Source organism: Artemia franciscana, chromosome 1 (assembly GCF_032884065.1).
Source record: "Artemia franciscana chromosome 1, ASM3288406v1, whole genome shotgun sequence".
Classification (NCBI taxonomy): domain Eukaryota; kingdom Metazoa; phylum Arthropoda; class Branchiopoda; order Anostraca; family Artemiidae; genus Artemia; species Artemia franciscana.
Genome location: NC_088863.1, coordinates 57,514,042 through 57,757,834, shown reverse-complemented (window position 1 = coordinate 57,757,834; position 243,793 = coordinate 57,514,042). Strand labels below are relative to the sequence as shown.

General features: G+C 35.2%; 5 protein-coding genes across 16 annotated transcripts; 4 read left to right on the top strand and 1 right to left on the bottom strand.

Moving 5' to 3' along the window:
- Positions 1-1,310: 1,310 nt before the first annotated feature.
- On the top strand, positions 1,311-36,920 carry LOC136031859 (RNA 3'-terminal phosphate cyclase-like protein). 2 transcript variants are annotated; one of them, XM_065711758.1, is made up of 6 exons: positions 1,311-1,479; positions 20,883-21,118; positions 24,140-24,310; positions 26,254-26,428; positions 31,155-31,410; positions 36,742-36,920. In XM_065711758.1, the coding sequence occupies exons 1-6, from the start codon at positions 1,353-1,355 to the stop codon at positions 36,902-36,904; spliced, it is 1,128 nt and encodes a 375-aa protein (XP_065567830.1). In that variant the 5' UTR covers positions 1,311-1,352; the 3' UTR covers positions 36,905-36,920. The 2 variants fall into 2 exon arrangements, with proteins under 2 accessions (XP_065567830.1, XP_065567819.1); XM_065711747.1 differs by lacking the exon at positions 1,311-1,479 and adding an exon at positions 10,431-10,608.
- Positions 36,921-39,172: 2,252 nt separating this feature from the next.
- Positions 39,173-61,754, bottom strand: LOC136031817 (NADH dehydrogenase [ubiquinone] 1 alpha subcomplex subunit 5-like). 6 transcript variants are annotated; one of them, XM_065711670.1, is made up of 3 exons: positions 61,646-61,754; positions 41,280-41,441; positions 39,173-39,419 (listed from the first exon to the last, which is right to left on the bottom strand). In XM_065711670.1, exons 1-3 carry the CDS (start codon positions 61,670-61,672, stop codon positions 39,252-39,254), a joined length of 357 nt encoding a protein of 118 aa, XP_065567742.1. In that variant the 5' UTR covers positions 61,673-61,754; the 3' UTR covers positions 39,173-39,251. The 6 variants fall into 6 exon arrangements, with proteins under 6 accessions (XP_065567742.1, XP_065567750.1, XP_065567717.1 ...); XM_065711678.1 differs by having other exon boundaries at positions 61,641-61,730; XM_065711645.1 differs by lacking the exon at positions 61,646-61,754 and adding an exon at positions 61,474-61,542.
- An 8,041-nt stretch (positions 61,755-69,795) lies between these two features.
- LOC136031791 (uncharacterized) lies at positions 69,796-137,843 on the top strand. 6 transcript variants are annotated; one of them, XM_065711590.1, is made up of 6 exons: positions 69,801-69,935; positions 80,240-80,297; positions 111,343-112,073; positions 118,512-118,727; positions 121,400-121,507; positions 137,125-137,843. In XM_065711590.1, the coding sequence occupies exons 3-6, from the start codon at positions 111,354-111,356 to the stop codon at positions 137,656-137,658; spliced, it is 1,578 nt and encodes a 525-aa protein (XP_065567662.1). In that variant the 5' UTR covers positions 69,801-69,935; positions 80,240-80,297; positions 111,343-111,353; the 3' UTR covers positions 137,659-137,843. The 6 variants fall into 6 exon arrangements, with proteins under 6 accessions (XP_065567699.1, XP_065567689.1, XP_065567662.1 ...); XM_065711627.1 differs by lacking the exon at positions 80,240-80,297 and having other exon boundaries at positions 69,796-69,935; positions 121,400-121,497; positions 137,125-137,328; XM_065711580.1 differs by lacking the exon at positions 80,240-80,297 and having other exon boundaries at positions 69,803-69,935.
- A 10,327-nt stretch (positions 137,844-148,170) lies between these two features.
- LOC136034992 (chitinase-like protein 3) lies at positions 148,171-186,860 on the top strand. Its single transcript, XM_065716599.1, has 5 exons — positions 148,171-148,318; positions 157,537-157,600; positions 163,447-163,623; positions 181,157-181,413; positions 186,729-186,860. Exons 1-5 carry the CDS (start codon positions 148,316-148,318, stop codon positions 186,858-186,860), a joined length of 633 nt encoding a protein of 210 aa, XP_065572671.1. The 5' UTR covers positions 148,171-148,315.
- A 2,200-nt stretch (positions 186,861-189,060) lies between these two features.
- LOC136031786 (uncharacterized) lies at positions 189,061-231,990 on the top strand. The gene is made up of 5 exons (XM_065711567.1): positions 189,061-189,234; positions 190,862-190,976; positions 209,242-209,400; positions 216,863-216,985; positions 228,450-231,990. Exons 1-5 carry the CDS (start codon positions 189,104-189,106, stop codon positions 231,750-231,752), a joined length of 3,831 nt encoding a protein of 1,276 aa, XP_065567639.1. The 5' UTR covers positions 189,061-189,103; the 3' UTR covers positions 231,753-231,990.
- Positions 231,991-243,793: the final 11,803 nt, after the last annotated feature.

The following is a 243,793-nucleotide window of genomic DNA, read 5'->3' as shown; positions in this document are numbered from 1 at the left end:
CAATATTAAAGTTGCTTTGAGTTTCCAAAAGCCGTGGATAAAAATTCATAAAATGTCTTAGTGAAATATTAACTAATAGTTTCTCTAATTCAACAGTTTTGGTCAGATTCCTGTAGGCAGCCACACAAATGATGTCAAAATTCTCCCTAAAACACCCCTAAGACTAGATACTGGTACTTCTTTGAATGTAGTAATCGTAATTTCATGATTCTTATCAAAAGTATTCTCAAAGGACAGGGATTACAAAAATTTTATTTGCTTTTTTTTTTTTAATTTGGCTTGTTTCTTTTTGAAGCAGTTCAAATATAAAGTCTACCAGCTTCTGTATTTTTAGTTAAATTGTTTGAAACATAATGCAAGTCAAATGACTTATGTGATGGGTATAATAATCTCAGCCTGAATTCAATCTATAAAAATCAGGGGCTATTCTTTTTAATTGAAGTGATAATTACTTGTCACTAGTTACGTCCCATGGTACCTCTGTAATTAAGACTGTAGACGATATCTAATACTTAAGGGGGCTCCTATCTGCTCTATGTTCAATCATTTCGATAAACTTTGGTTTAATCATTATTAACTCGCCAATTTTACAATGCTGTCCTTTTGCTTTATATGTTATAGCTTTCTGAAAGATTTTTAAGTAAAATTGATAAAGCATAAACCAATTCCACCTTCATCCGTGTTGCCGAATATTTATTTCCATTCCACTTTGGTAGCTCCCCTTAAGGTTGAATAGCAATTATAGCGTAGCCAACCCAGAAATAGAAGTTTCAAAACTGCGTGAAAACATCAAAAGACAATAATTGGTCAGCCTTGGCGTAGAGTGCAAATTTGATTTATATTCGGCTTGCTGTTTTCTTCTTTTTTTCTCATTTTAGGCTCCAACTTATACTGTTTTTTTTAGCACAAACGTTTCTTTTTTCTTTTTTCAATTTATGCCCCAACCCTTCCGTGCTTTTGTAGATGGGATCTTGATCAAATTAAATAAAAATAATAGGAAATCTTTTCATGGATCTCTTTATTGCAGAATACGGTATTAACTTTTCTTTTATAATGTTAGCTTTCAAACGTTATTCGGTGCATAATAGTTTTCTTCTAAACTCATTCTATTTCAAGACTGAGGTGGTTATAAAGTGTTTTATTTTACATAGACGTGTTATTTGAAGTTCCCCCTTTGAATAAATACGTCTATGGGATACCCTGGACTCCTAACCCAGGGATAATGGTAGTTTGAAACGTCCATGTGATACTACGCTTATGTATATTTAAGAGACATCTATGAATTCCTTCCGAAATAAAGCAAACAAATCTGAATTTATGTTTCGTGTACCGGTATCAGTAAAAAACTCAACATGAGCAGTTCAAATATATACCAAGGCAGTGAAAGCTTCAGAGTGAGACTTGTGCTCTCTATTCTCTCTGGTCGCCCTATTCGAATTGTAAAAATTAGAACCCAGGGTGATAATCCTGGTTTACATGGTAAGGAAAAAATTGTTATTGAGAAGGACATTGCCAAGCTATAGCCTATTAGGCTTATGCTTTGTTGAATTTTAAGTTTTCTTTGGCTTATATAAGCTAAATTTACCACGGATAAATAATGCCTACTTTACAATACGTTTTTAAATATTTAATCAAGCTAATTCAACCAGTTAAGGCTGGGCTTGCTGAAGAATGTTTTACCATTCTAGTTAATTGACTTCTTGCTATCTCAGAAAGGGTTTAGGTTAGGAAAATGACACTTTCAGGGATAAATCTACAGAATAAATTATTTCCTGGGAAGGTATTTTGAAGCAACTACCTCCACTCCTTCTCCCTCTAGAGGGCCCTGATCTTTGATGACCTTTAAGAATATGTGTGTTATAAAAGTGAAACCTTGCAAAATATATATTCTGCTTAATTGAAGTACAATAAAATTGTTTTCAGCTTCATAACTTTGCTCAATTCCATTTTATAAGGTTTTAAATATATGCAAATAGGCTACATTTCCTAAATTTTGAAAAAAAAACATTGATGTGGGTGCTTCGAGAGGTGCTCTAAGCAAAACATTTTATCTGTTGTAAAATAAACTTAGTAGGCCCAAATTTTCTTTTGTTTTCGACTTAAAACGGGTGACATAACTTGTGTATTTTAGACTATTAAATGTGAACACCCTAAAACAATGACAAAATATGCAATTTTCTCATCACAAAAACATAAGTTTTTGGGTCACTAAAGTGCCTCTGTGTATCTTAAGCTGGAAACATTTCCTGGTTGCCTTTTCACATACAATTCGATGCAAGGCACAATATAAAGAGCATCTATTTCCTTAGTATTAGGAATAAAATATTCATTTGTTTTGATTTTGAAAAATGGCAGCTTATATTTTCTAATTTCAGATTATTCTAGAAGAATTATCTTAATATGCCTAAACAAAATTAGATATTGCGCATACAATAGGAACTAGCGTAATTTCTAACCATAAAAAGGACCATATGCCACTCACAGTAATATATGAAGCTAGAATAAGCAACATCACGATTCAAAGACACACTTTTTTTCTTTTTGGCGGCAGGGCAAATACCTTTTACACTTCTTTTAAACAATTTGTGGTGACGAACTGTAAGTAAGGAGCTACCCGGCTCAATAGCAACCGAAACTCTATAAAATAGAATTTAAATACATCAAATAGATACACCAATAGATATATCAATAGAATCGATTTTTTATGCTGATTTCAAATATATAAGTTTACAATTGAGTTTAGTCGTATCCATCAAAGGTTACAAGCCTTATAATATTCGCCTTATTTTCAAAAAAAGGGGAAACCCCCCCTAAAATTAAAGAATCTTAATGAAAATCACACCATCAGATTCAGCATATCAGAGGATTCTACTGCAGAGGTTGCAAGCTCCTATCTGCAAAAATTTGGAATTTTGTATCTTTTGCCCGAAGAAAGATCACAGATGTGTATTTATTTGTCTTTTTTTTTCTTCCCAGGGGTGATTGTATTGACCCAGTGGTCCTAAAATATTATGACAGGGCTCATTTGAATGGAAATTAAAAGTTCTAGTGCTCTTTTTTAAGTGACTAAAAAATTGGAGGGCAACTAAACCCCCTCCTACACTGATACTTTCCATAAGTCGCCCGATCAAAATTTTGAGATAGCCATTTTGTTGAGCGTAGTCGAAAAATCTATTATGTCTTTGAGGATGACTTTTTTCCCTACAGTCCCAGGGGAAAGGGCTGTAAGTTGTGACCTTTTTCCATTGTTTACATTATAGTATTGGTTATTGGGAAGGACAGATAAGTTTTCAGGGGAGATTTTTTCTGGTGGGGGTTAGGGGAAGGCTACGTGGGAGGATCTCTCCATGAAGGAATTTTTCATGGGGAATTTTCCATGAAGGAGGCGCCGGATTTCCCACCATTATTTAAAAACGATCAGAAATTAAATAGCAAAACAAGTTTTTTCAACCGAAAGTAAGGAGCAACGTTAAAACTGAAAAGGAACAGAAATTATTACATATACGGGGTGAGGGGTTTGCCCACTCGTGAATGCCTCACTCTTTGCGCTAAAGTTGTTTTTTTTTAGTACCTTCATAAGAGCTATTTATTCTAATTAAACCTATTGTGATTCAGGTGTTATTCTTAAAGAACTGGAACAAAAGCTGAACTTTAGCGTTAAGAACGAGGTATTGACTAGGGGGGTAAACCCCTCATATACCTAATGAGAATATACGAATATATAAGTTCGTTACGTAAGTTAATTTGTAAGTTACGTACATCAATTACTAATAAAAACGTTCATAAATAAAATTCAAAGTTCCAGAGCCCTTTTTAGGTGATTAAAAATAAGAGGGCAACTTGGCACCCTCCTCACCCCTTTTTCTCAAAAACTGTCTGATCAAAATTTTGAGATAGAGATTTAGCCAAAAAAAAGTAAAATCAAATGTGAATTTCGTTTTAAACATTCGTGAACGATGAGCCAAATTCAAAACCTGCATTAATTCAAAAACGTTCAGAAATTAAATATAAAAAACAGTTTTTTTTAGACTGAAAGTAAGGAGTGACAATTAAAACTTAAAACGAACAGAAATTATTCTTTATATGAAAGGGGCTTTCCCCTCCCCAGCGCCTCGCTCTTTACGCTAAATTTTGACTATTTCTCACAAGTCTACTTTTTAAAACAGTAAAAAACCGAGTAAGAGCGAGTAAAGTAAAGAGTGAAGCGCTAAGGAGGGGACTGCCCCTTTTATATACGGAATAATTTCTGTTCGTTTTAAGTTTTAATTGTCACTCCTTACTTTCAGTTTTAAAAAAACTGTTTTTCTTACTTAGATATTTAATAAGGCAGCTTATATTGGAATTGTGCTGCTCGCTTAAGAGAAAAGAGAAAGCGGGAGATTAGATTTTAAATCTTCACTTGCTAATATTCGAACTATTTTCGTTTGAAAAGCAGTGACAAGAGTTGATACAATGAAAATTGCTTTGCTTGGTGCTTAGGAGCTTTAAAATACTTAAATACGTCTGCTGATGTCTCTCTTATTTCTTTTCATTACAGGCACAGAGTATTACGGAAAACACAGTTCAATATTAAAGTTGCTTTGAGTTTCCAAAAGCCGTGGATAAAAATTCATAAAATGTCTTAGTGAAATATTAACTAATAGTTTCTCTAATTCAACAGTTTTGGTCAGATTCCTGTAGGCAGCCACACAAATGATGTCAAAATTCTCCCTAAAACACCCCTAAGACTAGATACTGGTACTTCTTTGAATGTAGTAATCGTAATTTCATGATTCTTATCAAAAGTATTCTCAAAGGACAGGGATTACAAAAATTTTATTTGCTTTTTTTTTTTTAATTTGGATTGTTTCTTTTTGAAGCAGTTCAAATATAAAGTCTACCAGCTTCTGTATTTTTAGTTAAATTGTTTGAAACATAATGCAAGTCAAATGACTTATGTGATGGGTATAATAATCTCAGCCTGAATTCAATCTATAAAAATCAGGGGCTATTCTTTTTAATTGAAGTGATAATTACTTGTCACTAGTTATGTCCCATGGTACCTCTGTAATTAAGACTGTAGACGATATCTAATACTTAAGGGGGCTCCTATCTGCTCTATGTTCAATCATTTCGATAAACTTTGGTTTAATCATTATTAACTCGCCAATTTTACAATGCTGTCCTTTTGCTTTATATGTTATAGCTTTCTGAAAGATTTTTAAGTAAAATTGATAAAGCATAAACCAATTCCACCTTCATCCGTGTTGCCGAATATTTATTTCCATTCCACTTTGGTAGCTCCCCTTAAGGTTGAATAGCAATTATAGCGTAGCCAACCCAGAAATAGAAGTTTCAAAACTGCGTGAAAACATCAAAAGACAATAATTGGTCAGCCTTGGCGTAGAGTGCAAATTTGATTTATATTCGGCTTGCTGTTTTCTTCTTTTTTTTCATTTTAGGCTCCAACTTATACTGTTTTTTTTTAGCACAAACGTTTCTTTTTTCTTTTTTCAATTTATGCCCCAACCCTTCCGTGCTTTTGTAGATGGGATCTTGATCAAATTAAATGAAAATAATAGGAAATCTTTTCATGGATCTCTTTATTGCAGAATACGGTATTAACTTTTCTTTTATAATGTTAGCTTTCAAACGTTATTCAGTGCATAATAGTTTTCTTCTAAACTCATTCTATTTCAAGACTGAGGTGGTTATAAAGTGTTTTATTTTACATAGACGTGTTATTTGAAGTTCCCCCTTTGAATAAATACGTCTATGGGATACCCTGGACTCCTAACCCAGGGATAATGGTAGTTTGAAACGTCCATGTGATACTACGCTTATGTATATTTAAGAGCCATCTATGAATTCCTTCCGAAATAAAGCAAACAAATCTGAATTTATGTTTCGTGTACCGGTATCAGTAAAAAAACTCAACATGAGCAGTTCAAATATATACCAAGGCAGTGAAAGCTTCAGAGTGAGACTTGTGCTCTCTATTCTCTCTGGTCGCCCTATTCGAATTGTAAAAATTAGAACCCAGGATGATAATCCTGGTTTACATGGTAAGGAAAAAATTGTTATTGAGAAGGACATTGCCAAGCTATAGCCTATTAGGCTTATGCTTTGTTGAATTTTAAGTTTTCTTGGGCTTATATAAGCTAAATTTACCACGGATAAATAATGCCTACTTTACAATACGTTTTTAAATATTTAATCAAGCTAATTCAACCAGTTAAGGCTGGGCTTGCTGAAGAATTTTTTACCATTCTAGTTAATTGACTTCTTGCTATCTCAGAAAGGGTTTAGGTTAGGAAAATGAAACTTTCAGGGATAAATCTACAGAATAAATTATTTCCTGGGAAGGTATTTTGAAGCAACTACCTCCACTCCTTCTCCCTCTAGAGGGCCCTGATCTTTGATGACCTTTAAAAATATGTGTGTTATAAAAGTGAAACCTTGCAAAATATATATTCTGCTTAATTGAAGTACAATAAAATTGTTTTCAGCTTCATAACTTTGCTCAATTCCATTTTATAAGGTTTTAAATATATGCAAATAGGCTACATTTCCTAAATTTTGAAAAAAAAAACATTGATATGGGTGCTTCGAGAGGTGCTCCAAGCAAAACATTTTATCTGTTGTAAAATAAACTTAGTAGGCCCAAATTTTCTTTTGTTTTCGACTTAAAACGGGTGACATAACTTGTGTATTTTAGACTATTAAATGTGAACACCCTAAAACAATGACAAAATATGCAATTTTCTCATCACAAAAACATAAGTTTTTGGGTCACTAAAGTGCCTCTGTGTATCTTAAGCTGGAAACATTTCCTGGTTGCCTTTTCACATACAATTCGATGCAAGGCACAATATAAAGAGCATCTATTTCCTTAGTATTAGGAATAAAATATTCATTTGTTTTGATTTTGAAAAATGGCAGCTTATATTTTCTAATTTCAGATTATTCTAGAAGAATTATCTTAATATGCCTAAACAAAATTAGATATTGCGCATACAATAGGAACTAGCGTAATATCTAACCATAAAAAGGACCATATGCCACTCACAGTAATATATGAAGCTAGAATAAGCAACATCACGATTCAAAGACACACTTTTTTTCTTTTTGGCGGCAGGGCAAATACCTTTTACACTTCTTTTAAACAATTTGTGGTGACGAACTGTAAGTAAGGAGCTACCCGGCTCAATAGCAACCGAAACTCTATAAAATAGAATTTAAATACATCAAATAGATACACCAATAGATATATCAATAGAATCGATTTTTTATGCTGATTTCAAATATATAAGTTTACAATCGAGTTTAGTCGTATCCATCAAAGGTTACAAGCCTTATAATATTCGCCTTATTTTCAAAAAAAGGGGAAACCCCCCCTAAAATTAAAGAATCTTAATGAAAATTACACCATCAGATTCAGCGTATCAGAGGATTCTACTGCAGAGGTTGCAAGCTCCTATCTGCAAAAATTTGGAATTTTGTATCTTTTGCCCAAAGAAAGATCACAGATGTGTATTTATTTGTCTTTTTTTTTCTTCCCAGGGGTGATTGTATCGACCCAGTGGTCCTAAAATATTATGACAGGGCTCATTTGAATGGAAATTAAAAGTTCTAGTGCTCTTTTTTAAGTGACTAAAAAATTGGAGGGCAACTAAACCCCCTCCTACACTGATACTTTCCATAAGTCGCCCGATCAAAATTTTGAGATAGCCATTTTGTTGAGCGTAGTCGAAAAATCTATTATGTCTTTGAGGATGACTTTTTTCCCTACAGTCCCAGGGGAAATGGCTGTAAGTTGTGACCTTTTTCCATTGTTTACATTATAGTATTGGTTATTGGGAAGGACAGATAAGTTTTCAGGGGAGATTTTTTCTGGTGGGGGTTAGGGGAAGGCTACGTGGGAGGATCTCTCCATGAAGGAATTTTTCATGGGGAATTTTCCATGAAGGAGGCGCCGGATTTCCCACCATTATTTAAAAACGATCAGAAATTAAATAGCAAAACAAGTTTTTTCAACCGAAAGTAAGGAGCAACGTTAAAACTGAAAAGGAACAGAAATTATTACATATACGGGGTGAGGGGTTTGCCCACTCGTGAATGCCTCACTCTTTGCGCTAAAGTTGTTTTTTTAGTACCTTCATAAGAGCTATTTATTCTAATTAAACCTATTGTGATTCAGGTGTTATTCTTAAAGAACTGGAACAAAAGCTGAACTTTAGCGTTAAGAACGAGGTATTGACTAGGGGGGTAAACCCCTCATATACCTAATGAGAATATACGAATATATAAGTTCGTTACGTAAGTTAATTTGTAAGTTACGTACATCAATTACTAATAAAAAAGTTCATAAATAAAATTCAAAGTTCCAGAGCCCTTTTTAGGTGATTAAAAATAAGAGGGCAACTTGGCACCCTCCTCACCCCTTTTTCTCAAAAACTGTCTGATCAAAATTTTGAGATAGAGATTTAGCCAAAAAAAAGTAAAATCAAATGTGAATTTCGTTTTAAACATTCGTGAACGATGAGCCAAATTCAAAACCTGCATTAATTCAAAAACGTTCAGAAATTAAATATAAAAAATAGTTTTTTTTAGACTGAAAGTAAGGAGTGACAATTAAAACTTAAAACGAACAGAAATTATTCTTTATATGAAAGGGGCTTTCCCCTCCCCAGCGCCTCGCTCTTTACGCTAAATTTTGACTATTTCTCACAAGTCTACTTTTTAAAACAGTAAAAAACCGAGTAAGAGCGAGTAAAGTAAAGAGCGAAGCGCTAAGGAGGGGACTGCCCCTTTTATATACGGAATAATTTCTGTTCGTTTTAAGTTTTAATTGTCACTCCTTACTTTCAGTTTTAAAAAAACTGTTTTTCTTACTTAGATATTTAATAAGGCAGCTTATATTGGAATTGTGCTGCTCGCTTAAGAGAAAAGAGAAAGCGGGAGATTAGATTTTAAATCTTCACTTGCTAATATTCGAACTATTTTCGTTTGAAAAGCAGTGACAAGAGTTGATACAATGAAAATTGCTTTGCTTGGTGCTTAGGAGCTTTAAAATACTTAAATACGTCTGCTGATGTCTCTCTTATTTCTTTTCATTACAGGCATAGAGTATTACGGAAAACACAGTTCAATATTAAAGTTGCTTTGAGTTTCCAAAAGCCGTGGATAAAAATTCATAAAATGTCTTAGTGAAATATTAACTAATAGTTTCTCTAATTCAACAGTTTTGGTCAGATTCCTGTAGGCAGCCACACAAATGATGTCAAAATTCTCCCTAAAACACCCCTAAGACTAGATACTGGTACTTCTTTGAATGTAGTAATCGTAATTTCATGATTCTTATCAAAAGTATTCTCAAAGGACAGGGATTACAAAAATTTTATTTGCTTTTTTTTTTTTAATTTGGCTTGTTTCTTTTTGAAGCAGTTCAAATATAAAGTCTACCAGCTTCTGTATTTTTAGTTAAATTGTTTGAAACATAATGCAAGTCAAATGACTTATGTGATGGGTATAATAATCTCAGCCTGAATTCAATCTATAAAAATCAGGGGCTATTCTTTTTAATTGAAGTGATAATTACTTGTCACTAGTTACGTCCCATGGTACCTCTGTAATTAAGACTGTAGACGATATCTAATACTTAAGGGGGCTCCTATCTGCTCTATGTTCAATCATTTCGATAAACTTTGGTTTAATCATTATTAACTCGCCAATTTTACAATGCTGTCCTTTTGCTTTATATGTTATAGCTTTCTGAAAGATTTTTAAGTAAAATTGATAAAGCATAAACCAATTCCACCTTCATCCGTGTTGCCGAATATTTATTTCCATTCCACTTTGGTAGCTCCCCTTAAGGTTGAATAGCAATTATAGCGTAGCCAACCCAGAAATAGAAGTTTCAAAACTGCGTGAAAACATCAAAAGACAATAATTGGTCAGCCTTGGCGTAGAGTGCAAATTTGATTTATATTCGGCTTGCTGTTTTCTTCTTTTTTTCTCATTTTAGGCTCCAACTTATACTGTTTTTTTTTAGCACAAACGTTTCTTTTTTCTTTTTTCAATTTATGCCCCAACCCTTCCGTGCTTTTGTAGATGGGATCTTGATCAAATTAAATAAAAATAATAGGAAATCTTTTCATGGATCTCTTTATTGCAGAATACGGTATTAACTTTTCTTTTATAATGTTAGCTTTCAAACGTTATTCGGTGCATAATAGTTTTCTTCTAAACTCATTCTATTTCAAGACTGAGGTGGTTATAAAGTGTTTTATTTTACATAGACGTGTTATTTGAAGTTCCCCCTTTGAATAAATACGTCTATGGGATACCCTGGACTCCTAACCCAGGGATAACGGTAGTTTGAAACGTCCATGTGATACTACGCTTATGTATATTTAAGAGCCATCTATGAATTCCTTCCGAAATAAAGCAAACAAATCTGAATTTATGTTTCGTGTACCGGTATCAGTAAAAAACTCAACATGAGCAGTTCAAATATATACCAAGGCAGTGAAAGCTTCAGAGTGAGACTTGTGCTCTCTATTCTCTCTGGTCGCCCTATTCGAATTGTAAAAATTAGAACCCAGGATGATAATCCTGGTTTACATGGTAAGGAAAAAATTGTTATTGAGAAGGACATTGCCAAGCTATAGCCTATTAGGCTTATGCTTTGTTGAATTTTAAGTTTTCTTGGGCCTATATAAGCTAAATTTACCACGGATAAATAATGCCTACTTTACAATACATTTTTAAATATTTAATCAAGCTAATTCAACCAGTTAAGGCTGGGCTTGCTGAAGAATTTTTTACCATTCTAGTTAATTGACTTCTTGCTATCTCAGAAAGGGTTTAGGTTAGGAAAATGAAACTTTCAGGGATAAATCTACAGAATAAATTATTTCCTGGGAAGGTATTTTGAAGCAACTACCTCCACTCCTTCTCCCTCTAGAGGGCCCTGATCTTTGATGACCTTTAAAAATATGTGTGTTATAAAAGTGAAACCTTGCAAAATATATATTCTGCTTAATTGAAGTACAATAAAATTGTTTTCAGCTTCATAACTTTGCTCAATTCCATTTTATAAGGTTTTAAATATATGCAAATAGGCTACATTTCCTAAATTTTGAAAAAAAAACATTGATATGGGTCAGAATTCTACTCAAATAACAGGAATTGCATTTTAGAACTAAAGGCAGAGAAAAAGCAACTAGTAACTGAAAATTAAGGTAAAATGTTGTTTTGTCAAAATTTCAAGAGGTATAGACCTGTCATGTAGGCAAATTTCAGGGCCCTCTAGAGGGAGAAGGAGTGGATGTGGGTACTTTAAAATACCTTCCCAGGATATACTTTAGCCTGTATACCCATCCCTGAAAGTTTCATTTTCCTAACCTAAACCCTTTCCAAGATAGCAAGAAGTCAATTAACTAGGCTAGAATTTTGGAAAATCACCATGGCTCAGCTCTGGCTATCTTAAAACAACAAGAGAAAATTTCCAACAAGGAAAATCACAATGGTTCAGGCCTGGCTATAGATCAAAACAACAACCCTCTTTAATGCATGGAAAACTATTCTACATTGCACCCCATCCGCTGAATATATTTCTGCTTTGCTCTGTAAGTGCACTCTGTGTTTAGGTTGAATACAAACAGAACAGTACTAATTTAAGGAATTTTAATTTTCTTATTCTAATTGCTGATCAGATTAAGGCAACACTTGAATTGTATAGAGATTTATGCTTTTTGGATATGTTTGACAGATCTTTATGAATAGGTTTTGGTTAATATTAAACTGGTGAGGTTTTATGGAGGGTAAATCTCCAGCATTTTATTGGGAGGCAAGAGGGATTCATATCTGGATAGTCAAAGGGCATAGGATATATAATAATTTTCCTCTCCACATTACTGATGGGGCAACTGCCCCCATTGCCCCTGCCCCACCTATACAATATCCCTGGTCTAATGTCCAAACCTTAGAATATTTTTCCTGTGGTTGTCTGTTTAATCAAGTTCCTTTCTCAGTGCTAAATGCCTGGGTTCAGAATTTCCCAGAGAAAAAAAATGTATAGATTAGATTCAACTTAGGCCTACCTTTCTCTATCAGAACCTAGTTTAACCATACAGATTCAGAGTTATGGTTACAAAAGAAAAGATTGTTGCTCAAAAACTTTTTTTATCAGTTATATATTTGTACTAAAGATCAATTAGGGTCTCTTTTTTTACAGGCTGAAAAGTTTGAAATCTAGATAAATGTTAATTTTATGTGCATTTCTCTGGCTGAAAAAAACTGTTTAAAAAAAGTCCATTTATTCAGTTGCAGAAATTGTTACTCTTTAAAGCAATACTTTTTAGACAAGTATTTAAAACGCTTATCTAAAATAAATAACAATCACTTTTAGACAGAAAAATCTCTAGGAAGACTTTTGCTTTTGGTCAAAATTACCAATAGGGTTTCACTTGATGATGTTGCTTGTACATTTTTGTTTGTCTAGACTCACCTTTCTTTTTCAGGCCTTACTTTAATTATAAAGTTAACTTGTAAATAATGTGTTGCAACTGTACCAAATAACCTATACCAATTTTTTTTTATAATAATAAGCCAAAAATATTTTATGTATTCAGCTTGTGATTGTTACCAGTATAGACCAGCTTATCCATAGGAATAAGCTATATTAAGTTCTAGAAGTTATTAAAAAGAGTTCACAGCTGTTTAAGCATTCTGCTTCATAAACCTACAGCTAAAAACAGATGAAATTTAGCAGATTATGCAAAATTGTTGTTTTTCCATAAAAGCAGAACAGGGTGGACCAGGGGTAAGCAAGCAAAGTAAAAGTAGAGTTAGATTAGGGGCAAAACTTTGTTTGATTTTAGCAGGAAAAAACTATTTTAGCACTTTCATCATGTGTAGCACTGTACCCTGTGCTTCAATTTGTTGTACTTTTCTTATATAATTTTTTCTTTTTGCCATGGATAAATGATGTGGACTTTTAAAAAAGGCAAAGGAATTAACACAAAGTATAGACCATGTTTTAAACAACACTTAGCAGGCCATGCACTTGTTGCAACATGCAAAATTGTTTTTTGACTTTAGATCCAAAAATTGAAAATTGTTGTGAAACCCACGAATTTGTGTAATTTTAGCAGTTTAGAACTGACCATGATGGTAGTCTTGGTTTTCATAGGCTTGGGTATATTTTGGCATGTTTTTCAAAGGGTTTGGTGCATTTTTTGTTGCACCTTCTGGCAAAACTGATTCAATGCTCTTTTCAAATATGTCAATCTCTACTGTTACAATTGTGCTGCAGCCTCCCCCTCTAAATGGGTCTAGAGATAGGCCTAGTTCTAGGAAAAATAAAATTAATTGTAGATTTTTGTTGTGTAGAATGTCCCAGTTATTTTGATAGCTACTTACCAGTAAAATAGTTAAACCTATATCAAATATCTATCATACCACCTAGAAAGTGGATTTTTTCACTATTGGATCTTTTGAACCCTTCTTAATAAGTGTGTGATAAACTTGAATATTTGAATCCTAGGCTATACAACACTTATAATTTTTGATCTGGGCTACAGACTAACACCAGTGGAACTTATTCTAGGATCCATGTTTAAAGCTTAGACTTAATCTTCAAAATTCTGTCTGATCATGGATATAGGATTTGAAAGTTAGAATAGCATATCCAAATAATTAAATAGGGATTACTTTTGACTAAATCCAAATGCTGAAAAACCAGAAGTTTTTGAAGATTACAGTCTACCAGTTCCAACTAGCCTTGGTTTGTATTAGTTCATAGGCAAAGTTGTAATGTAAAATCACTTCTTAAAACAAACATATTGATAAAACAGAACTAGTAGGTTAGTCTACCACTAGATCCCTTATTTTATGCTATTTCCAAATGTTGTAGTTGCCTTTCTGACAGTATCTCCTCCCCCTGATGGTTCCAGATTTAGGAAACACAAACACTATAAGTCTATAGGGTAAAACCCCTATTACTTAGATAGTGCCTAATCTTAGGTAAATACTTTGATTAAAAATTATCTACCATGGCTGCAGCAATGGCTGAAACCTAGTAAAGGGTAAATCCCAGCCCATAGCAAACAAAAGCTTAAAAACATGTAACTTTTAATCAAAAAAAAAAATCCAATTCTAGCTGATTCAGGAGTGGTAACCATTATCTAAATTAGTTTTAATAGTAAAATGCTACTTTAAAAAAAATTAAAATTAAAGGAATTAAAAAAAAAAAACAGCCCAAAACTGCTACAAAATGTCATTGGATTGAAACAAATATCACACAATTGAACTTGCCATAACCTAAAACTGTATACAGGAAACTTACAGTCCATTGGCTTGAACAAGAATGAAAATCACTTTTTTAAATGGGTAACACTGACATGTCCTCCTTTTCTTTTTTTTTTCTCCACTGCTAGCAAGGCACTAGAACATTGTAGAGAGGTGTTTAATGGCCCATTTGAAAGGAAACTGCTACATTAATGCACTTTTGTAATCAAAATTCTATATTTAAAGGAAATCAATTTTTTGACAAAAACTACATCTTTGTATACAAGATGATGATTGATGTCATAATTATATTTTACAACTATAAATGACGTTAAAAAATGATATGGTGAACTCAGTTGCAACTGGGGTATATTCTTTACTATATCCAGCTAAGAAAATACCAAAGGCTTTTTCCTCTGCATAATATATAATTTGGCAAGGAACTTTTTGCCAAAGGTTATGCTTATGTTGAGTTGATTGCAATCTCTAGTTTCTTTAACATTTTACAGTAAGGCCACTGGTTTAATCCAAGCAACTTCTACCTTTAATTGCGTTGTCCAGCAAAATAAGGAATAATCCTGTGGAGTTGCTGGTCATTGATGATTGGGAGCCATTGACTCAATTGCATCCCACTGTGTCTTCAATGGTCTAACCATTAGACAGGGGTATCAGTTACAGTGATATCAGGAAGATTATTCTGATTGGCAATCACTCTATTAGAGAAGTAGTGGTTGTGGATTGCCCTTTTTTGAGATAACCTCTTACTATGCTTCCTTTGACAGGATGAGTCAGCATTCAAAAGCTTATAAGTCATTATAACATCACCTCTTCAATGTCTATATACAAGCATTGAGAACTGTGGTTTCTTCAATTAAGATGAGTAGTTGAAATTCTTGCATCCATCAAGATCTTATGTTGCCTGTCTTTGAACAGATTCAATTTTCTACTGATCACTCTCTTTCAGGGGCATTACAACTATTCCTGTGTTCTTATTTCAACTTAAGAAGAGCAGAAATAATGTCCTGTAATGATTTAAACTTTAAATGGTGCCAAATTAACAATTAATAAGTCAATTTCTTTTTACTGACAAACCAGGCAAAGAAGAGAATAAGCAATTATTACTGAAATTATGATTTCTTTTATCAGGAGCTACATCTGCTGCAGCTGGGACATACCCAGTTAATTGAATAATTGTATCATTATAATAAATTCTGGCTCTTCTAATTGATTCTTGCAATTAATAGTTCAATATGCCAGATGGAAGCAACTAACCGAAAAATGCAATGGAAAGATTATTTATCCATTATAAACAGGTATGTCTGATCCTAATGTTGGGTATTAATGTACATTGCTGTCAGGGCTGGAAAAAGGGTAATTGGAACAATTGGGCCCCACGTTTGAAAGGGAACCATACCACCATCAAAATGAACAATTGATTTTTGCAGTTGTGAAATATTCTTAACAGTCGCAGTAAGCATTGCTTCTGGAGAGAGATCCTTTTCCATGCTAAAAGCAATAAAAAAAACACTATTTGATATCAACAATAAATTAGGACAGACTAAATAGTTTAGAATTATGTTGATTGAAAGGGAATACACAAGGAAAATAGATTAAAAACCATTTTAGAAGCATTTGCACAACAGAAATTGAGAAATATATAAATTTATGTGCCTATATTCATTTCTTGCCCCTAGTCCATGTTTAGAGGTGTCGACATCCAACTGGATTATATCACTTGTTTTATTAAAGTATGCAAGGTTTGATACAATAGTCTGTTTAATTTCTTTCAGGCTTGTTTCATGGTGCTGTTCCCAAACAAACATTTCAGCTTTTAGTAGGTCTCTCAAAGGGTGATCTTTTGTGGCAAGATTGAGTATATATCTTGAAAGGAAGTCTAGCGTTTGGAGCAGGGTTTGTAATTCTTTTTTAGTTGAGAATGATGGTATTTCAGTAATAACTCGTATTTTTGGGGGGTCAGGTTGTATTTCCGTGTTGCTGATTTCTGTTTTGGAATATATATCTTGAAAACACTTTGTTTTTTTTTGGTGCACAATGATCTCTTATTTTTTCAGACATGGCCCTACTTTGTCCTTCTTGTTTTCTCAAAATTCTAGGGTTTTATAAATGTCTCTACCCTTTTCACTAATCCATATTTGGATGTAAGGACACTGTGTTTTCTCTCTTTTTTTCAGCTATTGGAACAACAAGCACCATTCTTGAATGCTCTTCAAACTTTGTTCATTCAACTTCCAGATTTCCCGTCTCCCAGTTTATTGATGGTGGCGTGACTCCGTCATTCTGACAAAAGAAAATCGTCAACCATACAGATTGTGAGCAAAAACGAGCAATTGAACATGACTGACAAAAATCGTATTATGATCCTACTGCAAAACCCCTACCTCAATTACAAATAGGTGCATAAGTAAGCATTCAAAAGACTCCTGATGCTAGGTGGAATAAGAGGAGAGTTGTTGATGTTAGCCATTCACCTAGATCATATCTTGTAAAGAATGAAGGCAGTTCAATTATCTGACATAACAGAATCAGCGGAAAATTCCTATCAATCAAAAACAGACGAGCTAAGTAACGACGCAGCTAATACAGCTACAGATGATGGCGCTGCGTATGATAAACACGAAGAAAATGGCGTCCAAACAGCTTCCACCCCCACCACCTGTTCATTTTGTAGTTGCTTGAGTCTAAATAAATTGATTATCTGAACATCATGCTTTCGATTTTGGCAGTACATTGTTCTAACTTTAAGATCCCATTACTTTATACTAGAGCAATCTAAGAATTTTTTCTTGTGGAGCTCCAGAGTTAATGATTTATAAGTTGTTTTTAGTGTTGTTTAAGGACTAGGATAGTCAGTAGTTGGATGGTCAGTAGCTTTCTAGTTAAGTGTCCACTCTCTCAAGGACCACTCAGGATCTAGCCTTCATCTGAAAATATCAACAGTAACTGTATCTTCAGGGAGTCTTTTCTTAATCATTGAGGAAAATTATTGAGTGCAATCTCTGGTTTGGGTAGACTACTTTACAATTTCCTGAAAACGACCTATACAAACTACGACTACTAACAACTCACCACAGCACCAAGCCGCATGAGGCCAAAACAGCTACGCACGCTCCTCCTCCATTTCAATCTATTCAAAGCCTCCCTTTTTACACCCTCCCAGGAAGTTCCCATTTCCTTTAAATCTTTTTTTATGACGTCCTCCCACCCAAGACGCGGACGAACTGCTTTCTGTTTAGCCCTAGACAGGTGACCAAAAAGGACAATCTTCACTAATCTGTCATCATTCATCCACACATCATGGCCACCTCAACCTTAGCTAGAAAGCTAACTCTGGAAAAACACCCTGAGCCCTGGCTATTCTAGTTTCAACATCTTCACTGCTTCCACTGTCTTTACTAATAATGCTACCAATATAAGTGAAGCTGCCCACCTGATCAATCTTTTTGTTACCCAACATCACCTTTTCATCTTCACTTATTCCTAGCCTTAGTGACTTAGTCTTCTTAACATTAATTTTGAAACATATTCATGCACCCTGAACTCGCAAAACCTCTAAAAGTTCGTTCATTTTGGTCACACTTTCATCAAGGATGCTTAAATCATTGGCATAATCTAAGTCCAGGAAAGTCACTTTAATGTTTTTGTCTGGTATACCATACAAAGGCAAGACCTTTGCTAAAGCTCTTCTATCAACAGAATCGAACGCTTGCTCATAATTTATAAAAATAAGGACCAAAGGTCTTTGACAACTCAAGCACTTCTCAATTATTAGTCTAAGAGTGAAAATTTCCTCTATCTTTTCTAAAACCGCACAGTTCTTCTCATTAAACTTTGTCTACAGCATCTCTAAGTCTAAAAAGTATCATATTACTCAGTACTTTGCTATCTATAGAGACTAGACTCTGGACCAGAGACCAAACTCAGCAAATGACCTCTGGTTCTTAAATTAGGACCAACAACAGTGCTGGGCAGCATTAACTTTCATTAGTTTGTAAATTTGAATGGTATTGCCTTTTTTTGTCCTGTATAGACAAGTATTGGGGGTTCTCCAATGTATTGGGAAATCAGAGAGGAGGAATATGGGTTACAAGTTTGAAATACTCTTTTTTTCAAACATGAATCAAATCAACTTAGTTTCTCTAATCCATAAAATACAAGCTGCCTTGCAATTCACTATCCTCACGGCTTTAATCAAAACAGTGAATTACACTGTTTCAAAGCAAATATCTTTTTTTTTGTAAATCAGGAATTTTATCAAATGAATAGTGCTTTTGGAAGCCTTATCAAATCATGACTGACACTCAATTACTAATACCAGTTCACGGAAATAATTTAATTAGAAAAGGGAAAAGTAGTCAAATTTTAAATAATTTGCCTTTTCATTGAAGAAAAAGCTAGAAATTTGCCCCCCTCCCTTGATTCTGAACAATTATGTGTTGTGCCCTCCCCTTGAATATTTGTGACTGTTCAGGGGGATAATATTTATACTACATATCATTCAAATACTAGATTTTTTTTTATAAAGAATTAAGTTTTCAGCAGTTATTTGTGGATGATGGTGGGTGGCCCATATGTGTAATGTTAATAGCAGGATTAATTGAATTTGACAGGACTGAATTCAGGCTGGCTTCAATGGAATTGATGTCAGAAATAATTGAGGCAAAGATAAAATCCGCTTCCTTTAATATATCCAAAAACAGGGACGAATAGCCTTTTGAGTTGATGTAGGCTGGTATATGGGACTTAGGAGTATAACAGGAATCTTCAATGGATTTAGATATAGCAGAGTTACCGGATTGCAGATGATGGACCTTTGCAATGTGGACTTATTCATAGCATGCCAGTGGTTGAGAAGGAGTTAGATTTGATATTATACTGGTCTTAAAATTGAATGGAATGTAAAGCAGAGTATACGGAAAATTACACAGAATATTCTCTATGCCTCTTCCTGCTTTATTGCTAATGGAAGATAGCTCCCAAAGTGGGCTATGTGCATTATTTTTGACCAAAAATTAAGAATTGAGCCCTGAATATTGCCATCGTCGGTTATTTCTTCCAAAATGGCATATAGGCCAAGTTTAATAGTAACGGTTTTTGGAGCGTCGTAATGTAGATATTGAAAAGTGGAAGTCCCAAAACAGTTCCTTGAGGCACCCCAATTAAGACCTCTGCTATTTTAGAATAGAAAGATGTACCACCTTCACCAAAAACTCTGACCTACTGCTTCCTTCCCTTCAAGAAAGACATAATCCAGTTCATTACCAATTGCTTTCAGTTTCAAATGGAGCATTTAATGGCAGACTTTATCGAGGGCTTTAGCAAAGTCTAGTAGAACCATGTCAACTGGGAGACTTTGGTCAAGGAGCTCAGCTATGTAATTATACGAGTCAATCAGATTTGTTTCAACTGATCTAGATGGTCGGAATCGTGTTGGTACTTTGATAGAATGTTATTTGTGGCCAAATGTTTTACAGGAGCAGCATTTACAGTGCCTTCTAGGATTTTTCCCAACAGGAGAGCTAATGCTGATTGGCTAATAATTGGGAGGCCTATCTATTTGTTGGGTAATGCTGGCTTGCTTTAGGTTTGCTAGATGGGGTTGCAACTACGCCATGACGGGTATTGTTTGCGTTGGAGTGCGCATTGATGGGCTCAAATTGAGCTATCTGAGGGTGGGATAGGAAATGATAATAACTGACTTTAATCATTTTGTGGGATATGGAACCAGAGGTTGGGAAAAGGATTTGGGCTCATTCCCGTAGCATCAATAATTCTTGGAGAACGTGACATCCAGGCATGGGGAAAGTTCCAAGGCTGCCAGTTGCTGAATTCGACAGAATTCCAAAAACTGCCAAATCAGTCAACAAATTTCAAATCTGCCAATAAATTTCAATAGGCCATGAAAACAGCCAAGTAGCGTTGTTACTATGTTACCTCACTTTTCCACCGCAGGTGACATCTTGGCAAGCCTTGGAAGCTCTATCGCAGGTATTGGGACTGGAATATTGTCTTGATGGGTCATTCTCATAACTTTGTGATGTTGTGCATATTTTTGGCATAGTGAATGATCTTTGGACTGATGTTTACCATCATATTTTGTAAACTAGTAATTCCAGTGAATTTTATTCCAGAGGAAAAGGAGTTTTTGTTAGGATGGCTATGGTACTTAAGTCAGAGGTGGAATAGTTCTTAGTTGTGTGTCCAAGATTAAAAAAAAAACTGAGTCTTCCGCAATTCAGGTATAACAGAGATATTGCCAATTCTATTTAAGTTAATGGGTTTGCATGCATCTTTTCTGTCTTGGAACAGAACTGTCTAAGAGTTATTTCTGTTTACGCTCACAGTTAAAACACATATCAAAAGTTTAAAGAAGTTCATCCTAATCTTAAAAACATTTTGGGGTACAATATGGTACAATAGCTCATCTCTCAAGAAATATTTTTGCCTACATTTTGTCCTTTTCCTCAATAACCTTATGTCATTTTTCCTTTGTAATAGATGAAGTTATCTGTCTGTTGTTTCTTTTTTTCCTGCATTATTTTACAATACACACTTTGAGCCATTTCAATAATTTTTCTCTAATATTTCAGAATACGAGGCTGGTTTTATTCGATTATTGGATAAAATTACAAATGGTACAAAAGTAGAAGTTAACGAAACTGGTACAGCAATTTATTTTCAACCTGGACTATTGGTTGGAGGTCCCATTGAACATGATTGTTCATGCCAGCGAGGGATTGGCTATTATCTCGAATCTGTTATGCAACTTGCCCCCTTTTGCAAGAAGCCCTTGAAGATAGTGCTCAGAGGAGTGACAAATGATCAAGTAACAATATTTTTTAACCCTATGAAAGTACAAATGAGAACATATATAGCTAAAACTGAACTTCTTTTACGTTTATCGCTGTAGCAAAGGAGGCTATGTAAACCCTAACAACAAGGTCTTTACATTTCTTTCAGAGAATTTAAGCTTTTTAATAAATTTTAAGTCATGCAGTTTCCTTCTTTTTATCAGCCATCTTAAGGATATTCAGAGTTTGTTGATTTGGATGATGCTGATCTCATAGCTGCACACAGCTCTAACCATAAATAGTGGGAAGGGTTAATTGTTTATTTATTTTTAACATACATGGGGTTAAACATGAGAAACTGCATTCGCAGGCAATAGCTTTTGCAGGAAAGGGGCTCTTTACACAAGGGTGACCAAAAAGGAGGCTAACAGAATGTTTAACTCTCTGTGCAAGACTAACAATTAGGAAAAAGGGAAAGTTATGTAGAAATTTGGAAAAAGTATGATGCTTTTTTGGCAAAGAAGCCCCCCTTTTTGTTTTCAAACCCCCTGGAATGATTTTACAATCTAGCCAGTCGGAAAAATTTCTGATTTACCTGTTGTCTTCAAAGCTATCTTAGAATATGGAGCCCTATACAGACAGGTATTTCGTTTCTTAACTTTTCAGTAGCATTCAACTTTTCTACTTGTTTTATGAAAAGTTTTAGAATGAAATCATGTACATACACTGGTAGAAATTAAATACTGTGTTATCATATCAAGAATACAATAAAGTTTTGGTTGTTAAAAATAATATTTAAAGCTCTTTTATGAATATTGCTCTGCCATATGAAAATTCCCTAGATAAAAAAATAATCCAAAGTGCATCTGGTATACTGTAGCAAAGGTTCAACCACAAGAAAACGAATAAATAAATAGTTTTGATTAAATTCTAAAGGGGAAAGAACAATTTCTATAATTTTTTCTTTTAGGTTTGAATCCTCTCTTTCATAAGCAAATAATTATATTCACAGCAAACGAAATTTATATTAAGTGCCAAACAACCCACGTTTTTTCATTATTAGTGTGAATAGGAAACTTGAATTTATTTTTTGTACCATATAATGAAAAAACTTTCTACAAACCTTTTTTATTTGCCCAATCATATGGCTGATCATAATATGTGAAACTCAGCACAGAAAAGAAAATAATAAATTCAAACTCTCCTCAATTATAGATTTATACGTTGAAATCTGGTTAACCAGTCCTCTTCCTTTCTCAAAACCCAGCACCATTAGGTTCAGTAGTATCAATATTTGTATAAGTAGTAGAAGCATTTGTAGCAATTAGCACTTAGCACCTTTTGTTTTTTTTTAAAATACACTGAAAGTTTCAACGTTGGTGGTACGTCATTTTGACAACCTTCATGCAATATTTACTTTATTTCAACTTTGCCCTCAATATTTCCTGAATTTTTTATGTTAACACCCTTAGCCACGATTGAAGTAGTAGTTGCACTATTAGCAGTTATAGCAATATTAGTAACGTGCACATACCTTAGCCTTAGTAGTGATTGTAGTAATAGGGGTAAAAATGGTAGAAGTAGTAGTAGTACTAGGCCTAGTAGTTGAAATAGTAGTAGTAGTAACAGTAATAGCAGTAGTACTAGTAGCACTAGTAGTATTCACATATTGCCCTTCATTCAGATGAACATCCCCTTGCTATGCCCTGGAATTTACCAATTGAATGCTTTAAGTTATTCTTAAGATATTGCTGATGCACCCTTTTGACAATCTGTATGTACATAATGTTTTTGGACTTAACTCAACTTTCCCCTCAACATTTCCTGATATTTTCACCTAAATAACGAATTACAATTACGAGAATGATTTTTGGCTTCGCAAAGGTCCTCACAGAAACAGCCGTTGAATGTATGGCTAGGGTTTCCAAGTGTGGGGCCCCCTTTATGTGGAGTGGGGCCAGTGGTTGTAACTGTCAAAAACTCCCTAAAACTATCAAAACCCCTCTTTGTAAGGGCCTTTTGGCCCTGGTTTCCCGATAAATGACCTCTTCTTTTGTTTTCAGTATAAAAAAGGCCCCGCACAGGCGTGGCTGCACCAGGCACCGCGCATCAATAAGGTCAGCTCTGTTTATAGGTTATTCCTTGCTGGGTCAAAGGGGCTTTAAAGTGAAAGTCAAATTTTGACACTTGTATGAAGCTTGAAGGTTTTTGTGATATGCTAAAAATTTAAATCTTGCCTTTTTAGATCAATCCAGTTAAATTAAAAGAAATAATAAACTTTGAAAGTCTTCTACTCAACGAAATATGAGGTTGTGGGATTTGTGATAAAATGGGAGAATTTCAAGGGAATTGTTGTAAAGACACTGTCAAACCTCTATGTTGCCGAGCCTTATATTTCAAATTTTTTTTCGTGAATTTTTTCAAAAATAATAACCGTGAGCTACAAATTAACTTGGCGTTTAAACTGGAAGACAAATCTGGACTTACTGAATTGGTAGTTCAATTTTTTGGGGGACCTGCTGATAGCGGCCTTAGTAGACCACAAGGAATCGTCAGCATAAAAACTACAAGTTTGAGATTGGCAGAAGGTAATTTTTATGCTAAAAAACTCCTATAGCTAAATCTCATGATATGAAGTGTTACTAATATTTTACAAGGTATCTTATTGTAGTTAGCAACCAATCAAATAAGACATGACAATTCTTTTCTTAGTATTGAATTATATTCTCGTGTTTGTTTAAATACATTTGCTTGGCAAAATTAAACTTGTACACTAAGTATTATGTTAATGTTACTCTCCTATTTTACTGTAAGTAGGCTTACTTTGGGAATGTAGGTAATGTTTTTTACTGGTGGTCATGTTGTGAGATTTCTATAAACTGAAATAATGTAAAATAGCTACTATTATTATTAACAAAGCTTCTTGAAGCTTTTGATAAGATATATGTTATCTCCTTTTAAATATTTAATGTTAAAAATGTGATATTCTTATAGTAAGATAAAGCGTAAGCTTATTCCTGATAATTGTACTAATACTAAAATTTATTTTCCACAAGGTTGACACTTCAGTCGATGCATTAAAGTGTGTTTTTTTCCCGATCCTGCGGCGGTTTGTTGTTGACGATGAAGGACTAGACATGAAAATAAATCGACGTGGTGCTCCTCCATTGGGTGGAGGAGAAGTCTTCTTTTCCTGCCCAGTAAGGAAACAACTGAGGCCATTTCAGGTAATAGATTAAAGTGATGCACAAACTCTTGAACAATTTTAAGAAGGATGCCGAAGAAGGGTGATTGGGTTCTCTCCAAAATTTCAACATTTACATGATTTTCCATTAGTCCTTATGTAATTTACCCCCTCTAAAAAGTAAGAACCCTTGAAATGGATTACTGTGCATGTACCCACCGTCAGCCCTACTTAATCCTCCAACTACTGATGGTTGTGTATATTTTGAAACTTGGATCAATGCTATGGCAATGAAAGTTTCAGGAAGAGTTCTTGAAGCTACTGACACTGAATGTAGTCAGGTAGAACCACAAATAATTCCGGGGTTAAATACTACAGTATAAAGCACTAGCACATTAGGTAATTGCGGAAATGTATAAGAAGGGTCTACCTACACCTACATAAAGATGCTTTAACCCCTTGATTCTTGTTCTGGATTATTAACTGAAAGTTTCATTGATGTGTAAGTTCTTCATTCATTATTTTATCGTTCCAAGTATAATTTCTTGAGAAGGTTTCAGTAGCTAGAGGGCAAAAAGCCTGCAAAATGCGGCTTTTTGATTTTGCACTGTACAAGCCAAAAGGCACATTTAATTTTCTTTTGCGCCCTACCAAATCTAATTCTTTTTATAATTTAATTAAGTTGCTATAGTTACTTCCTTGTTTCCACTTTTATGCTTTCAGTTGTGCATTGTCTGGTACAAAGCTTAAGAACCTAAAACATAAAGATCCGTGATAAATCTCTATTGGACCACACACTAGGCCCCTCGAAACACAGTAGACTTTGCCCTACCTACCCCTCCTCTGTATTGTAAGTAAAGCGTACAAAGCTGCGTATCCAATTTCTGTAGCTCTAATAGAGTGTGTAAAATGAGGGGGGGGGTCTATAGCGTTATGGATCGCTATTAATCACGTATAACCTGGTCTAAACTATCAATATATTTAAATCTCCGGGCTTTTTTTATATTTGGGATTTTTCTTCATTCTTAGTCTTGTTTTCTTAATGTTGGCCCAAATGGCCAGAACACCCATCCCTCGAAATATATGAGCGGTAAATATTAAAATTATCAAAGCAAGAGTAATTTGGATCAAAATTGCTATTTTTCAGTTTGTTTTTTATTTCAATCGTAAAATTAGGAAATAAGGCAGAGAACAAAATGACGGACTTTAGTAAGATTTTGTGTTCACCGACACCAAAGTATGTATGTAATCAAGATTAATCTGGTTTTCTAAATGGTGGTTTCGTCGATTATCAATATCTCTTTGATTGGCTGTGATCTCAAAGTGATAAATAATAAACAAAGTTAGCTATATCAATCCCACTTTCTAGGGCTATTATGAAAGAAAGAATGAGATAGCTAGGGCATGTTCTTTGGTGAACGATGACAGGTCGCCAAAGATTGTCCTTGTCGGCCCACCGTCTAGGGATAAACGAAAATAGCTCGTTCCCTACTGGAGTGGAAGGATGTCGTAAGGAAAGATTTAAGGGCAATAGGAACTTCTTGGGAGGAGTTAATGAGGAAGGTTTTGTATAGAATGGGATGGAGATGGACCGTGCGTTGGTATCAGGCGACTTGATGATGCAGGGAGCTGTTAGGAGTAGCAGCAGTAGTATATCAGTAGTTCGAATGTTGTCTGATCTTAGCTGCGCCTACACGCACAAATTTAATTTCTAAGGAGAGAGGGATGTAGTTTTTTTTTTTTTTTTAATAGCAGAAATAGGCGATTGAGATAAAAAAAAATATGAGATGATCATGACTTTCTAGGGCAATGGTCCATCACTTCCTGGTTTGCCTCATTTTTCAAACTTGAAATACCAAAATATTCTACATATGAAAAGAATAATTTTTTCAGTGTTTCAGGAACTCTACTTTCCTATATTGCATGGTAAAATTGAACTTCTTTTGAAATTGAAACTTCATTATTACTAATCCCAGCTATTTACAGTTTCTTGATCCTGGTCTGATAAAACGCATTCGGGGAACTGCCTATGCTGTACAAGTGTCACCAGCTATGGCGAATAGAATGGTTGAATCCGCAAAAGGTCTTCTGCTGAAGGTTATACCTGATGTTTTCATCACAACTGATCACCGGAAGGGGGTTGGAAAAAAGGGATCGCCTGGTAAGAACTTTGGTTGATTCATGAATTAATACATTACTAATATGTAGCAAAAATAATCTTAATAATGAATAAAAAATGTAATTTCCCCCCGAAAATTATACTAATTACAGTGGTGTCAGTTGGATGGGGGGGGGGGGAGGGTCATATGCCATTAATTTTATTCTCACTCCCTGTAGATTTACAAAATATCTTATTTTGGTTTTTCGATTAAAACATGCCTTATTCGCATTTTACAATACAATAAACCAAAATTGTCTCCATAGATTTCCAAAAATATATTTGCCCCCCCCCCCCCACCCCTTCATTTTTGTGAATTGACGCCAATCAAACCAGTATTTACGAAAATGTTCAGTTTCCCTATTCATGTAAAACGCTGGGTATTTTTAATCGGGTTCTTCACAAACAAATTGCGGTCTGTACACCTTGACAGCCCCATTTTCGTCTTCCCTTCTATGATTTTATGTTTCCATTTTGCCTGTACATTTAAGGGTCAAAATGCGGAAAAAATTCTCATCTTCTTAGCTGCAAAAAACCAATCAAAGCAAAGCTGGACAATCGTACGCTCATGCTCCTATTTCAAGATGATCAACTAATGCAGTCAGATATCCTCTTAAATCATAAATACAGATATGCCACTAAATTTATGGCAACTTTCAATGACAAAAATCTGCTAAGTTCCCAACCAGCATTTCAGATTTGTTACAATAAATCAAATCCACTTGGATTCGCCTGTTGCTTATATTGCATTTAATATTTAATATCTACTAAAATTCCTAAAATTACTAACCATCAGTATGGTTTTCGTCCCTCATTCCCTACCTTGCATGCACTTTCTGATGCAACAGAGTTTGTGCGTGTTAATCTGGACAAGGGCTTGTATGTTTTGGGTCTATTTCTTGACCTTTCAAAGGCCTTTGATATGGTTGACCACAATGTTCTTCTATCTAAACTATCCTTATTTGGAGTACATGGAGTCCCACTAGAATGGTTTAGGTCATACCTCTCAGAGAGATCTCAGTATGTTTCGGTTAACCATACTTCTTCCTCCACTTTGCCTGTATTGAAAGGTGTCCCACAAGGCTCTGTGCTTGGACCACTTTTGTTTCTAATTTACATTAATGATCTTGTTGATGGTCTTCATCCCCATGTTCACCCTGTTCTTTTTGCTGATGACAGTAACTTTTTCATTGCTGCAGTGGACCTGCCATCTGCCACTTCTATAGCTCAAGGTCTTCTTGATAAAGTGAAGGATTGGTGCTGGTCAAATGGTATGGCTCTTAACAGCCAAAAGAGTGCCATTGTCAACTTTAGGACCCCTTACCGTATGAGAGGCGTACAGGAGCCAATCACCCTGACTTTTGGGAACGATATTATACCACAAGCTACTATGGTGAAATTTCTTGGTGTGTATCTTGACTGTTTTCTTTCTTTTAAACCGCATATAACTCACACCCGATCCTTAATCCTCCGCTAGTCTTCAATGTTGCACCGGATTAACTCATTTCTTCCTCCTGATATTATGGTTTCTCTTTATTATGCTTTTATTTATCCTTACCTTTCTTATTGCTGCTCAGTCTTGGGTAATACTAATAAATCTCTTCTCTGCTCACTTCAAAGAGCCCAAAATAGGGCAATGAAAGCTACTTTTCTTCTCCCTCGTATTTATCCTTCCTCTGATCTTTATAATGATACTGGAATAGCTCCGCTGGATCATATTATAGGCAAAATTACTCTTTATTTAGTGCATTCTGCTTTTCTAGCTACTCTCCCACAGCCCCTGCAACAGTTTTTCTCACGGACAGGCTCAGGTAGGTACTTTTCTTCTTTACGTAATTCTTCTGGACGATTTATTTTACCAAAACGATCTTCTACAGTAGCTCAGAGGTCTTCTGTATATCAATCCATTCTATTATGGAACTCCATCCCTTCAGATGTCCCTCTTTTTCTTTCTGCAAAGGCATTATTTCGTCGGGTCTTTCCAGTTCAATAATTTTTGTCTCTCTTTTTAATTCTATCCTAATTTGTATGTCTCTTCTCTTCTTTTAAAATCATTTTCAGCTATATGTTAAATCTCCTTCTAAATCTTCTATCTGTTAAATATCCTTGTTTTGTTCCAGTTTTTTTTTTTTTTTTTTTTTTTGGATATATTTTATAAAAGTGTTTTATTCTTGTTCTCTGTGGTCCATTACAAGCAATGCTTCTTGGGCCTAGTAACCGCTTTACTTTTGTAATAGTTTTTCTTTTAGTATTAATAAATTGATTGAAATAATTGATTGATTTAGACGGTGTCTAATTAACTCTTCTGATGATTCGATACTTTTCAGATAGCAGCTCGAACTCCCTCATTTACAGTATAGTATGTTCGAGTGTACCGTCATTACTTATTTAAGATATTCCCGATCACTTATCTTTAGCGTTTCACGAGATGTAAATTTTGCCACATGTTAGGAGGATTACCGCTTGAAACAGTTTGGATCGGCTGTCACATAAGTGACACCTACTAACTACAGAAAATGCCGGAGAAGTTCTGTCATGTGTAAACGAATAATTCAAATATTTCAAGAGTGGAAATAAAAAACACATGAAAGTAGAAGCAGAGAATAAAAAGAACAGTAAAAGTGAAAAGTGGCTCACCTTCAGGAATCTGTAAATAAGAAACTAATGTTTGTATAGGAGTACAACTGATCATTGTTGTTTTTGCATTGTTGCGCATAAGTGTTTTCTTTTGTGTCAATTAAGAGAGGGGCTGGGCATGTACATCCCATTTGATTTTTGTTCACCCCCTCTCCCTTATACTTTGAAAAATAATGACAAATTACCCCCTTAGAATTAGAAAAATGTATTTTGCCCCCGCTCCCCTCCTCCTTAATTTTTGTGAGTTGATGGCACTGAGTGTTTTACCTGTCACGTGGTCACATTAGAATTTGTTGTTAAATATTTAGTGGTTGGCCTCTTCTGAAGGAAATATGCCGGTTAAATGAAAATAGTAGCTTTATATTCCTTATTATAAACTCTTTTCAAACATCATAGTTGCTTTTCTGACTATGTACCCCACCCCCTCGACGGTTCCAGATATACACCTAAGTAAACATATCATCTTTGTGTTAAATGTAATGACACCATTCTTCTTGGTTAAAACGAGATCTCTATTCGATAAAGTTGAGTTTGTGTTCTCGCCTCAATGAAAATAGAATTGAACATAATTGTATTTAATTTAGTCTTGTATTCTCCACAACTTTGCCTGAATATTTGAAATCGCAGTTTCAAGCAGTGAAAGTTGCAGCCGCAAAGTTGGAGGCATAGTCTCAAGCTTCTGCAGTTGCAAATAGTCATAAATGCAAGCAGTCACAGTCGTAAATAGTCACAGTAGCAGCAGCAGTAATAGTATAGAATAAGTGGTAGTTGTAGCATAAGTAGTATTGCTAGTAGTGGTAGTAGGATCTGTTGTAGTAACCCTGAACTGTTTCAATTTAACACCCTCAATCGTTCCTTTGATATTGCTGATACATTCTTATGATAACATGCATATATTGCGTTTTGATTTTGTTCAATATGTACCCCAACAAAGAAATAACGCAAACAAAAAAATATTAAGGTAATATTACTTATTACCTTAGTGTAACAATTATATTAAGGTGATATATTACCTTAATATTTTAAGGTAATATATTTCAATTACCTTAAGGTAATATTTTACCTTAATATTAAGGTAATATGTAACAATTACCTTAAGGTAACATATTACCTTAAGGTAATAAGGCTTATAACAGCCCAAGGTAAAATGGTTGAAAATCCTAGTTTATAGGCTTGAGTAGATCTATAATGGGGGAGGAGGATGTTGTCATTACGATGTTTTGACACTTTAATAAAGCAAGAAAAGCTCATCTGTTTGTTTTTAGTTAACCAGAGTTATCAACGTTCCTTTATACTAAAGAACCTGATAGGCTATGCTAGATTGAAATTGATTTACTACATATGTAATTAAATAGAATAAATAACACCGAACAACCAAATCAAGTATAATGCAATTTATCATTATTGTTACGTTATTCTTATCCACCGATCAGCAAATTGGCTTCCTGGCATGAAAAAGGCTTGTTATTCTTACCGTAGTTTATTACATTGGGCGTTATTTTTTGTGTTTATTTGTGTTGTTACATTCCTCTCGTATTCTACTGGGCTTTTGTGTGAATCTGTGAAGAAAAAAATTTATATTGTAACTAGTAGCAAAGTTCTTCAAATGGTGGGTATAAAATAGCAACAAATCTATGTGTATTGACAAATTTATGTCACTTAACCTTTGAGCTGGAGATACTGAAAAAAGGCTGTCCTCATCATGGTTGGTTCCCTCTGTTCTACTTATGAAGCCAATACGCCTCTCTATTTGTGCCCAGCAGGTAGAGAATCATTAGGGTATTTTTAGCAGCACTGAACTTTGGAAAATAAAAAGTGAGTGCCGCTTTGCAGATCAACTCAAGAAGAAATCTAAATCAGGAGGGGTGTGAGTGGGAGACGAAGAAATGGTGTGCTTCTACTTAAACGCAAGCAGTAGTATACCGTCAAAATACCAACTATGGAAATACAGTTGATTTGCTTTTTTAGATATAGAAATAGTGTACTTTCACAATTTTTATCCCATCTTCTCTCAGATAAATTCATGTTACTGAATATGTTTTTAATCTTTTGCCCATATTTTAAAATTTGACTATTATTGCTTCTTTTATAGGCTATGGAATAGTCTTGATTGCAGAGACAACAAAAGGCGCTTTTCTTGTAGCAGAATCATCCTCAAACCCCATTAATTCTGGAAAACCACCCTCCGTGCCTGAAGATATTGGCTTGGAAGCCGCTAACCGGCTACTGCAAGAAATATATAGAGGTGGTTGTGTTGATTCAAACTGTCAATCAAGCACACTCTTATTTATGGCCTTATATCAAAAAGACGTTTCAAAGATAATGACTGGGCCCTTATCTCCTTATACGTAAGTCACTGCAAATGTATTATATTATTTAACTAAATTCCAAATGGTGGTAAAATTATATTAAAAAAAAAAAAACAATTCCTGTTAGATTTCCGGTTGACGACAGATTTATGTGATACTATTAAAATAATTTCTTCGTTGGTGTATTGTCAATCTGAAAGTCAAATGTACCCTGTGCAACGTTAAGCTGCCAGTTGCGAATAATCAAGGATAAGATTTAAGGAATAAAATTTCAAAGATGGAAACTTGGACTTACAGTTCTACCTGTAACATGAATCTACCAAAGACTCGAAGACACAATGCAAATAGAGAATATTTAGGAACCAAATAGTACTGACATAGCTTTTCAAACTAATTTGTTTTGCAAATGTAATGACAATCATTTGTCTGTTTTGTCAATGCTAAATCACTTAGAAAGAGTCAGTGACGTGACAAATCCATCAACTTTTTACACCGATGGTTGCTTACACAGAAGATTATAAGTCATCAGAAACAGAAAAAGCAAAGGTTCGCAGGCCCTTGCCGATTGCTACTACAGTAGAGAGGAAAACCGATAAATTTTGTTTTCTAGTAATGCTTAAATCTTAGCAGATAAAAGGAGGTGTTGTTGGTATTGCAAACTTTTTTATGCTTGATTTTCGTAAATGTTGAGAAATACCCCAAAAAGTCAAGGAATCTTAATCAATTTCCCACCGTCGGACTCAGAATATCAGATAACCCTACTGTAAAGGTTTAAAGCTCCCATCTGTAAAAATATGCAATTTTGTACTCTTTTCTCCAGAACTTAGTACTATCCCTCTCAGGATAGTCCTCTGACAAAAAGGCAGTATGTTTCTTCCTAATAAACCAAGATTCTTTCATTAACCCCTATACACCAGGAGAGTCCTCTGAGAAATATAAGTGTAACTCTAAAATTAAGAAATGCCCATTTCATTTATGAAGTTTGACTTTTGTATTGACAGATGGAATGTGCTGCAGATTGGGGACACTTAATTCGATCTGGTGTCAATTCTTCTAAGTCATAATATTTTTGTTTAGTATTTCAGTGGCGTCAGGCCAAAAAGGAACAACGTGTAGGGATTGCTTACAATAGTTATGTTTGGTGCTTGATGTATTATAAGATTAAATAAAAAAAAAACTAATTTTTTTAGCTGAAAGTAAGGAGCGACATTAAAACTTAAAACGAACAGAAATTACTCCGTATATGAAATGGGTTGTCCCCTCCGCAATCCCTCGCTCTTTACGCTAAAGCTTTTAATTGTTTTAAAAAGTAGAATTGTGGCAAAGAGTCAAACTTTAGCGTAAAGAGCGAGGGATTGCGGAGGGGACAACCCATTTCATATACGGAGTAATTTCTGTTCGTTTTAAGTTTTAATGTCGCTCCTTAAAGCGTAAAGAGCGAGGGATTGCGGAGGGGACAACCCATTTCATATATGGAGTAATTTCTGTTCGTTTTAAGTTTTAATGTCGCTCCTTACTTTCAGCTAAAAAAATTAGTTTTTTTTATTTAATTTCTGAACGTTTTTGAATTAATGCATGTTTGGTTTTGGCTCTCCGCACATAAATTATTAAAATGAAATTTGTATATTAATTCTTTTTGTTTTTGGCTAAATGGCTTTCTCTTAGTTTTGATCAGACGATTTTGAGAAATAAGGGGTGGAGAAGGAGGCCTAGTTGCCCTCCAATTTTTCGGTTACTTAAAAAGGCAACTAGAACTTTTAATTTTTAACGAACCTTTTTATTAGTAAAAAATATACGTAACTAAAGAATTAACTTACGTAACAAACTTTCATAATCTTATATTTTTATTATGTATACGAGGGGGTTTGTACCCTCGTTAATACCTCGCTCTTTACACTAAATCGTAAGTTTTGTCCCAATTCTTTAAGAATGACCCCTGAATCAGAAAGGCCGTAGAATAAATAGTTGAAATTACTAAAAATACTTTAGCATAAAGAGCGAGGTATTTGTCTCCTCCTAAATACCTCGCTCTTTATGCTAAAGTATTTTTAGAACCCCTCATATGCGTAATAATCTCTGTTCGTTTTAAATTTCAATGCTACTCCTTCCTTTCACTTGAAAAAGGTTTTCCATCTTATAGTAATGCTAGAAAATCCTGCGCCCTTTTCATTGAATTTTTCTTCCCCCATGACAGATTCCTCCAAGGAAAGATCCTCCAACATAGCCCCCTTCCCTCAGCCCCACCCCAAAACAAAATAAAATCCCCCTGAAAACGTCTGTACACTTCCCAATAACCATTACTATATGTAAACACTGGTCAAAGTTTGTAACTTGCAGCCCCTCCCCCAGGGATTGTGGGGGAGTAAGTCATCCCCAAAGACATAGTTATTATGGTTTTCGACTATTCTGAACAAAATGGCTATCTCAAAATTGTGATTCGTTGACTTTGGGAAAAAAATGAGCGTGGGAGGGGGCCTAGATGCCCTCCAATTTTTTTGGTCACTTAAAAAGGGCACTAGAACTTTTCATTTCCGTTAGAATGAGCGCTCTTGCGACATTCTAGGACCACTTGGTCGATACGATGACCCCTGGAAAAAAAAAAAAAAAAAAAAAAATGCACCCGTGATTTGTCTTCTTGCAAAAAATACAAAATTCCACATTTTTGTAGATAGGACTTTGAAACTTCTATAGTAGGGTTCTCTGATACGCTGAATCTGATGGTGTCATTTTCGTTAAGATTCTACGACTTTTAGGGGGTGTTTCCCCCTATTTTCTTAAATAAGGCAAATTTTCTCAGGCTCGTAACTTTTGATGGGTAAGACTAAACTTGATGAAACATATATATTTGAAATCAGCATTAAAATGCGATTCTTTTGATGTAGCTATTGATATCAAAATTCTATTTTTTAGAATTTTGGTTACTATTGAGCCGGGTCGCTCCTTACTACAGTTCGTTACCACGAACTATTTGATGAGTATTATTTATAAAACTAGCTCTTTGTGGAAGTTTTCCACGAGTAAACTAGCTTTGAAGTTGCCATAGTGTTTTAGAAAGGAACGAAATAGCAAATCAAATATTCCAGTAAACCTGACCAAATACTAAGCGGCTTAGCCGTTGTAGAATTAACCCACGTTTATAAGTATTTAAAATTCTTTATAATTATTATCTCCTTCTATTTGAAAATCGTATTCTATTATGACTACAAATCTTAGTCTGTGGAAAGGTTAATCGCTTGTGCCCGATAAATTGACTCAAGTTCTTAAACAAACAGGGTTAAATCAATTATTTCAAGGATCGACGTCCTTGGAAGAAACATTCTCAGATTTTAGTATTTAAAATTTCCTAGCCAGATACTGCCTGAATGTTGAACTAACTTGGTGCATTTTCTTTATTAAAGATTATTGACTATTGTAGTTGAAGTTGCAGAATAGGAGTGGTGGTCCTTAAAGGCAACTTGTCATTTGGATCGTTCATATCTTTTTTCTAATTATTAACTTTCAGTTGAAGATTATTCTGTATATATCGTTTCGGGGTGGACTGGGGTGAAAGCTTCCCCTACGATTGGTCGCAACAACTCTCCACGTCCAAAGATACGTTTAGAACCACAAATATATATCCTCTATTTTATCCCTCCAACACCCTCACGAAAGATACTTTGATACCCCCTCTCCCAGGTTTGGACATGTCTCTTTTTTCTGTACACACTAGTGTCGATTCATAAGATATGCAACCATTCTAGTGGCTTGGGGTTAATGGCCAGCCTTTTCCAGTTTCAACGTTAAATTGCATGAACTTTGTCACTGTTGAACTCTTAATTGTTAATTTTGTTGATGCACTTAATGTATCGCTGATAATTTCCACAAATTATGCTTTGCAATACAGCCAGCTTTTAAATGGAGACATTTCTAAATGTAACTACCTTGCACTTTGAATAGTTGTTATAGCACATGTCATCTTCAAAGTCTATTTCATTTATTATATTCTCTATATATCTTGCAACTCTTCCTTTTTTTACTCAAATTACCAGTATCTTTTTCTATAGCTTCTAATTTTCATTTACCACCTTATTGTTTCGTGTGCTAGTAGATATTAGTATAAAGACATAAAAATCGGTAATTTTTTTTATCCAGAGAAATTTTTATGCTGTCGTGATAATCAATTTTTGGTTAATATAATTTCAGCATACCAAGTGGTCTGTCATATGTTCCGTACAAGAACAACTCGATTGTTCAAATTTAAACTATTTATTAGCAAAAACAAGTTATCTCAGTAACTAATTATGTAGATTAATGCCGTATCTGGCTAAAGTCTATAAATTGTGATCGTAAGATGCCTAAAACTGGTGATCGAGTTTTTCCAATACCCTTGTACCTAAAGTTAAGTTTGTGAAAAATGCTTCAGGCACCGAGTAAAATTCTTATTAGCACAAAAATGTGGAAATTGATCAGTCTGGGATCAATTACGACGCATGATACATCCATCTCAGGTCCTATTTTTCTTGTAGGGACTGTGTTTTAAATTGTAATGTCGAAAATGTCAAGGGTTTCATCTTAGCAGTGAAGCTGTGATTATACCCAAACAGGAACTGTAGAATCAATTGGGGAATAAGGAAGACTTTAAAATAAAGTGTTTCTTTTTTGGGTCTACGTCCAAGCTCTATTCTAATTAATTTTTGCTCATGAAGCAAAACCTCAAATGATGAAAAAAAACGGTTTCTTACAATAGGTTTATTAGGTTTACAGATGTAATAGGGTTATATAGGTTTATTAGATTAAAAAAAAAGAAGATTTTCTCAATATTTACTGCCCAAAGGTAAATTGCCCAGTAGCATACTCAACAGTAAATAGCTTCTAAACTAGCTACGATCCATGATTACTTGTAAGGTCGGAATCAATTTGTATAGATGTCTATCGTCATTGCTGGTCTGTACCATAGATGCTCTGAACCCGACCAGATCGGGTTCAGTGAGCTTCTTGCGTTCTTTCTTACATGCCAGTAGCAACAACAACGTATGTTTGGCAGCACTATCCTCTTTGCGTTGGCCTGCTGCTTTAAACTGATTGATTGAGTGTCATATATTGGTAATACCTTTCCTTCAAACTTAGTGACTGGGAAACCTTCTCGCACATCATAATTCTTTTGTATTATCTGGTATATATTCAGGTATTAAACCTATTGTCTATACTAAATGGGAAACCATGTATTATGGCACGCGAAAGACTCGGTCCACACTTTTTAATGTTTATAGTTATATATAAATACACTAGATTAGATACACTAGGCTATATACACTAGATTTTTATTAGTGAACATAACTTGTTATTCAAGTATCAAATGTTATTTTAATGTGTTTAAAAATATTATTTCAGGATCAAGTTCTTACGAACTTTACGAGACTTTTTTGGCACTCAGTTCAAAGTTGAAACGAAACAGCGATCACACGAAGAAGAAGATCTTCGAACTGGCTGCGATAAAGTTATTTTGACTTGTATTGGAGTTGGTTATACAAATCTCAGTAAAACGGTTGCATAACCATTTTTGTCATATACTTCTTGTTTTTTTTCCTCACTATTTGAGCTGTTCACAGTTCCCGATTATTGATCTATAGTTTTTATTATTTATATTTTAGTGTTGAAGTACTTAATTTACGCTTAACTTTGCATATGGATAATGAAATTGCACATTGATACAACAAAAATGGATCAAGACTATGGCCATTGCACAAGAAATGTTTTGTTTTTTTTCACTATTTCTTTAACCAGTATTACAGTTAATTTTGAGAAATATCCAATGCTTAATCCCACAAAAACCTTGAATATTCTTTCAAGTCAGGTGACTGGTACAATATAAGTCAAATCATCAATTTGTATTTTTCCTTTTTTTTTGTGAGGAAGTAATCGATATGGCAAGTGAGCGTGTGATTTACTAGCTACGTGTGAGGTTGAATCTAAAACAAAGAAACCTGGTAAAGACTTGCAATCTTAGATAGTCTGTAAAAATGATCAAAAAGAGATCCTCTTGCGTAAATTAATTCGTTTTTTGTCATGTTTACTTCTCTTCAGCAGGAAAAAGAAAATTTACAATTTCTTAATGCATTAAACGGTTTATTCACTTAAGCTAAACAAGGTAGTAAGACAATCTTTGCCCCCGTATCATTCCTGTTAAAACAAAGTTATTTGATATTTAATTTAAAAAGTGTAAAAACACCACTACTCGACCATTTTTATTATTTAATTTTTTTATTATGTCCATTCTATATTATTTATTTGCATTTGCTTATCTTTATATTTTCAAGCTCACCATTAACAGGGAAAAATGTCGGCAAAACTGGCTGTTCCCAAATCACTGAAATGTTGCAAATGCACCTTTTTTACGAACTTGATGCACATAGCATCTTTTGATTTGGTTCAGCACCCTTCTCATAATCCCCTGAAAGTTCCAACTTCGTAGCCTTTGAAGGTCATGATATATTACAGAAATGTCCTTTTGGTAACCAGACTGGATATATTGTCTTTTGATTTAGCCAAATAATCTCAACATTCTCTGAAAGTTTCAACCCAATATCCTTAGCCGTCTTGTTGACAACCTGGAAGCGCGTAGTGTTTTTTATTTAATTTCAGTATTCTCTAAAAGTTTCAACTTAGTAACCCTAGCCTTTCCGGAAATACTCCACACACGCCATTCTGGCAATATGGATGCTTATAGTACCTTTTAATTTAGCTCAAAATCTTGTCCGGTTTTGGAAATTTCAGTCAAATACCTTATGGCGTTCTCGTTGTTTGGAAGATGCGGTCTTTTGGCAACTTGGCTGCATCTAGTGTCTTTTGATTCAGTTCAATATTTCCTTAACGTTCCCCGAAAGTTTCAAATTGATATCTTTATCCGTTCTAAGATGTTGCATTTACAATCTTTTAACAACCAGGATCCAGATAAAGTGTTTTGATGGTAGTTCAATAGTTCTTCTCAACATACTATAAAAATTTCATTTTTTTAACACCCTGAGCATTACAGAGATATTGTAGATAGGTCCTTTTAGACAACTGGATGCACACAATGCCTTTTTACTTAGTTCAGCGCCCTCCCCCTTCAGTATTTCCTGAAAGTTTCAACTTATCTTTAGCTATACCTGAGACACTGCATGTACACCTTTTTGACAAACCGGGTGTACTTAATGGCTTTTGATTTAGTTCGGTGTCCTCCTCAACATTCCCTGGCAGTTTCGAATAATACCCTCAGCCGTTCCTGATATATCGTAGATATGCCCTTTTAACAAGCTGAATGCACGTATGGTCCTGATTTAGTTCAACATCTCCTGAAAGTTCAAAAGTAATAATTTCTAAAGTAGATAGTTCCTTATCTGTTCCTGATGTATTGCGCCGACACTCTTTTGACAATCTGAATACACATAGTTTCTTTTAAATAAATTTTCACCTCTCAACCGCCTCAGCATTCCCTTAAAGTTTGAACTTGGTACCCTCAGCTGTTTCTGAGATATTGCATCTATCTCATTTTGATAATCTAAATGCAATTCAACTCTTTTGATTTAATTCAAGACCCCTCAACACTCCCCTTAAATTGCAATATAATACCAGTAGCCATTCCAGAGATATTCCAGACACTCCCTTTTGACAACCTGGATACACGTAGTTTCTTTTGATCTAGTTTCAACACTCTGCCTGAACATGGTCTGGAAGTTTAAATTTGATGAACTTAGCCGTTCCTGAAATATCGCAGATACGCCCTTTTACAACCTAGATGCACGCAGTATCTAGACTCACAACAAACCAAATTAAAAATGGATGGATTTAAAAAATCTCTTATTATTTTATTGATATACATAAAGACATAAGCATAGTTTCTAATAGGCAAAAGAGGTTATTTATAGTGGCCATTTCCATTGGCTTGACGGGGCTTCACGTACTAGTGGTTCCCATGGTTTCCAAGTAAGCATTTTTCTTGCCAATATTAATTCATTTTCTGCCTGTATAATCAATTCTTCAACTTGTCCACACCCGACTTTCTTTTCCAGGACAGCTATGTCTTTTTCCTACAAAAAGGGAAAAAGCAATTAAAGAAGAAGAAATCAGCACGCCCTCTAAGAGAGCCAAAATAATGTTTCTGAAAGGGATTATCGAAAAAAATGGATTCAATATTGTTTGGCCTACGTAATTTTGGGACGAGAGATATCCCGTTCCCCAGTATTAGAAAAAATCCTGTCTTTTATACCCATGTTGTGATTTTCTTTGGGGTGATACAACAGTAGTAACCATCATTATATATTCAGTTTCTTTTTCAAATCTAATTTCAAGCTTATAGAGATGCTAAATGAACTTATTCATAATAAAAAAAAGAAAGGCTTTGGAATGACTATCAAATGTAGTCAAGGTGGTTCTGATGAATCTAATCATAAAACATTTAGGTTGATATTTAAAACAGAGGTGAGTGAGTTAGTGAGAGACTGAGAGTGACAAGAAGAAAGAGAAAGAATGAAACAGACATTGAGAGAGATTAGCTTACACAGATTGATGAAAGATTCACTTAACCAGTCAAGGATACTCAGTGGATACTCTGTACATGAGGATATGGCAGACGAGACTTAATCCTCGAATCCTTCACTTGTAAGCACACAATTCATTGTATTGTCATTCAACTTTTGTGAATTGACGTCCCTGATACCCGTAGGATAAATTAATTAGACTGAAGATGTATATGCAACTAGATGCATAAAAAAGATAGTCAAGAGGCAAAAAAAAACTAACCATGGATATCATGACTGAAAGCAAAAGACAGTACAGTAGCCTAACAAATAGAAGCAACTGTTTTTTCTGATGATCAATAATACAGTAAGTACAATAATGCACTTTACTCCTTGATGAGAGTAGTATATCCTTTTGCAGACAGTTAATTTCCTAGCTAGTAATGAAACATATCGGGGGGAGGGGTCATAGAGGAAGGGTCAGGAGTCAGGTCCCATGATCTTTTGGAATAAAACATCGTTAATGAACAACTAAATATTCTATATTCAATTACTGTTTGACCTATTTTTTTCAATTAGCCTAAAGAGTTCATACCCGAAGTGGTAACAATTTGAATTTTAATGGCAATGTTTGCATAATAGGTCCATGTTGTTGTTGGTGCATGATAATTTTATGGCCTCAGTATTTTTCTTTAGCTCTTCCATATTTTGGTTCTAATGATGATTTTATTTGAAATGGTATCCGAAATCAATAGCAATCAAACATGGCTGATTAAGGGGGTGACAAAAATTTAAATTTCTCAAAATGTTGTATTTTCAGGCTTCAGTCTGAAGAGCTTAATCAAGCTTAATAGGTTGGTCGCAGTTTATAAGCGACTATTTTTTTTAGAACAAGCCTCTGATGTCATTTACAAGATGAAGAATGGAACATTATCTTTTAATGATCAAAGGCCCATGTTCTTGATGATCAGTCTCCTTTAGATTGTGCTTTACTGTTGTTGCAAATAAAACTCTACCTAGTCTTTTGTCCTCTTCCATTGGTCTAGACTGTATATGTTTAAAAACCAATGAGCTGATGGCTTTTCTAGATCAAGCACTTATGGTTTCATAACATCTTCCAGGACTTCATTGTGTTTACGAAAATACTCCTTTAATTTTTTAAGTAATACAATATTACCTTTATTCTTTCTCTGATGGTATCTTTTTTACATAGATGTATCTTGTCCTAAATCAAACTAGTATGAAGAAATACAATATGAAAGTTTCTGAAAATCATTAACTTGTCTTAAGGAGAAACGACTTCTAATCCCCCAAAAAATTCCCCAAATACATTATTATTATGGACGAGTCTTAATGTGTTGTAGTTGATAGCAGAGTCAGTTTCAAGAGATTTCTTACACAAAAAAGACAACAAATACAATAGTAACTTACTGCATTAACAACAGACATTCTTTCCATGACAATCTGTTCAGTATATTTTCTGTAAGCTGCACTTTCAGGCATTTTCTGCAGAGCTCGTAGTATCTTCCCATAAAGAACAGAAAGTGTGTGATGAGGAGTTTTTGATACTGCTAAGTCAGTCAATCCAGTGGCCTACAAGTCAAAGTTCCTGATTTTGTAATTACTTAATGAAACTCACATACCAATGTCAAATCCTTAGGGATTTATTTTAAAATGTTCAGCCTGTTTTATAAGGAAAATAAATTAAATTTGAAAAAGGTTCTGCAAGAAGCCGTTATCAACTGGTTGGTTTCGCAGATGTGAATGTACTTCAGAGAAGATATGGAATAACACAGGCAAAAAATACACAGCAACAATCATACATTTTTAATTATTACCTTAAAAAACACAAAAAATAACAACATTGCAGGGTAATGCTTAAATAGTGCTTTGGCACTCCTATAGAATTTGACATAAGAGACAAGAATATATTTATACAGGAGAACAAGGAACAGAAAAACCTTAGAAGTTTACAGTAGTTTAAAAAATGTTGTAAAAGGAGAACAAAGAGTCGTAAAGTTCTTTAAAACACTTTACAAGCAAAGAATTGAAACAAAAAGACAAAATTTCACATAAAGAGTTAGGGTTGAAGATGGGGTAGCTCCCTCTCATATACAGAATAAAATTGCTCTTCATTTTAAGTTTTAATTTGTTACTTCATTTAAGTAACAAAAAAACTTATATAGTGATCATAATTTCTGTCTGTTGGTCCTGGTTTTGCTAGTTCGAGCACTTCCAGATAAGCTAGGACGATGAAAGTTGACAGGCATACCAGGGACCGGACCAGATTAAATTAGAAATAGTTGCTTCTCTGATTCCACCATCTGGGAGGGGGAGGAGTGGAGGGATAGTTAATTCTGAAAATTCGAAAAAAGAGGTATTTTTAACTGACAAAAGAGTGATCGGATCTTATTTAAAAAGACCTCGGATCTCAGAGCTCTTATTTTAAATCTCGACTGGATCAGGTGGCATTGGGGGGGGGGAGTCTGAGGAGGAAACCTGAACTCTTGGAAAAGGCTTAGAGTGGAGAGATCGAGATGAAACCTGGTGGGAAGAATAAGCCCAAGTCCTAGATGCGTGATCAAAACAAGCAGACTAGATCTGCTCTTTTTAGGGGAGTTGGGGGGGGGGGGTTTCCAGTGCTTTGGCGAGTTTGGTGCTTCTGGACATCCTAAGACAATGAAAATTGGCAGGCGGATGAGAGACCTACATAAATTGACTTAATAACAGTCGTTTCCCCTATTCAACCATCTGGGGGGGGGGGGGGGGCTGGAAGGAGGGAAAATCGTGAAAATTGAGGTACGTTTATCTTACAAATGGGAGATCAGATCTTAATGAAAATTGATATATAGAAAGATCTCATATCTCAGATGCTTCATCTTCAATTCGGATTGGATCCGGGGACATTGGGGGTGGAGGGAAGAAATGAAAATATTGGAAAACACTTAGAGTGGAGAAATTAGAATGAAACCTGATGGGAAGAATAAGCACAAGTTCTAGATACGTGATTGACATAACCGGATCTGATCTATTTGGGGGAGTTGGGGGGATTTCCAGTGCTTTGGCAAGTTCAAGAATAAGCATAAGTTCTAGACACATGATTTACATAACTGGACCGGATCTGATCTCTTTGGGGGAGTTGGAGGGATTTTTAGTGCTTTGGGAAGTTCAATGCTTTTTGACATGCTAGGACAATGAAAATAGAACAGCAAAATCGATAACTCTAGCACCAAGTCTAATTTTAGGTTCCAACCTTGTCACAAGTGCCATATAAGCTCCTGTCTCTTGTTCAGATAATGGAAGGAACCCTCCCCCCATTAAAAATTTATTGTAGAAAGTGTTTCTTGTAAAATATCCTCCCCACAGAAATCCCCCCGAAAAAAAGTTTCTACATTCCAGAATAACAAATACAAAAATCCAAAAATGGACAAATCACATAAATTGAAGCATTTTCCTAAGTGGCTATGCGGGGTCTAGTCATCCCCAAAGGCATTGTTATTGGATATTTCAACTGGATTAAACTTTAACTGAAAAGTTCAAGCTGAATCAAATGACTATTTCCAATTGTTATCAGATGTCTTTGAGCAAAAGGGGTTTTGGAAGGGGCCTAGTTACCCTCCAACCTTCTTGGTTACATAAAAAGAGCACTGAAACTTTATATTTTTATTAAATTGGGTCCCCTCCCGATTTCCTAGGACTACTGGTTTGAGTTGATCCCTTGTCCCCGGGGAAAAACCGCAAAACAAACAAATAAAAATGCATTCATGATCTGTCTTCAGGCAAAAATACAAAATTCTATGTTTTTGTACAATAGAAGCTTGAAACCTCTATTGTATGGTTTTCAGATATGTTGAATCTGATGGTGATGTTTTTAGAGACCATTTGACTTTTTGGGGGCATTTCTCCCCTTTTACAAAATCAGGCATATTTTCTCCAGCTTGTAGCTTTTGATGGGCAACATTAAACTTAATGAACTTTGTATATTTGGAATCAGCATAAAAAGCCAATTCTCTTGACATATGGTATCAGTTGTTGTCAAAATTAATTTTTAAAGATTTGGTTATTATTGGACTGAGTTGCTCTTTACTAACAGTTTGTTACCACCAACTTTTTGGTTTTTTGTTTGAACTGATATATACAATTATAATTGTGGAAACAAAAATGGAGCAACATTTTTTGCATTATAATCAAATAAGCTATTTCAACTTACCATACTAACCAAATACAAAATGGAGTTTTCAGCCAGTAAAATCACTACAAGTTATTTTATGCTTGATATTTTTTTATTTGCTTTTTTTTATATTTCCCATTTTATAGATTTTACTGAAGTTTATGTGGCTGAATGGAAACAGGTCAATTTCTAGCTTATCAAATGAAAATACCAAGAAGATTTATTTCAACAAGATAAAGGCTGCAATGGCTATATGTTCTGCAGGTAAAAAATTAAAAAAGGTTGTAGTAGCTAGGATATGGTCTGCAGGTAAAAATTGGAAATATTGTCCTTTTTGACAAACCGTTTAGGGCAAAACAAAAAGCAGGTTGTCCCCGAATTGGGTTGAAGGAGGCTGTAGAGAAGGTTTTAAGTGAAATTGGACATTCTAGGGAGGATGCAAAGAAGGGGTCTATAAATAGATTATAGAGACAGATAAAGGAGCAGACAAAGCTGTGTTGCCCTTGGGTATTTTGGTGCTGCAGTAAGTTGTTAGTAGTAGTGGTAGTAGTAGTTTCAATGAAAATACCAAAAGAGGACTTTTTTAATCTAAAGAGGGTGTGTTAAATGCCGCCCCCAAATCAATAAAAGCTACAGATTGGAGATTATCTTAGTTCTGGAATTTGCTTCTTATTTGGCCTAAAATAGGTCCTCATACATTGAGAGTAATACATTTACTAGCTCCAATTTTACCAAAGATCAATGAGGATCAGCAAATTAAACAAAAGACAGGCAGTGGCCCAAATTATGATCCTACAGTATAATTAAATAAAAAAACAAGTTTTTTCAGCTGAAAGTAAGGAGCAAAATTAGAACCTAAAATGAACATAAATTATTCCATAAATCCACTTTCTCAACTCTAGGTCTTTATGCTAATGTCTTGAAGTCCTTTAAAGAAACTTTTAATTCAAACTCAACAGTCCTTGTATTAGTGCAGTGTTTCTTAAAGAATTTTGAAAAAAAAAATACAATTTAGCATAAAGAGCAGGGGGTTTACAAAGTGTTAGCCCCCTCATGTTTGAAATAACTTTTGTATCCTTGTATGGTATTCCAGATAAATACACTAAAGTGACCAGTGCTAAGTATAAGAACAACATTACTGCATTTAGGATAGGAATTGAGATTAGTATCTAGTTTTTTCTTGAACCAGAAGTTCAGAAGGGTTGCACTATATCCCCCTGTATATGAATGACTTTGATGGACTTTGTCCTAAGGAACACAGCAAAACCTATGGGAGAGACTAAAATAGGAAGGAAGGTGTAACTCTACTAGACTTAGATTATGCCAATGATTTGCGTATCCTAGCTGAAAATGTTAGTAAAAAGAACGATTTTTGGGAGTTTTTGAGAGTGCATCAAAGCAAAGAGAGTTTTCTGCTAGTTTTTGCCTCAAAGCATTCATTTTGTCCAAAGAAGGTCAAATTTACAGGAACTCTTTATCTCTAATGTGGTCAAATCAATCTTGAATAGTCTACAGCCTTAAAGAGGTTCTGTCCCCCTCCTAATTTTTAAAAATTGCACTACATTGTTCAGATTAAGCATTAGAATATCTGGATGGCAAATGTTGTCTGCAATTCTCAACACCAAAGTTTTGCTGTTTTTGACCAGTGTGCTTAGACACTGTCTATGTGCATGTGAATGCATGACAGATGGAAGTTATGTGCCTAATTTGAACTAAAAGGATCTTAAAATTTTTGTCTTATTAGACAAAAAGACATTTTCATTGATTGTCAGTGATACTTTAATTGAAGGCCTCTCCCTTTTAAAAACTTCAGCAAAGGGGTGCTAACTTTTCACCACCATGGAGCAGCATATGTACTACACAGTTCAGCTGCACCTGACATGCACCACCTGATGCAGCAGCAGTTTTAGGCTTCATAATCTAGGGGACAGGGTATACCACAGGTATACCTTTTATATAACATAAACAGAATTTAATGTCAGAAATACTGGGGGGGCAGCCCCTGCCCCCCTGATATGGCCTAGAACTGCCAGTGACCTAATGTATGTGATTTTCTGAATTCAGACATCCCTTTGAGCCTTAGGTAAAATTCTAGTCTAGGAAATTTTGCTAGCTTAGAAAGTAGTGTAGTTAAAAGAATGAAACTTTTAGGAATGGATAAACAGCCTAAATTATAGGTATGGCATACCAAATTATGTTCCATGAAGGTGTTTTAACACTTTCGTGTTATTCATTACTAATTTATTTTTTGACAACAAATTTATCTAGGGTAAGATACCATCTATCCCTATTGCTACTAACATGGGCATTAAAATCTGCTGAAAAAAGCCATATTTTACCTGGAAGCTAGTCTGTTTGTTTTTGTAACTGTAAATAAAATTCGTCTGAGTCGCTACTATCTTCATCATTTGGTTGTACAGGGGCTACACGAGCCTACTATGATTGATACTTTTTATTATAAAATGAGCAATTATACTTCTATTATTAATACCTTCCCAATCTAAACGGGACTTAACAGCTACCTTATTCATCATGAGCCCTACTCCCTGTCTACATACCCTATCCTTCCTGCCAAAGTAAAGAAAGTCTATATCACCAAATTTCATGTTCTCTACTTCTGGGCTACAAGATTCCAAAATCCTTAATAATCAAATTTGAAATTAGTCAAAACATTGACATGAGATTTATTTCTTTATGTTGTAACATTCTGAGTTGCAATTTGATATTCTCTAAATCACTGAAATAATTTTGGCCTCAAGAAAAGCAATGGTCCTAGAGCCATTGCAGGATGGAGACCAACACATCTTCTCAAGTCTACAGAGAAGCACTTAACCTGGCTTAGAAATGGACAGCAAGAATTCCCTGGGACCTATAGTTGAATGAAATCTTAGATTGATCTTAAATGTTTTTGTTTGACTGATTAGTTAAAATGAGACTTGGAAACTGAAATTCAATGCCCAGAAATGCAAGGTTATTCACTTCAGCAATAAACATTCAGGACACCAGTACTCAATTGAGTCAATGGACAAAACAAGGCAACCTATTGTTCATATACAAGTTATATACTTTTTTATTGTTCATAAACAAGGCAACCTTCATGCTGAAAATGATCTGGGTTGATGAACAGCTAAATTTCAGTTTGCATGCCCAGACTGTAGCAGCAAAGACCAGTCAGTCTCTCAGTATATTTAAATAAAAATTTCAGTAGTCATTCATAATTAGCAACTTCAAAGCTCTATAAAGGTCTAATTTGACCTAAGCTAGAATTTGGCATGTGCAGTGCCAATCCAATTAATAAATCTAACCAAGAAATTCTAGAAGCAGTTCAGAGGCATACAACTAAAAGGCATCCAAGGTTTCTATAAATACCCTACTTCTCCTAGCTTGAAAAACTAAATTTAACCTCACTGACTTACTGCCAAAAGAGAGGAGATATGATTATGGCATTCAAGCTGCTCAACCATAAAGAACTTATCCCAAATGTCTTTTCAAGGACATGAGGACATGATCAAAACTTTTCAAGAAGCAAGCCAACTCAAGGTTACAAAGCAAATTCTTTTCAAATTGGATGGTGAATCTATGGAACTCATTTTACCAGGAAACATACTCTTCTGCCAGCATTGATTAATTCAAATCACCAGTTGACAAGGAATAGTGCAATAAGACCTGGCAATTATTTTGGGACTCACCTGAGCAGTCAGCATACAATCTTCACTGACATATGAACACAGGATCATCCTATTGCTGGCAAGAGTAATTTAAGGTCTTTAACTCCTTCATCAGAAAAAACTAGCCATTGGAAGCACTATTATCCTCTAGTCAGAAAACAATGAGTGTACACTATTATATACATTACTATTGATTGTGGGAAGTGCATGTACCTGAGCAACCTGTCCTCAGCAGTTTAAGGGCACTAGGCCAGTCAGTACCAATATGGCTCTTCCTAACCGCTCCTGCTCTCTTCTGCACGATCAAAATCTATAAGTAAATCATCTCCTATTAAATTGACTTCTGCATGCTTTAATAATCACTAAAAAAATTTGTCTCTTCTTTAAGATATAAAATACACGCCTTAAATATCTTACAATCAATGTGCCAAGGCAGGTTAGAGTTCAGGATAGCTGTATAAGTATTTTGAATCTTTGCCAAGGAACAGAAACGCTTTAGAGAAATAGTCTCCTCACTCAGAGCCTGGTAATCAAATAATACATGCTGAATAGTTTCATCTGAGAAGCAGACATGGCATAAAAGTGATGATGTAGCTTCCAATTCAATAATAATCTATTTAGAAGAAGGGCACCTGATTTCAGCTTGTAATATAGCACAGTATTTAGTCTAGTATAAAATGGAGCTAAAATTAGATCTTAGCCTGATACTGATACTCATAAACTGAGGACAGAGGAAGGACTAGGGATTAACATGGAATCCTTTGCTGCTAGAGAATCAGCCATATCATTATATTTGATGTCTTTATGACTTGGAACATGTTGGAAATAAATCTGATTACCTTTAGTCTTAAGATTAAGAAGCTGTCTTCTAATATTATATAAATCCTTGTCGTTGGGAATTCTATTAATACATTGGAGCAATAGTAATGCTGATTTGGAGCCAGAGAGATAGAGTATATTTCCAGATTCTATGTTATAATTTATAAGCGCATCCAGGGCCAGGTAAATGGCACATAATTCAGCAGACAAAATAGAAGATCCCAATGAGAGAGGAGAATAGAGGTTCAGTTTCAGGGATGGGATACATGCTCATGCTCCAGCTCTCTCACTCTGGACAGATCCTTCCGTATATATTTTTCTATGATTAGGGTATACCTTTAAGATCTGTTCAGCCAAAATAGTCAGGATCTCATAATTTGGAATCAGGTTTTTATTAATTAAGATAAGTTCTACTTGACAACCTGGTGGACTCATTTCCGACAGAGGGTACTAAGTGAAGGGATATGCACAAGGAGAGTATTGATTCCAATTTGGTACCTCCAGTTGAACAAATAGCAGAATTTTGTAAAGATTAAAGGACGTTAAATGAGGATGGGGGACGAGCTGAGAAAAATTAGATAACATATTCTAGATTTGAACAAATGTATAATTTGAAGAAATCCAATAGAAGTTTAGGATGACATCCCCACTTACTCTCTTAGTCTCTTTAGATCCCCACTTAGTCTCTTTAGAGTACAAAGTCTCTGAATAATCAGGATTTCAAAGAATTCATATGTTCATGCCACTACATTTTAGAATCTATCCATAAACCAAGTAACTTCACTGAATTGCAGAATGGGATCTCCCTCTAAAAAATTGTGAATGGATTAGGAGGATGTGTGGTACCATTAGTAAATATAGTGGCCTTAATTTTACTGTTTGAGATTGGGAAGCCAAAAGCTAAAGAGAATCTCTGGACTAATCTTATATCCTGTTGAATAAGACTTTGAAGAAGGCCAATATCCCATCCAGACTTCCAAATAATCACATCATCTGCATAAAGGCCAAAAGGCCATGATATACTTGAAATTCAGAGACATACAAGTTGAATAGAAGAGGACTCAATATTACACCTTGAGGAAGACCCCTTGTAATAGGACTTAATTCACCTCTAGACTGATTTACTTGACCATAATAACATCTATCAGTTAGAAAAACTTTATAAGAATTATGAAAGTGTAAGGGAAGTCAGGATTAATTAAAAGTTTCAGTAAATTATTGTGAACTACATTGCCATAGGCATCAGACCAATAAAACAGAACAGCCATGTGACATGTCTTGTTTTAAGAGAGCTACAAACACCAATTTCTAGCCTGGTAATGTTGCCTAAAGAGCTATGTCCTTTTCTAAAACCTGTTTGTTCACTGGGAAAGAGATTATTGACTTCAGCAAACCACTCAATTCTTGATAGGACAAGCCTTTCCAGAACTTTTCTGAAGGAAGGCAAAACTGATATAGAATGGTAAGACTTGAGATCACTGGATGATTTAAGAGGGTTTTAAAGCTGGAAATACCTGAGCAGTCTTCCAAGCATGTGGGAACTTTTGGCTTAACCAAATAAGATTGTAAATATCTAAGAGGGTAGTATGAACCACCTTTGGGGACTCAAGAATCCACTTCATATAAATACCATCATGACCTGGGGAACACATGATATTAAGAGAGTTGATTGCTACACTGAATTCCTCTTGGGAAAATGGTTTCATCAGGGCGCCTTTATATGAATGGGTAAGAGGCAGAGTGCAAAAAGGAGGTTGGTTGGAATGAAAATCTGAGCAGTCACTCTTATAGATATTAGTAAACATACCTGCCTTCTTTTTATCTGAGACAATTGGATAGCCATCCTGAATGATATCATGTTTATGATCATCATTTGACTGCTTCCCACTATTTAGTTGACTAATGAAATGGTGAATTCTTGAAATTGTGGTTCTAAAGCTAATACTTGAGCTGAAGTTAAACCATGTACCCTGTTTAGCTTTCCTTAAACTAGTTTCACCTTAGCACATGATTGCTTGTAAGAGATTATTGTTGACTGAGATGGGTGCTTTTGAAACATTTTACATGCCTTTGTTTTGCCTGAACTGCAACCCTACACTTGTCATTCCACCAGTACTTGGGTCTTTTGGAGCCATTGTAAAAATGTAACGTAGTCATTGGTATTGCCATTTTAGCTGACTGCAAGAGGATTGATTTCAACTTAGACTCAATGGCATTAATATCAGAATTGGAAGAAACAAAGGAAAAGTCTATTTCTCTAGTATCTCACAAAAAAGGGACCAATTGCCTTTGGTGTTATTAAATACAGGTATGAAGAGTTTCGGAAAAAAGTACAAATCTTGAATTGATGTAAGAATTGCAGAATGATTAGATTGCAGTGATGGGAGCTTTACCATCTGAAATAGATCATAATATGACGAAGGATCTAGAAGCCAATCTATAGCTGAGAAAGAGTTAGATCAAAAGTTATACCTGATCTGGAAATTATATGGAGTGAAAATCAAAGTGCCTGGAAAATTAGACAAAAGAAACTCTATACCTCTTCCTGCTTTGTTGCTACCAGGTGATTGTTATCAGAGAGGACTATGGACATTAAAATCCCCAAAAATAAAGGTATTATTACCTGATAGTTCAGATTCCAAGACATGGATGTCCTTGCTCCTGCAAGGGTTATACAGTGATTTTATGGCAAGATGATTACCATTAGCTTGGATAATTATTATACCTACAATATCAATTTCATCCCTTAAATAAATAAAGGTTGAGGGGAATGTTGGATTGAATCATGAACAAAGATGGCAACACCCCTTCCCTTCTATTAGATGATCTATCTTTCATGTAGCAATTGCACCCAGGCATTTTGATTTTCTTGAACTGATGAAGATTAGTCTCTTGTAGACAAATAATCCCTAGTCTATTGTTATTTGCACATTGGATAAGATCCGCAAGTTTATTTGAATTTAAGGAAACACAATTCCATTACAGGATCTGCAGCTTAGCTAACATAGGAGAGGTTGAATAGATGACATGCATGATACTTTGAGCAAATTGATGATAATTCTGTCCCTATTCATTGAAAATAGAATAAGAAAAGTAGTATTCTGCCATTTCTTTTGTTATACTAGATTTTTTGTCTTTAGAAAAAATTTGATTGGAAGATTTGGTCCACTGATGCAACATATTTAACTAAATTTGTAATATGAGGTCCAACTCTGTCTTGCATAATGTTGACTTGAGTAGATATATTAGGAGAAGCTGCCACTTTTTCAGACCAAGATATGGGATTAGATCTAGGATTGTGGAGGGCTGGACTTACTTTAACAACATTGGTTACTCCTTAACCAACTGAGGGAGAGATGCCTCAATAGGAGGTAGAAGTACCTGATTTTGAAGACCTGTAGCCAGGGGTTTGGAGAAAGGGTTAAATTCACTTCCTTAACCTTATTAGATCTTGGACCTGATGGCACTTTGGAGAGTTTGACCAGCTCCATTGCTGCTATAGGGAAAGGAACATTATCTTGACAGGCAATCCTTAGAACTTTAGCCCTTTGAACATATTTTCGACATAAATTGTGATCTGTTGATTGATGACTACCATCACAATGGGTAGCCTACATTTAGGAACTTCAGTACATCTACTTTCTGTAGACAAGGAGTGATTGCCAAGGCAATTGTGGGGCCCTAATTCAGAGGAAGAACAGTTCTTAGATGAGTGATCAAGCTTAAAACATTTTTTAGCATTGGAGAGGCTTTTCTTGGTGTATGTTATGAGCTTTTAGCTAGCCAAAAAGGAAGACCAAGTCAAATTGGGAACTGGCAGGTAAGATAAAGAGGACACTTAATGCTTGATAGTCCCTTAGAATCTGGCTTGCCCATACAATGAACTTCAAGAACCTCTAGCATTTCCCCCTTGTTGTTCATAAGACCATCTTTTGAGTCTTCAGTTGACAGTTCTAATGGTCTCTTTTACAATGTTATTTTCTTTGAATATTTCTGAGGTGATTTTTACAATCCTGATGTTACAAGAGATATTGCTAATTCATATAGCTTAAGAGCTTGGCATTTTTGGAATCCCTAATTTAAAATATAACTCTTCACCATAATTTTCTTTCACCTTATAGTAAAACTTAAGCTTTCCAACTGGCTAAGGTTGTTCCACCATTTCTGAATTTCTTGGTCTTCCAGCCTTGTTTGGATCTGTGACAGAAAGACTTTTTGATCTGAGATTAGACCATTTCCTCCATTCCATGCATACAATAGACCTGTGCTGTCCAGTAGTTTTTTGACATGGAAGGGCCATGAAGATTTTTGTCCCAGGGTAAGTAATTCATCATATGCTGCTCTGATGAGTCTTGACTGTAACATCCTCCTGCTTACTATGTTGTGCATGTGCTTTAGCTTATGTTTTGCTATGCTACGCTTGTGCTTATATTATGCTTTACTTTGCAGATTGTTGTAACCTGGGTTTCTAATATACTGCTTAACAATTGACAAGACGGAAATTTCTACATGGTGTCAGAAAAATGGAATCCACTGTCCCATACCCTGAACTTAATTGGGAAGCAGACAACCTCAAAGAAGCTTGGAATAGATTCAAAAGCCATGCAACACTCATGTTTGCAGGCCCCTTGAGTGGAAAGACAGAGACTGTTCAATGTGCATTTTTACTAATATGGCTTGGTGAGAAAGGACGGGACATCTTCAGCACCTGGTCTCTCACCGAGGCTGAAAAAAACCGTATTGCAGTGTATACGCAAAAGTTCGATGAATACTTTAGTCCATCTGCAAATCCAATCTTCTCACATTATGTTTTCCACAAACGGGATCAGAACGACATTGAAACTGTGGAACAGTATGTGACAGATCTAAAACTTTTGGTTCGTGATTGTGAGTACAGTGCTGCAATCCGTGATGAAATGGTACGAGATAGACTTATCTGTGGAGTTAAGTCACCAAAGATACGTGAAAAACTACTGCAGATGGGACCAACACTAACTCTTCCCCAAGCAATCACTACTGCTCGAGCCCACACAGAAACCCAGGCACAACTAAAGTTGATGTCAACAGCAGCGACATCCAACCACGAAATACAAATCAAGCAGGAAATCGACTTCGTCCAGTATAACAAGCAATCCAAAGGACCTGCCAGACCCAACATAGCGAGAAGACAAGATTGCTATTTGTGTGGTGGGGATTATTCACCCATGCACAAATGTCCCGCAAAAGGGAAAATTTGCAGCAAGTGCAACAAAATGAACCATTTCGCAAAAGTATGCAGAAGTGGAAAGAAATCTATCAACGCGATCGAGTCAAACAGAGCAGACCCAAATGATGTAAGGCGCAGTGATGATGAACTCTTTATTCACGAGGTGTCAATAGAAAATGCAGATGACCAACCCTACTCAGTCCTACGCATCGAACAACAAATCAACGTCAGATTCAAGGTAGATACTGGGGCTCAAGCCAACATCCTCACAAAATCTCTACTGAACAACATCAAGCCTAGCCCACAGATCCACCCTACCCGCCAAATCCTTACCAGTTTCTGTGGACAGAAGATCCCAGTACTTGGTACTTGCCAGCTCTTTTGCTCCCACAACAATGGTAACAGTGAGCTGCTTACCTTTTTCATAGTAGAAGAAGCACCCACACCAATCTTGGGATTTGTTGCTAGTCGTAAGTTGCAGCTGATAAAATGGATCTTTACTCTCAACGAGTCATCAGACGACCTGTTTACTGAATTTGCAGATCTCTTTGATGGAATTGGGAAATTGAGAGGTGAATGCAAGATTGTTCTGAAAGAAGGAGCACAACCAACAATCCAACCAACGAAACGCATCCCTGTTGCAGTCCTACCAAGGTTCAAGGAAGAACTAGAGCGTATGGAACGCCTAGGTGTCATCGAAAAGGTCACTCACCCTACAGACTGGGTTAATTCTGTTGTTATTGTCGAGAAACTAGACAAGTCACTTCGGATCTGTATTGACCCGCATGACCTGAATAAAGCTATAAAAAGGCCACACCATCCTATGCCAACCTTTGATGAGGCTATTCAAAAGCACGAAGGAGCAAAATTCTTCACAAAACTTGATGCAAGGCATGGGTACTGGTCTCTAGTCCTTGATGAAGAATCATCAGAGCTCACAACATTTGCGACACCATTTGGGAGATTTAAATTCAGGAGGATGCCCTTTGGCCTGATTTCCGCTCAAGATGAATTCCAGAGGCGAATGGAAGAAGCGTTTGAGGGGGTACCCGGATTCTCAGTCATAGTTGACAATATCATAATTTCAGGAAAATCCGAAACTGAACATGATGTGAACACACGAGCTGCACTCACCAGAGCCAGAGAACGGACAGTAAAATTGAATAAAGCAAAATGCATACTCAAGTCCGAATCAATACCTTACTTTGGTCATGTGATCTCTAAGGATGGCATCCATCCTGATCCAAACAAAGTTAACGCACTGAAGGAAATGCCCCGACCACGCAACCGCGAGGAACTTCAGACACTATTAGGGATGCTAAACTACCTGTCCCGTTACATCCCAAATCTATCATTCCAGAACGAACCACTACGAACTCTATCAAAGCAGCATAAGTTCGTATGGGAAGAAGTACATGACAACGCGTTCGATACCATTAAAAAATCAATATGTAGCACCATATCCCCTTTTAATCCCTCAGTTGGTAACCTAGAGCTACAAGTTGATGCTTCCAAATCAGGCCTTGGAGCAGTCCTTATTCAGAACGAGAACATCATTTCGTTTTCCTCCCGCTCATTGAATACAACAGAGCAGAAATACTCTCAGATCGAAAAGGAACTTTACGCCATCGTTTTTGGAATTCGTCACTTCCATCAGTACCTGTATGGCCATAGCTTTGTTGTAGTCACTGACCACAAAACACTTGAAACGCTTATTAATCGACCAATGCAAAAATCATCTCCTCGTCTCCAAAGAATGTTGCTCCAGATTCAGCCATATGATCTTACAGTCATTTTCCGGCCTGGTAAAGAGATCCCAGTCCCAGACACACTGTCCCACCTATACCTTCAAAGCCAAGATGAAAGTCTACAAAAAGAAATCCTCCACCCTGATATCTTGCACAGCATGCATGCTTCCCATCTCGGTATTGAAAAAACGAAGCAAAGAGCTAGAACAATCGTTTATTGGCCAGGGATGACAGAAAGTATCGAAGAATATACCAAACGTTGCCCAGCATGCCAAGCGTACCAAAGGAACAACCAGAAAGAATCTCTCAAGCCTCATGGTATACCTAACCACCCATGGGAACATGTTGGAATAGACATGTTCTATCTGGAAGGAAGTCACTTCCTCGTAATGGTTGACTATTACAGTCGATTTTTCGAAGTTGACCGAATAGGGACAGCTGCCTCATCCCATCAAGTCATATCCCGTCTAAAAGACCATTTCGCAAGGCATGGGATCCCTCGCATCATTACTTCAGACAATGGTCCACATTTCAACTCCCTTATATTTCAAGACTTTACCAACAGGTGGTCCATTGAGCATAGAACGTCGAGTCCCTATCATGCCCAGTCAAACGGATTGGCAGAGAAAGCCGTTGGAATAGCAAAAAACATGATAAAGAAGACCCGATTTTGCAGAAGCGAAATGAGCAATGCCCTTCTTGAGTACAGAAATACCCCAGTAGTCGGAATTGCGTCTCCTGCCCAGCTATTAATGAGTAGGAACTTGCGATCAACAATACCCTGTACCCTTGAGCATCTCACTCCCAAAATAGTTCCCAAATCTGAATTTGTTGAAAGTCGCCTGGAGTGCCAACTAAGGCAGCAAAAGTACTACAATCGTCACTCAAAGGACCTTCAAGAACTGAAACAAGGGCAATCTGTGGAAGCACAGATCCAAGGAAAATCTTGGGAACCAGCTGTCGTGTTGCACAAACACGAACTGCCAAGATCGTACATCGTGCAAACTCAAGATATGAAAGCATATCGTCGAAACCGAAAATACCTGAGAATGTCCCCAGATGACACAGATCTAGAACAATATCAGCATACCAACTCAAATGGGGTACCGCAGTTGAACTCCACATCATCTCCAAGCGCGTACTCAACCCCGTCAAAAAGCCCACCCCCAACTGTCCTTATTCAAGCCCCAGGGTCAAGCCCAAAAGTCAGTAGCCAAATTCAGGACGAAGTACCGCCACCCGCCATGACACGTCTTGGGAGAATAATCAAACCTCCAAAAAGGCTTAATTTATAAGTTGTCGTCGTTGTTGTTTTTTTTTTCTTTTTTGTTTTTATTTCCTTTCTTTTCCCTTTTTGGGGAAGAAAGGGTGGATACACGTAAATGGAAGATTTTGGTTAAGTTTTGTTGTCATGTTAAAGTGTCCAGAAGAAAGGAGATGTAACATCCTCCTGCTTATTATGTTGTGCATGTGCTTTAGCTTATGTTTTGCTACGCTACGCTTGTGCTTATATTATGCTTTACTTTGCAGATTGTTGTAACCTGGGTTTCTAATATACTGCTTAACAATTGACAAGACGGAAACTTTGCCGTCTCGAGAAACCATGCAATAATGGAATGCTGGACGCTGAGACAAAGGCTCTATAGATGGGGTTCCAAGGATGCAATAGAGAAAATGGAAGCTCGCCATCCGTAGCTTTGTTGTGGAAATTCTTGTTCTCAACAATGCAATTGGTTGGTAGCTTAAACATAAAAGTTCTTCCTTTAGAAGACCAGATAATAACTCGGTCTGACGCAATAAAATCACCTCCCATCCATTGTTCACCATCTTTAGCTGGATTTGATGACAGCAAAGAAAAGTCCCCAGCATCGTAAATCTGCCAACACTGCGCAGACACCAAAAGTACAGTTCTCTGGTTATAAACACAGCATGTCATAGATACTGGATTGATACAATCAACCTGTTTACTCTCGTTCTCGGTTACTGTTTCGTTATTCTTCAGCTCATGTCCACCAAGAGTCCAAACTCGAACAACACCTCTTATAGTTACAGCCAAAACAACGTCGTCTGGTCTGCGAGCTGGCTTCAAAACGTGAATTGCTGAGTACCAATCAGTATGGTACCGGGAAGTTAAAGTGGCTGATATTTCGAGGGTCATTGGATCCATTATAAGTATGTCCGAATATTTTCCAATACAGAAAAGCCGAATGTAATCTCCAGAACTAACATGATGTGCCTGTATATAAGTGTGGACGTACGGCAATTTTACACTCTCTAAGCATTGACCAGTTACTAGATCCCAGCTACACATTTCACCATTTGCTGAGGCAGATATGACATTAGTTAGATCAACATTAACTGATCCTCTTACTAAACAGGTTATTGCTGCGGTATGACCCAGCATCAAGCATTTTGGTTTTGCCTCGAGAGAAGATAAGTCAAAATCCCAGAGACAGATCTGTCCTTGACTAGTTCCTGTGACAATGGTAGAATGATTTCTTGATACAAGAATCAATGAAACACTATGAGTTGGTGAACTTTTTCCCCATAATACAAGTGGAACAACGACACTTTGTGAAACACTATGAGCCATTTTAATACCTAAAACTTCAAATTAATTTAGGCGATGTAGCTCTTTCGAATTGAACTTGGTTCATCTTGGCAAATACATTGCAGTATTTTCAGCCAAAACTTAATTAATTGGATCTGTCTATGTTTTCTCATGGAGAAAAGTCCCAAATATCCCTTGATGAAAAGTGTGTGAGTTGTGGCGTGCAGACCTAGCATTTGTTTACAATATTGTAGCTGTAGAGTTTCTACTGAATTTGCCACTTCTAGGCCCCATACTTCCCCTCCATAGTGGAGGATTGGCCTTATTTTTGAGTTGAACACGCTTTTGTGCATCTTTAAGTCACCTATTCCTGTCAATTTACAGTTCCTGAACAGCATTGCCATTGCTGCTTTTCCTTGACTTGCCATCTTTGAAATATGATTGCTCCATCTTCTGTTTGATGTTAGATGGAATCCTAAATATATTGCCTGAGACACAACCTTCACCATTCAAATTAAAACTTTCTTCATCTTTATTTCCTGTTGATTGTCTATGGCAAAAAACCATCACCTCTGTATTTTTTGTGTTAATAGAATAGAATATATTTATTCACTACAATAGCCGGAGCTAGCATTAGCATGTCATGACAAAAATAATTTATTTCCAGTTTCTTTTCCTCTAAATATTCAGCTGTTAAATCTAACAGAGTTTGTAGCTCCAAATTGAATCTGGTGAACAAGGCAATATCATTGGCAAATAATAGTAATGATAATACTTTATTTCCAAGGTGTATAACTGGTGCCCACCTTTTTTCAAGGTATTTGGCAAGATCATTTATAAAAATAGCAAAAAGTTTCAGTGATAGGGTACTACCCTGTTTTACACCTTTTACATTAAAAAAAAAACTCTAGATATACTACTTCCTGCTATCTTTACCACATTTCTGGTCAAACAATACATCAAGAGAAGAACCCTAAAAAGGGTGATGGAATTCCTGTTCCTAAAAGCATTCTAAATAGAGTTATACAGTCAACATTGTCAAATGCTCTACTTAAATCAAGAAAAGCCATGTACAACTTTCCATTTCCTTTGCAATACTTACTAATCAATGCATTTAGAACAAACATTCAATCAGATGGTGAGTATCCTTCCATAAAAAGGGACAAAAAGACTCAGAAAATTACCATGCTATAAGCATCACTTCTGTAGTTGTTAAGGTGCTTAAGAGATTTGTTAACAAAGCTCTAATTGAACATCTTAAAGTTAATAACATCCTCTCAACATCACAACATGCATTCAGATCTGGTAGATCTGTTGACACTAACCTCATCCAAACATATAAATTAGTGACTACACTGCTTGATAAGGGTCTTCCTGTTGACATGATTCTTCTTGATCTGTCCAAAGCATTTGGTAAGGTTTGTCATGGATTCCTCATAATCAAACTGAAGGCTGCAAGTGTCAATGAAGGTGTTGTACAGTGGATTATGGGCTTCCTCTCTGAAAGATCACAGAGTGTCAGAGTTTTTGATTCACTCATTTCTTCATTTCAGAGTTTCCTCATTTCTCTTCTCTCACAATTGTATCAAGTGGCTTACCCCAGGGCACTATTTTTGGACCAACACTTTTCAACTTCTATGTCAACAATCTACCCACTCTTCTTTCAAATCTTATTACCCTTTATGCTGATGATCAGAACTAGTTGGAAAAGCGGCTACTCCCTCTGACCAGCAATCAATTCAAACCAATCTTGACAGTCTAGGAAGATGGGCTAATAAGTGGCTCCTTATTTTTAAGTTGACAAATGCCATGTCATCCATTTTGGCAAACACAACAAGCATTATAAGTACTTCCTTCAAAACAACTTCCTTTCTGCTGTTTCTGATGACAGAGATATTGGAGTTATTTTTGATCACCAATTAAAGTTTAGCACTCATGCTAAGTCTGTTTCATCTTCTGCAAATAAATCCCTTGGTATCATAAAAAAACCATCTTAGTCAACACCCAAGAGTTTTTATGAAGTTATATAAGGTGCTTGCACAACCACATCTGGAGGTTGGAATGTCATTGGCAGCCCTTTTTTTCAAAAAACATAAGAAGTTGCTTGAGGATGTCTAGTGTTGTGCCACTAAGATGGTTAGCAGTGTGAATAAATTTACATCCAAAGAAACACAACATTATTTGAAGCTGTCAACACTGACATACTGAAGGAAAAGGGGTGATATGATTTTAACCAAGAAAATCCTTGCTTAAAATACCCTTCCCAGTTTCTTTGCACATTCCTTGTATCCTGGTACTAGAGGACATTCAATGAAGCTCCCCATGCAGCATTCCACAAGTAGACATAGAAGTCATTTCTTCAGCCAGAGTCATCAATCTGTGGAATCAACTGTCTGAGGAAACAGTTTCTACAACTTCAACCAACACTTTCAAGTCCCACCTTGATAAGGAATGGCTCTGCCAGGAGTTCCTTTACAAATGGGAAGCTGTAGAGTCCTCTAAAGAGTCTAGATCAAACAGCCACAATCTACACCAAACAAATTTTTTTCATCATTGGAGCACCACAAGGATAGAAAATTCTTATATTACTCCAAGCTGAAATCTTAAGGTAATTTAAGGTAAAAGTAATATTAGTGATTTATGAAATAAATTTTAAATAGGCTAATAAAAGTCACATTTTTGGAATCAACAGAAAATAAGCATTTTATTGATATATTTTCTATAGGCTACCAGTAGAGGGCCCTCTAGGATAAATAGGCCCTCTAGAGGGAGAAGGAGTGGATGTAGTTGCTTTAAATTACCTTCCCAGGACATACTTTAGTCTGTAGATTCATCCCTGAAAGTTTCATTTTCCTAACCTAAACCTTTCTGAGATAGCAAGAAGTCAATTAACTAGAATTTTACCTAAGATAGGGCAAATTGTAGTTTCTGAAAAGATCTCTTGGGCAATAAGTCAATGACTTTTTAATTTAAGAGTTTAATTTTGAGTGATTTTAGTAATAGCCTAAGCATATTGATACATAGGTTGGATTTTTGTAGCCTATATATTTTTATGTGTGCAATTCTTTTCAATATCCTAACTACTTTATACAATAGCATACTTTATTTTAATACTTCCTTCCAAATTGGTCAAATATTTAGCCCAAAATATAGGCCTACATTGTCCCTGTATTTTTATAGGCCTACCTGGCTCTATTGTTCAAATTAATTTAATGACACAATTGATCTTGATGGGTTCCTGTGGTGGTGCAGTGGATTTGACCTTAGCTTGGTAATACGGGACCCAGAGATCAAATCATGCTGCAGGAATGCACTGCAGGGCCAACACAGGGACCTTAGTAGTCAAGAAGCATCATTAATTCTTAAATAATAAATAATAATAGATCTTGATGGCATCCAACGACAGGATTCTCATGAGTTTTCCCTGATTTCTCCTATATAATAAGCTTCTATCGAAAGCACCTTCCCAAGCCATAGGACTAATCCGGGCTTTGAATTCACTCCAGAAAGATTCATTTCTCTAACTGAACCTAGGATACTTTCTGAGGCAGCAGATAAACCAAAACCAATAATTTTATTTGGAAGACTGTGGCTGATATAGATCATACGAGAAAATGATTTTAGCGTACCATACCACTTTCGCAGTTTTTATTGATGCCATTTTCTAGAAAAGTTTTGGGCACGATTTTGGACTTTAAAAAATTATGCTTTTAATAAACATTGTCAAGCACTATGTCTCTAAGTTGCAACTGGATAAAAAAAAAACGGTAATTTGAAAAACAAGACACTGAGTCAAAAAAATTCCTGATTTTGAAAAAAACAGTACTAAATCAGCAAAATTCTAAAATTTAGGTGTTTCAAAAGACAATATAGTATTTTATTTAACTACTCTCCCAAATAGATTTTGAAAAATAGCTTTATTTTCGTATTTACTTTCCTCTAACCGAATTCCCTCTGGATAATGCGAATATCCCTTTATCTAATAAAAATAATGCTCTAAATTGGCTTTGTTGGCTTATCCCAACAATCTGCTCCAATGCATATGGTCTGAAAATGGAGGTCCTATCGATTTGTTTACTTTTCCTTTAGTTTTTTTTTTTAATTTTTGTTAATTTTAAACCCTTACAAATTAGAAGCCGTTTCCTCTTTTATTTTAGTATGATTACTATGGCAGCAAGTTTTATGTCATGCTATGTTATACAAGATGATGAATGAAATGTGACGAATGAAAGATGATGAATGTTCGAGCAGCTGAGGCAAAAGGCAAAAAAAATCTGAGGCAATGATGAGTGAAACCGAAAACCGAAATCTGTTGTTAGAAGAAAAATGACAGCAAGATTCATATCGAATCAAAACATAATCTGTAATTAGAAGATAAACAACAGCAAGAATCAGAATGAATCCTTGGAAAATTCAAACCCTATTAAATACAGAATTGTAATAAACTTTAATAAGTAGTTGAGCACACTCCTGCAAAGGTTTTGAGCATAAAATCCACCCTTCAAGGCCATTTTGATATTTTATTAAATGAAATTAGGGACCCCTCAACGTAAAAAATTGACAGTACCCTACAATCAAAGTATTCACGTTTTCTGGATTGTCAATTAAGGGGACTTGGTGGTGAAAAATATCACCATATCTCGTTCACGGTAAACCTTTATAGTTTTTATGTTCGAAGTATTTACAGTTGACCATGTACTCTTTCCCTGTCTTATGAAGCTCGGACAAGAGATCTAAACAAAAGATAGAATATTCCCGATACAAGACAGATTAGTTTTGACCTCTTGATATCAGGCATTTTTTTTGTTTGATATCAGGCATTTTATTTCACCGCCTTAATCACATACCAATCCAATCTTATTTCCTGAAGCCAATTTCTTCCAAACAACGATGGTCCATTTCCAGCAGCAACAATTAACGGCAAAGTCTTACTTTGTGATTTGTACGTCAGTTTAACATCAGCTTCCCCGAAAATAGGGATGTTGTGGCCACCATATACAGTCAGCTTACGATCACATTTTTTCAGTCCCGCACTGCTTAGACAATTACGGTAAGTCTGTTCTGAGGTTAACGACACGGCCGGGCCTATCTCTAGCTCAAAATCAAGCTTAGACTGTTCTATTGTGAGTGTGACAATAATTTCCGGTGACTCACCACGTGTATAGAAAATAGGATGTATAGTATGAATAGTAGGATGCCGGAAGTTTTGGATCTACTGCTGTTTTCAGTATAGGGACTACTGAGTTTTTATAGTGCTTTGGGACTGTCAATGTGATAGTAAACTAGTTGAACGGAACTTGTTTACTACTTTGGGGTTCAGGCTTTTTAACATTGGATTGCTGTCTTTTGAGATATTGTGTGTTTTTAGTATACCCTTTTGTAGTTATGGCTTCATATGTCAGCTTTTTGGCCAACAATTTGGGTTTTTTCAAACTCTGAGTGACAAATGGCAACGCTTACCGTCATTTAATTGAGCTAAAATTTCAGTTATCTCAATTTATGGAAAGAAAAATTGTCTTGTGGGGTCCATAGAAACAAAATTATGACATGGTTATTTTTTGCGGTCATTCTAAAATATGTACAACATAAATATTACACATCCTGCCTTGGCAAGATTTTTGATCAAGGTGGTTAGAACAACACGGAACTCTCAAAGCAGTCAAATTACTCAAATGATGCTTATTTCTAGTCGATTTTTAATATTCTCTAATCAAGTTAACTGCTGCAAGTATGCTACGTCATTTTAAGGGACTGATCTTTCCTAAAAGTTTGCTATGATCGTTTAACAAGCATCTATTTACAGAACTTTATAAGGCAGATACAGGTAACCAACTGAATTAAAATGAATAGCACATAGCTGTTATTCGCAATCAGCGTATGACTCTACAATAGGGGGAAATTTCAAAATAGAAACTTGCACATAGAAACAAACGATCGAAACACTGTATTCCCCCCTCCTTATTATAATTCATGCCTATTTCTAGGCCTAGGTGTATGCATAACTGCTTCAACTTTCCGAGGATTTGGCTCAATACCCTTGGCTGACAACACGAAACCGAAATATTTTACTTGATAAGCAAAAAATTCGCATTTTTCCGGATTCAATCGAATACCAAAATCGCGCAACTGATCAAGAACAGAACGTAGATTCTCTAAATGCTCAGAATCATTTTTTCCGGTAATCAATACATCGTCTACTATGTGAGCAGCGTGCACACCAGACAAAATTTTGTCCAGGATCTCTTGAAAAATAGCACCACTTTCAGAAATGCCAAAAGGCAAACACTTGTAACGGTATGGGCCTAAGGGAGTGTTTAGAGTCACTAGCTTCTTTGACTCATCATCTAGCTCAATTTGCAGGTAAGCACCATTTAAGTCTAACTAAGAAAACTTTTTCCCCCTTACAAATTCGCGAAAATCTCTTCTGCTGTAGGCATTGGGTATTCCTTTGGGTTTAGAGACGGGTTACTGTAGACTGTTACTGTACTGTGTACTGTTACTGTAGACTGGTGACTGTACCTTTAAAGTCACCACAAATTCTAACACTACCATTATGTTTATTTACCGGTACAATCAGACTGGCCCAATCACTGTAATAAACCTTTTCCAACACTTTGATTTTCACAAGTTGGTTTAACTCCGATTTAACTTTTTCACAGATAGCCAACGGCACAACTCTAGCTTTAAAAGACTTCGGCCATGCATCCGGCTTTAGATTTAGATGCGCTTTCTCCCCCTTCCCTTTTCCCAAGTTTTCAGAAAACAGCTCACTGAATTCGTGTACGGGGGGGAACAGCATGTACGGGGTTGGGTGCCAGAACAAGAGTGCATCAAACACCACAGAGTCACTAATACGTTTCGGCTGGAGCACATCTCCAGCCTTAGAAATTATTAATACACGATAAATCGATGCTTGTGAGGTGTTTCAAACAGGCAAAGCTGGCTATTTAGGTTTACTTCGGTATTACTAGCATTGTTTGTAATAAGTGTTCTACTTAATTTAAATTCTCTTAGGGGTTTTCTATAAGGTATAGCTTGCGAGGTGTTTCAAGCAGGCCAAAATAGCTATTTAGGTTTACTTCTGTATTACTAACATTGTTTGTAATAATTATCCTTCTTTATTTAAATACTCTTAGGTGTTTTCTATAAGGTGTGGCTTAGAAGATTGTTTTGTGGAAGATGTGTTTTGTGAGGAAGAATTAGCGATACTACTAAAAGGATTAAAAATTAATAAGGCTCCAAATGCTGATGGTGTGGTAAATGAGTTTCTTAAATAAGGTGGCTCTGAGGTTAGAAGTAACCTACTGAAGATTATGAATAGGATTTTTGAAAAAGGGGAAGTAACGATTTTAGGAAAACCTTAATTAAACCTCTATATAGGAAAGGTGGTAAGAGTGAGTGACGTAGTTATTGAGGCATTAGTCTAGTTTCTGTAGATAGCATATTACTTAGTAATATAATAGCTTTTAGAATAAGAGATGCTTTAGAAAAAGTGTTAAAAGAAGAACAGTGTGGTTTCAGAAAAGCAAATTTTCATTCCTAGGTTGATCATTGAGAAATTCCTTAGTTTGCAAACAACTTTGGTCCTCGGTTTTATGAATTACGAGCAAGTGTTTGATTCTGTTGATCAAAGAGCTTTTGCAGAGGTCTTATCCTTGTATGGTATTCCTGACCAATACTTTAAAGTGATTAGTGGTATGTACGAGAATAACACTGCTGCAGTTGAGGTAGGAAATGAGGTAGACTTAACTTGACTTACATCCCATACGGCCTTTGTCGCTGTATTGGGGTTTTGTCTCTTCTCACTAGTCTTTGAATATGGTGACGTTATTTGGTTCTATCTGAGTGCTAGGCGCAGGAGTTAGGGGAGCTTTTGACCACTGAAGTTGTTGTACCATCTCTTTCAGGGTCGGCCATGCGGTCGTGTGCCATGCACCCGTCGTTCAAATGTGACTTGTGGAACTTGATTAGATGGTATTCGCTAGATATGACCAAGCCAGCAGAGTTACTGACTTGTAATATGGTCCGCAAAAGCATATGGGCAGCGGAGGAGTTTACGGAGGTCTTTATGGGATACTCGATCAATGTAGGTGATCCCTTCTATGTGACGGAGACATTTTGTTTCAAATAGAGATTTGACATTAGTTATCAAGTTGACCAAGTTTCACATGCATACATAGCATTGGGGGTTTTGAGAGAATTTAAGAGTCAGACTTTGAGTGATTTTGATAGTAGTTTACTTCCCCAAATTTTGGATAGACTCTTGAAGCTGCTGATTCCAAGGCCCAGTCTACACTTATTTGATTTTGAGCAATCGTTGTTAGAGAATAAAAGACTGCTGAGGTATTCTTCATTTTCAATTTGGTCTCCTTTTGGTTTTAGATGTATGGCTCTGGGTACAGACTGTATAAATACCCGCATGACTTTTGTTTTTCCTGTTTTGACAACCATCCCAAGGGTTTCGGCTTCTGACACTATCCCGTTTGTGTCTATTTGGAAGAAATGTTCATGGCTGTTTATTTTCACGGTGTCGTCTGGGTACGGTAAATTGTCGACAAATTTCCCTCCAATGGATATTCCTTCTGTGGTTTTAGAGAGTGATAAAGCTGCATTTAGAACAAATTAAGCAGATAAGAGTATAGGAGGCAGCCCTCTAGAACACCTGCTGACGTATGAAACTTTTCTGTCAGTCCTTCAGATGTCTGAACCTGGCTACAGAAATTCAAATACATATCTTTGATTAAGTTTACCATTTTTTTGGGGACTCCATAATACAGAAGTATGTGCCAAAGGCCGTTGCATCATATTAAATCGAAGGCCTGTTTAGATTCAATAAAAAGTAAAAGCAGCTCTTTCGTAATTTCTATTTATTTCTCCATCAGTTGCTGAATGGAAAATGTATGATCTATAGTCGATAAATCTCTTCTAAAGCAGGGCTGATATTCTTCTAAAGCAGAGGTCCCCGAAATTTTTTTTTATAGACCACTTTAAAAATTTTATTGGCTGTGATGGACCCCCTTCAGCTACATTTTTTCCGTATTTCCAAAACTCGACAAAAATATGAAGATCAGATCTACCTATGGAAATTTTCTTTGTAGAGATTTGCTTGAGTTTTAACCAGGAATCAGCAGTTTTCGAGAATAAAAATGACCATTGATTGAACGATTAATAAACTGATTGTGAAGTGAGTGGTTGCCAAAATTTATGACTGACCAATCAAAAATTGTGTCCATTCAACTTAATTTTTTAAAATTTACTCACAGCACAAGGGGCCAATGAATTCTCACTTATTTTATTTAGAAATAATCGGAATTAAAAAAAAGTATACTTTCTTTTGCTGTATTTATTCAATTATATAATTATTCCACTTTTGATTAATAACGTAAAGTAAGTTCTACATTTCTACAATAACAATAACAAAATAGTCGTATGTTAGTTGAAGGATGTACTTCATGAATTGACAGCAAATTTTCAAAATTAGGGTTCAATTTAGTGAGGAATAACCGCAGATCTCCCCGTTCTGTGATATCCAATCTGATCCTTTTTTTCCGTTAAAAGGTTTGTATCTACACTAAAACTCTTTTCAACAAGATGTGATGAAGGAAATGCTATGAAAAGTTTTCTCGCAACTACCCAAAGTTCAGGATATTTTTGGCTGTTTCTGCCTGCAACCAAAATGTTTGATACCTCTTTTAAATTTCACCTTCATCTCCTCATCAGTGTTAAGCTCGAGTAGCTCCTTTTGTAATCCAACATTGCCTAATTCCGTTTCATCAAATCGATCTAAGATCCAAGGTGGTATTTCTATCGTCAGAATATCTTCAAATCTGATTTTGAAGTCTTCAAGTAGGGCAATTAAATGTTGAATGTTTTTCTGAATGTACTCATCAAGCTTGATAATTTTAAAAACTGGGAATATTCCCACCGACTAGTATTTTGCTTCATATATCTAAATTTTCCACGAAAAACTGAAATTACACCATTTGCTTTTAATAAAATTGAGACTGTCCTCTTGTAATTGTAAGTTAATGTTATTATTAAATTTTTTGAACAAATCTGTCAAATAAGCGATGTCTGCTTTCGAATTGATTCGGTTTTCTCTAAAATCTGGATCTTTACTTTCCAGAAACTATAGTACTGATTCAAAAATTGAGTAAAATTTTGTTAAACATGCACCTTTCGATAAACAGCGTACTTCAGTATTTAAGAGCAATCGTTGAAATTCTACATCCTTTTCATCACACAGTTGTGCAAATAAATTCATATTCAATGCATTACTTCTTATTTTATTACGTGCATTAATCATGAATTGAAGTGATTGGTGCAATTTCTCACTCAAATTGTTTGCTACTAGATGTTGTTGGTGGATGACACAGTGAATTGCAGTTACCTCTGGCATATTTTCTTAAGATGGCTTTCTAACCCACGATATTTGTGAATGGAATCGATTTTTCTTGTAAAAAATCACTCAGGACAATAAATATTGATAAGCCTTTCTTGTCCGTCTTTTAAAGTTTTTACAAATAGTAGCTCTTCATGAATTTCTTATTCCATAATAAATCGAACATATACAAATAATAATAATGCTTCATTACCGGGTAAGGTTGAATCATCCACTTGAAAAGAAAAATGAGTTGTTTGCAGATAATTACGCAAGAAACTTTCAATATCAGAGGTTAGTTCATCAATTCGTCTTTGTACAGTGTTGTTGCTCAAAGGAAGTCTTTTTCGGGATGTTGAATGAATATTTGTTCAGAGGAGTTTTTAAAACCTCTTCAACAGCGGGTAAAATTAACTGTTTTCCAATGGTATGCGGTTTTCCAGATTTTGTCATAAGTAATGAGATAATTACTTATAATTACTTATATCATTGTTTCTTTCAGATGTTTAACCAAACATATGGTGCACAGTGGATCGATTTTCATTTTTCCCTTTAATTTTAGAAAATATTCAAAATCTTTATCTATTTTATCAGGATGATACCTTCTTAGATGATCTTCGAGCTTCGATGGTTTCATAGAGTCATTGCTCAAAGCTTTGTTGCATAAAAGGCATATGGCAACCGCTTTTCTGCTTTTGATGGTAGATTCTTTTGTAAATTCTGCTTTTTTTTTAGTAAATTTAGTAAGTAGCCTCCTGAGGTTTGTAAAAATTTCAGTTCTGGCCCGTTGGCATAAGACAAAATATATATTCAATCACAATTAAAAACAGATCACTGCGGATAAATTTCATTAGCCCAATCTCTGCAAAATCTAATCAATATATTTTGAATTAAGAATGGTTTCTGAGGCAGAAGAATACTGTTTTTAGTTTTCTTTGACTGTCAGCATATTTTTCACCAAAGCATTCCTTTTGCTTTTAATAGTTAATTTCTTAGATGATTTATTCACTTTAATTTACGCACTATATCATAATTTTTTTTTGATTTGGGAAAATACCTGACTTAAAAAAAAAAAATAACAGGCACCTAAGGGAAATGCTAGAAATGGAGATAAGCCAATAGGAGTGGCGACCGTTTTTGATTTGCCATAAAATTAACCTTAGTCTTGCTTTCAAACCGCCTACATTTAGCACTAAGTTTGACATAGGTAGTGCATATTATCGTTCTAATTGCCGTGTTAATCACAGGCAAATGTTGTATCAGAACCCTTGTTTAGCCGTGCTTTTCCGGCGTGTTACAATTTTGAAGAGTCCATAAGATGAAATGCTTTAAGTTTTTGCTGGGTTGACGCAAGGAATCTGAAATGATTTTTTCAAGCCCTGCTGGGTTTTGTTAAGCCCTGTACCTGAAAACACAGTTCTTGATTCAGTGATTTGAATCGGCATATTCGGCAAGATATTTTAAACACTATCAATGTGCTAAATGGAGGAGAGAAAAATGTTGTCTTTTTAAGAAGTCCAGAAAAAAATCTTTCAAGTTATTAGTAAGTGAAAATAATGGATAATTTTTATAGTTCTTGTAATTTAATTGATAAACTAGAAGATAACACACTTCAAATTAACTCAATTTTCGGAATAGGCCAATTATGAAGTAAACTGTTAACATGTTTGCTTCTCAATAGTCCCAACTGTGCTGCGCTAATACCCGGGTCTGTATATAATTTGGAGAATATATTTAACCTTGAAGGGTGGGGTAGGGGGAAATAGTTGATTGGCATGTCTTAATGATTAATATAAATTGGCTATAGGCCTGAATGTGCAGTTAAGGCTACTTTAAAAACATGATAATAGTATACCTAGAGAGTATAAGTCTAGGAAACCATCTATACATAAACAAACATGTTAAGAAAACAACTCATATCATAATTTACAGAATAACCCTAGTCAACACATTGTGCAGGGGGAGAACCTTTATAATCAATCCTTTCAATGTTGTACAATTTTATTTAGCATAGCCTATTTCTGAAAAATAATCTGAATCCAAACTCATTAGACCTGTCAATACACCCAGTAAGAGAGCCTCTATGCAGAATGACCTGTGGGTACTTTCCCATTGGGCAACTTTGTGGAGGCTTGAATTCAGTGTAAATAAATATCAAACAATCCACTTTGGAAAGAAAAAATGAGAAATGCCCTTCTCATATGTTAGGGATAGATGGATCAAGACAGACTATTATCTTGTCTGAAGTAGAGCAAGAGTTAGGGGTCATAGTTGATAAAGAATTGAAATTCACTATACACACAGACAGCTGTAGCCAAAGCACTCCAAACCCTGGGCATTATAAGAAGAACAATCACTAGTAGGTCACCTATGGTGATGACTAAATTATACAAGGCATTGGTCAGGCCTAATTTGGAGTTTGGCATGTATATTGCTAGCCCCCTCAACAAAGGTGACCAGCAGAAGTTAGAAACAGTTCAGAGATGGGCTACAAAAGCAATTGAGGGATGCAAATACTTAAACTACCCATCCTGTCTGAAGAGGCTGAAACTCCCCACTCTTGTCTACAGATGTAAAAGGAGTGATATTATTATGACACATAAGCTCCTGAATTATAACTCTCCATTAAATAAGCTATTTCAACTTGACCAGTCTGCCAGAACTAGGGGACATAGTCAGAAACTATATCAGAAGAGAGCTGCCAATAGATTACGCAATAACTTCTTCACTTATAGAATAGTGAGTTTGTGGAATTCTCTCACCAAAAAAGCAGTCACTACCCCTAGTACTGCTGCCTTTAAAAGAGTTGTTGATGGAGAATAGTCATCAAAGCCATGGTGAACTGAGTGGGATGCCATTGAGATGTCCAACTGTTAGGGGGGGGGGTTGGTGAAATAACGAGTTTGGTGTGAGGTTTAGCTTAAGGGGGATTTTTGCCGTGAGGTACTTTCAGCTTCTCGAAGTCTTGGTAGCTTAATGTGGATATGAGATATGGGAGCTAAATTACTAACAGAATAAAAAGGCTTTGTAGATAGTCCCCAGCAACCTGGGAGACAGAATCATCTCAATGATGTTTGAGGTCTCCTGAAATAATATAGATTCCCTTGGGACTGTACCTGAAGACTAGAGGAACTGTACCTGATGCCCTAGTACATAGACAAAAGATGATTAAGGACAATAAGTTTTTATTTACTTACAGCATACAACTCTGAGTAAAACAACTCCAATAATTTATAGCATGAAAGAGTACACATGAACACTGTAACTTGACTGTAATACCACTGATTCCCAACTGCCTGAGTCCAGCTAATATATGTCCAAGACTTGATTTCTAAACAAGAACTTGGGGGATGACTTGTGCAATTGACCTCTCCTAAAGATGTCGCAATACGACTGGTTTTCCCAATTGTGAAGCAACCAGTTTCTACTCTCAAGAGACAAAATAGGAAGTCTTTTTTCTTTGAGTTCAAAGGGACATATGAATCATTAAGACTTGATTTTGATTGGTTGAAAAAAAGAAACATTTCTGCTTTTTGTTTGACTTGTGTCTAAAGGCATGTAGTCCACAAAATATTGAATAACTGCTAAACTCCAGATTCTATAAGACTTTACTTTAAATCTTTTTTCTAATTTGAAATTTACTAAAGGGGTATGACTGAGAAATTTAGTCTTGAATTTAAGAGTTTCTAAAGGAGTATGGATGAGAGATTTGGTCCTTTATTTAAGAATTTTTAAGGGGGTATGAATGAGAGATTTGGTCCTGAATTTTATAGAGGGGGGGCTGGTCTATATGTTACATATCCCCTTTCCCATTGTAGATTGATGTGCCCATCAATCAGTCTAATCCCTTTCTTTAAACATTGGATTTAACCCTTATTGTCTATAGAAATTTTTTTATTCTAATTCCATAACCTTATAATGATGATTTAAAATTTAAGAAATATTTTCCTTCACCTTGTATAATGTCCTGCACCTAGCACTAAAAAAAAATACATAACAACAGCACTTGACATTAATTGTTATTACACATGAATACCTGGATCCAATTGTTTGTCTCTATTTGAATTATAAACAATTTTAACTGTTATATTTAATTCTCAATTGATCCCAGGCATTTTAACAATAAGGTGTAAAATATACAACATTATATAACAAAAATTACCACTGATACTTTTATTTAATTTAAACTATTAATTCACTGTTTGGCACTTTTAAGAAAGGAACGAATTTTCGTGCTTGTTGGAGGTCTATATTTACATAAGATTTTCTGCCAAGAGTATTTTTGATGTATATGCCAAAAAGAAATACAGTATATTGTATCATAGCCTTTTAGCTGTTATAAACCAACAATATTTCCTACAGTAGGGAAAGGATGTTAACGTACGGGAAAAGACCTCTCCATTTTCCTGTATTCTTACATCCTCCCTGTTAAAATGGCTTAAATATCATCAGGAGCAGTAGGGTTTAATTGATGCATCTCTTGTGCCTCAATTATATCATTATTTATCTTTCTTTGCTTCAATAGCTTTCCATAGTTAATTGTTAGTAGCGCTCTTATTGTTAATGAAATAAGAAATACCATGAATATAGTGATTATAATATTTTACCATGAGTTTGGTGAGAACAATCCGTATTGACTCTCCACGTATTTCAACCTTTGGTCTTTGTCAGTGAACAAGGGTATTTGCATATCTAACGCTTCCTTTATTTTTGTTAATTGCATTGTACCTTTAATCTTTTCTATTTTTTGCCATATGGATGTTTTAGATTCCTCATCATTTATATTCGGAATTGTGAAGGACAAGTTTATTCCTTGAAAGTTTATTATTTTTGGGCTCATGACGCTAGTGCTGGTTGTGATTAGAGGTGTTTGCACGGTTGTTTCTTTAGTTACAAGTCTGCAACCTTGTTTGATTGTAATAGTTCCAACGTCCTGTAACAATATTTCGGTTCGATAACTGGGGTCAATTTTTTCTGTATTGTTGTAGCAGGATAGGGTTCCTACCGTCTTTTTAGGTTCTGTAAATAACCATAAGTCGTTCCGTAAATTAATGAAAGTTTCTCTTTTGGTATTTCCTATTAAGGCTTCACAAGAATCGGGAATATTTTGTTGCTGTGATTCATTTAGGAATAGATCTAGCATGCATGATCCTATCTTTACGTTATATATAGGTAATGTTAGTTGGCAGACCAAGTTTTTAAATGACACACATTCTTTTAATTCTTCGGCATTTGCTAGTGCGTATTTTCTTCTGTCTTGATCTATTAACATATATTCCGCTTCTGGGATGATGCTCATGAAGGAGTTTGTCTGTTTAATGTTGATGGGGAAGGTAGATATTTTGTACAGGTCATATATGGATTGTTGATTAATTAATGGAATTGTGACTACTGCAAACAGTTGTTCATTAATCTCGGTGATATGCACCTTTAGTTTGGTATAATATAAAAACAAGTTAGCTACTTCTGGTTCTACCGGTAAGTGGGGACCAAATGTTAAGTGAGTTTTTATTTCGTTTAGGATGTTCTTAAGGTCTGAGGGATCTACTAAGTCGTAAGAAAGGGATCCTCCTGTTACTTCAAATAAAGCGAATTCAAATTTACTTACATCAGTAGCTAAGTTCAACAAAGACATAATAAAAATGTCGAGTGACACCATTGTTAGGCTGGAATCAGATATTACTCTGTCTACTTCATTTTTTAAATAGTTCATTGTTTTTACTGTTCTTGAGATTTTCTTGGATATGGCCTCAATTTTGTCTTTTTGATAGTTGGCGATCCTTGCTTGTATTTTTTGTGCATGTAGTGTTGTATTCATGGCTGTGTTGAGCCTTTTAACATTTTCTCTTAATATATTTAAATCTTCTTCGGTTGACAAAACCGAATAGTTGAGAAGCAAGCTCCCCTACTATTGGGATTAAACTTGTTGATCTTTTATATTTACTTCTCCGGAAAAATACTTCGAATATACGTGTTGTGCTTTGTTTAAGTTTTTGTATTTCTATATTGAATAGTTCAAATAACGCATCCAACCTTTGTCTATATAATATGAGGAATGCCTGATGAGTTGATATTTTATGAGCATTTTCCATGGTTAATTCCGGGAGGGGTTCTAATTCATTCTTTGCTGGTTCGTCAGCCATGGCCAGTCGTGCGCAATTTTTTTTTACCGTCTATAGTCCAACATTCCCTCCAGTGATTTTCATCTTGGCATTTTTTGTCTCCTTCCATGCATTGTGTTCTACCATAGTCGGTGTCGACAAAAGGGATCTGCCATCTAACTTGTATTCTTCCTTTCTTTGTTGACGTCCATATCCAGCTAATTGGTCGATATGGTTGCCTTACTGTTATTAAAATTTCATCGTTGTTATTAGGCATTAGTACACCAGGGATAGTTTCTATAGTAATTTCTGACATTGAGGTGTCTAACTCTATTGGTTGCGGGTCAGTAGTCGTGGGGTTTGACGTGGGGAATGTTTCTTCCACTTCTGTTATTGGGGTATGTTCAGTTTCGATTGTTGTTGGAGTAAATTCAGTTTCTGCTTTGGTCTCCTCGTTCTGAGTATCGTATTTCCAGAAGGTAGTCGTTTCGTATTTTTTTGAGGTGCTTTTGGAGATTTCCGTTAATTCGTTAGTGTTTCCTTCGATATTAGAAGTAAGATGTGGAATATGGGAGGTCGTGTTGATTTTTGTAGCTTCCGTTGTAACATTTATTATTCTACAGAAGTATTGACATTTAAACTTGTATTTCGGTTTGCTGGTGCCATTAGTGGAATTTGATCCTACTTCAATATTTTCTATACCCCTTATTATCCCTGGTATTTTATTTGTTCGTGTTACAAGGTCAGATACAATGTTTGTTGTTTGGGTTTTAATTGCAGCGGTTTGTTGTGTGTTAGGGGAAATATTTGTTATTTTTTTCGTTTCAACTTCTGTTGGCTTTATTTCAGACAAATTTATTTCTTCTTGTACGGGTTTCTTCTCAGCCTTGTTAGCTTGTTTTGGTCCCTTCCATAGTTCTTTGAAGAAATTCCATACTGTGGGCAATTCGTTTAATAATGCATATTGTCCATCATAAAATTTTCTTTGTCTAAGTTGGGTTTTAATTGGTTTAATTATATTTTGGGTCTCTTTATCGGTATCTGGGTTTTGGTTTTCGTTAATTGATCTCTTTTTTCTTTTTTCTATGGCTTTTCCGAGTCCTATAGCTTTATCAATTTCGGCCATTTTTGCATCAAAATCATCAACTATTCTCTTTATTTTGATTTTGGGATTGGTAGGGGATGGTATGTCTTTCTTTTCTTTATGGTTGCTTTTGCTTGCCTGTAGTCCCTTGTCTGATTTTAAAAATTGAAAAATTCATTCTTTCAGGTCAAATGTATTTTTCTCCAGTCTTATAACTTGTTGGAACAATGTTTCAAATGGCTCAGGGTCTAGTTTCATAAATATTTTCCAAGCGTTGTTACTAGTTAGAAGTGAATTTTCGTGTTTGAATATTATTCCATGTTTTACGACATCTTGTGTATGGGCACTTATACACATGGTCATCAAAAATGTTAAGATCATCATTTCTTATCTGTAATTAACATTTAATAAATTATTTCTTGAATAAATATGATAGAAAGGAAAAATGGATTGCGTGACGGTGAGATTTATTATATATTATTTGAATTGTTGAGCGTAGATTAATCTAAGGGGCTAATAACCTTATAGTTTAATTACCAACAATTATTGTTAAGATAGTTAATTTAAAAATATCAATAAATATCAATTAGAGCTGAGAAAGGAAGTGACCGTTTTTTTTATATAATCAATTAACAGTCAAACAGTTCGTGGTAACAAACTGTAGTAAGGAGCCACCTGGCTCAATGGTAACAAAACTTAAAAAAAAACGGAATTTTGATGTTAAAAGATATATCAAAAGAATCGAATTTTCATGTTAATTCCAAATATAAAAGTTTCATTAAATTTAGTTTTTGTCATCAAAAGTTACGAGCCTGAGAAATATTGTCTTATTTTGGAAAATAGGGGGAAACACCCCCTAAAAGTCATAGAATCTTAACGAAAATCATTCCATCGCATTTGGCGTATCAGAGAACCTTATAGCAAAAATTTCAAGCATCTATCTTCAAAAATGTGGAATTTTTTGTCAGAAGATTAATCATGGGTGCGTGTTTTTAGAAGATAAAACAATAATACTTTAAGGCTGTAATCATTAGGTATTTTAATATGTATATTGTCAACCAATTAAAGGACCAACTTGAATCTTACTAATAATTTATTAGTGACTTTCTTAAAAATTCTTGTTTTAGGCCTGGGATGGGGTTAACTCAAGACCTATTATATGTTCATTACTTGCTACTAAAAGAGAGCTTAGGGGGAAATGAATAGACATTTGCAACATTTACATTAAAGCTATTTTATTGTTTATAAAAATACCTGGATATCGAAGAAAATAATAGCACTTGCATTCTGAGAGGATCGCCGTTAAACTTCTTCATGATTTTAAACAATTAAGAACGAAAACTATTTAAAATTTTGCTAACCAAGAGGAAATTTTTCTAACAACACATATCTTATAATAGTATTAAATAATTTTTTTTTGCTTGTTACGGCCTGAATCTTGTATTACCGATTATGTAGGTGTAATAGAAGGTTTGTCCTATTTTGTTATTAAAGTTTTGAATAATGGTTTAAATTTGAATTTGGTTATAATCTAATTATGGATGGGTTAATGTAGTCTGGAGCTTAAAATGAGGAATTATTATTATATTATAAGATTATAAGGCCTAGTAACTATGTTTTAAAGATCACAGCTTTTTTGGTATACACTTTTGAGAAATAATTATAGCTATTCTAAAACTGGCATAAAATGGCTGATGGCGTCATATTGAGATATAAGAGTTTAAGTTAGTGTTCTTTTGCACTTGAACTCCTTCCAGCTTAAAATTAAGTAGCCTAGTTGGTAAAAAAAATAAAATAAAAATTAAATTTTGACTTATAATTTAAATTTAGTAGAATTTTTGGCTAACTTAAATAATAAGTCGTAGGCTTTTAGTCTTTTACAATATAAGTTTATATTGTCTCATAATTGGGAAAAGATTGTACCATAAAAAGTTAAACTATTGGATTAAAAATTTCGAAAATTTTTTACAACTTTTTGCCTCTTTTTTTTTCTTGCTTAAATGAACATTTGTTATAAATCACACATTTCCAGCCGAGTTTCAGACAAAGAGTTATTTAAACTACCCTGTATTGTGAAATTTTTGTAGGGGAAGGAAAACTATTATATTTAAATTTATACATATACGTACATATGTATTAAGCATGTAGTTTAATATAGCCTACACTTTAAAATAATAGCATTTATGTTTAATTAAAAATTCTTTTAATTTTTAACCAATGGAGTCGGTTAAGGGATTAATATAACACCAAGGGGATGGTTTATATATAAAAAAAAAAAATTTTGTGAAGAAAAAGAACTCTTACAATTAATTGGTTTGATGATGATGATGATGATTTTATTGAGTGATTAAACCTTTGCAAGTATTTCACTGCTAAATGTCTACAAACTAACACTACATAGGAAAAGAAAAAATAAACAGACAATAGAACAAGTGAAACTAATAACAATATTGATTTATGATCTTAAGGGGAATTAAGTTCTTTAGGCTATTTATTTTTAAATGAAAAGAAATGTATTTTTTGAAATAGCATATAAATTGGCTAAATTATAAGCACATAAAAATTTTACGTCAGTTTAATTTCTAATTACAAGTCATGCTTTCTTCAATAAGCTTTTGTTTATAGTACTACTTTGTTTAGATTAAAAGGAAATTAAATTACTTTATTAATAAATGCACATTTGTTCAGCGCATAATGTAGTTTGGTAAACACAAACTTATTAGAATCTTTTTTTTTTATATGCAGCACATCTAATTTTAGTCCTATGTGGCACGTAGCGCAGCGCGTAGCGGCACATTTTAATCTTAGTTAAGTTTTCCCTTTTACGGGACACAGCACAGCGCAATATGGTTCATTAAATGTTTTTTTTTCTCATTAAGTTTTTCCTTATATAGAACCTTTAGGTTAGTCAGGAAATAGGTAAGTGTGTTATTTTCATCTTGGTTGAATAAAGAGAAAAAAAAAACGTATTTTCCATTAGGTAGAAATACCTTCCTAACGCAATTATCTAGACGGTTGAAGATGTGCATTATAAATAGGGCATCTTCGATAAACCTTTAGTTTTGAAGTGCTTACTAATTAGATAAGGTCTGAACATTACACAGGTTTATTATACCCAAGTTTACGACTTGTCATTTAGGCTCATAAATAAGTTTCTCTTGACTTTTCAGAAACTTATAATTTAAAGTTTTATTAGGCTACATTAGGGGGAACATATCAAGATGTCCTTTTATTGTTTTTGGATTGAGTGCTATTTAAATTAAGGACAATGTTCTACATTGTAAGTTGATATATGCAATTTCTCAATAGGATAAGGCAACAAGATGTTGATCTTAATATTAAGGGTTCGTCTCGTTTGTCGTAATTAAAAAAGTCCTTGTCTTGTCATTCCTTGTTCAGTTATTAAGATGGAAACATCATAGTTTGTTTATCTAAGCGTGATATATAAGTATATTTCGTGAACAAAATGCTTACCAATTATAGTTATTGTGTTTTGAAGTGTTCTCAAAGTTTGGACCGTGCTACGAATCCATGTAGATTTTGGACAAGGTAAGAGGTTGTACTTTGTTAAATGTATTTGGTACCTTTAAAATTAATGAAAAAAAAAATTATTTTTTTTTATAACGCGCTATAGTTACATATAGTTATTCCGCCCTTTTTTTTTCAATGTCCAATAGTCACCACCAGAGCTCCGCCTTCTTTTTTCCTTAGCCAATCAAATCTTATCGATGATTAGGCTGTATTTAGAGAAAAAAAATTTGATCTAATTGGAGGGAATTGAAGAATTGAATTAAAATATATATATATATATATATATATATATATATATATATATATATATATATATATATATATATATATATATATATATATATATATATAAGTTATTTTTTTCTTTATTATTATAAGGGTTCAATAGGCTAAGTGTTATGATTAGATTTTCCAAATGGGGTATATTCTTATACTTATTTAATGGCCAGTAAAATCCTTACAAGATTAGCGGTTTTGGTAATTTTAAACATATTTAAATTACTGTAGGCATATGGATAAAGATAGTTATATCGAGGTTTTTTTTTTTTTTAGCAATGTTAGTGTTGGTAAGCCTAATTTATTTATAAATTTATTACCTTACAAACATATTTCCTGTTTCGTTCTCTTTCCTTTTCCTGAAACGTTTTTTTTTCAAATTTAGTTGCTTTTAGGGGCTTTTCGTCCGAATGTTATTTCTGATATTATTTTGTAATAATTTTCTTTGCTTTTTGGCCCGAACATAGATAATAGCTGTATACTCTTTACTAGTTCCCTTCAAAATCTCATGTTTTTAAAGTTGGAAGATAGGGAGGGGTGCAGTTTTCTCGCCTCTTTCCTTAGCTTGTTTACTTTTCTTATGTCTACTAACGTTAAATGTGGCTCCCAGCCTTCTTGATTTGCGAGTTGTACACCGCTCTTGGTAATTTCTTTAGTAATTTCTTCTATAACTGGATTTAAGCGTGTTTTAACTACATTTTCGTTGTCTAATTTTGCATATAGAATTTGTTCAAAGAAATCTCCGATGCCTTGAAAATCCAGATATAGTTTTTCATTTGTAAAATCTTGTTTATATTTTCCTATGGCTTTGACGAAAGTATTTTTTACGAGTTCAACTTCGCTATTATTTTTCAGATGTAAGACTTTTAACGTTAGATGGAAAGAGCTTTGTTTGATTAAGGCTTTTGTTAAGGTAGGATTTTTTTCAATTATATGTTTTTGTAAAATTGAAGCATTCATCCTTATTTGAGCGTTTTTAATCTGGACGGCGAGAAAGTAATTTGGTCGAGGTTCTTTCATTATTCCAGGTCTTTTGATAAGTCCAGTTTCTAAAAAAAAAATTAAGTTGGGTTATTTTAATAATCGTTAGGTGGAGTTAAACATGTTTTCATAAATAATTCCACGGGATTAGCTGTGTGATTACTTAGGGGTCAAAGGTTTGTTCTACAGTTGATTTCATAATTACTTGGAATATTGAAAATTGGCCCATTTAGACGTGTTAAGAATTCTTTTGATTTTGGAATGTAAGCTGACCAAAAGGTTAATTCAGATATTTGACTGTTATCTTCGAAATTATCTTCAGCGAACATTAGGTATTGTTGTAAGCTTTTAGGTATTTGAAGGTCCATCAAGGTATAATTTATATCTGCCTTCTGTATAAGAAGACGGACGCGCTTTCTACATTCTTTCTTTAAAGTCAGATGTGTTGATACATTACGGATTATTTTGAAAATTAATATTTTATGGAAATATAAAGGGTCTCTACAGCTCATTAATTTTTCGAATACGATTACATCTGTTTGAGGCGCTATTTTTGACGCAAAATTATCGTCGCATTTGCTGCAGGTAAAGATTATTTTCTTTAATTCGTCATAGTCCCGTTCATAAAGGTGGAATTGCCGGCCGTTTCCTATTAAATTACTTGCTGAGTAATGGGTCTTATAATCTTTGTAAATTTTGTATAGTATGTTTTGTTTTTCCAACATGACATTTTTATTCCTTCTTATTAGTATTGACAGAAATCTTAGGGGCCATATGATCGTATAGCCTCTTTCGTTGTAGATTCTCCAGAAATTCTCGCTGATCAATTTTGCTATTAGAGGGTATTTTTTGAGGGGGACTTTGTCAAGTAAGGTCGTAAAAGTCCAAGACGCAAGTTGTTGTTTACACTGGAAGTCTTCTTTTCTTATTTTACGAGTAAATGAACAGAATAACAAGATGAATAAAATTTTCGCTATTAAATTATTACTGACAACTATAGGAACTTCAAGTAGAAGGTAGAGAGTTTGGTAACGTAAATCTCTTGTTGCATTCTTAACGGCAGTTTCTAAATCTTGGTCCAATAATTTGTGGTCAATATTTGACAAATTTGGCAAACTTTGGGTTTTACACGGAAACCAAGTTGTTCGGTTCTTGGGGTATCTTGGGGGAGTTTTTATAGTCCTAGTTTTTACATCAAAACTTTCCCCAATCTTCAACCTGGTAAGGTTGGGATAACTTAAAGTTCTTTTTAATGACATTATATTTTTTTTTAATATCTGTTAGTTATAAGCAAGTTAGTTAGTTAATTGGCGGTTACCTGATTGACACTGGTTTCCTCTAGAATTGCGTATGACGTGTTTATTAAGGGTATTGATTTTTTCTTTTTCGCAGCCAACCAAATTTTCTTTTATTTTAATAAGTCCTTCTTTGTCTATAAATTAGAAAAATTACATAAAGGGTGTGGAAATAGCTTACTGAAACTCTATTTTAGGATCGTCAATGTCATAATTTTCCGTAATTCTTAAGATTGGTCCATTATCGGTCAGTAATTTACATTCTGATTTTAAAAGATAGGGGGTTGTAAATGTTATTTGGAAATCTTTGCTGCCTACTTTGGGACCATTTTCAAAGTACATTAAATATTTCTTTAGGACAGCGGGGATTTGGAGCTATATATAGAATAATGAATATCCCTTTTTTTAACATTTGCCGTATTTATTTCCTGCATTGATCTTTTAGACTGAGTTTATTTGAGGCTGTGTGAATTATCTTATAAATCAATTGCTTACGGAAGCATAGCGGGCTAGCTGTGTCCAGCAATTTTTCATACACAATAATGTCCTTATTTGGTAAAATTTTTGATCCAAAATTTTCATTATTCATGTAGAATTTAATTGTTACATTTTTAATTCTATATACTGTTCATCATAAATATAATGGGTTGTATTGTTTACAACCATTGGGTCAAAATCGGCACTGTACCATAAATAATTCTCATATATTCCCAACAATATATTTTCATCCTCAACTATTTTGTAATTTAAGTCTAGTAGCAACTCCAGAAACTTCAAGGGCCAAACTATTTTGAAACCTGGTTCTTCTTGCGTGTGCCAGAAGTTTTCGCGTATTAAGGATGCTATTAAGGGATACTTGGCGGGGGGCATTGCACGGAGTAGGGCTGCGAAGGTGTATAAAGCATTTTCGTGCCTATAATTGTAATCTTAACTCATTATATCTTGTGAAAAAGAGCCATATAATAAAATGATCATTCCATGTATAATGAAATCGTCTTTAAGAATGAGGGGAATTTGTAATAAAGAACTTAAAGTATTATATTGTAAGTTTCTTATTGCATTTATTATGGCGGATTCCAGGATTATTTCACGTAACTCATGGTCTATTACCGAGAGATTTGGTAAACTTTGGGTTTTATTAGGAACCCAAAATTCTTGTCTCGTAGGTATTAAGTCTTGGCTGGGTTCTAAAGCATCGGTACTACTTAAGGTTCTTTGTCGCGGCATTTTTCCCCTGTTAGTACTAGTTACGCATATAAGCTGGCTAATTAGCTAATGGGTAATTACCTTTTCGGCCTGGAGTCCTTCTGGTGTTTCGTCTAAAAAATTATACGTTTTATTTCATAAAACGTATTTATTTGAATTTTTTGATTTTAATTTGTTTTTGTACGCGTCTTTTTTTGCTTCTAGGGATTTTTTTCGCCTTAAGAAAATGTTATTTCCTCTTACTGCGTATTCTTGGGACGTTGGGTCATACATAAATTTGGCATAATGCCGGATTTCGTCTAAGGGGTGGTGTACTCCTTCGTACTTGGTACAATTTTTATTTTCTTCAATTTTATAACAAATTTTAGGTGGTCTACATTTATCGATTAAAAGTAGATCGGTTTGAGTGGGGCATTTACAAAACCAATAGCTTATATTAAATCTTTGTTGTAGTTTTCTTATTAATAGTTGAAGGCTTGTTAAATTCTTTCCGTTTTTACTTTTATTCGAAAATTTAATTTTTACTTCCCCTCTCGCAGGTTGGTACTTCGGGGTATTTGCTAATTTTAAGCCAAATCTATAGGTATGAGGATTGAATTTTGTTAAATCATAATTAAGGTACCACGTTTCAGCGTACACTTCTTTACCATTCTCGTCTTGAACTAAGATCGCAGCCGCGTATATAACATTTTCTTTAGCATGAATAATTGAAATAAATTCCGTATCTATAATTGCTTTGGACATATTTTGGTAGTAGATGGGGTAATCAATTAAATTTAGAAGGGTTTATTAACTTGGAGGAATTGTAAATTTGTAATTTGAATAGTAATCAGAGAAATCAGAGTAATCAACTTATAAGGATTTATATTCGAATTTGTTCAAAAAATGTGCGAGTATTGTATATTATGGGTAGAATTGGTTGGTATAATATAGATTGGGGGAATGAAGAAATAGTAATTGGGAAATCGAACGGATACTGCCTATGAACCCAGACAAAATTCGTAAGCAGTATCTGCACCAACTACCGACTATTGGCTCACAGGGAACTTGGATTACAATTTAATTTCACTTGTCACTTTATCACTGGCTGTAACAATGAATGAGTTGCTTTCACGGAGTCCTCTCAAGTTGTATGCGGAAAGGCAAGCTGAAACACGCCTAGCCTTTCCGCCACAACCCGCAAGGGCGCCCGTTGTCGTTCAATTCCAGGTTGCGTGTATAGTATACTGCTTCTAACTTCGGTTGCAATTCTTATTTCTAAACTAAATCTTCTTGTTTCGTATGCGTAAGCTATTGCAATATTAATAAGCTTTCTAATTAATGTTTTGTTATTGTTAAATTATTCTTATGATATGATATGTTAACAAAGCGACGGGTTATATTATTGGAGAAATTAAAGTTCAAGAATTAGGAAGAATCTCGCCCACTTATCTAGCGAAACGTTTTGCCGACGGGTCAGTTCTAATTTTAGGCGCAAACATTTAGAATTTTATGTCACAAGAATAAGGGGTTTTTATTTTACCCTATATATATATATATATATATATATATATATATATATATATATATATATATATATATATATATATATATATATATATATATAGGATATTTATGGGATCAGTTTGCAATAGGGAAATAGCAATTAGAAAATTATGGGCAACAAATAGGAATACATTTATTTCTTGGCAACAGTTTGCGAGGGCCCTGTTGGCGCTAAATTTTTTTATTTATCTTTGGGATAATAAGGGATAATAATTAGGTGTTTGTTAAACTATGAGACAAATGTATATAAGGTTACTTCGAAGATAAGGTTTAACTTCCTGTTAGGCCAGTGTTAGTTATAGAGGTATTAAAAAGTCTTAACGCTAAGGAATTACTTTGCGGTAGAAAAAAAAATATTAAGAAAACGATAGCACTCTTGTGGTTATTCTTGTTAGAAAGAATGATTCGGAACTTACTTAGAATAATGAGCACTTTTTGACAAGGTAGGCTAATTTTTCAATCGGAGTCTTAGCAAGCTTTCTGGAAAATACTTTCTTTTAGGGGTGTTTTATTACAGTGGTTTCTTGGCGAGAAAAAAAAATTAAAGTAAATTAAAAATTTTTTGAATCATACATTGATTTTGTCATTAAATGACTATTTTTTTTGTACCCCGGACTGATAGATTGCTTATTAAAAATCTAATTTATCTGGTTTTTTGACAACTCGGCCTGACCTTGTTGTTACTTCTTCTTCAGTAGACTCAGTTTTTTTTCTTTGGCTTCGCTAAAGATATTAAATCAAATTTTTTATATTGTTTCTTAAGAAATTTTTGACCTTTCAGTTGTGCCTTTTTAGCCTGGGCGGTTGCACTCTGTGGTCTTATTCCTTCCACGTCTTTGAGCTTATCTGCGCCTGATTCACTGTCAGTATCTGAGGAACTAGTAGTTGTAGATTTAGTATCTGGTTCTCTTGAAGTAGAAGCTTGAGATTTAGGTGTTGACCCAGTCTGACCTTCGTGAATTTCTTCACCTCGCGAAGTAGAGGGTTTACTGATTGATTCTTCCTGTTGGTTTCTTGGCTCGGGAGAATTGAAGGATTCTTGGGAGCTTTGGGAGGATTCAAATGTCTTCTTGTGGTGCCTCCATTGCTTCAAAGCCATATCTTCCAGAGGGTGGGGAACTGATTGTATTAAGGTTTCCTTCCAAGATACCCAGTCCTTTGGTTTTGCTTTTGAAACGGTTATATCGTGATACTGGTGTTCATCAGTAACTGGATTAGTATTAAATGTACTTTGTCTAGTCTTAATTGGGTAATTAATAAGATCCATGGGTTCTCGTAATGTTTGTTTTTGGGGTTGGTTGATCTTTTCTGACTCTATGTCACCAGGGGTCTGTATAGCCTTATTTAATTCATCGTGTAACGAAAAAGGTCTGTCTATCGGTGAAACAGGGTTTACCAAATTGTCGGGGAAACGTTTTGGAGGGTAAGGGGTTGAAATCCGATCTGGGAAAAATTGCGTTTGTGGAGAAATTGTATAGTCCAATGCTTCTGACTCCTCACTTGAAGACGAGTCGCTTTTCTTCTGTCTCCGCGTGACGGGGGTACTTTTTTTTGGGGGGGGGGGTAACCATATTTGTCATCGTTAGAAATTCATTAAATTTTTCCTCGTCACTACTATTCTCAAAACATCCTTGTTTAAAATTAAAAGGTTTAAGCTCACTTAGTCTAGAGCGAGGTGGTTCCTTTTCGTCTTCCGAGGTATTTGATGTTGAAGGTCGAGGGGTCCATGTTTCTGTGAATTTTGCCCTTTTTATATGACTAATATGCGTTTTATAGGTTTTTCCCGTTTTTGGTTTTAATAGTTTAAAAGCAACTTTATTATGATATTTCTTAATTATTCTGTAAGGGCCAGTGTATCGATTAGAGAGCTTTTTGCCGTCCGATTTGGTTTCATTTTTTAAGTAAACGCAATCTCCTACTTGAAAATCGAGTTCACCTTTAACATTTAGGATATTTTTGGCTTCTTGTTTCCTTTTTGATTTTTCTATTTCTTGTTATACTAGTTTATATGTTTTTCTCATTCTATTGATAAATTCTTGTTTATAATCTTCAGAGTCATTATAGTATTGTCTTGATTCTGTAATTTCATTATACGAGATTCTAAATTCTCATCCGAATAATATATAAAATGGGTCATCACGAATAACCTGGGAATAAGCTGTATTAATCACATTTGTTAAATAAGGTAAAGTTTCGTGCCAATCTCTCCGATTTTCTCTTGTATAAATGCTTAAAATATTAGAGAATAGCTTGTGTCTGTTCTCGATTTTTCCATTGGCCTGGGGGTGATAGGGGGTCGTTACCAATTTCTTTATTTGAAGAAAAGACATTAAATCCTTGGTTACTTTTGATACAAAATTAGGACCGTTATCGCTTAATACTGTATTAGGAATACCGAAATTAAGAAATATTTTAGCAAGGCCTTTTTAGGTCGTGTAAGTACTTAGGTTTTTCAAAGGTTTAGCAAAAGTGAAACCAGAAAAATGATCTATTATTGAAAGTACGCAGGTCTGTCCCTTATTGGAAGTGGGTAGTCCTCCGCTAGTACCATATAAATCAAATGAAACTATATCAAATGGAAACCTGGCCGTAGGAGTCCTTCCAATAGTTGGATTAGGGTAAATTTGGGATTTTTTCTGAAATTACATGTTTCACAAGTATTGACATAATTCTTCAACTTTGTTAAGGCGGAAGTGACGAAGAAGTATTGTTTTAATCTATGGAAAGTCTTATCTAATCCTAAATGACCTCCCACGTCGGAATGAAAAAATTCAAAAGCGGGTTTTTCCAAAATTTGGGGTAAGACTGGTATAATGGAAGTTTGATTTCTGTTATTGTTATCGGTCATTATTCTACATAATATTCTTTCATCCAAATCGTAATAATAATTATCAATTTCTTTTTTGAAAGATTTCATTTCATCAGGTAGATCTTTATCATACAAGAAATATTCTATTAGAGCAGCACAAGTATTGTCTTTCTTTTGATATATTTTTATATTATTTAAGGATAGTGGGCTGTCTTTGTGTTCATCCTCGACCGAATTATTGGTTTTCATTTTTAAACTTTTATTTTTTAGAGCAATTTTTGCTTTTATCGTGTTAACTTCTTCATTTTCATCTTCTAAGGAAGTATTATCTAGAAATCTACTAAGATAGTCGCATGGGGCGTTTTGTTTTCCCTTAAGATGTTCAAATTCATAATCCAAGTCTAGTATTTTCAATATCCATCTCGCGAGGATTCCCGACGGCTTTTTGAAAGTTTGCAAGTATTGCAGGCTTTTGTGGTCCGAACGCAGTTAAAATTTTCTGCCTACCAAATAGTGTCTGAACTTGTCCAAATGGTGTATAATCGATAATAATCCAAGCTGTGTAGCAGAATAATTACTTTCTCCGGGTGTCAGGGTACGAGAAGCGTACGCTATTACTCTTTCTTCCTCATTTATTATTTGGGAGAGAATTGCCCCAATTCCCTTGTTTGAGGCATCCGTTGTAACAACGAATTGTCCTGTTTGAAAATCGGGTAGTGATAAAATAGGTTCTGAAGTTAGAGCCTTTTTTAAATGATCTAATGAATCCTGAGCTATTTTAGACCAAGCAATTTTTTGTGGGTTGCCTCTCGTGAGGTCCGTTAGAGGTTTCGCTACTTGTGCGTAATTCCTTATAAATTTTCGAAAATAACTCATTAAACCTAAGATTCCGCGTAATTGTTTAATAGTTTGGGGGGGGGTTATATTTTTTAACAGATTTTATCTTTTCAGGGTCTGGGGAAATTTGTCCTTGTGTTACGACTACTCCTAAAAATTTTAGTTTTGTTTGAAAAAGATTTACTTTTTCAGGTCTACATTTTAAATTACCTTCTCTGAATTTTTCAAATACTTTTGCTAGGGTTACTAAATGGTCTACCGTATCTTTGTCCATAGCTATGACGTCGTCAACAAAATGAATTATGTTATTTAGACCTCTTAATAAATGAAGTAGGGGTCTACACAATGCCCTTGAACTAGTTTTTAGTCCAAACGGTACTCTTAAATATTCATAAGAGCCACATTCTGTTGTTGAAAACGCTGTTTTTAAAACATCCCCCTCTGCTATTTTTACTTGATGATAGCCTTGTGTCAAATCTAGGGAAGTAAATATTTTATTTTTATTTGATATGGAATCTAGAATTTCGTCTTTTCTAGGTAAGGGAAATTTGTCACTAACTACCTGTTTATTTAGGGCTCTATAATCTACTACAAGTCGAAGATCATTATTCTTCTTCGGCACAAGTATAACGGGGGCAGAATATGGGCTTATACTTGGCCTTATGATTTCATTTTTTCGAGTTCCTGTATATTAGCCATTCCTTATGTTTATAAGGGATACGGTAAGGTTGTTTTGCCACTGGCAGCCCCGTAGTTTGGATTGCATGTTCATAAAATGTAAGTCCTATGTCGTCTTCAGATGTCGAAAAGACATCTCTATATTCCCATAATAAGTCGCATAATTTTTGTTTTAATGGAATGTTGGTTATGTGACTTAGTTCGAATTTCTCAAGAAATTTAGATCTTGTTAGGGGGTATTCCTTGTCAACGTGAACATTGATATTATTCACTAAGTTTTTTTTCCGAATTTTTCCAATTGTTAATATCGGCTTCCGATACTACTTGTATCTTTACAAAGCATGTTCCTTTGCTTAGGGTAATTAGGTCATTTTCATGGGTGTTCGTTATCCAAATGTAACCTTCACCCTTTTCGTAATTTATAATCTGTTCTTTACAGGTTATATATTTTGGGATATCCTCCGACGGCGAGGCTACCCAAATTTCATTTTTATCATTTATTGGTTCTAACATTTGTGATATTTGCACTCTCTGCATTGATTTAGGGAGAATCTTAGTTTTTCGTACCGCAAATCCATAATACTTTTTGGTATTATTTTCTTCCATTGAATTTAGAATATTCTCCGCTGGTTTTTTTCCGGGAGTTTCTATACTTTCTAGTTTTTTCCATAAATAAGAAATTTCTTGAATTTGTTTATTCCCATGCTCTTTCATGTTGCCTATGTTCTCCCTTACCTTGTTTGCTTGTATGTTATTTATTATCGATTTGGTTTCCGTCGGATAGATAAACTTTGAATTTGCTACATCTAATAATATTTTATTTGCTTTTAAAAATTAGCGCCTATGATGGCTTGGTATGGGAAATTCTTACAAATTATAAATCGAGTATAGAAATTTCTGTTATCTTTACGTAAGGCTAGGTACACAGTTCCCTTTACATCCAGCTCATGTCCGGTTACGCTTGATAAATTGGGACAAATGTTGCTCATTTGTCGTTTAATATAATTGGGTAATCTGTTAAATATGGATGTATTTATCACGTTTACTGTTGCCCCTGAATCTATAAGGGCTGAGAAATAAATATTCGCTGCATTAAAATTTTCAAATATCGGTAACATATTATTATTATTTGCACTCAAAAATGGTATTATCACTGGTGGGGACCTATAAATTATTTTGCCACCAAATTTTGGCCCTACGAATTTTGGAGGCTTGAATCGTTTCCCTGGGGTTCCCAGATGTCAGATGTAGAACTTTTATTGATCTATTTTGATTTCCTTGATTATTATTTGAGGTGGAGCTGTTATATGGTTGCCGTCGGCTGATATAATTACTTCTTGTATTTCTATTCCAACTATTACTAGGTTGATTTGTCCTTCCACGATACCCTCCGCGATACTGAGACGTATTGCGTTGGAAATTTTGATTTTGGGTGGGGTAATTACCTCTTGTTACAAATGTGTTCCCTCGATTGCCTCTAGGGGCGTACCCACTATAGTTTGTCCCCCTGGACAAACGGTTACTCGTTCCCCTAAAATTAGGGCGATAACTATTGTTTGCAAAACAATTTCTTGCAATATGTCCTAACCGGTTACAGGTGTAGCACCTTAGTGGTTCATTATTAGTTTGTGCCCTCAACTGATTATTGGGGGCAAAACGTACTTGTCTTGGAGGTGTGGTAGTTCGAATTTGATTTCGAACTGGTTTTGGCGATGATTCACGGGAGAAAAATCGTGGAGAAGAATCTCTTGATTTTACAGGGGTTTTACTTTCTACAGCATTTATTGATAGGTTTTGATGTTGTAGGACAATCGAATCGATTTCTACGGCTCTCTCCACTTCCTGAACTGCTAGTTCTAAGTTATCAATATTTTTAGCTATCAAAAGGCGGTATAATTTTGGGTTGAGTCCCTGTTTAAATGCATTGAGTATTATTTTTTCATATAATTCCCCTTCTCCTGAACCATATCGCGCTTCTGTTGCGATTCTAATTTTATGCAAGTACTCACGGACGTTCTGGGTCTGTTCGAATGTAACTAGGCCATGTTTCAGTTTATTCAATGAACTTGTGTCAATGAATCTTTTCTCGAAGGCCTGTTGCAATAATTCTATTGAGTTAATTGTTGAGGTTGCTTCTGTGCCTATTGTATTTTCGATTTGTTTTAGAAACGTTAGTGCCTGTCCTTTCAGTCTTAAAAGTAACATGCTTTTTAATATTTTTAAGTCAATTTTTGTCATTTCTATGAATTGTCCTAAATGTATGTTGAATTGGTCAACATCCGTATCTCCTTCATATTCTGGTAATGATTTTGCAATTTCTACCGAAGTTGCGATAATTTGTTGCGCTTTTAATATTTCATCTTGTATCTGGGCCATATTTATTGTAGTCTTTTTTTAAGTATGCGGTATAAAATAATTTTAATAGTTTTTTAATTTTATCACCGTTTTATTTTAATTTTTAAAGATTTTGATTATTTTTAAATTGGGTATACCTATATATAAAAAAAATGCAAAAATAGAATAATATTGCACTGCACTTAAAAATCAAAAGATGATTTGTAAATAATCATACTTGTCCATGTTAGTAGGCATTCATTGTACATTTATTTTCAGTTCCTTTTACTGTCTTCTTTTTCTGGCCGCGCTTTTGGTTTTTTCTGGCCGCGGGGGGTTTTGGTGAAATAACGAGTTTGGTTTGAGGTTTAGCTTAAGGGGGATTTTTGCCGTGAGGTACTTTTGGCTTCTCGAAGTCTTGGTAGCTTAATGTGGATATGAGATATGGGAGCTAAATTACTAACAGAATAAAAAGGCTTTGTAGATAGTCCCCAGCAACCTGGGAGACAGAATCATCTCAGTGATGTTCGAGGTCTCCTGAAATAATATAGATTCCCTTGGGACCGTACCTGAAGACTAGAGGAACTGTACCTGATGCCCTAGTACATAGACAAAGATGATTAAGGACAATAAGTTTTTATTTACTTACAGCATACAACTCTGAGTAAAACAACTCCAATAATTTACAGCATGAAAGAGTACACATGAACACTGTAACTTGACTGTAATACCACTGATTCCCAACTGCCTGAGTCCAGCTAATATATGTCCAAGACTTGATTTCTAAACAAGAACTTGGGGGACGACTTGTGCAATTGACCTCTCCTAAAGATGTCGCAATACGACTGGTTTTCCCACTTGTGAAGCAACCAGTTTCTACTCTCAAGAGACAAAATAGGAAGTCTTTTTTCTTTGAGTTCAAAGGGACATATGAATCATTAAGACTTGATTTTGATTGGTTGAAAAAAAGAAACGTTTCTGCTACAGGCACGTAGTCCACAAAATATTGAATAACTGCTAAACTCCAGATTCTATAAGACTACTTTAAATCTTTTTTTCTAATTTGAAATTTACTAAAGGGGTATGACTGAGAAATTTGGTCTTGAATTTAAGAGTTTCTAAAGGAGTATGGATGAGAGATTTGGTCCTGTATTTAAGAATTTTTAAGGGGGTATGAATGAGAGATTTGGTCCTGAATTTTATAGAGGGGGGGGGGCTGGTCTATATGTTACACAACCATCCTCATCACTAACCATTGATTCTACAGGATTTAATCCTTATTTTGCTGGAAAATGCAATTTAAGGTAATTTAAACCACATTTTCAATTGCTCTATGTATAGGTATATAATTAAACAAACTCAATACCATCTAATTATTTGTCACACAAATAAACAGACTAATAGTGACAAGCTAGACTAGATGGCATTTGGACATTTGTTTATAGGCTAAATGCTTTTCAAGACTTATAGAATACACACATATTTAGAAATATGGTAGAAAAACTAGAAATACAAGGAAAGAAGTGAAGATAAAGGTTCTCCCCCTAGAAAACATGTTAACTAGGATTATTTTGCATATTTTGAAGTAAGAATTGTTTTCTTTACATGTTTCCTTATGTATAACTAGGATCCTAGGGTTATGCTTAGATAGCTACCTCCACACAAGGAATCATGTTAAGAAAACAGTTCTTACTTCACAGTATGCAGAATAATGATAATTAACACATTTTGAACATAGGTAACCTTTATGTTCAATTCTTTTGGTGTTATACATTTTAAATACCAAATTTCTTTAAAAGAGCATGGATTCAATAGAACTATTTAAGTTTTAAAATCATGATGAAACAATTGCCATCTACAAAACTGTCATTGTCTTATAGATGGTATTTATCTTGGCTGTTTCTGTTAAATATCAAGGAAGGGGAAATTGCCTCTTCAAGACAGCATTTTTGCCCCTCTCAGGATTTTGACTAAATTACACTACTGGGTCTCAGTAGTTTACAATGGTGGTCAAAGTGCTTTAGGGTTGAAGAACTGTAACATCCATTATATTCCAATGCCTTCATGTAAATTTGATCCTGGAGGTAGATATTTTGCATACCAAGAAGTGAAATTCCATTTGTAAATACCCATCAGTGTGTAACCCCAAGAATTTAATCTCTAATACAGCTAGTTACCAGGCATAGTCAATTATCTATTGAGCAACTACCATCAGTTGCAGAAACAGATGAAAGTGAACTGGAACTGTGTATAGTTAAACCCTGTATTGTAGAAGGTATTGCTGACCTGAAAGAGAAATCTAGATAATTCAGGCTCTGCTTGATCTCAGCCAGTTCAAAAAGTAAAAACAGAAATGAGCCCAGAAGCATCTAGTAGCAACCACATCCAGTCACAGGCACAGGAAACCATTTACAAAACAAGGTGATGTGCAGTTAAAAGATGAAAATTCCAGGTTCCCAGAAGACCATGTTATGGACAGCCTACAAAAAGGGCTGAGTGATGACAAATTTGAATTTGAGGCAACAGGAAATAAATTTATTTTAGGAAAGAGGATGCAGCAAAGAAAGCTCTTTTTATGAAGGAATTGGCTGGGCCATCTATAGAAAAGAAAAAACAAGATTCTTTTCCAAGGAATTATAAAAGGTATGCTAATCTACCATACAGAGGAATAGATAACAGACAGTGTCCAGTCAAAGTTTGAGATTGATGCAGCTGTGAGATAAAAAGATGTAATGGGGAGGAGTGAGAATTGAAGGATTGTTATGCTGTAATGGTAATATTTATATTTTGTATAAAAGAGTTTACCTACCAATATATGGTGCTGTTGGAGAAATAGAGACATTTTTGTGTACAACAGAAGAGTTCTGCAATGCTTCAGTTGTCAGAAGCATAGGTATTTGAAAAGAAATTGTTAAAAAAACAACTCTAGTATGCCTGACACATGCAAATAAACATCAAAGCAAAGATTGTCTGTGTAAGCAACAGCCAAATGAGGAGAGATTTATTAGCTGCAAATGTACTAATTGTAAGCAAAATAATTCTTCAGTATTATCCATCTGTCTACTGAGAAGAGAAAATAAGGAGAGTTACAGAGAAGTATGGGATTGGATTCAAAAACAGCATTTAGAAGTTATGCACAAGCATTGCAGTCATCTCCATGTCCAGAAAAGAATGTTTTAAACAGGACTACAACAGAGATTAAAGAATGATTTTACCAGAAAAATATTTATTGGATTGTTGATTACTCCTGGACTGTTGGAAATTGGGAAACTACCTTTTAATGAAAAAATAGATAGACTGTGTCAGATGCTAGAGCAAATGATTATTGAAAAAGAAATTGATCTGTCCAGGTAGATAGATTTCTTACCAGGCCATGGACTATTTGTTAAGTAATAATGAGCTTCTGAACCATCCTTCAAGTCTATCACAATTTGAAGTCTTGTTTTGTCCTTTGGCTCTTTCTACACACCTATAAATAGCTTCTCTGACTTTTTTTTTATCAACATCACCTTCCTGAAATATTTTATCTGTCACCTCTGCGAAATGTCTTTAAAATTATCAGTACCAATGCTGATAGTTTTTTAAATTAACAGAACAAGGCTGCCTCTGTTCTTTTAAAAGAACAAGCTGATATACTTGCAATTATGGAAGTGTGCCCCAAATTTAGCAATACCAAACTTACAGAATCTTGCATCAGCATCAATGGTTATAAACCTTTTTTAAATTTATTGTAACCTGATTTTAGGAGAGGAGTGGCTATTTTTGTTAGGAAGGAACTGTAGGCGGGTGTTATTATTGCCACAAACAATTGTAGACCTTGGATTGAAACAGTGTGGTTACCTATAACTATTGATAATAATATAATATGCATTGGATGAACATACTGTAGCCCTAGTTCTCCAAGCCAGATTATTAGCGAAAATGCCCTTTTGGAAATGGAACCTAATATCCTAAAAACCAAATCTTTTGAGACAGTTATAGTTGGTGATTTCAACCTGCCAGAAATTTTATGGATTGATGGATATGGGTCATCAAAAATACAAACTACAGGCTCTCCCTTTGCATATTGTTTATCAAACAATTATCTATACCAAACTGTGAATGAACCTACAAGAATTCGTAGTGATCAGAATTCATCCCTTCTTGACCTACTTATTGTTTTTAGTCCTGAGATATTGATAAGCAATGATAATCTGCCCCCCCCCCCCTGGAGAAAGCAACCATGTTACAATTCTCCCTATAATTAATATTTACAGCAAACAAACTACTTATAAACATCACTCATGTATTGATTACAAAGCTCTATGTAGAGATTTAGCATGTGTTAACTGGAGCTTTACCACAGATGAGGATCTTGAAACTTCTTGGCATATCTTCAAAACTTTATTACTTGGTTCTGAACCAAGACGTACTAGCATCAGGATGATTAAACTGCCTAAAACACTGCCATATCTGACTATTTTTATTTCTAATCTCATCCAAAGAAAATCCAAAGCATGAAAAAAGTACTGCAAAGATAGGAACTCCTGTAACTTCAAAAGATACCAGGTAGCCAGAAATCCTGTTACAGATAGCATTAAAAAATTAAAATTCAAATTACGAAAATAAACTGGCTTAACATATCAAGGTAAATCCCAAACTCTTTTGGAGGCATGCATTAACAGAAAAACCAGGTTGACATTCAGTTCCAGATTTGTGGGAAAATGGATGTGTGATATCCACACCTGAAAATAAAGCAGAAGTCTTGAACAAACAATTTTCCTCAGTATTTCTTGATGGTCAGGATGTCCCACCCCCTGCACTCTCTTCTTACCCAATCACTACTGCTATTCCAGATATTGAAGTAACTGAATGCGTTGTGAATAAGAAACTTGCTTCAATTAATGTAAATAAATCTAAGGGTCTTGACAATATTAATCCTTGGCTTCTCAAACATACTAAAGATATCCTAGCTGGCCCATTAGCTTTAATCTTCCAAAAATCAATCAAAGCTGCACAACTTCTGGTGGATTGGAAAAAAGCAAACATAACTCCTGTTTAGAAAAAGGGAAAAAGAAATTCTGCTGCAAATTACAGGCCAATCAGTATTACATCTTCTGTTGTCAATGTGACAGAAGGAATAATCAATGATGCTATTATTAAATATCTCGAAAAGAATGGCATCCTTCACCATTCTCAACATGGTTTGCCAAGTGGCAGATCTGTTGACACAAATTTAATGAAGTCTTACAATCTTGTTACAGTTCTAATAGACAGGGGAATTCCAGTTGATGTTGCCCTCTTTGACCTAGCCAAAGCCTTTGATAGGGTCTGTCATGGGAGATTGATTGTCAAGTTACATGCTGTAGAAATAAACAACCAAGTTGATTGCTCAATTAAGGCATTTCTTGCTGAAAGTACTCAACAGGTTGGAATATTCACATCTCATGGAAGACTGACATATTCCAATTCAATGCTTTTCAAGAGTGTTGTGCTGCAAGGTACTATCCTTGACCTTACCCTCTTCAATATTTTTATTAATGATGCCCCTAGTGTGGTACCAAATTCCAAATTTATTGGTGGTATCAGAAACCAACTTGATGCAGATGTTTTCAATGCAATGTAAATGAGCTTAATAATTCGGCAAATGTCTGGTTATTGAGATTCAACACGTCTAAATGCCATGTTCTTCATTTTTGAGAAAATAACTTATATTTTGGGTACACTCTCAATGACCTACCACTTTAGGCTGTTCACAAGGATTGAGATCTGGGTATCATGGTTAATGAGAAACTTGAGTATGACTCTCATGCTGCTATTGCTGATTCATCAGCTAACCAAACCCTAGGTACAATAAAGAGAACTATCAGCAACTGCCCTGCTGGAGTCATGACAACCCTATATAAAGCTCTTGTTTGACCTAAACTTGATGTTGGCATGACACTTGTATCCCCTTTGTACAAAAATGACAAATTCATCCTAGAAGCAGTCCAAAGGCGAGCAACAAAATTGATTAGCAAATTCCAAACAGTCCCCTATTTTGAACATCTTCCTTGCCTCAAACTACCAAGCCTAACATATAGGTTTAAACGTGGGATGTGGTAACTGCATTCAAACTTATTTGAACAAACATTGTTTCTGATTTGTTCTTGTTTGCTGCCACCTCTTCTACCAGATGTCACTCAAAGAAACTGTTTAAGATGTCATGCAGACTCCACCAGAGATATCAATTCTTTTCAAACAGAAGCACCAGCCTTTGGAATAGACTGTCAGAATATGCTGTCTCTGCAACTTTTCTTGACACTTCCAAATCAAGAGTGGATGCTGAGTGGAGTGATGTTGAGTAGAAATATGATTTGGAAGCCCACGAGTCTTCAACTTGTCTTCAATTCTTCACAGAGCCTACAAGGAGGATATCCTTAGATTGCTCCAAGCTGCAATTTGAGGTAAAAATGAAGCTTGGAAAGATTAATCAGTTTGAAGTTTTGACAGTATGTCAAGTATTTGATATATTAGAAAACCAAACAGAACCTTAATGCCCATAAATTGTTGATTTGGAATGCCTGCTCAATTGTTAAAGAAAAAAGAGAACTGTTGTTGGACTATTGTATTGATAAGGAGACAGATGTGTTCTACATCTAGGAGACTTGGCTTAAGCCTACAGTAAATAGCTGTTTCAAGTAAAACTAGACCTACATTGCCCAGGCAACGTGAATTATTGTGGCAACCTTTGTCTGGCTTTGCCAACTAAAGTGTTGCAAGAGCAACACTTTGGTTTTGCTTCTTCGCTATCGATCAGTAATCACATGATCAAAGGCTATTCCTCAGCGTTGAAAAAACGACGACAAAATAGTATTGAAAGGAATCACTAAATTGACTTTGCAGCTAGTTGATTTCTAGCCAATTGCAGCCAGTTGATTTCTAAAATACCATAGGTGACACTAATTATTACAAAACTACCTCATTGTTTTACATTATCGTTTGTACCCATTTCGTAAACACTTATTTCTGTCAGATTTAAAGAGATCGCATACGATATGCACCAATTTGGACAAATTTCTAGCCCAAAGTGAACAGATTCTTACTTACAAGTCCCTCTCCCATGATAGACATCAAACGACGACAAAATAGTATTGAAAGGAGTCACTAAATTGACTTTGCAGCCAGTTGATTTCTAGCCAGTTTGCAGCCAGTTGATTTCTAAAATACCATAGGTGACATTAATTATTACAAAACTACTTCATTGTTTTACATTATCGTTTGTACCCATTACGTAAACACTTATTTCTGTCAGATTTAAAGAGATCGCATACGATATGCACCAATTTGGACAAATTTCTAGCCCAAAGTGAACAGATTCTTACTTACAAGTCCCTCTCCCATGATAGACATCAAGTTCACTGGAAACAAATAAATGGGTACACCAACTAGCAAAAGTTGCAAACCCCTAATTGCTGAAGATGATTGTAGCCCAACAGTGATTATTACTTACAAGTCCCCTACATTTCTTACCACTGGAACCAAATTGGTTTAACCATCAAATGCACCGGAAACATAATAATAGGTACACCAACTAGCAAAAGTGGCAAACCCCTCATTGCCAAAGATAATTATGAGCTAACCGCCGTTTCTAGCCCAAAGTGAACCGATTCTCACTTATAAGTCCCTCTCCCATGATAGACATCAAGTTCACTGGAAACAAATAAATTGGTACACTAACTAGCATAGTTGCAAACCCCTCATTGCTAAAGATGACTTTAACCTAACAGCAGATTATTACTTACAAGTTCCCTACATGGCTTACCACTGGAACCAAATTGGTTTTACACTCAAACACACTGGAAACAGATAACAGATACACAAAGTTGCTAACCCTCATTGCTGAAGATGATTATTACCTAACAGCCGACTGTTGCTTACAAGTCCTCTATATGTTTCACAATTTGTATTGGCCTAGATTTTCGATTCAGTGTGTACCTTACTATTAAGCCTACAGTAAATAGCCCATTCAATGGTGAAGATGGTGGAGAAACAATTGGAGTCAAACTATATTTTAGAAACAATAAGCATGTAAATATTATATTAATACATAACCTACCTGGGAGCAATAATAATAGGACAAGAAATAGAAGAACCAAAAAAGAATATTCCAGCAAATGAGAATATAGTAATGACCAGTGATTTTAATAGACATAGCAAAGTGTGGTGTAAGTGTAATGTTCAAAATAATTCTGGAACTAGTATAGAAAATTATTTGAGTTGCAATCCTATTTGTTAGGCAGCCTCAGCTGGACTATCTACCAGGAAAAATCCCTTCACAGGAAAAACAACCACTATTGATTTAGTATTTGTACTTCCAGTATGTATCCCAAACTAAATACAGAGCATGTAAGTGAGAGCTTACTTATTTGTGACCATTGCCCAATAATGTGTATTTCACAAGACGAATCCCTCCTGCATACCAGCCACAGAAAATATTTCCAAAAGAAAGTGTAAATTGGAATAAACTTTCAAGAATGTATAAAGATTTTGACACGCAGTCAGTCATAGAAGAAGAGATAAATCTAAATTGAAAAATTGAGCTGTTTCAAGTAAAACTAGACCTACATTGCCCAGGCAACGTGAATTGTTGTGGCAACCTTTGTCTGGCTTTGCCAACTAAAGTGTTGCAAGAGCAACACTTTGGTTTTGCTTCTTCGCTATCGATCAGTAATCACATGATCAAAGGCTATTCCTCAGCGTTGAAAAAACGACAACAAAATAGTATTGAAAAGAATCACTAAATTGACTTTGCAGCCAGTTGAACTTTATCCTTTTCAAATGTAGACATCATGACGGATGAAAACTCGGAACAATATCTTATATAATCTAGTTGGTATTTTAAAGTTATCCCTAATTTTTCAGGATCAAAATACCATAGACGAAATTCTATTAATTATTACGAAACTATCTCATTGTTTTTCATTCTCGTTTGTGCTTGTTTCTTCACTATTGGTTAAAGGATGAAGTTGTCAGCCTATCAAAATTTTTAAAATTGTGTGCTCAAACAAGAACGCAACCATTTATCACATGACCAAAGGCTGTTCCTCAGCATTGAAAAAACAACAACTACAAAATAATATTGAAAGAAGGGACTAAATTGACTTTGCAGCCAGTTGAATTTTATCCTTTTCAATCATATTGTGATGGATGAAAACTTGGAACAATATCTTATAGGATCTAGTTGGTATTATAAAGCTATCTGTAACTTTTCAGGATTAAAATACCATAGGTGACACTAATTATTACAAAACTACCTCATTGTTTTACATTATCGTTTGTACCCATTACGTAAACACTTATTTCTGTCAGATTTAAAGAGATCGCATACGGTATGCACCAATTTGGACAAATTTCTAACCCAAAGTGAACAGGTTCTTACTTACAAGTCCCTCTCCCATGATAGACATCAAGTTCACTGGAAACAAATAAATTGGTACACTAACTAGCATAGTTGCAAACCCCTCATTGCTAAAGATGACTTTAACCTAACAGCAGAATATTACTTACAAGTCCCCTACATGTCTTACCACTGGAACCAAATTGGTTTTACACTCAAATACACTGCAAACAAATAACAGATACACGAACTAGCAAAAGTTGCTAACCCTCATTGCTGAAGATGATTATTACCTAACAGCCGACTGTTACTTACAAGTCCTCTATATGTTTCACAATTTGTATTGGCCTAGATTTTCGATTCAGTGTGTACCTTACTACTGAATTTGTCAACCCCTTGAAACTTTCAAACTGGTATACCTCATGAAGGAATATTTGTACAAAAAAATGGACGTCATATACTTTGATCAGCTCATCATGAGCTATTGATTGCCGTCGAAAAAAATTCTATCCGTCTTAGTTCAAAAGTTGACTTTTTTTTGCCGTAGGCCAACTTTCTAACGTCACCACTTAGAAAGGAGCAAAGGATAAGCTCCAATTTCTTTAGCAATGAGAGAACTTTTAAAGTTTATTAGGCACATCTGATACCATCTCTCTTCCGCAATCCCAAGTCCGAAAAACCAAATGATAAACTCAGCTGTAATCACGAACAGAAATGGGTAGGAACAATACATGACAGCACTTTCTGACCCCTGGGAAAATGCCACATTTTTGCTTTTGTAAATTTTTCTATTTATCGCTCGAAAAAGATATATTGGTTGTGAGGCCGGGTAACTGCCGCATATATTTAACACTTATAGATTTTAGTCCATCTTCAATTTGAAAGTGGTGCCTGCCTGCTTGCCTGCTAGAACGGAGCTTTCCACTCGAAAGCAGAAACATGGTTTGATTGAACGAAAGCTTGGCTGCACAACTTCAGATACTCCTCTCTGACATAGGCTATATAACTCCACTTCACTTCGCACACCATAGGCTCTGGCTCGTGGACAAGCAAAAACCATCCTTTTTGGCCCGAGGCAAGAGTTCTGCAGAGCTTTCAAAAATGTGATGTCATATTCATCAATCCGGCCTGAGGTCCACACTTTCCGTAAAAACCGCACAGGTTAGACCCTTATCAGTGTCCAGGAATAAGCTGAGATCGGCGGCATAGGGGAAAAAACCGGGACAAAACCAAAGTGTTGCTCTTGCAACACAAATAGTGGAATTAGCCAAAATAAGAATTTCCTATAAAGAAGTGAAGTACCAGAAAGAGAGTATCTAGTTGAATGAAAACTGTTCAAATTCTAAATATGAGTTGAAAGTTGCACAAAGAACTTAACCTGGTATGGAATCTAGATAATCATATAGAACACAAAAGTGCACTTGTTGTATGCAGAAGATGTGCTCTAGAGGCAAAGAAGAACCCTTGGGAAAAATTTATAAATAATCGGAATTTTCAGAAAGCTGCATCAAGAGTAACAAAAAAAAAAAAAATGATGTCAGTACAATTTCTAGAAGCAACCCCTCCCCCTTCATTGTGTTTGGAAATGAGACAATTATTGAAGATGATCAAAAGGCAGAAGCAGCTGCTAAATATTGCAGTCACTTGTTGATAAACAGACCCTAGTGTGCTAAGGAATCTAGAGACAGACTGGACAGCAGCAGAACTAGGAAAACTTGGATTTTAAGAACAACACAATAAACCATTCATTAAACAAAAATTGGAAGAAACTACTAAGTATTTACCAAATACTCTCCCTGAACCAGACAAAGCTTTGCCACAATTTGTGAAAGCTCTACCTGACAGATGAAAAAATATTCTGCTGGAAATTTTAAATGAAGCATGGATACATGGATAAAGATGCATCTAAAATGGAGAGTTACATATATATTATACTTTTACCAGTCCTTGGAATGATCATGGAAAGAATAGTGAAGAAGCATATGGAATATGTTTTAGAATATAATAAATTCAATAAAGATATATAATGTGGATTAAAAAATTGATTGATACAAGAGGCTTTATTTTTCATTCAAAATGGGTGTATTAAGTTGACATTATTATTGGACATTGAATGCACTTTTGACAATATGTTGCATATGAAGATGATTTCAGGAATTATGGATGCAAATATAAAAGGTCAGATATTGCCATTCCTAAGGGCTTATTTACATGAAAGAAAATCTAAAGTCAGGATGGGAGGATTGTTGTCGGAAACAATAGTATTACTCAAAAGAAAGGTTCCCCAGGGATCAGTATTAGTTCCTGACATGTTCTATTTTGGGTCACATGCCATCTCCATAAATGTAAGTGAAGACAGTGGTATTGTTTTCGCTGATGTTTTTTATTCTTGGCTTATGGCAAGGGATACATCCCATCTTAAGGAGATTGCTAAATGCATGATATGGATATTAGAAGAATGGAGAAAGGATGCCAGCCTGATTTTTTTTTTTTACTTCTATAACAAGGGCAATTATATTCACAAGGAAAAGGCTAGAAGACCTACCATGGCTGATGCTGAATGGAAATCCAATTGAGTAACTCAAGGAATATAAAATTTTTGGGATGTATTGGTGATAATAAATTAAACTGGAAATCTCATATGACCAATTTTTGTTCTACTGAAAAAAACCTACTATGGCTGATGTTGAATATGTTTTGGACGTATTGTTGGTGATAAATTAAACTGGAAATGAAAAGTTTAGCCTATTTGTCTGGTGGTAATGGCCTACTTCCTGAATTCTCACTTGAATATTTTGAAAATATATATCGCCTAAAATGGATTATTGTTCAGTAATATATGGGATGACCTGCCAATATACACTTGCTAAGTTGAATTTTATTCAAGACACTGCAATAAGGAATGCATACAGAGCAAGATACACAGTGCCCATTTCATTTCTACCATAGAGATTAGATTGGCTGGTCTGGAAACAAGAAGAAGGGTAAGAACAGTTAAATTTATTTGAAAAATCTGGACTGATGGAAAAGCCACCCTACAGAGTCAAAGATAATAAAACCAGGCTGTAATATCACAAAAAAAAAAAAAAAAAATATAAGTCTGAGGAACCAGCAAAATTGTTTTGAGGCTAGAATAGAAATTTGCAAAAATCTAAGAATTGAGATTGTATTGTCTGAAATGCTCAGAGTCAAAGAAAAAAAGGAATTTCCACCATGGATGGCTCACAAAATAGTTTACAATTAAGAATTTCCCAAGAGCATGCTTTTGAATGCGAATATATCTTTCCACAAATATATCTCCACAAAAATTGTTGATATGTCTGTAGGACTTTTACAAAGTTTCAGAGAAATCATAGAAATAAAAAAAATTATCTATGGGGGTGTTAGTATTAATTAAAAAAAAAAGTTTTTTTAAACTGAAAGTAAGGAGTGACATTAAAACTTAAAACGAACAGAGATTACTCCGTATACGAAAGGGGCTTTTTCTCCTCAACGCCCCGCTCTTTACGCTAAAGTTTGACTCTTTCTCTTAACTCTACTTTTTAAAACAGTAAAAAAAAACTTTAGTGCCAAGAGCGGTGCGTTGAGGAGAAAAAAGCCCCCTTCATATATGGAGTAATTTCTGTTTGTTTTAAGTTTTAATGTCGCTTCTTACTTTCAGTGAAAAAACTTGTTTTTTTTAATTACTGAACGTTTTTGAATTGATAGATGTTTTGATTTTAGCTCTCCACACATAAATAATTAAAAGGAAATTTGCGTATTAATTTTTTTTGGCTAAATGGCTTTCTCATAGTTTTAATCGGAAGATTTTGAGAAAAAAAGAAGGGGGAGGCCTAGTTGCCCTCCAATTTTTTGATTACTTAAAAAGGCAACTAGAACTTTTAATTTTTTATGAACGCTTTCAGTAGTAAAAAATATGCATAACTTACGAAAAAACTTCAACGAGTAGTGATTTACATAATTATCCTAAAACAAGTGATAACCTTGTGAACGAAAGTCAAAGTAAGGTCAATGCTGTAAGAAGTCAAAGGGCTGCAGCTAAACTAGCAAAAGAAAAAAATCCATTCAATTTATAATTCATAAACTTGTTTCATTAACCTGAAAGACTTCTTTAGGGGTGGTGGACCTGGGGTTTGGTGACCTTCTTTTGTTTTGTTAAAGTAAATATAATTTTCACTTTTAATAGATTCCCATTTATACAACGATTGTTGCAGAGGAAAGGAACCCATGGTTTCATTATAAATATTTGCTTTGGTGTTGTCTTAAATTATTACCATCAGTGCTGGGAGTTCTGTTTATAATGTGAGTTGTTCTTACTGATTCATTGTTTTTTTGTGTTTAGTTGCTGTTTTTTGTGTTATGTTTTGAAAAAAACATTTTTTTCTTTTTTTCTGTTGTTTGTTATTTTTTTCTGTTGAGAATGGCTCCTGGACGTGAGGCTGAAATATTCGGGTTATTTTTTAGTCGAAGTGTAGTTTTGTTTTTAAATTTTATTTTTTATTCACTGCTTTATCGAAATGAAAACCCGTTTTCTCTTTTCTTAATTCTTCGTATTGTGAATAATCTTTTGTGAAGAACAACAAAGCAGTGAATCAAGTAATCACAATGCAGGTCCCAAGGTATAGAAGCAGAAAGAGAACCCTATCACTGTAAGATTCAGAAAACATCTTTAAAAAATTATAAAGTCCTTATATTATTCCTGAAGGTATTTCACTTTACTTTACCCCAACCAGCCTGTGCAAATATACTGTACAAATTATATTTCAAATGCGTTTTTGTGTTTCTTGATTTCATTGATGTTGGTTCTATGCCATTAAATCTATTGGAACAAAAAGTAAGATATAAGAAGGTGCATGAAACCTGCATAATTTTGTCTGTATATGTTCACATAAGGGGGGAGGGGAAAAAGTAAAGTTAAATGCTTTTAGGAATAATATAAGTAAATTCTTTAAGATTTTTTCAGTGTTATTTTCCTGAATTTTATCGGCTATTGTTTCCTTTTGTGTAGGCCTAACTGAACATAAATACTATGTAAGTATTTAAAGAAAATTTAAAATACCTTTCAGTATTTTATAGTGTTTCTCTCAGGGGAGCAGCAACGCTATATTAATCAAACAGTTCGTGGTAACGAACTGTAGTAAGGAGCGACCCGGCTCAATAGTAACCAAAACTCTAAAAAATGGAATTTTGATACCAATAGCTACATCAAAAGAATCGCATTTTAATGCTGGTTTTAAATATATAAGTTTCATCAAGTTTAGTCTTACCCATCAAAAGTTACGAGCCTGAGAAAATTTGCGTTATTTTAGAAAACAGGGGGAAACACCCCCTAAAAGTCACGGAATCTTAACGAAAATCACACCATCAGATTCAGCGTATCAGAGAACCCTACTGTAGAAGTTTCGAGCACTATCTACAAAAATGTGGAATTTTGCATTTTTTGCCACAAGGCAGATCACGGATGCGTGTTTATTTGTTTTTTTGTTTTTTTTTTTGTTTTTTTCCCAGGGGTGATCGTATCGACCCAGTTGTCCTAGAGTGTTGCAAGAGGGCTCATTCTAACGGAAATGAAAAGTTCTAGTGCCCTTTTTAAGTGATCAAAAAAATTGGAGGGCACCTAGGCCCCCTCCCACGCTAATTATTTTCCCAAAGTCAACGGATCAAAATTCTGTGATAGGCATTTTATTCAGTGTAGTCGAAATACCTTATAACTATGTCTTTGGGGACGAATTACTCCCTCACAGTCCCCGTGGGAGGGGCAACAAGTTACAAACTTTGACCTGTGCTTACATATAGTAATGGTTATTGGGAAGTATACAGGCGTTTTCAGGAGGATTTTTTTGGTTGGGGGGAGGGGTTGAGAAGAGAGGGATATGCTGGGGGAACTTTCCATCGAGAATTTGTCATGGGAGAAGAAAATTTCCATGAAGGGAGAGCAGGATTTACTAGCATTATTTAAAAAAAACAATTAAAAAATAAATGTGAAAAAGCTTTTTAGCTGGAAGTAAGGAACAGCAATAAAACTTAAAACAAACAGAAATTATTACCCATATGAGGGGCTCACCTCCTTCTAATACCTCGCTCTTTACGCTAAAGTATTTTTAGTAATTTCAACTATTTATTCTACGGCTTTTGTGATTCAGGGGTCATTCTTAATGAATTGGGATAAAATTTAAGCTATAGTGTAAAGAGCGAGGTACTGACGATGGGGCGAATCCCCTCATATATGTAATAAAAACATGAGAATACAAAAGTTCTTTGCGTAAGCTAATTTATAAGTTACGTAAATCTTTTACCAATAAAAATATTCGTAAAAAATTAAAAGTTCTAGTTGCTTTTTTAATTAACCAAAAAACCGGAGGGCAACTAGGCTTCGTCCCCCGCTCTTTTGTTTTCTCAAAATCATTCGATCAAAATTACGAGAAAGCTATTTAGCAAAAAAAAAAAAAAATATGCAAATTTCGTTTTGATTATTCCTCTGCGGAGAGCCAAAATCAAAACATGCATTGATTCAAAAACGTTCAGAAATTAAATAAAAAAAAAACAAGTTTTTTTTAACTGGAAGTAAGGAGCGACATTAAAACTTAAAACGCACAGAAATTACTTCGTATATGAAAGAGGCTGCTACCTCATCAACGCCCCGCTCTTTACGCTAAAATTTTTTACTGTTTTAAAAAGAAGAATTGAGAGAAAGAGTCAAACTTTAGCGTAAAGAACGGGGCGTTGATGAGGTAGCAGCCTCTTTCATATACGAAGTAATTTCTGTGCGTTTTAAGTTTTAATGTCGCTCCTTACTTCCAGTTAAAAAAACTTGTTTTTTTTTTATTTAATACCCTTCTAAAGCGACATTTCTATATAAGCTAAAATTTCCTTTTTTGAGCAGTTCTGCTGCAAGTTTTGAAATTTAAATGTGTATTTGTGTTTAGTGTATTAAGGAATTACCCTTCTGAGATTTTGTCACCCGAGAATGTATCACACAAGATCAAAGGGATTGCCATGTGTCAAAAATGTTTATACCAAAATATAGAGAATTTTCAGATTATTTGTTTTGTCATGTAGATTAGTGTAGTAGTTACTAAATTCTTTATGGGTCAAAAATTGTTACTAAGTTAAAAATTGAAATCGAATTTAAAGTTCCAAATTAAACATGGTTATTTGGTTTTTAAGCGTTATGATGAAAATCGTGCATTAAAGGGAATAGTATCAAGGAGAATCAATACTTTTTCAATTCCTCTTTTTGGCATTACCTCGAATGGTTCTTTCCACCATTTTATGCTTGGGTTGACCCCCCTTCCTATTACCCATGGGTTCAAGTTATGCAAGTTGCTTCTTGTTAACATATAAGGTTTTTATGGAAGGGGGCGGGGGCGTATAAACATTAAACTTAATTCCCTCAGCTGTTCATGTGGTATTGTAGATTCACCTTTTTGGATAAACAAGATGCACATTTTATCTTTAGATTTAGTTTTGCATGTCCCTCAATGTTGTCCTAAGTTTTACCTTAATACTCTTAGTCTTTTTGAATACACCTAGAACCAAAAATTTCTCCCTACTTTGTAATAAAAACTTCTGCATGTAGAATTTGCCAATTGCATAAATTGTAATCCTTAACCGAAGTTTTTTTGGGGCATTCTATCCCTGGAAGTGCAGTTACTAGACCTTTTGACTGTATTTAATAAAATCAATTGTTCAAAATTGTTGATCATTAATGATAAGAGGGAGCATCTAAAATAGACAAGAGGGGCTGGTAACCTTCCTATAACTCTTAAACATCTTCTGAAATTTTCAACTGAATACCTTTAGTCATTCCTTAGACATTGATAGTACATCCTTATGACAGTCAGCATACACACAGTGTGTTTTATTGTGTTCAGAATACCTCTCCAAAGCTCTGGGGGGGGGGTTATGTCATCCCTTATAGTTACTTGAGCTTTGGAATATTTCGAATAAAATATCTTTATCGAAATTTTGATGAAATATTTCTAGAGTCATTAAAATTAAAGACATGGAGAGGAACTGGTGGCCTTTTAATCACTTTTTAACATCCCCCCAGTATGTCCTGAAAGTTTTAAATCAATACCCTCAGCCATTCTCAAAATATTGCAGATCCTTCTTTTTGATAAACTGGATGCACATAGTGGCCTTTGATTTAGTATAACATATCCTTCAAGATTCTCCAAGGGTTTATCTTAATTCTTTTGCCTTTCAGATATATCTAGAATCAACTACCCCTATAGCCCTGGGTCTATGGGGTGTTGCATCCCTTTTGACTAGCTCTTCTTAGGTGCCCCATTGACTCAATACTTATTAAAGTTTTGGAATTGTTATTTTGTTCAAACTAGTCAAAAGGTCTAGTTCCCTTTTTAAGAGTCAAAAGTGATTGGATGGGAAATATATGTAATTGCTTTTTTTTTGGGGGGGGGGCTATTTCAGAAAGAGAAATTTTCTATGGAAAGAATTTTGTGGGAAGAGTCTTTCTATAGGGAATTTTACAGGGGAAATTTTTAGAAGGGGGTGAGGGTACAAGAGATTTCATGGCATGATTTGAAAAAGAGGTAGAAAATGAATTGGAAAAAACTAGTTTTTCAACTGAAAAACTACACAATTGATTTTATTAAATACAGTCAAAAGGTCTAGTAACTGCACTTCCAGGGATAGAATGCCCCAAAAAAACTTCGGTTAAGGATTACAATTTATGCAATTTGCAAATTCTACATGCAGAAGTTTTTATTACAAAGTAGGGAGAAATTTTTGGTTCTAGGTGTATTCAAAAAGACTAAGAGTATTAAGGTAAAACTTAGGACAACATTGAGGGACGTGCAAAACTAAATCTAAAGATAAAATGTGCATCTTGTTTATCCAAAAAGGTGAATCTACAATACCACATGAACAGCTGAGGGAATTAAGTTTAATGTTTATACGCCCCCGCCCCCTTCCATAAAAACCTTATATGTTAACAAGAAGCAACTTGCATAACTTGAACCCATGGGTAATAGGAAGGGGGGTCAACCCAAGCATAAAATGGTGGAAAGAACCATTCGAGGTAATGCCAAAAAGAGGAATGGAAAAAGTATTGATTCTCCTTGATACTATTCCCTTTAATGCACGATTTTCATCATAACGCTTAAAAACCAAATAACCATGTTTAATTGCTCTGATCAGAAAATCCCTCCTCAATCATTGTTAATAACACCAAAGTTTGACTTTTTGTTGCAATTCTCTAAGAAAATTTGCTCAAACACAAGACTTGTTGATGTTGAATGACCAGTATTTTAAGACTTTAGCATAAAGAGCAAGGGGCTTAGGAAGGCGCAGCCACCTCCCCCCCCAATACACAGAATTAATTTATGTTTGCCATTAGTTTTAATGCTGCTTCTTGCTTCCTTTCGAAAAAACTTTTTTTTGCATGATATTTATTAATTGATGAAAGATCTAAATATTGCATTAAACATACTTAATTGCAAATACCAGTGTGATTAAGACATGCGTCTTTTGTTCTGTAAGCTTGATTCAGGTTTCATGTTTGATCTATCAGACCTATCTCTAGCTCAATTCCAAATTTTCGTATGCATATTGATGTACATTAGACTTAAGTTACTGCCATTTCCCTCTGACTATTTAAAAAGGGCTGAATGCGATAGAACTCGTTTTAGCTTCAAACTTCGGTGGCCTTTAGAAGCTCTAATATCACAAACTATTACAAGAAGAAGTGCAGATCAAACACAAAGAATGTCAGCTCATATATTGGTTGTCTACTATTGTAGTTTTGCCATGATTACCTTAAATTACCTTAGATCGCATTGTCCAGTGAATAAGGGATTATCCTGTAGGTACTGGTTAGTCAAGATGTTGAGCCAACGTTTTGGCTGCATCCCATTCTTGAAGCCATGGCTTGGACAACCAATTTTTGTCCACAGCTCACTTGAAGGCCTCCAAACTAGGGGCTGAGACTGTTCCTTCGCTTAGGGAGTTCCAAAGACCTAATTGAGTGAGATAGGTGTTAAAAGATTTTTTAGAAATTAGCCAGAAGGCAAATAATAGTAATAGGAAACTAGAATTTGCAATGAAGATAGGTTTTCTTGATGTGAGGCCCTTCAATTTTTTTCCAAAACATAGGCTATTTTGCAAATATTAAATTACAAAGATGGAAATCTAGAGGGGAGGGGGTATTCCTAGCTGGCATACCCTTTAACACGCAAAAAATTTCTTAGACCAAAATATTTTCATTTCTTTAATACGCCACTGCTGGTGACCCCCTTCTTTATATTGGAAACTTTAATGTCGGTAGATCTTCTCCTGGCATTTCACCTCCAATTGCTGATTAGGGTAATTAATATTGCCTTTAAGTTCCTAAAGTGCTTTGACCCTACTCCTTGTGTTAGAATTTCAAACTGGAATGGAGATTTGTAAATAAGTGCAAAAGTAAAATGTTAACACATTTTGTTTCTAAAACAAAACAAATGTGACAATTAAAAGCTATGGAATTGTCTTAAATTCAAAAAGAAAGTAATTTATGTCATACATAACAACAGTTTTCTAAGTTTAAGATTCAACTGAAATTTTGTTTTCTTCTTTTTTATTGAATAGTTGCTGATCATTGGCTAGAAAAGCCATTCTTTAAAATTGTTCTATAATAGTGTATACCTAGTCAACAGCAAATTATCTCCCATGTTTTATGAGAGGTTTCTTTCTATAAAATAATGATCAAGCTATAAAATGCAGTTTTTCCAAAAATTCGATGGAATATTTTTCTGGTTCCTGTCATAAAGGCATTTTTCAATTAAATATTATAGAGTTGACCAAGTCTTAACTTCCGAGTTTGATTTTCTGATCAGAGCCTGATATATTTTTTTGCTGTTGCTAATATGGAACTCTGTGGCTTTATTGCATTATTTTATGTTGTTGCATATTCCAGATCCAAAGATCATGATTTCAGCTGTAGTCCTTGCCAAATGGGACAATGTAGTTGGTCCTAGAACGCTGAAAGTATGGGGACCAAGATCAAATGATGAATTTTCTTGTACCACTGGCTTGAAATTCTCATGGGCAGGAGAAGCTGGGAATGATACAGATGAATTAGACGAAGCTTGGGAAGCAGAAAACTTCGAATTTGACAGAGAAGAATCTCCTGAAATAGTATGTGTTAGTGATAGAAGCTCTTCAAATAGTATTGTTGTTGTCTCTTGTGGAGCATCAGGGCAAACTAATAATAGTGATTCAGTTAGTGGAGCATTTGATTCAGGACAATTAGAGTCTAGTCAATATGCAGTTCTTGAAACTGATTTATCTCATAATCTTTTTAACTTGAATCTACCAGAAGAGGAAGGTAGAATGAAAGTGTTCCTTTGTGATACTGTGAAATATGTAACTGAGCATACTGTGATAGCTTGCCTTAGTAAACCAGGCATTGAGGAGTTGAATCTCATTAAATCATCTTACTTTGTTGTTCCTGATTTTTATTCAGTTATGATTTGTTCAACATTTTATGTCGATGAGTATGTTACTGATTGTGGGACATTAGAGAGTTCGTACTCTGTGTCAGTTGTTGGTGATATTGAAGATGAGAATATGTTCATGCTGTTACGAGAGTATATTGAATGTAATCTTAAGGAAATTGCTATGTTCATCAAAGCCTTACCTGAAATAGTAAGTATAACATGATTAAATGGGTGCAATAGTTATTTCTCATGGTAATATATGTTTATTTCTATTCAAACACCCTGTGGTTACTTAGTGAAATTATTTTTGTGTATTTAATTTAAATTCCAGTAGCTTTGATGCCATTTAATTCTAAGTAGTTAACTCTTAGAAGATCTTTGATTTCTTCTGTAGGATCAGACCTCAGAAGCTTTGAAATTGCAGGACATATGCTTTAATTTCTGTAGGCTAGTCATAATCTCTTTGCCTATCCCTCCTTCTCAATGAAAAATAATTTTTATATCTTTAATTTTTCATTGAAAGAAAAAAGAATTAGGGTTTAATTATTGATAGGTTGAATTATGAATATATTGAGTCAAAAAACGAAATGAGTGAATCCTTGATTCCATCTTCCTTGTGAGATCAATAGTGACTGCTTGCCTGCTTGCATATTTTAATGTTTTTTTTTTAAATTATCTGGTGTTTATCTAGATAATACATCTCTGGTTCTCATATATGAATGGAAACGCATGAAAGATGTACTTTAATACGAACAACTTACCTAGGATTGCTAGTACTGTTGTCATGTAGCTATTCTTTCCACCGATTGTTGGCTACTCTCTTAAGGTGTAAGGTCACAGAAAACAAATTGTTACTTAAAAATACCTGATTCTAGCTCTCTAAGTTACTTGAAAGTATTTTTCTTTTATTAAGTAAAGTACTTAGTAGTTTGATTCGCCAAAAATATGTCTAATGTTTTCTGAGGCATGTTTGACAAGGGTAGTTTCCTGCAACAACTAAGAGGATCGGTCTAGGCTAAGATTACCTCAGGAGAACAAATTAATAATGGCTGATTTTCTCTTTTTATTGTAAAAAACTTTTTTTTACATAAAATAGGAGAAAAGAAAGTACAAATATTAGCATTAAATTAATGTCTCTCTAAACTGAACAAAAGACAAAGGTAGGGTTTGTTTGTGGAGAACCAAACAAGAATAAAACAGAGCATCTGAAAGCTAACAGTACTTTTGTAAATACGATCTGTGGTTTCTTAACGATAGTGTTTTGTTTAGCAGCTTTTCTTATCCTGGTAATCTCTAGTAATGTTTTCATGGACTAATAAAGCCAGGTCTAAGGACTGAAATATAAGATCCAGATCCCATAACCCTGCGAAAATGCCTATCTGCCCCTTTTCCGTGACAGGCTATGTTCTGAGCTTTTTCATATATTCATCAGTATATTCAGAAAACGTCATTAGGCCCTTTTTTGAAGCTCCTTGTAACAAGATTTGTCAGTGTTTGTAAGTCTATACAATGTCTTTCCAAGTGAGATCTTCTGTTTTATTTTGTTGCAGAGTATATTTAAAAAAAAAAGTTGTTGATATAGCAAAGAACAGGCATTTATTTAGGAAGAGAAAAAACAAAATAAGGAAATTAAACACCACCCAATAATTGCAGTTGTACAACCCAAAACATACTATATTAGAACTAGCATGTCTATATTTTTATGCCTTTTTATCAACTGAGTAGCAATTCAATAAATTTTGTCATAGCTTGAGGCATGAGGCATAATAGGAAATAAGAATAAAGACACAACTTGTATATTCATAAAAGATATATCAAACATTAAATACTAGTTCTGTTAGGAATGTAACATAAAAAACAGAACGAAGAGATAGAAATGCGTAGAAGACATTTAAAACGAGAGTTTTAAGTATAGGCAATAAAGCATTAACTAATCACTGTTTCTTTTAAAAATAGTGTCTTAATTAACAGTGTCAACTTCAACGAAATCTCAAAAATTTACTAATCAAAATTTTATTTTTCATAACAACATAGCGTATCTTTCCGCTTTTTAAAGTTGAATATATTTTGCTTAGATTACAGAATTCACAATTTTATAGGAAAAAGTCTGTTTCTCTGTTTCTACTCCCGCCATATCTATTCATTACATGGTCGATGTCTACCTCAATATTTCGGTGAACGTTTATAATGGCAAGTCCTGTCAGTCTAGAGTCATGTAAATTTAGAGCTCTTCGTTAGTATTTCCTCTACTATTCATCCTAAAATATTCGAATAAAGGCCAAAATCATCAGAAAAATAAAAACTCTATTAAAGGTACATGTAGGTATGTGCCTCAAACTAAATATATGAGTCGAAATACTCCTTAAAAAACAAATAGTTACGTATTTGTTATCTTTGTATTTGATAGGTAGGCTATAGATTGGTGATTTAAGTTCTCATGGTTTCAAGCTTTGGAGATTTCTAATTATTTTTTTTTTAATCTTGATATTTTCATATAATCAATTCAAATGTTTAGATCTCGATATGTCTGTTGAGCACAAAGATGAAAATTTGAAATTTGACTCAGATTTAGCACTAAGTAAGAGAATTTTCCTGTAGAAATTTTGATTTATAAATAATTAATCGTAGAAATATGATTGGATGGCATGTGCCAAAATAACTATAAAAACCCTCTCGGTATATATAGCAGTTTAGAAAATTTTATGGACAAGTATATTTAACCCATATATTCAATTGAGAAGGTGAGAAATTCTGAAGTAATATTGCAGTTGCATTCTGTTTCTGTGGTTAACTCAAGCTGTGAAAATTTCCCCTTTTTATAATTTTTTTATTAGTAAATGTTTGAAAAAAATCAATGCCATTGCCATTTCACTGATTCAAACTGAGAATTCAGAGACCCATCTATACGAGCTAAATAAAACAAAAAAAACACATCATTATTTGCCTTCTTATATAAACAGCTTTTCGAAAATCTGTTCTTCTTAAACGATTACTCCTACCTTTGAAGGAGTATTTTGCCTCACAGACTTAATTTTAAGTATATACTTATACAAACCTTTATTAAAGTTTAAAGAACATAGCCTTAATTTTAATGTTTTAGGATGAGCAGAGGTGATTTGTCATATAATGTAGAGCTTTAATTAGATGAAAATAGGCAGTAAAGTGGCCACCATTTGCTTACCAAAATCCAAAATTTAAACTAGCAATTTTTGCACTTTTCATACATTTAATTTCTATTACACAAATCGCCTAAAAACGACAATGTTGTAAAAACCACCCTGCTTCGCAAAAAAAGCCAACCCAAAAAACTAAGACAGACAGCCCAAAAAAGCAATCATATGAATTATTTTGCCTCAGTGGAATAGCAAGACTCGAAAACAAATTTTGTAAAAAGAATTAATATTTTGCTTTTTAGCCCCGTTGTGACAGCACAATCCTAAAATATCATTTCGAAGCCTAAAGAAGTTAGGATTTTAAATTTCCCCTCCTTGTTATTACGAAATGAAGATTTTCGCCTCCGGGTTGGCTTTTGTTGTAAAACGGACAGATTCTCTTGATAAACCTAAATGTAATTAAATACTTTCTGGCAGTATACGTCTTTAGTAAAATCTAACAGAGACAGCACAAAGTAACTGAAACCTTGTTTCAAACTTGTTTGCAAAAAGAAACAGTCGTAATAATTAAAAACTATTAAAAACCAATTACAAAAGAATAAATTTCGTCCCGACCCAAACCAGAGCCAGCGGACACAACCAAAAATCCACCACTACGTCAGGGGGTTGGGTCCCCCGGATCTGCCACTGGGATACACTCAGATTTGTCAAGTTATTTTAGGGCTGACATACCATAAACAGAATACTTGTATCTAAGTTTGTTTGGCGTTGCACTTCGATTTGAAAACGATTTTCCTGGGGATTATTCTCTAAAATTTTTTGTGTCAACTTGTTGAAAAGAATGTTCAACAGCCATCTAAAAACATACAATGGAGTGATGTAAAAGAGTAGCGAGCCATCAGATACTTAAAAGTACCCAGTGGCACAAATTTAGGAATAAGAAAAGTGGAAGAGTCATTAATATACTCATAATGTCAGACATTTTTAAGTCTTAATTGTTCTATGGAATTCAACCTGTATTTAGGATTGACAAAAATGAAGTCCATTTAGTAAAGTTTGGACATCAAAGAGAAATGTAGATGGTTGAACAATGTCTAAGTAGATAATGGCTGCTTCTGCTGCTATTTCAAGGGACATACCATTTTGTCCGATCAAACTGAGAGAATGAAACCCAGTTTATGTGAAGACTAATAAAATTTTGGTTGCTAATCTGTGTATTATTTAAGTATAGTACTTGGGTTAGGGTAGGAGCTAAAAGCAACTATAGTACCATTGATTCTTCCAGGACCAATTGTAATTTTGGGACAGTACTGTATTGTTCCATTGTTGATTAATTTACTCAAATACGTTGTTTGGCTTGACATAAGCTCGGATATGTGTGATCCAAGGCTACCATTGCACTCTTTGTTGCTTTTTCAAATTTGGAGGAGGCTGGCGGTCAAGGGGTTTTTCAGTCAGCATCTCTGGTGGTCAGCATTCGCAGATGCTGCAGATAATTCGCAGAGATGTTGGAGCACTGAAATGGCAAGTACATTGTAGATTCAGATCTATACTTGCAGTTGGAATTGATATTTCCACCATGGGTAGGAATTGGGTGGCTCTGGATGCAATTTGAGTCTGAACTTTGTCCAGACTCAAAAAGTCCATGATTTTGTTGATTTTAAATACTGTTGCATCCTAGTGCTTTTAGATCAAGCCATTACATCTTTGCTCCGATTTTGGGTTTACAGCTCTAACCTGCTGTTTTGGAATAAAAAACAACATCAGAGATGATAGAAATTCAAAACGTGTGAATATGAAGATCCAATCATAAAACCTTTTTCGATGACTAGTTGTTTAAATAACATTAAAGCCTTTCGACTTTTCTATTAGCTGCTTCTTCCTTTGCTGCCATTTTGAAACATGCTGCATAAGAGTTAATTTAGAAAGGCAAGATTTGTTGCAACTAAACAGCCAGAATTTGGGCTTCTACCCAAATCATTAGTTGCTATATTTTGAGGCTATCTTTACATGTACGGAACAGTTTATGTACAATCAGGACATTAATTTACTACCTCTGACAAATGTATCTATATTTTCGGAAATTTTTTTCGTCTGACATATTAAGGATGTAGTCAAGATCCACTTGTTATGTCTTTCCCTCTTCTTATAAAACTTATAGTGTTTGTGTTAGTAAAATTTAGTATTGGTATTAGTAAACTTTTAGTACGATATTTGTAAAATTGATATTACAGTAGTCAATGATGTATTGTATAAACAGATTCAACAGGGCAAAAGTAATTATTGTCGTCAAAACTATATTAGAAGACTCAAGCTGCAGTTTCAGCTTGAATTTAGATAAAATTCAATAATTTAGCATAAAATCCTACATTTCTTTAAGGAGCTCCGAAATCTCCACTGTGGATAGCATAAGACATTTTATGTATTTGTGATGGTCTACTATTACATTGAAAGGAAGAATTTGTTTTGCGTTTTTTTTTATTATCTACCCAAATTAGCTAGGTGAGTGCCAATCCTGAGATTAGTGGAACACATTGGTTATTTTATTTCCAATACTGTTGCTTCTATGTATTTTTTTTTTGTGAGAAGAAAATTCATGCTTCTACTTGTAAATTGAAGGAAGTAAATCTGGGGAAGCAACGTCTTGTGCGATTTGTTTTGACACTGCTAGTTTACTTTTGAAAATATCATCTTGTTTTAAATTGAGGTTTTAAGATAAAATCAAATCATTTATAGTAAAAATGATTTTGAAACTCAGTTTTGAAACTCTTACAGCCAATTCTATGGGGAATCAGGATCTAAGAGGGACAAAGGGAGGCAAGAGGAGATTTACATAGATGGGATGGAGGAAGAGGGCTGAGCCAAACTTCAGGGACAGTTTCTCATGATAAACAAAAAGGGGGTCATGTTTTAATGTTTTTAAATAAAAAGAGCAAGGAAACAGGGAACCTACATAGATGATTTGTAATTATCCATCTGAAGCTGTTCGATTTTTATCACTTTTTCCTTTTTTCAGAGTGAATTGCCAAACAGGAAATGCGTATTCTAATGGTCGGTGGATGAATATGTAATAAAAAAAAAAAAAAAACTAATTTTAGTTTATCCTTTGTAACATGATATGTCTTTAGAGATTTCAGTATTTAGATAGCATCGTTTTTCTTTTTACAATCAATTTCGCAATTCCGTGCCAATTTAGATCAGAAGAGATACCTATCTTTACCGGGGTATGGCTCTTATTGATGAAGTTTGGGTCTATAAGTGGTTTGAATTAAGGTGGGCTAAAGGTGATTTAAATTTGACTTCCAGAAAATGAGTCTCAAAGTAGGCCTATATGTGGATTTCGAGATTTTTCAAGTTGCATGAAATTTAATAATTACTCTTAGGATATATTAACAAAAACGTTGTCTAATACAAAGACTCTCAAATTTTTGTTGTTCTTGTTAACAATCTTTGGCTTAATTCTAAAACTCAAAGATTCTTTTTTTTTGTGTTCATTTTGTGCTAATTGGTTTAGATTTTTCAACTTTTTTCAGGATAATCTAGTGGACGATATTAGGTTGGACTCACGAGTCAACAAGATGCTGTATCACGTTCGGAGTTTAATGAAACAGTCATTTCCATCACTTGTTAAAGCGGAACTACTTAGAAATCTTCTGATTCAAGCAGATTTTGATTGCATTCTGACGTCACATTTGCAAACTTTTGGAAATTCTTATGTTTGCGGAGACAAATATCCTTTAGTAGAACAGGTGTTACTTTAACTAAACATTCAAAAATTTGTTGGAAAAGCTTAAAATGAGGAAAACATCTTTAACTTCTTCTTTTGTTTGATTATTTGGAGACATTAATTCACAGTGCTTTTATAGGTTTTTTTTACACAAGTTTAAGTAATCTATAGCCTATATAAAACATGACAAGCCGCAGTGCATTCCCTTTCTCTCATATTTTTACTATAAGCTCTGAAAATGGGATGAAAATGAACAACCATGTACTTGAAGGACCACATAACTTTGCACGAATGCAGAGTATCAAGGAAAAAAAAGCCAAAGTATAACATGGTACCTGTAGATTCAATAAAGATAGGCTAGGTTGTGAGTAATAGTCGCAAGCTTTGAACAAGGAAAATAATTTGTGGCGTTCGCACTCCAATGAGTGTTCAACTGAACAATTTATTCATGAGAAAAAAAAATGTCCATTTTTTTAAATTTTACGCCAAAGGATAGACTATTCCATGATTTTAGAAGGGGCTGATTAGAGGTAAATCGGACCAGACTTCCTCACAAGCTTCTTGTGCTCCTTATTAAAAAAGATCTGACTGACATACATGCTATATATGCATTGTACAAGTAATGACGTAGCAAAATAATTTTCTTTTCTGTAAATTTCACCCGAAAAATTTTTTGGTAATTAGTGATTTTTTGCTCGAATGACAGCAGTGCTTGACTGCTCATATAATTTTGGACGATGAAATGACGAGCTAGAAAAAGTATTTTTATGATAATGGAGCATAGAGAAGAAATTCTAGAAGCTCCATTCAATTACACCACCAACAATAACTTATGATAATACTTGATCATAGATTGTCAAATCGTTTGTTGTAATTAAGGATAAGGGGAGATAGCAATCCTTGTCAACAGAAAATTAAATTTTGGTAGTAATACATAAATCGTATCCTTTGTGTAAAATTAATAAAGTCACTAACCAAAAGCTAATAACGTAAGATTGTTTGTGTAATTTGAGAAAAAAAGGGGGAGGGTGAGGCATTTCAGAAAAGGAAGGTTAATATGAACGTTATACCATCAAATTCAAGTTTACTTATAACTTTAGAGCTGGAGTTTCTATTCCTTTCCTACAAAACTACGAAATTTTATATTTTTCGCTGAAAGCTGGTCATAGATGCGTGCATAATTGTTGTTTTTTCCACAATGCTGATTCTATTGAATCAGTGGCCAAAGAATACCAAGCCAGGAGTCATCAAACCTAAGTTTAAAGTTTTAGTGCCCCTTTTGTGCAATAAAAAGATGGTGCCACCATAGAGAAATGATTTTTGACAACAATTTCGGCTCGAATTGAGCTGATAAGGCGAAAATTCGATTTAATCCATTTAGGACTAACGAAAAGCTGATTATATAGCCTCCTTACTTCAGAAGCCATACGCACAGTGACTCATCCATACCTGTAAATATGTGCAGTTAAAATAAAATGGACGGTTATTATAGGACGTTCCTACTGCATATTAAGTGCAGTGTTAGGCTCAAATTTTAAACCTTTTGTTACTTGTCCTTAAGATCAAAGTTTGCGTGGAGGAATTTACTTCCCGACGGCTTTTATTTTGAAGGAATATATTTGAGCTAAGAATGCACTATAGGTTTGAAGTAGTGTCAACAATCCCCTTATTATGGAAAGTAGTTGGTTGAACTAAATCATTGTGTTAAAAAGAAGCAAAAAATCTTCAATGTAAAGAGTGGAATGTTTAGAAAGAGGAGGCATCCCTTCTCTAATTAGGAATAATTCTATTCGATTGCGTATAATAAGTATATCAAGATGATCTCTTTTATTCTCATTGCAATGATATGCAAAATTCTAAGACAAACATAAATTAAATATGGAATCAAAAAGCAAGGTTAAAGCTTAAGAACGTCTTTAAAATGAAAATAATCGCCCTTATATGAGGGGTTGCTGCTTCTCTTATCGCCGCACTGTTAAGGTGAAAGTTTGAGTTATTTTTTATTTTTATCATATTTTGAGACTGAATTTACTCATATATTTAGATTTAGCTGTATTCAGTTTAGACAATGCGATTTTCAGTTTAAACTTTTTGAATGGGAATTGCATATGAATGTATTATATTTCTCTTTTGAAATATTACATGGCATATCAGGCGCTAATTATTGAACTAATTTTACCATCTACACAAAATAGCTTAATTATTTTTATTATTACACTGAAAAAAAAAAAAAAAAATCCAAGCGTATCCAAAGGACCTTGAAATTTTTTTTGTCGACACGCGCCAGTCTCCACATATTATTTGTAAATATTTATTTATAAATATAAAAATTATAAAGTATAAATATAAAAATATGACAAATAATAATACGAAATATAAAAAGAGCTCTACTTCCATCCACATTTGTTGAACCAAATGTTGTTCCAACAATTACAAGACTATGTATTTCAAAGCTATACTCCTCCTTTCTTTGTAAAGTCAAAGTAACTTTTTTGGATTTCAAAATATTAAATTGGTTTATTATTTGAAAAATTGCGCGGATATTACTAAACAGAAATACTAAGTTGTTATAAGTTACATGAATTTTGAGTAATTAAAATTGAATTCAATGTACTTAGTATTTTGAGTTTTATAATGAGCTTTTAAAAATTTTAGAAAAGGAGTTGATGTGTGAACTAAGTACTACATTTTCAGATTGCGAGTTTTCTTCGACGCTTTTTATGGGACGACTCACAAAAGCAGAGATGTCGAATAATAAGTGATATGGAACATGAATGCTTCATTCCATTCTTGTATGTTCAGGTTAGTTTTGATTGATCATTTGAATCCATGCAGTTTACTCGACACAATTCTTGTTCTCTACTCATTATTTTCAGATGAACTAAATCTTTAGATAAAAACAACTAAAGACGAACGGATTAATAAAGCCAAGTAATTGTTACATTTTGATAAAGTAAGAGTTATTTATTAATTATTTCTAAATGCCTCTGCACACAAGGCAAAAATAATTTTTTTTTGTGGGAATCAGACCGACACAACCATTAATTTGTGAAATTGGTGGTATCTAGTTCAATTATTGTGAGAACTTAGTTTTTATTAACATAATTTATTTTATTCAATATTCTCAAAGTCTGGAAAGAGCGGAAGTCTGCTTTTTCAAAATTCCCAAAAATGCTGATCTCTTTGCAAACATTCTATAGACTGTAATTTGACATTTTAGTGCCCCAATTCGACTGTCTTCTTCCTTTACTACCTAAAGATTGGCTTCTCAGCTAGTTAGATTATGCTCTAGGTATGCAATAGAAGGGGGAATTTTTGCAGGGGTGGGTTGTGATGTAAAACGGAATCTTTAAAAATTGTAGTTGTTCACACTAACACAAATTTTGCTGTGAAATCTCAGTCTTTCCTCTACCAGTTCGAGGTGGGTACCTCCAATTTGATTTCCCAAGAATTTCGCTCAATAAAAATACTAATGTATTATGTACAGTAATAGATCCAAAAGACTGACTGGAAGAGTTATGCCTCAAACAGTAGTTTGAAAATCCACAAAATATTATTTTATTACTTAAAATACTGGATTGCAGGGAAGGGTGGGGGAAAGTATTGAAACCTGACAACAAATTATCAAAGAGGTATTCATTGGGATTTTTTTAGGCTAACTGATTTTATCAATACTTTTGTTGAATTATAGTGGAAAAAATACATGGAATGCTATAAATGGGATCGATGTAAAGGATAACATGTTCCTTCTTTCTCCCTATACATCTGGTCAAAAATTTTGAGCAAGCCAATTGATTCATCATAGTTGAAAGGTGCAATAAATATGCTTTTGAGCATGACATGATCCCTTCGTAGTCCTTGTAGAAAGAGCTGTTAGTCACTTAATTTGCCAATTGTTTGTGGAATGCTGTAAATAGGATGGGTGTACAAGATACCTTGTAACACCCTGCCTCTGGTGCTTGTAACTTAAAGTGAATTTACATTAAAAAGTACAAGGAGTAATAAAATAGCCCTATTTTTGTTATTTTAATTTCATTGACTAATTTGGGTTATCATGGCTTTTTGTAAATAAAAGGATGTAGTTGAGTGAACAGGGCTCATAATCAGAAGATTGGGCGGTGGGTTTTCTTTTATCCTCCACAAATAGGCTTTCTGCCAAAAACTTCACGAAAATGGTACTCAATGGAACTTAATTGTTTGGATATATCTATCACGGTGTAGTATGCACAGATATAAAGAACTTAATTAATATCGAGTAGTTGTAGTAGTAATCGCGGTATAGGGAGTAGGGGTAGCAGCAGTAAGAGTAGTCGTGAATATTGCACTTTTTTCGACTATGTAGTAGTAGCTTTGATAGGAAGAAATGTGTATGTATTAGGTTTAAGTAGTCACTATAGAGTAGTAGTGATAGTAGCAGTATTAGTTGAGTTACTTTTAGTGGTGCTAGGAGTAGTTTCGGTAGAAACAGCCCTAGTAGGATTAGTCATGTTAGGCTTAGCTTTGGTAGGAATAGTATTGCAAGTCGGGTTAGGAGTAGTCAGACTGGATTCGGGTGGGGTAGTAGTAACTCTTTTGCTGGAATAGTAGTGGTAATAATGCTAGGGGTTTTCTACGAAACTAAAATTCTATATTTGTCAGTTGAATACTTTCTGAAAAGATAAATCCCCTCTGGTTTCCCATTGCAACATAGTCTGCTAATACAGCTAATTTCGAATATTTAAATATATTAGCTCATTGATACGGTTTCAATCACCATGAGTTCAAAGAGGTGAAACATATCTGTGTAAGAAATTCGGTACAGGAGATGAAGCCAGGATTCTCTTTGGGACCTTAAAAAGACTTACAATCTGTGCATGATTTTGATTTCAGCAAGTTGTAGTGTGTCTACTCTGTGCCCATCAGGTCAACTTGAAGTTGTATTTGTTAATATCGTTGACTGTTTTGATTCAAATAGATATCTTGAAATTTTCATCTAATATATACGGGGCATTCCTTTTTAACATCGTGTTTCACTTCTGCATTTAGTTCTCGTTCTGTACTTTCACATTTGAGTCTTCATTTAAGAATCTAAGTCTTTGAGTCTAAATTAAATCTGAGTCTAAGATTTAATGATTATTCTCGCTTTATTATAGGAACATATGGATAACATCCCAGGAAGAAATTCTAGTATATTTTGTTTCAGTGGACTCTGTGTCCAGTATTGGTCTAGGTATAGGCTGGTCCGTATAGGTATAGTATAGGTCTGTACACGGAATCTTAGCTTTGGCCGTTTTAGCATACTGGAAGAAAATAGCAATGGTAATAGACTGCTAAAATTTTGTGGGCACCATAGTCTAGCAGTACCCGACGTGGTATCTGGTCATAAAATGACCTGTCAGTTAACATAGTACTCACATCATTTAAACACTGCTAATCATTTTCATTATGCTATGGTAAATAGAAGACTGGTAGGATCAATATATCATGGGTATCCCCTGTTTTGGCTCCATTTTTGGATAGTTCCTTCATCCTTTATTTGCCAAAATGAACCTGATCTCTTTTCTCCTTAATATACTCCACCCTACTTCCCTTTTACTGCATCATATTGCCTGTTCATCCCCTCTTCTCCTCTCAGGAACCCTCACAAATCGTATTCTTCCTTGATCTGTCCCCATTTATTTTATTTCTCATGGCTTCCCTATCAATGTTGGTCGTGTTTGAGAGTTCTTGCATGTGGGAACTATCCATCTGGTCCTCTCTTAAAGTTAAGCAACTAGTTGAAATACCATCTTTGGCCCCATTGTATTGGGGTTGTTACCTCCCTGTCCTTTTGTCTTCCTCTTCAAACTTTTAAGTATTTTTCTCATTTACCTATGGGTTTTATTCAGGTTTGCCCTCTTAACAAGTCAGCCTACTTTCTTTCGGCACATAGCTGAACGCCAAAAATTCAGAACTTGTTCAAAGTTTATTGAGCTATGTCTTCCATAACACCATCACTCGGAAAACAAGGTGGTGGTAATTTTTTTTTTTTTACTAAAAGTAGCGTTTACTTTAAAACTGTGTCAGTCCCTAGTTCATCTTAGTAACAATTAAATGTTTTCGGCAAGTATCAGACCGAAAGTACCCCCTTCCCTGTCCCTTTAGTATCATTGCATTAACCATTTTTTACTGCTCTCCGAACCAAAGTATTGATTCAAAACGCAAATTCATCCAGCAGTTGCGGACACGTTCTGATTTGTTGGTTGTAAGTATCCCAATGCCAATAATGTTAACATGTATTCAATTTGTTCCTCTCTTAAACTCAGGAAAATAGCTGAAATGCCAACTAGGGGAGACCGGGGCTATTCCGGACGTTTTTCAGATTTTCGGTTGTGTCATTTTCCGTACTGGACCGATCACTGTGTTTATACTTCCTTTTGGAAGGTAAACTTTTTGGCAATCCACACCAACAACCTCATTGTCCTATCTACAACCACATTTTCAGAAATGAGATTTTCCCAAGTTTGGTCATGCTGTCCGAAAATGCCCCGCCATGGGGCATTTTCGGACACCCCCGGGGCATGATCGGACATGCCCCACCTCTCAAAGAAAAGTACTGCACAAGTGTTAACAAACTTCGTATATTTGTGTAAAAGTAAGAAAAGTAATTAAAAGTACTGGTACTTAACCATCACTTTATATTAAAGGCTGAGAAATCACGTGAAAACACATGTCCAGCAATGGATCTTGCTGTCCCACCTGAGGAACTAGGATCTGGTAAGACTAGGACAATATCCTTTTTGTCGACCGTTGCTTTGTCCTCAATCTCTGGAAATACGAACTTCGGGCCAATCTTTCTCAAAAACTTGACGTCAGCAACATCGTTATCGATGGACTCGACTAGCCCAACGTAATACACACACGAGGACTTGCTTTTTCCTAATTCAAACTTGACGAGAACGAACTTTCCGATTTGGATGGGAGAAACCGGTCTGTCGCTCGCCACAACATCATCCTCTCCCAAATCAAGTGACATGTCCGACTCATCATCACAAATGTCATCTGGCAGTTCGGGTTCTGATGAACTGGTCTCCGAAACTGAAAGCCTGATGAAAGCTGATGGTTTTCGCTTATTTCCCACCTTGGTCTGTCGACGACCGACCATTTTCTTGGTTTTAGTGATTTTCTTTTGTGGCGTTTTTTTCTTGGCTTTCTTCGCTTCTCTGTTGTGCTTTTCTTTTTCCAGCTGTTCTTTTTCAGGGGTATCTGTCAGTATGCGGGTTTTTCCTCTTTTTCTTCCATTCGAAGGATTTCTTTTTGTTGGGTCAATCCTTGGGTGCGGCCTTACAGACTCGGGGGTGATAGGAGCTGTCCCGGATATACCGGGAGCGGGACCTTCAGGTTCAGAGTCCTGGATAACTTCACCGTGATCTGCTGCCTCTGTAGTAGAGTTAGTAGTTGCAGCTAGTGGAACGTCAGTAACGAGAGCAGGGAGAAAATCTGATTCGCCAAAAGCATGACGATTGAATGGGAAAATACCGGGCCTTTGAAACCCAGCAACAATGTTGCTGGGGCAGAACTTATCTAGGAACGGTTGTCGGGATAGCTCGGCTACTTCATGGATCGATATTCTGCCACCTGGATGTGCTATAAGCCATTCGTTGAAACTATTACGTAGCCCGTTTTTAAAAGGTCCAAAAACACTGATATCAAGGGGTTGCAGTTTATGTGAACAGTGTGGGGGGAACGTCAGCACAACAATTCCGTTTTCTCTGCAAAAGTGAACAATTTCAACGGAGATATGGCTGCCGTGGTTATCCATCAAAAGCAAGTGAGGATCTTCCTTCGTCGATTTTGTTTCACTTTGAAAATGCTTGATAGAGAGGAGGAAATTGTCATCCGTCATCCAGCCGCTTTTGTTAGACAGACCTAAACTTCCAGGTGGGCCCAGGTTATACATCCGGCAATTCACATGAACTCTAGGGAAGACAAAAACAGGAGGGACAACCCGTCCGGCTGCATTGATGAAAGCTAGCATAGTCGTGTTCTTTCCCCGCTCTGCTGAAGCAATTTGTGAGACTTGCTTAGCCCCCTTCCTGGCTACAACCTTGGGGGGGATCCAAAACAGTAGGGATACCTGTTTCATCACAGTTCCAGATTTTGCTAGGTGGAAACTTATGCCTGCTGTAAACTTCTGCTAGGTTGTCATAGAACTTGTTGACCACTGGAGCATTAAACCCGGAAGCACGTGCTTCACTAGTATTTTCTGGAGACCGGATTGATAGCTCATTTCCTCTCTTCATAAACGAAGAGAACCAGTCTAGGCCTGCCCTTCCCTTTTCCGTCCACGTTAAGGGCATCTTCACATTAAGCTTTACTGCAAACTTATAGGCAAGCTTACGAGTTGAAAGCCCTGTCAGCCCATGATTCATCAGCGATGCTGCTTTTAAATATTCGGTGAGTTGCTTTTCTTGCTCTCTAGTAAAAACTTGCCAAAATCCACGTCTCTCAGATGGCAGGACCTTAGCCGGAGATTTATCAGTTTCCAGAATATCGGGCTGGGCATCCAGTTCAGCACGATATCGTCTAAGGGCATCATTAACTGTTGACTTTTTGAGTCCAAAGTTCTCCGCAGCTGCTCTGATAGAGCTACCATCTTTGACGATCGAAGTGACTGCTCTTTGTAACGTTGCTAGATCAGGGGGTGGTTTGTCTCGTTTTCGCTGATACGTTCGTACCATTTTCTGAAAAGAAATAAAGTATTAGAACTGATAAGAATAATAGTGAAACTATCAAATTATCAAATATATTTTATTTTTTATGTTATTCCCCCCTCTCCCTCTATAAAGTCCTGCCAGTCGTTCTTCCAAGAATTATCTAACTGCATTGATGTTAGGATTTTGATGTTAGTCAGAATTTTAGCTTTAAGAACAACTGCACAGGGGCGATTATATTAGAATGCAAAGTATTTTTAACGTTATCTCAAGAATAGAAGAGCTTTATTATGTGCATTAAATTTTTACTTCATTAAATACAGATAACTTGTGTTTAATTTAATATCAGAATAGCTTACAGTCTATCTTTTTCCACTATTAAATAATAGTGCAATTTCTTTTAGGTTTAAAAAATTACGAACTTTCAAATTTAGGTACACCTTACCATTTTAAAACAATTCTAAAAACAAATCCTAAATAGCACAATTCTACCTCCATGAATAGATGGATCTAAAACTAGCGAAATAGATGGATCTAATGGATACGTTCGTACCATTTTCTGAAAAGAAATAAAGTATTAGAACTGATAAGAATAATAGTGAAACTTGTGCAGGTCTGTGCAGCTTTATTTCAAACTCTGGCAAGAGTTTTAACACTTCACTTTGAACTTCACATGATGGGGGCATTTTCGGACAGGCAAGAAATAATGTCCGTACATGCCCCGTAATCTGTGTCCGGAAATGCCCCACAGTGACCTTTAATAAAAAGATGGCTGCCAAAAAAAAAAATATGAAATTATATACATTACTTTATAATTAGAAAGTAGCCAATAGATCACTCTCTTACCTGCCGAAACTGCTTTCCCCTAAAGCTTGCAGAACGCCTGAAAATTGACAAGGAACATACAGCTAGAAATTTAAATTTACCTCCAAATTTGCATCTGACCCTCTCAAAGGAACATTTATTACTGAATTCTAGTCAGAATTTGATCGAACGTGCGTTACATGCTCGCCATCTGCTGACATTTTTGTCAAATTTTTGTATCGATATCTGAACGAGCAATATCGTTTGTCCGATCATGCCCCCGTCCGAAAAAGCCCCTGTCTCCCTTACTAGGGCAAGTATGTTGTTCTTGATGTTGTTCTGACTAAAATAAATAATTTTTACTCTCAGCTTTGACCCCATCGGGTGGGAGTTATTATTGCTCTCTCCTTGTGTCTCCCTCTTCAAACTTTAAGCATTTTTCTCAATTATATTTTGATCTTACTGCCCTCTTAACAAATCGGGCACATTAGTGAATACCAAAGATTGGTCTGTTTCTTACAATTTACATAATATTGATGAAAAAATTAATATTTCCAAAAAAGTGAAATGATCAATATTTAATTTGTTTCCCAGAAAAATAATTAAAGAGTGTGCCAGTGATAAGCCTAAGCTGTAATAGACCTAAGTCGTTCAGAAACGGTAAATTGAATACCGCTAATATAGCCTAGTACAAAAAATACTTGAAAAAGAAATGCGTAAAGCTGGTCGATCCTACCACAAAAACAAGGTCGAAGAATTGTTTATTAAAATAACCGGTCTTCAGAGGTTAAAAAGTCGGGTGCCCAGACACTTCACTAGGTAAATTTTAACCTGCCTGGGCCTTCTGAATTTACCGCCAATAGCCTTAGCAGGATTCTTGCTTCCTTTATTCAAGGCCTTCCGGTATTGTCTTTTCAGTTGTGAACTTTTGATCTTCCCCGTTTTTTCACCCTTTATTTCTTCTTTGAAGATTGGAATAAGAATCGGGAGACTGAGAAAAACAAATGTATGTCTTCTGTATATTCCTTTTCCACTTATTAGTGCCTTTAGTGATCTCCTTTCACCGCCCTTGTGTGTCCATTCCAGAGAAATTACCAACCATGGGGAATAAGGAAGAATAATATTCCAAGAATAAAGAAGCAGGATTGATGGCCACAATGAGCAAGGTGGTCATAATCTCCTTAAAAAAGAAAGTTGGATAACCGGGTCTTGAAGATGTTCACCCTACTTCTCTCACTCCTATATTCATAAATCTTAATGAAGGATTCTTTGGAAACTGGGTTAAGGGGCATATCCAACCTTTTATTGACCTGAGGTAATTTGGGAACCTGAAATCTACTTCCATTTCCACTGTTCTCCAAGAAGCATTTGATCTTGTCACTTAATTTAATGTTTGTCCTTCCCTACACCGTCCTGAATGAAATTCCACAACACACCTCAAATTTGGATGTGAGTGCAAACCCTTCTAAATCCATGACAATGTCAACTGATTTCCTGAAATCCTCGCTCTATTTTCTGAATCCCTCTTGAAATGTTCGTGTTCTCCTTTAAATTACTTGACGTCACAATTTCTTCTAGCTTAAGGGGGGGGGGGTTTCTCAGTTAAAAATATCATCTATTAAGCTAATGTATCTATCTCCTTCCTTAAGCTTCTAAATAAATTTGGCACCCTTATCCCATTTTTTAAAGATTTATACTTTCTCCGTCCTTCCTTATCTCGAACATTCTTGTCCAGTTTGGCAACCTGGCGTTTCCAGGGAAGAGTCAGATAAAATTGAATCTATCCAAAACAGGATTCTGTGAATAATTTCTTCAAAGAAGGTAAAGTCCATACTCTGTCCATCTAGAAAAGTTTTGGTTACTAAAGGTTCGTGTATAGGATAGGCTTGTCTCGTTTTTTTTTTTTTTTTCAAAAACACAATTCGTGAACCGTTGGACATAACCACAAATCGTCGGATGGAACATATTTTCTCCAGAAAGAAACTCCTAAGCCAAACTTCCACCTCCTTGGGCCTTTCCTCTACATTAATCTTTGTCCCCTACATTATGGAAAAATAGACAAATTATCCCGCTAGTTTCTGCTTCCTTATTTACTGAAACAGGCGCTGCCCATGTTTCTTTTTGTTCGCATATTTTCTTCCCATCATTTTTTAATGTCTCTTTTAATTTTTTTTGGATTTATAAATATATATTTTTTTTTTATTGAGCTTAACCTGTTTTATCTCATCTTTTAATATATCATGACTAGTCTCAGTTAATGAACGACTAATTAACGGATTTTTATTCTGATATTTTAAAGTTTGGTGTTCTTTGGCCGGTCTTTTAGTTTTGTTTGCTTTTAAGTATCTGATGTGCTATTCTAATACCTTGTTCTATTACGACTCTGTTATTGCCTGTTTAATCTTTGAGAAACTTGAAAAATGTCCCCGGGAATATCGTCCCAAATCGAAGTGAACCCATAAACAAGGCTGTTCTTCGAGTACTCAATTCTCGGTGTGTCAAGCTTAAGATAGCTGGACTGAATTGTGTGCCTTCCTGTCTATCTTGTTGATTGGGCCATAACAGGCACAACACGAGAAAGTTTTACAGACGGTTGTTAATTCATGTACTTGAAGAAAACAGAAGCCTGAAAACGGTCCTCTAAGCATGTTTCTTCATAAGCATGTTATTTATTTAGAATAAAAAAAAGATTTATGAGTCTACTGTTCTTTAGGGGCCTCTCCCAGGCCACTCAGCGTGTCCCTAGGTGGTTATAGGGGAACGCCCTACAGATATGTAGGGTACCTCCATAGGATGCATGGACTAAAGAGGGACCTTGTCCCTGGGGGAAACTGGGGCACCCTCGCCAAGGGCCATAAATACACGTGGAGGAGGAAGAAGGCCCCTCAAATGTATACTCAACAGGGTCCATCGGCGGGTCCACACGTCTCATGAGTTACACACTTTCTCCCAGTATTGGGTTAAAACGGATGGTGACGCAGAGCACCATCGTGGGGGATCGGATGACACAGTATTCGAACGTGATTCTGATTAATGGATAGTTCTTGTGGGCTTGGTCTCTTTTGACGGACTTTTTCGGGCTGAAAAACCTTTTCCTAGCTAATTTATCTAGCACAATATTTGTATATATAATGAGTCGGAGGTCATGGGCTTGGGACTGTGACGTATTTCGACTCTTGTTGATAGAAAAGTATCGTCTGAAAACCATGATGTGACCAAGATGGGCCCAAGATTGTACAAAACCTCTATTTATACAGGAGGTACCAGGGACTTATTGTTGTCTGGCTCTAAACCGGCTTAAGCACTTTGGTGGGGACTTGAGAAGATATGTTGATCCCTGTTCAGCTTTGGTATCCAGGATCATTGCTTTTTCCTGAGGCGAAAATAATTTCAGTGATTTAAAAAACATGAAATCGGAACTTAGAATGTAACGATGTTAAAAAATGACTATCGTGTCGACATTTTGATTGGCGAATTCAGACGATTTGAGCCGGCCTTATTAGGAGTTTCAGAAACTCATATTCCAGGGGTAGGAGGCAAGGAATCAGATTATTAAGAATTTGTTTACTCAGGCAGGAAGGATGGGGTACATAGACAGAAAGTAGGGCTCATGATGAATAAAGAAGCTACTAAGTCCTGTTTAGGCTGGGAAGGTATTAATAATAGAATACTAATTGCTCGTTTTATGACTAAAAAGTTCATGGTATCAGTTATAGCAGTATATGCCCCTGTTGAACCAACTGACGGAGGTGCTAGTGACTCAGATGAATTTTACTTACAGTTACAGGAGCAAATGGACAGGATCCCAGGTAGAAATACGGTGTTTTTACGAAGAGATTTTGACGCCCACGTCAGTAAAAATAGGGATAGATGGTATCCTAGCCTAGGTATATTTGGTGTAGGAAAAGAAGACAGTGATGGCTAGAGACTTTTGCAATTTTGAAGGTATAACAATCTAGTTATAAGATCATACGGTTTTTGGTCATAAAATGACCCATAAGTTGACGTGGTATTCACGTGATGGTAAGACAGCAAGCCTTATTGATTTTGTTATGGTAAACCGAAGACTGGCAGGACCAATAAAATATTTTAGGGTATATGGGAGTGCTGTTATTGATGTTAATAGTAAAGATCACCGTCTTGTAGTGTCTAGGATTAATTTAAAGCCGAAATCTTGGAAGGGTAACTACCTCCCAAGAAGTTGTGATGTAGATAGACTCCAGGATGTGAATTTGAGAGAAACTTTCTAGGAATAGTTGAATACTAAACTTGAGATTTTAAAATTTTACAATATTGATTATGGTTGGACTATTTTTCGGAAAAAATTTGTGAAGGTTGCTGACGGTGTCTTAGGGAAGAAAGTTAGAAACGAAGCTTGGAATGTTAGCGAAAATGCCTTATGTTTAAAAGAGAGGTGGTGGGGCTCGTATAAAAATTGTCTGAGTGATATATCGTACGAAAACAAAAGGATTGTAAAGAAAGTGAAGAAAGCATTAAAATATGAAATAAGAAGATGTGAAGTGTAGGCTATGGATAAAATTGCCGAGAATCTGGAAGATGCAGCTAGACAGCATAACAGTAAAATGTTTTACTTCGCAGTTAAAGATAGGAACAGGCCCACAATTGGTAATAAGGAAAGACCTAAAGTGAGATGGGCAGAACTATTTGAGAATGTGCTAAACCGAGATACAGTTGCGGGAAAAAAATATAGAGTAAAGTGAAAAGTTCGTGATACCTTGGATGTGAAGGAAGATTTGTTTTGTGTGGAAAAATTAGCGACAGTACTAAAAGGATTAAGAGATAATAAGGCTCCAGGTGCTGATAGTGTGGTAAATGAGTTTCTTTGATATGGTGGCTCTGAGGTTTGAAATAAGTTACTGAAGATTATGAATATAATTTTTGAAAAAGGGGAAGTACCTAACGATTTTAAGAAAACCTTTATTAAACCACTGTATAAGAAGGGTGGTAAAAGTGAGTGTCGTAATTATCGAGGCATTAGTCTGGTGTCTGTAGGTAGCAAATTACTTAGTAATATGATACTTTTTGGACTGAGAGATGCTGTAGACAAAGTTTTAAGAGAAGAATAGTGAGGTTTTAGAAAAGGTAGGGGATTTGTCGACCAAATTCTCACTCTTAGGCTAATAATTGAGAAGTGCCTTATTTGTCAAACACCTTTCGTCATCGGTTTTATAGATTACGAGCAAGTGTTTGATTCCGTTGATAGAAGAGCCTTAACAAAGGTCTTATCCTTGTTTGGTATACCAGATGAATACATCAAACTGGCTAGTGTTATGTATGAGAATAATACTGCTGCGGTTAAGGTAGGAAATGAGGTTAGCAGCTGTTTTTTTTAACTTAATAGGGAATTAAGCATGGTGGTGTTATATTCCCAATTTTGATGGAATTTGTCTCAAGGAGCACCGGAAAGGCAATGGGAGACCACGAAATCAAATGGGGAGGAAAAACTCCTGCACTTAGATTATACTGGTGTTTTAAGCATCCTAGATGAAAGTGTGAGCAAAATCAATGAACTTTTAGAGGCTTTGCGAGTTCAGGATCCTAGAATAGGTTTGAAAGTTATTGTTAAGAAGAGTAAGTCACTAAGGCTAGGAATAAGTGAAGATTAAAAGGTGACGTTGTATAACGAAAAGATTGATCAGGTGGGCAGCTTCAGTTACCTTGGTAGTATTATTAGTAAAAACGGTGGGAGCAGTTGCCCATTCAGTCCTTGAAACCTGCATTTGATTGTACGACGATGGTGTTTAAATCCCCAATCACAAACTACATCCTTCTTGGGCACCTGGTCTGTGGTGAGTTGGAGCTGGGAGTAGAAGTCTTCTGCATCTTGGTCACTACGTGAGGAGTCAGGGGCATAAACTTGGACGATGCAAATGTTAGCAATGGATCCATTAAAAACGCCTGTGATGATACGCTCTGAGAGTGGATTTATGGCAAGCAGATATTTTTTTTTAGCAAGTTTCGAGAGTGAAAAGCCAACAAATTGACGGTGAACAACATCACTTTGTCCCGAAGTGACGAGGGTGTTGCCGATTACGATTTTTACTCCGTTTAAAGTAAGGTGGCTCTCTGATAGTCCAGCAGTATCCCAACGGTAGTGGTTGATTTCATTTAAAATTATTTTTTTGTTTCCGTTTTAGCAAGTTTTCGTGTATTTAGCTTTCCAAGTGAAAGTGATGTCTTTGGGGTAGATATTGGTTTCTTCTCTGGCTGGAGTGTTGTCAAATCGGATAAATAGTCGTCGGTTGCCCCGACATGGTATTTAAACTTAATCATCATCAACAATATCATTATTTCTTGTATTTATAAATCTAGATATCAGACCATCGGTTGCCCCAGACGCGGTAGCATAATTTTTTATGGCTTATTTTTTTATGGAGTTTCTTGGCTGTTTTGTCAGGATAGCGGTATGACATTCCTCTCTACCCTTAGCAGAGGCAATTGTCCAGGGTTCTGAACCATCAGCCCCTCTAGGAAGCCCCTCACAGTTGTCCCTCTAGGAAGGGATCCTCCCGTTTGGGGTTCTGCAGCACCGATCATTTTGACCCATTCCTGGGGGAAGGATTGTAACCGCTGGGTTGAAACTGTCGAAATGCCGGTGGTCCCTATACGGTGTACATCTTAGGGGCTTTCCTCCTCACACGTCTGTATTTATGACCCCTGGGCTAGGGGGTCCCAGTTTTTAATTATGGACCCTCAGGAACTAAGTCCCTCCTTGGTCCGCGCCTCCTATGGAAGTGCCCAGCATATCTGTAGGGCGTTCCCCTATCTGCCACTTGGGGACGCGCTCAGTGGTCTAGGAGAGGCCCCCCTACTAAGAATATGACTCAGTTTTATCTAGCAGCTAGTTTTGTATTAAATCAAGCGTTAAGCAGGGTTGTTTTCTATCCCCCTTTATATGTATCATTTTGATGGACTTTTCCTTAAGGGGCACAGGAAAAGTAATGGGAGACCACGGAATCATATGGGGAGGAAAAACTCTCCTGTACTTAGATTATGCCGGTGATTTAAGCATATTAGATGAAAGTTCGAGCAAAATGAATGAACTTCTCGAGGTTTTGCGAGTTCAGGATGCTAGGATAGGTTTGAAAATTAATGTTAAGAAGACTCAGTCACTAAGTCTAGGAATAAGTGAAGATGAAATGGTGACGTTGGGTAACGAAAAGATTGACCAGGTGGGCAGCTTCACTTACCTTGGTCGATTTATTATTGAAGATGGTGGGAGCAGTGAAGAGGTTAAAAGTAGAATAGCCAAGGCTTGGGGTGTTTTTTTTCACACGTAAAAAATGTTTGTAAGAATAGAAAGATAAGTCTGCAAACCAAGATTAGAATATTGGAAGGTACATTGATGACAGTGGTCAAATATAGCTCTAAAGCATAGGCGCTCCGAAAAGCGGATGAAGATTTACTAGACTTTTTCTAGAAAAATTCCCTTCACAAAAAAATATCCCGTTGTAATTAATAATTGTGAGTTGTGTCTAAATAGCCAGAGACCCAGAATCGTCCTGAATTTTAAGTGTTAAGAACAGAAGTTCGATTCAGTAGGAAGAAAAACTTAGCTGAATGTTTCATATTGTATAGTATACTAGATAAGTAAATTTAAAGGGATTAGTGCTAGGCACTAAAATAATGTTACTTTGAAACACGATAGGCAGTGGTTTGGCCTGAACTCAGTGTTGACAATTATTGTTTAGCATCCCTGTATAATATATAGATCCATTTGGTGGATTTTGTCCTAAGAAAAAAAAAATGCTATAGATGATCGTGGTATTAAATGAAAAGGAAAACTCTTTGATAGAATATGCAGAAGATTTAAGTGCCTATGGCAAGTTTAGTGAAATGTAATGTTTGGTGATTTTGGATCTCTCGGCGGACAGAATAGTTTCAGAAATTAATGTGGACAGAGTGGTTTCAGAAATTAATGCTGAGCAACAAACTTACTTCAACTTGACATGAATGTGGATGGAGAGATGAGGTTAGACGACGAAAAAACTGACCAAATGGATAGCTAGGTAACAATAATAGGATAGCAGGTAAAGAAGATAAAGAACTCTTATTTGTGGATAATAAGTTTAGTTCTTTAGTGGGTTTAGAATATGTTTTTCAGTACTGGGGGGGGGGAATTATAAAGATTGTTTGGGTTTCCTATAAGACAAAATTGTTCAAAACGAAAACGAAATTGTTTGTCTTCATCTGGCATTCATCTGCCCTCGTTTTAAGTTTTAATGCTGCTCCTTACTTTCAGTTGAAAAAACTATTCATATTTATTTGTTCACTGTTTTTTTTTTTAAATACTGCTAGAAAATCTTGCGCCCCCTTCATTGAAATTCTCTTCCCCCATGACAAATTCCTCTATGGAAAGATCCTTCCACGTAACCCCCCTCAACTTCCCTCCCCCCAAACCAAAAAAAATTGAAATAATATCATGTAACTCGGCCGTATTTGTACAGTTGTGATTAGATGTCACTTTTCTTCTATCTTCAAAATAGACTTCAAGGTACCTGTCAAATATTGTTTTAGTTTTTTGGTGAAAGTTGATGTACCTATGTTCCATAAGGCTCCGTGTATCCAAAGATAACAAGATTATTCAATTTACAAGCTCTTTCCCTGCACTTACATTTTGTATTCTAAAATTTCACAAAATATGTTTTTAATTTGTGGCTGTAAAAGCGCATACAAAAAAAAACTATTGTAATGAAGCATAGGTTAAGAAAGAAACGACATGCATCACATTGTTTGTCGAAGTAACCAAAAAAATAAAATAAATGGTGTTGTTGACTCTAGTCAACAAATAATAACTGATTTCTTCTAGGACCTGACTAGCTTCTATCTGCTTTTAGAATGTATATAGCCTATACCTGTTCGGTGTGTGCAAAACTATGCTAAATACTGTCGACAAGTGTAATAATAATCATAATTTTTCAGGGTTATGTCTTCTCAAGAATGAAAAAGAAGCCCTCCGTTCGAGAAATTCTTATGAATGTCTATCCCATTACACAAATTGATCTTTCTGTTTCGCCTGTAGTCACCATACAATCGAGTTCATATGTAGACCATAATCAAAGACGTAGAAAGTCAACAAAAAAACAATCAAAGAACTTGGTACAAACCTTAACAATGAAAACAGGAAAAAATAAACGAGTTCAGAATCAGCCTAGCCGTCTTGTATCTGCGCTCTTGGAAAAATTGGTATCTAATGGCTCTTCGCAGTGGGAGGATGTAATCAAGCGCTTTAAGAGGTCTCTCTTTTTGAAAGCGTCTCATCTCCTAAGTGCCAAAGATGGCCTCGAGAAAAATGAATTAAACGTCCAAGATGCAGTGATAAAGCGTGATGGATTACGCGATCTGCTTATGATGAAAGTGGGGCCTACTCATTCTGACTTTTTGATAATACTGGCAGTTGCAGAGTATCTGCGACCTGGTATCTATGAGGAGCTATATAGGAATACTGATAGTTAAGAGTAAATACTGTGCTGCTGTCTATTTTTACCATAATAAAAAGAAACTCTGGGTGGAACCCAGTGAGAGGCTTACAATATGTGGACCTGATTGTGTTTACTTTCATTTTTAAGTCGTTTACAATTTTTTTTCTCTAAAATTTTTATATTAAATGCATGGAAAATACAAATTTGTAATTGATTAAATTGAGCATTTATACGGTTGACAGTTATATTCATAGGTATATATCTCTTTGTTCTGATGTAAGGGGGGATGTCCCTTGGTCTTAGTTTTTGAAGGCCTTGTTTTCTACCGTTGGTGCAGGTGCCACTGGGTTTCAGGCATGATAAGTAAAATTTTGAGCTCTCTAGTTCTTCAGACGTTTTTCTACCCACTTCCATATTTTTGTTTAACTCCGAAGAACATAAAATGGTTTAATGGAAAATTGTTTAATACCATAAGTAATTTTCATTTCGTATTAAATCATAAATCTTATCAAATCCTGCTGGTATCGGAATTTCAAAACACATGTGTGAATAGTAGCATAAATAAGAAACTTATTTAGCTATTACAGGAGTTTTCGATCGCCTTCTTCTGCTTTCAATATTTTTTCTATTGTCCCTCTTTATTGTATATTTTTTGGACAATTTACATTTTAAGCGAAAGTAGACGCTGCGTCATTGTGACCAGGCAACCGTTATGCTTACTGTAGTTGCGTAGCGTACATCTAGATTACATTCAACTGGAGCTTATAGAATGGTTTTACATAAATTGATGGCAAATATCGAATCATACATGAATCTTGAAATCTTGGGTCATGACGATTTTAGAACGTAATTCGAGTATTTCCATTTCAGTTATTTTTATCACAATCTATAAATGTTTAGTTTCAAATAACTTTCAAAGCTTAATAACTTATGTCTGAAAATTGTATTTGAAAATGACTTGGGAGAAAAAGGAATTATTTTGTTTCTTAGACTACCGTGTATTGATCCCCTTTGTACTCCGATTTAATTTTTAGCTAATTCTGTTTCTTTTTCATTAAGGTGTTAGTACCTATTAAAACATCTAAAACGGCTAAAGTGGCATTAAGTGTTATATGCTTGAGGGGAGATTTAAGGCAAGGAAGACCCCTCAAACTAATATTATTAGGTCCCCTAGCTGAATTCGCCTAAAGCTGTCTTTTGAAACATATATCGCACGTGAATTTAAAACTTATTTTGTTTTTGACGTTAGTGACATAACCACTATTAATTAAAACAATGCATCCGGGAGTTTTCGCACAGAGCCTAGTGTAAATAACCAGTAGTTACAATATGTACACAATGAAGCTCGCAAGATTACGCAATATTAATTGTTGACATTACCTCAGACTATAGATCTAGCTGTGCCGCCAGGGCATCCACAAGACTTCACCGATCTTTTATGAATTGGATAGCTGCGTATATGTCTTCTCAATCGATTGAAGAGAAGCATGGATACTGCGCAGATCAGACTGGTTTGTTCGTCACAAAATGTTTCGGACCCTTCCCCGTCTTTGACTCCCGTTTGGGTGCCAATATAAGGTGGCTTTTGGGATCTGAGTCAGGGCCGTCATGTATGGGGGGAGTAACCCCCCCCCGTTGTATTTGGTCACTCGGTACAAAAAATAAGTCGGTGAAATTCTTTGTTCGGTTCGATAAAGATCACGAAAATACTGACATGTCATCCACAGAAATTTCGAACTTGATCGGTAAACGCAAAAGTTTTACCGACTCCTGCTGCGATTTTACAGATGGTGCCACAACTTGCCATTTGGTTAAATAATCAGCGTTAAAATAACGACATGATATGTACCGCAAATCCAAATCTTGGTCGGTAAATGCAGCAGTTTTATCGACCTTTGCAAGCTATTATCATAGTCAAACATATTAAAGTTTACGTCAATTTCTTCATGTTCAGCAGTCCATAATAAAAGTGCACATTTAAACATAACACCTCAAGATGATGATTTCAATCCAATAAGTTCTTCGTTATGTACTCCCATCATCTTGCAAGTTATCGATGTAGTATCTGTAACAAAAATAGAATATAACATAGCTGAAAAAATTAACATCTTTTCACCCTCACATTGATTTTCGACTTTATGCTTGGAGTTTAGATCTTTTTTTTTCACATCCCCAAACATTGCGTTTTAACTTCATGCAGATCCCATCACCACGCAATACTTTCGTAATATCATTTCAAAATAAATTCTTTTCTTGGGGATTTCAGACGTTGTTTTTTTTTCTTGCCCTTTTTGGGGTTGTGTTGTGTCTGAAGTTTATTATTTGAGGGTAACAACCTTTATAGATGCTACAAATGCTGTAAAGGACATTTCTATTTCAATATTTTTATCCATCATAGCTTAGTTTTAAACTATCTGTGCGATTACCTTTGGCAACAAGTTTAGAAATAAGAATGGGTTATTCTTAAGGATGCTTATTGCTTAAAGCTTACTATTACACATCTACAAGCGGCGGTCTTATGAAATAGCATACTTTTTACTGTGTCATATGCGCTTATCACGATCAGGTATGTTCTATTGGTATTCACTCTGTGAAGAACCTAACCTCATTCAGTCTGTTTTTATTTTTGTCTGTCTGTCTGTGTGCCTGTGTGTCTGTTTCTGTCTGTAAGCCAATGAGTGTATTGCCTGTGAAAAAAATTCTAATTTAAAATTTCTAAGTTTTAAAAAATGAAACCAAATTGTTTGTGCAATTTGTCTTTTTTTGAGACTCATGGAAGAAAAAAGTTAAAATTTCAAATTTCACAGTTAAAAACAAAAAAAAATTCATAGCTCATAAAAAATTACTAAGTTAAAAAAAAATTGAAAAAAAAACCTAAAAAATCTAAAGTCCAAATTTTTTTCTAATTTCCAAAAAATTTCAAGTTTCGAAAAAAAAATCGAAGTAAACAAAAATATTTCAAGTCCAAAAAAATAGTGTACTAGGGACCATTTCATTACAAATAGTGTACCTGGCCGGCTGTAGTCACAACAATTTTTGGGACTGAAATAAGTGTCAAGGGATTGTAAATGTGTTCTGATAGACCAAAACTGTATGAAAAACAGTTTCCGTCCATTTCTTTTATTGGGCACCCTCTCACTTCAAGATCCCTTTAAGATTTGATAATTCTCATTCTTTTATATCAATTATTTGGCATTCAAATGTATTTTCACTGGATGGTAAGACAGCAAACCTTATTCATTATGTTATTGTAAATCGAAGACTGGTAAGATCAATACAAGATACTAGTGGATATAGAAGTGCTGTTATTGATGTCAATTGATGTATAGGATTGTCAAGGGTTAATTTAAAGCTGAAATTTCGAAAGGACAACTTCCTCCCGTCTATTTATGATGCTGGTAGACTCAAAGATTAAATGATGTTAATTTAATGGTGTTATTTAATGATATTATTTTTATGTTTAATTGGTGCTGGTAGACTCAAAGATTAAGGTTTGAGAGAAACTTTCCAGGAACAATTGAATACTATACTGGAGAGCTTAAAATTTGAATATGTGGAAGATAGACGGAATATTCTTAGAAAAAACAATATGTGATGTTGCTGATAATGTCTCAGCTAGGAACATTAGTGGAACATAATGCATGATTATGACGTTATGATCATGCTCGTGACGTTATGATCGATATTATGACGCATGATCATGACTACTGACGTTATTCATAGCATAAAAATAACTGTTGTCTACGGAAATCTGAAAAACAGAAAAACATGGAATAAACTGAAAAACAGAAAATGTGACGCTAAACTCCCCGCATTAAGTGCTATGTTTTATACCAAGTACGTTTTAGCTTTGAAAAACTTAATATGGCTTAGACACATTTGTTCCGAAAATAATTTTTGGATTCTGGAGTCCAAGTTTTCAATCAGGGTAGATTTTATAAAAGTTCTTTCTTTTAAGAAATAGTCTGTTCTTCGATGTTAGATGGAAACAGGAGTTTGGGATATTATGGTAAATTTTTTTTCCTTTCTCTCTTTTCTTTTCTTTTCTTTTTTATTTTTCCTTTATTTAATGATATTAAATATGTTTAATTGGTGCTGGTAGACTCAAAGATTAAGGTTTGAGAGAAACTTTCCAGGAACAATTGAATACTATACTGGAGAGCTTAAAATTTGAATATGTGGAAGATAGATGGAATATTCTTAGAAAAAACAATATGTGATGTTGCTGATAATGTCCTAGCTAGGAACATTAGTGGAACATAATGCATGATTGCATGACTGACGTTATTCATAGCATAAAAATAACTGTTGTCTACGGAAATCTATCATTCTCTTTACCGTTGTCTAGAAAGATGTATCAGACTATTATAGACGCAAGCTGTTTCAGAAGTGTAAAAAACGAGCCTAGAGGAAGACCTAAAAATCAAAAAATTTACAATTGTCATTAAATGATGATTCGTCAAAACTACCTGAACTATCAAAAGTGAGAAGTCCGAGAGAACAACCCGAGCAACTTAAATTCATAATAGGTGAAAATCAACAACCTGGACCATAAAATGAACTAATGCAAAGGGCATTCACAAATTTTCTGCAGCAATCGAAATCGAAAGTGAAGAAGAAAGAAAATGTGGTTAGAAGATAAGCGACAACGAAAATCAGGGCGAATTAAAAATTAAAAATAATAAGAAAGGATTCTGTGGCTAGAAGCCATAAGAACAAGCGACCAGAGCAATCTAAATTCACTTCAATTGTTGTGAATTGTAGTGAAAGCTACCGAGTCAAACACATCGCCGCATGGCTGAGGTAGTTTGTGACATAATCTAGGGAAGATTTTACCACCCCAAAGTTGTAGATTTGGCATTCTATGGGATTTTGTAGACTTACCTGCCACCTTCCAGAGCTCTCTGGGACGTCTGCAATGTCGCTGAACCATTGAGCCGCTTAATTTTAATCAGTGTATTTTACAGTGGCTTTGTCTGCCGTCCTCATCACCTCGAACGAACTACAGAGGGTTTGTAGAAAATTAAAGAGCTCGAACGACAAAATATCGTTTAAGCAAAAACCACTAATACTAGCCACTGCGGCTAGATGTTGTAAGAGTAAAGCTGGGTTGACCATTACCCTCTTGTTATTCTATCACTACGGATGAACTCTCAGCCATAGTTACAGCTTTCTCCTTTCTCCTGAAAACATATATGTCAATGTCTTTCACTTCCATATCTTTCAGAAACGTTTCTCTCACAGATCTGGCATCGTCTACGTTTACAGATGTTGAAGCATGGTCATCAGTCACCACATTCAACAGCTATAATTCCTACCTGAAGGGTCAATGTATCGAATTATCTTAGATCTCTAGCTCTCCTCGAGGATATCATCTTGTGTGATTTTCAATAGTCAACTCCGTGAGACAAGTCAGGTTCTGCACGCTTTCGTTAGTGAGAACAAAAGTAGGCATAGAAGATGTCCAAATTCTCTACTGCAATCAGTCAAGTCTTTACCCCTCGTCAAATCGCCACTCACTTTTATGCTTCTCATTGACGATCGCCAAATCAAGAAAAAGTGCCGCCCACTAGTCGTCAATTTTTCGGATGAACGGGCAGTCTCTGGTTGTCTTTCTTCAACTGAAACATCGATTGCACGAACAACCAAGTAGACTTCGTGTAAAGATTGTGGTCAGAAACAGCAAAGTAAGAAAACACTTCCAACAACGACGGTAGATAAAGCTCTAAGTTACCACTTTGTTCATTTCTCTGGATTTCAAATTGTTTCAGATACTTAAATTAAAGACGGCCAGTTCTGGACTTGGATAATTGTTCTTTTGCACTTTTAACTATTTAATAGATAAACTCTGCTGCTTCTGACAGCCGTGCTTCGTTGATGGTATCTCCTTCAAGGAGCCATTCGTACACCTGTTTTTCCATTTCAAGGGTTTCTGGTAGTATATCTATGGTAGATGGCTACATTGATAATATCACTTAAAGAATGGCACTAGGAAAAGGAAACAGAAAACTGGAGCGTAGGGGTTGTCTGGAGCACTGATTTGAAATTCAATTGTTCAAGACCCATATTCTAAGGTGCCTCTCCTAGCTTGATAGGAAATGACAAATCAACTGACAAATTATTAAACCATCTAGTTTATGTAGGTTAACTTTCACATATTAAGTAAGATAAAGTACTTGACCACGTAAAATCAAGTTTTCAACTTCATTTTCGAATTCCCCGACATTGATTTCATAAGCAACAACCAAATAATCTATCAACCTTTTAATTTTGAGTTTGCCCCCACTCTCCACCTCTTAAGAATGAAAACAGGCATTATTGCGTGAATAAATAAAAACCTGAGTTTAGATTTGGAGTCGGCATGCTTGATTTGATAGGTAATGACTATTATAAAGAGAAAAATTAATTTTCCCCGTCATTTCCACTGTTCAAGAGTATATTTGGGATACCTATACAGGTGTGATACCCGGGGATTCACTTTATGCGATTATGCTGATTTTCTTTCTTTTTAAATGTTGGTTTAAAAGAAATTATCTTACAATTTCCTCGAGGTGTGACAATTTTTTTCCGTATTTTGTTTCGATATCATTCTTTTTTCCGTATCTCCACTAGTGTGAAAGTAGGCTGATTATTTAACGGGCATAGTGATACTGATTTGTGAAAGTTTCAGCAATTTATGTCTTTTTTTAACGTTATAGCTATAGAAGAAAAACGTATTTAGAATATATTTTGTTTTCAGTAAATCATGAATGAAGATCTGGTCTATCATTTCTTTTCATTTTTTTGAACGCATTACACAGTTTTATAATAGTTTTCAAAACACTTTGCTGCCATTTTAATCGCGTTAGAATTGCAACGCCAACGTTATTTCCTTGTTTTCAAAAAGGTCAGTGCTTGTCCGAGACATACACGCAGTTGGTATGGAAAAAGAACTCTTACCTAAAGTGCCAAATGTCGTCCTGGGATTCTTCCAATAACTAGGGTGGGGCTACTAAACTATTTCAATGAAGAACTCTGTTGAATAGACGATGCTTCTTGTATTCAGGTTTCCTTTCCAAAAACCCGTGGTTTGATCGGCATCTTAATTTGTTTATAACAGGAAGTTGTTCGCTTAATTTGTTATCTAAACTCAAAAGTCATCGCTAATCTCAAACTTTACCTAAACTTATATTTATTCAAACTTCTGACTTCAGGATTACAGCAAGTAGGTGAATTTAAATTGATCTGCCATTAATCGATAATTATTAATTTACTTTAATTGATTATTTGAAGCTATCTTGCTTGGTAGATAAATCATTTGTAACAGAGAAACAAACAGATTCATTGAATCACACAAAATTGGTCGAAATTACCCAAGTTGTTTTTGAATTTTATGATCAAAACTGGAGCATATTACAGCTCTCGCCTGTTCTGAAATTGAATTAAAAAAACAAGTTTTTTCAACTAAAAGTAAGGAGCAACGCTAAATCTTAAAATGAATAGTATTTATTTCGTACATAATAGGGGTTGCCCCCTCTTCAATACCCCGTCTTTTGCATTAAAGTGTGTCAGTACTTTTAAAACAGCTTTTGATCGTAGGCAGTGTGATAGCGCTGCCTAAGCGCTGTGGGCAAAATGTTCAATTTTATTTTATTTTTTTTAAACCAGGGCACTTAGTGTCGACAGAGTTGTCGTTGAAAATTTAAAAAGGGCTCGTTTAATTGGAAATAGAAAGGGCTAGTGCCCTTTTTAATAGTCGAAAGTGATTGATGGGCATCTAACCCCCTCCTACGCCCACTATTTCCCCAAACACATCCAATCAAAATTTTTAGATACCCTTTTTGTTTAGTGTAGTTAAAAGATCCAGAGATTATGTGTTTTGGGATGACAACCCCTTCCACAGTCCTCAGGGCATGGGTTGTAATTTATGGCCGGGGGGGATATAAGGTTTTTATAGAAAGGATGGTCGCATAAACTTAGGAGGGGGTTCATTGGATTGGTCAGCAGAATTTCTAGTGCCTTTCTAAGGTTTGAAGTTCTCGGGGGATGGATAATCCCCATCCAAATCTCGTATTTTCGAGAAATACATCTGCTAGAAATTTTGAGATGGTCATTTGGTGTCATAGAATCTTCAAAAAAGGCTCATTTGACTGGAAATTGAAAGGACACGTGCCCTTTTTAATAGTTAAAAGCTGTTAGATGGTAACGATTCCCCCCCCCCGCACACCCATCAATTCCAAAACACATCCAATCAAAATTTTGTGATAGCCATTTTATTTAGCATAATTCAAAATCAATATCTATTCAAAAATCAAGCTCGTTGATTTTTGAATTAAAATCGAGTTGCCATCAATCCATGACTAATTGGAGAAAAAGCCAAGACAGTTGATAGTCTGAGTGAGAGGCACAGCTGGCATAAGGATTTTAAAGGAATTTTTAAAAATGAAGCCATTTTCACTGGTTGATAGATAGTCTATGATGCATCCATCCTAGGGCAGAACTAAGGTAGGTAGTCATAGAACTCAGGTATTATCAAGATTTTTGGGTTTACTCACGACGGACATTTGAATTAAAATCAAGTTGTCATAAATCTATGGCTAATTGGAGAGAAAACAAAGACAAATAGTCTGAGTGAAAAGCCCTGCTGGCATAATCATTTTACAGAAATTTATAAAAATGAAGTCATTTTCACTTGTTGATAGATTGTCTAACATCCATCCATTCATCTTAGGGCAAAACTGTAGTAGACAATAATAGAACTAAGGCATAATCAAGATTTTTGGGTTGACTCATGACGGATACTGTCAACTGGATTTATAAAAACCGGGACAAAACCAAATTTGGGCAAAAAAAACCGGGACAAAACCAAAGTGTTGCTCTCGCAATACAATTATCACGTATGTGAGGGGAGTTTCTCCTTCCTCAGTACCTCGCTCTTTATGGTTAAGTTTGACTTTTTTTGCCGATTATTTAAGAATGAATCCTGAAGCACAAGGGCTGTTTAATTAGAATAATAAACTTTTTCAAAATCATAAAAAAAATTTAACGTAAAGAGCGAGGTATTGAAGAGGGGCAGCGCTTCATATACGCTTTGTTCGTTTTAAGATTGCTTCTTACTTCCAGGTAATAAAACTTGTTTTTTTATTTAATTTCTGACCTTTTTTTTTAATAATGCCTGGGAATCTGGCTTTCCCAGCATGATCCTCCCACGTAGCCCCCCTACCAGAAAAATACTACCTTCGAAGTATATCTGCATACTTCCTTGTCCCTACTTAGCTTGCTACTGAAACGTAGCAACTGAAACGTCGACTCGACGCTCTATGCGCCAGCAACGGCTCAGGAGGATCTTTGTCCTTTTTTTTTTTTTTTTTCCCAATAACCAATACTATATGTAAACACGCGGAAAAGTTCATAGCTTGCAACCCTTCCCCCTGGAACTGCGGGGAGTCAAGTCATCCTCAAAGACATGGCTTTGACTATTGTGAACAAAAGACTTTCTCAAAATTTTTGGGAAAATTTTTGGGGAAGAAAGGGCGAGGGAGAGGGCAGGCGTTCCTTCAATATTTTTGATCAGTTAGAAAGGGTACTAGGACTTTTTATTTAGGATTGAATGAGCCTCTCTATATCCTTTAGGATAACTGGTTTGATACGATCACCCCTGGGAAAAAACAACAACAAATAAACCGTCGTGATCTTTCTTGTGGCAAAAAAATGCTAAATTCGACATGTTATATATAGGAGCATGAAACCTCTGCAGTAGGATTCTCTAATATGCTGAACCTGATGGTGCCATTTTCATTAAGGTCACTTCATGTTTTGGGGGGTGCCCTTCTTTTTTCAAAGTTTGGGCATATTTTCTCAGGCGCATAACTTTGATGGGTAACATTAAACTTGATGAATTTCATATATTTTGAATTTATTTAAATTTATGACACATTAGAGTTTGTTCCGAAAATAATTTTTGTATTCTGGAGCCCAAGTTTTCAATCAGGGTAGATTTTATAAAAATTCTTTCTTTTAAGAAATAGTCTGTTCTTCGATGTTGGATGGAAGCAGGAGTTTGGGATATTTTGGTATTTTTTTTTCCTTTCTCTCTTTTCTTTTCTTTTCTTTTTTATTTTTCCTTTATTTAATGATATTGAATATGTTTAATTGGTTTATATACTCCGAACAAGAAAAAGCTTAATGCGAGCTGATCGTTTTTTTTTAATCAGATCGAATCGGAGATGTTTCTTAAGATGATTTTGAAAAAAATATCGTCAAACCAACAGGATGAAATTTTTACGCAGAAATTCCTCTAATAATGTAAACTAATTAGTTTAAGAATTAAGACCATTTTTGGTTATTTGAAAATATACGAACTTCATTTGCCAAGTACAGCAAAAGATGATGTTAAAATATCAATATGTCAATCTAGAATTTGTACAAGGACTCAAAGGGTCAAATTGATTCCAGATATAAAGAGCGTTCCCCTTATGCTTCGCTGGGTGTATCATAGTGGACTTCAATATAAAGCGCTCTGCATGCGTTTATATTGCCGCGTGTCATATTTTTTAGAGTATTATTGCAAGGTCGCGAAGTATCAAGTTCAGCGTAACCAAATAAAAAGAGCATTGTTTAGTCGTTGGCTTAAAGTGGAGGAAATTGGATCGATTGACAATAAAAAAATCGCTTTATGTATTGTCAAAAGCAGGAATTTTAAATAGAGCACAATGGTATGAGATCAAAAGTTGCATGTTTTTCTGCGTCCGTTGTTGATTATTTTATAGTTGTGCTTTAGCCTACTTTATTGATTTAGGTAAGGATGTCAGACTAGTATATTCGTTTTGAAAGTGAAGCTGTGACACTGGATTTTTTCCACTTTAGAGTGAAGAAGCAGCTTAGAAGTTTTTCTCTTGAATTATCTTTATTGATTTCAATAGAAGCAGCATTTAATCTAAGAGTATTCTTCATGATTTGAAATTTCTTTGACACAAAAATGGGAAAAAAGGGCCACAAAATAAAACTTAATAGCCAAAAAATGGATTTTAATAAAAACAGTTTTAAAGCTTCAGATATGCTATGAAAATATTTCAGTTAGCAATAAATGGAATTGTAGAGATAAGAATATTCGAGAAATGTCGAGAGATGGATATTCCAAAAGGGATGAAAACAATTTGTCACGAGAAAGAGGATCATTTTAAAAACTAATGTTTTTTTAACCAAAAAAGTGTCATTTTTCTAAATAAAATAACATTTTGCACTTCTTGCATATTTTGCATTCGAGCTATACTCTCAGCCTTGAGTTACCTAATATTTTGTATATATTGGTTATAATAAAAGAACCTTGAACCTTGAACCTTAAAGGGAGAATGGGAGGACTGGCGCAAGGAGGAATAAAAAAAGATACAAAGTTAATGGTGACAAAGAAAAATGTTGTTGCATTTTTATTGGTTGATTTACTCTACAGTTTGTCCGTAAAACACCAAATAGAAAGGTAGTTTAGGACCCAGACTTCCGTTAAAAGGAAAAAAAAATGGTCTGCTTTACATTGGAAATTATTTCGTTCAGATGATGATCCTGTGCCGTAGCAGCTTAAAATTAGCCTCTTGTTTCGGCAGCTCAAAACACTACAGCCTGTAACAATGAAACATCTTGTCCATGAAATGCTTAATATAGTTCATAGTAACGAATCAAACAGTTCGTGGTAACGAACTGTAGTAAGGAGCGACCCGGCTCAATAGTAACCAAAACTCTAAAAAATTGAATTTTGGTACCAATAGCTACATCAAAAGAATCGCATTTTAATGCTGATTTTAAATATACAAGTTTCATCAAGTTTAGTCTTTCCCATCAAACATTACGAGCCTGAGAAAATTTGCGTTATTTTAGAAAATAGGGGGAAACACCCCCTAAAAGTCATAGAATCTTAACGAAAATCACACCATTAGATTCAGCGTATCAGAGAACCCTACTGTAGAAGTTTCAAGCTCCTATCTACAAAAATGTGGAATTTTGTATTTTTTTGCCAGAAGGCAGATCACCTGAAGGAAGGGGGAAGATATATTTTAAAATCTCGGGTTATATTTTTTAATTTCTTTAAATGGAAATCCCAAACAAGGCACTTTTTGATGAAATTCCTCAATTTTTTTTTTCAAAATCTAGGACGGCAGGCAAATATTACTGGATTTTTCTTTGAGTGAGCCAGCAGTTGTATCCATACGCTCTATATGCTCTATATATATATATTAAATAAAAAAAAAACTAATTTTTTAGCTGAAAGTAAGAAGCGACATTAAAACTTAAAACGAACAGAAATTACTCCGTATATGAAATGGGTTGTCCCCTCCGCAATCCCTCGCTCTTTACGCTAAAGCTTTTAATTGTTTTAAAAAGTAGAATTGTGGCAAAGAGTCAAACTTTAGCGTAAAGAGCGAGGGATTGCGGAGGGGACAATCCATTTCATATACGGAGTAATTTCTGTTCGTGTTTTAATGTCGCTCCTTACTTTCAGCTAAAAAAAATTAGTTTTTTTTTTGTTTAATTTCTGAACGTTTTTGAATTAATGCATGTTTGGTTTTGGCTCTCCGCACATAAATTGTTAAAATGAAATTTGTATATTAATTCTTTTTTTTGGCTAAATGGCTTTCTCTTAGTTTTGATCAGACGATTTTGAAATATAAGGGGTGGGGAAGGAGGCCTAGTTTCCCTCCAATTTTTCGGTTACTTAAAAAGGCAACTAGAACTTTTAATTTTTAATGAACGTTTTTATTAGTAAAAAATATACGTAACTTAAGAATTAGCTTACGTAACAAACTTTTATAATCCTATATTTTTATTATGTATACGAAGGGTTTGTACCCTCGTTAATACCTCGCTCTTTACACTAAATCGTAAGTTTTGTCCTAATTCTTTAAGAATGACCCCTGAATCAGAAAGGCCGCAGAATAAATAGTTGAAATTACTAAAAATACTTTAGCATAAAGAGCAAGGTATTTATCTCCTCCTAAATACATCGCTCTTTATGCTAAAGTATTTTTAGGACCCCTCATATGCATAATAATCTCTGTTCGTCTTAAGTTTTAATGCTACTCCTTACTTTCAGTTGAAAAAACTTTTTCATGTTTTTTTTCATTGTTTTTTTTTATATTAATGCTAGAAAATCCCGCGCCCTTTTTACTGAATTTCTCTTCCCCCATGACATATTCCTCCAAGGTAAGATCCTCCCACATAGCCCCCTCTCCTCAGCCCCACTCCCAAACCAAAAAAATCCCCCTGAAAACGTCTGTACACTTCCCAATAACCATTACTGTATGTAAACACTGGACAAAGTTTGTAACTTGCAGCCCCTCCCCCAGGGACTGTGGGGGAGTGAGACATTCCAAAGACATATTTATTATGGTTTTCGACTACGCGGAACAAAATGGCTATCTCAAAATTTTGATTCGTTGACTTTGAGAAAAAAATGAGCGTGGGAGGGGGTCTAGGTACCCTCCAATTTTTTTGGTCACTTAAAAAGGACACTAGGACTTTTCATTTCTGTTAGAATGAGCCCTCTTGCGAGATTATAGGACCACTTGGCCGATACGATGACCCCTGGGAAATAAAAACAAACAAAAAAACAAATAAACACACACCCGTGATCTGTCTTCTGGCAAAAAATACGAAATTCCACATTTTTGTAGATAGGAGCCTGAAATTTTTTCTATAGGGTTCTCTGATATGCTGAATGTGATGGTGTGACAATTCTTTGACTTTTAGGGGGTGTTTCCCCCTATTTTCCAAAATAAGGCAAATTTTCTCAGGCTCATAACTTTTGATGACAAAGATTAAATTTAATGAAACTTATATATTTAGAATCAGCATGAAAATTCGATTCTTTTGATGTATCTCTTAGCATCAAAATTCCGTTTTTTAGAGTTTCTTTTACTATTGAGCCGGGTCGCTCCGTAAGACACCGTCCGTAGTTTTGTCCGTAAAACACCAAATAGAAAGGTAGTTTAGGACCCAGACTTCCGTTAAAAGGAAAAAAAAATGGTCTGCTTTACACTGTAAATTATTTCGTTCAGATGATGATCCTGTGCCGTAGTAGCTTAAAATTAGCCTCTTGTTTCGGCAGCTCAAAACACTACAGCCTATAACAATGAAACATCTTGTCCATGAAATGCTTAATATAGTTCATAGTAACGAATTGCAGTAAGGAGTGATACGGTTCAATTGTAACCGAATCTCTAAAGAATGGAATTCGTATATCAATAGATACACCAAAAGAATAATCTTGTTATGCTGATTCAAAAAAGGAAATTTGCCTTATTTTCAAAAAAAGGGAGTAAAGGAATCTTAATGAAAATCCCTCCACCAGATTCAGTATATAAGACAACCTTACTGTCATGGTTTCAAGCTTCTAACTGCAAAAATGAGGAATTTTGTATTTTGTGGATGAGTGTTTTTTTTCGTTTTTTTTCCCAAGTTCCCAAGGGTGATCGTATCGAACGAATGGTCCAAGAGAATTGGCGGACGACTCAAACGGGAATTGAAAGTTCTAGTGCCCCTTTTAAGGACCAACAATATTGGGGGGGATACCTAGACCTCTTCCCTTGAGTCCCAGCCCTAAAGTTGTTTGACGAACATTTTGAGATAGTTATTTTTCTCAGCATAGTTCAAAGGTTAAATAACTATGCTTTTGGTAATGATATGATCCTCCATATTCCCAGGGAAAAGGGCTGTAAGTTACACAATTACTGTGATATAAGTGGAATCGTGTCGAGCCAATAGTCCTAGAAGATCGGCAGAGGGGTCATTCGGACGGAACTTGAAAAATTAAACGCCCTTTTCAGTCCCCAAAAACGTTCGAGGCTAGTCAGCCTCACCCCCCCCCCCCACCCCAAGTCACCCGATTCAATTTTTGAGATAGCCATTTTGCTCAGAATAGTTGTTTGGTCCAAAAAATATCCTTTGGAGATAACATAACCCCCCACAGCCCCTGAGGAAAGGAATATAAACTGCGAAATTTGCCGAAATTGTTCACCTGTAATATTTCTAGGTACAATGTGCATCTAATAGCCTTGTGGTAGAGCGTTCACCTTGAAATCGAGAGAATAACCAGTTAAAAAACTTGTTATTGTCTATTTTTTTCTGAAAAAATTAAGAGTTGTAACTTTGTTTAAGAGTTGTAAATTTTGACGTAAAATAATACATTGGGGATGGTGACAGGAATAGTTTCTAAGGAGGGGGATTTCCAACATGATTTCAAAACATCCTTGGGAAATTTCCAAGAACACTTTCAGCGACGAAAAATATGTGAAAATTTATGTGAGAAGACATTTACTTTGAGTAAGTTTTTGTTGGGACCGAATTTTCTATGGAGGGAATATTTGAATTTCGAGCATTATTTTAGATACGGTCAAGAAATTCAATAAAAAAACACATTTAATAACTGAAGGAAGGAGCAACATTGAAACTTAAAACAAACAGAATTTGTTTCGTATATTAGGTTTGTTGCCCCCTCCTCCATACCTTGCTCTTTACGCTAAAGTTTAGCTAGTATTTAATAACTGAACTCATGGCAATTTAATTGGAATTAGAATCTCTTTTAAAAGTACTAAAGAACTATAGCGTGAAGAGTGTGGTATTGAGGAGAAAAAAAAAAAAAATATATATATACATAGATCAGGCTAGTAACAGCAGTGATTAGGCCTATTATGCATGAAAGGAAATTTAAGTTGGGAATCAAATGGGAATCAATTTCTTTAATTTCTATTTAATTTACGTCCTATAAAGTAATATGAAATAAGGGTACTTGTTTATTATTCAGGACATACTCAATAAGTGAAGTTAGGTTCTTTCGTGAAACAAACTACGATGCAGGTACATTTTAATGAAATATTTTATATATAGAGGTGGTTAGGTTGGGTTAAGTTAGGTATTTGATATAATCCCGCTCCACTAATGTGCAAATATATAGCCCAAACTTTTGATAAAGCTAATGAAATAAACCAAAATATGATCAAAATATAATACTTTGTTAGGAAAATTGTAAAATTACAACTTAGAATTATGTACCCAGAACGCAGAAATGTCGTTAAGAATCGAATTAAAAGGAGGTCTTTCTTCTGACTTTACTGCCGCCCGCCACATGTGCTCTGCTAAGTATGATTGTAAATGATGGTGGGATGTACGTGGGTGCCGTTTATTACGCCACTTTACGGAACCCCACATTCTCTCTACTTTTTGGGTAGAGGCACAGGTTTCTGGGTTGACAAAATTATTTTTGTAGTTCACTTTCAAGTGAGTGAAACCTGCTTGTTCCAGCTCAGTTGTGTTGAAGCCCTTCCAACAATCTGAAATGATTCTTGATCCTGGCTCTATGTGAAGCTTAATTTGTTCGAGTAAAGCTACTGCTCCTCGGTCGGGGACCTCCACTAAAAAACTTTCCCCGGTGTCCTTGCACAGTCCACGAAACATCAATTGTTGCGGTAATATTCTTACTGCATTATTTTTCCTTTCTGTAAACAAGGATTCATCTATTTCCACTCTATAATGGATTCCTCAGATTTTCCCGCGGTTTTTCTGTTGCATAGAAAACATACACACTTCACGGAGGTAGTTATTCCAATCAATAACTGTCTTCTTAGAAACGCCTAGCTCTCGTTCACACCAGGCCACAGTTGCCAATTCGTAAACCCAGCAATAAATGAAACGAACTGCAGTAATAAATAGTATTCTACTGTCAGCAAACCACGTATTTACATGCAAATTGACTTTTTTCAAACATAGCCTATTGTTACACTTCCAAAAATGTTCCTTCTCGTAAGAGTATAAAGTCATGTTGCGTCCATTGATGCGCTGTTTTGTTGTGGGCAACAGCCCCTTATCCTGGAAAAATATAATTGCCTCTTTTTCAGTCTTTGGCAAATCTCAAATCTTCATTTCAAAATCCATGTTCAGACACTATCTTCTATCACTATGCGTAGCAAACTCAATTGAGTTTTGTCTTTGTGGCTATCAAACGGGATTTTCTCAGAAAAAATTTTGAGTGTGTTCTCAATTGAATTGAATCAATTGAATAATGAACAAGTACCAAATATTTAATTGAAATGTACCTACATCGTAGTTTGTTTCGTGAGAGAACCTAATTTCACTTATTGAGCGTGTTCTGAATAATACACAAGTACCGAAATATGGTGATTTGGCGAGTTTGGTGCTTCTGGACGTGCTAGGACGATGAAAATTGGTAGGCGTGTCAGGGAGCTGCACAATTTGACTTGATAAAGTCGTTTTCCCAGATTCGACCATCTGGGGGGCTAAATAGAGAGAGGAAAAATTAGAAAAAATTAGGTATTTATAACTTACGAGTGGGTGATCGGATCTTAATGAATTTTGATATTTAGAAGGACATCGTGACTCAGAGCTCTTATTTTAAATCCTGACCGCCATTAAGCCTCTTATTTTCCTTTTTAAATCAATCTGTTGATTCATATAATTTTGTTAGAGCTCATACCATATGATCTCTTGGCTCTTAGCTCTTCTCGCCTCGTCGCAAGTGCCATATGAGCTCTTAGCTCTTGTTATTCTTTTTTGATTTACTGCAATGTTTTTGTAATTTAAGTGTTAAGTTTACTGATTTGCCCTTTATCTTTGATGATTTTGCTTTTTTAATTCCTTTTAATTTTAAGTGTTTGACTTAATGTACTGTTTTGAATTTTTTTTTTCTTAGCTTTTACTGACATATAAAGCGAATTTGGCTCTATAGAGCTTGTGATAGTCTTTTGAAAATAAATATTATCTTATATATATATATATATATATATATATATATATATATATATATATATATATATATATATATATATATATATATATATATATATATATATATATATATATATACATTTGTATTTTCTATATTTTTCAGTAAGAACCAATGCTAGTAGCAAAGAATTTGGGCTTTTGAGAAGGATGCATGTTAAGAAAATAGTTCTTAACTTGTTTTAACACAGGTACTTCTTTTGTGCTTCACCACCTTCTCCTTCTTCCTTTGTGAGGAAATAAATAACATTTATTATATATTTCTTGGGTGTTTTTCTGTTTCTGGATGGTGTCATCATTGGTTTAGTTTATGGGTACACAGTGAAAACAAAAATGACACATGGCAAAATACACTGGACATTAGGGTGCTGGTGGTAAAATATAGAGGGAACTAAAGTGTTTCCCCCAAAATTGATTTAGTTGGTCTAAAGCTTTAAGCTTTTTCGACAAAATTCATTTAGTTGGTCTAACCCTGACCAATTTTCAATTATTAAAAGATCTACACCCGAATTGGCCAGCCATGACAAAACAAAGAAATGAATCTGAAAATGACAAACAGGTGTATAGGCAGTAAAAGAAAACGAAGAGAAAGAAAAATCAAATGAATATTTCACCCCCTATAAAACAAGGCGTCTTCAGCGTAGAGAAAAAAAGAATCTAAAACTTAAAAAATATATATAAAACTAAAACAGACTACTAGTTGCTCATACATACAATTGCCAGTTATCTTTACTAAACGAGAAAATAACTGATTCTAGTTTAATGAAGGTTGCTGGCAATTGTATATGTGAGTAATTGTTTATTACATATTGTAGTTAGTCTGTTTTAGTTTTACATATATTTTCTATTTATATATTTTAGTTTTAGATTCTAGTTGTCTTTTTCTTTCACTGTGAAAGCACCTTGTTTCATACGGACGAAATATTCGTTTGATTTTTTATTCTCTTCGCTTTTCTTTATTTGGCCTTTGACCTGTTTGTCATTTTAAGATTCATTTCTTTGTATTTTGAACTATATTATAATGCCAGCTTTAGAAAGCTAAGCAAGTCATGTTTGAGTATTTTAAAATCAGTTCATCCAATCAAACAATTCGTATATAATGACAGATATATCATATAACAGAATATTAGAGTTCTTGACTGTAAAAAATATATTTCCCTTGTTGCTCAAGCCATGGGACGGTAAGTTTCCTATACAGGGGTTTCGGACAAGGCGGTTCAAATAGTGTATTTCTTGTTTTGAGCCGACTCTATTTTTAGGAGTTATGGGTTATTATATTTCTTAGTATTGGACGTGGTCATCTCTTACTAGGTTTCTAGCTATGGCTGGAACTAGGAAAAAAAACAAACACACAATTAAAGGCACATAGAAAGTTGGAAAATTCAAGATCAACAAGTTCATTTACATTATAAACTTATTTAAAAATTCTTTTTATTACTTCTTGATGAATTAGTTTCACTACACGGCCTTCAAAAATCCTTGTGTGTTATAGAATTCTCTGCATTATTTGAAAAATGATAAGAAGTCAAATAAAAAAGAAAGTTTTTTAGTTACCGCAGTTACAAAAAAGAAAGTTTTTTTTTTCAGCTGAACGTAAGGAGCGACATTAAAACTTAAAACCAACAGAAACTATTCCGCATATAAAAGGGTTCCTCCTCAACACCTTGCTCTTTATGCTAATATATAGTATATTTACAGTACTGTATATTGCATCCTGTGCCAAAAGCAATCTTCCTGTCAAACTTCAAGAAAATGTAGCCTTTTCCAGAATTTGAATTAGAATCAAGTTTGTGGATGGACTGTGAATAAAAAGTTAATAGCCATGGATAATTGAAGAAAAAGCTAATATAGATTAGTCTGAGTGAGGGGCAATACCGGCATAAGCCCTTTTCATAAGCTTTTCTCAGCGCTTTTTATGCGCTTTGACATTAAGAAATTGATTCGTTCAAAGGTAACCCTAGTGTTATCCAGCCTGTCGCTCATCAAGATCATGATTATGACGTGATCACTCAAAGTTTGCTATTCACGTGAAGATCGTGAAGATCTTGGTGCGACTGCTCAAACACTGCGCTCAAACTCTTTTTTTAAGATAGGCTTTTCATTCCTTTTCGCAACACGCTCGAGTTTTATATATTTTTTTTTTCAGTTTGCTTCAAGAGAACTAATGTTCTTCTATGTCTTGCTCCTTTGGAAGGTGCAGATGATCAAAGGTAAAGCTTTATATTATCATTATGTCTATACTTTTTCAAGAATATAAGAGTGCCGTGATCCATACTTTATTTTAAATAATATAATTCCAGGCTCAAATAGTGTGGGTGACACTAACGAATATATCCAATTTTCCAACTATTGGGTTGTTCATTTGATTATTTTGAATTATATTAACTGCATAATCATTTTAGGCTTTTGTAAGGCTGTTGTGCTGCATAAACTGTATAACTCCACAGCTCATGTAACTCACATAATTCAAAAACCATCATCAAAATTCAAAACCGTCATCGAAGGGCAAACTCACCATCATCTTTGCAAAATTTTATCACATGTAAAGGAAATTTTCTTGTTCAATCAGAGTTAAATTTGTTTTCAGCTTCAACTGAAGCTAGAACTGACACTGGTTTTATTTTTTAGATGGTGCCATAGCTCATATATTTTCCTGTTCACAGGCTTTTCGGTCAATCAACTTTATTCATTTCAAAAAGTAATTTATATTTACAAGCACCAAAAAGCTACAAACCAGAGAAAGCTTAGCTTGTTGGGGAAACTTGGCTTCAGCAAAATCTACTTAAGAAAAAATCCAAAATCATATTTCGAAATAATTTATCTCGTATTATGTGCCCATGTACAAATTCTACAATTCCAAATATCTCTGCTTTTCTTTTCTTTTTTTTTGCAAAATCAGGTCTAGTTGTGATTGTAGGTCAATATTACAATTGTATTCACGGGCTTCTTGCGCAGATATATATTGATATGATGGTGTAAACAAAAAACTTTTCAAAGAACTATTAATCATGACGCGTAAGTTTTTTTTATGAAATTCACAAAGGCAACTGCTCATTGAACTCATTGAATTTTTAACATTTCTTTTTTCATCTTGCTTGTCAGTTTAAAATTCTCTTAGTGTACTACCTGTTCGTAAAAGTTATATAGAATTTCACAATTGAATTAGAATCACAGTTCCATAAATCCGGAAATGCCGATTCCATAAATCCAGAGTATAAAATTGAAATCATGCTAAGATAGCTTTACCATTACAAAATTTGACGGCGAGTTGGATAGGGTATATTTGAGTCAATTATTCTACCCGATAATCCGGTTAAAATATTTTATTTCATTAGAGTACTCATACGGGTAAAAATAAATAAAGTCTTCAACGTTGTGGGTGAAACTGTCAAGAATAAAAAAATTAAATCGTTGATAAATATGGGTGTGATCTAATTAACTTTTAAACATAATGGCAAGCCTATTGTCTTTTGGTGTACTTAAAGTGATAAAGAAATATTTATTTTGATTCCAGCCAAACTCAAACCAGACATCACCCAAAATCACAAGATTTTGTAGGGCCCGTCATTTAAACTTTTGTAACAATATGCTGCACTTTATAAATGTTTTAACATAACTTTACAAGCACTATTATTTTATTGTCGAACACTTTGTTTTAACGAACACTATTTTTATTATTATTGTTTTTTTTTTGTTATTCTGCATAAAGTTTAAGATTTTGATTTCCTATTTATATTTGGGCAAAATCGTTGCAAAATAGTTTAATTGTATTCCTTACTATAGAATTTTGGATGAATTGGGATTAGGAATCAATCAGATGTACTGAAAATTTGCATTGCTCTTGGCCTTATACAGGGCTATAGCTATCCTGACCTCATTGTTGACAAACTTAAATATCTGGAAATATTAATTGATCGTCTGTTCTTAAAGAAAATTTTGTGTTATATTTAGCTATAAGTGCTTCTTTGATTAAATTAGTGCACTTTAAAGTCATTTATTAAAAGCAGCATTTTTCTGTTGTTTAAAAGTCAAAATAAAAATAGGACATACAACCAAATTTGTTTCCTGATTTAGGTTTTCTTAGTTCGGACAATTATTATATCAATCTTCAATGAAACGTAAATAAACTAAATGAAAAACTATGAAAATATTGAGACTTTGGGAGGGAGCTACTTACGTAATTTCCACCATCCTGTGTATATACTTGATGGGGTCAATATTTTCCAAGAGAATTGTCCCGTTTTTTTTTCTCATTTTACTTGATTTTTCAAATATTATTACCAATTTACGGTATTCCCAAGAAGTTTTAGCTCAACTCCTCAAGCCATCAATATCGGTTCCTAATTTTATATATTACATATAAATTATTTTGATAACATGGATGTATGTAGTGTCTTTTCACATAGCTTTACACCTTCCCTTAAGCAATAATTCGGCGTCCACTTGTTCAGCCCCCTCCCCTAAAGAAAATCTCTTAAGTGTCAATTTAAAACCCTAACTCGTTCCTGAAATATTTCATATACGCCATATTGCAAAAGTCATAGCTTATGGTGACTTTTGATCTATCTAGCTGCTTAACCGTGCACAAATTATAAAAGTCTCGTAGGACCTCATAGTGTAAAGGCCTTTCCTCTCCCCCAAGAATAGATTTAATTTTCCTCTCCCAATATTCCCGTATTCCATCCATTCAAATAATGACTGAAATTTTCTACTCTATTCCCCCAGCCTCAAAAGATGCAACATGTTCTTTTTAAGACGACAATGCACTTAACGTTTTTTGATCTACCCATATCTACCCTACCCACACTACTATTATAAATCTCCTTGACATTCGAATACTCCCTCACAGTTCCAATATATTCCCAGGATATTATAAAAGATTTGAAAAATCTTGTGCATACACCGTCTTTTGATTTGCTCAAGCATGCAAGTCACTTCTAAAGTACAGTTTTGCGACAATCTGGCAATCTTGACCTAGTGAACGGCGTGTGAAAGATCATTTGAAGTACAATTACTTAAAGCACAGAGTTTACGCTTTAATTAGTTGTACTAATTAACTACTACTACTACTACTACTACTACTACTACTAACAACTCATCGCAGCACCAAGCCACCTGAAGCCAATAAAGCTACGCACACTCCTCCTCCATCCTAATCTATTCAAAGCCTCCCTCTTTACACCCTCCCAGGAAGTTCCCATTTCCTTTATATTTTTCTCTATGATTTCCTCCCATCCCAGACGGGGAGGACCTGCTTTCCGTTTAGCCCTACATGGTTGACCGAAAATGACAATCTTCGGCAATTTGTCATCCTTCACCAGCAGATCGTTTCCTAGCCATTTCAACCTTTCTTTCGTTATATCCCTAGAAAGCGGGATTGAACCACATTTTTTGTAAAGCCTACTGTTTTAAATACGGTCAGGTAGCTGGTTACCCAGAATAATCCATAGGCAATTTCTTTGAAAAACATCTAGTAAATCTTCATCCGCTTTTCGGAGCGCCCATGCTTCAGAGCCATATTTGACCATTGTCATCAACGTACCTTCCAATATTTGCATCTTGGTTATAAAAGTATCTTCCTATTCTTCCAAACTTTTTTTTAACTGTATAAAACACCCTGAGCCTTGGCAATTCTACTTTTAATATCTTCATCGCTCCCACCGTCTTTACTAATAATACTACCAAGGTAAGTGAAGTCACCCATCTGACCAATCTTTCTTTACCCAGTGTCTCCTTTTCATCTTGACTTATTCATAACCTTAGTGACTTATTTTTCTTAACATTAATTTTCAAACCTATTCTAGCACCCTGAACTCATTAAACCTCTAAAAGTTCATTCCCTTTGCTCACACTTTGATCTAGCATTCTTAAATCATCCAGCATAATCTAAGTCCAGGAGAGTTTTTCACCCATTTGATTCCTTGGTCTCCCATTGCCTTTCGTATGCTCCTTAAGACAAAGTCCATCAAAAGGATCCATATAGAGGGGGATAGAACATAACCTTACTTAATCCCTTATTTAATACAAAACCAGTTGCTACCTCATTGTCTACCTTAACCGCAGCAGTATTATTCTCGTTCATAGCACTAATCACTTTAATGCATTTGTCTGGTATGCCATATAAGGATAACACATTTGCTAAAGCTCTTCTATCAACAGAATCAAACGCTTGCTCATAGTCTATAAAGCTTATCCGCCCATCTCGCTTTAACTCTTTCCTTATAACTAATTGTGTCCCCGTTCCTATCTTTAACTGGGACAAGTCCGGATTGACTATTCCCTCTCAATTTTACTTCAAAGTAAACTATGAAGAATTTTTTTTGTGGAGAAAGTATTTTTTAATTAATTTATGTTCTTTTTTAATTAAAAGTTTTTTTCTTTTGGTTGACTAAAGGAATATTTGTAAGACTTTCATCCCCTAGAAAATCCAGATTTTGCTTTTTATTTATATATTGGACATAACTTTTGAAATAAATCTTAAAATTAGCCTTGCCGAAGAATTTTGGATGTGTGGGAACGTGGAATACTATTCAAACGAATGGATTGAAAAATCCGCATTATCTTTGGGCTTCTATAGGACTGAAGCCATTTGGACCAGAGCCGTTCCTAAGGGGGGGGGGCAACCGAGGCAGTTGCCCTGGGCGCCATGACTTTCGGGGGGTCGCAGCTGGGGAACTGCCCACTCTGTTTCAACTTTTCGATTTGATTCGGCGTTTTTTGCTTATATTTCAGTCGACAGGAGGGGAGGGCTTTAATCGGTTTTCTTAATTGCTACCAACCTTAGGAACGGCTCTGATTCTGATCAATAAAATCTAGTAATCTTAAGTATGCATAAAAGTTAATTAACCACCCCGATTCAACAACCCTCAAAAATTTCTGCATCATTCCCTTAGGTGTTCCTGAGTTGTCGCAGACTAACCCATCTCGCAAACTTGATCGCAAACAGTTTGATTAGAGCTAGTTCAACATACCCTTGAACATGTCCTGAGAGTCTTCACTTAATTATCTTTGCCTTTCCAGAAATACTTCAGGCAATTGTTTTTGAAAATCCGGATGCACATACAGTCTTTTTGTTCAATTTAATATCCTCTCAATATATCCTGAAAGTTTCAAGTTAGACCTTTAAGCCGTTCCTGAGGTAATGCATATACGTCTTTTTGACGGCCTGAATGAACATAGTTTCTTTTAATTCAGTTCAACATACACCTGGTCAAGCCCCTTTAATTTCAACCGAATAAACTGGACTTTTTATTTAATACTGCAAATACACCCTTTGACAACCTTGGATCCACGCATCGTCTTTGGTTTAGTCGAACATCCCAAATAATATGCCCTGACAGTTCCAAAGCAAAACTCTTAGCTGTTCTTTGGATATTGAACAGATTTTTTTTTAGCAATCTAGATAGAAAACATGTTTTTAGATTTAATTTTACATCCCCTAAACTTTGGTTGACAGTTTCAACTTATTCTCCTATTCTGATACTTAGATATTGCGTCTATTTGCCATTTCGACCACCGATGGAGTTAATTTATTTTCTTCTGGTTTGACATTTGTATTAGAAATAGTAGCTGTAGTAGTGGCAGTGCCAGTAGTTGCAAAATTATAAGCAATAGTCAGAGTCACACTGGTAATCGTAGTAGTATTAGTAGGGTACTCACTGTAGCAAGCTGTCAGGGTCCCAAAAGTTTGCACTCGCAGTCGCAAATATTCGAAGTTGGAGTCACAGGTAGTAACAAGTAATTGCAGTCACAATTATTAACAGTCGTTAGTAGTTACAGTCGCAGTCGCAAGAAGTCACAGTTATAAGTTGTTACAATTACAAGTTGCCGCAGTGACAAGTATTCACAATAATAGTCACAATACAAACAGCCGCAGTTGTAATTAGTCACAGTTAAAAGTTTTCCCGTGATTTTGTGATGGAGTTCGACATGTTTTGATCGTGATATGTAAGAGCTTTCAAACTAGTCTAAGAGTTAAACAACTGTGTCTTTATTATCATATATTACCAAAGAAAGACTCAATTGCTTTCAAAAATTCTCTTTGTGTTTTTTATAGGTTCCAATGAAACAGAAAATGGTCAATATTCCTGTCAACCTAATTTTGGCTCAAAAGTTTTACTATGCTATTATTCGGGCTATGAACCATTGGTTTCGACTGAACCTTGCTTGTGCTCACACTTAGTTATTGAAGGAGCTACACTATTGGACAGTGGAAAAGTTCATGTTAACTCTGGTAAGTCAAATCCTCCTGCTAACCCCAATCCTTATACCACCGAGGATGTAGCTTAGGGTAGTACCCAATCAGATATTATGTAAGTTCATGTGTTTAAATGGAAATTACCGGATATATTTGTACAGTTATATGTTAGAAATGAGAATCAAATGGATTGATTCTGTCGAAGTTTTGGAAGTAAGGAATGCCCCCCTTGAATACTTTATAGCCTAGTGAGCAATTTGTATATGTATAATTTTTTTTAACCAAGCAAACTGTAATTTGAAAGCAATGTTGAATATTAGATTAGGGGCTTCATGTATGATTCATAACATCAATCTGTCAAATCTGGGGTTAAGTTACTAAGTGCGAAAGGATTCGTGCAGATTTTTCTCATTATTTTCTTCTTCTGATTCATCCATAGCCTTGAAGCTATTCTAAATTACAGATCTCGGCTGACTTTTTAATTGTCAGATTTCTTTACTCCATTACTCTTCCTAAAAGTGTCCGTCAGCGGTAAAACTCACAACCAGCCAAATTAGAGGACAATTATTAGTATATTTGTTTACCATTTGGGATAACGACGATGACAAGATACTTACGAATTTTTACAATGAAACAAGGTTATATGGTGCTTCAACCATGGTAATTATAGTAGTTAGTCAAAAAAAATTAGAGCATCTTCAAAATAATTGAATTTACCTTTTGGAAATTGAATATACAATTTTCAACTTAGGGAACACAAAACTCATTTATACAACTTTGTGATCTTTAAATTTTTTTCTATTGCATTCCCCCCCCCCCAAAAAAAATGCTGGATGTCCCCTTGAACAACAGGTAGATACAAATAAGGGCAAAAATAAGGGGTTATTTTGCCTCTTTGTCTCTGTCCTTCATAACATTATTAGCTGGATTAGTGAAACACGATGACTGGCTAAAAAAAAAAAAAAAAAAAAAAAAAAAAAAAAAAAAAAAAAAAAAAAAAAAAAAAAAAAAAAAAAAAAAATGTTGACGACGGTTTCATAAAAACACACTAATGGTATCAAATCAATCTTTTTAACGAAAAAACATATGAAATAGATCGTTCTTTCACTCAGGCCTCTTGGATTCAGGCTGCATGATCAGTTGATTCAGGAAAAGGGATCGGTGACCCCTCAGCACTGAGTCGTAGGATTACAAAAAAAAAAAAAAATATTTGGAAACAGTCGTTAACAAGAAAGGAAAAAGTGAAGCGTATGAAATCAAAACTGTTGCAGTAATATGGTTACTGTATCTGTAATTGGAACGTGAATTTTCAGCAGCAGAATTAAATGAACGGAATGGAGTGAAAAAAAACTGGATGAAACAGTGATTTTTAAGTTTTGTTCTATATGAAATCACCTTTTTCCAAGTATTAGCCATCCAAGCTTTTATTTAATTTCGCTATTGCCTAAGTATGCTTATGAGCTCCTTATACTATTTGTATGCTAAGTATACTATCAGATACGTATCAGCTCGTAAACTGAGCATCAAACGAAACTGAAACTAAAAACAAGCTGATATGTAAACTATAAAATTGTCCCTTGCAAGAAATTTGGTGTTCAATCCTATAATCTTTTATTAAACCTAAGAATCTTAAACTCAATATGGCTTCATTTCTTATGTCAAAATTGTTGTAATAAGGAAACGATTGTTATGTGACAGTATTAGAAAGAAAGTTTTGAAAAGCGTCACTGGGCTGCTTGTGATTTGTAAAATTTATATATATCAAAATAAGTTGTTTGTGTGGCGACTGAGGTCATGTTTGTGTGTCGACTGACGTCATGTCTGTCAACTGACGTTATTATAAGGATTGAGCGTTATGCCGTCATGAAGTTGTTTGTCGACTGACGTCATGTTTGTTATGACGTCAAAGGCTTTGTATATGACGTCATTATAAGTATATAAGAAGGCCTTTCAAAGAGAAATTTTTAATATAGATCTTAAAATGACAGAAGAACCTATAATGGCAGAAGAAACAGCCGAGGAAGCTGCTCAAAGAGCTAATGCCAAAAGGCTTGCGGCTAATAGAGAAGGTAAGAAAAGAAAGCGTGCCGAGGAATCACAACAACAGCTTGAAAACAAGCTTGCAGCTAATGGAGAAAGTATGAAAAGAAAGCGTGCCGAGGAATCACAACATCAAAGAGAAATTTTTAATATAGATCTTAAAATGACAGAAGAACCTACAATGGCAGAAGAAACAGCCGAGGAAGCTGCTCAAAGAGCTAATGCCAAAAAGCTTGCGGCTAATAGAAAAAGTAAGAAAAGAAAGCGTGTCGAGGAATCACAACAACAGCGTGAAAACAGGCTTGCGGCTAATAGAGAAAGTATGAAAAGAAAGCGTGCCGAGGAATCACAACAACAGCGTGAAAACAGGCTTGCGTCTTAAAGAGAAATCACCAAAAGAAAGCGTGCCGAGGAATCAAAAGAGCAACCTGAAACAACCTGGACAGCGAGAGTCAAAACGTATCAAAACTGACAATGAGAGTGATGAGGATTGGGTTTGAGATTTTGACTTGGATAAGGTCATCAATGACTACCAGATTTTAGTTAAAAAAACAAAGGTTCGGCGATATGAATTTCATAGTGACGAAAGACAAGTCAAGGTAAAACAAACCAAACAACTTGAAAGTGATACCGATGATAAAAAAAAAATGACGTTGAAAGGACTATCGTTTCTCAGTTGCAACATCTTTTCTACATAAATAATAATTTAGTGCTTCTGTTCAAAACTATCAACGAATCAACGAAGTGGCAATCGTTATGGTCGGTGATTTGTATATGACGTCAAAAGCTTTGTATATGACGTCATTATAAGTATATAAGAAGGCGTTTCAAAGAGAAGTTTTTATTAAACTCATCGATGCTATGATGCCCTACAATATCCTATCATTTTTTGGGATGGAGCCGACGGCTATCACTTTAATATTAAATTGATAAATCCAGCCACTAACAAAGAAATGGATAAGACATGCAGCCCAATGAAATATTATGCCTATAGATTAATGATTCGTCATTTATTACATTTATATATAATCCATCTTGGGATTAGATACAACAGCTTTTACATCCTGGACAATCGCCGGTTCATAGACATGACATTACGGCCCGTGTCTTCCAGCAAAAGTTGCTCTCCTTCATCTCCTGCAGACTTATGGGAGAAATACAAATCGCAAATGGCCGAGAATATACTCCACCGAGTACGGCTAGAAAGGTCAGATATGACTTTGGACTTTACAAACGAAAATTTATAACTGCACTTTAGTTATGATTGAAGATTTGTGCTTATCTATTCAAACAAACTTCTCAAGCATTTTGGAATTCTTTCACCTAATCGTACTGCTTCTATTTCTACATGAGTAGAATGGGATCGTGAACAAAGTTACAACACAATTGATCTATTGTCGAATGTTACAGACCAGGACACCGTGACTCTAGGAATATAAATGACGACCGGGACACTCAAAGAGAAATTACAGACCGGGACACCGGGACACAAATATCAAGCGGGACACAGGGAATATAAATGATGACCGGGACACTCAAAGAGAAATTACAGACCGTGACACCGGGACACAAATGACGACCGGGACACAGGGAATATAAATGACGACCGGGACACAGGGACACAACTACAACGGGGACGCCGGAAGGGCACATGGGGGATATATAAATGACAACGGGGACACAGGGAATATTCGATTAGCAATTACCATAAATAAAGCCCAAGGGCAATCATTAGAAAAATGCGGTATAGATCTGAATACGGATTGTTTTCCCATGGACAATTATATGTTGCATGATCAAGAGTCGGTAAACCTGACAATCTATTTATATGCACAGACAATGGGACAGCGAAGAATAATGTATATTCGCAAGTTTTACGTAGTTAAAAACATATATATATATATATATATATATATATATATATATATATATATATATATATATATATATATATATATATATATATATATATATATATATATATATATATATATATCTACCTATATTCACAGGTGGGACACAGGGACACAACTACAATGGCACGTAACTAATATGGCGCGTAACGACTTACGCGTGCGGGGGGCTTGGGGGGTATTGGTGCAAAGCACCCCCGCCAACTAGGTGTTGGTGTGGCGCGAAGCGCCACGCCAACAGCTAGTTAACAATAAGACATGGGCACCTGCGCATCCCAATATTTTTTTTAAAATTAGGATGGTCATTATTATTGAAATTAAGCATAAAATGCTGCTACTGTACCCTATTTTATTTATGTTTGCAACAGTAGTGATGCCTCTCTGCTTTTATGAGGCCCACAGTCGCTGCTCATTTCTTCCTTTTATGATTTAAGTTGAGCGGCGATTCCCTCAAGATGCAGGTTTATTGATTTTCTAACGATGCAGGTGTCTGTTACGTCATAGGGAATGTTTTCTAAGAGATGCTTCTGCAAGTTACGTAATAAGGAATGTTTTCTAAGAGATGCAGGTGTACTATCCCCTGAATCTATTTAACAAGGACCCTCTTCCTGGATTCCGCAAGTGCCTTATCCCGTCATTCCACAAGTGCCCTATCCCGTCATTCCCCAAGTGCCCTATCACGTCATTCCATGATAGCCAGAAGGTGTTAATTACGCCATAGGAATGTTTTATAAGAGGTGGAGGTGTTAATTACATAATTGGAGTTGAGGCTCACGGAATCTTGCGTGTCTTGATGGATTTTGTTTCAGAGTTCAAAGTGATATAACTAAAATAAGATACTTTACGAACATCGTTAAATCAGTGGGTTCTTTTTTTAAGTTAATTAATTTGACATTTTGAAATAATTGGCTTAGGATTATAGTTGACTTTTAATCCTGACCTATATTTCATAATTAATTCAGTGACTTTTCTCAACAATTAGCTTGGCATAGTGATCTATAGGATTTTTGAAAAGTAACCCAAATTGGGAAGCAGAAGAGGGGCGGTATCTTGTTTCGATGTCTTGTTTCTCAAAGAGCATATTTTACCACAAGTCAGTACCAATTTGCTCTGTAAATATGACGCTCACATTGCTTATACAACAAACTTTCGTAAAACCGAAGGAAAACCCTTGGGTGTTAAACGATCAAGGGTGTTAAACTTTCGGGTGATAGTTAAACGATCCTTGCCCCTCACTCCTGTATTGTACTACTCGGCTGATAATTTTTTGGCTATTAGAATTAGTATTCTTGTGTTGGTGAATACCTTCCTCACAACCAGAATTCACTGTCTTCTCTGACAAATTGTCAGCTTTGTGCTCTTCCATCAGCAGTCTGATCAAAAATATTGAAAATCATGGATACGATTGGGCTCTAATGGGCGACTTCACCTGTGATCTGTGCAATAAGTCTAGCCGTGCTGAATTCATTTCAGAGTATGTTCTTTCCATATTGTCCCAAAAGATGCTAGACACAGATACATTCATAACAGTAGAACTCTGCACAACATTGACCATTGTTTGTGCTCTGCAACAGTGTCATCCTCAGATGTACATGTGGACGAGGATGAGCGTGATTATGACCATCTCCCGATACCCTTAAGCATCTCCATTTCTTTTTCACAATCCCAGTTGCCCATAACTGGCAGCAAGCTCGAAAAGAATTGGTGTTATAAAAGTGAATGGAGGAAAATTGACCTTCCATTATACATTTATACCCTTGCTGCTTTCCTCTCAAAAGTTCAAATGCTGTTCAGCTTGATATGCACTAGTGTTTATTTACTACATTGTCGCTCCCTGTTAAACACATATTACCTTTAAATCTTTGCCTGTTTGAAACAAGCAGGAGCTGCTGCCGGAGCTCGTGCCCGAGCTCGTTGAAAAACTCGTAGTTTCATTTGGAAAGATGTCCCCAAATTAAAAGGTATTAAAAATAGAGCGAAGTTCTGGCTTTGTATCTGGAGACAACTGATCAATCCCTTTAAGCTGGAACCTTCTGCTTCTAATGATGTCATTCCTGTGGCTTCTTGGATTAAGCACTATTCTAGTATTTTTAGTGTCATTAATTATGATGTGCACTCTGGTTACTCGTATCTCCTTAGTGATTTAGTTCCCTTGAAGCATATAATCCCAGTCTCCTGTGAACAAGTGCTTAAAAGTATTGAACAACTTAAATCAAAATATGTTGATCATGATGTCTCCCACCTTTGAACAGAGTCGCGAGATTTAGTGTACCAGCTGCAGCTGCTTTTCCAAATGTGCTTGGCATCCCCTTTTGTGCCTGACGCTTTTCTCAGTGGTGCAGCCACTTCGGTGCTAAGGAAAGGATCCTTTAAGTTGTGGTTCCTATAGACCCATAACTGTGGCCCGTAATGTTAACAAAGTTTTTGAGTATGTTTTGTAACAGTCAAAATCAGTTGGGATTCAGGCGGCGTATTGGTTGCCAGCATGCCCACCGTGTTTCAACTTCTGTCCTTTAAAAGGCTCAAGCCAGTGGCTCTGAGGTCCATTTTTGTGCCTTGGACCTGTCTAAAGATTTGGCAATGTTTCTAATGCTCAAGTTATGCTTAACCCTTGTTAGTTCTGTAGTTAATTTTTCTGTCGTTCGAGTTCTTCATTTTTGGTATAGTAATTTGGTTAAAGTTCCACTCTAATTTTTATGGGAATATTACTAATACTAATTAATAATTTTATACAATAAACTTAATAACTTTGATAACTTTAATAAAATTATAACTTTAATAACTTTAAAAATTTAATTTTATATTTTTTGTAATTTTTTTCTTGGTATTATTTTCTCTTAATCCCCAGCCTGTGACACTCAATGGCCAGAATTTGGCACCCTCTAGTGGGCAATATCACACTTATGGCATTTCTTCAGGCATTTTCCTGGAAAAATATTTGTTTTCACTAGAATTGATCATTTAAACTTAATGAAAAAACCTCCCTTAGCATTTCTTCTGATGAATCCTAGCAATTAAGGCACCGTGGCACAACGTACCATCCCCCTGATTAAACCGTCTGGGGGCACATTATCACAAACAAAAGGTTTTCATCCTTTTCTCTCAAAAACTAATTTATTCACTAAAAAATGACTATTATTTTTTTTTGAAAAGTGGACACTTGCCATTTCATTGCTAGATTGCGATGTTCTTTGGTTATTCCCAGTCTGTGACACTGAATGGTTGACACATGGCACCCTCTAGAGGGCATTATTCGTTTATATTAAAATCGATCCTTTAAACATAATGAAAAAATCCCCATTAGCATTTCTTCTAATGACTCCTAGCAATTGAGGCCACTGTGGCACAATGAACCGCCATGATGGCACCATAAGGGGGAACAATATCACACTTAAAGCTTTTCATCCTTTTTCTCTTAAAAAATAAATGTATAAACTAAAAATGATCATTGTTTTTTATTTGAACAGCGAAAACCTGCCATTTCATTGTTATATAGCTATGTTCCATGCCAATTCCCAGCCTGTGACACTCAATGTCTGAAATATCCCCTAGCGAGCAATTCCAACGGGGCCCCCAAGCAACAAATTCCTGAGAAGTGATTATTATTAGAGATAAATTTAAAACAAATTAAGATTTATTTCTGAGAGGTTTTAATGGAAACGCTACGTTTCCTTGAGCCATGGCTATGCATATTCACGCACCGTGACAATATCCCACCCTAGCAAGCAATTCCAGAGACGGATGGTTGTTATTAGAAGTAAATTTAAACCATATTAAGACTTATTTCTGAGAGTTCTTGATGAAAATACCTCATTTTTGTGACTGGATCTTAGACTTCAGTCCCCCCCCTCCTATTGCTGAAAAATTCTTTTAACATCTCCCAGCTTAACTTTAAGCTGAAGAGCATATTATTTCAAGCAATTTTACGTTACCGTGTCACACTATGGATGATACACGGCACCCTCCGCTACCCCTATGTGTGATGGCCTCTATGGCAATTCATGTCCCTGTGACATTAGGTGGCTGTCCGCCGTGACAGCCGTGTGACACGCATTGTCATTCCTAAGACGTTTTCCAGATATTTTCTTAATAAAATTATGCTTAAAGTCAATTGATTCGTGTTTTTACAATCCCTCCTTCAATGTGATGCCCTCCATGGTAATTCACACAACCATGCCAATACGTTGTCTGGCTCGTTGCATTCATATGATACATCTTATCATTCCAAAGACATCGGAAACTTGCCATTTCATTGCTAGAATGCAATTTTTCATGGTAATTCCCAGCCTTTGACACTGAATGGCCAGCATCCTCTATCAGCTATTATTGTTCAGATGGTATTTTCAGGAATTTTCCGGCAAAAATATTTCTTTGCACTAGAATGGACCGTTTAAACTTAATAAGAAATCCCAATTAGCGTTTCTTCTGATGACTCCTGACAATTGAGGCTAGCGTGGCACAACGTAACCCCCCTATGACACCCTCTGGCGCACATACTAAGAAATCGCAAATTCTTATTACAAAATACTTATTACAAAACAAAAAACACATCTCAAAATATCACAAATTCTGCTTACAAAATACTTTTTTAAAAACAAAAATAATTCTTACGAAACAAAAAATATATCCCAAGAAAACACAAATTCTTATTAAAAAACAAAAATGTTTATTATGAAACAAAAAATAATTTTTACAAACATCCTAAATAATTCTTAAAAGACAAAAATACTTAAGAAAATCAGAGGTTGTTTTTACAAATACAAAATACTTCTTACAAAACAAAAAAGATCTTACAAAACGAAAACATATCCTAATAATCGCAAATTCTTCTAACAAAATACAAAATAATTCTTACAAAACGAAAATGCATCCTAAAAAACCACAAATAGCTCTTACAAAATACAAAACACATCCTAAGAAATCAGAGATTGTTTTTACAACATACAGAATACTTTTAACAGAGCAAAAATACTTCTTATGAAACAAATATAATTCTTACAAAACAAAAACACATCCAAACAACTTTCAAATTTTTCTTACATCCTACAAAATACTTCTTACGAAACAAAAAGCAATTCTTAAAAAACAAAAATACACCCTAAAAAAATCTAAGATTGTCCTTACAAAGTACAAACACTTGTAAAAAAATACTTCTTACAAAGCAAAAAAAAATTCTTCGAAAACAAAATAAATCCTAAGAAATCAAAAATCCTTCTTGCGTCATACAAAATACTTCTTAAAAAACAAAAACATTTCTTACAAAACAAAAAATACATCCAAAGAATTCACAAATTCTTAATACAAAATAGAAAATACTTGTTACGAAACAAAAATACTCTTACAAAGCAAAAAATAATTAATAAGCGGGGCACGCTAAGAAGTATTTTTTGTTTTGTAATAAGTATTTGTGATTGTTTAGGATGTATTTTTGTTTTGTAGGAATTATTTTTGTTTTTTAAGAAGTACATTGCATTTTGTAAGAAGAATTTGTGACCTTTTAGGATGTATGTTTGTTTAGTAAGATTTGTTTTTGTTTAGTAAGAAGTATTTTTTGTTTTTAATGAGTATTTTGTGTGTCTTAAGAACAGTTTGTGATTGTTAGGATGTATTTTCGTTTTGAAAGAATTAGTTTTTGTTTTGTAAGAAGCATTTTTGTTTTGTAACAAGTATTTTGTATTCTGTAATAAGAATTTTTGATTTCTTAGTATGTATCTTTTGTTTTGTAATAAGTATTTCTTATTTTTGTATTTTTAAAGAAGAATCTCCGAATTTTTAGTGTGTATATTTGTTTTGTAAGAATTATTTTTTGTTTCGTAAGAAGTATTTTGTATGATATAAGAAGAATTAGTGATTTTGTAGGATGTAGTTTTGTTTTGTAAGAATTATTTTTTGCTTTGTAAGAAGATTTTGTGATTTGTTAGGATGTAGTTTTGTTTTGTAAGAAGTATTTTTTATTTTGTAAGAATAATTTATGATCTCTTAGGATGTATTTTTGTTTTGTAAAAAGTATATTTTGTTTTATAACAAGTATTTTGTGTGATGTATGAAAATTTAATATTTTTTGGGAACACTTTGTGATAGTATAGGATATATTTTTGTTTTAGAAGAATAATTTTTTGCTTTGCAATAACCATCTCTGATTTCTTGGGATGTATTTTATATTTTGTAAGAACCACTTGTGATTGTTTAGGATGTATTTTCGTTTTGCAGGAATTATTCTTGTATTGTAAGAAGAATTTATGATTTCTTACGGTGTATTTATGTTTTCTAAGAATTATTTTTTGTTTTGTATGAAGTATTTTGTATTTTGTAAGAAGAACTTATTATCTTTTGGGATGTATTTTTGCTTCGTAAGGATATTTATTTCGTAAGAACTATTTTGCATGATGTAACCAGAATTTGCTATTTCTTTGGATGTATTTTTGTTTTGTAAGGATTAGTTTTTGCTTTTTGAGAAGTACTTTTTGTTTTTAAAGAGTATTTTGTATTTTGTAAGAACAATCTCTGAGTTTTTAGGATGTATTTAGTATTTTATAAGAACTGTTTGTGATTTCTTAGGATGGATTTGCGTTTTGTAGGTATTATTTTTGCATCATAAGAAGAATTTATGATTTGTTTGGATGTATTTTTGTTTTGTAGAATTATTTTTTGTTTCGTAAGAAATATCTTGTATTTTTTAAGAAGAATTTATAATCTTTTGGGATGTATTTTGTTTTGTACGAATATTTTTCTGTTTTGTAAGAAAAATCGGGTTTTTATATATATTTTATATATTTTTATATAAAAATATATTTTTATATATATTTTATATTTTATATATTTTTTTATATAGCTTTTTAAGAATTATTTTCTGCTTTGTAACAAGTATTTTGTAACTAAACACAAAATCAGAAAGAAAAGAAGAACGAGGATAATAAACAGCCAGTGAAAAAATTGGAAATTGTGCAAACATTTCGGTCAAGACCTCCGCTTGACCATCCTCAGTGCAAAATAAAATTAAAAAAAATATAAAAAACTGAACTTTAAAACAAAACACAAAACTTAAATATGATGAAAGGGTAACTGAATAAAAAACACAAGTCTAAATGACATTTTACAATTTCATCTTACGTACAGCACTCTTAAAGGCTAACCGCTTTCCAGGTAGATTATTATCAGATATTTTATTTGATTGTGCAACATAAATTTGTGGATGTATGTGAAAACGATCAGAATTAATAATTTTGTCGTAAATGGGACTTAGAGAAGTTTTTTCAGTGTCTCTATTGAGTGCTACCTTTTGGTGTATGTGTTTTTTTTTTTATCTCAACTGCCTCCCTGAAAATATGCAAAAGACCTTTAATTGGGGAAATAATAGAGGTGCTGTCAAATCAGATGAAATGGAGTGGACTGTCGTACAAATGTTGAGCTGAAGCGGAATAAAAAATCTCAGACCTTCGGCGTAGCCTCATGGCCTTGTTTATTGAGGAAAAAGTTTTACCGGGAAACTCCTGAAAATACAAAATAAAGTATCCTTAATATAGTTCAATTCGGAGACTATGTGAGGCTCCGAACATATTCTTATAACTCAAAGAAGTAACTACTCCGCTTCTTATGCAGGTAGAGTTGTTGGAGGAAAAATGTAAATACCTGTCGCTATGCGTAGGCTTTCTATAAATAAAAAATTCAAGGCTAGGAGACTTATTGAAAATCAATATATCTAGAAAAGGAAGTTTATGGTTATCTTCTAGTTCTAAGGTGAACTGAAGGCTAGAGTCCAAAGTGTTTAAATGAGTCAAGAAGGAGTTAAATGACTCCTCTCCATGATCCAACACAGAAATAACATCATCCAAAAACCGACCCCAGAACCGGTGTTTCAGGAAAGTATTCTGAGCTATTCTAGAAATCTGCTGAAAATATGTCAAAAAATGTCGAGTTTTGAAAATTGTATTAGGCTACTAAGAAATAAACGTCTATTTTTGGTCTTTTAAAATGCAGAGTAATGAGTGAAAACCAATCCTATCACTAAATTGCCTTTCAGTTCCAATAAAAACAATGGTCATTTTTATAGTTTATGAATTTATTTTTGAGGGGGAAAGGTTGAAAAACTCTTAGGTGTCATAATATTTAGCCAGAAGAGTGTCATTTGGGGCTGTTACATTGTGCCATGCTGGCCTCAATTTAAACGATCAGTTTAAACGATCAATTTTAGTCTGAATGTACATTTTCGTATGGAAATGCCCGAAATTTGCCATTTGTGCAATAATGGCTGTTAGAGGGTGTCATGTATTAGCCAGTGAGTGCCACAGACTGAGAACTGGGAGAATTAGTTGCAGGGGTTACCAGTTTTATGTAGTTAATGGTTCTTTTTCCTTATATTTTATCCTTATTAAGTCTGTTTTATGTTTTGTTTTTCTATTTGTTGAATTTTAATTGTTTTTTCTGTGTTTTAATAATGCTTGTAAATTTATTTTTATTAATAAAATGTGTATGTACGAAAGTTTGTATTCTTTAGCTCTATTGATCCAGGATAAAACTTTAATATATTTCACTAATATAATTTAGGCATCTTTTAGCCTATTAACATAGGTGGGATCAGTAAAGCATGTCCTTAATATAAGTGTAAAATTCCTTGTAGTAAAGATGAATAGGAACAAACTTTTGATCATGTATGAAGGTTACCATATTCTAGCCATAATTGTACTTTCACTTTTATTTCTTCTCTAATAGCAATATTATCTAATGACACTCTCTAAAGTGTTGCTTAAAATACAGGTGCATACCAAGCATACGCAAATGCAAGTAATTAATTTTTCTCCTCTATGTGTGAATTATTGCACCCATATGAGAACACAAAATTCATTTAATCATTCTATTATGTGCAAACAATGGATTCTCGTTACGTGCAATAGGTTATCACGTAGAATGTATTATCTGAATCAAAATATTAGAATGTTTTGTTGGTCCAGCTCGTTAGTGCTCCATTCTAATTAGGGGGAATTCCTTTAGAATCCTAATGTGGACATAAAATCTTTGGAATATAAAGGTCCCCTGGAAAGACGCATTAAAAGAAAATGAAATCTCTTGAGGTATTATGTAACACCTCCTGTGTACATCGTCATTACGTAACACTCCACGTTCACACCCTCCACAGTTACAAGCGGGGATCCCCCGCAGCCCCTTCTGTCTAGAATGTCAAGCAAGATCGCATCATCCTTAACATAAGTAAACATTCCCCTATTACATAACAACCAAAAAATTTGAAATTACTTGAAAAACTGGTTGCTAGGTGAAATTTATTGCTAGGGCCCCCCGAAGGAATTGGATGCTAGGGGCCCCAAATAGAATTGGATGCTAAGACTCTGGTGGTTAGATCAGGGGCTCGACGATGAAACTGGATTTTAGGTTCCCGACGGAAGTGGATGCCAGGGCTCCCCCCACTAAAGTTGGATGCTAATGCCCTGGTAGTTAGGTTAGGGGCCCTAAAGGAAATTGGATGTACTAGGCCCCTGAAACAAAATTTCATGCTATTGCCCTCCTGTGGTTAGGTTAGGGGCTCCAGATGGAATTGGATGCTAGGGCCCCATTGGTATTGGATGCTAGGATCACTAGTTGGAATTGCTATCTAGGGCCTCCATTGAAATTGGTTGCTAGGGTCCCTGCCTCGATTTATATGGTTTCTAGGACCCCGGTGGTTAGGTTAGGGGCCGAATAAAATTGGATGTTAGGGCTCACAATTGTATGGGATTCTATGGTCCCCGGTGGTTACGCTAAGGGCCCGACGGAATTGGATGTTAGGGCCCCCGATAGAATCGGATGCTATGGTCCCCGGTGGCTAGGTTAGAGGCCCCTCGAAAACATCTTCAAGAAAAAATGTCTTAAAAAACTTCTTGAATGAGAAAAATGTCTCAATAAAATCCCCCCGCTTGACAAGTGGACTCTAACACGTCCTATTACCTAAAATTTGCATAACTAAACATTTAATATGACGTAACACACATCTACATCTCTTAGGAAACATTCCCTATTACGTACCTTGCACCAGCATATCTTAGAAAACAATCCCTATGACATAACAGACACCTGCTTCGTTTAGAAAATTTATAACACCTGCGTCTTGAGGGAATCGCCGTTCAACTCAAATCATTAAAGGACGAAAGGAGTAGCGGCTGTGTGTCTCATGTAGCTACGGCTATGGGCATCATGAAATACATATTTTAATGTATAATTTTTCGTGATGCAGATTTTTTTCTTACCGTAATTAACAATTTAAAATTCCAGTTGAATACACACTTTCAATTTTTCTACAGCCCATTAAGTTAAAGTATTGACCTGCATGAACTCATTTGATAATTACTTGGCGTGGGAGTTACCTTCAGAAATCATCACAAGGAACCATATAGATTTTCGAGTTGATTGATTTTGTTTCCGTGAGTATTCTGTTGGGAAACTAAAGAATCATTTTCTTACTTAAAAGTTCTACGCCGGTGACTATGCAGTAGAATATTTAGTATTATGTGCTGTAATGAGTTTTTAATTCTTTTAAACTAGAAGCGTTGTCAGATTTTCAGGGGCCTGAAATATGGGAAACATCCATGGGTGTGAATTATATAAGCCTACTCAAAACGTTCATGTTTATACGATTTTCAGCCATTTTAGAAAGAAAGCTGAACCAGGAGCAGTAGTCACAGGTTCCCTACAGACATATTTTGGGCAATCATTATTTAATAGGATTTGTCGGTTGAGAATGTGTTTCGTTTTTTATTGTAAAAATTAATGGTGGCATCAATGGGTTTTGTCAAATATCAGTCGATTTGATAAATCAATTATCGTAGTTCAATTTTGTCTTTTGGTTTTCCTGCTTTTTTTTCACAAGTAAGGTGGAATCAGGCATTATTTATCGAAGTGGTTTAGAAAAAAGCTATGAATATAAGCGCAAAGAGCCGAAACAGTAATAGTAAGGTTGTTCTTACAAACGACCTTACTGTTACACAGGCATCAAGCGTCAAAAAAGACAAGAGAGAAGAGGTGGGAGAGTGTCCCTGGGTTCTCACAAACAGCTTTAGGGTTACATAATCAAGCGTTTTATTCGTATGAAGATGTACCACAACAGTAAATAATCGCTTCCTCCAGATATTTAGGCTTTTCCCCCGAGGATGAAAATTCATATTTAAACGCTGAGAATTACTTTTGACCAAAAATATTAAAAGATACATCAATAACTCTGTGGTGAAAATTTTTATTTTATTTTCTTAAGCTGAATAAATGCTCCTCGGAACTTGTAAGTCAGAATTTTGATAGATAGTTACAATCAACACTCTCACCTCTGGATTTTTCAACTGAAATCTTTGCTGTTCTTACAACCATCTGGTTTTGTAAGTGTCGTCTCCTAGAATTCTGTCCTTATCTGTAAAAGAAAATTTTTATTTAATGAAAACGTTTGATAAGATTGTTTAACTTAAGATCTCCTAGCTTGCTGCATAAAGAAAAAGTAATAAAGGATTATAAAATTGATAGCTATGGTTGTGCAGATAATATAAATATTCTGAAAAGAATAGATCCCAAACATTGAACTTTTAATATTTGATTTTTATATCGAAAATCTCGTAGCTTCTTGATTGCCATGTAAAAAAGTAACAAAGAACTGTGGAATTGATAGCTGTGGATATGTGGATAAATAAAATTTCTGAAAAGAGTAAATCGTAAAGATTTAAATTCAAATTGTACGGGACTTGACCGTAGAAATTTTGCTCTAGAACTAAAAAAATAGTCCATACTTCAGAGAAGTTCAGTTGAATTACTCTTTAACGTGATTACTTTACAAGACTCCTCTCATATTATGCTAATAAGTGTTCGATTCGAAATATAATATATTAAAAACAAATGAAGTGGCCTTAAATTTCGTAGTTTATATTTGAGTAGCTTTTTTGGATGTAGGACCGAGGATTATTTTTAAAATGAACCCTCTAGTTAGTGTTTTCAGCTGAATTCTTTGCTGCCTTGGGTCTTTTTCGTAAATGGCTTCTTGATCGAAGTCTTTAAGATTTTTTTAAAAAAAGGTTGTTAATCATTGTTTAGGATTGCTATGTTGGCGATATATATTTATAGATTTTTCCCAGTTATTTCAATTAATTTATGGCCCCAGTGAAAATTAAAACCTTCTGTTGTTTTCTCTTTCCAGAGGAAATTATTAAACTATATAAAAAAAAGTTTCGGCGAAAATCTTATATCACTAAGATTCGAATCACACATGACACTATTCGTATTACTGCATAAATAGAGGCAACTATTGATGGAGGGGGGAAATTTCTCCGTACTCTTTTTTCTGTATTGTTCACCCCTGCTCTCTATATTCTGAAAAATTCATTTTTTATCTTTATTTTAAAGATAAAAAAATCCCCCTCTCACTATATTTTTGTGGGTTCCCACCCCTGTCTACAAGAGCTGGACGTTCGGAGACCTAAAACTTCTGTTTCTCTGTGTGTATTTTAAAGCTGATAAAGCCATATGCAAAACGGACAAAAAGAAAGTGGACGAAGGAACTAGCACAAATAAAAGCTGACAAATAAATAAAAACGCTTCGAATTTACGAGCCTCTAAAACTTTTGCCTTTAGTCTCTAAGAAAACGGCCTGGTTACCACTACATATCAACCTGTATTTCTTTGCTCGGCACAATGATAATATTATATGTATTTTTCTAAGCAACTTGCTTCAAAAAAATCAAATAGCAGACACACTTTTTGCAAAGACCTTGATTGCAAAAAATGTTTGTGTTTTTGCTCTGATTTTTATTTTTTAAGAAAAAGGTTGCATATAAAACGGCTAACATGAATTGAAATATTCAATTTTTTCTTCTCACAACAAGAAATGCTCTTCAAGAATTTTCTTGTAACTTTAAAAAGTTTCTCCAATAGTTTCCCATTATGTAAAATCATCCTTTTTTGCTGTTTTGAAAACTATTTACCTTTCCTAAAAGAAAATCCTAAATACTTTCTGCTTTAATTTTGATAGCTAAGAACCGGGCCCCAGCACTCGGCACCCGGCAGGCTTCTATATATGGATTCTCATTGTCCCTTGTGTTCTAGCCGCAGACAACTTGCTGTCTTTTCATATGGCAGTTTTTTCAGAGATATTTGATTAATAAAGCAAGTCTAATTTCTAACAATGATATCTACTAAGCTTCAAAGTTTTGTTTTCTTTATTAAGGTTTTTGAATTCTTGTAATCCCTTGTTTTTTAATTTAATTTTTTTTTCTTTTTTCTTTTTTAGTTTTTTCCTTTTTTTAGTTTTTTATTTTTTTGATTTTTCTTTTTAGTTTTTTTTACTCGTTTACCTTTTTTTAGTTTTTTTTTAGTTTGTTTTTTCTTCTTTTTTTAGTTTTCTTTTTCTTTATTTTTTATTTTTTTTTTCTTTTTTTTTATTGTAAATAGTGTAATGGACACACGGACAGTACATTTTATTTATATATCGGCACGCGTTGCTGTGGTGCTGCGCGCCACGCATTATGTAAAATCTTCCGTTTTTGCTGTTTTGAAAACTATTTACATTTCCTAAAAGAAAATCCTAAATACATCCTGCTTTAACTTTAGAGGTAAGAACTGACTATTAGTTCATTAACGGCACATTTATATTTCAGATGACTTGCTATCTTTGAAGCTGATGAAAGAAAGGAATCCAAATTTGCTAATCATTCTTTCGATTGGTGCCCCTGCTCTCACTAAAAGTAATTTCACTTCACTTACCACTTTACCTGGCATTCAAAAAGTATTTATTGAAAGCATTGTCGACCATGTTCAAAGTGATCGAATTAACGGGATCGAAATCAATTGGGCATGGTCATTTAGAAGTGAAAATCTGATGGAGCATAGACAAAACCTTAATCAGTTTACAAAGGTAAGATTCAGGGCTATTTATGGTACTTCCTTGTTAGATAGTACATACTCAAGAATTTGTATTGCGAAGATCAAATAAAAATCGGTTTTCACAGTCTTTATACGAGACAAATAGCTTGGGCTTTGTGGAAAACTGTATTGTAGCTATATTTACGTTAAATACTAAAACTTTAGCAACAAATTTGGGCTATATTTTTTGCACATTAGGGGAGGGGGGCAAAGTACAGCGGGTCCAACAATTCTTACTTCATAATATGCAAAATAATTTTACCTAACAGAATAGGCATGCAGACCCACTATATTTTACCCCTCCCCTCCCTTCTAGTGTGCAAATATAAATAGCCCACATTTTCTTCTAAAGTATTATATTTTTATCATACTAAGGTATATTTTGTAATGATTAACCGAACTTCAATTCTTGAGTGTGCACTAGCTAGCAAGGAATTACCCTATCTTTTATTATTCTATTTCCATTCTGATATCTTCAGCCTTTCTATTTCTTTTACATTTCATCTGTAATTTGAGTGAGCTTTATAAAAAATTTTGCTTCTTATTAAAAATTTTTTTTTTTATTTTCTTGACTTTATCTCTATTCTCTTATTAGCCACGAGAAGCAGAGACAAACGCACAGACAAAAAGTTACTAGCCTTAAGGCCGTGATTAAGTGAACTGATGGAACTCGCAAATCCATGTTAAATTGAAAATTTATATTTAAAAAGTACTCAAGTATTCATTGGCGGAAGATGCCGCTTTTAATATCAGGCCATAGCTTCTTGAAGATGCTACAAAATGTTTGAAAGGATTTTGCTCTATTTCCTCTAATTGCTTAGAAATCTTAGAAAATGTCTAGGTCTTTTTCACAAGTGTACTCTATGAAGGATATTGCTTTTGGAACAAAATCGGTACTATCATGAGCAGAAGACAGTAACCTGTAAGATGATTGGAACCATTTTTCGATGTATTTTCCTGTTTTCTAACAGTCCCCTAGAATATTTTCAGCTACCTGAAATTTTTACAAGTCGGTTGCCAGAAAGAATCGTTTCAGATCGCCGATAATACTCCCTAGAGACCAAAATGACAAGCTGGTATAATCAGCTGCTTCTTAATAGAGTGTGAAATTTTCATAAATTATTTCAATGCAATGAAGAAACCTAGAAATGAGAAATAGTCAGGAGCCTTCAGTAAAGTTGTGCATACAAAGCTGAAATCATGGGGAAAATTAAATCAAAGTGAGGTATGCAACTGCGAAACTGCGAAAAATTTGGGGATAGGCAAGTGGATAAAGAACCGAAAAGAGGCTAAGGCGGACTGTTGCATGGAAGTTGGAAAGAATGGACTGGTCAACCTCAACGAGGCCACAAATACATTTACCAAGTACAATGTCAGCTTGAATGTGCTCAGCTAGATACTTGCTTTTTCATGATTTTTACCCAGAAAGACTTATACATTGAAAAGATAGACCGCGATCCAGGCTTTTGGACCGATAAGATATTTCCCAAGCTAAAAGGATTCTTCATGGATGCTTTGATCCCAAAGTTCCACAAGGGCTTCCAATACGAGAGCCGTACTTATAAGATTAATCGTCTAGTACCGGTAACAGGAAAATTCATTTTCCTTACATTCTATCCTTCTTTGTATTTACATACTTAATTGTATTGTCATTTGAAATAAAAACCTTTGTTTATATTGCTTGTCCTCCAACTTTACCAAACAGTTCGTGGTAACGAACTGTAGCAAAGAGCAACCCGGCTCAATAGTAACCAAAACTCTAAAAAATGGAATTTTGATACCAATAGCTACATCAAAAGAATCGCATTTTAATGCTGATTCTAAATATATAAGCTTCATCAAGTTTAGTCTTACCCATCAAAAGTTACGGAGCCTGAGAAAATTTGCTTTATTTTAGAAAATAGGGGGAAACAACCCCTAAAAGTCATAGAACCCTACTGTAGAAGTTTCAAGCTCCTATCTACAAAAATGTGGAATTTTGTATTTTTTGTCAGAAGGCAGATCACAGATGCGTGTTTATTTTTTTTTTTCAGGGATGATCGTATCGACCCAGTGGTCCTAGAATGTTAAAAAAGGGCTCATTCTAACGGAAATGAAAAGTTCTAGTGCCCTTTTTAAGTGACCAAAAAAATCGGAGGGCACCTAGGCCCCCCTCCCACGCTAATTATTTTCCCAAAGCAACCGGATCAAAATTCTGAGATAGCCATTTTATTCAACGTAGTCGAAAATATTTATAACTATGTCTTTTGGGACGACTTACTCCCCCACAGTCCCCGTGGGAGGGGCTAAAAGTTACAAACACTGACCAGTGCTTACATATAGTAATGATTATTGGGAAGTGTACAGACGTTTTCAGGAGCGTTTTCATTTGGTTGGGGGCAGGGGTTGAGAAGAGAGGGATATGCTGGGGGAACTTTTCATGGAGGAATTTGTCATGGGGGAAGAAAATTTCCGTGAAGGGAGTGCAGAATTTTTTTAGCATTATTTAAAAAAACAATGAAAAAATAAATATTACAAAGTTTTTTCAACTGAAAGTAAGGAGCAGCATTAAAACTTAAAAGGAACAGAAATTATTACGCATATGAGGGGCTCACCTCCTCCTAATACATTGCTCTTTACACTAAAGTATTTTTAGAAATTTCAACTATTTATTCTACGGTTTTTGTGATTCAGGGGTCATTCTTAAGAAATCGGGACAAAATTTAAGCTTTAGCGTGAAGAGCGAGGTACTGACGAGGGGGTGAACCCCCTCATATATGTAATAAAAATATGAGAATACAGAAGTTCCTTACGGAGGCTAATTTGTAAGTTACGTATATCTTTAACTAATAAAATTTATTTTTACTAATAATTTTACTAATAAAAAAATTCGTAAAAAAATAAAAGTTCTAGTTGCCTTTTTAGGCAACCAAATAATCGGAGGGCAACTAGACCTCCTTTTCCGCTCCTTTTTTTTTCAAAATCATTCGATCAAAACTATGAGAAAGCCATTTAGCCAAAAAAAGAAATATGCAAATTTCGTTTTAATTATTCATCTGCGGAGAGCATAAATCAAAACGTGCATTGCTTCAAAAACGTTCAGAAATTAAATTAAATAAAACAAATTTTTTTTAACTTAAAGTAAGGAGTGACATTAAAACATGAAACGAACAGAAATTACTTCATATATGAAAGGGGCTGCTTCCTCATCAACGCCCCGCTCTTCACGCTAAAGTCTGACTCTTTCTCTTAACTCTATTTTTTAAAACAGTAAAAAACTTCAGCGTAAAGAGCGGGGCGTACACGAGGAAGCAGTCCCTTTCATATACGAAGTAAATTTCTGTTCGTTTTAAGTTTTAATTTCACTCCTTACTTTCAGTTATTTTTTTTTTAATTTAATTTGTAAGAAAACTTTGGTTTTCTAAGAATCCTCGAAGAAAGCTTTCAACTAAGTTCGGTGTTTAGTTTCGAATTAATCAACTGAGGTATTTTGAATAGCCTATCCCTAGGAAAAAAAGTGGAAAAAACAATAAATTTTAAAATGCACTCTATGCATGCCGTCACAGTTGCATATACATGGGCATTTTGTACTTGAGAATGATAGTGCTCTTTTACTCATTTTCTCTTCTCCCTTGGTCGGTAACCAGGCTTTGCAAGACGCAGCCAAATATATTACTATTTCTCGGCTGAAGCATCTCGCCAAAGGAAGCTGTCTATCAAAACCTTTCACAAGACTTGATAATTGGTGCTAATTGAAGTTTTGACAATCGACGGTCTCTAGAGAATTAAAAGACAGAAGGCTAACCTAACTTCAATTTTGAAGCTCGATGTTTTCAAGTTCACTTAATCACGGCCTTAAGTGTGTTCTATTCCTTTAGTTCCCCCCCCCCCAGGTTTTAACTTTTCAACTGACGCTTATCCTGAGCAACCCTTTGGAGCATCTTTGATTAAAATCGTTTTCTCATAGCTTCATCGCCATTTCGATTTCTGCTTTATATTTTTCCTCCTTACAAATCATACGAACCGTAGCACTGACACATGAATTTGGTTCCATTGCCACTGAACCATCGTGTAACTGAACCCAAAAAGCCTGAAACACTATAATTGAATCACCCTGGAACTGGACCCCCTTGGACCTGAACCACCATGCATATGAACCACCGTGCAACTAAACCACCGCGCAACCGAACCCCCGTGCAACTGAACCCTCGTGTAACTGAGCCCTAGTGTAACTGAACCCTCGTGCAACTGAATACCATTTAACTGAGGCTTCGTGCAACTCAACTCCATTCAACTAAATCCCAGTGTAACTGAACCCCCTTGCAACTGATTCCCGTTGTAACTGAAGCACCGTGCAATTGGACCACCATGCAACTGGACCACCGTGCAACTGAACCCTCGTGTAACTGAACTCTCGTGCAACTCAACCACAGTACTTACATTGGGTAAGTTAGAATCTTTACATATTCAACCTTGTTTGAAGTGTTTGCTTTCTAAAGTCATAATGTAAATGACTGTGGAGATGAATGAAAAAGTCCTGTTTTGTTGTTATAAAAACATAGAAAATTAAACGTCACAGACTCTTAAAGGCAGATTTATTTCTTCTTTTTTGTGTGTCTTTTAATGAGGGCTCCGTTCGCCCTGTCACTGTCCTCGGAGCTAGGCGTCTACCCCCCTCTACCCCATGGAAAAACCCTCCCCTGGAAAATATACCCGTGGAAAATATGGTTTTCCAAATTTGAATATTTTATTTAAGTTTAGTTATTTTTAATTTACTTCAGAAGTGCTAAGGAAAGTGGAAAAGAGGAATTAATATACAAGTCTCTCCTCTTCTGTAAAAAATGTTCTTTTCATGAAAAATCCTCCAGGAGCCCCCCTTTCAGAAAAATCTCACGCGAAAAATGTTTTATGTTTCCCAATAATTAACACTATCTATTAGCAATGGCAAATTATAAAACTTCTGCAATAGGGTTCTCTCATTGTTTTGTAGCTTGGGAGAGAAGAAGATACCTCAAAGGATGTATTTGAATGCCAAAACATCTCAGCTCTCATTGAACCTTCGGATAAATACAGACTTTAAGGGGGAGACGAGAGGAGGGTGGAGGTAGAAATTGTTTTGAAGTGGTAGAAACGGTTACCCGGTGGTTCAGTTACACCCACACTGATAAAGTTGAGATACCCCTGCTTACGACTGATTGGCTTTTCCTCTGTTTTCCCGTCTGAAACTTTCCCTCTTATTTTCAAATGTTTCGACTTGGCACCAACAAGTTGATTTTTACGTAATTTCTTTAATAAATCTTCTTCCATAAACATAGTGTTTATTCATAGGAATTATTTGCTTACTTCCGAGAAAATATGATTCTCATACGACAGGAGAGAAGTGTTGAAGGAACAGAACGTACGGTTAAGCGACGACCGTCAGAAGCCCTTAGTGAAGCCTCTACAGATGTTATCATGTAAGTCTTAAGCCTATTCAATACCTTAAAAATCATTTTGTGAGCCTTCTTGGGGATTTTTTTGGCACCACAGAGTATTCCTGAAGCTGCCCAATTAATAAAATGATATTTCCTTAAAATTTTAGTAAAAGCTGATAGAATATCTTGAACCTGTTAATAGTTGAAGAACTAACGAGAAGATAGTTTAAAATAAAGAAAAACATAATGTTTCGCCACTTTTCAAACGAAGCACTGTGCATTCAATGCACCTAGGTAATAAATAATATGCCCCTTTTTGGCACAGTTTTCAACAGAACTGGGTAGCTCCGTAGGGAGCTTCAAAAGCTGTCAAATTGTTCACATGATATTTCCTTCGATTTGATTTTTCACGTTTTCTAGCAGCTATGTTAAAACATTTTTCGGGATTACCATTTCCTGAATTTTAAGAAGAATATTTTGCTCTTTTTAATAAAATAAAAACGTTGCACTTTCCATTAGTATAAAGTTTCATCAAATCTGAGTATCTTTACCTCCGGCACAAAACGGTAGAAGTTAATTGTTCTTTCTAAGATTTCCGAGAAAGTAGCTGCCGACTATTAGTTTTATTTTTGTTCAGATTTCTTATCCGAACCGTACAAATTATGGCAAGACCAGCAAATAATTACAAATACGTTGCTCATACAAACTAGACAAGTGTATAGATGAAAGGATAGGGCGATTCTTCAAGGTACCATAGTGGCTTAAAGCTTTTACCTCAAAAAGAAGCTTAAGAAAATTGTAACTTCAATCAATAAAAAAACCTATAAAACTACTTAGAAAATAGTACCAGTAGTGACCGGCGTTTCCCTCCCCCTGCAAAAAATCAACTCCCGAAGCAGAAATACAATCACTTCATACCCTGATTCACACAAGAAAAAGCATTTTTGTCTAATTTTTCTAGATTTGTTGGGATTCCTTTTCTTTGCCCAGTCGTTTCGTGAATTGGTGTCCGCAAACTATGTAAAGGAGAATAAACTGCTTTACTAAACCTCAAATACAAAATAACAATACTTTTGGATGATTATCCTGCAAAGATCCCTCTCAAAGTTCAATTGTTTTGTTCTACCCACTTGCATGGTTCAATTGGTCTGCTAGCTGGCTAATTCTTAAAGATTCGCTGAATGCGAATTTCATATAAATAGGAATAAAATACATAGCAGATTTAACCCACGCAGAATATTTACAGATAGTAATAGCGTGATTAATGTTCACTTATCCTTGTCCAGCTGTTAAAGTTCATTTTGACCGTTAAAGTTCAACTATGCCCCATGTATCGAGGTCTACAGTACAGTAAGGTGCTTCAATGCATAGTGTGAGAGCTGCTTTTTCAAACCCTAACCAGGTAGCCTCTATGTAAGCTTATCCATTTAAACCCTATTCAAAAGTATATAGGGAATGCTAGAAAGTAGAGATTCTTTATCATACTTAATGTGTGGGTGGGCCAGGATTTACCAATTGGCCCACTAGGCCCAGTCTTAGGCGCGTACGATAAAAGGAGGCGCAATAAATTATCCCTGGGGGATTTTTGTCTTAACAAAAATTAGACTAACGTAATTTATCGCCAAGCGTCAGGACGACTCGCCCGCCCTGCTGCCTATTCACAGAAAACTACGCAGGAAATCTGTGGCCACCTGTAAACTGTCAGACTCAGACATCTCCCAAGAATGGTAGCTGAGAGTTCGATATCCTCTTTCTTTTTCATTACTTTTGGCTCATCAGTTGTGTTTTGTTCAGTACTTCCACTATCCCCCAATTTTCAGGGATTTCCCCGAAAATCTTGCAAAAACGGAGCGGCGTAAACGTTTGCTCCTAGAAGCATCAAAGCTTTAAATCCGGCCCTCTGTGAGGGTGTATGAATAACATTTGTTTATAAATCAAATAGGTTTTCATAATGTGCTTACCCGAAACATTGAAAGATTGACAACCCACCTTAGTTGTGTGAAATAAGATGAAGAGTTGCTGGTAACTACAACTGAGAGTGATTACAATTCTGCTATTAGGAGGCTAGGAAGATTCCTCAAGGCGACAATTGATAGCATTAAAAACTACAGAGAATAGTATATTAAGTTTGAAGTATATTTAATTTAGCTAAGTAGCTTTCATTAATTTTTTTTTACTGTTGTCACTTTTTTTGCTACTACTGCGTAGTGATTTTTGTTTTAATAAAAATCGCATTTTAGGGTAACACCCACGGAAGAGTCTCTGAATCTTACAATTTTTGATGGGGCGATGGTTTCTTCAACTTCGGTCGACAACCCCATCTTACCACAGTTTTCAGTGAAGACACCTGTTATTATAATCCGCCTTCCAACTGATTCAGAAATTCTCGTCAAGAATTATGATCTTAAATCGCTTATTAGGTAAGCTCTTTCTTGTTTTTACTAAAAACTTCGCAATAACGTTTTCAGAATTATTCTTAGGGTGATATTTTCCGAAAAATGAAATCAAAATTCATTAGGTGTCACGTTTTTCTGTTTTTGTTTTAGAACCTGTTTAAACAGTGGTTTTCAGATAATGCTAGACGTTAATTTTTTTTTTATTAGTTGTTCCTCCTTAGAAAATCGAAAAAATGATCGATTTAAAAAAAAAACTATGTGAAGTTGACCTAAAAAAGATAGGCAAAATATCTTTTGATTTGTTAAAACAAAAACATTCAAAACGTTTGTAGGTTTAATTCATTTTGAATAATTTGTTTTCCATTGGTTGCAAACAAAGTTTTTACTCACAACCTTAGGATATACAATGCCTAAATTGGAAGGCAAATATACTCTAGAATTTACTGTGGTGTGTCGAAAAGGGTGATAGTGATTCATTTGCACAATTTCTTCTCATCGTGTTTATTTACCTGCGCTCTATTGTCGGTGCAAGTTCAATCTTATTTTACGCTTGTATTTATTTGTTACTATGTTATTACTGTATTTATTTATTATTGTGTTTATTTATTTAAACTGAAAGCTCTACCATGGTTCTACATAACTATAATGTAAATTAGATCTGAGACCACTATCACTACACATGACCACACGGAAAAACGTAGGACAATATAAAACAGAGTAGTTCACATACAATGAAAAAAAGAATAAATGTAAATATTTGATATCTGAATTTTCTGTAAGTTATGAGTAAAAAATCATGAAAAGTAGATCAAGTACATTTTTAGATTCACCTCCCAGAAAATTACTTTTGTTGGAGGGTGATTATTTTCTTGCTATCTTTATTGGTTTTAGCTACCTTTTGTTCTTTTTCCTCTGAGGACTATGGCTGAGCCAAGGTCTAAGCTAATGTATTTGCATTTTCCATCTATTGGCATTGAATTACCTCGTTTTCTCATTATCCTATGTTCTTTTTTGTTTTAAAATTTACTATACGATTAAATGCAAAATCATATGCAAAACATAATGTTCACCCTTTTGAAATGTCGTACCGGTACTACCTAAGAAGCTCAGAAAATTCAAACTGAACACCAATTTACCAGCTTAAACCACACCCAGATAATAATTATTTTGATTTATTATTGACCTATTATTGTTTTTATGATGTGCTTTCCAAGTCCACTGGCTTGCTTTTTCAGCCCATTGTTACTATATTAAATTTTGATGCAATAAAAGAAGGCAAAACCTGAATAGTGATTTTTGTGGCAGTGAAAGTAGTGATGAGTTCTTAAGCCCCATCAGCTTTTAACAGCAAGCTCGCTGTTTTTTGTATACTGACGATAATTGAGGCCAACGAATGTATTAATGAAAGCAAAGAGAAACGTGCAAGCGAAAAATTTCAAAACAAAGCGAAAACAAAATGATCTATATGTTTTGCCCTGGTACGTTTTAATAATAATTCAGCACTTACTGGCAACGTCAAATTGATATTCTATAAATTCATTCATTTGTTAATTTATAAAAAAAAATCAAAGAAATAAGAAAATTTAAATGTGATGGATTTGTATTGATAATAATGGGACTACTAATTAAGTTATTTCTCTTTTATTTTCAGGTCAGTAGATCTTTTTGTCCCAGCTACCCACAATATCACTACCGCAGATGAGCTTTCAATGAATACAACTTATCATCATAGTCGTCTTATGGGAAGTGGAGATATTCAGAATACTGTAAGTGCTTGCATTAATACAAAATATTATATAAGCCAGTGATTTCTCAGCAAATTTCCCAAATATTACAGCGGCCGAAAGCATTTAATAAGACTGTGCAAACTGTTTTTTTTTTCAGTTAAAAACTGTTTTACTTCCTGATTTAAGCTTAATTGCATCCTGATTTTACATCCTGATTAAGCTTTAAGCTTACTGCTTTTCCCGTGGACCCTCATTGCTGTGGATATTAACAATTTCTAAGAACTATCCTGCATTGTCCAACTTTTTTTTGAATGTCTATTACTATTAAGAAGTTCATTTGTCTTCTTATTCTCTTTAACATCAAACAGTTTATGGTAACGAACTGTAAGTAAGCAGCGATGTGGCTCAATAGTAACCGAAACTCTAAAACGGGATTTTAATATCAATAGATATATCAAAAGAATCGGTTAATTATATTGATTCCAAATATAATAGATTCATTAAGTTTAGTGTTACATATCAAAAGCTGCGAGCCTAAGGAAATTTGCGTGATTTTTAAATGTGGAAAAACACCCTTTAAAAGTCAAGGAATCTTGTTGAAAATCAAACCATCAGATTCAGCGTATCCAGGAACCTTGATGTAGAAGTTTCAAATTTCTACCTGCAAAACTGTGGAATCTTATTTTTTTTTTTTTTTGCTTTTTTTCCCAGGGGAGATCGCATCGAACAAGTAGTCCTAAAACATCGAGAAAGGGCTTATTCAAACCTAAATAAAAAGTCCTAGTGTCCTTTTTAAGTGACTAAACAGATTGGAGGGCAACTGAACCCCCTACCATCCACCTTTTTTCTCAAAAGTCATCCGATCAAAATTCTGAGATATCCATTTTATTCAACATAGTTGAAAAGCCCAGTAACTATGTCTTTGAGAATAACATAACCCTCCACAATCCCTGGGGAAAAGTTTTTAAGTCAGAAAATTTGCCCATTGTTTACGTATAGCATTTCTAATTGGAAATATACAGACATTCTCTGGGGAAGGAGGAGAACCTTCTGCTGGGGGAATTTTCTATGAAGATAATTGTCCATGGGAAGGGGAATTCCTTGGAGGTAAACCTTTCAAGGGCAGTTATACACTAGGGGAATTTGCCCAGATTCCTATATAAGATTCTTTTTGTTTGTCTTACTTTCTCTTTGCCGACTCAGTTTTACATGTGGAGATATTAAGGGGAATTGTCCAGGAAAATATTTACCGGCCTGGAATTGTCTAGAGTATCTTATTGTGCTGTTTTTCTCCATTTTTTTTACCTTTTTCTTATTATTACATATCCTTCAGAGAGCTAAATTATAAGGGACAAAAACTATTCTTTAATTAAACAGTCCCTTCAAGGAATCTAATTTTCTCTCACTTTTGGGCTATTGGTCTTCTGATCAAGAACTAACTATCCCTTAATCGGCCTCTTGAGGTTAAGTTATGCTTTGGTTCTTTACTTGGGCAGTGCTATTTCACTATATAAGTAAAGAACCATATGTGTGAGATTTATGAGTTTTGTCCATCACTCCAACACTCCTTAATGAAGGGACTTTTGCTAGAAACTTAGGGGGAGACTCATTCGATTTGAGATTAAAATTTACAGTGAATTTTAAATGCTTAAAAGGAATTTGAGAGCCTCGCTCTTGTGTTCTTTTTGCTACCCGCTTCAAAATAACCCTAGATTTTTAGTCATTATTTTGAGATTATCATTTTGTTCCAAAATATTGAATACGTATTTTTCCAGGGTAAACACCCAGTCATAGCCTCAGAGCAATGGCCCTAAATTGTGCAAACAAGTAGGGTATTGTTCATAGATAGGTTCTAGCAGAAAAGTTTACTATTTTGATCTTGGTTTTTCTCCATGAGAGATTAATTCTCCAGAGGGAATTTTCTACGGGAGCACTGTTCTACTAGGAGGTGGGGGTATTTGTGAGAAGAATTTTCCTCGGGGGGGATTTCCAGTATCATTTTTAAAACAATCAGAAATTAAATTTGTTTTCAAATAAATGTGGACTAAGAAACTTTTCAGCTTGAATTATCCGCAAGAAACTTTCCAGGGGTTGATTTTCAGCTAGGATTCAACTGTCTGGGGGAATTTTCCTTGAAGGGGGGTATTTTATGTGGAAAGAACTTCACATAGCTGTGGTTTTATAAGGTGAGATTTTCATATTGGGAAGGTAGTTTCTGGAGGTGAACTTTCCAGAGGAATTTTTAAGCAGGAGGAAACTTTGCCAAACTTAATATGCAAATTTTGTTTTGATTGTTTATGTACGGTGAGCCATATTCGAGCCAGTATTAGTTGAAAAACGTTCAGAAATTAAATAAAAAAGCAATTCTTATCAACTGAAAGTAAGGAACGACATTCAAAATTAAGACGAACAGAAATAATTTCGTGGATAAAAGGGACTGTCCCCTCCTCAACGCGCCACTGTTTATAATAAAGTTTTTATTACTTTAAAAAGTAGAATTGTGACAAATAGAGAATCTTTTGTGTAAAGAGTGGGGGGTTGATGAGGGGAAAGTCCCCTTTATGTACGGAATAATTTCTGTTCGTTCTAAGTTTTAATGTTACTCCTTACTTTCAGCTAAAACAAAACTTTTTTTTTGTATAATCTTAAATAGAAACAATATTTGCTCCTCTGTCAGTTATTTTCATAACCATCTCAACTCCAAGAAAAGAAAATACAATGCAAGTCTATGGGCAAAAGATCCAAAACTGATCGTGGCGAAAGATACGTTACGGGATAAAATCGGGATTTCAATTGACACAGAACAGGTGGCTGGAGGTTAGGTTAAAGAAGAGAAAACATACTAGGGAAAATCGATTTTGTTTGGCAGTTATGGATACCGTTATTAGAAACACGTAAGCGTTATTAGCAACACGTAAAAAACACTAGGGAAAGTGATTTTGTTCGGCAGTAATAAGGAATCTTATTCTTGAAATTGTTAGCTTTGAAGGATTCAATGTCATACCTTTTGCAGTAAATTCATCCATTGCCTATTCTTGGATATTTATTGGATCTTTTTTTTAACATTATATATCCTTCAGAGAGCTAAATTATAAGGGACATAAACTATTCTTTAATTGCGCAGTCACTTCTAGAAATCTAATTTGCTCTCACTTTTGGGCTGCTGATCTTCTGATCAAGAACTAACCATCCCTTAGTCGGCTTCCTGAGGTTAAGTTATACTTCGGTTCTTTACTTAGGCAGCGTTATTTCACTATATAAGTAAAGAGCCATGTGTGTGTGATTTATGAGTTTTGTTCATCACTCCAATACTCCTTAATGAAGGAACTTTTGCTAGAAACTTAGGAGGAGACCCATTCGATTTGAGATTGCAATTTATACTGAATTTTAAATGCTTAAAAGGAATTTGAGAGCCTCGCTCTCGTGCTCTTTTTGCTACCCGCTTCAAAATAACTCTAGATTTTTGGTCATTATTTTGAGATTGTCATTTTGTTCCAAACTATGAAATACGTATTTTTCCAAGGTAAACATCCCCTCATAGCCTCAGAGCAATGGCCCTAAATTGTGTAAAGTAGGGTATTGTTCACAGATAGGTTCTAGCAGAAAAGGTTACTATTTTGATCTTGGTTTTCCGATTAGCTCGGGGCTCTTACGGTTCACTCGCAGGCCAAGATTCCCAAAACTTCCTGATGCTAAATTCTGGAACAAACCTGCGTAGATCAAAACACACTATTCGCACCATAAATTTCATGTAATTTGCTAGGCTTTGGGATTCGATTTCAAACATAAGATATTAATGATGGAGGAGACATGTGAACATTTAGCTATGACTTGGGGTGAGAAATTAGAGATAAATCTGAAGGGATTAAGTGGGTCTAAATCTTCTAAGTACCATATATAGAATATATCCTGTCCAGCCAGGGGTTGGAGCTGAAAGTTTCAGTCAGTATTGGGGAATAAAAGAGGGAGGGACGGGAGTCCAAGGAGGGGAGCAAGAATTTCATACCTTTGACTCACCTTAACGTAATCACCTAATTTTCGTGAATTGACTAAAATGATATTGCAGTGAAAGCTTATGGATCTCTAATTAGGCTGCTCTGCAACCTATCTCTGAGTAGTGCTTAAGTGTTAGAATTAAAGTATTTCAAGTCTGTTTCAACCGTGTATAATTAAGTCAAATAACGCAACACATATATTACCCAAAAGAATTAATGGAAGACTTGGCGTTCCAAAATAGTTATGGTTTACTGTAATATATTCATTGCAAAATATTACTTAGGATACTCTCGTACATTGATAGGGCCAAACATTTGATCAATTTTTCATAGTTGATTTCTTAAGTGATATGCTTATTATTTAGTTCGTGGTCGTTTTTCCGTAGATGTTCTTAATTTTTTTTCTGTTTATTTTTCATTTCTTTATAGTGCCAATTTACATTTTTTTTTTGTAGTTGTAGATGTGAAATACAGGGAATCCGATTCAGTCACTAATAAAGTATCTATCTATACGCCTGCACTATGAGACTTCCGGTGGAAACAGTTTATGGTAAAGGAAATAGTAAATCTCACAATTGATACTAAAAAAATATGGAAACCCATATCTTAAATATTTGACCTTTGAGCCAATAAATACTGTGCCGATTAAATTTTTTTAGTAATAAGTAACAATATTTTGTAATATATAGCGGACAGTACAATGATTGACAGCGATGATCCCGAGGGAAATGAAGAATTTCGTACTATTTTACACGCGGCATTTGTCAGGAATAGATTCGTTATTATTAATTGATATTAGATGCAAAAGTACAAAATCTGTAATAAAACTTCGGATGAATGGATTATTTCTGTATTTGAAAAAAACTATTGTTTCTTTAATTCTATTATTACTTGTTATTGACAAGATAATATACTATTTAAAGATACGTGGCAACATATAAAAGATAGCACCATGCGAGTCAAATATATTTTATGCCATAAACTAAATTACTTTTTTTACTACACGGGTCTAAACCACAAAAAATGTGTGGTGTTTAACCACCAATGTTACTAAGTCTTAACATTAAAATCATCATAGTACATAATTGATAATAAATTCATCAGATATTTGAGTTGATGACCATCCTGTGGCCAGACAATGGGTTCACGTGGATCATGACCTTGCTCTAATTTACTTCATATTTTTCATTCGCAATCCTTACAGCTTTTCAAGTCACGTTTTGGACTCTGGCTAATCAGCATATTAGCTTGTCATATTTGAAAAGATTAACCTTTAACTCAATCCTTGCAAAAGAATTAATTTGCACTTCGAACAGCAACACATGATGTAAGTTCTTCGAAGTGTTCATTATTATTTTCGAATAGATTTATGAAAAAACATTATTATTTACAAGACGACTTCTTTGTAGATGCAAGCCATTGGCATACAAAACCCACCAAAATCAAAGAATATTTAGGCATACAGATTATAACTATACCTGGAATATAAACTTCATTAATGATGGCATAAAGAAGACGTGATTAACTGAAATTGTCTATTTCTAAAAGAACACACCTGATGTTACATAAGACTGTATTTACAATACTCTGCTAACAGATGGTGTTATATCTTAATTTGAGCCCAGCTCAAAACAGTAGTTTGTGAAATCTGGATAAAATAGGGTATTGGAAGAAGAAGGCTCATAGCGGTGATAAATTAGCTTATAGCCAAAATAAATTGGGTTAGATGTCAACTGTGAATTAATGTGCTGTGCCTATACATAATGATAATTTGCTGTTCTACATAGGCTAATGCCCTTGCTTCGTATGACTATCAATTTAGCCTCTGTCAGATCTGGGGTTCCCTACTGTCAATCCCTGCTCCTTGGTGTAAGATTTCAGGCAAATTGTCGTTCTACTAATATATCCTACAACCAAATAATTTCAATCTAGGCAAGTTTGAATTATATTATAATTAAAAGCACAAAAGAACCAAATGTTTTTTTTTACGTTTTATGCAAAGGCCGTATTAAAATGAGTATTTTACCAAAATCCCTAGTTGTAAGAAACTTTCCCTTAGGAATTGTTTATTCAAGCTAGATACATTTGTAAAAACAGAAGCAAAATTCATGAGCAGTATATAAAATATCAACAGATTTTTGGAGGCAAAAATCCACTCTTCAAGCCACTGGTACATTTACCTGTATTCGTAAATAGCATACAAACAGTCCTGAATATGAAAAGTAATGGAAGAAAAATGCTCGTTTGATGATCAAGACTTGCTAAAATACATATTGTTTTTCTAAGTTTTGAATATAACCAAGTATACAGTGGCAAATCCTCTAAAACAAGGTCTAAAGTGGACATTAGACACGTCAACGGAGGTTGAACCGGTTATTCGTTCGCTCTAAGTATGAGTTCTTAATTCCTAGGGAAGTTTCAACCTCTTCGGAAATCCTCTCGTGGATGTGTTTCTGCGCCTCACATTCTATTATTGACACCCAACGACTATTCTTGGACCTCAGCTAAAAAAAAGCATGGAAGAACAGACATACTACATATGAAAAACACATTTACAAAATATTACATAAATTTTCAAATGCAGGGATTCCCACGACAAGTAAAAGGGAAAAAGAAGATGATTTAGAAAAAAGAATAAAGATGTAAAATAGGAGATATATAAACCTACCACATTCAGGACTGGCACAAAATGAAACAAGAATTGTAGAATGTTGACTAGTCGCAGTGTTTGTTGAATGACTGACATGAAAAAAAATATGAAAATTCTAGACTATCTTGTGAGGATCGAAAGAGAACTGAGTCTGACTGTAGGTACATCGGAGAGCTATTCTTCTTTGTTGCTCAATATATAACGTCATAAAATTGTTTCCAAATTGAGAATTGGGTGGAAGCTACCGGCACTTTCTAATCAAACAGTTCGTGGTAACGAACTGTAGTAAGGAGCGACTCGGCTCAATAGAAACCAAAACTCTAAAAAATGGAATTTTGATACCAATAGCTACATCAAAAGAATCGCATTCTAATGCTGATTTTAAATATATAAGTTTCATCAAGTTTAGCCATCAAAATTTACGAGCCTGAGAAAATTTGCGTTATTTTAGAAAATAGGGGAAAACACAAGTTTTTTCAACTGAAAGTAAGGAGCGACATTAAAACTTAAAACGAACAGAAATTACTTCGTATATGAAAGGGACTGCTTCCTCATCAACGCCCCGCTCTTTACGCTAAAGTTTTTTACTGTTTTAAAAATAAGAGTTGAGAGAAAGAGTCAAACTTTAGCGTAAAGAGCGGGGCGTTGATGAGGAAGCAGCCCCTTTCGTATGCGAAGTAATTTCTGTTTGTTTTAAGTTTTAATGTCGCTCCTTACTTTCAGTTGAAAAAACTTGTTTTTTTATTTAATTATATAAAACGGTATCTGCAAAGATGGACAGGAGAGATACGTTTTTATTCAAAATCTAAAGATTTGCAGTTAGAACTACTACTAATTAGCCAGCCTTGTTTAACTTATTTATTTAATTATGTATGAATTGGAACACATTAGGTAATAATACATTTAACAGACTTCGACCAAGACATTCGAAGGCTATGAAATTCTTTACGATTATAACTAACGTTGTGTAAAAATTTCATCTTTTGATGCTACGCCTAACTGAACTTAGCGAAAAAATTATTATTTTGTTTTTTTTTTTATTTTTACGAATGAGTAATTTACTTTAATATATTTGCAAAATGATTTGGTCATGGTACACTAATATTGCTTCCTAGTTTTTAATAACATGGGGCAGTTCATTTCATCACTTTTAATTTTTCTCAGAGTGATATTAAGTGACCTTGCTATATCAGAAGGCCAATCTATTTTTAGCGTACATTCTTCTTCAATTAATTATTGTTATTCCGGGCTATTTCAGATAATTACGCATAAATCTCACATTGTGATACTCATTAAGAAAAAAAGCTCAGTAGATATGAAAGCAAAGCGAATTTTCGCTTTCGAGTAGCTACTCTTATAATTGACCCCATATTAATTATAAATAAGAGAGAAAGGTGTATTGCGTATATTCGTGACCCTGGTTATAAGTGTTTCGGTAAATATAATCGATTACGATGGAAGTCTCCGAACTGATAAAATGATTAAGTTGAATTGAAACAGAGTTGAATCAATTTTAAGTCTATTGGTTGTCTGAAATAGACACACAGCATTTTTTAATGGTTTCAATTTAGATGTCATTCTTTTATAGGTATTAAATAGCTAAAAAAGTTTTTTTTTTAACTGAAAGTAAGGAACGACATTAAAACTTAAAACGAACAGAAATTACTCCGTATATGAAAGGGGCTTTTCCTCCTCAACGCCCCGCTCTTTACGCTAAAGTTTGACTCTTTCTCTTAACTTTACTTTTTAAAACAGTAAAAAACTTTAACGTAAAGAGCTGGGTGTTGAGGAGGAAAAGCCCCTTTTATATACGGAGTAATTTCTGTTAATTTAAGTTTTAATATTACTCCTTACTTTCAGTGAAAAAACTTGTTTTTTTTATAGTTAATATCTGAACGTTTTTGAATTAATGCATGTTTTTTTACTTTGGCTCTCCACACATAAATAATTATTATTTTTTGGCTAAATGGCTTTCTAATAGTTTTAATCGGAAGATTTTGAGAGAAAAAGGAGTGGGGGAGGAGGTCTAGTTGCCTTCCAATTTTTTGAACACTTAAAAAGGCAACTGGAACTTTCAATTTTTTACAAACTTTTTCATTAGTAAAAAATATACGTAACTTACGAATTAGCTTACGTAACGAACTTCTATATTTGTATATTTTTATTTCGTATATGAGGGGTTTCACCCCCTCGTCGATACCTCGCTCTTTACACTAAAGCTTAAATTTTGTCCCAATTCCTCAAGAATGACTCCTGAATCACAAAGGTCGTAGAATAAATAGTTGAAATTACAAAAATACTTTAGCCTAAAGAGCGAGGTATTAGGAGGAGGTGAACCCCTCGTATGCATAATAATTTTTGTTCGTTTTAATTTTTAATGCTGCTCCTTACTTTCAATTGAAAAAACTTTTCATATTTATCTTTTCATTTTTTTTAAATAATGCTGGAAAGTCATGCACCCCTTCATTGAAATTCTCTTCCCCCATGAAAATTCCTCCATAGAAAAATCCTCCCGGGTACCCCTCTCCGACTTCTTCCCCCCTCCCCCAAACCATAAAATGTCTGTACACTTCCCAATAACCATTGCTATATGCAAACACTTGTTAAAGTTTGTAACTTGCATCCCATCCCAAGGGGACTGTGGGAGAGTAAGTCGTCCCCAAAGACATAGTTATTAGGTCTTTGGACTATGGTGAATAAAATGGCTATCTCAGAATTTTGATCCGGTTGCTTTGGGGAGAAAATGAGCGTGTGAGAGGGCCTAGGTGCCCTCCAATTTTTGGTAACTTAAAAAGGTCACTAGAACTTTTAATTCCAGTTAGAATAAGTCCTCTTGAAACATTCTAGGACCACTTGGTCGATACGATCACCCCTGGGAAAAAGAAGATCGTGATCGGTCTTCTGGCAAAAAAAATATACGAATATCCACATTTTTGTAGATAGAAGCTTGAAACTGTTACAGTGGAGTTCCCTGATGCGTTCAATACGATGGTGTGATTTTCGTTAAGATTTTATGACATTTAGAGGGCGTTTCGCCCTATTTTCTAAAATAATGGAAATTTTCTCAGGCTCGTAACTTTTGATGGGTAAAAACAAACTTGATGAAACTTAATTATTTAAAATCAGCATTAAAGTGCGATTCTTTTGATGTAACTATTGGTATCAAAATTCCATTATTTTTAGTTTCGGTTACTATTGAGCCGTGTCGCTCCTTACTATAGTTCGTTAATACGAACTGTTTGATAGTACTGCAGCTTCGAGACCAATTTTTCAGCATGTTTTCTTCATTTTGGATGCAGGTCGAAAAAATTGCTTATGCTGCAGCAGGGGACTACATTGAGGCTAGGGCTGAACTCACCAACATACTTTAGCACGTGCTCTTTATATAAAATTAAATAAAAAAAACAAGTTTTTTCAACTGAAAGTAAGGAGTGACATCAAAACTTAAAACGCACAGAAATTACTTCGTATATGAAAGAGGCTGCTTCCTCATCAACGCCCCGCTCTTTACGCTAAAGTTTGACTCTTTCTCTCAATTCTTCTTTGTAAAACAGTAAAAAACTTTAGCGTAAAGAGCGGGGCGTTGATGAGGAAGCAGCCTCTTTCATATACGAAGTAATTTCTGTGCGTTTTAAGTTTTGATGTCACTCCTTACTTTCAGTTGAAAAAACTTGTTTTTTTTATTTAATTTCTGAACGTTTTTGAATCAATGCATGTTTTGATTTTGGCTCTCCGCAGAGGAATAATCAAAACGAAATTTGCATATTTTTTTTTTTGGCTCAATGGCTTTCTCATAATTTTGATCGAATGATTTTGAGAAAAAAAGAGCGGGGGACGAAGCCTAGTTGCCCCCCGATTTTTTGGTTAATTAAAAAGGCAACTAGAACTTTTAATTTTTTACAAATCTTTTTATTGGTAAAAGATTTACGTAACTTATAAATTAGCTTACGTAAAGAACTTTTGTATTCTCATGTTTTTATTACATATATGAGGGGATTCACCCCATCGTCAGTACCTCGCTCTTTACACTAAAGCTTAAATTTTATCCCAATTCATTAAGAATGACCCCCTGAATCACAAAAGCCGTAGAATAAGTAGTTGAAATTACCGAAAATACTTTAGCGTAAAGAGCGAGGTATTAGAAGGAGGTGAGCCCCTCATATGGGTAATAATTTCTGTTTGTTTTAAGTTTTATTGCTGTTCCTTACTTCCAGCTGAAAAAGCTTTTTCACTTTTATTTTTTAATTGTTTTTTTTTTTTAAATAATGCTAGTAAATCCTGCTCTCCCTTCATGGAAATTTTCTTCTCCCATTACAAATTCTCGAAGGAAAGTTCCCCCAGCATATCCCCCTCTTCTCAACCCCTCCCCCAAACCAAAAAAATCCTCCTGAAAACGCCTGTATACTTCCCAATAACCATTACTATATGTAAGCACAGGTCAAAGTTTGTAACTTGTTGCCCCTCCCACGGAGACTGTGGGGGAGTAAGTCATCCCCAAAGACATAGTTATAAGGTTTTTCGACTACGCTGAATAAAATGGCTATCTCAGAATTTTGATCCGTTGACTTTGGGAAAATAATTAGCGTGGGAGGGGTCCTAGGTGCCCTCCAATTTTTTTGGTCACTTAAAAAGGGCACTAGAACTTTTCATTTCCGTTAGAATGAGCCCTCTTGCAACATTCTAGGACAACTGGGTCGATACGATCACCCCTGGGAAAAAAAAAAAAAAAAAAACAAATAAACAAATAAACACGCATCCGTGATCTGCCTTCTGGCAAAAAATGCAAAATTCCACATTTTTGTAGATAGGAGCTCGAAACTTCTACAGTAGGGTTCTCTGATACGCTGAATCTGATGGTGTGATTTTCGTTAAGATTCTATGACTTTTAGGGGGCGTTTCTCCCTATTTTCTAAAATAACGCAAATTTTCTCAGGCTCTTAACTTTTGATGGGTAAGACTAAACTTGATGAAACTTATATATTTAAAACCAGCATTAAAATGCGATTCTTTTGATGTAGCTATTGGTATCAAAATTCCATTTTTTAGAGTTTTGGTTACTATTGAGCCGGGTCGCTCCTTACTACAGTTCGTTACCACGAACTGTTTGATAGCCAAGTCCTTAGCTTACCGAGCTAAATCCTCTACATCTTGCGATATTTATATTCAAAGATATGGGTACGATTTCTACTACCTTTATTCCTTTTTTGAACTGGAATAGATTCGCAAAAGCCGGGTCTGCACGACAGAAAAAACACAACAAAAAACAAACAAAAAAAAGGTTTCAAAATACCTATAGATTTCTTTGCTTACTTATAAGAAAGACTAATGAAAATGGCTGAGTCTAGTTGTGAATAACGAGTGAAAAAGTAAATTATTCAAAAATTGACCGTGCGAAAATTGCTATGAATTTTATGAACAAACCATCGTTAAAAACGAGGCTCAGTCATTATTTTGCGATACTAACAAAAATACAGTTTATTTCATGAAATAACGGACAACAAAACTACAGTAAAACTTTATACTTGTTTGCCTGTGCCTGTATTCAGTTGGGAAAAAAATGAAGATTTGGGATTTGCCAAGGACTGAAAAAGAGGCAATTATATTTTTCCAGGATAAGGGGTTGTTGCCCAAAACAAAACTGTGCATCAATAGACACAGCAGGACTTTATACTCTCACATTAAAAAAACATTATTGGAAGTGTAACAATAGATCATGTTTGATGTTTGTCCCATTAGTTTGTTAATTAAGTATTGTATTTTTCATCATACATTTGGGTATATTTCATTAGGATTAACCGTCAGGGAAACCGGTTTTTGTCTTACAGTGCCTAGCGTAATTCTTGAGCGTGTTTCTCAAAGCCCTGCTCTTTGCGCTAAAGTTTGACTCTTTCGCTCAAATCTACTTCTTAAAACAGTGAAAAACTTTAGCGTAAAGAGCGGTGCGTTGAGGAGAGAACAGTCCCTTTCATATACGGAGTAATTTCTGTTCATTTTAAGTTTTATTGTCATTCCTTACTTTCAGTTAAAAAAACTTGTTTTCTTTTTATTTAATAAATAATTCTTTCTTATAATTCTTATAATTATTTCTTATAATTCTTTCTTAGAATATTTAATTCTACTTATATTTTGTTGTTTACTTTTTCATGGTTGAACCTGTCTATTTATTAAATAAAAAAAACAAGTTTTTTTTAACTGAAAGTAAGGAGCGACATTAAAACTTAAAACGAAGAAAAGTTACTCCATATATGAAAGGGGCTGTTCCCTCCTCAAAGCCCTGCTCTTTGTGCTAAAGTTTGACTCTTTCTCTCAAATCTACTTTTTAAAACAGTGAAAAACTTTTTCTTATTTAATTTCTGAACGTTTTGAATTAATGCATGTTTTGATTTTGGCTCTCCGCACACGAATACTTAGAACGAAATTTGTATATTTTTTTGGCTAAATGGCTTTTTCTTAGTTTTGATCGGACGATTTTGAGAAAAAGGAGTGGGGGAGGAGGCTTAGTTGGCCTTCAATCTTTTGGTTACTTAAAAAGGCAACTAGAACTTTTAATTTCTTACGAACGTTTTTATTAAAAAAAAATATACGTAACTCCCGAATTCACTTTCGTAGCGAACCTCTATCTTCGTATATTTTTATTTCGTGTATGAGGGGGTTCGGCCCCTCTTTAATACCTTGCTCTTTACACTAAAGCTTAAATTTCGCCCCAATTCTTTAAGAATGACCCCTGAATCACAAAGGCCGTAGAAGAAATAGTTGAAATTACTAAATATACTTTAGCGTAAAGAGCAGATATTTAGGAGGAGATGAACCCCTCATATGCGTAATAATTCCCGTTCGTTTTGTTTTAATGCTGCTCCTTACTTTCAGTTGAAAACACTTTTTCATATTTATCTTTTCATTGTTTTTTGTTTTAAATAATATTAGAAAACCCTGCGCCCCCTTCATGGAAATTCTCTCCTAACATGACAAATTCCTCCATGGAAAGATCCTCCCATGTAACCGCCTCCACTCAACCCCCTCCCATCCATTCCCAATTCTCCTGAAAACATCCGTACACTTCCCAACAACCATTACTATATGTAAACACTAGTCAAAGTTTGTAACTTGTAGCCCCTCTCCCGGGGACTTGAGGGAGTAAGTCGTCCCCAAAGACATAGTTTCAACTATGCAGAACAAAATGGCTATCTCATAATTTTGACCCGTTGACTTTGTGAAAAAATGAGCGTGGGAGGGGGTCTAGGTGCCCTTCAGTATTTTTGGTCACTTAAGAAGGGCACTAGAACTTTTGCTTACCGTTAGAATGAGCCCTCTTACTAAATTCTAGGACCACTGGGTCGATACGATCACCCCTGAAAAAAAACACGCACCCATGATCGGTCTCCTGGAAAAAAAACGAAATTCCACACTTTTGTAGACAGGAGCTCAAAAATTCTACAGTAGGGTCTTATGATACGCTGAACGCGATGGCGTGATTTTCGTTAAGGTTCTATAGCTTTTAGGGCGTGTTTTCCCCTGTTTTCCAAAATAAGGCAATTTTTCTGAGGCTCGTAACTTTTGATAAGTAAGACTAAATTTGATGAAACTTCTACATTTCGAATCAGCATAAAAATTTGATTCTTTTGATGTATCTATTAGCATCAAAATCGCATTTTTTAAAGTTTCGTTTTCCATTGAGCCGGATCGCTCCTTACTACAGTTCGTTACCACGAACTGTCTGATATTTAACTTCTAATGAATAAAACTAACGAAAACTATAAGTTTTTCCATGCTACCAAATAGCCTGATATATTATTTTTTTGCCTAGAATTTGTGATTTGATCACATTCTTGACCAAGAATGTCACCAACATCGTGGCATCTTTGGCAAATGAAGGTTTCAATACATTGGTTTAATTTCGATGTTACTAATTAACTTTTGAATTTTATAATTTCCTAAAATTTCTCTAAAGTCATCATTGATATATGAATCCTTATGCCGTAACACGTAATATACCGCCAGTAAATATGAGTAATTAATATAAAAATAAGTTGTTTGTTTGTGTGTCTGTCTGTCTGTCCGCATATGATGTCTGAATTATTTCATCATATACCAATTCAAAAACGAATGTATTCAAGCCGAAGTAGCTGAGTTGGTAAGGCGTTATGTTCCAGGTTCTAGGTCCGAGAGGTTCCAGGTTCGAACCTTGGCTTTAGCATTAATACAAAAGAAGAAAAAAATAAAAAAGGTAAAAACTATAAAAAACTAAAAGAAAAAAACTAAAAAGGTAAAAACTTCAAAAAAACTAAAAAGAAAATACTAAAAAACTAAAAAAGCTAAAAAACTAAAAAAATTAAAAAAAGGTAAAAAACTAAAAACTAAAAAAGAAAAAAAAAACAAAAAAAGGTAAACACTACAAAAAAAAACTAAAAAGAAAAAAAAACTAAAAACTAATAAAAAAACTAAAAAAACTAAAAACTGAAAAAGAAAAAAAACTAAAAAAAGGAAAAAAACTAAAAAGAAAATACTAAAAAAACTAAAAAAGCTAAAAAAAGGTAAAAACCAAAAAAAAAAATAAAAAGAAAAAAGAAAAAAAACAAAAAATTTATTTCCTAAAAAAACTAAAAAAGTTTAAAAAACTAAAAAAAAAAACTAAAAAAAGGTAAAAAACTATAAACTAAAAAAGAAAAAAAAACTAAAAAACTAAAAAATATAAAAACTACAAAAAAAAAACTGAAAAGAAAAAAAACTAAAAACTAATAAAAAAACTAAAAAAACTAAAAAAAAATAAAAACTGAAAAAGAAAAAAAAAACTAAAAAAAGGAAAAAAACTGAAAAATAAAAGAGAAAAAGAAAACTAAAAAAAATAAAAATAAAAATAAAAAAACCAAAAAGGTAAAAACTACAAAAAAACTAAAAAGAAAAAAGAAAAAAACTAAAAAACCTTAAAAAGGTAAAAACCCAAAAAAAAACTAAAAAGAAAAAAAGGAAAAAATATAAAAAAATTATTTCATCATATACCAATTCAAAAACGAATGTATATACAGACCGGGACACAGGGAATATAAATGACGACCGGGACACTCAAAGAGAAATTACAGACTGGGACACCGGGACACAAATGACGACTGGGACGTGTGTGTCGACTGACGTCACGTTTGTGTGTCGACTGACGTCATGTTTGTCGACTATAAACGACGACTGGGACACAGGGACACAACTACAACATGGACGCCGGGGGGCACAGGGGGGATATATAAGTGACGACGGGGAGACAGGGAATGTTTGATTAGCAATCACCATCAACAAAGCTCAAGGGCAATCATTAGAATAATGAGGTATAGATCTCAATACGGATTGTTTTTCCCATGGACAATTATATGTTGCATGTTCAAGAGTCGGTAAACCTGACAATCTATTTATATGTACAGGCAATGGGACAGCGAAGAATGTTGTATATTCGCAAGTTTTACGTAGTTAAAAACATATATATATATATATATATATATATATATATATATATATATATATATATATATATATATATATATATATATATATATATATATATATATATATATATATATATATATATATATATATATATATATATATATATATATATATATATATATATATATATATATATATATATATATATATATATATATATATATATATATATATATATATATATATATATATATATATATATATATATATATATATCTATGTTCACAGGTGGGACACAGGGACACAACTACAATGACGCGTAACTAATATGGCGCGTAACGACTTACGCACGCGGGGGGCTTGGGGGGGGCGCGAAGCGCCCCCACCAACTAGGTGTTGGGGTGGTGCGAAACGCCACCCCATCAGCTAGTCTATATATATAAAAATAAATTGTTTGTTTGTGTGTCTGTCTGTCTGTCTGCATATGACGTCTGAATTATTTCATCATATACCAATTCAAAAACGAATGTATTCAAGCCGAAGTAGCTGAGTTGGTAAAGCGTTATGTTCCAGGTTTTAGGTCCGAGAGGTTCCAGGTTTGAACCTTGGCTTTAGCATTAATACAAAAGAAGAAAAAAAAACTAAAAAAGGTAAAAACTACAAAAAAAGCTAAAAAGAAAATAATAAAAAAACTAAAAAAGCTAAAAATCTAAAAGAAAACTAAAAAAAGGTAAAAAACTAAAAACTAAAAAAGAAAAAAAAACTAAAAAACTAAAAAAAGGTAAAAACTACAAAAAAACTAAAAAGAAAAAAAGAACTAAAAACTAATAAAAAAACTAAAAAAAAACTAAAAAAACTAAAAACTGAAAAATAAAGGAGAAAAAGAAGACTAAAAACCGGGAAACAGGGAATATAAATGACGACCGGGACACTCAAAGAGAAATTACAAACTGGGACACTGGGACACAAATAACGACCGGGAGATATAAATGACGACCGAGACACTCAAAGATAAATTACAGACCGGGACACCGGGACACAAATGACGACTGAGACACAGGGAATATAAATGACGACCGGGACGCTCAAAGAGAAATTACAGACTGGGACACTGGGACACAAATGACGACCGGGATACTGGGAATATAAATGACGACCGGGACACAGGGACACAACTACAACGGGGATGCCGGGGGCACAGAGGGATATATAAATGACGACGGGGACACAGGAAACGTTCGATTAGCAATCACCATCAACAAAGCTCAAGGGAAATCATTAGAATAATGAGGTATAGATCTGAATACGCATTGTTTTTCCCATGGACAATTTTATGTTGCATGTTCAAGAGTCCGTAAACCTGACAATCTATTTATATGCACAGACAGTGGGACATCGAAGAATGTTGTATATTCGCAAGTTTTACGTAGTTAAAAACATATATATATATATATATATATATATATATATATATATATATATATATATATATATATATATATATATATATATATATATATATATATATATATATATATATATATATATATATATATACATATATATATATATATATATATATATATATATATATATATATATATATATATATATATATATATATATATATCATGAAAAGAGAAATCACCAATGCAACAGCACAAACACAAAAAAAAGAAAAAAAAAAAAGAGAGACAGAAGGAGAAAAGGAAGCCTGTTTTCCTAAATTAGTGATTAATATAGACCAGCACTTGAATGAGGCCTTAACCCTACTCATCCATACAATCACATAGGTCAAACAGCATAGCCATACACAATCAACCATAAAGAATAATCCATGGACAGGCAGTCATGTCGTCAATAAGTATAAGTCGTCATTTACCAAACAATAGAAAAAATAATATAGACAAATAATTCAGAGGCAACACCCAACATAAGGGCTAATCAGGAGAATACACTGGCCTATATAGGGTTTCGCCACTCTAAATTCTCTACCCAGCACAGTGTTGTGGCTACCACAGAATATCCATGGCATCCCCGTGTCAGGTATCACCCCCAAAATACATACCTATGAAAGAAAAGAAAAAACTTGGGGGGGGCGCGGAGCACCCCCACCAACTAGGTGTTGGGGTGGCGCGAAGCGCCACCCTAACAGCTAGTCAATAATATAAAATAACATATTGACTCATATTGAACTTATAATAACGCGCTGTGATTCTGTTTTTTTCAGGACTCAGTTCTTGACCTTCTCATAAGTCTTGGAGTTCCAAAGGAGAAAATAATACCATCAATCCCAACATTCGGCGAATATTTTCGTCTAGCAAATAGTAGCAACAATCTTCCTCAGTCTAAGTCCCTTGGTAGCCCTTCTTTACTAACATTCCGACAGGTAAGTTTTTTTCTTAAAGATTCGCCAAGGGCTTGGAACCTGTGATAGATCTCGTATTGATTAAAAATAGGATAGATTAAGCGGCAAGAAAAAGTAAATGAAAGACTAGTTAGAAATTTGAAATGATCGGAACGTTCCTTGTATTAATTGATAACTGGTCTTCATTAGTTTCACTTTCGCTCGTTCGTTGTGGATCTATTGACTACGTTATTTCAGCTCCATGGAGCTGTGATTATACGCTCAGCATATCTTAACGAATCGGAAAAGTGAGCTGGTCATCTAAACTGAGGTGGTGTATTTGGTGAAGTAATGTGAAATCAATTGAAAGTATCCGAAACCTATGGAAATTTTTCGAAATGTCCGGGGGGAAAAATATGTACTAGCCGTAACTTAGCTTATCTTCATCCCGAATTCTTTTTCTGCAGCATCAATTTTATTTTCGCATTTCCAATGAACTTCGAATTCTAATAGAAGACATGCAATTCTTTATGGTTGAAAATTATTGTTTCAAAATTTTACGCAGTTGAGGTATATTTTGAAGAAATTAGAATCAGTCGTAAAAGCGGCACAGTCAAATACTAACAATATACTGATATGATTTTGTACCGCAAGTAGGCATGTTTAATATCTGTAAATATAGACTATGGTAAAAATGCCACAAATGACAATTTTTGTTTTTTAAGTTTTGCTCAAGGTTTGATAAATTTTTTTTTAAATTTGCTAGAATTATAACAGGGATTTTCAAGCTCTATTACTTGAAAACCGCATGTTAAATTGGTATTGTTTACGACATCTAATTTTTCAAGTTATTAAAATGAGTGAATGTAAAAAAAAAGAAGTGGGACATACAAGCAAGGTCCAGGGGCGGATCTAGAGAAAAATCTTGGGGGGTCACTGGACCAAGGTTGCCAATATGATTCGAGCGTAATGATAGGGGGGGCGTGTAGATAACGCTTTCTTCAGACCAGTTCGTTTGTGTGAATGAATGAATCTGGTTGGTGCTGATGTAATATTTTCTTATAGCAGTAAAATGCGTATTAACAACAGACACGAGCAGATTCTTTGATGAATAAATTACTATGGCTTTATTGAGACTTTTTGAATGAAAGACCAGACTATTTTTTTTCTTTAGAGTTGGATAAAAAAATGAATTAATGAGGAAAATAAATTTATTATCATTGCCAGAGAATTTTTGACAACCTTGAATTTTTGACTCTTTGACAACCAGGAGACAATTACATTCTCTTATTTATTTAAATTGTAAGAGCAGAAGTAGTAATAGTAGCCGAGAAAGTTTCAAATTAAATCTCCCTATTGTTCTCGACATATTGCTGAGGTTCTTATTGGCACCGATACTTACAGTGCCTTTTGATATGGTCATTATCTATTAATCCCCCATAATTTCTGGGTAATAATAAACAAAATATGGGGGTAATATTGGGTTAGTCAATGACGAAAGGAAGGGAGACAAGGGCAATAAAAAAAATTCAATAGTCTTCCAAGTTGTCTTGCAAGGACGATAGAACTTGAGATAATTGATGCTTGTGAATTAACCAGCCTGCTTCGACCTTATCAATCTGGGTAGTTTCTAACTTCCACATTATGTTCGGGAAACATAGATGACAATCCACTAGGACTTCGTCCTAGGAAGATAGTATTCTACTCTGCATCTTACTGCAGTCAGGCAGCTGAATAAGATAGGGCATGTGAATTAGCTCTCCCAAATCCCACTTGGCAAACTCAAATGTCCAAACATTTCCCAACCCCCTTTATAATGCGTCTCCCCTTCCGTGACCCATCCTTATCATACCCCTATCAATGGCTTCCAAAAACCGTACCCTAAATCGATGGGGTCTTAAGAAAGAGAATAAAAAAATCTGCCAAAAAAAGAAAAAAAGAAAACACAATCTGAAGATGAAGATCTAGCAAGCAAGTTTAATTATATGATTAATTTCTCATGAAAACGAGGGTTATCTTATAATTTTATGACGAAATGATTCGTAAAATGATCGTGCGAGCGGTTTCATGTCTGAATCTCTAACAGATCAAGAGAAAAATCTTGGGTAAGGGGGCTGCTGAACCAAGGGCGCCAATGTGACTCGAGGTGGGCACCAAATTAAAAAGTTTATTTTAAAAAAGATTAAAAAAGGAAAAAAGAACGGAACGAGTGTGCCAGAAGTGTCTTAGGAGGAGGGTCATCCCCTCAGACCTCAAGTATCTGTTCCTGGCCTAAATTGCTTTTAATTCTTTCATTCATCTAATCTCAACTAAAATAGCTATATAGCTAAAATAAACAGATAGATAGATTTATTCACACGAAAGCCCTATTGGGCCCTTCACTATTTAATTAGACACAAAACTAAAATTAAAGATTTTTTGAGGGGGAGGGGGTTTATTATTAGTCAAAACCTACCTTTCGATTTCCGGGTATTTTTGGATATCTTACCAAAATATCAGGAAGTATCCTTGGATCCCCTTGCATTTTCAGTCATCAGTCTTCGTCTCTTATCCATTCTATGCTCGTGCCCAGGTTTTTTATTTTTATCCATTTTGAACTTTTAGCTATAAGGCTAATTTTCAATATATCATTGTGAATAGACAAAAAACTATAACTGTGTTACCACGCTTGTGAAACATGTTGAAGATACCAGTTTTATCTTAGGTTTATAATAGATGTTCCTATTTTCGTGGAATAGGGAAAAGTTCCATGTTCGTAGAAAAATCTTTGCATCAATTAAAGATTTTTATGCCGATTTTGCAGATATGTACTGAACCGGCTGAAGAGAAATAATTTTTGTTCGTTTTAAGTTCCAACTTTGCTCTTTATATTCATAGGAAAGCTTTGCTTTTTGTTGTTAATTGGGTAAATCACCTTTAAATAATTGATCAAACTAACAAGTATACTTAAAAAAGGAGTAAAAAAGAAAAAAGAACGGAATGCGAATGAGGGCACCAGAAAAATCTTGGAGGGGCCTGAGGCTCCCGTCCCCCTCTGGATACGTCCCTGGTAAGGTCATATCTAGGGAGAGGGCGGGGGCTAGGGAGTTTGACCCTCTCCTCCTTGAAAATTTTGCCTGACTCGCAACAATGCTGGTAAATCTGGTTAACCCTCTATGAAATATAGCCCTCCCCTCACGGAATGTTGTGCCGTTGAAATTTCATCTATGTAAAGTGTGCCCCCCCCCCACGTCAAATTCACTCCAGACCCTTCCATGTTCGCTGAGAATCCCCCTCCCTGTAAAATTGATTGTGGACGATTCACCCTGTAAAATTCTCCTTAGCATTCTTTCATTTAAATAAAACTTTAATCTTTATTCGGTTTCTCAACCACTCCAGAATTATCCCCTTCCCTGAAAACTATTTTCCAGAAAAACAAAATACGTGGAAAAAAAAACCCTGGATGATTCCCCCGGAACATCTCCACATAAAATATTTGGCAAAGATAATGTAAGACAGTTAAAAAGAATTTCATGTAGTAATTCTGTCAAAACCCCCAGTGTAACATTTCCCTTGGAATATTCACTCTCCAGAAATTTCCCTCCCCAAGGAATATTCTCCTCACAGAAATTCATCCCAAGCACAATCCCCCCCAAAAAAATAGCTGTCTACTTCCCAATAAAAAATACTATATATATATATATATATATATATATATATATATATATATATATATATATATATATATATATATACATATATATATATATATATATATAAATATATATATGTATATATATATATACTAGCTGTTGGGGTGGCGCTTCGCACCACCCCAACACCTAGTTGGTGGGGGCGCTTCCTGCCCCCCAAGCCCCCCCGCGCGTATAAGTCGTTACGTGCCATATTAGTTACGCGCCATTGTAGTTGTTTCCCTGTGTCCCGCCTGTGAATATAGATAGATATATATATGTTTTTAACTGCGTAAAACTTGCGAATATACAAAATTCTTCGCTGTCCCATTGTCTGAGCATATAAATAGAATGTCAGGTTTACTGACTCTTGAACATGCAACATATAATTGTCCATGGGAAAAACAATCCGTATTCAGATCTATACCCCATTATTCTAATGATTGCCCTTGAGCTTTGTTGATGGTGATTGCTAATCGAACATTCCCTGTGTCCCCGTCGTCATTTATATATCCCCCTGTGCCCCCGGCGTCCCCATTGTAGTTTTGTCCCTGTGTCCCGGTCGTCATTTATATTCCCTGTGTCCCGGTCGTGATTTGTGTCCCGGTGTCCCAGTCTCTAATTTCTCTTTGAGTGTCCCGGTCGTCATTTATATTCCCTGTGTCCCGGTCGTCATTTGTGTCCCGGTGTCCCGGTCTGTAATTTCATCAGTCGACAAACATGACGTCAGCCGACAAACAACTTCATGACGACATACAGCTCAATCCTTATAATGACGTTAGTCGACACACAAACATGACGTCGGTCGACAGACACACAAACAAACAACTTATTTATATTTATATATATATATATATATATATATATATATATATATATATATATATATATATATATATATATATATATAAGCAATGGTCAAAGCTCACAACTTGCAGCCCTTCCCCTGGGGACTTTGGGGGGTCATTTTACACCTAAATACATGGTTGTTAGATTTTTCGAATAGGTGGAACAAAATGGCTATCTCAAAATTTTGATCGGGTGACTTTGGGAAAAAAGAGCGTGGGAGGAAGCCTAGTTGGCCTCAAATGTTTTTGGTGCATTATAGCTTTCAATTTCCACTCAAATGAGCCCTCTTGCGATACTCTAGGACCACTGAGTTGAGACGATCACCCCTGGGAAGAAAAAACGAAACAAATAAAAACGCATCCGTGATCTTTTGTCGGGCAAAAAAAATACAAAATTCCACATTTTTGCAGATTGGAGCTTGAGTAAGTAATCACTTCAGTAAGGTTCTCTGATACGATGATCTGATTCATTAAGGTTCTACGACTTCTTAGAAGTGTTTCCCCCTTTTTTCGAAAATAAGGCAGATATCCCTAGGCTCGTAACTTTTGACGGGTAATTTTAAACTTGACGATAATCATATATTCAAGATTAGCATAAAAATTCAATTCTTTTAATGTATCTATTGATATCAAAATTTTGTTTCTTAGAGTTTTGGTTGATATTGAGCTGGGTCGCTCCTTACTTACATTTCTTTACCACGAACTTTTTGATCATTTTATTGAACTCGTGTAAACAAATTGAGATTAATGGGATTAATAAATTTTAGAGCAAGGATCTTTCTTAACTTTTTTATTTCTTTATTTTGGAGCCGTGATGTTATGGAATTACAAGAAAAACGAAGCGGAAATTTTTAACGATAGTGAGTTCACTCAGAAGTTAAAATCTTGAATGACGAATTTATGAATTTTAGCTGAAAATAAATTAACTCACATTTCAAAAGACCTGCTTAATTTTTTTTTTTTTTTTTTTTTTTTTTTTTTTTTTTTTTTTTTTAGGGAAGAATATAGAAATATATGTGACGCACATAACTATGATAACCCGCCTAGTATATACAATTGATCATAATACATAACATTACCTATTTCTAACTGCGCAATCTTTGGCACACTGTCTCAACATTTTGCTATAAATTTTTGGAGTGATCGGAGGGAGCCTCGAGGAAAAACACTAGGAAAAAGACTATAAAATACTTAAATTCCTATCCGTTCATTAAATATATTTTCTAGGCTTGATGGAGGTTTTATGAGTTTTTGAAGGTTTAGAAGGGATTTGGGACCAGGGTAAAACATTAATTAGCGCACGTGATACCACATACTTACAACCATCTTGCAAGGGTTTAAATTACGGAGTACGTGATACCTGTGTCGTAGTTGTCTGCCCTGGGCTCAAAATGACTCGAAATTTGACACTTCTGCTGCTACTACCCACCACTATCAAGCAACACCAAACTATTTGAAGCCAAATCAGCTATATCATTTCAAGCTTCTTGAACTGATAAAACCATCATTTTTTCCATTTTTTTTTTCAATACACATTGATTTTTTTTTTATGTGCATTGAAAATTCAATTTTTGAATTTTTTTCTTTTCAAATAACTGTCTTCATTCGACTTACCTCGGCACAGTGTACATGCCCTGTAAGTTTGAGCCAATCCAAGATAGAAGAATGTTTTCCATATTTGGGCATCAAGGATCAATACAAAAAAAACTTGTGTATCTTCATTGAGCTTTTCTTAGTTCAGAAAACGTTCCATGTAAGTTTAAAGCGACGAGTGAGACGAGTGAAATTTTAGACCCATTTTCAGGGGGATTACGAATTGATGCTACCGAAAATAGTTTTATATTTTGTTTCCAGTAAATGGATGCTCTGAGCCCCAAAGTCATTAGACAATTTTTAAGCTTATCGGAGACAAAATATTTAGGTATATTTTCGAGTGCCATAGATCCTCTGATATATTGCTGAGGGTAAATAAAGTATACTCCAAGCTATTTTTGGCCTGCGCTGATTGATAATCAGCCAGAATGGTCCGGGACAGGTTCAGAAAAATTGGAAGAACAAAGACTGGGGCCCGTTTTCGGGTCCACAGAAGGTCATCGGCGTACTCTAAATATGATAGATTAGTTAAACCGTTGAAATAAGTCAGCATTTGTGGGAAAAGTACAAAATGAGAACAGGAGCTAAAGAGATGGAGTGACAGGACCACTCTTTGATTTATACCAGAAGTAATAGTAACATTCCCAATAAAGCTTGATGATATTTAAGAGCTTTGAAATTTAAGAGCTATTACACTCAAATCGTAAAATATTTGTAACGATGAATTAAGACCAGGAGATGTGAAAAAAGAATCACATATATCTGGGAATGCGATACAGTATTGAATAGTTGGAGAGTCATACTGCTCTTAATCGTGATGTCAACTCCTAACTTTTGGGCACTCATAAGAAGTTTAGTCAGAATCTACTATCCTGATTCCTACGGCTATTATAAAGGGAAAATTTGAGATGGCTGGGATTCTTGCTACAGATGAAGGATGACATTGTTGCTGAAGATCTTCTGCTTAGACCAACAGTCTAGGGCCTAGCGAAAATCAAATTGTCCCCGAATTGAGTGAGAGGAGGTCATAAGGAAGGCTTTAAGAGAAACTGGAACTTCTTGGGAGGCTGTAAAGAAGGAACCTTTGAAGAGATTGGTATGAAGGAGGAGTGTATGTATGTCGGTTGGCCTCATGTGAGTTGGTGCTGCACTGACTTTCCTGCTGCTGCATATATATATATACTTCTGACCTAAACTTCTGACCTATCTAGATCGTTTATCTAGGCCCGAATATCCTTGTTTGCCAACTTTTCCTAAAAAATTGTGCGCCGTTTTCGAAAGTTGTTAGGCTAATGTTTGACTTAATATTTATGCTATTAATTATTTAAGTGTTCTTTTCTAGTGGTACAATCCTTAGCTCTTAAATTTCTTTTTTTTATTGTTTTATTTTAGATTTGTAGCATTATGAAAGATGGAACATGGACTGTTGAGCGTGAAGATGATTTGACAGGATCTTATGCATACAGAGACGACCAATGGATTGCTTTTGATGATGACATTACTGCAAAGATTAAGGTAAATTAAGGCAAATCAGAGATAAAAATAAACAAGCATTTTTAAATGAAATTACAGAGCCCTAAACTATTTACTATCATGGTTGCCGCGGTAACTACAACCTAGTAAAGGACGGACAGTACACCATTAGAATTACCTGGGCTGAAAACACTTAACAGGAAACTTACAGTCCCTGTTCTTGAACAATAAGGAATAAACATTGGCTTGAAAAACAAGAAAAATCCCTAATTTTTGTATGGGAAGCATTTTTTTTTTTTTTTTTCTTTCCACTTTTCCTCCGCTGCTAGCGGGACAATGGGACATCATAGTGAATGGCTTAAGATCTCATTTTAATTGAAATTGCTTTATCTCTCGCTGTTGTAGCACAATATCTAAATCAAAATCACGTTTTTTTGCAGAAGTGTTGTTGCAAAGTTTTGTTCCAAATTACTTATTTTGGGTGACTTTAGCTTACCGTGCATAGATTGGTGTATCCATAGTAAAAGTCAGCCAAGTCTGTCTTATGAACAGCAGTTTTTAGATAGAGTGGATGGTCTTTACTTGTACCAGAGTATTGATATGTCAACTCGAGCAAGAAAGAATGCTGCCCCATCTATTTTAGACCTTGATATTCCTAAATCTGCAGATGATGTTTTGAAAATAGATTTTAGAGCACCTTTAGGTAAAATTGATCATTTTGTTCTTGAGATTTATATGAATACTAATGTTCAGAGAAAGGGGGGTTGACAGTTTGAGGTATGGTTATTTTAATGCAGATTATGAATCTATGAAAATTTTTATTTCGTCTCTTAATATTATGCATGAGCTAAAAACTGGTCAAGTGTCTCCAGATTCAGCTTTTGAATTTTTGAAAGAAGTTTTAAAGAGGCGTAGGGAGAAATTCGTAGTATTGAGCTGCGTCACTCCTTACTTACGGTTCGTTAGCACGAACTGTTTGATTACAGCCTGGTAAAGTACACATCATTGCACGGGATTCTGATTAACCCTTTCATGCCTGTGGTCACCATACGCATACCGCTCGCCTCCTATTTTTTTTCTCTCGACTCGACATAGTCACAACCGTGATTTCTTTTCCACTAGATAGCGCTTGCTTGACTCTGTCGCGTTTGAATTTATTGTCCCTCAAGGCTCTACCCGAGCGGTCGAGCGAGCGTCCAAGTTTAGACAAAACATAAAATGTCGAAAAAGAGGAAAGGTGCAGATTTCGACCTCGATGACCTGGACGTTTCTGGTAAGTTCAGAGCCTGATTATGATCTTATTTTGTAGCTAAGAATGCGTTCATTCGATTGAGATATCACTAGTCTAATTCTGAGCTGTAGTTTAGCCGCAAACAAGGTTGCTAACGATCGGTTACCAAATGGTCACGTCAGGCATTCAGTGCCAAACCATGCCTAGGCAGATTTGTACAGCAAACGAGGCAGCAAGTCCTTTTTATGATCGGGAATAGGCACGTTTTCTTTCTGTTCCTCCTTTTTACTGAAACAAGGGTAAAAAAGCTATTTTGTGGGATCCCTCAGGCAAGTGTTGAGGCCAATGGCCTATTTTATTACAAAATACTATTATTATTGTTATTATTAAGTGATGCACATACCTTGAATTTCTTTTCAGCTGATTCAAGCACGAGCTCTGACTCCATGAGAGGTCATGGTCCCAAGCCCTTGGAAGAGAGACTGATCAAGGAAAGAAGTAGAAGAGTTACCAAGAAAATGACTACAGAAGAAGCAGCAAGGCTTTTATTCATACCTGATTGTGATTCAGATCTCGATATCTCTTCCGACGACGACGACCCAAACTGGGCACCAGACAATCCAGATCAAGAATTTCAGCCTTTACGTTCTCTCAACTGTTATGGCAATGAAGACGGGAGAGATGAAGAGGATATCGACAACACAGACGACATCCCTTTAGCAATGCTTGGCAGGTTCGAGTTAGACAATGGCGATGACACGGATCAATTCGATTTGCCTCTCCCGGGCTTGAATGATACAACAGCGTCAAACAGTTCTTCAAGCATATCATCAGCACCAGTGTCAGCTTCTTCTGCAATACAGTCAGCAACAGTTACTGCACCTGCTGAACCCTTTGTCCTTACAAGACCTCAAAAAAATGCTCCTTCCCAAGCAGTGGCCGGTCTAGTAACTCCAACTGATGCTCCTCAGGTCACGGCAAAACCAGTAGCAAAAAAGAAGGTAGCGAAGGAGGCAAAGCAATACAAGTGGATAAAAACGGAGCCCGAACCTTGAAATATTACATGGAAGGGTTCTATACCACACTATGACGAGGTACAAACGCCCCTTGATATCTTCCGAATGTTTATCACAGAAGAAATTCTTTCAAACATTGTGGACCAAACGAATCTGAATGCCATGAGAAAGAAGAATATTGCTCTGAAACTTTCCCTTGAAGAGCTGCGCAGATTTCTTGGAGTTCAAATGCTTATGAGCATTCTCAAACTTCCAGCTATTAGAATGTACTGGGAGAATGGAATACGATATTCCCCGGTGGCTGATACCATGAGCAGAGATAGGTTCATCAGCTTGAGGTCTTTTTTCCACATTTGCGATGACACCATAATGATACCGAAAGGGGAGGTTGGTCATGATAAACTGTTCAAGATCAGAAGACTATACGACACATTCAGGGAGAATCTGAAAAAAATAGACCCTGAAGAGATCCAAAGTATTGAAGAACAGATGATCCCATTCAAAGGAAGAATTGGATTTCGACAGTACTTGAAGGACAAGCCCCACTCGTGGGGTGTAAAGGTTTTCACGAGAGCCGGCATCAGCGGAATAGTGTATGACATAGAGATATATACAGGAAAAGGAGCTGTTGAAATTTCTGAACTTGGCCAAGGTACTGACGTTGTCCTTCGGCTTGTAGAAAATCTGCCAAGGTTCATGAACTTCAAGTTGTTCTTTGATAACTTCTATACTGGCATCGATCTCATTCACAAGCTCTGGGTTGAATATGGCATCGAGTCATGTGGTACGATACGCAGCAACAGAATGAGGGGTGCTGTTCTAGATACCGACACGAACATGGAGAATAAAGGACGAGGGTCAGTGGACTTCCGTTTTGAAAGACATTCAGAAGTATCGGTAGTAAAATGGTATGACAACAAACCAGTCCATTTGGCTTCTTCATACTGTGCAGTCACCCCAATTGATAAGTGTCAGAGATGGGATGGCACAACACGGAAATACGTCGAAGTTGATCGCCCCCGAATCGTCCGTGACTACAACAAATCAATGGGGGGCGTAGATCTTACTGACATATTCCTGGAGCTTTACAGGACTGACATTCACTCTAAGAAATGACAACGCCTGGCTGATACACCGCCGACAGTGTAAGCAGATCAATGTTCAGCACATGTCTCTGCTGTACTTCAAAATGGACATTGCTCGTGGGTTGGTTCTTACTGGCGTATCTCAAAGTCCTCGAGTTGGAAGACCATCCTTATCAGTGACCAAGCGCAATACGACTACCTCGCGAGACGGGATGCCTTCGGAATCAGTGAGGTTTGACCAGACCTCGCATTTTCCGGATACGACTGAAAAAGGAAGGTGTCGCTATGAGAAGTGCGTTAGGGGTGGAACCAGTCGAATCATGTGTTCGAAGTGCAAAGTTCGACTGTGTTTGAACTCAGATCGCAACTGTTTCACAAATTTTCACCTAAAATAGTATCTGTATATACCTGACGTGACCATATGGTAACCATTCACATTTTGGATATGGAATGAAATAAAAATTTAAAAAAAATAAACCTGTTCTAGTTGAACCTCCAGGATCACTCTCTGCTATTTTCAGAATTTTTACGCAACTCCTTCTTGGTTCAGGTCTGAAAGGGTTAATGGCTGTTTCTTCCGGGTTCTATTTGTTTTGGTCGGTATTTATTGCGGTTAATGGAACCGATTGAAGAGCTTCAGCGAATTACCTTTCCTTGTATGGTATACCAGATAAATACGTAAAAATGATCAGTGCTATGTTTGAGAAATGCATTGCTGAGGCTAGAGTAAAAAATGAGGTTAGCAGCTGGTTTCTCAGTGAATCAGGAGTTAAGCAGAGATATGATCTATCTCCATTTATATGGATAATTGTGATAGACTTAGTCCTAAGAAACACAGAAAAGGCTCTGTGAGACCATATAATCAAATGGGAAAGTAACAGTCTTCCAGACTCAGATTATGCTGATGATTTAGTGTTTTAGCTGAAAATTTCACAAAATAAATGGATTTTTGGTGGTTTTAAGAGTTTGTGGAGCAAGAATATACTTGAAAATTAACGTTAAAAAGACTACGTTACTGAGACTGGAAATAAATTAAGGTGAAGAGGCAATGTTGGGTAACGAGAAGATTGATACAGTGGATAGTTTCACTTACCTAGGTAGCCTTATTAGCAAAGATGGGGGATGCAGAGAAGATTTTAAAGTAGAGTAGTCGAGCCCCACGGTGTTTTTTTTCTTACCATGGAAAACAATCTGGAAGAATAGGGAGATGAGTTTGGAAACCAAAATATAGACTAAGGTGACGACAATGGTTAAGTATTCTTCTTAGACTAGGGTGCCTTAAGAAACAGAGGATTTTTCGGAGGGCTTCCAGAGGAATTGTCTAGGAGTTCCTTGGGGTACTCGTCTGACTAACCGTATTTCAAACAGTAAGTTCTATGAAAAATATGTCTCTATCTCGCTTTCTAGAGGTATAATGCGAGAAAGCTCGAGATGGCTCGGACAGATTCTGTAAACGAAAATTGAAAGATTGCTAAATATCGACCTTCGGCCAAACATCTATGAACAAACAAAAAGTAGGTCGTGTCTGAATGACGTCGAAATAGGTCAAAAGAAAGAATTTAAAGGAAATAGGGACTTCTTGGACAGGTGTAAAAAGGGAAAGGTTTAAATAGACTAGGATGTAGGAGGAATACGCTAAGTTGTGTTAATCCCGCAGTGAGTTGTTAGTAGTAGTAGTAGTAGTACCCCCCCCCCCCCCTTCAGTACCAATGTTACAGAGGTGTCCAAAAGGTATATCACCTGAATTGAAACAGACAAGAGGTTAATTCCTACTCTGTTCCCCATACTTCTGTACACGTTAAGACTCACTAAGAGGCGCAAAATTTTTGCATACAAACACACTTTTTATGTTTCAATCACACTCCCTCTTCTGCACGAAGATCCATCCATTCGGCTCCACAATGGATTACACGAATTATGCGCCATTACTTTACCAAGGCTCAAATGAAATAAAACTTATTTAAATGAAACTTTATAAAACGATAGGCATATTTTAGCCATTTATTTCGAGTACGTGCTTCTTTAGGAACGAATATGCCACCGTGTGGTATTACTTTCTGCGAAATCTTAAAACTCCAAACATAGTTTCAAATCTATTTAGCTTTGTCGGGTTTATTGCCCATCCTTCGATGGGCTATTGACCAACTTTGAGTCGAATGCGTTACTTTGGGCTACAAAATAGTAGAAAACGATTACTTGTTGTAGCGCAGTCTTTTGTAATACTTTTAATTTTATTTCTAATAAGCCTTCTTAAGGAAGTGTAGCAACGCTGGTTCAAAACATTCACCCCTGATAAAAAGAAAAACAGCAAACAAACAAATTAATACTAATTCGTGACCATTTTTCTCAGAAAAAAAAAAAAAACCATCGAAAGCTCTACATTCAAGTTCATCAATATGCTGGATTTTGTGGAGCATTTATCATCAGATCTCATCCTTTTGTGGTTAATTCTCCTTTTTTCGTAAAGAAATCAAACTTTCCCTAGCTCGCAATTTTCGCTGGGTAATTTTAGACTTAAATATTTGCACATAAGGTCAATTCTCATAATATGTATATTGTAACTACGAATTGCCCATTACTTACTTTTCTTCTAATGCAAAAAAAAAATAATTACCTGAAACCCAGTATTTCATTGGAAATGTTTGGAAAAAAGATCCTCATAATGCTTCCCTGTCCCTACTAGTATATTCCCTGATGACAGAGATACCTCCTATCCTTTTATGCCGATAAGAAAAAGAATATAATATCTTAGGTTATAAAAAGAACATTATTTTTTAACAAGATGGGAGTTATAAGCCTGCATCTCCTAAATTTCGGCTTAAACACAATGAAAGGAGATTAGAGATTAATTTATATTAATCTTTCGTGCCCTTCTCCCCAGACCCTGTTCTATATCTATCATAAGGCCTATGGAGAGTTAGTAAAGCTGGGCATAAAAATACACTTTTTGAGCCATCGTGCACCCCTAAAATCCTGTACCCAATGGTCCATCTTCATAATGCGCACTTATGCATCTGTCTATGCTACGTGGTTTTATTAAATATCAAATGAATCAACTTTTTTTCAAATTATTGATGTGTTTTCGTAACGTTTTACATAATGCTGGATAGTTTTTCTATGTAGTTATCATCATCATTAATGCTATATTTAGAAAAAAAGATTCTGGTGAATATCTTTGGACCTCGTCATTGTCTCTTTTTGGTTTACTGCAGCCATTTTTATGGCATAAGTAGCCTTGTATCATGTTGGCAGATTCACCAGTTTAATCATTTGGTAAATATTACAAACGGGAAGCTTAAGTTGGGTGTGGTTGCAGTTTTTGATCTATTACCCATTCCGTTATATCAAAGCAAAAATTGTAGGTCAATTTAAATGTAATATGGGTGAGCAAATTAGTTTCGGCAAGGTCGTTGCTTTATCTTTTCTAAAGAAAATTTCTGACCCCATCCCTTCAAGCCTTGACTAAGGATTTATAATTGTTATTTTCCGCGAGATTTCAAAATAAGCCCCCTCCTGTGTAAATGAATTTAAATGCTTAATTTCTGACAATCCTATTTTTATCAGCATGATCAGAGAGACAACGTAGAATTGCTTCCAAATTTCAATACTCTCACTCTCCTGTATTTGAATTAATCGCTTATTTAACTTAAATAGTTTATTTTAATAGCGAGCTGATTTTAATTACTGAAAACACAAACCCAACCTTACAAATACAGGATGTTTTCTAAGCATAAGAAAATTCCAGAAGTAGCCTACAGAAAAAAGGCTCATTTACAACTGTCTGAGTAGTCTTTCACCAACCCTGATATCGACAATTTTTAGTATACATTTATAGCTCTAGAAAATAATTCAAGATCAGTTTTAAGTAAAGCGCTAGTTTTTCATTAACACGAATATTAGAAAATATCACGAGTCAGTGTGTTTAAGCTAGTTTTTTAGATATAACTTGCATATATTGCGAAGCAATACTTTTTATTTATTTTAATTCTCAGCTCCGTTCTTTACTTATAGGAAAAAAATATTTTTTCAATGGTTATTTGCTTGTTTTATTTTTTTTCTTGAAGCCTTACTGAAAGTGCTTTTACTTAATATAGGCGATGAAACTACTGAAGTCAATATGATTTATTGTTGAAATCAGGCATTAACTATAGGTTTTTCTTCCTGCCCTTCTTAAACTTTTCCAAGAGTCCGAGGGGTATGTTGTCACCGGTGTCTTTGAGAATTTTCATACGAAAAACTCATGAAATTAAGATAAATAACTTATATTTTTTCTTCATTAAGCATTTTTTTCCAAACCCTTAATGGAGTTTTTGCTTATTAAGGGTTGTTGAGGGGGAGTAAGCAAGAGGGGTGGGGGATTTTAATTCTTTTATTAAGGACTTTCGACAAAAGAATCATCAAGGTAGGCCTACCCTGTCTCTTCTTCCGAACCATACCAGCCAGGAAAATACCTTCTGACATTTTGGAATGGAGCTACTCAAACAAACTTAGCAAAGGCATGTAGAGAGTGTCCATAGCTTTAAGCAAAAAACCTAATTTAGCCATTAAACATCTCAGATTTCGAATTATTTATGAATAAACATGGAAGTCACATTTGCATTCAAGTCTTACCTAATGGCTGTTCTAAAGATGGATGGGGGTAGTAGGGGCTGAGTACCTCCCGTTTCGCCTAAGAACACGACAAACAGGCTGGCTACCTTAAAATTTGCATTTCACGACAGATGGCTGTCATTTGGTGGAAATTCGTGGTCTATGGCAAAACATAACAGAAAGCACCAATTGGCATCTCCTGTTGACGATTTTATATTTTATGTCGCAAATTAGTAAGAAACGCCGCTTTTTCAAGGCAAGATCTCTTTTTATGGCACTTGGTATTTACCAAGTGACATATAACGATCGCAATTTCTGTCCGTCTGTCGTTCTGTCGGTGGTTTTGCTTGTTTGGACACTTCTAGATAAGCTAGAACGATGAAAGCTCGCATGTGTATCAGGGATCAGACCAGATTAAATTAAAATTGGTCGCTTCCGCAATTGAACGATCTGGGCGGGGGAGTAGAGGGACGGTTAATTTGGAATAATTCAAAAAATGAGGTATTTTAACTTACGAAAGCGTGATCGGATCTTAATGAAATTTCATAATTAGAAGAACCTCGTGTCTCAGAGTCCAAATTTTAAATCCCGACCGGATCTGATGACATCGGGGGGAGTTGGGGAGGAGGGAGACTGGAAATATTGGAAAACATTTAGAGTGGAGAGATTGGGATGAAACTTAGTGGGAAATATAAGCACAAGTCCAAGATACGTGATTGATATAACTGCATTGCTTCCACTGTCTTTGGGGGAGTTGGGGGGGGAGATATACAATGCTTTGGCGAGTTCGATGCTTCTGGACGTAATAGGACGATGCAAATGGGTAGGCGTGTTAGGAACCTGCACAAATAACAGTGTTTCCCCAATTCGACCATCTGGGGGGGACTGGAGGGATGGAAAATCATGAAAATTGAGGTATGTTATCTTACGAAATGGCTATCGTATCTTAATGAACCTTAATATATAGAAAGATCTTGTGTCTCAGATGCTCCATTTTTAATTCGAATTTGATCCGCGGACATACGGGGCTGGAGGGGGGAAACAGAAATCTCGGAAACCGGAAATCTTGGAAAACGCTTAGAGTGGAGAGATCGCGATGAAACTTGATGGGAAGAATAAGCACAAGTTCTAGATACGTGATTGACATAATTGGAATGGATCCGCTCTCTTTGGGGGAGTTGTGGGAGGGGTTTCTAGTGCTTTGGTGAGTTCGGTGCTTCTTGACGTCCTAGAATGGTGAAATCAATAACTCTAGTACCAAGTCTAATTTTAGGTTCTGACCTCGTTACAAGTGCCATATGAGCTCTTGTTTTAGTTACAAAGGTCATCATCTGCTGAAGCTTTAACTCAATTTTCAAAACGATGGCAATGAATTCATCTTTCATGTCATTTTTAGCTAATGCTTTTCAGACACAACTCACTGCGGCATTCACATCATGCTTTAGGGCCGTTATTAAAGATTGGGAATTCCAAATTGTCCTTTGTTTTGAAGTTTTAGACCACAAAAAATTGATTAACTACCTTAGGGTCTGCATTTTCCGGTGTTTTAGCCCTTCTTGGCCAAAAATTTATGTCTTATGGCACAAAGTGGCTAAAAACAATCCTTTGAGGTGGAATGATCTTTTTTGTTACTTAAACCATGTTATTAGAGTATTTTTAACATAACAAGATATTATGCTCAAAGCTTCCTGCTTTGGGTTTTCAGCCTTGACGCTTTTAATCTCTCTGGGCCGAAGTTTTGTTCTGCCAAATGGCAGAAAACTTCACTTTGGTGCAGTTTGTCAGGAGAGTACGCTCAAAACGTTCTATCTAGGATTTTAGTCCATGAGAAAAGTATTGGCTATCGTGGAGTTTCCATTTCCTGGCATTATGACTCTTTTTGGTCCGTAATTGATGTTCTATACCCCGCAAAATTCCTCCGTGGAAAATACCCCCCCCCCCCCCTGGAAAATAGCCCCTCACAAAATCCCATCCGTGAAAACTCCCCCCAGAGAATTCTTGCCCCGCAGAAAATACTCCCCCTGGTAAATTCTCCCCAGGAAAAATTTTCCCCGGATGATTTCCCCCCTCCCAGGCTCCCCCTGGTTATTTTTGGATGCTCATTAGAAGGGATATTAAAAGTTCTACTCACCTGCTTACGTCAGAAGCAATCCTTTAGCGTTACTTATGGCCAAGGCCTGTCCGGAGGTAGGATAAGGGGTTTAACCCCCCCCCCCCACCCCAAATGTTCGTTTGACTTGTAAAAACGTAACAAAAATGAATGTAATTTTTTATGTGTTTTGAGTTTTTTGTGTAGCCCCCCACCTAACAAATTCTCTTTTTAACCCCCACCCCCTCCGAGAAAAAATCCTGGATAAGACCCTGCCTCTGGTGAAGAGCCATAAGGGTTCAATGTATTAATATTTATTTATTTATTTATTTCGTTCGTCCCTGAGGAGCTTCATGTGAAAGGGTTGGTCGTATAAACTTCAAAGGGGGATCGTTCAGTTGCAAACTGAAAGTTCTACTGTCCTTTTTAAGAGTCAAAACCAATCGATGGTTATATATAGCATAACTGTAAATAAGTAATGCTATATATAAGAAAGTAATATCATAACGGCCGCAGAAGGACTACTGAGTCTATATTAAACTTTTTACGGATTAGTGGAAAGTTTTGTTGCTGCGCTTCTAGAGCTCGGAGTCAAGCTTTACAAACATTGTTGCTTTTTTCAATTTACAACTATGACTCCAAGTACCATACGTGCTGAGAAACTCCAGAGTGCCTCAGGTTAAGAGTTCGATTATGTCTGTGCGTCAGCTGCATTGGGTAGCTCTCAGCCGTTCTAGAAATCTAAAACTACCGCTGGAACTATAAATTGAAATTCTGGAAACGATGAAAGCTTTGCGTTAGAGCTAATGACACTAAATCATCAGAATATTTTATATCAAATCGTCTATCAGTTTCTTTCTATTAAAAAATGAATATATGTATCTTTATCCTTGTATTTAATCTTTGTCCATATTTCACGTAAAATTTTATTTTATCTATCGTTATTCGTCTGCCGGACGAAACAGATCAGCTTGTTAGAACTGAAAAACTGACAAAACAAGCAATACTTACTTAAGTAGCTTGTTAAAGCAACTGACAAAGCAAGTGCATATAGATAATTTTTGTTTAATTTTTTTCTTGTTATCACTATTCTTGATTCTAATTTCTCGAAGAACTAATCATGCTTCAGTTCCTGGCATTTTCATTCGTCAGAGCATATATAGCAAAATTTCCCTAGTTTGTTTTCTGGGGGGAGAGGTAGCACATAATTAAGCATGGTATGTAGATTGGCCATTCAAGATCATAGCAGAGATGATGCATTTTTAATTATTCATACGTAAAAACAGAATTTTGACCTATAGACTTTTTTTCTATTTGTTCTTATTCTAAAACTCAACATCTGCCCTACATATTAGGTAATCTAGTCTTTTAGGGCTGTGACTATCCAAGTTTGTTTGAATAAAGATGTTTTTTCCCTTTTTTGCTTTTGGGCAGTTGTTGTGTATTTGGGACTGCTACTTGTTGAACTCAAAATCATAAATTTTTTTTTTTTCAGGGAAAATATTTCTTGCTTCAGGAACTGGCTGGAGCTGCAGTATTTTATATTGATACAGATGACACGCAAGCAGATTGTGGAAAAGAAAAATATCCTATTACTAAAGCTTTACAAGAGACTTTATCCTCGTTCACACTTTCTCGTCGTAGTGCAGTGCTTGAAAGTTTGGAAGAAGACCTATTAACTTTATCAACAGATGCTCGACCTGTTTATTATAATAATGTAAAACTTTCAGAGTATCGCATTAATCGTATAGTTGATAATGATGGGTACAATAAGGCTTACCGTGAAACAAGTGAAATAGCTCTAACTTGTTCTCGTCAAGGGTATTTTCGGAATCCTGAGAACTGCAATTATTTCTACAGGTGTGTGAAGTTTAACCAGTATACTGATGATTTTACAGTGTTCGAATATCTATGTCCAGAGGGTTTAGTATTTGACGAAAAGTGGGAAGTATGCACATGGCCGTCACAAACTTCACCTTGTGATGGATCTAGTGAGATACGACCAGTTCCAAAGAATAAGTTCATTTGTCCAGGTGAAGGATATTACACAGACCCCGAAAATTGTCGATGGTTCTTTGCATGCAAAGATTACTCAGGCTACGGAGAGTTAACCCAGTATGAATTTAGATGTCCGTTCGGTCTTGTATTTGACGCAAGTAATTTAATATGTAATTGGCCCTGGCTCGTTGATTCTTGCAGTAAAGGAGCCTATCAGCCAAGCTATTCTTCTAACTATCTAAAGGAAGAATTTGCCTCAGGTGTTGTAAACACAAATAGCAAGATAACATCAATGAAACATCAAATGGACGGTAACATATTTAGAAAAGAGCCAGGTACACCAGGCTATCTTCTTGGAAAAGTTGTTAACAATATTGAAGAGATTGCTAAGGATTGCACTAGTTGTGTTAGCAACCCAATAAATTTTGACAGGAATAGAGACAAGTCCCTTACATTCCCTAATAAAGGTAATATTTATCCTTCAGTAACGATAACCAACAGCCCAGGAGTTAATCACGATTCGCTATATAACATGCCGTTCTACTCTAACAAACACTTGCAGCAGAACCAACAATCAATTCCTCCTAAGATCAGTAATTCGTATACAGCTCCCTCTGTCTCGAATAAAGAATCAATTAGTAGCTATAGTGACACTCTTGGTTATGATCATGATTTTAGACATCAAGACGGAGGACCAGTGGTGAGGCCTTATCAGCAACCTTACCAATCAGATCCTTCACAATTCGGACCTGGCCGATCAGAATTCCACAGAGACAGTCACTCGAAAGATAATTATCTTAGGCCCCATATAAAGTCTAAGGATTATCAGTTCGACGTAGACTCTGGAAAACTTCATAGTTATTCCGATTTCACAATTCCAAATCACACTAGCTTAGCTCATAGTCAACAAGCTTCCTTCGGAAATAATATGGGGAACAGAGCCAATTTAGATTCTCGAGTCTCCTCATACCAACAAAATCGTCCTACTCCTGGAAGTCCAAGTCATCGTACACCTCTTGCAAAAGAAAATTATTATCAGTCTATACCAACGGAGAGTTCTAGTTACATAAGTAAAGAATATTCAATTAGTAAGGAAAAAGCAGCGGTTAATAATGGAAATGGGTACCAGTCAACTAAAACAGGCAACAATTATGAGTATAATACCCATTATTCTCCTACACCTCAGTACCCTCAAAGACAAAATGGTGAAAGATTAATTCATAGTGGAGCTCTTACCTCTTCTGATATCACTACATCAAATCACGGTAGTTTTGCTCATAGTCAACAAACTTCCTCTGAAAATAAGGGGCACAACGGAGCCAATTTGGATAATGGAGTCCCGTTATACCAACAAAATAAGTTTCCAAGCTATGGGACTTATGTTCGTCCTGTTCCTGGAAGTTCAAGTCAACCTACTTCTTTTCCAAAAGAAAAGAATTATAAATCTAGGCCGACTGGGAGTTCTAGTTACATAAGGAAGGAATATTCAGTAATTAAAGAAAAGACAGCAGCTAATAAGGAAAATGGGTACCAGTCAGTAAAAACAAGTAAAAATTATAACGATAATGCACAGTATTTTGCTACCCCTCAATACCCTCAGAGGCAAGATGGTGAAAGGTTCATTCACAGTGGAGTTCATGCCTTTTCTGATATCACTATTCCAAATCATAGTAGTATGGCTCATAGTCAACAAGCGTCCTTCGAAAACAAGGAGGAGATTCGGGCCAATTTGGATTCTGGAATTCCATTGTACCAACAAAACAAGTTTCCAAGCTATGGGACCCTTGTTCGTCCTATTCCTGGAAGTTCAAGTCATAGTACTCCTGTTTCAAAAGAAAAGAATTATCAATCTAGACCAACAGAGAGCTCTAGTTATATAAGGAAAGAATATTCAGCTGCTTACGATAGACCCACTGGCCTACAAACATACCAAAAAGATAAAAATACACTTAGTAAATCTTCAAATCCTGGAACTCACTTTCAGGCTAATGGTTATAATGGAGCGAAGGGATTTGCTAGACCGATCGCCACACACTCTGTATTTGGAGACAAATCTAGAATAAATAGTGGAAGACCTAAATCTATTAAAATAAAAAAGCCTAAGCAACCTGCAGTGCTAAAAAAATTTAATAAAAACAATCCAGCAAAACTTCATATAGATAATTTCTCTTCCAGCTATAAACCCTTTAAAAGCTCTGATTTTGGTGAAAGAGACATGATATTCCGCAAAGGCACAGGCATCAGCAAGCCTGCACTTCTAGATCCTAATGTCAACATCCACATAAAATCAGAGGAAGCATTGACCTCGGTGTCTAGAAAAGGGTCAAAGAAGCCAAAAATTATCAAAAAGGTTGTTATTAGACCACATAAGTCAGACGGTGAGAAAAAAGCGGCAGTGACTTTCACTGAAAAGGCTGCACCGTTACAAAATTTGGCTTTTCCACAAAAAAAAGAATCTGATACATCCTATTTAAGTGAAGACAAAGGGAGTGTCTATAGAAGACCTGTAGTAGGTGGTGCTTTCGGATTTAAGCCATTGAATGAAACGCTTCCATCTGAATCGTGCTCCCGACCTGGTCTTTTCAGACACCCAGAGGACTGCCGAAAGTTTTACGAATGTTATTACGACCGTTGGATACAAAAGTATACTCTACATATATTTAGTTGCCCAATTAAGCTGGTTTATGATGAAGAAATATATGCTTGTAACTGGCCATTCCAAGGACCACAGTGTATTCCTAATCAACCCTTAGAAGAATATGAAGATAATAAGCCGTTTGTTGCTGTTGTTGAGGCTTAAGCCTGTTTAAATCACATATGTTGCCATCCACAGCTTTTATATTGCATATACGTTTACGACAGTTTAATTTTTACTTGGTTGTGGCAGTCTGAGTTGATTATGCACGCTTCTGTATAAAAATAACACAAAAATATTCGAACAGTGATAAATTCGTAAACATGTTTGTGACTTTCTATTTGTATAAGGTTTATTTTTTTTAAAGAAATGTAAGCGTATCAAAATATAATTTTTATAGGTATCTTCCAAAATTTAACTTACTGTAACAGGACATTAGTATAACTAGAATAAATTTTCACAGGCTCAATCGTCCTATTGCTTCGGTGCCTAATGTTGCTCAGAAACACTGGTATTTTATTGTCTTTAAACAAAATTTTGCTGTCGAAGTTGCATAAAAAGAAACAGCATCATTTGGTAGAAATTTATACTTTGGAATTACCTTGTCCTGGCCTTCCTTCTTTATTTTATCTGGCTTCCTCTGTAATTTCTCATTATCTTTCAGTTCCACAATCTGTATTACTAATTCTGAGTTTGCCATCATCGAATCTGTTTCATCATTTTCATGAGTGTTCATATTTAGATTTTCGGAGTCCAAACTACTTAAAGGCGGCGGGTCACTAAAAACTTGTGATTTTTTCGAATATTGGACAATGTCGCCTTGGTTGTGTCTGGAAGTAATCGTGGATATAGCATTTGGACTTCTGTTATTTTCTGTTTGACTAGTCGATTTTGGGCTTGTTGATGACGAGACTCTATGTATAACGGAATTATTCAGTTTTGTGGGGGCTGTGTCGCTATCGTAGCTGAAAGTAGAATTTAACAGTATCTCTGCATTTTTTGATGAGTTTATTGATTTGCTCTTTGGCTTAGAAGGAAGGGTTCGGTTTTGTTTGATGAGGGATATAAAATTCTTTTCAGCTTCCAAGCGTTGGTTTCTATTGAAAAAAACTTTTCTTTCTGATTTGCTTGTGACAATAGACGTCACAACCTTTATTGGTGTAGGCGGTGTAATGGAAGTAGTAGGGGATGTGGGAAAATCATGAACAGTTGAGGTCAGTATTACACTATTAGAATCAACATTTTGCGGAGTTTTTGAATCGACTTCATCATATGATGTTCGTGTATTAAGTGGTAAATTAAGATCTTCTAATAGAGCTTCTGCAATTTCTGTCATTTTCGGCTCAGTGAATGACTATGAAATTAAAATGAAATATAAGATATCACTATATCATAGTGAATGACTATGAAATATAAAACTGGTTCATGTTAATCATTGTTGTTACTTCATCCTTTGGTTTGACAGTTGATGTTGTGTTAGTCCTTTCTCTTATCTGCTGAACATCAACAGGCTCGTCCAAATTTTGGTCTAAGTCTTTATTTGTAAGAATTGATTGAGTGATTTTGTCAAACGCTGGAATTAAAGTAGTTTCTCTAATCGTAGCATTATCTTCTGATTGAGCCATTTCTGCTTCTAGAGGCAATAATTCAACTGTCTTTGCCAATCTACTTAAACTAATTTCTTTCGTAGACAATTCAGTGCTTGCAAATTGTGTCGTTAAAGATTCTTGACTTTCTTCGTCACCGAAAAAAATTGGCTCAGATCTATTTTCACTAGTTTCATTAGGTTCAATAGAGTTTATAGTAGTAAATAACGGATGCTCTGAAGTGGTAGGAGCCTGTGTTGTTGCTATGGGTGATCGCAACCTTGATAATGAATTTAGTCTGTCAGATTTAACTTTAAAAATATTACGAATAGTTGAAAATTGAGGTCTTACTGTTGACTGAAAGGATGTACGGCCTTCTGGCATTCGCATGGAATGGAAAAATGACTTTGAAAAATGCTTTGGTACAAATTTTTTGTGAGATGTTGTGGGCTCAGTTAAAAATACTGATTTTGTTGTTTTAAAAAATCTTGGTACATAGGTAGACATTTTTATGTTACGGGAAGTCAGAATCTGTTCAGTGGTGCTAGGAATAGTGTGTTTTTCTCCTTCTGTTGGTATGGTAAACTGTATCGATTCTTCATTTGGAGCAAGAGACTCTTTTATCGTCTCTTGAAAATTTTCTACTTCAATTGGTTTTTGAGTCAATATTATGGGTTTTAACTCAGAAGCAGAAGCTAAATACTGTTCTAGAGGGATTAGTGATGAGGCTCTTTTTGGCATTCCTGTTAGTTTCATCCTGCTTTCTTGGGACTTCAACGGTACTTTTCTTAAATTGATGTTACTTGTAGATGTGGCTTCTTTGAGAGGGACCGAGTACCTATTTCTAGGAGATGTCTTTGTTCGATTTGATAACTTGTTTGCAAAAGGTACCCGTGTTTTTATTTGGAATGTAGCGGCAGAAGATATAGCTTGTGATTTCATCTTTGGTTCTACCCTCTCTGCTACTTTTTGTTGCAAAATCTTAAGAGGTGGAATTATGGTAGTGCCAGAAGGTGGCGTTATAGTAGTTAATATATTCACTGGCTTTCTCCTAGAGAATAAATTTTGCCTCCTCTCCTTCATTTCTTTTTTTATGGTTTCTTTCATAGATGGGGCTCTAAGAGTTGCATGTTCTGTACTATCAGGAATGAAACCAATTGTAGTAGTATCTAGTAAGTCATCAACGGTTGCTAGCTCACTTTGAACTTTTGCAGTTTTATTTTCTTCGTCACTAAAAATATGTGTCTCACTTTCAAAATTTTCATCTGGAAATATTCCACTAATGTCAAGTAAAGTGGGACGGGGAACATCAGGTGTTGAAAAATGTTCTTCTTCGTCTTCTTCTACTTCTTCATACTCATAAATATATTCTGGGCTAGGTACTTCTGTGGTTGTAGTTGTTGTAGCTCTTATAAATGGTGTCATTTTTCGTCTATTTTTTATCAAATGCATGTTCTTCATTACGTTATGGCTTGGATTGCTCTTAAGTACAGTTTTAGGTGCTACACTTGTCTTGTAACCTTCTTCTTGCTGCTTGGTCGTGACAGGAACAGTTGTAAATTCAATATCAGGAGTTGTCACATGCTGCTTCCGCCTCAAGAAGCTTGAGTGGAGAGATTTTTTAAAGCTGGGATTGCTAGGAGTCTGTAGAGTAGGGTGGTTTATGGCTACAGTAGTGCTAGGTCTTTTTAGAAGTGTGGACTTTTCTCTTAAGCGATCGATTCGTAAAGGCTCTTTAACAATTTTGTTCCCAAATGGCATTGAATTTGCTGCAAGTGGTGTAGTTGTTTCAAAATCTCCTGTAACTAATTTACTCTCAGTTTCATGGTTCACTTGTTTATCGTAACTGTCAAGAAGGCTTAACTGTATATCTGAAGCTGATAGCTTTAATAAACTGGGCAGGCCTCCTGGCCTTTTCTGGCATCCGACCAGATGTCTACATAGATGTCTACATACTTTTTTCAATCGTAGCGGTTGGCCGTCTTCAATAAGTTGTCTTACACTTTTAGCCTTCATCTGGGAAACTTGGGGACTGTTCTCTCATTCACTATTTAGTACTAATTCTGGACTAGTGTTAGAGTATGTATAAAAAAGACTGTCTCTTTTTGGTATCTGGCTCGTTTTAATCCCCTACGGATGATTAAGATCTGGAACCGACCATCTGTAGTCTTCTTCTAAAACTCCAACTGCTAAGTAAGCCACTCCGAGCATGTAGAATGCTAAATACAGCATGCTGGCAGCCCTTAAAAAGAATTAAAAAGTTACTACTTATTGGAGGTACAAACGGTGCTTTTGTAATTTAAAAAAGTTCCGACCTAGATTATTTATTTAGGACCTGGAGTCTCTCCTCCCCCCTTCCTTCCTTCTCTCTCTCTCTCTCCCTCTCTCCCTCTATCTCTCTCTCTCTCTCCCTCCCCCCTCTCTCTCTCTGTATGTTTCTCTTGATATCATTTTTGACTTCTCTCTTTATCTATCTCAGTCTCATCCCCCCCATATCCCTTAATCTCCATTTAAAAGAACCAACTTTTTAGGGGTGAAGACGTTATTAAATATGAAAAGTGAGCAATGTGCTAAATTCTATTCACACACTAATTTATTTATATTTTGTAACTAACAAATTTTCCCGTTAGAGCACCACTAAAACACTGCATACTTTTTCACTTTCCGACATAGTTTTCAGTTTTTTAGGTTTTTTTGGGGTTTTCAATAGAAAACAACTTGAATCATCAACTCTGGTCGCTTCTCAGAGAAATTCTTCAATTGCTCGAAGCTGCAATTTAAGGTAAAGGTATAAAACACCCCATATGACACAATCTAAACCATATTAAACTATCAGTCCCTTGTCTAAAGCCTACTTCAACACGTAGAACTAAATTGAATAAATAAATATTCTGCAATAAAATTGTTTATGGAAACGAATTGTAAGTAAGTTAGGATTTGGACTAATACTAACCAAAACGTAAAAAGAACTAGTTCTCAACGGTGACAACAAACATATGAAATTAATCAAGTTCAGTTACACATAACAAGCTAAGAGCATGAGAAAATTTGCCACATTATCAAAAAAGAGGAGAAACATCCCCAAAGGCGGAAGGAATCTTTATGAAAGTTACATCACCTAATCTAGGATATTATAGAACTCTGAACTAGTGGTTTGAAGCTCTCATCTACAAAAATGTGAAATCTTGCATTAGTATTTGAGAAGTAAGATCACTGGATATAAAAAAGACTAAGGTTCTTCAGAGCCATTGATGGCTCGTATGGCGTCAAATCAGTATTTTAGATGTTGGGTATTTTTAAACGGGCAAGTAGCTAACCTGTCACCCAACCTTTTTGCAGTGGGGATTGATCCCTGGGCCCCGTTTTACCGAGTAGAGAATCAATTCATGAAGTAACCAAATGGTAGAAGATCACTGATTTGTTTTTATTTATTTCTTCCCCAGGGACTGTCGTATTAAACACATGGTCCTAGAAAACCAGGGGATGGTTAATTCAAAAGGAAATTGAAGTTTTTGTGCCCATTTAAGATGGCCAAGAGGATTGTGTCATGGCAAAGTGGTGTTTTCCGCCTTTTTTGGCACACAACCTCAATTTCGAGACAGTCAATTACTTTTAAATTGTTGGAAAACAATGTGTTAAGCTTCCCAGCTCCAGAGGAGGTTATTCCGTACGGTGGAAAAGTCGTTCTAAAGCATTCATTTAAAAAAAAGGCTAATATAGAGAATTCCTTCGAAATTTGCTTTAGCCAATTTGATTCGCTTGATATTTGATAGAATTAAGTCCAGTGATATAGTCCCGTGATAATTACGCATCAGCTTGTATTTAGTCACTATATATAATAAAATATATATAATTAAATATATTTTATTATTGTATTTAATAAATAATAAAATATATAATAAAAGGGATTAAGTACCAGAAAAAATGCATTAACTTAAAGAAATTTTTTTCCCGATTTAGTACGCTAGCAATCAGTTTACAATTCTTGATAAATACCAGTTGACATTAAGCAGAAAGGGGTTTTTGAAGACAGTAATGCTCCATCGTATCTTGAATAGCCCTGGGAATTATTTCAAGAGTCATCAGAAATTAAATAAAAATTTTTCCCAAACGAAAACGACAAGAGCTAAGAGCTCATATGGCACTTGGGACGAGGTCGGAAGAGCCAAGAGCTCATCCACTCTACTCTAAGTGTTTTCCAATTCGTAAACGTCATGTATTCGGAAACCGATTTCCGGTTTCCAAGATTTCAGTTTCACCACTTCATCCCTCAATGTCCCCGGATCCGATCCGAATTTAAAATAGAGCATCTAAGACATGACATCTTTCTATACATTAAGTTTCATTAAGATCCGATCACCCATTCGTGAAATAAACATACCTCAATTTTCTCAATTTCCCCTCCCTCCCCCAGATGGTCAAAGTTTCACCCCGTTCTCTCCACTCTAAACGTTTTCCAAGATTTTCGGTTTCCCCCTCCAACTCCCCCAATATCACCGCATCCTGTCGGGATTTAAAATAAGATGTCTGAGACACGAGATCCTTCTAAATATCAAATTTCATTAAGATCCGACAACCTGTTCGTAAGTTAAAAATACCTCATTTTTTCCAATTTTGCCGAAATCACCGTCCTTCCACTCCCCCCCCCCCAAGATGGTCGAATCGGGGAAACGACTATTTCTAATTTAATTTGTCCGGTCCCTGATAGGCCTGCGAACTTTCAGCGATTGCTATACTGATCACGTTTATAGCTTCGGATCTTCTTCACGTAAAATTGGAGTGGTCCAGGATTCGAACCTGAGACCTCTCGCACCCTAAGCGAGAATCACACCCTATGAGAGACCAGCAAGCCAAACTTAAGAAGAACAATCATTTATCTTATCGGCAAATAACATTCTTCTCAGCTATCTCGTTCGTTCGCTCCCCCCCCAAGATGGTCGAATCGAGGACAAGACCATTTATAATTTAATCTGGTCTGGTCCCTGATACGCTTGCCAACTTTCGTCGTTCTAGCTTATCTGGAAGTGCCCGAACTATTAAAACCGGGACCGACAGAAAGACAGAAAGACCGACGGACAGAAATTGCGATCGCTATATGTCACTTGATAAACACCAAGTGACACAAGAAACGGCAATTAAGGTTAAGACCCGCAGTAACCATTCCGTATATGAGGGAGGTTGCCACCCAATTAAAAACAAATTCTTCCCACTGAAAATTCCCCAGAAAATCCCTCCCCCCTGCAGAAAACTACCCGTTGAAAAATGTCCGTCTTTATCCTAATAATAAGTACTATCTGTAAGAAATGGACAAATTACAAAACTTAAAAAGGCGCTTAAACTTCTACAATCTTTTTCCGATTGTTTTGTAGTTAGGGAAGGAGACATCTCAAAGGGTGCCTTTTACTGCCCAAAAATTTCAGCTCTCATTAAGTCATAAGATAAACACAGAATTAGTTCTAAAGGAAGAGACGAGACGAGGGGAATCCCCAGGGTTGTCACCAGGATTTCTGATTGGTAATGTATTTTTAGGGGAGGGAGGACAAAAGAAACTTCATAAACACATCAAAAATGTAAAATTGACATCTACTGCCTTATGATTTCTGGAAATATGTCTGGTCTACGCTGATTTCATAAAGAGTAACATTGAACCACTAAATGAGCAGAATTTATTCCGTATAGGAGGGGAACTGCTTTCTCATCCCCATTTCCATCACACTGTCAGAAAACTTTTGAGGGTACTCATTAGATCAGAAATCAGAGTTCTGGTCCTTTTTTAAAGTTGAAAGTGATTGGAGACCAGCTAGTCAGAGGAGGGGGGATTTTTCTAAAGAGGGTGTTTTTATAAGGGGGATTTAATGCAGGGGATTTTCTGTGGGAGGGTGTTTTCTGTGGGAGGTATTTTTGGGGTATCTTCCCTGGGATAATTTTCAGGGGGAGAATGTATTTCGCCCAGGAAGTGTTTTCCGCGGAGGGTGTATTGTCCGAGGGTATTTTTCAGGGGTTATTTTCCGGGGGAGGGGGTAAATCCTGGGCACCGATGGTAAAGAGTCCTTTCTCATTAGAGGATCGAAACTATCCGCAATGGTACTGTAATTTTTGTCGCATTTTCTACAATATTTAGTTATCTGTCCGTCTAAATTTTACAATGTGGTTTGTGAACCTCTTAAGGGTGGTATGAGGCTTTTGTAAGGGAGCAGAAAGAGTATTTTTTTGTAATCTAATTCACTTAAAGCTTATTGGAACTTCATCATGACAGTAAATATGAGTTGATCTTACAAAGATTATAGTTTTTTGAGGGGCAAGGAATTTTACGTCTTTGTTGTAATATTAATACACACTTTGCCTAAAAAAAACAATCACAAGGAGTGTGAGCAGAAATTGTAGTAAAGATTTATTAAATGTAAAGAATATTCATAAGAAAATGTATAAAAACTACCACTTAAATATTGACACACAAAAGAAAGCTATCTTGCACTGAGTTTGAGGCTAGAGCCTCAGGGCCAGTATAGCTTCCCCATTGTGCTCTAGTTGGATCTCTTCTTCTCAGTAAAAATCTGTTTGGCCCCAAAATAGCTCCTTTTCTTTATATCTTTCTTCCTTCACGTCTTTAAACTAATCTTAATTTTGACAAGATAATACAAGAAATGTATGTTTTGAACATATGCATCTGTGGAGTAGTATGTTATTTTTGAAGGACTCCGTTACAGGAATCCATTTGATTTGTTCTTTACGACGTTCTAGCTAAAACAAACAGTCTTTTTCTTTTTCAAATTTTAATCCTTTACCAAAAGATCCGTAAAATACATCATTGTCCATGAATATGTAGTTTTTGTCAGAAATTACTTTTTCTTAAAAATAATATATTTGTTACTTTAAAAAGCATTTAAATATTTTAATTTTCTTTCAAACAAGTCTTTAAACAGCTGTCTTTGGTATTCCAGTGCACTGATAGTGACAACAAAAAAAAAGAAAAGGAATCAGGAAACAAGAGCTAAGAGCTCATATGGCACTTGTGATGAGGCCGGAAGAGCTCTACGAGCTCTAGCAAAATTTTAAGAATGAATAGATTGATTTAAAAGTAAAATCAGAGGCTTAATGCCGGTTGGGATTTATAATAAGAGCTCTGAGTCACAAGGTCCTTTTAAATGTCAAAATTCATTAAGATCTGATCACCCACTCGTAAGTTATAAATACCCCATTTTTTCTAATTTTTCCTCTCCCTTCAGCCATCCAGATAGTCGAATCAGGGAAAACGACTTTATCAAGTCAATTTGAGCAGCTCCCTGACACGCCTACCAGTTTCCATTGTCCTAGCACGTTCAAAAGCACAAAACTTGCCAAAGCTCTGAACACCACCCCCTAACTCCCCTAAAATGATCGGATCCAGTACGGTTACGTCAATCACGTATCTACGACATTTGCTTATTCTACCCACCAAGTTTCATCCCAAATTCTCCACTCTAAGCGTTTTCCCAGATTTTGGGTTTTCCCCTCCAACTCCTCCCAATGTCAACAGATCTGGTCGGCATTTCAAACAAAAGCTCTGAGACATGAGTTCTTTCTAAATATCAAATTTCATTAAGATCCGGTCACCCGTTCTTAAGTTAAAAATACCTCAATTTTTCTAATTTTTCCAAATTGACACCCCCGCAGCTCCCCCAAAGAGAACGGATCTGTTCCAATTATGTCAATCACGTAGCTATAGCTTCTGCTTATTCTTCCCATCAAGTTTCATACCGATCTCTACTCTATGCGTTTCCCAAGATTTCCGGTTTCCAAGATTTCTGTTTTCCCGCTCCAGCCCCCCCCCCACCTCATGTCCCCAGATTCGATCCGAATTAAAAATTGAGCATCTGAGACACAAAATACTTCTATATATGAAGTTTCACTAAGATCCGATCACCCATTCGTAAGATAAAGATACCTCAATTTTCAAGTTTTCAAGAATTCCGGCTTCCCCCTCCAGTTCCCCCCAATGTCACCAGATCTGGTCAGTACTTAAGATTAGAGCTTTAAATCACAAGATTCCTCTAAATATCAAATTTCATTAAGATCTGATCCCCCGTTCGTAAGTTACAAATGCCTATTTTTTTCTAATTTTTCAGGATTACCCCCCCCCCAACTCCACCAAAGAGAGCGGATCCGGTCCGGTTATGTAAGTCACGCATCTTGGACTTGTGCTTATTCTTCCCACCAAGTTTAATCCTGATCTCTCCGTTTTAAGCGTTTTCCAAGATTTCTGGTTCCCCCTCCCAGCTCTCCCGAATGACGCTGGATCCGGTCAGGATTTAAAATAAGAGATGTAAATTACGAGGTCTTTCTAAATATGAAATTTCATTAAGATCCGATCGCTCCTTCGTAAGTTAAAATACCTCATTTTTTCTAATTTTTCAGAATTACCCCCCCCCCAACTCCCCCAGATAGTGCAGATCCGTTCCAGTTATGTCAATCACGTACTTAGGACTTCTGCTTATTTTTCCCACCAAGTTTCGTCCCGATCCCTTCACTCTAAGCGTTTTCAAAGATTCTAGGCTTCCCCCAACTCCCCTCTATGTTACCGGATCCAGTTGGGATTTGAAATAAGAGCTCTAAGACACGATATTCTTCTAAATATAAAATTCCACTAATATCTGATCACCCATCCGTAAGTTAAAAATACCTCTTTTTTTCTATTTTTTCCGATTTAACCGTCCCCCCATTCCCTCCCAGATGGTCAAATCAGGAAGACAACAATTTCTAATTTAATCTGGTTCGGTTCCTGATACGCCTGCCAAATTTCATCGTCCTAGCTTACCTGGAAAAGCCTAAACTAGCAAAACCAGGACAGACAAACAGACCGACAGGCCGACCGAAAGAATTTGTGATCGCTATATGTGACTTAGTAGATACCAAGTACCATAAAAAGAAGATGCATCAGCTCTACCCTGCAATTCAATTAAATAACAAGCCTTTTCCACTGAAAATGAGGAGCAACATCAAAACTTGAAACGAACAGATCTCATTACGTATATGAGGGAGGTTGCAAGCTTTTCAATATCTCGCTCTTTACGCTTAAGTTTTCTTAGAACTTGAAAAAGTTTGTTATTCTAACTAAATGACACTTGTGTTTCAAGAGAATTAATTCTCAAGGAATTGGGACAAGATGTTAAACTTTAGCGTAAAGAGCGAAGTATTGAAGAGGGACGACCTCACTCATATGCTTAATAATTTCTGTTTGTTTTAAGTTTTGATATTGCTTCTTATTTTCAGTTGAAAAAAACTGATTTTATTTAATTTCCAATCGTTTTCAAATGGTTCCGGGAATACGGCTCCACGTCCAAGGGATATTCCCTTCCTCGCGGAAAATCTCTTCATGGAAAGCTCTTTCCACGTACAATTGAAATTGTGTTTTCACATTTTGTCGACATAATGGATAATTTTGCCGACATATTTTTTAAATCCCTCCTCCAAACTTAGAATTCTAACCGCACCCCTGTATCCAGTGTACGTAGCATGGATTCGTTAGTAAAATACCATATCATATGAATGTAAAGTAAAGTAAAGTGAAGTCAGAGTACATATAAAATTCTAGTTATTTGACTTCTTGCTATCTTGAAAAGGGTTTAGGTTAGGAAAATGAAACTTTCAGGGATGGTCTACATGCTAAAGTATGTCCCGGGAAGGTATTTTAAAGTACCCGCCTCTACTCCTTCTCCCTCTAGAGGGCCCTGAAATTTGCCTACATGACAGGTCTATTGAAATTTTGACAAAACAACATTTTACCTTAATTTTCAGTAACTAGTTGCTTTTTCTCTGCCTTTAGTTCTGAAAATGCAATTCCTTTTATTTGAGTAGAATTTTGAGCCATATCAATATTTTTTTTTTCAAAATTTAGGGAGTGTATTTGCATATCTTTAAAATCTTATAAAATGGAATTGAGCCAAGTTATGAAGCTGAAAACAATTTTGTTGTGCTTCAATTAAGCAGAAGAGTCTATTTTGCAAGGTTTCACTTTTATAACACACATATTTTCAAAGGTCATCAAAGGTCAGGGCCCTCTAGAGGGAGAAGGAGTGGAGGCTCGGATACACTTTAGTCTGTAGATTGATCCCTGAAAGTTTCATTTTCCTAACCTAAACCCTTTCTGAGATAGCAAGAAGTCAATTAACTAGAATTTTACCCCATATGAATACCACATTTTAGTTTTCGAATATTCTCATTATGGTGAATGTAAGGAATTCATATGATGAACATGATAATTATTTTAATCTTTACGTTTGTACAGTGCGAAAAGTCTAGTTTATAATACCCAACATAACATACAAGGACCACTTAGCACAAACAATTACGTGTGTGGTGTTCAAGCCATTTTATATCGTTTAATAAATGTTTTCTATAGCTTGGAGTCGTATATACGCTATCACTGCTTAAATACTGGAGTAGAATAAATGCCTCTGATTTGTTTTTTTTTTATTTTAACGCATAAGCCTGAAATCACAGTTTATCCATTTTCTCAGAGCCAGGGGTGGATCCAGCCCCTCCCCTGACGTAATGGTTTATTTTTGGTTGGGACCGCTTGCCCTGGCTTGGGTTAAGACGAGAGTTATTATTTTTTGTACTTGGTTCTAGTAATTGAGTTTT

Coding starts and splice junctions, on each gene's coding strand:
- LOC136031859 (XM_065711758.1), top strand. CDS start 1,353: ATGAGCAGTTCAAATATATACCAAGGCAGTGAAAGCTTCAGAGTGAGA. Junction 1,480..20,882: donor TGATAATCCTGGTTTACATG/GTAAGGAAAAAA, acceptor CTAATATTTCAG/AATACGAGGCTGGTTTTATT. Junction 24,311..26,253: donor AACAACTGAGGCCATTTCAG/GTAATAGATTAA, acceptor AGCTATTTACAG/TTTCTTGATCCTGGTCTGAT.
- LOC136031817 (XM_065711637.1), bottom strand. CDS start 46,427: ATGATGAAGATAGTAGCGACTCAGACGAATTTTATTTACAGTTACAAA. Junction 41,442..46,358: donor ACAAACAGACTAGCTTCCAG/GTAAAATATGGC, acceptor TTTGACTTGTAG/GCCACTGGATTGACTGACTT. Junction 39,420..41,279: donor GAATGTCTGTTGTTAATGCA/GTAAGTTACTAT, acceptor CCCTTTTTGTAG/GAAAAAGACATAGCTGTCCT.
- LOC136031791 (XM_065711590.1), top strand. CDS start 111,354: ATGATTTCAGCTGTAGTCCTTGCCAAATGGGACAATGTAGTTGGTCCT. Junction 118,728..121,399: donor AATATCCTTTAGTAGAACAG/GTGTTACTTTAA, acceptor CTACATTTTCAG/ATTGCGAGTTTTCTTCGACG. Junction 121,508..137,124: donor TTCCATTCTTGTATGTTCAG/GTTAGTTTTGAT, acceptor ATAATTTTTCAG/GGTTATGTCTTCTCAAGAAT.
- LOC136034992 (XM_065716599.1), top strand. Junction 163,624..181,156: donor AAAAGTTCATGTTAACTCTG/GTAAGTCAAATC, acceptor TTTATATTTCAG/ATGACTTGCTATCTTTGAAG. Junction 181,414..186,728: donor ACCTTAATCAGTTTACAAAG/GTAAGATTCAGG, acceptor GTTTATTCATAG/GAATTATTTGCTTACTTCCG.
- LOC136031786 (XM_065711567.1), top strand. CDS start 189,104: ATGGTTTCTTCAACTTCGGTCGACAACCCCATCTTACCACAGTTTTCA. Junction 190,977..209,241: donor GTGGAGATATTCAGAATACT/GTAAGTGCTTGC, acceptor TGTTTTTTTCAG/GACTCAGTTCTTGACCTTCT. Junction 209,401..216,862: donor CTTTACTAACATTCCGACAG/GTAAGTTTTTTT, acceptor GTTTTATTTTAG/ATTTGTAGCATTATGAAAGA.